General features: G+C 41.7%; 4 protein-coding genes and 1 pseudogene across 5 annotated transcripts in view; 3 read left to right on the top strand and 2 right to left on the bottom strand.

Moving 5' to 3' along the window:
- The first annotated feature begins 72,134 nt into the window (after positions 1 to 72,134).
- LOC147606776 (uncharacterized) lies at positions 72,135 to 73,369 on the top strand. Its single transcript, XM_086791130.1, has 2 exons — positions 72,135 to 72,568; positions 72,835 to 73,369. The coding sequence occupies exons 1-2, from the start codon at positions 72,135 to 72,137 to the stop codon at positions 73,367 to 73,369; spliced, it is 969 nt and encodes a 322-aa protein (XP_086647256.1).
- A 19,498-nt stretch (positions 73,370 to 92,867) lies between these two features.
- Positions 92,868 to 171,372, top strand: SKIP4 (SKP1 interacting partner 4). Its single transcript, XM_086790940.1, has 2 exons — positions 92,868 to 93,022; positions 169,594 to 171,372. The coding sequence occupies exon 2, from the start codon at positions 169,617 to 169,619 to the stop codon at positions 170,697 to 170,699; it is 1,083 nt and encodes a 360-aa protein (XP_086647066.1). The 5' UTR covers positions 92,868 to 93,022; positions 169,594 to 169,616; the 3' UTR covers positions 170,700 to 171,372.
- Positions 161,108 to 164,871, bottom strand: LOC147606778 (uncharacterized; annotated as a pseudogene).
- Positions 171,373 to 185,703: 14,331 nt separating the features above from the next.
- LOC147606779 (pentatricopeptide repeat-containing protein At2g33680-like) lies at positions 185,704 to 189,448 on the top strand. Of its 2 annotated transcripts, none has more exons than XM_086790942.1 (3): positions 185,704 to 185,722; positions 185,847 to 186,229; positions 186,344 to 189,448. In XM_086790942.1, exons 2-3 carry the CDS (start codon positions 185,995 to 185,997, stop codon positions 188,842 to 188,844), a joined length of 2,736 nt encoding a protein of 911 aa, XP_086647068.1. In that variant the 5' UTR covers positions 185,704 to 185,722; positions 185,847 to 185,994; the 3' UTR covers positions 188,845 to 189,448. The 2 variants fall into 2 exon arrangements, with proteins under 2 accessions (XP_086647068.1, XP_086647067.1); XM_086790941.1 differs by having other exon boundaries at positions 185,705 to 185,722; positions 186,338 to 189,448.
- Positions 189,449 to 287,121: 97,673 nt separating this feature from the next.
- LOC147606780 (GABA transporter 1-like) overlaps positions 287,122 to 288,358 on the bottom strand; it is a 4,106-nt gene continuing 2,869 nt past the window's right edge. Inside the window, exon 7 of the mRNA XM_086790957.1 lies at positions 287,122 to 287,546. Within this exon, the coding sequence (XP_086647083.1) occupies positions 287,166 to 287,546 (381 nt within the window). The 3' untranslated portion in view covers positions 287,122 to 287,165. The remainder of the gene's footprint in view (positions 287,547 to 288,358) is intronic.

Raw genomic sequence — 288,358 nt, forward strand, 5'->3', positions numbered from 1 at the left:
GCTGGTCAAGACCTCGGCCGACCTTGCTACGCGAGACGTCCTCCATTGACTCTCCGTCAACAGTTGCAACTTTATCAGTTAGGTCTCCTTGACCTTAATCCACAAGACGGTCAAAATGCTTCCCCAGCATTCTTGACATAAAACATTCGTATACAAACAGTTCACAAAATACAGTTTCTATAACGAACTCTCATCTTTCCACATTATCCACTCTCGGACCACATTACTTATTCCCTATTCCATTCAATGTGTACTCATTCTCATCCATTCACTCATATAGACTACACATTATTTCACATACACATTCACATTCATTATTCTACATACATATCCATGTTCGTACGTCCACATCATACATCCAATTTCACATTCATACATACGCATCTACATGCATACATCTATTTTCACATCCTCATTCATACATCCACATTCACATACATACATCTACATCCAAATCTACATCCATACATCCACATCCACATCTTCATTCACATTCACATCCATACATCCGCATCTACATACATACATCCATTTTCACATCCTCATTCATACATCCACATCCACATACATACATATATCCGTATCTACATCCATACATCCACATACAAACATACATCCATACTACACATCTACATCCATACATCCATACTACATCCATTCTCACCCTAACACATCCCATATACATCTTATCCCATCAGATACACTCTCTACCTCGTCCCATACACATCTTAACACATCCTAACTCATCTTAACACATTCTATCACATCTCATACACATCTTTTTACATCTCATACACCTCTTATCACATCCTATCACTTCCCATACGCATCTTATCACATCTTATCACATCTCATACACCTCTTCTCACATCCTATCACTTTCCATACGCATCTTATCACATCTTAACTCATCTTATCACATCATAACTCTTCTCATATACGTCTTATCACATCTCATACATCTCTTATCGCATCCTATCCCTTCCCATATCTATTTATAGAATATAAGGGAATTCTTATATTTGATATAAAATTTCTTTACGCATCTAATTATGCATAAATTCCATTTAAGGATACTAACACTTTCGAAATAAAAATCAATATTTTATGCATCTTCCTATGCATAAATTCATTTTAAATGAGAATGACACTTTGAATTAAAATTTAATCTTTTATGCATCTTCCTATGCATAAATTCATTTTAGATGAGAATGACACTTTTGAATTAAAATCAATCTTTTATGCATCTTCTTATGCATAAATTCAATTTAGATGAGAAAGACACTTTTGAATTAAAATCAATCTTTTATGCATCTTCTTATGCATAAATTCAATTTAGTAGGAATTACACTTTTAGAATAAAAGAATTTCTCTTATGCATCTAATTTATGCATAAAATCTATTTATGATGAAAATCACACTTTTAGTATAAAAATATCTTTTATGCATAACTCTATGCATGAAATCCAATTATGACAAAAGCAACATTTTTGCAATATAATAATCATCTTTTATGCATACCTCTATGCAAGAATTTCAAATGTGATAAAAGTAACACTTTTACTATAAAAAATATCTTTTATGCATACTTCTATGCATGAAAATTAAAAATGATAAAAGTAACACTTTTGATATAAAAAAATTATCCTTTATGCATACATACTTCTATGCATGAAAATTAAAAATGATAAAAGTAACACTTTTGATATAAAAAATTTATCCTTTATGCATACTTCTATGCATGAAAATTAAAAATGATAAAAGTAACACTTTTGATATAAAAAAATTATCCTTTATGCATACTTCTATGCATGAAAATTAAAAATGATAAAAGTAACACTTTTGATATAAAAAAATTATCTTTTATGCATACTTCTATGCATGAAAATTAAAAATGATAAAAGTAACACTTTTGATATAAAAAATTATCCTTTATGCATACTTCTATGCATGAAAATTAAAAATGATAAAAGTAACACTTTTAATATAAAAAAAATTATCCTTTATGCATACTTCTATACATGAAAATTAAAAATGATAAAAGTAACACTTTTGATATAAAAAAATTATCCTTTATGCATACTTCTATGCATGAAAATTAGAAATGATAAAAGTAACACTTTTGATTTAAAAAAATTTCCTTTATGCATACTTCTATGCATGAAAATTAAAAATGATAAAAGTAACACTTTTAATATAAAAAGAATTATCCTTTATACATACTTCTATGCATGAAAATCAATTATGCATAATATAAAAATCAATTTCTCTATGATTACAATGAATATCTTTCAATTAATCTAGGATGATAATTCCTAGAATATGGTAGGAAGTCCTCTTTTCATGCTTTGAATGAAATTATTTTATGCATAATTTTTATAAAAATTTTACCATAGCTCCGTTGCTATGACTGATAAATCTCAAATTTTCTAAGGGATAAAGCTTATCATTAAGGAAATAAATAGAATGAACTCTAATTGGATCGTTAATCCATAATGGATTGAATCATCAATATACATAAACTAAAAGCATAGAAAAAAGCCATTAATTTGGCCTCAAGCATAGATTAATCTTGGATTAAGGAAAAGCTTTATGAAAAGCTTCATTTGGATTGAGAATGGGTCATGAGTATGACCATTTCTTGAGTGAGAGAGAGAAATTACATAAAAACCATTTGAATTAAGCATAAATAGAAATTTATATAATTCTTAACTATCATTAATCAATTAACTTCAATAGTATTCATCAATTTTATGTAATTCCTAACTATCATTAATCAATTAACCTCAATAGCATTCAAAAACCATTTCAATTAAGCTTCTCAAGCTTGAGAGGGGTTGAGAAGAGAGAAACATTGAGAATTTATAGAAAAGAATCAAAATTCACCATTTACCTTACAATTTTCTTGATTCTTTGTTCACGGTAGTGGCCCCCAACCAATCAATTGGTTTAGTATGTTGATGGAGCCACCAATGGGGATTGAAGAAAGAGGGAAGTGCCAAAAACTAATGAATTATTAATGAATTCATAGTTCTTGGCTTAGGTGGAGTAGAGTAACGATGCATAAACACTATATATTTTTCAACAAGGGGTGGGCTTCTATTTATAGGAAAAATTGAGCTCCTAACCAAACAAACTGATTCTAGAATTTTCCAAATCAGTTTGGTCAATTTTTGACCATTTTTAGGTCAGTTAAGCTAACTTTTTGGAACTAGACTTGAATGAGGAGAGAGGAGAGATGAAATATCTCAATTTTTATGAGTTTAAAACTCATTCAAGCATGTGAAATATGCACCTCCTTTAAAGAACTCCCCTTCCTTACATATGTGTCAAAATAGAATCATTATACCCAAAATATCTCATATTTTTAATATTGCTCATAGTTTTTTACTAATAAACCTTGTACATTTTCAACTCTTCATCTTATGTGAAATATGCACCTCCTTTAAAGAACTCCCCTTCCTTACATAGTGTCAATATGAAATCATTATACCCAAAATATCTCATATTTTTAATTATTGCTCATAGTTTTTTACTAATAAACCTTGTACATTTTCAACTCTTCATCTTATGTGAGCATTTACTCATTTTTGGATACCCAAAATATCTCATATTTTTAATATTGCTCATAGTTTTTTACTAATAAACCTTGTACATTTTCAACTCTTCATCTTATGTGAGCATTTACTCATTTTTGGGTATCTTCTTTTACAAAATTGGATTTATCTCCTCCCTACACATGGATTGATGCTATTGACCCATAGGAACCTTAATTGGACCATAATCCAAAAATTTCTGAAAATCTAGACCCTTAGGCCAAGGTCCTTTATACCCATTTTCAATTAATTCCAATTGCACATTGGAAAGTTCTTTTTGAATTTCTGTTTCAGGGGAACTTATTTTAATAAGATGAGATAATTTTCTATCCAAAAATATTAAAAATTTGAATATTCTCTCTCTAGAATATTTTCTCTCTCTAGGTTAAAACAGTTAAAAACAAGTCTTTTATATTTCTGAAGAGGGATTGATTACAGGGGAAGATGCTGGACATTTTGAGAGGCTGGGGAGGAATCTTACAGTCTGCAACAATTCCTGAACCATTTGCAAACATCGCAGCACTCACTTCAGGCATGTTTACATTCAATGTAAACATTCTGCCCACTCTATTGCCTTTTGCAACAAACCTGCACTTGTCTTTAAATTCTTCAACATAACAACCATCAGGGTTAAACCGAACCTGCAAACCTTGCTTAATCATCTGGCCAACTGAAACCAGATTCTTTGTTATGTTCGGAACGTGAAGTACATCTGCAAGGTACTTCACTTTCCCAACCTGCATAGACAATGGCACATCTCCAACATGGGCAATTGGATGAGCAGTGTCATCCCCTGTTTCCACAAAACCTGGTCTTTCAAGGTTTTTCATCTCCTTAAACCTCCCCATGACTTGTCATGTGGTTCGAAGCACCTGAATCAACGTACCATACATCATCTTTATGTGCTGCTTTAACATTTTCAGACATGGCATTAACGACATGCTGCATAACAACCAACCTTTCATTATCCTCATTGTTTCTGCTCGAGGATGCATAGTTGTTTTGCTGCAATTTTCCATTTTGCATGTCAGCTTGCTTCTTATAACAATCTGCCTGTACATGTCCAGGCTTACCACAATAAAAGCATCCACGTGTATCATTATATTGCCTTTGCCAATTTCCATGACCTCTTTGACTCCCCTTGCCTCTGAATTAGCCTCTTCCACCTGTGTGTTGTTGTTGTTGTTCTGAATTCTAGGACTGTTGTTGTTGCTGCTCTACTAGCCATAATTTTCATTACCTATTCGGCCACCTCCTTGAACGTGTCCACCACGGCCTCCTCTACCTCGTCCTCTTCCTAAACTTGTGTAGAAGGCCTGTTGCTCTGAACTATTTTTGTTTTGTGAAGGCTGTTGGTCATCACCCAAGCTCTTCTCTTCTATAATCAACATAGACACCAAATCTGTAAAATTGGGAATGTTTTCCTGAGTCTGAATAGACGTCTTGAACACCTTGTATTGTGGCCCGAGACCACGTTGTGTGAAGATTTTTGAAAACCCCAAACTCAACTTGTACATGTGTACATGAGTGATGTTCCGTATTGTGGTAAAGTCATGGGGGCACTCATTGACTCAGTGTGGGCGTCATGGATGTGTGGTTATATGTGGCAATCAAGCTTTAGGCTTTGATGGAAGTGTATGTGCAAGGGAAATGATGAGCTCAAGGTGTGGGAGTACCAGGCTAATCCAGAGCATGGTATCCAGAGTATGACGGGGTTTTGTTGTGGGATGACATACACCTTTCATGGTTGTCCTCGAGTTCTTTCTGTATGAGGGCATGAGCATTTTTTTGTCATGGTTTTCTTGTAAATCCATTGTGTCAGGATGGTGTTCACCATATGTGGTAGTATGGGCAATATGGCACTAAATGCTGGTGGCATGCATTTGTGTGCACATAGTCAATGAATATGTGCTTAAGTGCCTTGGTGTATGAAATTGTGGGAATCCTTGGAGAGTGGTAAAAGGCAAAGGTGACGTGGCTAATTTTAAGAAAAGTATGCATGTGGCTATATAGAGAAAAAGGCAAGTCGACGAGCTGGATGGAAAGGGAGATGACAGCTTTCTTGCAGGAGGATTTGGGAAGGAGTTCGTGGACACATGGAGGATGATCACGTGAAGAAGGAGCTACTGAGTATTTGCTGAGGGGAAGATGGGCAATAGAGGGGGAGCAGAGGATCCCTCAGAGGAGCTTGGGGTAGAGTCGTCGTGGGTTGATGGTGGCGTCAACTGCAGAGGCCAGGAGGGAGAGAGGAGGTAGTATCCGACGGGCTAGCTAGGAGACTAAAGCCTTGGACGTAGGCTTCCTTTGCTGGCGCTTCTCTCTGGTGGACTGTTGCTTTGGAGAGCTCTCGGGTTCAGAGGTCGCTACTACAAGTCGGGAGATCTGTAGGAGGGGCGCCATCTGTGGGAGAGGGGAAGGACTGTCATGGGCTGTTGGTGGCTGACTGTCGATTGCATAGAGTGGCTAGGGAGAAGGCAGGCTGGGAATGGTCCTGGGAGGACTGTCATGGGCTAAATTGAGAAGGTGATGAAGGCAAGAGCGTGGAGCTAAAGCAGGTGCCTGTGTTTTTTTGAATTTGGGAAAACTGCGAAGCTGTGGAAGCAGAAGAAATCGATTGTGGGCTTGGGTTGCCCGGAGAGAAGATGGCGAGCGAAGGCATGCTGAATTTGCTGAGAGGAGGCTGGAGGGAGCAAAACCAGAGCTAGAGTAGCTTGCGGGTGAGCCAGATGTGCAGTTTTTGAGTCGGGAGAGCTGGACTAGCACCAGGTAGGCCGTAGACAGCAGGTAGAGCAAGTACTTGGCAGGTAGAGCAATTCCATCAAGGAAAGCTACTGTAATTTGCCGCCCTTGGGTGTCAGGAGAGGTGAGAAGTGAGATTCTACTGAAACAAAGCCAGGGAGAGCAAATCAGCAGGGCGACCAAAAAAGGGTCCCTGGTGAGTAGCAGGAGCAAGATGCTAGCCATGAGATCAGAGACTGTGGATTGTTAAGAGTGGGCTGATTATGAATAGGTGTTAGATGAAGATGGTTCTGAGGATGTAATGGATGTTCAACTCTATAAAGACGAAGACTTGTATTGAAATTAAGTTTTGTACATGCTCTTGGGTCTGGTGTTCTGGGTGTGTTTGTATCAGTGTGTGGAAGTGTGACACTCTATAAAGGCATATATAGCTATACCGCTTCCGTGTCATCACTTTTTGGTGCCTCCACAGAGGAAGAAATTTTCTTCGGTTTGTGAAAGAAGACAAGGGTTTGTGTGAAGAAAGATTGAAGAGATGGCTCAGGACTTTCCAGAATATTGGGGATTACCGCATGAAAGTGCGCTTAAATTTCTGGAAAAGATGGAATTTACAGCTTTGATGAAAGACAGGGCAACCCCGAAGATCCTCTCTCATATTTTGACTTATTGCTTACAGGGTGATGCAAAAGCATGGCTACAGATGTTTGTGACTACACACAGGAATGCTCATCAACAGGACCCTGAGTACCGTGTAGCTAGAGCTGCATTTTTGACACAGTTTGTCCATGTGAGGAGTCCGAATGATGTGTGGAAGGAGTTGTGTAAAATTTAGCAAAAGGATAGTCAGGATGTGGATCAGTATATCTAATAGAGTTTGGTAGACTATGGAGTATATGGTGTGAGGCTTTGATTCTTGAAGTACCCCCGCAGCAGATGATAAAGAGAGACCGATTTGTGGCTGGGCCTACCCTCTATCTGAAGGTGGAGCTGAAGGATCTAGATAGCTTTGAGGAGGCTGTCAGAGTTGCTTGTGAGAAGGAGTGGAAGGTGAAGCATCTGAGAGGCAGTTGGGAATACAGGAAAAACCGAAGAAGTATGTGTGTTCCAGAGATGGTGAATGTACATCCTGAGAAAGAAGCTATAGCAATTCCTAAACGGGAGGATTCATTGAAGAAAGATGTTCATGAAGCAGTGGAGCTCATGAAGTCTTTAAGCTTGAATTGGATAGAGTCAGCAGGAAGAGGAAGAGGCATAGGTGTTATGGAAAGGAAGACTGATGCATCATCTGGTTCTAAAGGAAATTAGGAAGAATAGTCATCCTCCATGGCTGATGATGACCTCACCTCCGATGATGATCCCAACCACCCCCGCACTCCCAATGACTCCACATCACTATCAGGCAATGATGGTGCTGAGAAAGATGAAGATATGGATGACTCTGATGATGATAATAGTGATTAGGATTCTGTAACTTCTTTTCTACCATGTTATCCAAGCAATACAAAGGGGCTTATGTTTCTAAATTTTTGAGTATTCTTACGTGATTTGGAAATAAGGTCATGTGTTCACATATTTGCAAATTTAGTTGTGTAAATATCTCTTCTAAGATTTGGAAATCTCAATTATCGTTATATATGGTTATTAATTTTCAAGGTTGAAAATAAGATCTTTTAGTTATGATTCCCAACAATTTGGACAAATTCTTGTGTGAATCGTGGTTATCATTTTGCATCTCCACTGAAAATCAAGAGTTGACTTATATTTTAAAGAGCCGACTTTATATTTTGTTTTTCCTATTTAGGAATTTTCCACGTATACTTTTTTACCTCCTCAATTTCTATATTAGGAGTATTGTCCTGGTTCCTTATTTTTGAACGCGACTTTTGCTTTTTAGAATGACCCCTACTGAATTAGGGATTCCTAAACATGAGCTTATCCATAAAGTCCCCCGTATAGCGAAGAACACCATATTAGTGAATTTGGGAATTTCCCAATTTCCATTTTTGAATACTTAAAAAAAGGGACATGGATAACATGTTTGTAAGTTTCTCAAAACCCTATCATATGACCTATCGTTGGAAAGCGCTTGAAAAATGAAATCTAAAGAGCTATAACGCGCTCATTTTGGATTAGTGGTGTTCAAGTTATGGTTAATCCAAACTTTTGACCACGTGTCCCAAACTTGTGGGAAATTATGGAAATCTTCACAGCTTCTTCTTCTTCTTCCCTCTTCTCTCACTCACTCTCACAACACAACTAATGAGCTCTAGGCTCTGATACCATGATAAAAGACAAAAGCAGGAGGGAGCACACACAAGAGAAGCAAACCCTTATCCATATCCATCAATCATAAAGAAGGAGAGAAGCCATAGTCATCATCTCTCTCACACACACAAAGGAGAACACAACATAGTGTTATGTCCACACTACAAAGTAAACCTAATGTAATGTCCACACCACACATGACCTGCTGGACGCGGTCATAAACACACCACCTGATATCTATCTACCATACTGTCACTCTGTCAGCACCCATGTGCTATTCTCCAGCTGTATACGAGCTTGACATTTCAACACGTGTGGGTATCGTCGGGCGACCGAGAGCCCGAGCACCGTATGGTCAGCACCCTCTAGGATCCTTCGCAGGTGACCTAGTGCTTCACTCATAGGCCGCTTCTTTGGTCCCTCATCCATCGTACCGGAAGCTCACCATTTTAATCGAACCGAGGGCTGGTCAAGACCTCGGCCAACCTTGCTACGGGAGACGTCCTCCAATGACTCTCCGTCAGCTGTTGCAACTTTATCAGATTAGGTCTCCCACGACCTCATTCACAAGACGGTCAAAATGCTTCTCCAGCATTCTTGACATAAAAAAGTCATTTAAAAACAGTTCAAAAAATCCAATTTCTATAACGAACTCTCGTCTTTCCACATTGCTCCACATCAAACCACATTAATTAATTCCACAACCATTTCATAAGTATTCCTATTCTCATCCAATCACATCATTTTCATCTCATCACATCTTTCCTCAATTTATCCTCATCAAATCTCATCCACTCGCATCTACCCATATCCACATCTCATCACATCACATTTATTAACATCTCATCCATTTAGACCACATCACATTCACTCACATCTCATCCATTCAGACCACTCACATTCACTCACATCACATCTCATTCATTCACATCTATCCCGATTCACATCCCATATCACATTCATTCTCATCACCATTATATCACATCACTTCTATCCACATCATGTCTCATTCATACACATCTCATATCATTCATCCACATCCATCCAATCATTCACATGTACGACTACTCACATCTATCCATACATTCATATCTATCTCACATCTCATATCATTCATTTACATTCTGATTCACATGACATCACATCTCATCCATTCATTCACATTTATTTGATTCACATCACATCTCATCACCTCCATTCACATCACATCCATCCATTCATTCACACATCTATTCACCTCACATCTCATCACCTCTATTCACATCACATCCATCCATTCATTCATTCCCATCTATCTGATTCACATCACATTTCATCACACCTATTCACCTCACATTCTCATCATCTCTATTCACATCACATCCATCCATTCATTCATTCCCATCTATCTGATTCACATCACATCTCACATCTATTCACCTCACATCTCATCACCTCTATTCACCTCACATCTCATCACCTCTATTCACATCACATCCATCCATCCATTCACATCTATCTAATTCACATCACATCTATTTACCTCTCATCTCATCACCTCTATTCACATCACACCCATCCATCCATTCATTCACATCTATCTAATTCACATCACATCACATCCATCCATCCAATCATCATCTATCTGATTCACATCTTATCTCATCACATCTATTCACCTCATATTCTCATCACCTCTATTCACACCACATCCATCCATTCTTCTCATCACATCTATTCACGTCTTATCTCATCACATTTATTCACCTCATATTCTCATCACCTCTATTCACACCACATCCATCCATCCATTCTTCTCATCTATCTAATTCCCATCACATCACATCACATCTATTCACCTCATATTGTCATCACTTCTATTCACATCACATCCATCCATCCATTCGCATCTATCTAATTCACATCACATCCACCCATCCAATCATCATCTATCTGATTCACATCTTATCTCATCACATCTATTCACCTCATATTCTCATCACTTCTATTCACATCACATCTATCCAATCACCTATCTGATTCACATCTTATCTCATCACATCTCATCACCTCTATTCACATCACACCCATCCATCCAATCATCTATCTGATTCACATCTTACCTCATCACATCTATTCGCCTCACATCTCATCAGCTCTATTCACATCACACGCATCCATCCAATCATCTATCTGATTCACATCTTATCCAGTCGCCTCATTCTGAATCCTTCCAAATAGATTGCATTTACATATTTCAAAATGGGAGAAGTTAAAAATGGAATAACTTGACGTAGACATCACATTTTCACATTTCTTTTTACCCACGCCTACCTCTATGCTCTAAGAGTGTGATTGTTAATTTTCATCATTTTTTATTAAGTATATAGGGGTTTATGAAATTTTTCTTCATTTAGGGACTTCTCTAGATTTTTTGGAATAAGAAAAGTAGGGTTTTCAGTTTAGGGCAATTTTAGTTTGCTTTGATGAGATATTGCTTTAAGTTTTTCACTTTCCCTCCTTTGTACAGAGAAAATTCAAATCTATGTTTGTTTTCTTTAGTAGCTATGCTCAAAAGCTTTCTTTCCCTCCTAAACCACATTAATGAGTTTAGATCTTCTCAATCATGGGGCTTCTTCTAACAGAGAAATTGAAGGGTATGTTTATTATTTAGTGCCATTTAGTTGGAACCACATATTCATCTTCCCCTTCAATTATCTTTTTGTTCATTAATATCTGCAAAAGAATCAAAGAGCACGAGAGCAATGGAGATATGTCCATCTTGTTATCTATTATGTTGTTTTGTTATGGTTTAATTTTGTTTGAGTTATTATGTTTTCTTTTCTATTTTGACCATCTTATTGTTCTGAATGTGATTTAGTCATGTGTGAAATAGAAGATAATAGTTGAGTTTAATGATGTTATTTCTGTGCTATTCGGATTGTTTCACTACTGATTTTTTGAGTGCAATATGTGTGTGAAATCTAATTGTTAATAGTATTGATTTAGTTTTGGAAACAAGAGAGTAAAAGAATCAAAGAACAAGAGAGCAATGGAGGTATGTCCATCTTGTTATCTATTATGTTGTTTTGTTATGGTTTAATATTTGTTGAGTTATTTTCTTTTCTTTTCTATTTTGACCATCTTATTGTTCTAAATATGATTTAGTCATGTGTAAAATAGAAGATAATAGTTGAGTTTAAGGTTGCTATTTCTATGTTATTTAGATTGTTTATTAGTGATTTTTTGAGTGAAACAAGTGTGTGAAATATAATTGTTGATCAATAGTTATGATTTAGTTTTAGGATATATTGAAGTCTATATGTTATGTTCAATAATGTTATTTCTCATTTATGATGTTATTTCTGTGTTATTTGGGTGAAAAAAGTGTGTTATTTTGATTACAAGTTATGATTTAGTTCTATATTATATTGAAGTTATATCTCGTTAAAGTTGTGTTCAATAATGTTATTTTTGGTTAAATTTTTGAGTTGTACAAATGTATAAAAGCTACTTTTTTGTTAATAGTTGTATTTTGTCCAGAGCTATTTTTGGTTAATACCTGTGTTTTGTCCAAATGCTAATTTTAGGATGTAGGCCAAAAATAAGAAGAGAGACATTCACTTCCAATTGGAGGCCGAGTATGCACCGCTAGACAAGAGAACAGCAACAAGTAAAAAGCAACTAGAGATAATGCAACAAGTAAAAAGCAACTAGAGATAATGCAACAAGACAGAAATGCAAGGAAAAACCATGTCGATCTTCGGGTTGAGGGGTGTATTTATCCACCCGATCCAATTACCCAAGACCTCCACAATTTAGTGGGCTTACATCTTTCATTAAGTATGTGTGTGAAGGTAATGCATGGTTATTGGGATACACTAGGAGGCTAGCAGTGCAAGCTCATAGTGTTTACACATCTGTTCTCAGCGCACCATGACGGGCATGGATGCAAGGATTAAGGAGCTCACAAAATCACTAAGTGAAAAGAAGAGAGAGTATTAGAGTCTGCAAGATGATGCAATGCATGATGTTATGGGAAATGCAGTGCATGTTGTGGAGTTAGACAATGCAGAACTACATTACAAAATGCAGGGTTTGGAGAAGGACAACAAAAAGATGGCAGCAATGCTTGCAAAGACTGTTGTTTGCTGGACCCTCATCAACGAAAACCAAACAAGCACGTGAGCGTGTGAGGTTGCTCAAACCACTTCATGAGTTGACTAGAGGGAGTGGGCAATATAATCGGCGGGTCTATGCACAATGTGCAAACATGAAGAATATGTTTTCCAACCCAAGTGAAGAGGTTGATGATGCAATTGCAAAGGTCTTAAGCAAAGGTATGGTGAAGTATGCATTGAAAAGCCCCAAATTCAAAACCATTGGTGATGATGTTGCAAGAGTATGCTTGAAGGAGGTAAGCAATACCTTCACAGCTACAGATGCTCAAGACATATGTGACAAGGTAGGGATTAGCTCCAAATCCTATGCTATCATTTTTAAGCAATTGGATGCAGGGTTTAAGGCTATTCTTAACAAGAGATGGGTTGTGCCCATCCCTAAACCATTCCATGTAAAGCAAGCATGAAACGATCTTAATGCAAAAGTCTTAGACACAATTGGTAAGCCAATGCATTGGAACATACACAGATGCTTAAGTCTAGATCAAAGAAAGTGCCCTTCAAATAGCATGTAGACAATAACTTTGTATTGAATGTATACAAGCTACAAGCAGTAATGGTAAAGTTCTACAACATGTCTGTCGAAGAGTACAAAGGTAAGCTTTGATTTGTTTTGAAGCTTGATGAGAGTGAAGTCGTTAAGGGCCAAAATCTTGAACGTGTTAGCTTCCCAGCATCAATTCAAAACATCCAAAATATTTCAGTGTGCAATCAGAGAATGAATATGGTGGCTTGTTGCATTTAAGGTACCAAAGGAGGACCATGAAGTACTTAAGTTTTTTTTAACTTAACAGAGATACCAGATATTGTACGGCGGCAAAACAATGTTGAAGTTTTGCATGTCGATGGATTTGGTGAATACAAGGTAGAATGGCATCTTGCTGGCAATTTGAAAACATTAAAATGTATGTTTGGTGTTTCAAATTTAGCATCAGCTGAGTTCCCTTGCTTATATTGCATGCAATCCAAAAAGAAAGGCAAGGATGGGAAGAAACAATGGATTGCAAGGACAAGACAACATGGTGCTCCAACACATGACCAGTGTTTAAAGGAATGGAATGTTGGTGCCATTAGATCCTAAGTGGGATCCTATTTTAGAAATACCCTTAATAAGGGTCCACTTTTGCACCTTACATTGCATAGTAAGTGTTGAAATGTAGAGAGAAAGAGACAAGACAAGAGACACATCATGTACGCTCCCAAAGACTGATTCATATTGAGGATAAGATACATATATATAGGTGAGACCAAGTTAGGTAGAGTGAGCCATATATAGAGCTCCAACACCCCCACTCAAACAAGGGTCTCTAGCTATGGATGAAAAAACCCTTGGGGAGTACAAGGGAAAAACCCAAGCCCCTATACAAATGTGAAAATATGAACCAGAAGTAATGATGTGAAAGTGCATTGTGCATCTATGTACAAATATACAAAAGGACCAAGAGGTCATAGTGTGCAATTGTGAAATGTGCAAAGTGCATGGTGTCTAGAAGATTACAACGATATATGTACAAAGCTACCATAAGAGTAAAGAGCCTAATCTAGAAAGAGTGAGCCCGAGACAACTCCAAGCTCTGAGCACAAGAGAATGAAGCGTGCCTCATTGAGACCTTTGGTAAGAATATCTGCAATATCTGGTCACTTGGACAATGTTCAATCATGATAGTGCCATTGCGTACTTCGTAATCGAACATAATGGTAATGCAATGGTAATGCACAGCAATATGTTTTGACTTGTTATGTTGGACATAGTCTTTTGCAAGACTAATAGCACTCTGATTATCACACCGCAAGGGTGCACTAGAAAGAGGAGAATGGCCAATATCTGTCAACACTTGTCGAAGCCAAATGAGTTCACGAGCTGCAAGTGATACCGCAACATATTCAGATTTGGTTGTAGAAACTGCAACACAACGTTGTTTCTTGCTAGTCCAAGAAATAAGACAACCATTAATGCAGAAACAATTGCCACTAGTAGATCGCATAGATAAATGTGAGCTGGCCCAATCTACATCTGTGTAACCCAAAAGAGAAAGAGATGGAATGGAGTCGGATGTGAATTGTCACGTTGATAAACCAAACCATAATCTGCAGTGCCTTTCAAGTATTTCAACACGCGCTTTGCTGAAGACCAATGCTTAAGAGAAGGACATGCAAGATGTTGCCCGAGATAGTTAGCAATAAACAAAATGTTAGGACGAGTGTTCAAACCAATAACTTGAAGACATCCAACCAAATTAGCATATGGTTGATTTGTAACAAGCTGGCCATCACCATCAGAAGTGTTTTTCATGGAACTCGCAAGATAAGGAGTAGTTGCTGAATGTGCAGATTCCAAACCAAACTTCTTAATAGTATCTTCAATAAACTTTGACTGTCGAAGTAATAAAATACCTTTGCTGCGATCCCTTTGAATCTGAATGCCAAGACACGAGCAAAGCTTGATGCTCCTGGGCTTAAAGTTATTTTTATTGGGTATTCTGACACTTCCAAAGGCTACAAATTCTATGACCCGTCCTCCAAGAAAGTGCTTGTGAATCGTGATGCTATTTTCAATGAACAGCTTATGGGCGGTACATGGTCCATGGATGATTTTGATGATACTAAATCTTTGCTTCAAGCTTTTCCATTCTTGTGTGATGATGAATCTTCTTCTATAGAGCTCTATAGAGCTCCAACAGTAAGGATAATAGAGAAGTTGGTGTTTGAGTACGCGTATTTTGCATACAAGATGCAGCCTGCTTCAGATGCTAATGCAACATGCAAGAAGGTAGAACAAGTCTTATTTGATGTTGGATTGCACTGGGCCAATTAGAAATAAAAAAGGACGAGAAAAAGTTAGGAAAGAGTGAAAATTTACCATGCAAACCATGTTTTGGGGGAGTGAAGGATAGGAAATTCTTATCTCCACCACGAGATAAAGATGGTAAGTTGCTTGTAAAACAACCAGAGAAGTACAAAGCATGGAAAAAACTACACATGGTTGTCCTTGATCGGGCAATGGGGGATGGACATAATCTCAAAAGATGGCATTTGTATGGATCCAACGAAAGTTGAAGCCATATTTAAATGGCCACATCCCACAACCTTAGAAGAATTACAAAATTTTCTTGGTTTATCTGGATTCTATAGAAAATATGTTCAAGATTATGCTAAGATATATGTTTCGATAATGGATCAGCTTAAAGGAAAGGGAAAGACCTTTATTTGGGGGGATTCCTAGCAAAGAAGTTTTGAAAAACTTAAAGTAGTATAGCTACAACTCCCATTCTCCAAGTTGTCGATCATCCGAATCACTCCTTTGTGGTAGAAACGGATGCTAGTAATGATGCAGTAGGCGCAGTTCTTTACAAGGGGGGAAACCTATTGCATTTGAAAGTAAAAAGTTAGACAGAGCTCAACAAAATTATTCAGCTTATGAAAGGGAGTTATATGCTATAACAAGTGAAGGCATTATTTATGTGGTGCCAGATTTGAGATAGTTGAGAGTATCAAATGGCTATCTAGTCAAAGAGAGTTGAAAGGACGTAAAGCTCTATGGGCAGAGTTACTCCAAGAGTTTGACTTTCAAGTAAGATATAAAAAAGGGCATTACAATGTGGTAGAGCTGATTAACTAAGTCGCATGCCCATGGTTAACGAGTTGAGTTTTACTCAAATTAAGAGTGATTTTTTGGAATCACCTAAGGGGAAGTGCGTTAATGATCCACATTATGCCCACGTGTGGAGTGTCATAGAGAAGAGGGATCCCTTGACTATAAATAAAGATAGCCCCATTACTGAGACAGACACTTCCACTACCGATAAGTCTCGAGAGATGTCTTCAGGAGACATGTGAGTTTACAAAGTGATGAAAGAAATCGGTGGAAGAATTTTTCCATCGATAATGGTTATCTACTTTACAAAGGTGGACTATGTACACCTTCGAACTCAGACATTAGGCGCCATATTTTATATGAATGTCATGATAGTCCAAGTGCTAGTCATCCTAGAATACGGAAGACATGCACTAGTTAAGAGATAATTTTATTGGTCTGGCTTAAGTAAGGACGTCTAGGACTATGTCTTAAAATGCCAAAAGTGCCAGGTCAATAAAGTAAAATGCCTAAAGGTAGGTGTTTTACTAAGTCCACTAGAGATCCCAAATGGCAAGTGGGAGAGTATCTCAATGGACTTTATAGTTGGATTACCAGAAGTCATCTCTAAGAAACAACATGGGTTTATTAAGGGCAGATCAATATATGATAATATTTTTGTAGCCATGTTAGGGAGAGATGTGGCCCTTATGTAGCTAATCCTAATAACCATGATGTTTTTACTCGCGTTGTTATCAATATTCAAGTTCACTCTCTCACATCATACATTGAAGGAACATGCTTTAGATGTTGTTTGTAATGAGTTGCTCAAAAGTAATGACATAGTAATGAAGGTGTGGATGAATTTTTCCAAATAAAATGTAGCTCACAAGGCTCACAAGTATCCACATCATCAATTAAAAGATCCTTAGTAGGAACGATTTTAGAAACGAATGGGACATCAAAATTGTTGACAGTGAACTTGGTTCAAATTGTATGTCAAGTTTTCGAGAAGTCTTGTCATATTCTCCTCTACAATGGTGTTGAGTTAAGCACTCAAATTATCATTGGGCTTACTCAAGCAGGAAAATAGTAGCTTGCATACTTTTCTTGTGATTGATCCACATGACGGTATCTTTACATATCCACAATAAATAGACACTCTAAAGTGTAAGAGATGCATGTGGGATGAACAAAAAGTGTCTTTGTGCTGAAAAGATTGCTTGTGCTGATTTCCCAAGCTTGATTGCACCACAAGTTGCTGCAAAATATATTGGCTTGGTTGGTGATACATTGCACTCATGTAAACAAATACAATATAAGATATACAATATGTGTAAATCTCTAAGAGACTCAGGCCATCGTCCATGCAAGACTTCCTCCCACAAAAAATACTTTGCATAAATAGCACACACTGAGCTTTGCATGCGAGTCATGCCATGTCTTGCTGTTTCAAAAGAAGTTGTCACCATTGAGACTTCTCTTGGTATCAACACCCTTTGTTCTTTGAAAAGGGTGCATGACAAACCTATTGATGCAAGCTCCATGCAAGTTGGAAGGTGTGCTATAGCTACAATGCTAGTACACTAGCCCTTTGTTGTGTGATAGGAAACATTACCTTTAATAACATAATTCCTATTGTTTCAAAGTTGAATGCAATTGAGGCATGCCTAGTATCCATGCACATTCCATTTGCACAGATCAGGGAGCTATTCTATGAGCGCCAATACGGCTAATGTGAGAGTGTAGTTATAATGTAATGATGGACCTTACTAAAATCCAAAGGTGCTTACCTCGATTTATAGACGAACAAGCATCGACCATAGTTCAGATCAAGCACAAAATGGAGAATAACCATGCATTCATTAGTGGTATGGTATGCCCAATGCTTGTGTTGCAAGCTCTCAATGAATTAACAAAAACACCCATGTATATAGAGAACGGTGTCTCAACCAATACATCATGGGAAAGCACTTTTAATGCTGCTCTAGACTACACGCTTGAGCATGAAAGCAATGAGGAGAACATCAATTCCATCAAGACAAACACTCTTTTGCATGGAATTTACTCTGCACAACAAGTTGTGGAGCATAATAACTCGATCACAAATGTTGCTCCATCCGAGGGTTTTAGCCCAATCAGCTTATTTGATGATGAATATTGTGAGGAGCCATCATTTCCCACTCTTTTTTCGGCTAGAAAAGAAAGCACCATGAATTGGCAAACCAAAACTACCAGAAAGTGGCAAAAAGTGGGAGCTAATAAACAAGGACAAGATTCTCCCATATCATTGGGGACCTCTTCTTCAAAACTATCAAGATTACAATCACTAAGGTGCTTGCTTCTATATGGGTTTGACTATGCAAGATAACAATCACTAAGGTGCTTGCTTCTATATGGGTTTGACTATGCAAGGCACATCTCCCATATCATTGGGGACCTCTTCTTCAAAACTATCAAGATAACAATCACTAAGGTGCTTACTTCTATATGGGTTTGACTATGCAAGATAACAATCACTAAGGTGCTTGCTTCTATATGGGTTTGACTATGCAAGGCACAACAAAAATTGCATGTAGGTACTTTGAGAGTTTGCACACTTTCTCTGACTACAAGGCAAAGCTTAAGCATAATGTCTTTGTTGTGATGGTAAGGCATTTAGGAAATCCTAACTTCTTTGTGACTTTTTCATGCACAAATATTAAATGGGTGATTTTGTAAGAATGCCTTGCTAAGCTCAATCCTCCACACATCATAAATAGTGAGCAAGTAAGCTCAAATTCCCACACGCGGCAGATCGTATGGGCTAATCCAATCACAACTGCAAGGTATTAGTGCATAAATTCAAGGCTCTAAAAAAGGAGCTCAAACACAATTGTTCCATTATCGGCAATGTAGTTGATTACTTCTTTGTCACAGAATTTCAGCATAGAGGAAGCCAACATGACCATGGATTGTTGTGGATTGGTGATGTCCCTTTACATGGACTTGTGCTCAATGTCGAGATAGTGCAATTTGTCGATGCACACATAACAACCAACAAAGATGAGCTGCAAGAAGACCTCCATAGCGTGCAAACTCACTCCCACAGGAAAACATGTAGGAGACATAAAAAAGCCTATCATTTTGGATTCCCTAGGCCACCCTTAAGCAAAATGACAACCCTATGCCCACTCAGCTCTTTCGATCCAGAGTAGAAGAAACTACTCACCGTAAATATGAAAACCATCAATGAGCAACTACTGCTACTGGGTAACCATCCAATTCTTTCATTTGAGGATTGGCTAGAAATCCTTGGTATGGAAGAGTGTGTCTACATGTAATCATTTCATGTTTCCATCACTGATCCAACCCTTTTGTTGTAGTGATCTCCAAAGGACTCATACACTAACAATTTCAACAAGAGCTTGTGCACCCTTTGGGATGCAAACATAGACATACAATTTCTCTTCAATGCACATGGAGCAGCCGGTGCTCATCATATATGACAAAGACTGATACTTCAACAAGCCGAGCAATGAAACAAATTCTGTAGCTATGCAAGGAAAGTGTAACAACAACCATAGAATAGCTAAAATAAATTGGCAACACATTGATCAATGCACAAGAGCTCACATCACAGTAGGTAACATACATCACAGTATCCTTATCATTGCATAGTTATTCAAGGGAATTTGTTTTTATCAACACAAATTTCCTAGAACTAAGAACCCTACTCTTAAAAAAAAAACAAACCTTGTAGAGGCTTAATGAGACGGACACAAATATATTCTTTGATGACATAGTCATGAAGTACACTAGACGCCCATCCTCATTGGGGCATCTGTGCCTCACTGAATATGCAAGCGCTTACAAAGCATTGAACCACCACTACAAGAAATACAAAAAACCTAGAGTAATCAGGTTTGCCAATTTTAGTGCATACAAAGACCTAAAAAAGCACTACCTTGAAATGTGTTTGTTGTACATTCCTTTTGTTTGTAGAGAAGACACATTGCTACTTGCTGCCACTGCCGTGACAGCTCTTGGAAGGACAAATAATTGTTAACTTGGACACGATCACATCCAATAAATCAAAGTTTTCAAAGACCAGCATTCTCATGGGGGGGGTCACTTATTAATATGTAAGCCTACCATGTGGGTTCAACAGAAGGGGTTTTTAAAATCCCCTTTTTTACACTTTTTTTTAACATACATAAGGGTACCATTTAAACGAGGTATTTACAGATCGAATAGGAAAAGTGTGTATTTTATTCATGAAAAATTTATAGATAAGGGGTTTTTTAATTAGGCCTTGAACGCACGTAATATAGAGGGTTTACATATAGTGCCCCCCCCCCCCCCCCCCCCCCCCGAGCCAGCATTGTGTTTGACAAAATTAGTGACTTCTCAATAATCAATTCTTCCAGCACAACAACAAATGAAGCCTATAACTACAATCTCCACTTGGACATCTTGAGCCCTAAGTTTCCATGTACCAACACTCATGTCCAACAAAAAAACATAACATTGCTGAATAAAGAATACCCACTCGTTAATATGAGCACTCAATCATGAACAAAGGCTACTACACGATGATATAATGTTGAGAAAGCGTCTTCACCCAAGAGAGACCCAAGCACAATGCTCCATCTTTTCCTCAAAGGTGGTGCAGGGACATGTAAGACATTTACACTTTGCATAATAGCGCAAGGCCTAATTCAATGCCCTACAACAAAACAATTAAAAGCCATGTTGATCTCCCCAGCATGCTACTCATGGCTTACATAGGCAAAGTAGCTTTTGACATTGGCGACACAAAAATCCATTCAGCATTGTGTATGCCTCTCATCTTGTAGGCAAGCTCAAGCCTTTAGTAGAGAAGCTAGCCGAGCTATCGCAAATAATACAAAAAATTAAAAGATAGTTGTCTTTGATGAAGCATCATTGATCGGCCATAGAATGTTAGCTAAGATTAATAAAGCATAATCACATAGAACCATTTGGTGATCTTAATGTTATCTTTTGTGTGGAGACCTCTTCCAAGCACACCCATTCTACGATAGTTGGATATTTAGCACATCCCAAGATATTGTTGGCTTCTTGACACTCTCTTATTGGCACACACACATATAATGCTACGAGCTACAGACAATAATGAGGTAAACTGATGACAAGTTCATTTCCATCCTTAATAGAATTAGGCTCGCTATCCACACAGATAATGGTTTGTAATACATCAATTCAACATTCCAAAACAAGCCCCCAAACATGTATACAATACCTCATCTCTTCTTCACGAATAATCTAAAAAACAATCATAACAGTCTTGTGTTCAACAATCTCAATGAAGCAGCACTTGTGCTTGTTGCGCAAGACAGAAAACACAAGACATGTTCAAAAAAGCTAGTCACCCCAAATGACCCGCAAGCCACGAGGACAGGTCTTGCCTCAACCATTGAGCTTAAGAAATGGATAATAGTTGAGCTATGTGTTGGTAACATCGACATTGATGATGGTGTAGTTAATGGAGCAGATGGAATATTCCAAGAAGCCGTCAAACAAAACACCAAAAATAGCTTGGATTGAGTTCTTTGATGCAATAATAGGAGAAAAGCAATGAGTGCAAAATTAGCACCTCTACACAAGGTATGTTGCCCGAAGTTGAACATTGGTATTTGAGATAAAAAAGGAATTCCAAGTTGGAAAGAACACGCTACACACAATTATAAGAACACAATTGCCAATCCAGCACAACAAAGGCGCACATAATACACACGTCACAACAAATGGCAGTGACGATTGCATTTGACCCATCCAAGATAAAATCCCATGGCCTTGTGTACATTACTCTTTTTTGAATAAAGGTCCCAAAGCACCTACACCTCTTGAGTCCCATAAATAATAGCCAGATTAGAGTTAAAAAAACAGTGCTTGTGAGACCAACATGCTTTCAACTAAGGCAAGATGGGAATGCATAAACAATTTGCTTTCAAATTACAAAACCAATCACTACATCATTCAATCTTTTAAACATATTCTTAATGCAAGCCCATGCCAATGACATAACCAATGAAAACAACCTAAAAGAGATGCAAGAAACTATCTTGGGCCACAGTTCAATCACTTATGGTGCCACAATGGTTATGGCTTGTCCATCTACCATATCAAGACATTACCATTAGTATCTTCCAAACAAGTGTTCAAACACAGGTATTGAAATCCTCCAAGCTTCCTTTTCAGACTCACCACAATACCCTTTATGCATCATTTCCATATACAAATTGCCTAAAGCAAGAGCACAAACACTCATTACACTCTTAGATGACATAACAGCCACAATAGATCCAAGCACCCACACTAGCATCCTCGGTGACTTCAACATACAACATCAATGGAAAAAATTCCTAATATATAAGCATGTAAAACATTCTTTAAAGCTAGGGCTACAAACACTTACTCAAATATCCCTGGATAGGACACTCATGCCTAACACAAGATTGCCCCTTGGACCTAAGACCTTATTGGCACCTCGCACACTATGAGCTATTTGAGATGGGGCACACTATGAGCTATTTGAGATGGGGCACAAACCCTTCAAAGAGCCAAACGTTCTTATCCTCCAAGGTCCAGGCCTTCTTCTCGCCAACTCTAGGTTTGAGACATTCTCTAGAGCAGAGAGTGGCTCTTCCCTAACTATGAAGATGCAATTTTATGGGGGCTACTTTATGAGGCTTATTGAGGATGGCTTCATTGAGACACCTAACTATCTTTATAAACACATATGAGACACATATCACATGCCAAGAGGATTGTGATCGGCTAGATCAATTTCTCATCACATTGCCTAAATAGACTGAGCAAGCAGAGGGCATTGCCAGAGAGAGCAAGATCTATCGATTCTATTCACTAGAGGTCAAGATGGAGGAGTAGCATCTTCAATGTACTATGATATATGAGAGAGGTTTCATTGCCTCTCTATGGAGATGCTTGGCCCACTATCTCAAGTCATTAATTTCATAGACCAGTGATGGAGCTACATTGCCACAAGGATTAGTTGTGCAAAGAGGCACATATGTAGACCTGATACCTCACAACCCACCATCACCATCACGAGTTTCTTTCAATCCAACCTAGGGTGGAATCCCTTGCCCCACTGATCACCACGAGATGGCCTTAACCTATATGCCCCTACTCGACAGACGAGATAGCACCGCACATTGATAGGGCATGTGCCACAAGTGCCACCTCCCTAGCCAGAGCAATACAAGTGTAATGAGCTAAACACATGAAACCGACCAGTCTAAGGAGATGCTCCACCAGTAGCTTTAGATCCAAGAGGTCCTCCTCTAGAGATAGAGGAATGTCCCTCCATTGATAGTGGATGTGGAGAGACTCAAGTCATAGCTTAGTCATAGATGTTAAGGACCCACTTTGATCCCTTGACATTACATCATTGTAGCATTGTTCCCTTGGCACTTATAGGGCTATTTTTTTCTTTCAACTCTAGGTGGATTTTTCATTATGCTTTTTCCGTGTGATGATGTCCCTTCATGGATACATTGTAACACTTTTAGTTTCATAGATCCTTTGGTCTTTTGTAGACGTTAATAGAACTCTCTCTCTCTCTCTCTCTCTCTCTCAGAGGACACTTTTGTGACTCAACTAGTTAAAACTATTTTCAAATTGGTTTTCATGATAAAAAAAAGGAGCTGATAGAAAGATAGGAGAGGGTAAAGATTTTGTCCAATCTATGAACATAAAACTGATTTTATTTCTAGAAATATTCCTCTTTTTGAGATTAAACATGGCAATTTTTGGGTGTGTTGGAAAAGCAAGCATGTTGTAATGGTGTACATCAAATTCACATTTATGAAATGGAACAAGCAAGGTAAAAATCTTCTCTTAGATAATAATATAAAAAATGTACACATAACACTACTTATATTATGATATGGAGCAAGCGATGTACAAAAGCTTCTCTCTCTTCAATAATAATAGTGAAGATGTACACTTAATACTACTTATATTATGAAGATGTACAAAAGCTTCTCTCTTCAATAATAATAGTGAAGATGTACACTTAATACTACTTATATTATGCTAGCCAAAAATAGATCAAATACAAGACAAAGAAAACAAAGAAAAGAGAAGTTTGATCAAGTTTTGGAAAAATAAAGGTAGAAGAAAAGACTGAAAAAGAATTGAAGGGAGATTTGTGAAGAAATGGAAAAAAAATGGGAAACAATCTTAGTCAAAAATTAAAGGGGAATGAAAGCCCAAGAAAGAAAATTTCAAGAAAGTTTAAAATTTCAAAACTAACTGAAAAAGAATTGAAGGGAGGTTTGTGAAGAAATGGAAAAAAATGGGAAACAATCTTAGTCAAAAATTAAAGGGGAATGAAAGCCCAAGAAAGAAAATTTCAAGAAAGTTTAAAATTTCAAAACTAACTAAAAGGTTAACAAATTCCACGTCCTTTGGCATGCATTACACCTCTTCCAATAATCAAACACATCCTTGTGAAGAGAGTCAATCACCAATATATTGCAAACAAGAAAGATTTTTCTATTAGATTCTTCTCTTGCAAAATGGCCACCACATGGCTCATCATGGTGGCGAGCCTTCAAGGTAACTAAAGTGTTGCCTTGGTCTACACATCTTCTGAGTACTCCATCTTTACCCTTCTTGTATAGAGCTCCTACAAATAGGGTATATGGGACCACTTCAAAGCAATAGCTTCTTCTTTTCTCTCTTTGAAAATCTTGGTGGGAACTGTTGGTTTTCTTAACAAAGTAGTGTGGTTTCCACCACTAAGAACAAGGCTACATCTAGGAAGTCAAGATTTACCATTTCTTCCTCTTTATCTTTGGGTATCATGGCTAGGACATGCACTTTCCCAGGCTTGGTCAGGATTTACCACTTCTTCCTCTTCATCTTGGGGTATCCTGGCTAGCACATGTACTTTCCTAGGCTTGGCACCACTTCAAAGTCAAATTCTTGGAAGATTAATATTCACCTCTCATGACCCGACCTTTAACATCTAGTTAGCTGAGAAGGAAGGTCCAAATAAAACTTAAAATGGATAGCTAGAAGGTAGTGGTGCAACTTCTCCAATGCAAATACCATATAGATTCTAGTTTTGTGAAATGTAATTCAGCTCCCTATTAAAAAGTCTTCACATTTGAATAATAAATGGGTTCATCCCTAGAGAGAGAGAGAGAGAGAGAGAGAGAGAGAGAGAGAGAGAGAGAGAGAGGGGAGGGGGAGGGAGCGAATCCACTTGTGCTCGTAATGCAATCATGACACAAAGGAATACATGAGAAGAGAATTATGATATACTTAAATGTGAGCTTGAATGAAGCTTTAGAGAAACAATCTTCTTTATAGGTTAACAACAAATGAATTCTCATTTCTCTTTCTCTCAAAAAGTCCAAAAGCCAAATTAATCACCAAGCATCCTAAAGACTGTCCAAAATAGACCAAGCAAATGGGAAGTACAATCTTCTTTCCAAGCAATTGAACTCCTAAAGAAGCCAGGGAAAAAAAAGAGTAACTAAGATGTGAAGTACTAACACAGAAGGCTCTCTATGTGTGGACAACAAATGTAAATACAATGGACATAAATATAATACGGACATAATGGATCATAGGAGGAAAAAAGGAGCCTGGTGCACTGTAACACATAAGGTATCAAATCTGCAAGGATAACATCCATACAAGTGAATTTTCTTTCCATACACAATGCTAAAAACGAGGATACGTCGAGGACATTATATACCTCTGTCGCATATGGACGTAGAAGGCGCTCATAGATTACTTCATCATTCTCTATCAAGATCACATGTTGATCCATGTATGTAGCAACTAGCCTTACTGTGCTGGTCTTAGCAAACATATCAATGATGGTCTCACCAGCATGGGTGAAGAGGGACACAATGTACTTGCAAAGCTTTTGACCTCTTTGACATCCCCCCTCCATGGATGAACTTTTTGTTTAAGCCAATCCCCAGATGATGGCACACTACACACAACCATCAACACACATGTTACTAGTGATGAAGGTTTAATGTTCATATTCTTTATGAGATTAACAATATACTCACGTGTCATAAATGAGATCAAGCTCAACGTCAAGCTCATCCCCAAGTTACATTTGTCTCACTTGATCAGAATGAAGCTCAAGGTCTCTCTTAGGAGCAAAAGAATGTACAAATGTAGTTGAGAAGAGACATGTCACATATATTAATTACCTTTGTTGCCATTTGTCCTTTCTTCCATCCAATGGCAGGTGCGCACTGGCCGATGGAAGAGCACGAATCCCTTCTATCCAGCACAAGACTCAACCTTATGTGCCTCTTTCATTGTGTATAAGCACACAAAGACTCCAGTATCAGACATGCAAAAGTTTGCTAAATTGAATGCTACTGCATGTAATTCCACATCAACCCAATTTGGGCACCTTTGTTTAAGAGCAACCCTCTACCATGGTATTTGAAGGAAAATCAGCAAAACACCATGTCCACACAGTAGTCTACCATCTTTCCCCTTACCTTCCCCCTGGTACAAATGATATTCAATCCTTCCAAAAAATTTGCCATCATCTCCGATGGCACCTCAAGGCTTTGTATGTCATGAGTGAGGTCAATAACATTCATACAGTATGCCAGCAGTGTGCTTGCACACAACAACATACAATCAACCAACGATGCAATCTATTTAGGAATCAAAGTTAATCAACCACCGATGCAGTCTTTAGGATCTTGCCACCATAAAGTCCTAGGTGAGTCTTGAGTGCTCTATCTACTCTGTCTTCACCACAACAAGTAGTGGAGCTGCTACTAACCCCCCTTTGTGTAGAATGGGCTTGCTTCACTGCCTCTAGTGCCTTTTGAATTATATCTCTACCTAGGCTCACAGGTGGTGTGACAAATGTACTACTTGAGTGGATGGTCTGCGCATGCATGGTGGAAGGCTGATTCTGTCAAAATAAATGCCACATCATTAAAAGTCTTGCCAACACCTTTAGAAACAAACACTTGTGTGATGGGTTCACAACATACCTCAGCAGTGGTCTCACGGTCTTGCCGAATCACCACTAAAGTCATATGTCTCCTGTACAAGTTAATTTCTTCCTAAGGTGCCTTATTATAGTCAAGGTCTAGCCACCATGGGTAATGTTCCCTCTCTATGGCAGACAGTGCCTGAAAGCATGACACTAATAATAAGCACACACACACACAAACACTTAAATGTCCCAACTTTAAACAAGAAATGTCAAAACTTACTTGGCCCAAGCGTAGATCTTTGTACATATAAGCTAGAGTATCAACAACTGATGTCTAAACTGCTTAGCAGGGGAGGCATTGACTCAAGACCACCAGAGACAAGCTGCTTTTGTAGCCATCAAGACACCACACGACGTGTAGCAGACTTCAAGGTAGGTTGCTCATCAATAGGCAGATTGTGGTGGAACCCTCCCTGGTTTGTCTTGAATGCCTTCTTGAAGAACTTTCTCCTACATGTCACTACATAATCCTTAAACTCCTTTTCAGAGGAGGCGGACCTGGTCATCCATTTTGATTTCAACAAGCAAAGCCTAACCAAATTCTATAATTTGTAGCCAAAAAACAAACACGTGGAGCCAATCTCTCATCTTCCTCTTGTTCATTTGTCAATTTGTAGCCAAAAAACAGACACATGGTGCGAACATTGGACTGCTCATTGTTTAGCATCCTAACCAAATATGATTTTGCAGTATTCTTCACACATGCCATGCTAATAAGGTATAGCTTCTCCTCTATGGCTATGTGCTTGGCTGGTTCATGCCATGGTAGGAAGAGCAAAGCTCACCAGTAAGCCTCTCCATTGTGTGGGTCACCCAGGCACATCATTTTGTGTGCCTTGTTTTGGTACAAAACCTCCACCTATTTTATAACCTTCCGACGACCGGCATCATCCATGTCCTTTGCTTTCTATTCAATGCATTGCTCCATCTCATCTCTGAAAACAAGCTTCGTCAAGATTTGAATTGGGATTTTGTACCACCCCTTTTTCCCATGCATATTGATGATCGAGTGAGTTCCTCCTCAATAAATGCACGGTCCTCGTCATTAACCTCCGCTCTAGCAAAGTGCTTAAGTCTTACTCACCAAGCTGCCTCAATTGAAACACCCTGTCTCCGAATGTGCTCGTACATAGCCAAACTCATTGACCCTAAATATTCATATGGAATAGTCATGTATAAAGCAATGAATCTTGAAAAAGAAATTACAAATATCATGGGCATACGTTCTTACTTGTTTAGTCTTGTCAAACAAAATAACAACTCCCCCCGACATCACCTTTGTTGAAACTAAGAAACTCACATTTCATAGAGCAATGCCAAGATATGTTTGTAGGATGATCTTCAACATGTACCAAAAGAGTGAAGACTGTTAATCCCATTCGGATTAACAACATGATACTCAATTGAGGACATTAATAAGTGTCATGCAAAGGCACTATAAAGGTTGTACATTATGAGATATTGGCCACCCAAGGCCTAGTTAGTAAGTTTTGGGTGCCCAAGTGTGAATAAGGGCCAATTGTATATAAGGCATTTTCTCATAATGAAAAGGACACAATCCCTTTTGTGCTATTGAGAGCTCTCCCCTTGTGACTTGAGAGAGAGTGAGGAGTGAGAGCATTCTAGCATTGTGCCTCTTTCATGCTTGTGTGTCTATGCTTGTATTGTGCCTCTTTCATGCTTGTGTGTCTATGCTTATATGAGAGAGTGTGATTAGTCTATGTGATGGTGTGAGCGACTCCACGGTGAGATAGTGTGGAGGTGGAGCTTGGAGTTTGGAGCTTGACAAGTGAGCTTGGAGGCCTCAAGGGACTCGAGATCAAAGCATTGGTAGTACCCCATGACGGTTGTGTTCTATTGCTCATCCACCATTAGGTGAATGTGTAGAGTACTCGCTTGGAGGTGTGAAAGTCCACAACATTTTTGGTGCCGTTGCAAGGGAAGCACCTTTGTTTCTTCCATACTCTTTGAGTTTCAGCTCCCAGTGCATAGAATTCATTATTTTCTTTGCATTCTGGTAGTGCATTGTATGGAAAATGAAGGGATAAGGTATGTGTGGTTGAGAAAAAAGTTATAGATTTGAAGTTGTGAATGTTGTGGAGAGTAGTTTAGGAAAAGATTCATTGGTTACTCTTGATAATTTTGAAATTAGCATCACAAAAAACTCCAACGTGAAGAAGCAGTTTGGGTATGTTTTCTTCTTTTTTTCAAAAAAATTCATAAAAATAAAAAACATAAGGGACCATTGATTGAGCCAGGAACTTGCATTTCATTCCTTAGCATTGGCACAATCTAATTTTCATCATTTGGATAAGTATTATGCATCCAAAACCACAAAGTGTCGATGCGAGAAATTCCACGTGAAAGTGCAGGAAAGTTGTTCATGGCGTGAACCATTTCCCTGCAGTTTCATGCCGCAAATCGCTCAACGAATTAGTGCCAAGATTTTCATCATCGAAAATCACGAGATTACATTCCAAAAATAGAAATCCTTATCCTGACACCTCTGACACGGTGCAAACCACCAAAATTTGGAGCACGTGAAATCGCAGTAAACCTTTCATGGCGTGAACCATTTTTGAAGCGGTTCACGGCGTGAAACACTTACTATTTCATGACATGAAAGAAATCCTATAGGTTCACGTGAAGGCCAAATTGACGGATTGACAATACTAAGGCTGTGAGGGTCGGCTAAGGAAATGGAATTTGACTGAAAGAAGGAATTGAACCCTAAGGAGGAAAATTGTTGAGCATGTGAAAGTGTAGGAAAACCATTCACGACGTGAACCATTTTCCTACAGTTTCACGACGTGAAACAAATCCTATTGTTTCATGACATGAAACATTCTCTACTAATTCATGCCTCCTGAACAGAGCGATAGAATCAGAAATTGAATCAATTTGGGTTTATTAATAGCTTATCAAATCATACATATATGCACTTAAGATCTGGAAAACTCATCTGAGACGATCTTACACCTGACGATAGTGCATCAAATCATCCAGGAACTTTCTACCAAGAAGTGTGGGATCAGGACATTCCACAAGCACACACTTGAGTGTTTTGAGAAACAGAAGCGCAACCGCAATCTGTGGGCATGGGTCCTTTTTCTAGTGTTGGACTCGGTCCAAGACAAGAAGTGCCATTCCAAGCGTCGAATTCTAGGCTGTCAAATACTGGCACAACGAGATGTGGGAAGTGTAGCTAGGACGGGTCAAATATTCTTTCCCACCACCGAGGAAGTGGAATGGGACCTCCAATGAAGTGAGGTAGAACGATAACTCCAAGAATTAAGCTTAAGGAAATAAGAGCTTGATACTCGTAGGGCAAGAGCTAAGAGAAAGGAGACGAGAAGTGTTAACCCACTCCAATCCACGAGGGAAAGAACCTGAAATTGCTACATGTAGAAGTGATGGAGAAATTCCGAACTTGGAACCCATCAATGAGGAATCCAGAATTGAGGAAGGGTTTACAACCAGAGAAGAAGAGGGTAACATAGCTAACTTGGCTGTAGAAGTAGAGGACCGACTCTACACCAAGAAGGATATTGAGCTAATGATCAATAACCCTACATTCTTACAAGACATGGAGCTCTTAATTGCACAAAGACGCAGAGAGGCGACTAATGGGGAATTCCACCAGGGTACCACAATTGGACCAGTCCATGAACCTGAGATACCTAGAAGAGCTAATATAGGTAGGGGACGAGGCCTAGGAAGGGGTGGATTCCCCAAAGACCTAGAAATGATCCAGCTATGGACCTTAATGTGGCTACAAGGATAGACTTGTTAAATATAGCAGCAGAGATGGGTAGGGGGATGGTCAGGGAACTAGGCTCTACTCTAGAACCTCAACCTTCCTAGATGAAACCCCATATCATTTCAAAACTTGTCCAAAAGTTCTCTGGGGATGGGGATCCTATCCAACATGTAGAGATTTTTGAATCTACATGCGAAACCTGCAGACCAGTCCAGTGATGTGACCATGATACACGCCTTCTCGACCTTAGAGGGAAAAGCTCACCAGTGGTTCCGAACCCTTAAGCCTGAGGACAAGGTTAACTTCACAAGGTTAAATAATGTTTTTGTGCCTAGTTTTTCCCACAGTGGTGACAAATGGAGCCCTATGGCACAACTACATAACATCAAACAAAAGGAAGATGAGTCAGTGGAGAGACTATGTCTCTCACCCTTGAAGCACTTAAATTCAAGATGCAAACTTCGGGAAAGGTTGACAGATGATCAATTGTTACCTTGTTTCAGGAGAGGGGTTAGGGACCATAAAATGCATGATTACCTAGTACTAGCCCAGCCAGCTACTCTTGATGCATGCTGCAAATTGGCAATCGAATATGAAGATAATATGTTAGAATTGCCACAACTTGAAGATGTTAAAACATCTGCAACAACCACGACTTTGCGTGTCTTGAGTCACTAAGAAATTGGAACTCGAAGTAAGTAAGTCAAACATATGATTGTGGATGAGCTCAGCAATGCCATCTTAGAAAAATTAAAGGTCAGGGAAGGAAGAGAGATGTCGGGGCATGGGCATAGTGACGTTTACCTTTGCAAGAGAATTGGTGTGGTACTCCATGTGCAGACTAAATCATACCAACCCCGAATGTCTAAATTTAAGGGCAAGACCATTACTTTATTGTGCACACTATGTAAAATTGGGAAATCATGACATGTCAATGTATAGATTTCCAAGGTTTCAAAATGTGGCACAACTACTAGCAAAATAGAGCCCCATTGGATTTGCTGACACCACCTATGCTGATCATTGCCACTGCTGGACAACCCATTGTTTCTGACACCACCTATGCTGATCATTGCCACTGTTGGACAACCCAACTCTTCCTACTTACCTAGGGGGATGTTCTCGATACAAGACGCCTCACCCTTTCCACCACTAGTTCTACTGCCACAACCAGCACAGGCTAAGATCAATCAAGTAGTGATTGAAGAGCCATCAGAAGATGTTGAACTGGTGTGGGAATTTTAACTTAGCCGAGAGTACTAAGAGGACATGGGTGAGGTTAGAATACTATGTCCTACAGAATAACACGCTAGTACCTATGTTTCAAACCACCATACAGTGGAAGGGCAAGGAAATAAACTCAAATATGAGAAGAGGACCTTTACAATGCTATGGCTGGCGATGGGCCACATCGAGTAGTCGAGTGCCCAAACAAGAATATGAATCATACACACGAACCACAACAACTGGTGACCACGGCCAATGACATGCCGGTGCTCACCTGCAATAAATGTGGAATTGATCATTTGATCAAAGATTGTCCCTACTGAACAAGTGGTTCTGCTTCTATTGCTAATCAGGCCACCATCCATACCATTAGTGTACAATCTGGGAAGATCACACCACTCAATGTCCTAACACGAGCTCAAGCTCAATTAGGAGATAAGGGAAGGAACCGGGCAGATGCGACTATTTTCAGATCTGGCTGCAAGAGAAGAGTGAAGAAATTAGGAAAGGTGGACACACGGGTTACAATCCAAGAAGGATCCGAAGAAGAAGATACAATTGATACCGGATCCACACAGTCAAAGGAAGAAGGGGGTCAAGGGATCAACCTTGGAGGATTAGACGAGGGAAAGCAAGGAGATCAACCAACAACTCCAAAGGGGGTTGGTGAATATCCCAATGTCAACAAAGAAATAAGGAAGCTAGAAGATGCCAAGGCCTTAGTTGAAGAGTACTAACTTCATGAAACTAAGCCAAGGGCTAGTCGAGTAAGGGATACCATCTATCCACAAGATGAACTACCCCGAAATAGGGTCTTGAACATTCCTACCCCTATGAAACAGAAGAGGACTCCCAAACAAATACAATGTCTAGAATGTTTGAGGAAAATGAGTTGGGGGGATCTATTCATTCCTTCCCCATGGAAGAATACGAGACACCCACATGGGAAGAACCCTCTATATCCAAGGAACCCAGGGATATAGGAAGCCTCATAGCTATACTATCCACACCTGTCTAGATGCCCTTGGGGCAACTGTTACGCAACTCACCCACCTTATGGACATATGTAAAAGAATGGGTCAAGGAAGGTGTAAGGCCAGCCAATAATATAGATGAGACTCTGCCACCCCTGTGTGGCAGAAAGAACCTTGAAGCATACAAAGGAAACTCGAGTCGTTAAGATACCAGTTAACCAACTGGGATGCTACTATGAAAGTGATGACACAAACACTACCATTCTGATTCATCATAATGGATACCAGGCATTGGTTATCTTGGATGGTGGGGCAGGGGTTAGCATCATTACCAAACGTTACTGGGAAAACTGGGGGAAACCTGATCTAAAAAAAGTAGATCTAATTGTCAAAATGGTTGATGGAACATCTTCGAGACCCATTTTATTTCATCATTTAGACACTGAAACAGTTGCCCGAATATGGTTCACAATCGTTTTTGGGCTATTTTGGATAATTTTTAGTGCCGTAAGGGCCATTTTTTACCTCAATTTCTTAGTCAAATTTTGAGGGCCATTTTTAACCTCGATTTCCTGGTCAAATTTTGAGTGCTATAAGGGCCATTTTTTTCTTGGTCAAATTTTGAGGCTATTGGTCGGAAGTCAAAATGATGAATTTTTCCCTCGAACACTCGGACCAATTTCGAAGAGCTCGATGCTGGCTTTTCGATGAGCACTAGAGTGCATTCTTCACGGTTTAGGAGATCTTGGAGAATGTTAAATTCAGATTTTTTACGTTTCGCTATTGTCATACATTTGTGGTCATGGACTTCCTATGCCAACCTGATACATTGAGGCAGTCCGGGGCAGGCAACAAGAAGAGCGGCCTCTAAGCACTCCTCAAGGCTCCCGTGTTGCTCAATGGGCTTGGGGCACAACGCAACACAAACATAAGAACCCCAAAACCACACACCCAACAAGAAAAGGGGCACCACCTAGTTATGTGTGTGAACTAGGATACCAAAGATCTTTCCTTGTAGCCAATCAATACAAGCTAACCATATACATCAATCAAAAGACACACACACTCTCAACAAACACTCATAACATATGGTATTATGTGTGGAGGAGACTAGCATAACACAAATAGATGCACACCAAACTTGGAGAAGAACTTAGAGAGACAATATAAGCTTGATTTTGTTGTCGCTATGCACTTGGTCTTAAGGTTACGGGAGCCCTCTCACCATACAACCCTCTTACCAGGCAACAAATCAAAAACAAGCCCTCAAGCCTCCAAGCATAAAATCACACCACAAAATACAAGGATCAAATTTACCTTAAATAAAAAATCGGACCGCTTCGCTAAATAAACTTTGGAGATGTACGAGTCCAAGATTTTGTACACAATTGCACCCAAACTACTAATCTTATTGATGCACAAAGGCAAGATACAATTATGATAGGGAGTATGGCATCACTCAAGCCCTCACAATGACATAACTAGCTTCAAGCTTCAAGCTTCACTATCTCCTTACACACTAGAGTTAGGAGTGGTGTACAATGTGTGTAATCTCCCTCTTTACAAGGAATGGAGGGGCTCTATTTATAGGTTTGAGAAGCCCCAATTAGGATTAAGCCTAATCAATCTTATTATGGGAAATCATAGATTATGGATTTTTTATTTTAAAATGAGAGTGGGCCTCTTCTTATCCCTTGAGTCACATGGATGTGGGCTCAAGGTGAGAGGATTATTGAAGATGAGAGGAGAGTGTGATGTAGAGGTTTGAGCAAATAACTTATAGTAATGCCTACTCCAAAAGTAGTAGAGTGGGTGCTTATTTACAAATGTTAGTGGTTAGTAGTTAGTAATCACTATAAAAGGTTAGTAATACAATGTACAAAATGGGTGAGAAGGGCTGAGAGGTTGAGTGAGAGGAGTAAAGATTTGGAAAGATCCTTTGTGTGGTTGAAAGCTCGAAGAAGCTTGGATTCTCCCATGTGTAGATCTTTAAGTTAACCTGCCGATCTCCTTCTTGCATTTGACGCCACAAAAGTTGATTGAGGTGAAGAACATGGGGGTTTTTGTAGATGGAAACCCCATATTTGGAGAGGTTAATATGATACATTCATACTGAATTTTTATGTATTTTTTGAGATTGGGAAAATAATTTAGTAATATGGGAGTAGTAGGGAGAGAAATGGAGATGAGGAGAGGGTGTAGAGTAGATATGAGAGCAAATGGAGATGGAAGGAGAGGGAAAAGGTGGAGAGGGTGAGAGAGGACATGAAGTTTGCAGGTTTGATGGAGTGAGAAAGGAATGAGTAAGTGTGTAGGTGATGAATGTGTAAGGGAGGTGAGAAGAGACTAGGTGTACCTTGCCAAAAAGTGGGCAGACTAGGGTCCAATAAAAAATTCATATCTCACCGCCATTAGCTCCAAAAATTCTCAAAAAAATTGAGCATATTTCTGCGCTTCCGAGCTAACTTTTGTCTTTTGATGATCAGTCCAAATTCAGACTGGAGATGGGCGCAAAAAATTCAGCAAAATCATATATTTTCTAAATTTTTAAAATCTTTGTGTGGGTCCCCATTGGTGGAATTTCTTGATAGCTCCAAGAGTGAGCCCCCCAATACATCATACCCTGACCTTAGAGACTCAAGTGTATGTGGACACTTGCATAGAGGAGATTTTTTTCATTTTATAAAGGATTTACATAATAAGAAAAAACAAGCTAGTATTTAACTAGTCAACATATCATGACAATATGGTTATTATGATAGGAAAATAAAATAAACAAAGAGATCTAATTGTGAATAAAATATACAAAAATAATTAATATATGAAAAATTATTTAATAAAAATATATAAAATATTTAATAGTAAAAAATATATACAAAAATACTAAACTATGGAAGTCAAAAGGGAGGGAGACCCTCATTATTTTAGGGTAGATGAGAGAATAAAAGATGAAATAGTCTAAGGGAAAAAGTGATTTGGGTAGTAGGCTTTCTACATGGTGTGGGTAGAAATGTGAGGGCATAGGATTTACTTATGCATGGTGAAGTTGAAGCATATGTACAATGATGGTCCAAAAGTATTATGAAGAAAAAATAAAAATAAAAATAATAAAATATACTTAGGTTTTGTAATACACACGCCTAATGAAGTATTTACATATTTGAGAAAATAGAGACCCCCATATTTAGGCCCTTATATAAAATGAAATATTTAGACAAAATGGGCCGTAATAATTTTATTTATTTTTGATGAGTAGCTAGCAAAATTTTTTTTTAAAATAATAAAAAAAATATATAGAAGATATGGGTAAAGTCCCTAGCGCACACACTCCTATTTACAGTGAAAAGGTATTTATGACAAAGAGTTTATGTGATTTTCCTTGGCCGAGGTAGCTCCTTGTGGTAATGTGGATAGCCGAAAAAATCATTTAGCCCTCCCCCTAGATGATGGTATATTCATGTACCATCATAATGTAGGCCTTCTAAAGCAAGTGGTGTAATGTGGTTCTCTTGTCCATCTTTCTTCTGCTCCTTGTGTTTTGCACCACATCCATCACTCAAACCACATAACTTACATGCCCTTTTATCTCCTTTTTGTGGTTGCTTCTGTAAGTCTGTCGGTAGAATGCGACTCAAGTATGGCTTGAGTCTGTAGCCATTAACCTTCTTAGAATGTTCTTTGCCATCCAAATCCATGGGTTGATAATAGCTAGAGTTGAAAACCTTCTTGACAATGTATGGTCCCTGCCATCTAGTTTCAAACTTGGCATCAAACCGATTATCAAGTCGATTGTCATACCTTAGCACAAGATCTCCTTCTTTGATGCCCTTTTCTTTCAAAGTTGCATTGAACTTCTCCGCTGCTTGCATGGCTTTTCTTCTATAACACTCGTATGCAGCTTCTCTTTTCCACTCTAGCTCAACTAAAGTGAGAAGTTGATCTACCCATGCATCTTGATCTCCTAGTCCACCTTTTCCATGTAGCCGCATTGTTGGAATGTTGAGCTCAATAGGCTGCAATGCTTCTTGACCATAAACCAAGTGAAAGGGCATAAACCCCGTTGCTTCTCGGTAGGTAGTCCGGTATGCCCATAGTGCTCCATCAAGGAACTCATCCCAAAGCTTCGTCTTGTTCTCCACCATCTTCCTTATGATTCCTGCAATGACACCATTAGCCTTCTCTACTAACCCATTTGATTGGGGATAGTAGGGTGTGCTATGATGATATGAAATATGAAGCTCTTCATCACAAACTTCGGTGAGCAAACCTTTTCTAAAACCTGGACCATTGTCATAAACAATCTCCAAGGGGGTGCCAAATCTGCAACATATATGAGTGTAAACAAATTTGCTTACAGTCTTTCCATTCACCCTTGCCACACTTTGAGCCTCCACCCACCTAGTCATGTAGTCTATGGCCACTAAGATGTACAATTTTCCATTTTTAGTTCTAGGTAGTGGACCCATAGCATCAATGCCCCATTTTTCAAATGGACCACTTGCAATGGGCGTGGACCATGTAGCAACCTCTTATTACCATTGACTTGGCAGTTATGACAGCTCCTACACCAATGTTGGACATCCACATGTAAGCTTGCCCAAACATACCCAACAAGCAAAATCTTTTTCACAGTTAGTTCTTGAGCAAAATGGCCACCACATGCTTCTTCATGCAAACCCTCTAAAATGGCTGGAATCTCCTTGGTTATTGGTACTCTTCTGCACACTTGATCTTTTCCTTTTTGGTAGAGGGCACCTTCTAAGAACAAGAAAGAACTTGCCCTCTTCATGAGCCTCCTTTTTTGTGCCTTTGTGAAGTCTTGTGGGAATTCACCTTCCAAGATGTAGCTCACTATGGGAGCCAGTGCCTCCATTCCTTGGTACCGTGGCTGCTTAATAGCCGCTGCAGCCAAGACTACTACTTGCATTTCCTTCTTAAAACACGCAACAGCTTGTTGTGCAAGTAGATCAACATCCTCATTTTGTTTCCTAGGAATATGATACAATTGCACCTCCTCAAATTGATTAAACAGCCTACGGATAGCATGAACCTTTTGTCTTAATCTTTCATTCTTGCATGCCCAAATGCCTAAAATTTGCCTTACAATAAGAAGTGCATCCCCTTTTACCAGGAGACGTTGTATCCCTTGATTGATGCACACCTTCAAACCATGAAGTAGTATGTCGTACTCTGCTTCATTGTTGCTAGTAGAACTTGGCAAGTTGACCTTCTCCTTCATAACCACCTCTCCATTTGGTTTGAGCAGCACCAGCCCTCCCCCTGCTTTACCTGTGGCTTTTCTAAAAGCTCCATCAAAGAACAAGGTGAATGCATTAGGTATAGTTTTGGGTGGTGGCAATGGTAGGGTCTTTACTTCAAGCACCTTAATCTCCTTTTCATGCACTCTATAAGTGAGAATCCCTGCCAATTGTGCACACACACTATCTTCTACCTTGAAAGAGTATTGGAATTCTTGCTATTCCATAACCCACTTTGTGATTCTAGCACTGATAGTCATTTGAGAAGACACCCAAGGAAACAAATTTTCTGTAGTGAGAATTACAAAAGGTTTTGGTAACAAGTAGGATCTAAATTTTCTCACCGCAAAGATGAGAGCAAGCATCATGAGTTCCGCTTCCGTGTAGCCTTTCTCCAAGACATTCATGACCCTACTAACAAAGTAGATGGGTTGCATCCTAGTACTGTGGGGATCTTTCTGTAACAAAACTGCACCCACTGTTTCCTTTCCAACACTAGAGCTAACAAAGAAAGTGTACTCCCAACAAGGAGGCATGAGTGTTGGTAGCTCTGACAAAATGACTTTAATGTTACAAAAGTACTCCTCAAGCTCATTAGACCATGCAAACTCTACTTGTTGAGTCAATTTTTGCAAGGGGTGAAGTAACTGTGAGGCTAAGTGAATGAAGCGTGACATGTACTTCAACTTTTGAATGAATGAGATGGCCTCCTTGAGACTCTTTGGAGATGGTAGGTCGATAAGAGCCTTTGCCTTTGTAGGATCCACCTCAATGCCTTTGGAAGAAACCTTATGACCAAGCAAGATTACTTCATTCTCACCAATATGACATTTGTCGGGATTGAGTTGGCCCCCCATGTCGTAGAGTTTCTTCAAGCCTTCTTCCACCCTCTGCACATGCAATGACTTAGAGCTATAGATGCAAAAATCATCTATGAACACTCTAATGGATTTCCCAAAGAATGCTTGAAACACCATGTTCATGAAACGTTGAAATGTCGCTGGAGCATTGGTTAAACCAAACGGCATGACTCTGAAAGCATAACAACCCCAAGGAGTGATGAAGGTTGTTTTCAATTGACCAATGCAATCCCAATTTGAAAGTAACTCGAGTAGCCATCACATATTGTATACTTCTCATGACCTGCTACCTCATTTAGGATCTCATCTTGAAATGGAAGAGGAAAGTGGTCCCTTTTTGTCGCCTCGTTGAGTGGACGATAGTCCACACACACCCTCCATTTGCTGTTCTTCTTGGGAGTGACCACGCGACGGGAGAGACCCACTCTGAATTTTCTACAGGATATATGAACCCCGCTGCTAGAAGCTTCCTCACCTCTTTGAGTAGTGCTTGCTCCTTGATGACTCCTAGTCTTCGTAGCTTTTGTGCCTTAGGTTTGGCTTCTGGCTTTAGCTCGATCTTGTGTTGAATGGCCTCTACGCCACGCACATCTGTGTAATCTTTAGCAAAAAACCTAGGAAATTTCCTTAGTACACATTTAAACTCTTCTCCTTCCTCCGATGTAAGCGTTTTTGAGAGCATAGCATCAAACATTTCTTCATCATGCACAATTTGGTCTTCTTGAGGGCCTACCTCCTCCAAACCTTGACAGGGTGTCTCTTTGTCTTTTGCTCTGAATCTTACCCCCATGACTTCAATGGAAGACTCCTCTTCCATAGTGCTACTGCTGCTTTCTTCCTCTGAGGTGTCATCGGTCCAATCCTCCTCTGTTTCACCTTGAGTAGATTCTTCATTTATCTCCTCTCGTCGTTGCTCCTTCATGTCAAAGATAATCTTCTTATGATTTTCATTCCTGCAAATTAACTTTCCATTTTCCCAATCCTGCAAAGCTCGCATTCTCATTAGCCATTGTCTACCTAGGATAAATGGATAACCACTTCCCTTGGTAGACATAACATAAAAATCAACAACCTTCTTAATGCCAAAAACTTCCACAGAAACATTCTTACAAATCCTAAGACACTTTGCTTTGCTATTGTTTGCCATTTTCACCTTAATTTCAGGTGTTTCATGAATATGCATGCCTAGTTTTTGCATAAGGTCCTCTGTCATGATGCAAATTTGTGCATCCCCATCTACTAGACCCTTCTTAACTAGCCTTTCCTTGATGTAGCAATCTAATATAGGTGTAATGTCCTCATCCATCTCGGCTTATGAAATTTTTACAACAGGCACATTCTCTTTTGTTTTTCTTCTAGTGCTCACGGCCTTTGTTAATTCCCTCCTAACTTGTGGACATAAGGCTAGAAATTGAGGCCACGAGATATCAGGACCCTTACCTCTCATGTCTTCCAAAAGGTTGTATGGAGCCATACCATGTCCAAGGGGGAAATCTTGGAGGTTTATACGACGTCGTCTCCTCTTGACTTCGTTGTTTTCCTTCACTTTCTTTCCTCGTCCATGGTCACTTTGTGATGCCACACCCTCCTTTTCCTTCTCTTTTCCACGCCCTCGTTTGACACCATTTGCTTCAATGTCTACCTCCTTGGCCTTTGTTACCTCTACCACGTACATTTGGGTCCGGCAAGGGTGGCATTCCTTCCGCTCCTCGTGGAGGTGGTCTTGTTGCATTGGGCCTTTGCAAAATCATCGGTTGTTGTTGACTAGTGCCTTCACCTGCATTCATCACTGGATAATTCATGTTAGGCTTCCCTGGCTCCCCACGAGGCCAAGGACAATTATACATCCCATGCCCTGACTCTCCGCAATTCCAACATTGCAAGAGTCGCCTAGGTCGTTGCTCTCGTTCTTCAACCCTTTAGCTTGGCCCTTCTGTTCCACAGCTTGTGCAAAGTGGATAGACAAGTTATTTAAAGACTCATTTAACTTTTCTATCACCTCAACTGTGACCTCAGGTAATTCTCTACGAGTGCAAGACTGTACCTCTTCCCTAGGCTTTGAGTCATCAAAGATAAAGCCCCCCCCAAGCATACACCTCATCTTTCGGAGTTTCTTGGTAGCCCTAGCCTCAGCAGCATCAAATGTTGTGGGCTCTCCGGACTCTACTTGCAATTTTAGTGATGGGTACATCCCTGCAATAAATCTCTCCTTCTTCAAGAATTCAGCACCATCTCTAGGGTTAGGAAGACTACGCAACCAAAGAGTCCAAAGACGTAAGAATTCTTGCTTATAACTCAAGTAGTCCTCTAGATCCTTTTGCTTATGAGCAACTATTTCTTGCCATAGCTTTTGTGTGTTCAAAGGAGTGAAGTAATTGTCTCTAAAAAGTTGCATGACCCCCTTGTAATCTACTCGTGCGGGTGCGGGTAGAGATTGAAACCAAGTGGAAGCATCTCTTCGTAGGACCAACTCAAACATGTCTAAGCATTCTTGGTCTCCTACCACTCTCTTTATGTGGAGTGCCATTCTAAAGTTTGATAAGAATAACTCGGCATCCTCACCGGGCTCTCCAAAGAATAAGGGATAGCCACTCATTTGCCTAGTGGTATCCATGCTTGAGAAGAAGGAAGCACAAATATGATTGCACAAAGGTCTTCCTTCACTCTCTTTCTCTCTCACTCCTTTTTTTTTCTTTTTTTCCTTTTTCAAAGTAGAATGAAAATGTAGACGTCAAAGCTTATGTCATAAAATGAATCAAAGGCAAAATAAATGGATTAACTGAGGCATTAATGGTTGCTACTTGCCTAGGTCCAAACATATGACGAATGACACGCTGAAATTGTAACTTACTACCAACAACTATGTGTATTTCTTACCTAGCATAGGAGATTGGCCTATGGTATAAGTCTTCTTGATTCATAAAACTAAGCTAAAACAAGATGAAAATATGCACATCAAAGGAAATGGTGTAATCTACAATGGGAAGTATGACAGGATTAGGTGATGCTAAAATCTCACTTAGTCTTTCTGGACCAAAAAGAAGAACCATGCGTTGTTGGTAGAAAAATTTTCTATCAATGCAAACATTCACTCTAATGGAGTGCACCCAATGAAACTAGTTGAATTGAATCCCAAGAGGATTAGGAGGAGGTGGATTGTTCATGAAAGATCACACAAAAGTACCACTTTCCTTATTAAAATATGATACCCAACAAGCAAACAAGGAAATTTATGTGTTAGAGAGATCGATGTACCTTAAATACCCATTCCAAAACTGCTCGATTCTCAGTGGGGACACTAAAATTGAGGCAGTCTGGGGCAGGCAACAAGAAGAGAGGCCTCTAAGCACTCCTCAAGGCTCCCGTGTTGCTCAATGGGCTTGGGGCACAATGCAACACAAATATAAGAACCCCAAAACCACACACCCAACAAGAAAAGGGGCACCACCTAGTTATGTGTGTGAACTAGGACACCAAAGATCTTTCCTTGTAGCCAATCAATACAAGCTAACCATATACATCAATCAAAGGACACACACACTCTCAACAAACACTCATAACATATGGTATTATGTGTGGAGGATACTAGCATAACACAAATAGATGCACACCAAACTTGGAGAAGAACTTAGAGAGACAATATAAGCTTGATTTTGTTGTCGCTATGCACTTGGTCTTAAGGTTATGGGAGCCCTCTCACCATACAACCCTTTTACCATGAATTGAAAGGCAACAAATCAAAAACAAGCCCTCAAGCCTCCAAGCATAAAATCACACCACAAAATACAAGGATCAAATTTACCTTAAATCAAAAATCGGACCGCTTCGCTAAATAAACTTTGGAGATATAGGAGTCCAAGATTTTGTACACACTTGCACCCAAACTACTAATCTTATTGATGCACAAAGGCAAGATAAAATCATGATAAGGAGTATGGCATCACTCAAGCCCTCACAATGACATAACTAGCTTCAAGCTTCAAGCTTCACTATCTCCTTACACACTAGAGTTAGGAGTGGTGTACAATGTGTGTAATCTCCCTCTTTACAAGGAATGGAGGGGCTCTATTTATAGGTTTGAGAAGCCCCAATCAGGATTAAGCCTAATCAATCTTATTATGGAAAATCATAGATTATGGATTTTTTATTTTAAAATGAGAGTGGGCCTCTTCTTATCCCTTGAGTCACATGGATGTGGGCTCAAGGTGAGAGAATTATTGAAGATGAGAGGAGAGTGTGATGTAGAGGTTTGCGCAAATAACTTGTAGTAATACCTACTCCAAAAGTAGTAGAGTGGGTGCTTATTTACAAATGTTAGTGGTTAGTAGTTAGTAATCACTATAAAAGGTTAGTAATACAATGTACAAAATGGGTGAGAAGGGCTGAGAGGTTGAGTGAGAGGAGTAAAGATTTGGAAAGATCCTTTGTGTGGTTGAAAGCTCGAAGAAGCTTGGATTCTCCCATGTGTAGATCTTTAAGTTAACCCGCCGATCTCCCTCTTGCATTTGACGCCACAAAAGTTGATTAAGGTGAAGAACATGGGGGTTTTTGTAGATGGAAACCCCATATTTGGATAGGTTAATATGATACATTCATACTGATTTTTTATGTATTTTTTGAGATTGGGAAAATAATTTAGTAATATGGGAGTAGTAGGGAGAGAAATGGAGATGAGGAGAGGGTGTAGAGTAGATATGAGAGCAAATGGAGATGGAAGGAGAGGAAAAAGGTGGAGAGGGTGAGAGAGGACATGAAGTTTGCAGGTTTGATGGAGTGAGAAAGGAATGAGTAAGTGTGTAGGTGATGAATGTGTAAGGGAGGTGAGAAGAGACTAGGTGTACCTTGCCAAAAAGTGGACAGGCTGGGGTCCAATAAAAAATTCATATCTCACCGCCATTAGCTCCAAAAATTTTCAAAAAAATTGAGTATATTTTCGAGTTTCCGAGCTAACGTTTGTCATTTGGTGACCAGTCCAAATTCGGAGTGGAGGCAAGCGCAAAAAATTCAGCAGAATCATGTATTTTTTGAATTTTTAAAATCTTTGTGTGGGTCCCCATTGGTGGAATTTCTTGATAGCTCCAAGAGTGAGCCCCCCAATACATCATACCCTGACCTTAGAGACTCAAGTGTATGTGGACACTTGCATGGAGGAGATTTTTTCCATTTTATAAAGGATTTACATAATAAGAAAAAACAAGCTAGTATTTAACTAGTCAACATATCATGACAATATGGTTATTATGATAGGAAAATAAAATAAACAAAGAGATCTAATTGTGAATAAAATATACAAAAATAATTGATATATGAAAAATTATTTAATGAAAATATATAAAATATTTAATAGTAAAAAAAAATACAAAAATACTAAACTATGGAAGTCAAAAGGGAGGGAGACCCTCATTATTTTAGGGTAGATGAGAGAATAAAAGATGAAATAGTCTAAGGAAAAAAGTGATTTGGGTAGTAGGCTTTCTACATGGTGTGGGTAGAAATGTGAGGGCTTAGGATTTACTTATGCATGGTGAAGTTGAAGCATATGTACAATGATGGTCCAAAAGTATTATGAAGAAATAATAATAATAATAATAATAAAATATACTTAGGTTTTGTAATACACACGCCTAATGAAGTATTTACATATTTGAGAAAATAGAGACTCCCATATTTAGGCCCTTATATAAAATGAAATATTTACACAAAATGGGCCGTAATAATTTTATTTATTTTTGATGAGTAGCTAGAAAAGACTTTTTTTTAAATAATAAAAAATATATATAGAAGATATGGGTAAAGTCCCTAACGCACACATGCCTATTTACAGTGAAAAGGTATTTATGACAAAGAGTTTATGTGATTTTCCTTGGCCGAGGTAGCTCCTTGTGGTAATGTGGATAGCCGAAAAAATGGCTATCAACATATGACATAATATTGGGATGACCTTTCATGAGAGAATCCAAATTGGTGCATGATTGGGCTTTGGATCATGTGTATGTACGTAGGGACTCACAAATCTTGAAGATTGATCTAAGAGCATGGAAAGCACACCCCATGGAAGGGCAATTGTTCGGTAATGACTCGGTCACAACAACGGAGCAAACCACATCCCTAAAGATATGCTAACCTACAGAGGGATAAACCAAGGATGAGGAGGAAACGAGAATGTATGTGTCACTACCTCCCCTGGATTTTAGTGAAAATTGGATGCATGTGTTGGCTATCATTGATGTAATGCAACCCTTGGGAACCCAATATTTGGAATTTGGAACTGTCTCCACCCATGACTTCTATTTGCATGGTTAATTGGCAAACCATGGATGAGGAATCAGGGGGGAAACATCAAGTATAGAAGGTACTGTGGCAGGAAGCCGCACGAGTGCTCAACGCCTTGGACAATGGCGGAGACAAAAATGGTACCTAACCTGACGAAACGCCCTGCTGTGAAGCAGACCTACGGATGCTAATGGTTGAGATACCTTGAGGCTACAAAGGTACATGATGAATTCTTAAAGGACTGGGGTGAGGAGTTGAGCAAAATATCATTAGAAGGGAGGCACCAAGAGAAAATCACCCTCCCAGAAATCGATACACCCAAGCTTACAAAAGCAGGATGCCAAAAATGCAACAAGGCCGTAGCAGAGGCAGAGCATGAGGCCAAGAAGATCATGGCAAAAGCCAAAAAGGACAATGAGGACAAACCAGACTTGCTTTCAGTACTACCCGACTATTTCAAGAACTATATGGTAGATGGTTGAAGAGTGGTCCGGCTGACAGCCTACTACAAGGGTAAAAGAGGAGGGGCTGTCAACATCATACAATGGCCCGACAGAAGTCAAGGAGGTTGATATTATGGGACTAGGGGAAGAAGCATGGCCCGTATACATTGCTAAAGATTTGACTTCTCCAGAGGAAGAAGAACTCATTGCTCTCCTCAAGGAATATAAGAATTGTTTCACCTGGAATTACAAGGAAATGAAAGGGGTACTACCGGAGGTTGTACAACATATGATTCCAATCATGGAAGGCTCGAGACGAGCCACGCAGAAACCATACCAGATGAATCCAAAGTATGTAGCAATTGTAAAGGAGGAAATTGATAATGTGAGACCCCCCTTCGGGGGTGCCGGCGGAAGCAATGTCGGCCTCCCGTGCGGGGCGAGGATCCACATTCGGGGCCTCACCCACCACGGATGTTCGGACGAGAGACTAGCCCGACGGTTCCTCCGAAACCGAGCCCGGAAAAACTCCCCTCGCTCGGAAGGCACGGGCGATTCTGCCATGGGAAAATCGTCTAACGGGGGAATTACTCTAACGAGTCAAAGTCTTAACTAGTTAAACTGATCTGACCGAACATAAAGTCACATGGTTAGATCAAGAAGAGACTTGCACTTGGTCCATGGAATCACTGCTTTTTTCCTCCTTTAACGAGGCACAACTGCTGATCCCCTCCCATAGAACAAGGTCTTCTCAGGACTTAATCTAACTAACGTAACTAATCGCATCTTAATTGTTTGGCAGGAATCCTTTGATCCAACCTATGGGTTAGCCAACCACCCGACCCATGGATTAGCCAACCACCCGACCACTGTATTGGTGGGATTCCTTTATAAAGATTTGGTTGTGTTTTTCCCGGGTATCGAGGAAAAGAGTTCCCAGGCCCCCTAGCCGGCGATTCATGCAAAAATTAAGGTAGGCATACCGCGTACACACCCAATATGAAATTACCATTTATAACAGATTCGGCTGGCTTGAAAACAATCCTTCAATAGAAATCATAATATTACTGATCATCATCCTCTTAAATTCTCAGTCCATTGTATTACAAAATGTGTCCTCTAGACTCTTCGTTGAAGACCAACTGCCCAACCAACAAGATCCAGTATAAAATTTGATTCACAAAAATCTTTCCTTTTAGTCCATCTAAATCTTCCTTGATGCACGCATGGGTGTCCTAGCAACCGCGAGCCCATGCATCACCTGGTCAGAACCCTCTAGGATCCTTCTTAGGTGTCCTAGCACTTCACTCAGGGACCACTTCGTCGGTCCTCACCCATCGTACCGAAAGCGAACCATTTTAACCGTACCGAGGCTGGTCAAGACCTTGGCAGGCTTTGCTGCCAAGTGACGTCCCTCGACACTCCCCACCAGCTGTTGCACAACGAACCTCCTCTTAGTAAAACACATGCCAAATGCTTCCTCTAGCATTCTAGCGTAAAACAATCCTTTAAATGAAAACAAAGGTTCTATGCAAGTAAAATTCCCAGTTTAAAATTGGTTCCACAAAAACCCCTTTTTCCTTAATTTTTCAGTTTCATAATGAGAATCCTTAATCTCTCATCAGGGTAATCTACCCATCATTTGATTGTTTCTCCAACGAGATTCTTGGTGATTTCGGTCAAAGGAAAACTAGTTTAATTATTCAACAGTGGTCTTTTCTTTGTATTTAGGAACTCGAATTGGTCACAAAAGTTTTGCTTGATTCAGGAGAGAGATGGACAAGTAGGTTTACTGTCCGTCCCTCTCATAGTCTAATCATTCGGTTTAGTTCTAACAAGGATTTTCTTCAGATAAACATCTACTTTTGGGTAAATACCAATTTAGTGATTTAGCCACATAAAATATCTAAAGATATTCTTTCTACCATTTAATTTCTCAACCTTAATTCCCTAAGTAGAATTATGGTAAAATTTCATCTTTTGAGACCAAAAATTAATTCAAATCTTTCTTTTCTTAAATATCATAAAAATTTTCTTTTAACTAAATACCAATATCTATGTTTTTGAATAAGCTTGAAATCCCTCTTTTTCTCATTTAATGAGTGTAATCCAATTGTCATGGGAATTCCTCTTTTATCGTAAATTAAATCTATCTAAAATTTCTCTTTAAATTAAATAAAAATATTTAATATTCCGAATATACCAAGAATTTCTCTTTTTCTATTTAAATGATTGAATTCCAAATGTGATGGGAATTCCTCTTTCATCATTTAAATTTATACATGCATAAAATAATTGTAACTAAATTTTTTCTTAAAAATTAAATAAAATACCCATTAATCCTAGTATGACAAGAATTTCACTTTTCCATTTAAATGATTGAATTCCACTTATGATGGGAATTCCTCTTTTATCATTTAAATTTTTCTTATGCATAAAAATAAATTTAACTAAAATTTCTCTTAAAATTGAATAAAAATGTCCATTAATCCAAATATGACAAGAATTCCACTTTTTCCATTTAAATAATTGAATTCCAATTATGATGGAAATTCCTCTTTTATCATTTAAATTTTTCATGCATAAAAATAATTTATCTAAAATTCTTCTTTAATTTTAAATAAAATATCCATTATTTTAGTATTCCAAATTTTCTCTTTCTCCATTGAAATACATGCATCTCCATTATCATGGGAATTTCTCTTTTATCATAAAAATGAAATTACTAAAAATTTCTCTTTTTCTCTAATTAACTATTTATGCATAAACATTAAAAATTAATTTTCCATGGATATAATGAGAATTATTCATTTATCATAGGATGACTAATCCTAGAATATGGTAGGAAGTCCTCTTTTCACATTATGCATAAAAATGATTTATGTGTTAATTTTCAAAAAATTTACCATATCTCTGCTATTACCGATAATTTTTAATATTTTCTAAACGAATAAGACTTAGTAATAGGATTATGATAGAGTACCTATCATTTGGACCAATATCCAGTTTATGAACTTAATTCCTAAGTTTACCATAATTTATGTAACATTAAAGCATAAAAAATCCATCTCTTTGGCTTCTAGCTTGACTAGCATAGAGTTTGATTTTAGAATTAGGAATTGCTCCATGAGAAGCATCATTTGAATTGAGAATTGGTCATAGGAATGACCATTCTTTGGGGGAGAGAGAGATATGCTTAAAAAATATTCTAATTAAGCATAAATATAAACTTTATGTGATTAATCATTAAAATTCATTAGAGAGCTTCATTTGCATTGAAAAACCATTCAATTGAATACTTCTCAAGCTTGGGAGGGGTTGAGAAGTGAAAAACATTTAGGAGATTAAGAAAAAACCATAAAGTCACACCTTACCTCTTGTTTTGCTTGATTCTCTATTCTTAGGAGAGGCCCCCAACCAATCAATTGGTTAGTATGTTGAGGAAAGCTCCAAGGAAGGTTGAAGAGATAGAGAAGCTCCAATCTCTCCAAATTATAGAGGATTTTTAGAGGATAATAGAAAATATGCTTATTCTAATGTAATATTAGCATGGTCTAGTTCACAGATGAGAATACAAAAGAATGAGGGTCTATTTATAGAGGTGAGGGAGGCCACTAACTGAGTCCAACTAAGTTCTACAATTTTCCAGCTTCAGTTTAGCTGAATTTGGACAAGATTTGGACCAGTTTGGCTCCCTTTTTTGATTTAGTTTGATCCACGAGAGAGGAGAGATAAAAATATCTTAATATTTTTAAGTTTAAAAATCATTCACATGTGTGAAATAGGTGCCTCCTTGAAGGCTCCCCCCTTCCTTACCAAGGTGTCAAAATTGTATGATTACTCCAAAATATCTCATTTTTTAGTAATATTTCATAATTTTTAACTAATAAATTTTATACTCAGTCAACTCTTCATCTTATGTGGGAATGTACTCATTTTTGGGTATTTTCTATTATTCATTGGATTTATCTCATCCCAACACTTGGATGAATCTTATTGGTCCATAGGAACCTTAATTGGAACCTTAATTGGACCATAATCCAAAAATTTTAAAAAATCTTGACCCTTAGGCTAAGGTCTTTTAAATCATTTTTAATTGATTTCTAATGCACCTTGGAAAATTTATTTTGATTTTCTATTTCAAGGAAACATATTTTTGATATTTGTAGAATTTATATATCCAAAAATATCTTAATATTGAATTACCACTCTCTAGAAATTTTTATCTCACTAGGCAAAAACAAGGAAAAATAATATTTTCTTGTATTCAAAAACAGGGAATGATTATAGGGGATTGAAGTAAAGCTTATTCATTATTCAGGCTAAGGAGGAATATTACATCCTCTCCCACACTTGAAAAATGCAAGATGTCCTTATCTCGCAAAGTGGGGGTAATCTTTCGCCAACTCTTCTTCTTTCTCCGAGGTGGCGTCTTCTAGAGGGAAGAACTTCCACGTGACTAAAAATTCTCTGAGGACTTTGCTCCTAAGAATCTTCTCCCGAACATCAAGGATTTCCTCAGGTTGGAGTACCATCTGGCCTTGAGTCGGAGAGATCAATTGTTCATCATCAAGCACGTGACTCGGGCTGGGTATATATTTCTTAAGCAAACTGACATGGAATACATTATGTACCTTGAGATGGGGAGGCAGAAGAAGTTTGTAGGCTAGATTGCCCACTTTCTTTATAACAGCATACGGCCCACAATATCTGGGAGAGAGCTTCTTGTACTTCCCTAAAGATAAGGAGCTTCTCTGTGGTCATACTCGAATAAAGACCATATCTGATTCTTCAAACTCTCTCTCTGACCTCTTTTTATCTGCATACTGCTTTTGCCTATCTTGGGCTGCCTTTATATCTTTATGGATTGATTGCATCTGTCCATGTCATCAAGCATTTTTTTGGACATTTCGACTCTGATCAATGGGTCAGACCAAGTCAACGGTGTAAGGCAATCTTGTCCATACAAAGCTTTGAAAGGACTCATCCCAATGCTTCGATGATAAGAAGCATTGTAAGCAAATTCAACCAGATGCAAATGGCTTAACCACTTCTTGGGTTCCCTGCCGCCACAGCATGACCAAAGGATATCTTCTATTACTTGGTTCACTCTCTCAGTCTGGCCATCTATTTTGGGGTGATAGGCTGTGCTGAGATCCAAGAAAGTTCCTACTGCTTTGAAGAATGCAGTCCAAAATTTCGATGTGAATTTGGGATCTCTGTCACTTACTATCTTCCTGGGTAAGCCATGTAATATGAAGATCTCTTTAAGAAAACTTTGGCAACATCCACTGTAGTGTATGTTTCTTTCATTGGAATCAGATGGGCAACTTTGGTTAGCCTGTCAACTACCACAAAAATGGAGTTGTAACCTGATTGCACTGAAGGTAATCCAGTGACAAAGTCCATATTGATACATTCCCACTTCATCTGTGGAATGTCTAGAGGCTGCAGTTTCCCTGGCATCTTGACTCTCTCTGCCTTGACTCTCTGACACATTAAGCATTTCTGCACATGATCAAGTACATCCTTTTTGAGTCCTGGCCGCCAGAAGAAGCTTTTCTTCATAGACATATAGGTTTTTATAAACCCTGGATGTCCAGCTATCAGGCTATCATGGGCTTCTCTTAGAATTCTTCCCTTTATTCCCTCATCATTGTGGGAATACATAGCCGATTATTATAATACATGCATCCTTTATCCAATTTGTACCCAAGAACTCGACTCATTTCATGAGGAGTCTTGCTTTCCTGCATCAGAAGGGTAGCGATAGGGGCAAAGAATTTGTCCTGTATGATTTTCTCCTTTGCTTCACTAGTTAATGGATTTGACACCACTCCAAGCAAGGAGGCTTTTTTGTTGAGCGCATCTGCCACCACATTTTCTTTCCCTAGTCGATACTTAATTTTAAAATCGAATTCCTGCAGGGTCTGCATCCCTCTCCTTTGCCGCATGTTGAGATCCCTTTGGGTGAAGTTCCACTTCAGACTTTGATGATCTGTCATCAAGGTGAACCTTTGTCCCAAAAGATAATGTCTCCACAACTTCAGAGCATACACTACTGAGAGTAACTCCAAGTCATGGACGGCATAATTTCTCTCATGTGTTCTGAGTTTTTTAGATTTATAAGCCACTGCATGACCTTCTTGCATAAGAGCACCACCTACGATAAACCCACTGGCATCAGTAAAACTACCTCAAAGGGTTTGGTAAAATCTGGAAGTTTAAGGACAGGGTTGGTTACTAAGGCTGTCTTCAGCTTGTCAAAGGCACTCTAACACATTGCAGTACACTGAAAAAGGGTACTCTTCTTGAGAAGGTTAGTTAAAGGGGATGCTATCTGAGCATACTTGGGTATAAAGATCCTATACCATTCAGTTAATCCTAAGAATCCTCTGACTTCTTTTATTGTCTTGGGTTCTAGCCATTCTATGACTGCTTGGATCTTTGCAGAGTCAGGAGAAATCCCATCTTTTGATACTATGAATCCCAAGTATTCCACCTAGTCAACAGAGAAAGAACACTTGCTCTTTTTTGCAAAGAGTTGGTGTTTCCTTAGGATTTCCAGGACCTTGTGCACATGATCTTCATGATCTACAGCATTCTTTGAGTATACCAAGATATCATCAAAGAAGATAAGAACAAAATCATCCAAGTATTCTTTGAGAATATCCTGCATAAGACGATTAAATGTCGCAAGGGCATTAGTCAATCCAAACGGCATGACTGTGAACTTATAATGCCCATAGCAAGTATTGAATGCTGTCTTCGGGATGTCTTGCTCCTTGATTATCTGGTAGTACCCTGATTTGAGATCTATCTTTGTGAACATTTGGGTCCCACTTAACCGATTCAAAAGTTCATCAATCCTAGGAATAGGATACTTATTCTTAATTGTTAATTGATTCAATCCTCTGTAGTCAATACAGAGTCTTAGCGTTCCATCTTTCTTCTTTTGAAAGAGAACGGGTGCACCCCAAGGTGAGATATTGGGTCTTACGAATCCCTGCTTTAACAGTTGTCTTAACTGCTCCTTAAGTTCTATGGCTTCAGGGACTGGCATTTTGTATGCACGCTGAGCTGGCTAAGCTGCGGGGGTTAACTCGATCTCATGATCTACTTCGCGAGACGGAGGCATCTCAGTCAGCTCTTCAGGAAACACATCTGCATACTCACTTAACCAATTTGGTTCTTTAGCCTTGCATTTTATGTCTACTGGATTCATCTTAACGACATAAACAACTTGCCTCTTTCTGAGCCCTTTTAATAATTTGGAAGCCTTGACTAATTGTAGCACTGGGGATCTGGAAATTCCAGTTCCTTGAACTTTATTCCCGTGAAGGTCAAGGAAAGAGATGGTTCCTTTGTGATAATGAATATCAGCTTGATTCTTATGGAGCCAATCCATTCCAAGGATTCCATCATAGACTCCCAAGGGTAGGACTCTGAACTGGCACTCTGTTATTACGTTTCCATCTAGTCTAAATTGAATAAGGTCTGTCTCAAGGTGTGTGAAAAGAATCTTTCCACTAGCCCCAATTCCACTTGCATAGGTTTCCCTGATTTTTGATTTAGGACTAATTTATGCAAACATCCTGGGGAAATAAAAGAACGAGTGCTGCCTGAATCAATCAAAATCTTGAATTGCTTACCTTGGTACTCTGCTAGAGTCTGGAGGACTGAAAATTGACGGTTATTCCCCTGATGCTCTATTGCTGGCATAGGCCTATCCTTTTTCTTCCTCCACTTCCTCAGCTATAGTGACTGCTCTAGCTATTGCAGTCTGAGGTGGAACTCTCTCTCTTTGGTTACTCATATTCTGGGAGGGATTTTGGAGACTGCTTTGCATGGAGGCTGTAGGCTGAGAAGGCACTCTTCTGTGGTTGCCCTGATTTTGGCACGGGGGACCCTGATTGGATTGATACGAAGGAGTCTGTCTCTGAACTCTAGGACCCTGGCTTCCTTGGCCCATAGAAGGAGATGGGCAATCCTTGAGCTAGTGCCCAAACCCCTGACATCCGAAGCACATGTTCTCACTTCTTCGAAGCTCTTCCCTTTGCATTCTTGAGAGAGCAGGAGTTCCTGAGAAAGTACTAGGGAAAGGTCTTCCTTCATTCCTAAAACTTCCCGTCTCCAGATTCTAGTTGGGACCTTGGTGTCTCTTTGGAGGAGGAAGGTTGGAAGAACTTCTCGGTGTCTGAAATCTTTTGAAGGATGAGGGAGCTGGCTTTGGCGGGACTTTCACGATGAAGGCTTTGGTGAAGTCAATTCCTAGTTTGAGATTGGTTCCACAAAAACCCCTTTTTCCTTAATTTCCCAATTTCATAATAATAATGAGAATCCTTGATCTCTCATCAGGGAAATCTACCCATTATTTGACTGATTGTCCAACTAGATTCTTGGTGATTTCGGTCAAAGAAAAACTAGTTTAATTCAATGGTGGTCTATTCTTTGTATTTAGGAACTGGAATTGGTCACGAAGTTTTTGCTTGATTCAGATCGAGAGATGGACAAGTAGGTTTACTGTCCGTCCCTCTCATAGTCTAATCATTTGGTTTAGTTCTAACAAGGATTTTCTTCAGATAAACATCTACTTTTGGGTAAATACCAATTTAGTGATTTAGCCACATAAAATATCTAAAGATATTCTTTCTACCATTTAATTTCTCAACCTTAATTCCTTAGGTAGAATTATGGTAAAATTTCATCTTTTGAGACCAAAAATTAATTCAAATCTTTTTTTTATTAAATATCATAAGAATTTTCTTTTCACTAAATACCAATATCTATTTTTTTGAATAAGCTTGAAATCCTTCTTTTTCTCATTTAATGAGTGCAATCCAATTGTTATGGAAATTCCTCTTTTATCATAAATTAAATATATCTAAAATTTCTCTTTCAATTGAAAAAAAATATTCAATATTCCAAACATACCAAGAATTCCTCTTTTTCTATTTAAATGATCGAATTCCAAATGTGATGGGAATTCCTCTTTCATCATTTAAATTTATACATGCATAAAATAATTGTAGCTAAAGTTTTTCTTAAAAATTAAATAAAAATACCCATTAATTCTAATATTACAAGAATTCCACTTTTTCCATTTAAATGATTGAATTCCAATTATGATGGGATTTTCTCTTTTATCATTTAAATTTTTCTTATGCATAAAAATAAATTTAACTAAAATTTCTCTTAAAATTGAATAAAAATATCCATTAATCCAAATATGACAAGAATTTCACTTTTTCCATTTAAATGATTGAATTCCGAATTTCTTTTATGCATCCATTTATGCATAAAAATCATTTATGATAAAAATCACACTTTTAATATAAAAATTATCTTTTATGTATATAAATCATTTATCATTCTTTTAATATAAAAGAATTTCTTTTATGCATCCATTTATGCATAAAAATCATTTATGATAAAAATTATCTTTTATGCATATGTTTAAGCATACAAATAATTTATGATGAAAATAACACTTTTATAATCAAAATAAAAATTTCAATATGCTTCCTTCTATGCATAGAATTTAATTCTAAAGAAAGTAACACTTTTTTAATAAAATATTTTTAGTATGCATTTTTCTATACCTAGGATGAAAAATAACACTTTAAGAATACATATATGATGGGAATTACTCTTTTTGAATAAAGAAGTAAAACTTATTTTACACAATTTTAGAAAATTTTGCCATAACCTCCTACATGGATGACCATTTTTTAATTTTTAACTCTCTAAAATTAATTAGAATTTCACCAAGAGTATTTAAATCATTCTAATGTAAACATTTTCTACTTATTTAAGAGAAACATTATGAAAAACTTGATTTTATCCATTAATCATTCATCTAGGATAAAGAATGGTTGGATTTACTAAAGAAGAGAGGGGAATGCCTTTTTTCAATGAGGCATAACATCATATTCATTTTAGAGAAGACAAAAATCATAAAAACCATAAAATGAAATAGAAAAGAGAAGAATCTCCAACTTACAAGGAGAATTTGAGAGCTTTCCTTTGGCTTGATGGTTTGAGGGATCTACTCTTGTTTGAAACAAGAGTGGCCACCAATCTTTAGAAGAGGGAAAGGTCAAAAACTAATGAATTATGAGTAAATTCACAGTTTTTGGCTCTTGGGAGAAGCAGGGTAATAGTGCAAAAAACACTATTAAGCTTCAACAAAGGGGGAGGCTTCTATTTATAGGAAAAAGTGAGCCTCTAACAAAGCAAACTGATTCTAGAATTTTCCAGATCAGTGTGGTCAAATTTTGACCATTTTTGTGTCAGTTTAGTCCACTTTTTGGATCTAGTTGAAACAGGAGAGAGGAGAGATAAAAATATCTCATTATTTGGGAGTTTAAAACTCTCTCACATGTGAAATAGGCACCTCCTTCATGAGGGAAATTCCCTCATACCGAGGTGTCAAAAATGCATCATTTCTTCTAAATATCTCTCTTTTTTAACTATTAACCTTGTCCTTAGTCAACTCTTCATCTTATGTGAGTATTTACTAATTTTTGGAGGATTTTCCTTTTATTCTTCCATTTATCTCCTCCCTACATTTGGATGAATCTTATTGGTCCATAGGAACCGTAATTTAAAATTTCAAAAAAATCTTGACCCCTAGGATAAGGCCTCTTGAACAGATTATACTTGATTTCTAATGCACCTTCTGAAAATCTTTTTGAACTTCTATTTCGGGGGAACTTATTTAAATACAAAGAGATATTTTTTCATCCAAAAATATCCAAAATCTGAATAACCTCTCTCTAGAATATTTTCTCTCTCTAGGCCAAAACAGGTAGAAACAAGATCTTTTATATTTTTGAAGAGGGATTTGACTACAGGGGAAGATACTGGACATCCTGAGAGGCTGGGGAGGAATCTTACAAGAAAGGCTTGATTCATGTCAACATGGCATCTGTAACCCTTGTGGGACGAAGGGAATCTAAACATTGAGCCAGCATGACTCAAGTTGGGACTCACAACAGCTAAGGGCGTTGCAACAAGTATTGCATTAATAGATATAGGGTCTTGCCACAACTTGATCTCATATGATACTTATGTAGCCTTAGAAAAACCACACCTTGAACCCACAGATGCGCAAATTCGTAGTGTGCACCTAACAACCACAAAGGCCGAGGGGTATTTAAATGTTAATATTTCCATTAGTTATAATTCCTTGGTCGGAAAGGTGTTTGTAATGCCTACAGGTACGATGGAAGAAGAGATGATCCTAGGATAATCCTGGATTTGTGCCAACAAGTGCAATATCCAATGGGAAGAAAGAACAACATCGCTGAGAAGGTCATGTCCATACCATTATGGAACTTGAAAAATCAAGGGAAACAAATCACTGCAAAGGCAATACCAGGGAAAACAGAATTCGCACCCATTGTGTTGAATTTGCCTACACGATACCCAACATACAAGGGCACACATAAATGGGTGCTTAAGAAACTCAAGGATCAACCAAAGAGGAAGGAGACAATGAGTAATGAACGTATTCAGGGACAAACACAATTCAAAAGTCAGCCATTGCCAGCACCTACTAAGTGGCAAAACTCCAAGCACTTGCAAAGGCCTCATGACTGTCCTTCAGCAATGGGTCTGAAAGGACCTACTGCGAGCACAAGGCTACTATCAAGGCAATACAACAATATGGGTACCCAAACCAAAGTCCATGGCCAAAACCACAACAGGTTCAAATCAATAAACAAAGAAATGTGAGAGCTTGTAGCATCAACTTCTCGATAGAGCTAACACCACACCTGCTCTTGTGTGGAGGATAAAGAAAATTCAGCCAATTGAGTTGAAAATGACCAAGGCAACAACCATACCCACCACTATGAATACAGAATGGAACAAGACAGGGTGAAGGTAGAGGCAAAGGTGTTCCAAATGGAAGCCATACATAACCAGACACATCAACAAAAATATTTAGTTGGGTGGAAGGAACAATAAGAAGCTCCCAAATAGAATTAAAAAGGCTACATCAGCAAATGCCCAAAAGTGCCAAGGTGAACCCTTGGTTTCCATGGTAAAATTAAAGGGACAAGGTAAGCAATGCATCATCATATGCATGTGTAAGTGTTTGAGCAGAAAAGATAAAAGTTCGATCTTATAAACTCCATGTGAAACTATAAAAAAATGGTTCATGCTGTGAACCACCTTACAGTCATTCACGTCGTGAACCATAGTTTGGTGTTTCATGCCGTGAAAGAGTGTGAAGAGTTTCACGTCGTGAAATGGTAAGAACTGTGCAACCAATTATAAAATGACACATGGCTCCTTCATTAATTGTAAAATGGCTCCTTCATTAATTGTAGCTGCCCTATCCAACAGCCATGCTATAAAAGCGAATTTTCATCTTCATTTCATTACTTTGCACCATGTGAATTCGTGTCTTCTGCATCTTCGATCGACTTTCGTGCATCACGTGCTTGCCTTCAACCTCCTTCAATCGCCAACCCAAGCCCGTCGAGGTGGGAGCTTAACCTTTTTGTTTTTTTTTCTTTTTCTTTGCTTTCCTTTTTTTCTATCTTTCATATATGATGATGTCAATTGATTGTGTAAAGTCTAAAATATTTATCTGCGTTAGAATCAATTGATTGAATGACTACCATTTTTGGGTTGCATATAAATCCATTGAATGCATTCAATACTTGACGTGTTTTAAATAAAATGAAAAACTCCATAACCCACAACTGCAGATTCACGTCCCTGTAGTCTCACGTCTGCACTTTCACGTCTTCATGTTTCACGTCTTGGACTTTCACGTCTTAGTCCTTCACGTCTTTATTTTCACGTCTTCATGTTTCACGTCTTGGACTTTCACGTCTTAGTCCTTCACGTCGACACTTTCACATCTTGGACTTTCACGTCATATGTTTCACATCTTGGACTTTCATGTCTTAGTCCTTCACATCAGCACTTTCACGTCTTCATCATTCATGTCATGACAATTCACATCTTGGACTTTCACGTCTTAGTCCTTCACGTCTGTACTTTCATGTCTTCATGTTTCACGTCTTGGACTTTCACGTCTTAGTCCTTCACGTCTGCACTTTCATGTCTTCATCATTCACATCATGACAATTCACATCATGGACTTTCACGTCTACACTTTCACGTCTTCATCATTCACATCATGATAATTCACGTCTGCACTTTCACATCTTGGACTTTCCCGTCATATGTTTCATGTCTTGGTGTCTAACATCTGCTCATTCACGTCATGATGGCTCACGTCCTGACCATTCACGTTTGCCCTTTCACGTCTTGTAAATTCACGTCATTGTCACGCTTGTAACTCATTACTAACATACTATACACTCACAGACTAACATACTAACACTAAATTACAAAAAAAAAGAAAAAGTAACTTCCCACCAGTCATTCGACTAATTGTATATGATGGTACAGATGTCGGTTTTAGAATCCAAAGCACGTGAGCAACCATGTGACAACACAAAGCAAGTAGTGCTACGGGGTCCCCAACTAGTCACCGACTACAAAGTGCAAGCAAATTAAAGACCAACTTCTTGGGCCCTTATGCCCAGTCATTCCAAGGAACCCTCATCAGAAAAAAAGTCACCACACACCATGGGAAGGTGACTCTACAATGCCACATCCCAGAGTGCCTCCATCTATTAGAGGATGCTGAAGTCAAGGCTAAACTCAACAAAGTCGGCCTTGGCAAAATGGCAGAGGTACTACCCTGCGTAGCTGACACCGACCTCTATGCCGAGAGCACCTAAAAACAAATGATAAGTAGACAAAGAGACGAAGGATTACAAAGGCGGATGGCACCATAGAAGAGCTACTCATCACAGAAGATTTAATCAGAGAATCTTTATAACTCCCAGCTGCAGTGAAAGCCCACAGGCACAACATTGATACAATGCCAATCAACAAAAGAGAAATTCTTTCAACTCAAATGGAGTAGAATACAAAAACATCAAAGATGAAGCCACCGAAAAAGAATGCAGAGCAATATCACTTATGATGCAAATAAAGCCGGTTGACAGGTACAACAGGGTGGGCTTGAATAGGATAGCTAAAGCTTATGAGGAGATTCAGGAGGAGGACTGGGCCTTTTATATGCATAAGGATATGGAGAATTACCTAAAAGCCCATTAATCAAAGATCAGCAATCCTTACCTCCTAACTTAGGTACTTAACCATGTGGCAAAGAAGCCTTTAAAAGAGCCTGAACTAGAGGAGAACATGCAGCTAGCTATCATCCTCGACCAATCTAAAGAAGCTACTGGAAGGATAGAAGAGGGGCATGCAGTGTTAATGGAAACACAAGAGATCATTACGACAATGAAAAAGGACCAACGAAAGAAGACATAGAAAAAGATGAGAGGGATACTTGTAGACGTCACAACAGAATCACGACAACTAGAAGAGGCAGTGGCAACTGAAATCTGAACATACCAAGAGGCCCTGCAGGAAAAGCTACTTAGCCCCACTTTGCTGGAACAACAACAATAGCTCACCCCTCGAGCAAGCCCCACACAAATAATCTTCAATGACCTCTCTCCTCTCAAGGATTACCGCCTAACAGATACACCAACAAAGGCAGCTAAGGAACAAGCACAGAAGGACCAAGCTGTGGAGGGACAAGTAGTCGAAGAAGTACCACTCGTAAACACAAGAAATGGAGGCTCCCCCAGAGTCTAGTAAGAGAGATAACGGTCGCTAGATCCTTCGAGTCCAAGCAAAAGGAGAAGGTTGGATGATACAGAGCAACTACCGCAGTTTGAATCCTTCAAAAACATGGATTCTCAACGCTTTATCCAAGAAACCATGGAAGGCCTAGAGGCACTCCTACATGATCCACTTACAGAAAAGGATGCTGAGACTAGTACACACTGGGAACAAGAGCAAAAGGTGTGGCATTGCCACCTATTAACAACGCACATGTTACATACAGGAACGCCAACCTCTGGAAGCAGCTGAAAGATCAATGCACGAGTATAAAGCGTAAAAACAACTCTTGCTTGTGGTAGCAGAGTCAACTCACATCATGAAGAGCTTAAAGGTTGCAGAACAACAGGAAAATGGATACAATGCCTTGGAAAGTAATAATCTCATTTTAAGTCAAACAATTGTACAGAACAATGAAAACACTTACTTCAACGCAAGGCTGGAGCAGGCAAAAGAGAAACTTCAAAAAGCGATAGCCCACACATAGAGCCTCACAACTATGCATGCAAGGCAAATAAAGGAGTGCCAAGACACTGTAAAGACTAATGAAGATATGCTTCAACAACAAATAGAGCTACTAAATAGCCCAACTCACAACAGAACAAGAAAGAGTGCAAGATATGCAACAAGAAAGAGAACATGCAAACAAAGCACATCATAAAAGATCAAGGACCTCAACGAAACCATCAGCACCAACCAAGCAGAGGTGCAAAGGAATCAAGAGACCATATAACAACTGACAGTACAATTACAAGACACACAAAAATTGGTAGCACAAAGGCTCAATCAGATTACTCAAGCACAACAAAGGGAAGCCACTGCTAGGAGAGCACAAGAAGATGCAACAAAAAGATTTGAGGAGATGGATGTTGAAAGAATGATCCGAGAAACAACCATCTCCACTCAACTTAGCAATGCAAACGCTCGCATGCAGGATCTGGCTCGCCACCTAGTGGCACAAGAAAGGAGTCTATGCCCGGGAACCGATAGATGATCTGCATATCCTCCTTGAGCGTGCCTCTCGGAGTTGGGACAGCTGTGCCAGTAACTCCTCGGGCCCCTCCTCATACTCTTACTTTGTTCTTATCTACACTAACACTCTCATTACTTCAGTATGATATTAACTTAGCTGAAGATATAGGCCTAGGTGAATTAACCCTAATTAAACAAAATACTGAAAGGGATGCTGACCCAACAATCATCATGGGCATTTTGCTCGCATTTTGAGGGGGGACCTTGTATTAACTAACCCTCAAGACATCTTCTTCTATCCCTTGCATCCTATAGCCTCCGTATAGTTGGTGCCCGCGTGCTCCAAAATTCCAACATCCTGGACAATAGTGTGTGTCGACAAACTCAATCTATTTGTTCTAGAAGGCATTTCAGAGACGCTAGCCAACTACGAGGTGGTTGCAAATACTTATCAATGGGTAATTAGTCAATGGGTAGCTAGAAGTATACAATACTCACCAACATTTGAATCTTTGTGAGTCCATTTTATATCACCCTGTCATAATCCTTAAACTCTATACTAGCATTTAGAGGCTATGCTCACCAATGTCAGATATAATTTTGATGCCACTCACATAAATTACCCGGATATTGATAATGAAGAAATTCATGAAATTCAGAACTATTTGAAAGCTCATAAGCCTAGCCTATTAGAATATAGGCATTGTAACCATTAGTCTTGGGCACAATATTGGATGGTTGAAATTAAGCTCCTGTGTAAAGGTCCTGTGTAAAGGCACCCCAAAGGGGTGGCCTCCTCCTATTTAAAGGATGGGAACTCTTCACAATTTGTGAAGAGTTCCCATCCTTTAAATAGGAGGAGGCCACCCCTTATTTGTGAAGAGTTCCCATCCTTTAAATAGGAGGAGGCCACCCCTTTGGGGTGCCTTTACACAGGACCTTAATTTCAACCATCCAATATTGTGCCCAAGACTAATGGTTACAATGCCTATTAGAATATAGGCATTGTAACCATTAGTCTTGGGCACAATATTGGATGGTTACAATGCCTATATTCTAATATAGCCACCCACCCCCTAGCACTCGTCTAGGTGAAGAAGAAGGTCCCTCTTCAGTTTCCAAACACTTACCCTGTCTATTCTAATATCGTGCTAGTAAGCTTCTCAATCCTTATCTTAGCACGCCACCTACTACATCTTCCCAAGCTGACTGTATCTACTCTTCCTTCTCTCCGCTAGAATTAGATTTTCCCACTAACACTCTCACCCCCGAGGAGGTATTGGCACCTAACCCATCTCCTCCACGACAACCTCAGGAGGTACGTGATTTGACTCCACATGATAATATTATGCCTTTCATTGAAAGAAATGTCTTGGATTCTTTGACAGCTGCAAAGTACGAGTTTATTCAAGCAAGCACTCCACTTTTAAATCCGAGGCTCATGTTCCAAGTCCTGATGCAAATTACTCCATTCGATCCTACCCAACAGATCATGCCAGAAGCATACTCTGCAATCACACCCACAAGGCAACATTATGTTCCATACCCTCTCTGGGCCCCAAGTCCCGACTTAGAGGAAGTACTCCATTTGGCAAGAGAAGAAACATTGTGGGCAAATGTTGCAAAACACACAAGGCTCGCCAACCCTCATTTAGCTGACTTGCTGGAAATTTGACTTGTCACGTTCATGATCAGCTACTGTTATAGAAGATGGAGGAAGCGACATCCTATGCACACAAGAGGTGGATACACCACCATCCACACAAATGAGGAAGAGCCACAACTAACAGATTTTGGAATCCAACCCACATGGAGGCAAGAGTTTCTAACAATTCCAGAATGCAACAGAGTATACATGAGCAGGCAGATCCATTGTACATGCCTATCAAGAGAAGGTGGATGTCGCTGGAATTCCAAGAGGCCAAAAACAGGGGCTCCCATGTTTGTTATAACTTTTCCATCTTCACACCAGCAACATTTGGCCATATTTAAGACCAAAGACAGTAACTACTGACCTGGATCAGAGCATGGTGCAGAATACCTGATCTTGCCATTGTGGCCAGTGTTAGGTTTATGAAATTATTGGTGATACTAATAGACCAACCTAAAGAAACCTATGATGGCTTTGAAGGATAGCACCTGCAATTCGACATGAACCAAGGGCCTTCAGACAGAGGAATGATGCTGTATTATCACCGCTTACGATGTCTTCCAGTATATATGCATCTTACATATGAAGACATGATAGACACTGGATTCTGGAAGTTACACTCAGCATTCTTCGGAAGCTCCAGTCCAGACACAACTTCTACCGACATGAGTTTGGTGTCCAGGTCTTCCGACCTCAGTAAACAGGTTCTAAGGACAGAACCTACATCAGGAAGGGGAGAATGTTAATCCCATTCCAATTAACAATATGATCCTCAATTGAGGACATTAATAAGTGTCATGCAAAGGCACTATAAAGGTTGTACATTATGGGATATTGGCCACCCAAGGCCTAGTTAGTAAGTTTTGGGTGCCCAAGTGTGAATAAGGGCCAATTGTATATATAAGGCATTTTCTCATAATGAAAAGGACACAATCCCCTTTCTGCTATTGAGAACTCTCCCCTTGTGACTTGAGAGAGAGTGAGGAGTGAGAGCATTCTAGCATTGTGCCTCTTTCATGCTTGTGTGAGAGTGTGATTAGTCTATGTGCTTGTGTGAGAGTGTGATTAGTCTATGTGATGATAGTGTGGAGGTGGAGCTTGGAGCTTGACAAGCGAGGTTGGAGGCCTCAAGGGACTTGAGATCGAAGAATTGGTAAGTACCCCACGACGGTTGTGTTCTATTGCTCATCCATTAGGTGAATGTGTAGAGTTCTCTCTTAGAGGTGTGGAAGTCCATAACAAAGACCAAGCATTGTTGCAAAAGAATTCCAAAACTTTGAAATTATAGCACTGAATAATACCTTGATTGATGTGAGACCCCTGCCCCCTCCGCGCACCAGAATCCGGGAAGCTAGCAGCGGAAGTAGCAACCTCACGCGCAGGGCAGGGTTTCCCACTCGGGGCCTCGTCCACGGTCCGGGACAAGAGACTAATCCCTCGGTTCTCCCAAAACCAAACCCGGAAAAAACTTCCCTCGCCCAGAAAGCATAGGCGATTCCTCTAGGAGAATTTTATTATAACGTGGTCAAGAGCCTTAATTTACCCTTTTTCATTTCGACCGAACCCGCAGGTCACATGGCCGGATCAAGGGAGGAACTTGCACTTGGATCATAGAGACCAACGCTTTTTTCCCCGTCAAGAGGCACAACCGTTGATTCTTTTCCATAGAACAAGGATTATTCGTGATTTACTTCAACTATCGTAACTTGAATAGAATAGAATTTTAATTATAGAGATCCATCAGTCCAGCCTAACCCCATCCAATCCCATGGGTTAGCCAACTGCCTAGCCAACCGCCCAACCACTGTATTGATAGGATCCATTTAGAAATTTGGTTATGTTTTGTCCCGGGTACTAGGGGAAAGAGTTCCCAAGCCCCCTAGCCGGCAGGTTCATGCAAAATACGTTTCAGACATACCACTTACACACCCAATATGAAATTGCCTTTCACAGATTCGGCTATCTTTAAAGCAAACTTTTAATGAAACCATAGTATCACTGATCATAATCCTCCAAAATATTTAGCTTGAAGTCCAATTTCCAATCATTTCTCATCGGTGTACCTATGGCATCATTGGTAACTAGAACGCTCACCACCTGCTCACTCAGGGGCCTTTTCAATAGTTCCTAGCTCATAGTACCCAAAAATATAATCACATAAAAAAATCCAGATGGACTCTCTGTTGAAGATCAACAAGATCAACCAACAAGATCCATGTAAAGAGCCATGGACTCTTCCACTGAAGACCAGTAAGGCCAATTAACCAGATCCATGCCCGTGTTCAAAAAACAGCTCCAATTCATTTTTTTACCCGACGCACGTGTGGGTATCTTCGAAGACCCAGAGCCCGAGCACCGTATGGTCAGCACCCTCTAGGTTCCTTAGTAGGTGACCTAGTGCTTCACTTATAGGCCGCTTCCTTGGTCCCTCATCCATAGTACCAGAAGCTCACCATTTTAATCGAACTGAGGCTGGTCAAGACCTTGGCCGACCTTGCCATGCGAGACGTCCTTTATTGACTCTTCGTCAAGTGTTGCAACTTTTTCACTTAGGTCCCCACCACGACCTCATTCACAAGATGGTCAAAATGCTTCCCCAGCATTCTTAACATAAAACAATCTTTAAAAAAATAGGTTTCCTCTACAAATACAGTTCCAAACAGAATTCCCATCTTTTCTCATCATCCACATCCTTTCACATTATTCCTCATCATCTCTTGTCATTCCACATCATTTCTCATCATCACATTCCACGTCATTTCTCATTATTCCACGTCATTTCTTATTATCCCACATTTTCTACATTAAGTCACACCCAATCACATCATTCCTATATCAAATCACATCCATTCACACCATTCCTACATCTAGTCACATCTAGTCACATCCATTCACATCATCCTACATCCATTCACTGTTGAAAATACAAGGGAATAGGGTGTGTGCGGGAACAAGCCCTTGGTTAGAGGCTGTAAAAGAGAATGAGTAAATGTGAAAGAACCTGTGAAAAGGTGAGAAGAATCTACTGGGAGAGAACAAAGGGTAGCATGAGAAGATTTAGGAAGTGTGGAGATATTCTGGGAAGTGTGGAGATATTTTGGGAGATATGCTGGGAAAAGTGAAGAGGTGGAGAGAATCAGGGAAAAGAGGTGGAGTGAATCATGGAGAAATCAGTGGGATTTGATGCTTGATGTAAACTCTATAAATTGAGGCATTGCCCTAATAAGAATTTGTTGGTTTTTGAGTATCCATGCCTACATTAATCTATTTGCTAATTACCTACTAATTACGTCTTAATTATTTGCTAATCACTTTGTTAATGATGTTGATTCTAGTGTTTGATCCACCATCGCTCATCACAATGCTCAAATTTCAACATGGTATCAGAGCCATGCCTAGAATCCATCAGGTTTATGAGCCTATTATTTAATTAATCAAGATTAGTAGATAATTAGGAAATAATCAAAATTTTAGTTATTTTTCACTTCACTTTTGTACCCCCAGCCAGTGGAGGATCTCATTCACCTTGCACACTCAAAATTAGCTTAAACCCTTCTAGCATATGGTAGCCAACCCACTTGCCTTCAAGCTCATCAAATCGGCGTAGCAAACTGCCGAAGCGTTTAGGAGAAATCATCATTTTTGCTGGCGTCAATTTTCTGAGGAGTTTCTACCATTGGTGCTTCATCAAATCAAATCTCTTCAATTCCTCTTAGCCCCGGGGGTTTTCAAGCATGCTCTATAGGCTGGTGAAGACAGAATTCAGTTTCATCAAGTCTACAGTGAGATCCAAGCTCTTCATCAAATCTGCAGGTGACTTTGGTAAAACAGAGATTAAGCTTTTAATATTTGGTCAAATCTTGTGTTTCTTGGCTTAATCCTCTACTAGAATCATTGCTATTAATGCCTTTGAAAGCATTTGAGCTCATTTGAAGTCTAAGGCACCAGATCTGGACTCCCCGTATACTCTGTTTTTTGCACACAAAACAGTAGATTAATTTGCTAATCAGTGATTAATCAGTACTAATCACTGTATTTTGATACAATTGAGGGTTCAAATTAACCATTAGGTATCTGATACAGATCCCTATAACTTTAGATTGCAATTCGGAGTTGGTTTGATACTCCAACCATTCCGTACAAATTGGTTACCCTTGATTTAATGTAATTTCTGGTAAAATTGTGCTGATAAAATTGTGATAATCATCATTTTGCATTTAACCCTTGGTTAATGCCTGTAAATCTCACTCAAATTCAAGATTATTCACAGCTAGAGTTGCATTTGGAATGTGCATAAGAATGAATGCTATACGCATTATGTATTAGGCACATTGCATCAGTGTAAAAATGGGATTAGACACTGCCCTTGTCCAGAATAAGGCAAGAGGTAAGACCTCCCGCATAAATTTGGGTTTGCATTGCATAATGACACAAGATGAACATCAAAAGCCCAAAGGAACTATCAGCAAAACATTGAAACATGTTGCTCACATGGAGCAAGAAGACTTGACGGACGAGCTCATGGCCCCATTCATGAAAGAAGAAGAATATCTCTTTCCAAGAAGAGGATCCACACCAAGAAGATCTGAAGGAAGACATGGACACGAGAAGAGAAGCTGCCACAAGAAGAGAAGCTGCCACGACAAGAAGACTGAAGACAAGAGAAGATATGAGGCTCCAAAGAGTGAGGAGCCATGTGAAAATCTCTGAGAGAGGGAGAGAGAGAGACCCCACAACCCAATGTAACCTGCCCCAACAAAGTAAAACCACCTCTGAGCCACCGATGATGTAGGCCACGTGGTAGAGAGATGTATGTGTGAGCACTTTAGTCAAGGTTGCGGGCAACTATAGTAAGCCTTGGACACATAGAGAGAGAGAGAGTGTCAAGGACTATGAGTTTAGGGACTCGAGGCACTGGTCGCAGGCTATCAAGTAAGAGAGAAACTTGATATAGGGTCCAGGTGTGTTAAGATAACTTGAGGGGAGGTGTAGGCACTAGTCGCGGACTATCAAGTAAGGGGAGGCAAACTTGGTATAGGGTCTAGGTGTACTAGGAGTATTCACTTGAGGGGAGGTGTTGAAAATACAAGTGAATAGGGTGTGTGCGGGAACAAGCCCTTGGTTAGAGGCTATAAAAGAGAATGAGTAAATGTGAAAGAACCTGTGAAAAGGTGAGAAGAATCTATTGGGAGAGAATAAAGGGTAGCATGAGAAGATTTAGGAAGTGTGGAGATATTCTGGGAAGTGTGGAGATATTCTGAGAGATATTCTGGGAAAAGTGAAGAGGTGGAGAGAATCAGGGAAAAGAGGTGGAGTGAATCATGGAGAAATCAGTGGGATTTGATGCTTGATGTAAACTCTATAAATTGAGGCATTGCCCTAATGAGAATTTGTTGGTTTTTGAGTATCCATGCCTACATTAATCTATTTGCTAATTATCCACTAATTACATCTTAATTATTTGCTAATCACTTTGTTAATGATGTTGATTCTAGTGTTTGATCCACCATAGCTCATCACAATGCTCAAATTTTAACATTCACATCATTCCTACATCCATTCACATCATTCCTATATCCATTCACATCCATTCACATCATCCTACATCCGTTCACATCCATTCACATCATTCCTATATCCATTTACATTCATTCACATCATTCTTATATCCATTCACATCCATTCACATCATCCATTCACATCCATTCCTACATCCATTCACATCATTCCTATATCTATTCACATCCATTCACATTATTCCTACATCCATTCACATCCATTCACATCATTCCTACATCCATTCACATCATTCCTACATCCATTCACATCCATTCACATCATTCCTATATCCATTCACATCCATTCACATCCATTCAATGATTCAATGATTCCATTCACATCCATTCACATCCATTCGCATCTATTCACATCATTCCTATATCCATTCGCATCCATTCAATGATTCTATAAAATTTGTGCATAACCTTCTTTATTTTTCTAACTGTTGAATAATGCTCAAAACTCCACTTTTAGCATAAAAATATCTATGCCTAGAATATGATAGGAGTTTCTCTTTTTGCATTATTTAAAATTATGCATAAAAATAAGATTTATCTCTTTTCTGGAAAATTTTGCTAGAGTTTCGTTGTAATTTCTGGAAATGTTCAATTTTCTAAATTGAATTGAAAACTTGTAATGAAAATATGATAGAAACTCCTCTTTTTAAACTAAAATTGAATTATGCATACATAGCATAATTATAACCATAATTATGATTAATTCTCTAGATTAAACTAAAATAACCATTCCTTCTTTCTAAAAAGGTTAGCATAACTCTTTTCCAATTTAGGATGAGTTAATATGATTTTTCCATATCATAAACAAGTTTAAAAGAACGAATCATCCTTTTTCCTAGAATAAAAATCATGAAAATAACTAATCTCTTTCTCTAGCTTGTCAAGCTTAGAGTTTCGCTTAAGATAAAGAGATTATGAATAAGAATCATCCTTCTACCAAGGATCTAGCCATAAGAATGGCTAATCTTTTCAAAAGAGAGATTTTCTTAAAGAAAACATTAAGATTAAGCATAAAAATTAACATTAATCTAAATAGACATTATGAATCTTTGGAAAGCTTTATTTGAAGAAAAAGCATTGCTTAGAAAGCTTCTCAAGCTTTAGAGGGGTTGAGAAGAAGAAAATCATTGAGAGAATTGAAAAAAAAACCATTAAAATAGGGTTTACCTTTGATTTGGGCTTGATTCTTTGGCTAGAAGTGAAGCCCCCAAGCAAGTTCTTGGCCACCAAGAGAGGGAGAGTAATCTCCAAGAGAGGATGGAGGAGAGAGAAGCTCCAAAGCTCTCAAGAAAAGAGGTAAATTAGAGGGATAATAGAAATATGCTAATTTAGAGATAATATTGGCATGGTATTGCTCCCATATGAAAATACAAAGGAATGAGGGTCTATTTATAGGTGAGGGAGGCTACTAACCAAGTCCAACTGGGTTCTAGAGCCTTCCAGCTTCAGTTTGACCCAATTCAGACAAGATTTGGATCAGTTTGGCTCCCTTTTTGATCTAGTTTGCACCAATAGAGAGGAGAGATGAAATATCTTGATTTTTTTGAATTAAAAAAGCCAAACAATGATGATGAAGAAGGCACCTAGTTCAAGTGGGCAACCGTGAAAAGAAAAATCCGGCCACGAAAGAAATTTCGGTGAAAAATTTCGACCATAAAAGAAATTCCGGTCGTGAAAGAAATTCTAGCGAAAAAATCCACCCGTGAAAGAAAAATTTCAGTCGTGAAAGAAATTCAGTTAAAAATTCCAGCCATGAAAGAAATTTCGCCAAAAATTTTCGACTATGAAAGAAATTTCGGTCGTGAAAAATCAGGCATTTAAAAAAAATTTCAAATTTCCCGTGAAGTTCGATTCATGGCGTGAATTTAAGTCACTGCGTGAAACTTTGGAGGCCCGTCGTATATCCGATGAAGGCGCTCTAGGGCTCATCGAAAAGCTGTCATCGAGCTCTTCGATTATGGACTTGGTTGTTCGAAGTCAAAATCGACCATTTTGGCCTCCGACCAGCACCCTCAAAATTCGACCCAGACATCGAGGGAAAAAACAGCCCAAAAACCACAAAAAATCGTAAAAATTTGGGTTAAAACGACGACGAGCCATATTCGGGCTACTTTTTGAGGGTCTAAACGACAAAATCACAGACGACTCAGGGAAATAAAGTTGTAGTACTTCAAAAATATTACAACTCCGTCACACAGAGTTTTTCAAATTTTCTTTTGGAACACCCTGAAAAACGTGCTGTGAAACAGGGAAAAAATTCTTGAATTTTTTTTCGTCTTGAGACAGTGATGGTTTTGAAAATAAATTCATTAGATTATCAACATTTTACTTTAAAAAACGTTTGATGTAAATATTGTTATTTTCAAAGGCTGTTTTAAGAAACATTATGGAACCTCTTTAATTAAAGAACCTATTTTTATATGTTTCACAGTGTGGTAGGATCTAATTAGATAACAAAAATGAGTGGGTGAGTGGGTGAAAAGTGGGTGGATAGATGCCCGACGGTGCCATCCTATGGATGATTGGACCCGATGAGTCGGGTAACTTTTCAATAAATTTATTTAATTACGATCCATAGTAAAAATAGGGTCCTGAACAAGTTTTATTTTAGAGGAACGAGCCAGCGGTCGTGCCTCTCGTAACGAAAAGAAGAAAAAGGCATTGGTTTCTATGAACCAAGTGCGGACTTGTTACATCCTCGATAACAGACATTGAGCGTTATTTGACTGGGGGAATGGATTCTTGTTAGAATGATTATGTTTCTTGTGGAAGATAGAGTTAGGTCCCTCTGTTTGCTCGTATCCTCGTATTTCCGAGAGATCGAGGTTTCGTCAATCGAAGACCAGGGGACTTGGCCGCCTATTGAAAGGGTCCCCTTGGCCAAGAAGCTAGGGGCGGGGACCTTACAATAACGAATGTGGTCTACAACCCAACTTAAACATAATTGCAAAAAACGTCCATATAGAGCCAAGAACATTTCTTATGCCTTTTTTTTGTGATCCACAATTATATTTATGTAAAAGTATTTCAATTATGGTATGTGCAGAGAATGTCCAATTCGTGCACCAGGTGGCCGCCATGCTACGGCAAACGGAACCGCCAAGTTAGCGTCCAGACATCTTGCGATGGATAGCCGTTTTTTGGGGCTCTCGTTGCGGCAGATTCTTCTCGGTGTCTGGCACTCTTGCAAGCGCAGCATGAGCAGGTTTATGGAGCTCGTCGAGAACGTAGGCCTTGCTCAGAACGTACTAGTGTGCTTCGTTTCGGGAGTAGTCGGTGGGATCATGTTCGGATTGCTGCATGTGAGCATGGAGTATGCGTGGTTCAAGCTGCTAGGTTATCTGGAGGCCAAGGGCCTCGTCAGGAGGCTGGCGCCGTCGATACCAGTCACTAGGCTCACAGTCTCCAAGGAGGACTTCATGTCGGTCTCGATCGCACCCATGCCGTTGGCTGCAATAATGTTTGCTGGGAGGTAAGCTAATTAGCTTGCAGGTTACTTGTTGCATGGCTACATGGTAATCACGCATGTCCGTTAATACATGATAACCTTATCAGATATCTCCGTCGAAGTTCTAGAACACCATTACCTCATGAAATAACCTGTGTCGTTGCATGTCCATGAAGAACTATATTGAGATGAGCATAGTTTACTACTACGAGATATCAATCCTTCCCTTTTTGAGATAATCTGCAGAAGTTTACCCTACGATGATGATGCGTTATCGTTCAATCTTGCAGGGATACCTACTTTCGCAATTGCCGTGCTTCTGTGGACATAACAGGAGGGCTTCTGTTCACATGGGTTTTGATGGTCCTGCATGACGCCTACTTTTGGGTCGTTCACTCGAATCTGCACCGCTTCAAAGGTGCGTACCGGCTAGTGCACCAGCTGCATCACACAACGGGCGGGGACATCACTGTGTTCAGCACGGCCTACGGTGAAATTCTGGACATTGCCGTCTCTTTCACGCCCTTCTACTCCATGGTTATGCTTTGGCTCTACTGCGCGGGAGATTGGAACCCTTTTCACATTGTGCTGGCCACATGGGCGGTCAACAACGTGGACATGATGGGCCACTGCGGCTACAGCCTGCCCGCATGGGTGTACGTGCCGGCGTCCCTCGGGCTCCTCCTCACGCCCCTCGCGCAAAGGCCCATCCACCACTACATCCACCACCTTGACCCTCGCTTCAACAGGTCCCTCTACTTCACCTGGTGCGACCGCCTCGGAGGCACTTACCGTGATAGCCACCCCAAAATACTACACGATTAATTGGTTAACATCTTCACTCTCCTTAGATCTAACAGCCACATGAGCTCCCTATTGTTTCTGCAGGCGGCCTTCGTGTTCTGTGTTACCCTATCAAATTGTTTAAACCGAGTATCAATGGACGCTTCTAATCTATACTATCGAATTCACCGTGTCGTTTCAATGTTAATGAAACCTTCGAGATGCTCTCTCTTTTAGCATGCTTGTATCAAGATGATAAGAATACATGTTTTCCTTTTAATACATCAAGGCTTTACAACAATTCCAAAATACCTTGAGCAGGCTAGGTAGGTGGGAGTGTGATGGGACTAAAGGATCAAGGTGGAGGTAGTGGCTCTAATACCATGTTGGAAAACATGGTGGCATGATCTCACAAGGGGTGAGAGTGGAAATGAAGATGAAACTCAAGCCATGGTAATGGTGACCACGGCTCTAGAGAGAGAGAGAGAGAGAGAGAGAGAGAGCGCTCAAGTGAGAGAGAGAGATCGCAAATGAACACAATGATTGTATTATGAATCATAAAACTCACACCATGTACATTGTATTTATAGGCACTAAGGTCTTATCTTCTGACCTACCCCTTAATAAGGAGCATTCACACCTAAGAGGGTGTTCAAACCAAAGCAACCTAGACACAACCTACACCACTCATGAAAGGCATAGCATTTCAATAGTATGAGAGGTGAAAAAATGTAAGACTAATTTTGGTAATTGGGGTGACTTGAAACAAGAGTTCTTAACACATTTTTGGAGCAAAGGATTTATGGATAGAATGAGAGATGAATTTATGAACCTGGTGTAGTTAGAAGGGGAAAGGATACAATCCTATGTTTCTCTAATCGACTCAATTCTAAAGAGATGAGGGAATCACAACTTAGATGATGGCATCTAGAAAGGAATATTCTTAAGATGGCTAGACCCAATGATAAGGAATTTTGTTGAACTAGAAAGGCATTGTACTTTTCAAGAGGCAGTAACAACCACCAAGTTATATGATGATGTTGACACTCTCACAAACTCCTGGCAGTCGATAGAGGAAGAGGAGTGTTGCTACTAATGCCAACCCGATAATGGTTTCAAGGTCTGAGCAAGCTCAAGTACAACTGCCCCATGCCTCCTGTAGTTGGAATCTAGCAACCCAGCCCCAACCACAAGTAGCATCCCCATAGTCACAATGAAACCAATCTCCTAGAATCAACAACAGGGTCCTACACCCTAGCAAAGTCAGATACCCATACTCACAACGTAGCATCCCCATAGTCACAATGAAACCAATCTTCCTGGAATCAACAATTGGGTCCTATACACTAGCAAAGTCAGATACTAAGGAACCCTCATTCTTCCCATCTAGTGTATGCAGTCAGTGTATGCAGTCACCACCATGGAGAATCCCTAGAGTCCTACCCCCTATGAGTGTATCACATCAAGGAACCCTCATTCTTCCCATCTAGTGTATGCAGTCACCACCATGGAGAATCCCTAGAGTCCTACCCCCTACGAGTGTATCACAAGAGAACATTAAAGACTACCTAGCCACCTCCTTGGCCAACATGAAGGAAGAGTTCATAAATGCAATGATGGAGCTAACGCAATTAGTAAGTGTTAACTTTTCCACTTCCTTGAACCCCTCAAGACTAGTTAGCAACAACTTCAAGGCTAACACATGGTGTTGGAAATGCCACTAGATAGGACACTTGCCACTAAATCCACCTGGAAGCTAATAATTCTAGGAGCTTTTTGCTCATATTGCCTTAGGAAAAACCATACTGAAGACATTTTTTCCCAAAAGAAAATGCATGAAATAAGAAAGGAGAGTAATATTCACATATAGTGGATTTATTTAACAAGAGCGATGATGAAGGTAACTGGATCCCTGATCAGTAAAGTAAGTTAAATTAGATTTTAATGCGACCAAGTACTTGTGGCAATTTCAAGGTCAAACTCAAAGATGTCACCTCGATGTCACAGACCCCAACAAGCAATGGAAAGGTAGAATCATAGAGTTCAGGAGACCCACAAATGGTATAAGTACAATAACAGAGGCTTTCATTCAACATGTTTTTATGCACAAAGAGATTCGAGTGCATCATGATAACTTCAGTGAAAGATATAAGCCTAACATTAAGTTTATATCTCTATGCTTTGTGTTCTTGTACTTTGAGTCCATGGTTATTAGATAGAGTTTTAATACAAGCATGTTTGTTGTTTGCAGCTTTATATCCATGCACTCTGCATGAATGGCAGAATGTAGAATGTTTTAGTAGAAAGCTAAATGTTTTACTTGCAGAGATAGGTGCCTTGATCTATGTGACAACAAGAGTGCAACCGAATTGGCATCTTAGAATGTTTACTTTTATGATTCAGTGTATGACGTGGAGAGACATAGTTTGGAGTATATTCCACTACCACCGTTGTCTAGCCACAGGAATGGTATAATCCTAGCTTAGACATGTCAGAAGCATGTAGGGTAAAGATAAAAACTGATGTTCATGCTTCCATGAAACCATCCACAGGCTCTAGAGATGTGCATCTAAGTTGGTTTGTACCATTTGGTTTGTTTGCACATTTGTTTAGATCCTGTGAAGTAGTTAAGAAAACTAAGATTACTTATCAATGCAAGTGCCCATCTGAGGATTGGATGACTCAATTACTGGGTGAGTCATGGCAGCACAAGAGAAATCACCACGATGATGTAAAATTACTGTGTCAGATGTTACCTTTAGGTAAGATTGCACTTCTATTGATTGTTGATGATTTTTTATTCATAAGTACTTCATTGCAAGACACTGATTATTGATTGTTGAATGTTGAATGTTGAATGTTGATTTTATGTTTTTATGTTCATTGTTGTTTGTTTTTTATGAGACAAGTACTTCATTGCAAGACAAACTTTGTGCATTCCCTTCTTTAAGTATAGGAGGTGGTGACTTCTATGAGGAGAGTGGCTCAGCTTAGACCAAGACATACGAGATGACATGCATTCAGCACTCATTGATGTGGTTATTCTTTGGGAGGGTTATAACCCTTTTAGAGTTAATGTAGAGAGTCATTGGCCCCTTAGTTTTCTGAGGCAGGAAATCCAACTTATGTTCAATAATCCCCCTTGTAATTTTTATTTTAAGTTGGATGGTAGGAAGGTTGGGAGTCGAAGTGAATATTGCAAAACATGCAAAAAGCAGTGTATTGCTCCACACATCCTTGAGATTGTGGCGTCAATGTAATTCTTATTCTTCCAAGTGAATATAAGAAGTTGTTTCTCTAAAAGTGTTGTAATTTTTTTTTTCATTTTCATAAAGTGTTGTGGTTTTTAAAGTCTACTGTGTTTCAAACCCTTTAATATGTAAGAAAATAATGATAAGTATAAGTAAGTACAAACATAAATATAAATATAAGTATATATCTAAGTATAAATAATAATATAATTAATTATGCTAGAAATATAAATATATTTTTATGATTTGTTATATTTTAATAAAGTGTCATTAATTTTTAAGTCTATAGATATGTTTAAAAATAAATATAACTTTAAGTATATATTTAAGTGTAAATAATAATATAAGTAACTATGTAAATAATATAATATAATATAATAATAATAATATAATGTAACGTGAAATAGAAGTATGATTTATTATTTATTATATTTTAATGAAGTGTCCTTTATTTACTAGAGTATACACGTAAGGTATAAAAATAAATATAAGTTTATAGATATTTGTAAGTAATATAATAAACACAAGTATAAATTTATTAAAAATATTATAAATTTAAGTGAGTATAAATATGAGTATAAGTTATAGATCAAACTCATTTATACCATCTATTCTCTAGCTCTTCCTTTGTGTGGTGCTAGCTCTCCCCCACTATTCATCATGGCCACCTCCCTTGCTTTTGCCGTGTGGATTAGCAGCACTCGCTAATCTCAACTTGGGGACCAAATCTACCCTAGGTTTTGCAAGAGTTTAGACCTCGAGGCTATCATCTCCACCTTAGACCCAAACTGTTGCATTTTGCGATGCAATTGATGACTTCACCTACTCTATCCCAAATTCCACCTTAAGTTGGATTCCTTTGGAGTTCCTCTTTAACACAAAGAGTGGATTCAACCACACAAGAAGGCGGTGAACAAAGCTCTAGCTCATGTCGGACAAGATTCTCACACTACCACTATCCTAATCTCCTATGAAGAGCACATCCCACTCAATCTCATTAGGCGGGATATTGCTTTTGCTATTTACATCTTGAACTCTGATGTTTAAGAGCCAGAGGATGATGACATCCAAGATCTCGCTCTAGTGGAATACATAGACACAGAGCCATAGGAGACCACTCTAGACCCTGTCGTTGAGGCCGCAGAGAGCTCATGCATGGCGCTTGCATCCATCCAACCTGATGAAACCCAAAGTCACGACCCACCATAGCTTCATTGAGTGCCATCACCATCAAAGGGGTGGAGTACCTCCTCATGCAAGATGTGTTGGAGCTCTTGGACTTGAGGGAGGAGAAACTATATAGTATACTTGTGCAAGATGCCAGTGATGATTTCTTGGACTTTGATTACCACAACAAGAAGCCCTACCACAGGTTGATGAGGTAGGGCGATATGATGAAAGTAGTGTAGATGATATCTCTGCTAACATTGCCGTCCAGAAGCAGATTGAGGATGCATCTCCTCATTATGAGATCTTAGATGAAGAGTTCGAGCACTTGCAGAAGAATGAACTCTTTGGACCTCAACCACAGCATGCGACACCTGTGCTCCAGCCAGACGATGGCAGACCTATTCCAGGAGCAAATCTAGAGGAGGCACCCTTTGTAGAAGGAGCTTGATGAAGCAGAAAAGGTATCTTCTTTTACTAGTTTCTTCCCAGATTTGATATTTAGGGCCTTTAGGGTATGTAGACCCCACATGTATGATCCTATGCATCTCCTCATTATGAGATCTTAGATGAAGAGTTCGAGCACTTGTAGAAGAATGAACTCTTTGGACCTCAACCACAGCATGCGACACCTGTGCTCCAGCCGGACGATGGCAGACCTATTCCAGGAGCAAATCTAGAGGAGGCACCCTTTGTAGAAGGAGCTTGATGAAGCAGAAAAGGTATCTTCTTTTACTAGTTTCTCCCCAGATTTGATATTTAGGGCCTTTAGGATATGTAGAGGCAGAAAAGGTATCTTCTTTTACTAGTTCTCCCCAGATTTGATATGTAGGGCCTTTAGGGTATGTAGACCCCATTAGAGCTTGGGAAGTGCACTGTTTGAAGGCTCGCATATGGGAAGCCCTGAATCTGCAAAAATCAAGGCTTCCCACCACGCGAGCCTTCGGACAGTTCACTTCCCAGCCTCTAATGGGCATGGGATCATATATGTGGGGTCTACATGCCCTAGAGGTCCTAAATATCAAAATTGGGGCCATTCTTTAAAAAAATCATCCTCTCCCATGCATTGCATGATCGATGCTGACATCGATTTTATTGGTTTATAGGAAATTGTGTATCTTGATGAATTTGCATCGAGGCAGAGTGGAAGATCTGGGGGCCAAGGAAGGGTTCAGGACTCTGCACTCCTGCACTCAAGGAGTACATTGGTAAACTTTCCAATGATGTGATAGTCTTCCACAAGACTTGCTCTCCAGGGTATGCGGAGAACTTTTTGAAGATTAAAACACTTACAAAGGGTGTTGCATTCAAACTTATTCCAACTAAATCAAGTTTGGAAAAAGTTGTTCTACTTCGACGCTCAAAGTTACTTTACTTAATCTCAACTCAAAGGTCAGGGCCTTTACATTCTGTGGTGGCCCATGGCATTATTTTGCGGGGGTACAAGATCCCACCGTCATCAGGGCAGAGCTTGAAGGGTTCCATGTTTTGATTCCAGCCATCAAGGCGGCTTCAGAGTCTAGAGAGCCTAGTAGTAAGAAGCCTAGGATATAGCTGTGATGATTATGTAACTTTGATGACTATGTAATTTTTAATGCTATGAATGGAAATTTGGGTTGTAGAGTTTTTTGTTGAACACGTGTCTTGTAATGTATTTTACTAGTTGACTCAAGCAAATAAATTCAAATTACACACGTAACTCAAATCAAAATTGTATCCATTTGAAGACGCATATAAATCAACAAATTATATAAACTCAAATTAAATGAGACTTATTTGCATTACAAGATAAGAATAGTGCCTCCAAAGCTTTGCCTATCCAGTGCGTAGGTAGTGGGTTAATGCTGCACGAACCCAGAACCTCCTATCATGACGGTCTTGCAGATCCTTCATTATCTCTCGTACCACACGTTGGAAGGAGAGCTTCGGTATGAGCAGGTTCACCATCTTTTGGTATTTCCTAATCTCATGGAGAGCCACAGTGCCAGGCCTCCACCTACACTTGTGATGTTGCTGCCGTGGTGGTTGGATGGGGGATACTCCACGTCGAGTCCACGTCCCACCTTGGGGGGCCAGACTCTCCTAGCAGTTTTCTTGGTGCAATCCATGCTCTTGGAGGTGAGAGAGAGAAATGAGGGTTACTTCCATGCTTATAGATGAAAATTTATATTTTTTCTAAATTAGCTCAATATACAAATTTGATACTTTTTAATTTTTAAAAATAGTTTTCCTTATCAGAATGATCTCTAATTTTATGTGTGCACATAAGTATCATGGAACACCTCCTAGATAAAATATCAACCCCATCCCTTGTCCAAAGTCTCGTGTGTATAGACTTGCTATTAAAAAAAGAAGGCCTGTACACGCGAGCCTTTAGACAAGGGCCCTACTACAGGCCTTTGATAGGGCCGATATTTTATCTAAGACATATAAACTATATGATCTATGCACATAATAAATTTCAACCCATTCTGATCACTGCACACCATGCATCATTTTTTTCTAAGGAAAAAAATATTATCATATAAAATAGCACTTGCACATGCACATGGACTTGCTTGCCTGGTCTCCATCTTCTCTTCTTATGCGTAGATGAATGAGCATTTCTAGCTGGAGCAGCGGGAACAGTGGGAGGAGCTTGACGTTCATCATTATCAGTGTCAGTATGTTTACTAGATCCGAATGAATGAATCGGTGTCTTGGAAGGCATCTTGTTTGCTCTTTTCTTAGTACGCGCCATACTCACAAGCTAGAAGGAATGGAGAGAAATGGAGGAATGGAAAGAAATGAAAGAAGTGCCTTTATTTATAAATGGAACTTACTATAAGTTATTGACACTTACTTTTAAAAAATATCAACACTATCAAAAAGTTATCCATGTTGACTTTAGTAAATACTTATTTTGAAAAGGTTATCCATGTTGACTTTAGCAAACACCTATTTCTTTAAAACATTGGATTGCTCCAATACTCTTATAAAGATAAAATGTTGTTTCATAATTACAATTCTATCAATATTTCCATTTGCTATCGACTCTCTCTTGGGTTATCAACCATTCTGCATGATGTTCTTTGGCCATGCTATTTTCATATTTTGCTTTCCTCACTACATATATTGCCCTGCGAGCAGCTTCTGTATCATTGGATTTGGAATTTATTAATTTGTCCTCATATCTTGTCTCTATTCTCCTATACCACCATTGGAGTAACTGCCTCATAGGACTGGAATCATTGATTCCACCTCCATGTGCCATTGCTTTTTGGAATCTACATTGAGCTTGCCAATGAGATCGCTCCATGCCTTGTGTGGACCATATCGCCAAACTTCCTTGTTTAGCAAAGTATGGACCATGAGCCTCAAGTATGTGCTGCATTCAAGAACACAAGATCCACAATTAAAATCAAAATATTACATTCACAATTTAATTGTAAAAATGAAATGGAGACCACTCTGACCATATAGTGTGTAATGCAATTTGAAGTCCATGCCTCTGTCATTGAGTTATGAAAGTTTACAACCGCCTCTTTAAATGCATTGGCATCATCAGAATTGAATGTCATCTTTTGTAAAAGTGGTGCCAATTTATAAAGTGCAATCCACACATTTGCCTTTGCTATCCGCGTCAAATATTAGATTTCTTTTACGAATAATTCACATTTACTCTCTTTGGCATAAAGTGAATGCTTCCTGGGTAACTCAAATACTTGCCGTAAGTTTTTGAGGTATTCTTTCTTAGTGCGACTATAAATCAGGATATTTTCTAGGAAAACCACGATAAATTTTCTTAAATAAGGTTTCAAGACACTATCCATGAGTGTCATATGGCTGGAACATTAGTCAAATTAAAGGGCATGACTGAAAACTCATAGTGACCAAACTTAGTTCGAAAAGCAGTCTTTTGGACATCCGCTTCCTGAATTCTCACTTGATGATATCCAGATCGTAAATCAATTTTTGTAAGGTACTTTTCTCCTTGGAGTTGAGCAAACAACTCATCTATTCGTGGCAAAGGGTACTTATTCTTAATTGTGATTGTGTTCAAACCACGGTAGTCTATGCATAACTGCATAGATCATCTTTTTCCCAAAGTGCTTAGTTGAATGAATCCACTTTTAAGATATTCTTTTAGCTATCATTCTACTTCTTGTGCTTCCTTAAAACTAAGCCAATAAGGAGGCTTACTTATTGGCTTTGAGCCAGGTATTACTTCGATTAGATGCTCAACATCGCAGATAGGAGGTAATCCTTCGGGTAATTCATTTGGAAACACATCTTTAAATTGTTGTTACAACTCATTTAAGGGTTCATTAATCTTTTTATTGTTAACATGCTTTGATTGAAACATTATGCTCACTCAAACCACTTATGGTTTCACTTGTGGAAAAGGAAATGACATCATCAAGCATCATGTAACACAAAAAGATGTTTTCTACTTCATTAGCTTGTACAAGGTGATTGAGTTCCATAGAGCATATAAGAGGTGAGGAGGGTATATCATATTCACCTTGCAAACGCACTTTCTTACCATCTACTTCAAACTCAAAAGAATTATGCAAATAACTTCTAGACAAAGATGGACCAATGTTATATAACCACTCACGACCTAGAATAACATCCGCTCGAGTGATATGCATAACTTGAAATTCCAAATACATCTCATGACCTTGAATGACTAATGGGACATCACGAGATACCGTGTCCCAGACATCTTTATCATAACTGAAACCACGTACTTATGGTCACTTGAACTTTCCGACAACTTTAATTTCTTGACTAAAGTATAGTTCAGGAAATTGTGCGTCGCACTATCATCAATCATAACTCATACCTTATGACCCTTAACGTGACCATACATTCAAACCAACTCATGTAGTCCAAATGTTGGCACCCACATCGATGACGTGACACAACACGCATGAGTAGAATCAGCATGATAAACTTGAACCTCTTTAAACTTATGAGAAGTCTCTACAGGGAGAACTTGAATAGTATGCACTTGCTTTTCTTTACTTTGATCACCCTTATTCTTCTCATTTTCTTTAAGTTTAGGACACTGTAGTTTACTATGACCCTTTTCCATGCAATGAAAACATAAATTTGAATAGTGTGCACTTGCTTTTCTTTACTTTGATCACCATGATTCTTCTCATTTTCTTTAAGTTTAGGACACTATAGTTTACTATTGTTGGAATTAGGGTTGCAGAAAAGCACACAAAGCTTGGAGAAGAAGAAGCAAGAATGCACACAACACACAGTGTGTATTAGATTGTGCTAATGTACAAAGATAAGTTAGCCCTAGAATAATGGGCATATATACAAGCCGGGGGAAAAAATCTCCTAAAGAGAGAAAAAGTGCCCTGACGGTCCTAAGTGTGTTCACACACATCACTGCCTATATATATGGCAACAAATCTCCCCTGGGAGTGATGGTGTGAACGAGAACTGGCACTCATGTATAGGGAAGTTCCATGCCCGAAGTAGATCAGTCCACAAAGGGGAGCAAGCCCAAAGCTTTGCGGAAAGCTTCAAACTTCTCACGAGGAAGCGCCTTTGTGAAAAGATCGGCGAGGTTGTCCTGTGTTGGCACATATGCCAAGCTGATCTCTCCTGCTGAGAGTCTCTCCCTGACATAGTGATAATGCACCTCAATGTGCTTTGTGCGAGCATGAGAAACTGGGTTTCTCGCAACTGCCAATGCACTCTGACTGTCAGTGTAGATAGAGGTGGCAGACTCCCGTCCAACACCCAAGTCAGCCATAAGCCCTCTTAGCCACACACACTCAACCGTAGATGTGAAAGCTGCCCTGTACTCAGCTTCACAACTAGAAGTGGCCACAGTAGGTTGCTTCTTGCTCAACCAAGATATGCATGAGCTACCAAGCATGAAACAAAAACCACTTGTGGACACTCTTGTGTCATAGCAACCAGTCCAATCTGAGTCCGAAAAAGCATGTAAATCTAGTGGCAATGATCCCCCCTTGGGATAAAACAGCCCAAGATGTATGGTGCCACTCAAGTAGTGAAAGATGCATTTAACTGCCTTCCAATGCTGAGACCCTGGGCTATGCATAAACCTGCTCACCTGTGAGACTGCAAACTGAATGTCCGGCCTCGTAATGCATACATAAATGAGGCAACCAATAGCTGTCTGATAGAGTGTGACATCAAAGTGATCTCACTCAACTTCAAACTTGTCTCCATTGGAGTAGCAATAGGCTTGCAGTCTTCAAGGCCAAATCTCCGCAACAATGTCTCAATATACTTTGTCTGACACAAAGCAATACCTCCATCACACTACTTAAATTGTATCCCCAAATAATGATGCAAATGTCCCAAATCTGATATCTCAAAAGAGGCATTCAAACAAGCCTTAAAATCAACAATATGACTCTCATTTGGTCCTGTGAGCAGCATGTCATCGACATAGAGAGCAATGATTAGATGTACATCATCCACACGTTTAATATACAAAGTGCTTTCTATTGGACTATTCTGAAAACCATGTACAGTCAAATATGCATGTATCTTTTCATATGAAGCTCGTGGAGCTTGCTTTATACCATATAAAGCCTTATTCAACCTGCACACTTTGTTTTCCTACCCTCTTTGAACAAAACCACGAGGCTGCGATACATACACCTCCTCATGCAAATCTCCATTCAAGAACGCAATCTTTATGTCCAACTAATGTACATTCCAACCATTATGAACTGCCAATGCATAAATGCTACGAATGGTAGTCATACGACAAGTGGGAGCAAAGGTCTCATCAAAATCAATGTCCTTTTCTTGAGCATGACCCTTTGCAACAAGTCTAGCCTTATAGCGATCAACACTGCCATCTGGCTTTCGTTTCAACTTAAAAACCCACTTACATCCAATGACCTTTTACCAATAGGCAAATCACGCAAAGACCATGTACCATTCTTCATTATAGCATCAAATTCACTTTGCATTGCAGCCAACCAATTTTCTGATTTTTGTGCCTCATCAAATGAAAGAGGTTCTTCCTCTTCACACATACTAGACACAGCCAAAGCATAACAATTTTATGCATAAGAGGAATGCTGAAAACCTGAACGAGTATGACTAGACATAGGTGCATCAATTTTACTATCACGCAAGGTTTGCACCAGCCATTTAGGCATACCTCTAGCCTGGTCATTTTCAGCCCTATCCTCATAAATTACATCCTGTAAATCTGCATCAGAAGTAGGCTGATCTATGATGTCGTTTGCATAGGCTGAATATTTACCTCATTAGGACTTACATTTGAATTCCCACCTATAAACAGAGGCAACAATGTATCAAATACATCCCATGAGCTCACACCTGTCTCTTTAGTACATGATAACAAAGGCTGCACATCATCTGCCAACAAAAACAACATCTCGACTAATCAAGATATGCTTTGATTGTGGATGATACAATATGTAACCCTTGCTCTCAGCACTGTAACCAACAAAAATGCATTTGACAGCCTTATCATCCAATTTTCTACATTGTTGCACAGGCACTAAAGCATAGGCCAAGCAACCAAAGACATGCAAGTGACCAATAGAAGGCTTCCTGCCATGCCAAGTTTCGTATGGAGTAACAGACTGCAAGGCCTTAGTGGGACACCTATTGAGTACATATGCAGCACACATGACAGCCTCAAGCCAAAACGCATGTGGCAAAGCTTGGCTCTTGACCATACATCGTGCCATCTCCATAAGTGACATGTTTTTCCTCTCAGCAATACCATTTTGCTGAGGGGTATACGGCACTGTACATTGGTGTTTTATCCCACGACTAGCTAGAAATGCATCAAACTCTTTAGACATGTACTCCCCCCCTCGATCAGAACGGAGGGTGCCCACAGTACAATTGGATACATTTTCAACCATAGCCAAAAATTGTTTGAAGCACAAACACTTCGGACTTTGCCTTCAGTGGATATACCCATGCATGCCTTGAGAAATCATCAATGAAAGTCGCGAAGTACAAGTGCTTACCAAATGACGGAGTTTGCATAGGCCCACATACATCACTATAAAGTTGCAATTTCGAGTGGCCCGCACAGAACCATCCTTTGGAAACACAGAACGGTTGCATTTTGCCCAAAATACAGCCTTCACAAACATGTTTCAATTATGCCTCAAGAGGGGGAAATGAAGCAACCATATCAAATTTCTGCAAACGCAGCAAACTAGCAAAGTTCAGATGACCAAAACGAGCATGCCATAGTTTTGCATCTGAAACTGCCTTTTCATCAGAAACTGCATTTGCTGAATCTTCCACACACTTGTCATAAGAATTGAGCCTATATAGCCCATGAAACAAGGTGCCAGATGCAATAATCATATCACCAGAAGTCAAATCATGAACATTACATCTGTCATGCACAAATTTGACTACAAGTCCAAGTCTAGCAAGCGCAGAGACAGATAATAGATTCTTCTTTATCCCTGGCACATACAAAGCATCTGAAAGTGTGAAAGCGCTGCCATTTGTAGCAATAAGCATACTTTTACCAACGCCCTTCACTGGATAAGAAGCATTATTGGCATATGTGACAGTATTCCCATTAGAGACAGCCTCAAGACAAGTGAACATATCACGATGCGAGGTAATGTGCTTTGTAGCACCACTGTCAAAATACCATACATCAGAGTCAACAGAAACTGCCAAACATGCATCATGTACAGATGGGTCATACTGGCAATACACGCTAAACGCCCATTCTGTATCCTACATAACATTTTGCAGAATCTGTATTTGTAGAAGCATCCGCTATTGTGGCTGCATTTGACTCTTTCTTCTTTGCCTCTTTAGCCTTTAGCTTAGGGCGATTCTTAATGAAATGATCAGTTGCCTTACAATAGTTGCACCTGATCTTTTTCTTGCCTTTATATCAAGAGCCTTCTCAGACCTATTCTTGCTACCTGTGGAAGGAGAAGAAGTTGCAGACCTACTAATAGGAGAAGAAACAGTGGAAGGGGCTGCCTTACCACTTCTTCTCTACTGGGCAGCAGCAACAAATGCCTGATCAACTGCACGCTGCCTAGCCCTATTTTGCCTTGACTGCGCTTCTTGCAAGAGCTTATTGACTAAAGTATCATACTTGACAACATTAAGTCTGTCCTCAGTAACAAGTCTCCACGTGGAAGCGAAAGTCTGATATGACTCAGGTTAAGCATCAAGAACAGTCTGCACAAGAGAATGATCAGGAATAATCTCACCTGCAGAAATTACTCCCATTTGGGGTTGATGTTACAAACAAACAGCTGATGAAGTGCACAGACCACGGAGTGCAGAGCTTCAATGGATGTAGCAATGTAGGTAGAGAGAGAGAGACAGAGACACAGTATGTGGGTACAATGATGTACCTCTAAGGTTTTTCAAATAGGTATATGAATAATGGTACAACCCCGAAGGGTGCCCAGACACTAGGCGGGCACGGTGGCCCTTTATTCCCAACAACCTCCTAAAGGAAACGTGCCTAAAGAAAGAGGGAAAGAATCAGCTAAGTCTAAGTATGTACAGAGCTGAAAAATCTATACCTATCCAACTCCCATCATCTGCCGAGCAATGGGCAAACCACTCTGCTGACAAAAAAATTTCCACAATTTTCACAAGAGGTTCTAGAAAAGAAGCAAAAAGATAATATTTATATGAGAAAAAAGTTTACATTGATGGTCCAAAACATTACAAGGGGATCATCTAGGCAAGTAGTAAAGGTAGTCCTAGAAGCCACATACTAAAACTCATGTTTATATTCATAAATATGGCCTTGGTTGTCTATTGTGAAAACACTGACTTTCTTTACATCCATGAGAATACATTTGAGGTTGTTTAAATTGGAGGCATACAAATCCAAAAATGGGCGTGGAAGGCTCAAGACCTTGTCCACCATTGCACCATGCAAAAACACATTCATAATGGAACCATCATGTAGTGTAATCTTAGCTTGGAGACTAGGAGCCCGAACAATTTCGGAGATTTTGTCGCATGAGAAGCAATAAGGATTTGAAGATTGTCGACTAACCCTTGATCCTTTACATCTAGCACAAACAAACTCCATGGAAATCTATTAATGTTTGTAATCCCTAATGTACAACACCTACAAGTTAAGATAAACAACATAGTAAGCAATTATGCTTCTATTTTGACAAATGAAAATGGCAAATGATTTCTTTCGGAGCCACCTTTTTGCTAAACCTAGAAATGATAGTGCATCTTTTAGCACACTTCTAAATCTTTCTAGAATTGCAGAGAGAATTGTACTGTCAACAATTGACAGTGTGTTGGAATGACTCTTGAAGATGCCTATATTGCATGCAACACATGCAAAAAAACCCTTTGATTGAACCTCATCCACAATCCTATAATATTTTGCTTTGCGAGTTGGTATAAAAGATAGCTACAAATAGAAACAGTGTCTAAGCACATGCCAAACTCAAGCACAAATTAATAGAATGCCACTACCACAACCAACATAACTCACATTTGCTCTATCCACACAGAGGGAGGCCCATTTACAATAGTTAACTGAGCCACAATACCACCATCACTCTTGGTTACATTATTGATGTTTACAACAGTAAACACAATACTTACACAATCAACTAGATTTCTTGTTTGGTTTGAGAATAAATTTTTGATTTTATGTTCAAGAAAGAACATAAAGTTGCATGAAAATTTGTTGTTGTGTCTATATGCAATGCAAAGGGAGATGTTCCACCATCATTTCTCACTTTCTTTTTGATACTTACACCCTCTATGTGCAAGAAATCAGAGACATCAAAAGCCTCTACAAATTGATGAATAAAAGATTTAGTGACAACAAGGGTAATAATATGCTTAGCTTTAGGTCAACTAAATCAGCTTTCAAAAAGCGAGCATATGAAGTATCCCTACTGTGATATGTACCATATTTGCATAAGACTTTTCCTTCAAACACAAATCTAAAGGTGATAATGTCCGATAGCTCAAAAATAAGCAAAGAAGGAAGGTTTGGTGATGTCAAGGCTAATTGAGAAGAGAAAGAATCTGAGAGAGGTTCTTGCTTGCTACAAGCTAATGCATTTAAGCTTTCGAAAGGCAAAGGAATTTTGCTTGTGAATGATGATAAAGCAGTGGCTCCAAGCACATTAACTTGAGGTGTGTTGTCACCATGCTTCTCACCACTAGTGGCTTGCCCTACAAATCAAACGACGACAATTTTGATAAATATTCACTTCTCTATTCTCGTAAAAGAAACCAATCTAGCACTATTTTACACTTACCATGACCAGAGCAAACATATTTTACACTTACCATGACCAGAGCAAACATATTTTACCACTCTTTGAATTGGAATTCTCTTAGAAGGACTCTTTTTCAATATAGAAGCTCTTGGAGTCAATCTTTTATTTTTAGGAGGGGCCACAAAGGCACAATCTTTAGTGTCTACAAACAAAAATATTTGCAAGAGTCAAGAAGTAAGAATGAAAAGATATATTCAAGCTTTGAAAATCGAGATTTAACTAACCATGCTCAAGGTCCATATCCATGTTCAAATAGCAGACATCACTTTCTTAAGAGTAAAAGGAATATTTTTATCACTAAAGTCTTAATGGCATGATATGAGCAAGAAAGATTTTCAAACAGTCCAACAAGAGAAAAAACTAAGCTTTAGACTTTCCACTACAAGCAAAGTGTAAAGCAAAACAAAATTTTGCTTCAGAAACAAAGCTCACACCCTACACCACTAAAAGATATGCAAAAGGATATAGCACAACATAGCAAAGATGTTACCCCCATAGCCATTGAATGTCCTCCCCCCCCCTTACTTTGCAGTGAGCACTCATCACAGCCGGCACGGAATGCTAGCACGACGAAGCTGCTATGCTAGTCACGAGCTGCACAACGAGCACCCAAAAGCAGAAGCACTGGGAGCACGAGAAGCTACCCTATTTACCATAGGAGGGTAGCACGACGAGCACTCGAAAAGAGAAGCACTAGGAGCGGGGGAGCTGTCCCGTTACCACATGAGGGTAACATGGCAAGCACTCGGAAGAAGAAGCATTGGGAGAGCAGGGTCATCTGGCCCGTTACCACCACAGGAGGGTAACACGGCGAGCACTCGAAAGGAGAAGCACCAAGAGCGTGGGGAACTACCCCATTACCACATGAGGGTAGCATGGCGAGCACTCGAAAAGGAGAAGCATCGGGAGCAGGGGGGGGCTCCAAGAAAAGAAGAAGATCATAACCCAAGAGGGGGGGGCTGGGCTCTCATAACCCTAAGGGGGCCCCTCTCATAACCCTAAGTGGCCGCCACCCAATCACCCTAATCCATCCTTTAAAAAGGAATCCAAAGCCAATTATATAAAATAACCTTGGCCAACCCCAAAAATATAAACCAATAAATATTTATATCACCCCCTCCCCAATTTTAGCTGGGGAAAATATACATATATAATATCACATGCAATAAACATACATCACACATGCACTATATAAAAGGGTTGCCCAATCACACAAAAATGAAAGAAAAAATAGAAAAATAATAAAAACCAAAACAAAAAATAAAATAAATTATATATATACATCACACACATGCAAAATATTACACACACACACACATAACGCACATGCAATACATACATACATACATACATACATATATATATATATATATATATATATATATATATGTATGTATGCACACACACACGCACACACACACATATATATATATCTCTGTGTGTGTGTGTGTGTGTGTGTGTATGTATGTCTGTATATATATATATATATATATATATATATGTATATATATGTTATGTACATATATATATATATATATATATATATATATATATATATATACATACATACATACATACATGTATGTATGTATGTATGTACATAACACACACACACACACACACACACACACACACACACACATATATATATATATATATATATATATGTACATATATATATATATATGTACATATATATATATATATGTACATATATACATATATATATGTGTATATATATATATATGTACATAACATATATATACATACATACATACATACATATGTATGTATGTATGTATGTATATATATGTTATGTACATATATATATATACATACATACATATATATATATATATGTATGTATGTATATATATGTTATGTACATATATATATATATATACATACATATATATACATATATATATATATATATATATATATATATATATATATATATATGTACATATATATATGTTATGTACATATATATATATGTACATATATATATATGTATATATATATATATATATATATATGTACATATATATATGTTATGTACATATATATATATGTACATATGTACATATATATATATATATATATGTACATATGTATATATGTACATATATGTACATATGTACATATATGTACATATGTACATATATGTACATATGTACATATATGTACATATGTACATATGTACATATATGTACATATGTACATATATGTACATATATATATATGTACATATATATATATATATATATACATATATGTACATATGTACATATATATATATATATATATATATATATATATATGTACATATATATATATGTACATATATATATATGTACATATATATATATATACATATATGTACATATGTACATATGTACATATATATATATATATGTACATATATATATATGTACATATATATATATGTACATATATGTACATATGTACATATATATATATATATATATATGTATGTATGTATGTATGTATGTATGTATATAACATACATAAAAATATAAATAAATAAATATATAATACACATGAAAAAATAGAAAAATAATAAAAATCAAAACCAAAAATGGAATAAATTATATATATACATCACACACATGCAAAAATATTATATGTGTATATGTATATGTGTGTGTGTGTGTGTGTATATATATATATATATATATACCTCGTTGTGTATATAAACGCAAACATGAATATACCACATGTAATATTCATACATCACACACCCCTGTCACACCCTGATTATCCAAATATTATACAAAAAGCTTGAAAAAGATAATTAAAAAATATAAAACTGAAATATGAAATTAAAATAAATATATGTACATAACACACATGCAATAATATATATGCACATAATGCACATGCAATATATAAATACACGTAAGAAACATGTAATATATCAATATATATAAATATATATATATTAACACACTTGCAATATATATATTAACACACTTGCAATATATATATTTATAAACACATAACACACATGTAACGTATATATTTATACACATATAAATATACACATGACACTCAAGCAGTGTATATATATACACACGCACGCATGCACGCACGCACGCACGCACACACACACATAATTATCACATGCAATTTCCACACATCACACATGGTAGAATTGTCACACTCAACGATTTGAAGAAGAGCAAAAAAAAAGGCTTGAAAAGAAAAAAATCACACTATATGCAAACAATTACTTACAAGTCTTTCTTGCACTTTTTCTAATTATCATCTTTGTAAATAACCAAACGAAAACGATGAAACTTCCCATGCTCAGAGTGACCATCATTGCATGGTAAAGAGGATGTAGGCTTTCACGGGAAGGGCTAGCAAAGATGTTACCTGCCCCCCTCCCCACCCCAGCCATTGAATATCCCCCTCCCCACTACTTTGCTGTGACAAAGAATCGATTCATAGTTAATCAACAGCCGGCAAGGAATGCCAACATGGAGAAGCTGCTATACTAGTCATGTGAGCACTTGAAAGGAGAAGCACCGAGAGTGAGGGGCCTCGGAGGGTAACGCGACGAGCACCCGAAAGGAGATGCACCGGGTGCAGAGGACGGCAAGCATCAGAAAGAAGAAGCACCGAGAGTGGGGGGGAGCCCCAAGAAAAGAAAGAGTAGCCTCTCATCACCTTAAGTGGCCGCCTCCACTCATCACCCTAACCCATCCTTTAAGAAGGAATCCAAAGCCAATTATATAAAATAACCTTAGCCAAGAAAAAAAAACCAATAAAAATTTATATTCCTCCCTCCCAAAAAGTGCAAAATGGGCGGAGCCGGTTTGGCGGAGGTTTCTGGGTAGAATGTGATTCTCAATTTGTCATCGCAGGTACGCGCTTGGAGGAGGCGGCGGCGGCATCATCATCATTATTCATCAGAAGCATGCCGACACCTTCGGCTCGGAGGCTGCGTAGCTTGGAAGGTGTGCTTCTAAGGTTCGCTTATAATAATTGTAGATTCTAGGATGTTTTGAACAGTAACGTGCAAAGGGATCGAAATAGCTTTGAGATTGAGAATGTCATCAGTTTGGAGTGCTGTATTATGTTGAAACTGGCCAGTATGTCATATCTCTCTCTGGACAAAACAAGGGTAAAATGCCTTTATCCATCAGTATCCTCCGCCACAAACCTTAACAGCAAAGGCAAAGCTTTTTTTTTTCATGAGTAGATCCGTCTGTAGTCGCAATTTTGGTGCCTGCTTGGAGGCGACGTCGTCACAAAGCGGCCTCAATACCTACGAGGCCAGCGGGAATTGACCTCCCTTCCCTCTAAGTATGTGCCCATCGGCAACCAAGGCAAAGATGCTACATGAGAAGGATGAGATGGAAGTGTGTGCATTTTGCAAATATCACATTACAGGGAAGGTAGCAAGCAGCTTTTGCAAAGGGAAGTTTGCAGATCTGTCAGTTGAGACTCGATCTTGAACCCGAACTGGTATCGATGATCTCAAAGAGCATGGATTAACATCATATTTTGCAACCTCTCAACCTTGGCCCATTCTTTTCTATGATGATCAGGCAGGCTGCATGAGAAAGGTGGGTCTGGCATGCTTAAGCTCCCTTGCATGAAGAGGGCTCGTGAAGATCGACTCGATAAAGTTTACTTTTTTTTTTCCCTGCGGGAAAGAGATCCTTCTATTAGTTACCAAAAAGAACAGCCATGCAAGCTAAGTACAAACTTAGCTTCTTAGAGAGAGTGATAATCAAAATGACAAAAGGCCGGGGGGTGGGCGAGGGTGGGGGGGTGCTCTCCTCCCCAAGCTGGCCGCTCTAGGGGGAGGAGGCTACCTCATACAATTGGGGAGGGGGAAACAACCGTACTGTGCTCTATAATGCTAGGTGGGCTCACCATCACTGTCAGAGATAAACGGGTCGTGATGCCAAGTTTGCTTGCGGCACTTCTACATGCGATTAGAGCTACCTTGAAGCTTCACCCGCGGAGGGTGTGAATGATATCGAGCCCTATGCTCAAGATGGACTCCACTGGTGTGCCTTTGATGGCCTCGCTACAAAATGAACTTGCCAAATATGCCATGCAACAATACTGTTGCAAATCTCCCATCTTTGACAGGAGCTTGGAGTTCAGTGAACTATAGAGGGAATCGAAATTGGAGCTGTCGAGATTCAATGATGAGAAACTTGTAGTGCCGGTCCCCTGCCATCCTCTCTCATATGCCATGGCCGCCTCAACCTCAGTGGCCCAAGCAACTTTGCCCCAAGTAATTGTGTGGGGGGGCCTGGTCCATAGTGAAGATACAAAGAATCTTATGTCAAACCTGCTGAGCCTTTGGGAAATCCCAAAGGCAATGATATTGGTGTTGGAGAATGCACATGCGGAAGCATAAACAAGACAAGTGAGAGCTTGTGGACAAGATCACCTTTTATATTAGCTTGAAGCTTTACAATGGCAATTGGCTAGCAAGAGAATGTTGAACTTGTGCAAGGGATTGGATGAATAAAGTGAGAAGTGGGGTGCAATTGCTCATCACTGGAGACCAACCACAATCGGAAAACAAATGCACAAACTTAGATCACTTAACCTTGAAATAATGAACAACATAAGCATCCACAAATCTGAAAATGACAATGCACAACTTGACACCACCACTGGGGCCGGGGCTTGAAAAGGCCGATCCCCCCCTCAATACAATATTGTCAAATCCCCACGGATCTCCTCGTGATCATTCTTGGTTCGAGACTCGAAACCTGCAAACAAACGAACAAACAAACAACAAGGGGGTGCAAGCCTGACTCACCTCCCAACCATGACAGCCGTGGGCAAGCCCACAGTCTTGGCTGTCCCCACCGAGCCACGAGCTGAGCTAACTAGGATGACGTACCGACCAATCTTCTCCTCGCGACGTCCCATACCGCCACAAAGCTGCCCTCGTGGGCCTCGAGATTACTGCCGGCCTCGGTTGCATAAAGCAGGTGCACGTTTGCACTAGATCCAGGCTCCAAGACCATAGAGCTCTCACAAACTCGCGAGACTCTCTATAATACAATAACTAACCTTGGCCACCTTTTTATAGGCTCTTGGCCGGTCATCGGGCGTCCACACTTGGGCGCCCGTCCGTCCATACTTGGGTGCCCGCCCGTTAGTCTTTCCCTAACTTAGCTCGTCAATTAGCCTGCCTAGTTCCAAGCTTCCCCAAGCCTCGAAACTAGTCTTGCATGCGTGTAGCACACGATAGATTGCACATGACATACTCCCCTTCCTCTAAGAGCTCACTCTTGAGCTCACTAAAAAGCCAGGGTAATCTCTCTGAAGAGTAGTCAATGTCTCCCATGTAGCGTCCTCCTCAACACGATCCTACCACTTGATCTTGTATTCCGTTGATAAGCGTATTACGCAATCTTCTTTCACGAAATCCAAGAATCTTTTCAGGTTCGTGCAGAACAAATGTCATGTCCTCGACATCTATAATTTCTTGAGGAGTAACTAACTGATCTGTTCCACCCAATAATTCCTTAAGTCTACTGACATGAAATACAGGATGAACTTTCACATGAGAAGGCAAATCCAATTCATATGCAAGTGAAGCAATCCGTCGTGTAACACGAAATGGTCCACAGTATCTAGGAGATAATTTCGGAGATCGACCTGTCCGTAAAATCTCGGAATCTTTCGGAACTCGCAAATACACCATCGTTCCTTCAGAGAACTCTCTGGGTGAACGATGTCTATTAGAATAAAACCTGTCTTGGTCTTGAGCACTTCTAATAGATTCCTTCGTAACTTGTAACATTTCCTGCATATCTTGCAAAAAATTACGTGCTGCATCATGCTGAAGTCCTGAGAATCCTACTGTAACAGGTGATCTAGGTTGAAAACCATACATAAGCATGAAAGGACTAAAACCTGTACTCGTATGCTTAGTACTGTTATATGCAAATTCTAACATAGGAAGATAATCCTCCCATGAACTCTGTCTTTTGGATACATATGCTCGAAGCATATCCTCCAAAATCTGATTCACTCTTTCAGTCTGGCCATCAGATTGAGGATGATCTGAGGAACTCAAATTCAAATTTGTGTGAATAAATGAGATGCTTTGACCAATTCTGGATGGGCTATTTATACCCCTAAATCTGCTGGTCGGCTTGCTCTTACAGGATTCGGCCAGTTTCTGAAACCCCATGACTAGGTCCCTACGCATTTAATGCCTTTTAATCCATCGTTTTACACTGTGACTGGCTGGCCGCCTTGCATTGTTTGTCCAGGCTGCGCCTCGCTGCTGCTGGGCAACACCTAGACCCTGACCGACTAGCTTCTGGGCAGCCAACAAGGCCTGGCTGGGCTAGCCTCTAGGGCTTGTCGGTTCCTTGGCCAAGCCCCTTGGGCTGGCCGATAGCCTCTATGGACTGGTGGGCAAAGCCTAGGGCCTCCATAAGCCCCTTGGGGTGGCACAAGACCTACCCCTTGCCCAATCAAGGGATGCAACATTCCCCTTTCTGGGGTAGCGCTAAGGGCTGGCCCTGTCCTACATGCAAAACTACATACTTCCTACAGATGCCTAGTGTTTGGTTGCAAACCCAACACTAAGAACATTTGACATAATTCCAGAGGAAGACTCACAACACGGACTGGCACTGTTTTATGTGCAAGACAATGCACACCTAACCTTGGATGCAACCCTGGCTGACTCGTCCCGGACTGGGCTCACATGGGACCAGTTTCCACTCCAGGTCTTGCATCTTCTGTTCAGATATGTCCACGTGGCATCCAAGTGCGGGATGCACATGACATCCCCTTCCGCTTAACTTGACGGAAGCTGCATAGCCTCGAGATAGTCCGTCAATAAAGCTGGATAGTCTTTGTCAAGCCAAACAGCTTCGTGAGTCCCTCGGTCTTGAAACTTCGTGAGAAACTGTCTTTTTCTTCAGCTTGAGCCATACTTGAAGGAATGAAGAAGGATCTGTTCTGGAAACATCACTTCAGCTTCATCAACTATGTCTGGTTCTGCTTCCTAGTTAACTTCTGAAGGGATTGGACCTGCATATGGTTTTAGCCAATTGACATGGAACACATCATGCATAGTCGAGCTTGGATGTAGCTTCAACTTCATTGACACCTCGTTGATTTTTCTGTGGATAGGAAAAGGACCAAAGCTCCTGAACGATAACTTTGGGCATTGTTTGCCCACTTGTTTCAATCTTTGCTTCATAATCTGAAGATAAACCCAATCTCCTTTTGAGAACTTCACATCCCTTCAGTCTATACTAGCCTGTCAAGTGTAGGCCTCTTGCGCTTTAACTGATTCCAAAATCTCCTTGTAAGACTCCGTCATTCTATTGGTTTCAAGTAGTGAAGATGAGGTTCTGGTCAATAGCGACTGGAATGGTCTTTCAAACGCTGCTTCATAAGGAGTCCTGCCAGTAGCTGAAGAAAATGAATCATTCAAAACTGCTTGAACTAAAGGCAAATATGATTCCCACTTACGTTGTTGATTATGGACATAACACTTCAGCACATCAAAGGCCAATTAGTTGTAGATTTTTGTCTGGCCATCAGTTTGTGGGTGAAACGCACTGGAAAAGTTGAGTTTAGTACCAAAATTATCAAACAATGTCCTCTAGAAATGATTGGTAAACTTTGCATCTCAGTCTGACACCATGGTCGTAGGAATCCGCCAATCGAGTACCAATGCTGAATGAGCGAATGGGCAACATCTTCGGCGGTCACATTAGCCCTGCATGGAATACACATAATAAATTTGCTAAATCTATCAACAATAGTTAAGCACGGAGTATTACACTTAATCGGATTGGAGGCAAATTTGTGACAGAATCCATCTATATATCTTGGAAAGCTCCTTCGGGAATGGGTAAAGGTTGTAGCAACCCTATCTTCTTTCCATGAGGAGCTTTCACTTCCTGACAAACGTCACAGTGTTGTACATGAGTGAACATATCTCGCCTCATTCTTGGCCAATAATATTACCTTTCTAGCTTCTCCAGAGTCGAATTCATGTCCCGGCATCCACCACTGATGGCGTTATGGGCGCATGGAGAAGAGCTGTCCTGAACAACTTCATGACACAAAGTCAGCCTTTGTAGAAAAGCCAACCATCACATATCAAAAAGTGGCATGGTCCTATGGCATCGAATGTGTGTTCCCATTGTGTACCAAATTCCTCGGAATCCGTGTTCGTTCGTGTGCTTCATGTCATCTAATCTCGCGTCAACAAGGTGGAGTCTAGTGTTCTGAATCAAGGTCACTGCTCCCTTCCTACTCAAAGCATTGGCCAGTGGGTTGGCGTTTCCTGGAAGGTACTTGATCATACCACCAAATTGCTAGAAGATTTGGCTCCAATGGTGCTGACAGTCAGTCCACTGTGCACTTGGCATTGTCTGAATCCAGCGCAATGCCTGATGGTCAGTGTGAACCTCAAATTCCCGACCATAAAGGAAGTGCTTCCAATGTTTTGGGGCCTGAATTACTACTAGGAGTTCTCGATCGTAGATCAAGTAATTCGTTTTCGCGGGCAGTAACTTACAACACATTTAAGCAGTAACTTACAACACATTTAAGCTACTGGATGGCCATTCTGCTGTAACACAGCTCCAATCGCGATGTTACTCGTCGGTGATTATTTGGAACGGCTCGTCCCACGAGGCAAGTGCTAGACAAGGAGCTTCTGACAAAGTCACCTTGAGATTCTTGAATGCCACCAACGCTCGTGGAGTCAGTTCGATCCGCTGCCTTTTTTTTTTTTTTTTCAATTAGTTAAATTAGTTAAAGAGAAAACAGCTACAAAGGGCTAAGTACAACCATGAAGGGCTAAATACAAACTCACCTCATATAAGGGCGGGAAACAAGTGATCATAAGGGGGAGAGATGCTTCTCCTCCAGCTAGCCGCTCTATGAGGAGAAGGCTATCTCATACAAGGGGAGGGGGGGAAACAACCACACAGGTGGTCTGTAGTGCCAAATGGGTCTATCTGTGAGGAAAGGGCCAGGCCTCCAAAGTCTCAAGAAGGCTTCTTGCTGCTTCTGCATGCGGTCAGAACTTGCCTGCAGCTGCCCCCACTGACCGCGGAGGGTTTGAATGATGTCGAGTCATATGCTCCTAATGGTCTCAGCCGGCGGAGTGTGGGTACCCTCGATGGCCTCGCTACATCTAGCACACCAGATGTGCCAAGTTGCTATGCTACTGCAAATCTCCCAGCGCTGGCATGAACCTGGATGCCAAACACCTGTAGGTGGGGTTGTGATTGGTACTACTGCAATACGATGGTGGGAGACCTGAAGGGCATGGCCTCCCCCATCCTTCTCGTAAGTCCTGACCACTCTAGCCTTGGTGGCCCAAGTGATAGTACCCCAAGTGATCATCCGGGTTGATGCCTTGTCCATAGCAAAGATGCGGAGAATCCGCTGCCAAATTTGCTGAGCCTTTGGGCAATCCCAAAGGCAATGTCACTGAGACTCCTGGGGGTGGTCGCACCTCAGGCAAGCTGCTGACCGCCCTCCGATTGCTAGCCAAGTACCCATTGCCAGACTCCTATGTGCCGTCAACCAGAGGAAGAGAGTGATCTTCCTAGGCCGAAAGCTGCCTCAAAGCCTTCCAGAAATCTGAAAGGAAGCACTGTGTAGGCCTTGAGACTGCCAGGTGTGTGCTGTTGTTGCCGGTGTGCCATCTATCTTCGACATCTGGATCCTGCGGCCGAGCCTCGCTGTATATGCAAAGAAAGGGGCATCCAGAGTCTCCACCCGATCTGTGGGATCATGCCACGTCCACTCTCTAGGGTCCCACTGCAACCCCGTGAGAGGTCGGTATTTCGAAATCCATAATCGCCAAAATCTCTCCCTGGTCACCTTGGCCGGTGTTGGATCTATGTGCCATGCACGTGCCTGAAAACCAATCACCCTCACTCTCTGCAAGGTGCAGCCTCTGAAATCCTCCAAGGGGTGCTCTGATCTCTCTAATATTTTTTTTCCGAGAAAAGATCCTTTCATTAGTTATATAAAAACGCCCGTAGGGCTACAAAAGATCTCTCCTGCTCATAAGAGAAAAAGAGCAGTGAATCCTTTCATTAGTTATATAAAAACGCCCGTAGGGCTACAAAAGATCTCTCCTGCTCATAAGAGAAAAAGAGCAGTGAATCCAGCAAGGCAGCCCGGGAGACTCTCCCTAGGTGCTGCAAAATACAAGCATCAGTACTAAGGACTGAAGGGTGATCTCTCTAATCTTCCATGTAATCCAATAGAAAAAGTGAGCAGACAACTATTCTCATTTGCACCATAGACCGCCACGAGAATATCGTGTCTGGTGAACACACCTAGCCACATCGGGGAGGGGGGGGGGGAGTCTGGAATAGGAGTTAGCCACTCCGGAGGAATAACTGAGTCAATGTCGATGCTGAGCCTGTCTCTACCCCGGATCCCTGTTAGGCCTTTCTCTTGCTCCTCTTGAGGTAACTACCTGTGTGCGACCCAATCTCCAAGAGATGTGGGTGGTCCCATGCTCAAGGCGCCCCAGGATATGTCCTGAGACTCCGCGAATCCACTCCATGGGGAATCCCATCTGGCTCATAGTGCCCTCTAGAAATTTCCAATCCACCCTATCATAAGCTTTCTCAAAGTCAAGGAGTAGCACAATGAGGTCCTGTTGTCGCATCCTGGCCGAAGCCGTTGCTGCCTTCTAGTCTTAACACACCTTGAAGCAGATCTGTGAGATCCGTCGAGAGTTCAGAGAATCTATCTTTGTGGGTGGAATATGCTTGGCATATGCCCACAAAGCATGTGATATCGTATGTGGTTTGTGGTATCTCCCAATTGACAATCTCGGCCACCTTGGCCGGATCAAGTCGGATGCCCTCAGCACTGATTATGTATCCAAGGTAGTGAATCTTGAACAAATAAAATTCCGACTTCTTCTCATTGACATAGAGCTCGTTGCTTTCTAGCAACTTCAAGACTTTTTCCACATCAATGTCATGCTGCTCAACCGAAGTTGAAAAATCTAGTATGTCGCCCAAAAATATGAACACACACTTTACAATTAAGTCGATGAATATCCGCATCATCATGTGGTTGAATGTGGTTGGGGCGTTCGTCAAGCCAAAAGGCATGACCACAAATTCATAGTGAGTCTGTTCCGTACGGAAGGCTGTCTTGGGGATGTCCCCCTCAACAATCCTAACCTGGTGGTACCCACTCTTCAAATCCAGTTTCGAGAACACCTTGGTCCGTATGAAGCCTGATTGTGATCGTTCTTGGAGTTGGCAGTCCAACTCCAATTCCATTTCCTTGGATACGTGGTGTGGAAACTTGCTCGGGGGATCTAAGCCCGGGAGTAGTTCTATCTGTCACAATATGTAGCGGAGATGAAGACAAAATCTGAGAACACAAGAGCAAGTGCAGAAAAAATACAGCAATGGAGAGAGAGAGAGAGAGAGAGAGAGAGAGAGAGAGAGGCGTATAACTCTACTCTATATACACAAGGAAAATCCCAAATACAATGATACAATGGAATGGGGGCCATGGGGCCATTTTATATGGCCCCAAATACCGAGTCGGCCAGTGCTAAAGGCAGCCGACTGCCTCACGACTGGTGTTATCCAGTCGGCCATTGTCAGAGAGGTCCACGACCTGTACAATCCAGTCGGCCTGCTCCAGAAGGTGAACACGTGCACACTAGTGCAGTCGGCCAGCCACTGGGTCATCTTGCCATCATAGGGCAGCCACCCAAACCATGAAAAATAGGGAAAAATGGGGAAAAAATATGGAGAGTGGGGAAAAATGAGAAAACACCTAATAAGGGCGGGCACACCCACAACAGAGGCCCTGGTGTATATGTATAGACAGGAGATGACTTCTAACACCCCCTCTTAGCTCCTGGTTGTGGAACCATCCCCTGGGAGTTGGAGTGCCGCCGAAGCAACGCTTGAGATAGCAACTTCGTGAAGAGGTCCACCGCACTGTCCTCCGTCGAACAGAACTCTAGCAAGATGTCATCAGCAACGATCTTTTCACGAACAAAGTGCCTCTGGATGACTGTGGGTTCCACCAATGGAAACCCAATCCTGCCAAGTAACCTCTGCAACTTCACCACCTCGCAAGCAGCACCACAAGTAGCTCGGTACTCTGCCTCTATCGACAAGGCAAGAGATCGCTGTCTCTTACTGCTCCATAAAACTGCTCTTGGGCCGAGGGTAAAACTGTCACCTGAAGTAGATCTCCTCGTGTCTGGATCTCCTCCCCAATCTGAGGCACTCCAACCCTGGAGTCGGACTCCATCCATCAATCCCTCTCCTGTGTAAAAGAGTCCAAGATCCTTCGCATGCTGTAGAAACCACAAGATACGCAATCCTGCCTCCCAAAGAGTCCTTTGCAAATATGAGCTCAACAACCTCAGCAGGAAGCTCCCGTCCAATGTGGTATACATCCACCAAATCAATGAACCATTCTGCTTCTGAGTCAGAGAGGCACCATACTGCTCACAAGGATCAACAACTGTTACGGTGGGATGCCAAGTCCTGGAAACCTGCTGAACACCACTCAAGGCCTTCGCAAACCTGTAACCAACCCCCTCTGAATCCGGAACCACAGCCTGGATAATGTGCAACATCCACCTCCTTCTGCAAGTAATCAACTGTCACCTGCCTGGCTTTCGAAGTGGTCCCTGTGGAAAGAACTTCCTCATCTACAGGAGTGTATTTGTCCCGAATACTACGAGACATCAGAGCATAAGTTACCTGTAAAGTTTCCTCTGATTGACGAACACAAGAACTACCAACATCTGTACTGGAAAGTTCTTGCCAACTGTTGCCATCAACTCGCAAGCTATCCTCCATTTGGTCCCGGAAAGCCTGCACATGCAGCGTATCCACACTTAAGTGGCCATTACCAGACTGCCACTCATCACAAAACTGAGGACCTGGGAGAGAGAGTGCTGAAAGTTTGTAAACTCCATTCTCGACTCCGCCTTCCCAAACTACCACGTCTGTGTCCTTGTCCCGGAGAGCAACAAAATGCTCATCAAACTCCACCCGTACGCCAGTCTTGCAAACCTGATGCACTGACAACAGATGAAAACCAAGTGATGGAACATACAACACCTGGGAGAAATGCTTCCCCAATCTGCCATCAAGAACTATCTCCAACCTGCCCTCATTGTGAACTGGGATAGTGGATGTATCCCCAGTAAGAATGTGACCAGAATACCTGCAGAGATCTTGTAAATCTGAACGGGAATGAGTCATGTGCCTGGAAGCACCACTGTCTCGAATCCACTCCCGAGTATCCGTAGCAGCGAGTCCTCCAACCTCCTCCCTGCCTGAAGAAAATGAAACATCGGTGTCCATCACCTCTAGGTGCACAAATGCTGGAGTCTTCACGATTGCTTCTGAGGATTCTTCACCCTTCTCGGTGTTCCGCTTGGGACACTGCCTCTGATAGTGGCCTTTCTCGCCACAATCATTACAGGTCCTCTTTGCCTTCAGTTTCTCGCGGTCTGAGTTGGACTTCTTCTCAAAATACTTCTCTGATGAAGCCTTTCCTTTGCCCTTGTTGTTACGGCCTTTCGATTGTTGGCCAGTTAAGGCCTCCGAACCTCCACCCTGTGGAGGGTTCGAGAATCTTTCCTCCTGGTCCAAGACCATGGACACAAGCTCCTCCCACGTGATGGTATTGAGTCTGCTACTCGTAATCAAAGACGAGTAGAATGTTGAGTACTGAGAGGGCAAATGTGATAGCAACGTTATGGCCATGTCCTCTGATGATATCTCCTTCCCAGCTTGAAGAACATCCTGCTGAAGAGCTTGCAGCTTGTTAATGTGCTCCCGCATCGTCGATGACTTTGCAGGGTTCATAACCCACATCTGTACTTCCAAGGAAATCCTCTTCATGGGTGATACCCTGTTATAAAGAGAAGCCAAATGCTGCCATATACCTCTGGCAAGCGTCATATGCTTTATATGATTGATTACCTGCGGTGCGCAGTCGAGGAAGATGAATGAACGGACCCTGGCATTGACACGATCCCACAACTGTGCCCGTGCCTCCCGGTCCTTACGAATCGATAGTAACTCCCCTTCCTCTACCTCCAGTCGTGGAACCCCAACAACGATGAAATCAGCAAGGTCGTAAGACTCTAGAACAGATTCCATCATTATCTTCCATATGTCGTAGTTATTCCTGTCCAACTGACGGTCCAGTAGGAACGTGGGGAGTGTCGGGATCTTCACATGTCTCTCAGCCATCTCAAGCAGATCTGCCATTGCGGGGATGTAACTGAAAAGGGTGGGTGGCTGGGAACAAAGAAGAACTTAACCTACAAGTGGCTGTCTAGCAAATCAGCCCACCTTCCTCTTGCTTCTCCTCTTCCCGAACAGTCCAAAACAGTCCACCAATCAACAATGAACAGTCCCCTCATGCTCAAAAAATTCCCAAGAACTATGAAGAGCCTAGGGCTCTGATACCATGTCAGAATATGCAGCGGAGATGAAGACAAAATGTGAGAACACAAGAGCAAGTGCAGAAAAAATACAGCAATGGAGAGAGAGAGAGAGAGGCGTGTAACTCTACTCTATATACACAAGGAAAATCCCGAATACAATGATACAATGGAATGGGGGCCATGGGGCTATTTTATATGGCCCCAAATACCTAGTCGACCAGTGCTAAAGGCAGCCGACTACCTCACGATTGGTGTTATCCAGTCGGCCATCATTACAGAGGTCCACGACCTGTACAATCCAGTCGGCCTGCTCCAGAAGGTGAACACGTGCACACTAGTGCAGTCGGCCAGCCATTGGGTCATCCTGCCATCATAGGGCAGGCACCCAAACCATGAAAAATAAGGAAAAATGGGAAAAAAATATGGAGAGTGGGGAAAAATGAGAAAACACCTAATAAGGGCGAGCACACCCGCAACAGAGGCCCTCTGTTGCGGGCATACCCACAACAGAGGCCCTGGTGTATATGTATAGACAGGAGATGACTTCTAACACTATTGTGTGGTCCTCCGGTCTAGACGGGGAGAGCTAGGGAGGGAGATTGTCCTGAAGAAAAATCTTCTAGAACTTGTCATGGAGAGCCCGATACTTCTCGGAAGCATGGGCCACCGTCTGGGTAGTTTGGATATAAATCATCGCACATTGTGCGCCTTTCATGATTTCTCGTTTAGCTTGCAAGTGGCTTATGAGAGAAAAGTTTAGGATTCTTGGCTCACACTTGATGGTCATTGGGGCTTTCGACACATTCTGGATAATCCAAAAAGTGTGCCGGTCCCAATCAATGTCTGGCTGGAACTTGTGAAACCATTGAATTCCTCGAATTATGTCTGCTCCTTCTAGAGGGGCAACCATAAAGTCTCGCACAAACTCTATGCCTTGAATCACTAGCTTGGCACCTTGAGCTTCAAACTTGATGCTCGTCTCATCATACCTATGCTAAAACCCTCAACTTTCTTATCTATCGAAGTCAGCAAGAACCGGGTGCGCCGAGTAGTCTATGTTGTGACCACATCCTCCGTGCTACGGTTGTCAAACAAGACAACGACTATGTGGCCATCTATGTAGCCAAAGATCTTGAGCAATTCGTTGTACTCATACTACTAGTCTTGAATGTTCTTTTGCTTATCTTCGAGCTCCCGGTTAGCGATTGCATCAACCGAAGAATTGGGATCCAAAGAACTAGGGACGGCCGTTGGAGTTTGTGTGGGAGTTGGGCTCACCACCACGGAAGCCGTGGAGGCTGGGTGGGTTGTCTGCAGAGTGGTAGTCTTCTTTGGACGATCCTTAGAGGTTTGTCCTTTTGTGTGGCAAAAGAAACACCTACCCTCCTCCTTGTACTGAGCTCTCTCTTCTACACTTAGTTTCCCACCGATTTGGCATGCTTGAGCTTTTTGGATTGGAGTAAGCTTGGGTGCATTGGTCGAGTTCTTGGAGCCAGAGACTTACATGCTCTATCCTGGGGAAGACCCTATTTGGTTCTGGCCTTTTTCTTCCAAGGCGGGTTTGCTGAATTTTAGTCATTGGGAGTGTGACAGTGTATAGCACCTGGAAACACTCTTGGAAGCTTGGAAAACACCCCCTAGCAATCTTGGATATGGAGTTGGGAAGGAGAAAGTGCAGAAAATATAGCCAAAGAGGCCTCATGAAGGAGGTGCCTACTTCTAGAGAGAGAGGGAAGAGTGAGATGGTGAGTTGTCCAGTCTAGGTGTCAGGTACGGAGACATGACTGGTTGCTCCCTTTGTACAAAGGGGATAAGGTCTGGGTGGTGGGCATTGGGTTTTGTCCACCTCGGGACATCAATGTGTGTGAACACAAGGTTGGTCATAATTTATAAGTGAGTTTTGGTCGCCCAAAACTTAATGATGTGCGTACCATGGCTGGTTGCTCCCTTTGTACAAAGGGGATAAGGTCTGGGCGATGGGCATTGGGTTTTGTTCACCTTGGGACATCAGCGTGCGTGAACACAAGGCTGGTCATAATTTATAAGCGAGTTTTGGTCGCCCAAAACTTAATGATGTGTATACGCACTCGCTTATAAATTAGTGCTAATTTCTAAGGTGAGGTTTATGACCAATACTTACCACTTGTCACATGCCACATAACCATGTCAGCAAATAGTTTCACACGCACGGTTCACGGGCGGGCGTCCCCTTACCCAAAACTACATATTGGTCAAGCAAGCATGAAAACAACATGCAATTTTAGTTGCAAGCAAGCAAGCAATTTTAGTTGCAAGCAAGCACATAAAGATGCTATGCAATGCAACATTAGTATGGACAATCCCCATTCATGAGACTATACCAAAACAGATGTGCTCCAGGCAAGTACACGAGGTACCAGACCCAATGGAAGACCAGGGCATGTACACAGAGGCACAAGTCCCAACGGAAAGCCAATTTTACAGTATCACATGAGTGGCATCAATTCCCGGCATATACAACTGCTATAGATGCCAATCCAATGTACATACATGATGAGAAAGCACGAGTGGATGGCCAAATGGTGACAACAACATCCCGTACTGCTGCACAAAAAGACTCCAGGCAACGTGTGGAGCACAAAAGATTTCTTGCGGCTTTAGATGCAAGAGTGACACCAGCGGCTTCCTCGAGTCATTCTCCCGATAGGATGAACTTTAGGAAGTATAATGGTAAACTCAACCCCATAACCCTTTAGTCCTAGTTGCATCAATTTGAAGCTTATTTTGCTGCAATTAGAAAGAATGATACTAATAGAGTGCTCTTGGCTAGTTGGTATTTGGAAGGTGAGGCCATTCCATGGTGGACCTAGTGCCCACAACAGATTAGGTATGGCAGTTTATGTCTAGGACGAGTTTGTCCACGATCTTAAGCGGCGGTTTCTAACCCCCCCCCCCCCCCCATTACCTTGAGTGACTCGAAGACGAGTTAGGGGGGGGGGAGGGGAGCGTCAAAATGTGCAACCAGTCCTGCAGGTGGCCAATAAGATTTCGAATTTATGTTTGCAATTGGGTATATTTGACAAAGACAAGAAAGGGCAGTTCCTTTATAGCCTTGACACGCAAATCCAATGGGAAGTGTGTATGTTTAGGCCAGCCACATTCAAGGATGCACCCTCGCTTGCGCAGAGTGCTGAAATGAAGTACAATGGTAGAAAGCCCAAGACTTCCCAGCCTTCCACTCCCTTTTTGTTGTAATTTCTGGTCTTTTTGTTGAAAACCCTAATTTCAGCCTTTGTTTCTCAAGTTGAACCATAGGGAAAGCTTTCCCACGGTTCCCTTCATTCTCTTGAAGACTTTTGTCACGAATGATTGCGACAACTCGAAGATTTCAATAGTCCAAGCACTTCCATCGCTCGCGAAGACTTCTGCTGACATCGACTCTACTTGCAATTGGTAAGCTTTTATGCTTAAATATGGAAGCAAGTAGTAGGAGGGAAGAACCGGACTCCAAGATCACATTCCCTATGTAGTGTTCTCTTGTCCTATGTGCTCTCTTGTAGATTGTTGCTGCCATGTGTCGGTGGAACAATAGAGAGCAGATGGAAGGGAACATGGGCACTTGAGAGGGTAGTGTGAGTTGCAAGTCTACCCCAACAACCACACTGTTTGCAATACTGTATTCATATGCATTGGTATGGAAATCTGGTTAGAAATGCCCATGACACTATGTACTTAATTCTCCCAAGATCAATATACTTTATTTGAGGGAGGGGCCGGCCGTTCCGGCTCATTGTATGTCTCTTGTCAGTTCAGAAAACTACTTCTTGTATTGAGCATGTGGTCCATTAAATCTTGGTGTATTTAAGTGTATTGATTAGCATTGTGTTCAACCAAGTTACATTGGTATCAGAGCATACGGTTCTCTTTCACTTCTATCGTGAAAGACGATCACCGTGAACACTAGCTATCTCTACACTTAGAACACTATGGACAGTCATACAGTGAATGTTGGAGATGCTAACACAAGAGGCGAGGACAATGAAATGCATGCCTCCAATGTTTTACAGGATGAGCAAACTCATGTGGTGCACACAAGGGAACATGAATATGTGGGACAGCCATCCTGTGGCAAAGAGAAAATGCAAGAAGAAGCGTCCATAATCTTCAGGGCTGAACCTACTTGTATGCAAGCTCTTCTCCATGTACAACAAGAAGAATTGAAGCTCTACCACCACGAGGATCCATTGGTACATGACCGTTTGAAAGCCAAGAAAGCTAAATCTTATATGGATCATGTAATGGCAATGATTGCTCAAGAATTGCACATGCAACTGAGGGATACAACACGTGCATACTTGGCTCGTACACCGAGGATGCCTATGCAAAAATGGCAACCATCCCACATGTCTTGGAATCCCTACAGGTGCACGAACAAGAACTTATGTGTAAGAGGATGAATCTCCATGCTATGGGAGAGGAACCATTGGCGACTTCACGCCATGTAGGAGTATCTTATGTAGCCTGTGAAGGATGTAATGTTTATGGCAGTGGTCAAAATGTCTGTCAAATGCCATTGCCGGTTGAAAATGTGCATGCACCACACATGTAACATGGGCTACAGTTTTCTATTGCTGCATGTATTCCGCGTATCTCTCTTGCCACTCACATGCCTTCGAGTGTGCTCATGAGGGAGAAGCTATGGGTGAAAATGCACCAATGCATGGAAAGTGCTTTTGGAGGTGTCTCCATTTATGCATGTCACCGAGGTGGAAAGGAAGAGAAGGTTTCAATCGAGATTGCAACCCGTGTATAAAGCGGGACTACAAATGTATCCTGGTCACACCTTACACCAATTAATCGTAGCCGCCATTGCCACCGAGCAATTGGAACTCAAATTGAGTTGATCCAATAAGGCTAAACCCTCATTTCAAGGCAAAGAGATGGCTGTCCAAAACCTACAAAATAATGGACAGCCACCTAAAAGGGACCAAAACCAAGATAAAAATGATTCAAAGGCTGAAAATAACTCTACCAAGAAGCGTCCCTTGAAAGTTAGAGACTATGGTCTCACTCTGGAGTAGAAAAAGCAATATATGAGTGAGGGAAAATGCTTTACTTGTGGTAGCACTGAGCATATTGCAAATGCATGCCCAAACAAGAAGAAGCGTGATAATGCGAATGCATCTAAGCCCAATGTGCATATGGTTCCAAATGTGCAGAGCAACACTTCACATGATAGCAAAGACAGGGTTCTATGTAAAGCTTGGGGACAGCTTAAGGATCAGCCTGCTTTGTTCATGTTTGATGATTGTGCAACTGAGAACTTCATATCCACACAAATGGCAGCTGCTTTGGGTATTGAAGTGAAGGACATTGGTCCTCAAATTGAAGCAGGGGCTGCCTTTGTTGGTAGAGAACTGTAGGTTATGTCTATTATTGACAAGTTGCGCATACACATTCAAGGCTATGTGGATCATGAGGATTTTCTTGTAGCGCCTTTGAATGGTTGTGATGCATTGCATGGAAAGATGTCATGTGCATGAAAGATGCCATGGACATTCTCAGATGCTGGTCCAGAAGAGGCAGCTAGAAAAAGAGTATAAGAACCAGATAGAGCTAGGAATTGGAGCACAAGGTGTAGTGTTGGACTGGAGAATGGACTTGGATCCCTGTTGTTTGTACCAGAAACAGAATAGGAGCTGTCGGCTAAGACCAGAAGGGCTGTCGGCCGAATCAGAAACCAAGCGGCTACAGGCGCATCATGTTGATGATTTTATGTCCAATCAGCTGGCTGACTGCTGGTCGGCCAGCACTCCATGAATATCCAAAAGCCTATAAAAGGCGTAGATGCTCATCATTATTATTCATTCAACTCACTTAGGAGTTGGGTCCTTAGGGTCCCAGATAGGGATAGATTTTGGTGATGTTCACCTTTTCCAAGGAGGCAGCCTAGGGCTGTAGAAGAGTACCTTTTTGTACTATATTAATATACTGAATTTCCAGCATCTCTCTCTCTCTCTCTCTCTACTCTCTCTTCATGTCTGTGTTTTGCATCAGATTGTTTCCAGGAGTGTTTAGGGCTGAAAGAAGACTCCCAGAGCTTCTGCGTGTTACATTGGTATCAGAGCATCAGGCTCAGCAAGGCTTTTATGCATGGAATTGGAAACCGATTCTTGATGGTGAGCTCTATAATCCACACACATACCAGAGGATCCATCCTTCTTTTGAACCAAGAGAACGAAAGAACAATATGGGAAAGAACTTGGTTGAACCAAACCCTTCTCAAGAAGCTCATTTACCTGCTTTATGATCTCCTCTTTTTGGGATGCACTCACACGATAGGCAGGTCTATTGGGTGGAGAGGTACCCGTCACAAGATCAATGCGATGATCTTCCGGTCATACCGATGGCAACTCATTTGGTAGCTCATCAGCAAAACAATCATTGTACTCTTGCAAGAATTTCAGCCTATCATTACTAAGAGTGTTTACATGCACATTATTTTTTTCAACATGATTCCGTATAAAAATCAAGTACGCAAGAACACTCTTTTTCATTAATTTGTACATGAGATACAAGGAGAATGGTATCACCCTCTTCACCAGCATCAATCTTTTCACTAACATCAATCACATGCTCTCGGTCTTTAATGCACGGATCAATGCGTATATGCCAAGACTTTTGTAACATGCGGAAGCTCTGGGGATCTTCTTTCAGCCCTAAACACTCCTAGAAACAATCTGATGCAAAACTCAGACATGAAGAGAGTGTAGAGAGAGAGAGAGATGCTAGAAATTTAGTATATTAATATAGTACAAAAAGGTACTCTTCTACAACCCTACGCTGCCTCCTTGGAAAAGGTGAACATCACCAAAATCTATCCCTATCTGGGACCCTAAGGACCTAACTCGTAAGTGAGTTGAATGAATAATAATGATGAGCATCTACGCCTTTTATAGGCTTTTGGATATTCATGGAGTGCTGGCCGACCAACAGTCGGCCAGCTGACTGGACATAAAATTATCAACATGATGCGCCTGTAGCTGCCTGGTTTCTGATTCAATCGATAGCCCTTCTGGTCTTAGCCGACAGCTCCTATTTTGTTTCTGGTACAGCCGACAGGGATCCAAGTCCATTCTCTAGTCCAACACTGTACCTTGTGCTCCAAGTCCTAGCTCTATCTGGTTCTTATACTCTTTTTCTGGCTGCCTCTGCTAAACTTGATGACGGGATTCCAACCTGTTTTTGGATAACTGTCATCATCCCAATCTTTTCCTAAAGTCCCTCTGTCATCCTTCCATCCCTGGCAAACCCTTTTCTCTGAAAGCCCGGCCCAGTCTCCAAAACCACTCTGTCTCAGAATAAGATCTATGCATGTGTTCCATCTAGTCCACAATGCATTCCTGCCCTGACTCTGAACACTGTCTTGGTCTTCATTCCAGAGAAATGAGTCTGGCACTCTCACATCACCCCTTGGAGGATAATCCTCCCTTGGGACCGGAACACCACCAACAAATCTCCTGGGAGCTCTTCCCGATCTTGTGTTCCTTGCCTTGGGCTTCGTATCCGTGTACTTTCCTGTACCTTGGACCTGTACACCATCATATGGGATTGAAACAGCAGACGACATCCTTTTTGTCAAGTTGGATGGATTGGCATGCTTTAGCCGAATTGATCTCAAGAGTGGGTATCGTCAAGTGCATGTAGTGCCCGAGGATGTACATAAAACTGCTTTCAAGACAGTATTTGGGCTTTATGAGTATCTTGTTATGCCTTTTGGTCTTACAAATGCTCCGGCTACATTCAATAGAATGATAGATTGCATATTCCGTGGATATAAGAAATCTACAGGTGTCTTCTTTGATGACATCCTAGTCTTCTCGAAGACCGAAGAAGAGCATAGAGCTCATTTGCCTATTGTTTTTGAAGAACTCCGTAATCATAAACTCTTCATGAATGCAAAGAAGAGCGAGTTCTTCTTGTCAAAGATACATTATCTTGGGCATATTGTGTCCAAAGATGGAGTGGAGATGGATCTTGCAAAGATTGATGCAATTCGGAATTGGCTCGAATTGAGTTCGATGCATGAGATCTGTAGTTTTCTTGGATTATGCTCTTATTACCGCAGGTTCATTTGGCACTTTGCATGGATTGCTTCTCCTTTGCATGCTTTGACAAAGAAGAAGGCTACATTAAAATGGACTAATGTAGAGATGGATGCATTCCTCAAATTCAAAGATGCAACTACTCGTGGTCCAATGCTGATCATTCCGGATTTGCAAAAGTCTTTTAGGGTGGAATGTGATGCATCTGGAAATTGCATAGGAGCTGTCCTAAATCAAGAGGGACATGCCGTGACTTATGAGAATCGTAGATTGCATGATGCAAAGCTCTCACTTGGCATTTATGAGAAAGAGCTTCTAGCTATAATTCATGCACTTACTATATGGAAACATTACCTTCTTGGGACTGATTTCACTGTGAAAAGAGATCATCAGAGTTTGAGGTATTTTCTTACCTAAACTAAATTGTCAGAAAAGCATATGAGGATGGCCAATTTCCTCTCTATGTTTCATTTTTAAATCTTGTACTCCCCAGGAAAGAACAATGTAGTGGCAGATGCATTATCACGAAAGCTGAGCTATCTTGGTTGCCTCTCATGGGGACTTGTCTGCCATGCGTGATTTTTATCATACGGATGCTAATTTTGCCACTATTTGGGCTGATTTGATGGCTGGTCATGCACATGCCTCTTATATGATCAAAGAGAATTATCTCATGAAAGATAATTGCCTATGTGTAGTGTTTGACATGAGGCAAAAGGTTTTAGATGAGTGCCATGCTCCTCCATATGCTGGGCATAGAGGCATAATGCCTACTACGCACATGATTGAGCGGTTTTTCTTTTGGCCAGGTATGCGGAAGGACAGAGAGGTACATGTACGTGCATGTATTACCTGTCAAAAGATAAAATTTGATAGGCAAAAGGTACCAGGTTTGCTTCAGCCATTGCTTATTCCCATGCAGCCATGGGAAAGTATTACAAAGGATTTCATTATGGACTTTCCACGGACCCAACAGGGTAACGATGCTATTTGGACAATTGTGGACACGTTTAGCAAGCAAGCTCACTTCTTGCCGGTCAAAAAGACCATCAAAGCTGAGCATATATGGTTAAAATATATCTTGCACCAGTGTTCAAGCATCATGGAATGCCGAAGTCCATTGTGGGGGATAGAGATCCTAGGACTACAAGTCTTTTTTGACAGCCTTATGTGATAACATGGGCACCAAATTAAACTTCTCATCAGCTTATCACCCTCAAACGAAAGGCAAAGTGAGGCTGCAAATTCAGCCGTGTTGGATCTCTTGAAATGTTATGTGGTGGATCAGAAGGCTCTGATACCAATGTAACATGCGGAAGCTCGGTGGAAAGAATCGGTAACTTCAATGTTCATTAATCAGCAATCGTTCACGATGACGATAACGGACAACGTAGAGAGAGATGTGCAGAGAGAGAAAGAAAGCTGTATTAACGTCTACTAGAGGCCGAACTCGACCTATGAGACAAATCAATGTACAACTGTCAATGTGTTCTGGATGTCCAAAAAAAAAGGGACAAAATGAACATGAAATAAACTATGAAAGTACTGAGCTAGTGGGGGGGTGTGATGGATGGCGCACTACTGCTAGAGGCTCAGTATGCAACCTATATGCGTAGGGTATACAAGAATGCAATGCAGATCTGTCTAGCTCCAACCAGTACCATAATGGGGGTGTAATATGTGATACATAGGCGATGGTGAGGCAAAAATACCTCGGAGCATGATCTCCGGGTGTGAGTGTAAGTGAGCTAGCCGCTCCTGGATATGGTGTTGATGTCGAGCTTGTATCTCTGTGATCTCCCTTTGTAGTCTGGGAGCCTGGTAGCCTGGTGCTCTCGGTCTCCGTCTGGCTCGGAGGTCCGCAGCGCGTTGAAGTGTAACCCCCTCCTGTGTCAGGGTAGGCACTGGGATAGATCTCTGGAAGAAATCAGTGAGTTGGAGTTGTCGCCCACCTCTCCTTGTGGTATGAGAGAGAGAGAGAAAGAAAGAAAGAAAGAAAGATATATTAACGTCTACGAGAGGCCAAAGTCGGCCTATGAGACAAAAAATAATACAACTGTGTTCTTCTGGTCATCGGAAGAAAAGAAAGAAAAGAAAAAGTGTGCATGTGTTTGGATACAACTGTGAATCATCGTGGATCGGTGGAGCCCATATACAAACAATATAAGGGGGGATGGGGATGTGGATGGAGTGCTAAGGCAAGATGCATCTCTATATGCTGAAGGGGTAGTACAAGCATGCTATGCAGATCTATGTCTAACTCCATCCAATGCCATAAGAGGGATATAAGATATCATACATCGCCGATGCTGAGGCTGTGAATGGCGTGAACATGTACCCTGAGTCTGAATGAAAGCGAGCTACCCTCTCCTGTGGCTCCATTTGGTGTCTCATTCGGATAGCTGCTATCTCTCAGTGACGGAGTCGGGGTGCTCTATGTCCTGTCTGTCTAGGTCTCCTCCTGGCTTTCAATTCCTCTGCTCTCTGTGCGGTCAACCCACGTGGTACATCAGCTGGCACTGGCATAGCTCTCTGGAAGAAATCTGTGAGCTGGGACTGTCTCCCACCCCTAGTGGGAGCGGGTGTCTGGAGGAGTCTCTCTCGAGAACTATGAAGCTCTAGTAGTAGTAGTCTGCCAAGCTGTCGTCGCTGGTCCGAGGCCTCCATCAACTGATGTAGTGAAGAGTGCTCCTCAAACAATCCTGCATATCTATCTCTGACCCCTTGGTGGGCTCTACATCTACATACAAAGTGATCCTCAGTCTCCACCTCCTCGCAGCACAATCTGCATATCCGCTCAGCTCTGGGAACCCGTGCCGCTCTCCCAGCCTCTATCTCTAGCTGATGTGATGAGACTCGTAGCTGTCCAATAGCAACACGAGAGCTGTGGGGCATGTATACATCCATGTACCGCGGTCGATGTATAAACCCATCCCCTGAGATGCTCATAAAGTGGTCTCTGTAATACAGCATCTTCGGTGGTAGTGGGCTCTCTGGTGCTGTCCATGTCTCCTGTATGTAGTGCTGCCATATGTCCTGTCTCATCACTCTGTTCCTCTCATTGAGAGAGAGGTAACCCCGTGGAGCAGAGTCACAGACTGATCATACTGAAAAGGTGGCAACCGCTCAATGTCTATCCCATGATGTGAGAACCACTGTAGCATCTGTGCATACCAAGATCCAGTGTGTCCAGCCTCGGCCAGCTGTCTGGATGCCTCAAAAGCTCGGCGGGATAATCTCTCCCTGGGCATCTCTCTCATCCTGTATATAAAGGAGATCGTTTGGAACAATGCCTCCACTGCCATAGGTGGTGCAGCAAACTCAGCTCGAACAATGTCGTGCGGGACGGATGGTTTGCTGCGTATCATCCTCGAGAGCATCAAGATCTGTGGTCTCTCCAGCTGTACCCATGTGGAGGCTGCAAGCCCTGGTGCCCAAACCGCTGCTGCATACATCAAGGCTGGTGTCACTAATGTATCAAAGAGCCACCCCTTCGTGCGGGGTTCCTGAAAATGTGCTTGATGACACTGACGCTCAAGGCCAGCAAGAGCTGCATACCCCCGGGTCACTTTGTCTTGGACTGCCTGAGCCATGGAGAAGCGTCCAGCTGAGCTAGTGAATGTGATGCCAAGGTAAACATAAGAGCTCACCACCTCGACCCGCCCACCTGCTAATGTGAGAGTAGTGTGGCTCCTGACTGCGGGTGAGGTGTGGAAGATCATAACCTTGGTTTTCCCAAGGTTCACTGTGAGACCCTGCTGTGCGCAGAAGTCATCAAGAGCCACAAGGTGTCTTTGAAGCCCGGCCTGCGTGTCGGATACCAAGACTATGTCATCAGCATAAAGCATAACATGGACAGTAATACCTGATAGCTCAACCCCAGAGCCTCCTCCCTGTGTGATGTAATCGACCACCTCATCAATATAGAGCCTAAAGAGCGTGGGGGAGAGTGGGCACCCCTGCTTCACACCAATGGTGCTAGCAACTGTGTCGGACAAGCCTCCTGGGCATCGGACTCTCCCAAAGACATGCTCATATAGCCTGTATATGCCCCACATCATGTCTGAAGGTATGCCTAGTGTCTGTAGTCGCCGAAAGAGGCGCTCTCTGGGCACAGTATCAAATGCCTTGCGGAAATCCACAAAGCAACAATAGAGCCGTTCCCTCCGTGCCTTGGCTTGATCAATCAGGCACCTCAATGTAAAAATGTGGTCAATGGTCGAGAAGGCTCGACGGAAGCCTGCCTGGCCTGCTGCTCTCAATCCCCCAACCTCTGCATGAGTGCTCAGCTCTGCCTCCAAAACTGCCCCGTATAGTTTGGCCAATATATGGCCAATCATGATGGTCCTGTAGTTCCCGGGGTCTAGTACATCTCCCGCTTTATGGATCGGCACAATAGTGTGCATCGTCCACTCAGTCGGAAACCCCTCTGACAGAGCTCTGTTGAAGAGATGAGCAAGAAATGGTGCCAATGTATCAATAGCATAGATGAGATGCTCTCCCTGTAATCCTGTATGATCTGTCGCCCGTCCATGTTGGAGTGGGCATATGGCCCTGCTAACCATAGGTGGGGTGAAGAAGGTGGAGATTGTGGAGCATGGCTCTGTGGGCTGTGGTACAGGGGGCTGTGCAGGCACATCATAAAGTCTCTCTGCATATGTCTGCCAGGGCTGAGGATCGGTAATAGGTGTGAGAGGACGGGGCTCTCTGAGTCTCCTCCAAGCAGCAGCAGCATCTCTGCTCATGAGCATGTGATGTGTGTCCCAGTACTGAGCCTCCTCATAAGCTCGCCGCTTACGGCGGGTGAGAGTATGCATCCTCCTGCCTGCCTGCCGCCGGGTGATCTCCCCGCGAGCCCTCTGCACTCGGAGACTGCGGTAAAGGTTTCTGCACTCATCATCATACCATCGGTTCTGGGGCATGCTCCCAGATGTAGGTGGCTGTCCTGTCTGTATGTGGTATGGGAAACTCCCGAGTGCAGTACATGTGAGATCTGGGAGGTGAGCATAGCCATGGGTGCCGATGGATCTAAGGCAAATAGCTGATTATGAACATGATAGTCGTACACATCGGCTAGGTCCTGAGTGAAGTGGAAAATAGTGCGTGGTGGCTGTATGATGGGTGGGTGGGTCTCCAGTAAGCTCCTGAAAGTGAGGGATAGGTATGTATGATCCGCCCCAATGGGGCATGGTGGTACGGTGAAGTGAGACACCATATCTTAGTGGCCTATGAGACCAAAATTGAGAGTACATCTGAAGTTGGTGTCTCATCAAAGAGAACAACTAAATGAGACTAGAAAGTACAATAAACTGATTGTCCTACAGTTATAAGAACAGAACTGTAAGACTCCGAGATGATACTGAGTAGAAAATATTGGAAAATACTAAAAAATGTATATCAGGTAGATCCATGTATGCTGATCAGTTGAAGTGTTGCCCTCTCCTTAGATCAAGTATCTCCGCCATGGGGCTGTCTAGAATGGAGAGGTCGTAGAAGCGAGGTAGACGCCTCCGATGCCGAGCAATAATGGCTCTGATCTGGTGATGGTGAGGATGCAGTGGTCAGGATAATGGTGGGCGTGGCCGACGAGCACGACATAAGATAACTGCTCTATCAGTGGTGACTCCTTGGGAGCGTGGTCGGTGCCTTGATGGCCCAATGGAGGAGGTATCAGGAGGTGTGTGGGCTGGGTTGCTGGTGCCGGTGCCGAAGAAATCTGTCAGGGTCCTCTGTCTAGGTACATCATAGCTCGGCCTCCTGTCTGCCAAGAGAGTCTCTCTGCGTCTCCTGAGCTCAAGTAGAAACAATCCCAGGCATCCCTGATCCTCAAACTCCATGACCCTGCGTAACGGCCCAAAACCCTCTCGGAAGAGGCAGTGATATCTCCCTCGGATCTCATAATAGACTGTACATCGGCAAATGTAGTGTTCCTCTGTCTCTACCTCCTGGTAGCATAGCTGACAAATGCGGTCATCCAAGATCTGATGCACATATCGCCCTGTCTCAATCCGCAGCTGGTGTGATGAGGTCCGGATCTGTCCAATGGCACAATGTATCCCATGTGATAGGTGTACATCCATGTACGCCGGGCGGGTGATAAAATCATCCGGTGAGAGGTGTAGAAAATGGCTCTTGTAATGAGCCATTTTCATGCCCAAGGGCTCAAGGGGGCTAGTCCATGTCCTCGTTGTGTCCACTCTGATGATATCCATCCTGATCACACGGTTTTGCTCTGAGCGGGTGAGATCCAAAAATGGACAATCCAGACTGTACTGAAAGGGTGGTAGTGCCTCTATCCGCAAACCATGATCTCATCTGAGCATACCAACAATGAGTATCTCCATCCTCTGCCAACTGTATGGATGAGGTCAATGCCAACCGGGATTACCTCTGTTGAGGGAGCTCCCATAGCCGCTGTAAAAAGGTAACTGCGTGGAATAGGGCCTCGGTTACTACTGGTGGGGCACCCAGCTCAGCCTGAACAATCTCATGTGGTACTGATGATTTGCTCCGAATCATGCGGGCAATCATCATCATCAGTGGTCTCTCCATTTGCCTCCATCCCTCATCTGTCCCTCTCTGAGATCTGTGATTTGTATACTGGGTCCCCAAATAGCTACTCGGGAGCCGTGTGGTAAAAAGCCCTCCATGTATCTAGGCCTCTCTATAAATCCATCATCAGTGATACTCATGAAGTGATCTCTGTAGTATAGCATCTTCGGTGGAAGAGGTTGTGTAGGCGATATCCACGTCTCTCGTGTATAGAGCTGCCATAGGTCCTGTCTCAATACTCTGCTCCTCTCACTATGAGAGAGATGGATATGTGGTGCATCCCTGTCATTCTGGAATGGTGGTAGATGATCCATGTCTAGGCCATGCTGTGAGAACCAATGTGTGACCTGTGCATACCATGATCCTCTGTCTCCTGCCTCAGCCAAGCTCTGTATGACAATCTGTCCTGTGGCATCTTTCTGAATTTGTCTAGCAAGCATATAGTCTCGAATATGGCCTCTACCATCATAGGAGGCGCAGCAAACTCTGCTCGGATAATGTCATGAGGTACTGACGGTTTGCTGCTGCGTATCATGCGTGAAAATAGGAGCTCCCTCTAAGCCTCGTAGTATGACCCTCTTCCTCATGAAGGTGACCCTCTCCGTCTCTCCTGTAAACTGTAGGATGAGGGCTCGCTTGCATGTTGAGTCTTTCCCAACTCTCCATGCTTTGGTGAAGGGGAGAGGGTCCTCTTCCCTGTAGCCTATCTTCATGCATAGAAGCTGTCCATCTTTCTGGGGAGGAGTGGAGTTGGGTGTCTCGGCTATACCTGTGACTCGAATGTTGAGGCAGCCGGCATGCCTCATCTTCTCCTCCTCAATGGTGGTGTGAATGATTTGATGTTCTTCCCTTTGAGTCTCCTCCCTCACTTCTTTACGGATGTTCTTCTTCACCACCTCAACCCATCCTGACTGCTTGGCTTCGAGTTTTCCCTCCATGTCCGTTGTGATCTCCTTGGAGATCTCTTCTTTGATGGCCGTGAGAGTGTTGTCATTGATCTCCCCTTCTTCCTTCTCGGCGTTCTTGACGGCTACCAGTTCCACTATCAATGCACTCACCTCCTCTTTGAGTGCTGTGTTCTCTTGTTCAAGGTCCGTGACCCGTGCTTTGAGGGCCATGATGTGCCGGTGTAGTTTGTTCTCCACCTCATTGAGGTTGGAATCGGATGTCTTCTTGTTTTCCTTGATTAGTGCCTTCATTGCCATCTCGAGGGCCTCGAGTTTCTCTTGGAGACTCGGGGCCATTCCTCGAGATTACTCTGCAGCCCTTCCCACAGGCAGGGAGGAGAGAGAGAGAGAAAGAAAGAAAGAAAGATATATTAACGTCTACGAGAGGCCAAAGTCCGCCTATGAGACAAAAAATAATACAACTGTGTTCTTCCGGTCGTCGGAAGAAAAGAAACAAAAGAAAAAGTGTGCATGTGTCTGGATACAACTGTGAATCATCATGGATCGGTGGAGCCCATATACAAACAATATAAGGGGGGTGGGGATGTGGATGGAGTGCTAAGGTAAGATGCATCTCTATATGCTGAAGGGGTAGTACAAGCATGCTATGTAGATCCATGTCTAACTCCATCCAGTGCCATAAGAGGGATATAAGATATCATACATCGCCGATGCTGAGGCTGTGAATGGCATGAACATGTACCCTGAGTCTGAATGAAAGCGAGCTAGCCTCTCCCCTGTGTCTCCATCTGGTGTCTCATTCGGATAGCTGCTATCTCTCGGTGACGGAGTCGGGGTGTTCTATGTCCAGTCTGTCTAGGTCTCCTCCTGGCTCTCAATTCCTCTGCTCTCTGTGCGGTCACCCCACGTGGTACATCAGCTGGCACTGGCATAGCTCTCTGGAAGAAATCTGTGAGCTGGGATTGTCTCCCACCCCTAGTGGGAGCGGGTGTCTGGAGGAGTCTCTCTCGACAACTATGAAGCTCTAGTAGTAGTCTGCCAAGCTGTCGCTGGTCCGAGGCCTCCATCAACTGATGTAGTGAAGAGTGCTCCTCAAACAATCCTGCATATCTATCTCTGACCCCTCGTGGGCTCTACATCTACATACAAAGTGATCCTCAGTCTCCACCTCCTCGCGGCACAATCTGCATATCCGCTCAGCTCTAGGAACCCGTGCCGCTCTCCCAGCCTCTATCTCTAGCTGATGTGATGAGACTCGTAGCTGTCCAATAGCAACGCGAGAGCTGTGTGGCATGTATACATCCATGTACCGCGGTCGATGTATAAACCCATCCCCTGAGATGCTCATAAAGTGGTCTCTGTAATACAGCATCTTCGGTGGTAGTGGGCTCTCTGGTGCTGTCCATGTCTCTTGTATGTAGTGTCCTGTCTCATCACTCTGTTCCTCTCATTGAGAGAGAGGTAACCCCATGGAGCAGACTGAACATACTGAAAAGGTGGCAACCGCTCAATGTCTATACCATGATGTGAGAACCACTGTAGCATCTGTGCATACCAAGGTCCAGTATGTCCAGCCTCGGCCAGCTGTCTGGATGCCTCAAAAGCTCGGCGGGATAATCTCTCCCTGGGCATCTCTCTCATCCTGTATATAAAGGAGATCGTCTGGAACAATGCCTCCACTGCCATAGGTGGTGCAGCAAACTCAGCTCGAACAATGTCGTGCGGGACGGATGGTTTGCTGCGTATCATCCTCGAGAGCATCAAGATCTGTGGTCTCTCCAGCTGTACCCATGTGGAGGCTGCAAGCCCTGGTGCCCAAACCGCTGCTGCATACATCAAGGCTGGTGTCACTAATGTATCAAAGAGCCACCCTTTCGTGCGGGGTTCCTGGAAATGTGCCTGATGACACTGACGCTCAAGGCCAGCAAGAGCTGCATACTGCCGGGTCACTCTGTCTCGGACTGCCTGAGCCATGGAGAAGCGTCGAGCTGAGCTAGTGAATGTGATGCCAAGGTAAACATAAGAGCTCACCACCTCGACCCGCCCTCCTGCTAATGTGAGAGTAGTGTGGCTCCTGACTGCGGGTGAAGTGTGGAAGATCATAACCTTGGTTTTTCCAAGGTTCACTGTGAGCCCCTGCTGTGCGCAGAAGTCATCAAGAGCCACAAGGTGTCTTTGAAGCCCAACCTGCGTGTCGGATACCAAGACGATGTCATCAGCATAAAGCATAACATGGACAGTAATACGTGATAGCTTAACCTTAGAGCCTCCTCCCTGTGTGATGTAATCGACCACCTCATCAATATAGAGCCCAAAGAGCTTGGAGGAGAGCGGGCACCCCTGCTTCACACCAATGGTGCTAGCAACTGTGTCGGACAAGCCTCCTGGGCATCGGACTCTCCCAAAGACATGCTCATATAGCCTGTATATGCCCCACATCATGTCTGAAGGTATGCCTAGTGTCTGTAGTCGCCGAAAGAGGCGCTCTCTGGGCACAGTATCAAATGCCTTGCGGAAATCCACAAAGCAACAATAGAGCTGTTGCCTCCGTGCCTTGGCCTGATCAATCAGGCACCTCAATGTAAAAATGTGGTCGATGGTCGAGAAGGCTCGACGGAAGCCTGCCTGGCCTGCTGCTCTCAATCCCCCAACCTCTGCATGAGTGCTCAGCTCGGCCTCCAAAACTGCCCCGTATAGTTTGGCCAATATATGGCCAATCATGATGGTCCTGTAGTTCCCGGGGTCTAGTACATCTCCCGCTTTATGGATCGGCACAATAGTGTGCATCGTCCACTTAGCCGGAAACCCCTGTGACAGAGCTCTGTTGAAGAGATGAGCAAGAAATGGTGCCAATGTATCAATAGCATAGATGAGATGCTCTCCCTGTAATCTTGTATGATCTGTCGCCCGTCCATGTTGGAGTCGGCATATGGCCCTCCTAACCATAGGTGGGGTGAAGAAGGTGGAGACTGTGGAGCATGGCTCTGTGGGCTGTGGTATAGAGGGTTGTGCAGGCACATCATAAAGTCTCTCTGCATATGTCTGCCAGGTCTGAGGATTGGCAATAGGTGTGGGAGGACGGGGCTCTCTGAGTCTCCTCCAAGCAGCAGCAGCATCTCTGCTCATGAGCATGTGATGTGTGTCCCAGTACTGAGCCTCCTCATAAGCTCGCCGCTTACGGCGGGTGAGAGTATGCATCCTCCTGCCTGCCTGCCTCCGGGTGATCTCCTCGCGAGCCCTCTGCACTCGGAGACTGCGGTAAAGGTTTCTGCACTCATCATCATACCATCGGTTCTGGGGCATGCTCCCAGATGTAGGTGGCCGTCTTGTCTGTATGTGGTATGGGAAACTCCTCGCGGCTGTGGAGTGCAGTACATGTGAGAGCTGGGAGGTGAGCATAGCCATGGGTGCCGATGGATCTAAGGCAAATAGCTGATCATGAACATGATAGTCGTACACCTTGGCTAGGTCCTGAGTGAAGTGAAAAATAGTGTATGGTGGTTGTATGATGGGTGGGTGGGTCTCCAATAAGCTCCTGAAAGTGAGGGATAGGTATGTATGATCCGCCCCAATGGGGCATGGTGGTACGGTGAAGTCAGACACCATATCTGCTGCCTCTCGGGATCCCAGCACATAATCCACTGTACTACTGCCGCCTCCCACTGGAAAGCAAGTCGACCCACCTGAATCTGGCCACTGAGTCATCCTGTTATAAATAACGAGATGGTGTCGGGCCCCAAGCTCCAGCAAATGTTGCCCATATCCAGTGCTGTCAGCTCCTCCATCAGCGGAGATCCGAGTGGTCCCTGTCTCCTCTGTAGCTAGCGGCTCTAGTCTTAGGGGATCCTCAAAGTCATAGATCTCGCACTGTCTGCTCTGAGTCCGTGCATTGAAGTCCCCCATCAAGAAGACTTCTCCCAGTGTCGAATAGTGTAAGATCTCCTCAGATAAGACAGAGTATGGAGACTCACTAGCCTCTCCTCCACCTGGCTCCTCGGTGGTGGCAAACCGCGACCCCTTCGGAGGAAAGTAGCAAAGGGCGATATAAATCCATCTGGTCTCCGAGAGGCGTAAGCTAATCCACATGTATCTCGCCTCTGAGTCTCGTGCGACGACTCGAACATGCTCATGTAACCCATGCCTGAAAAGCACTGCATTACCTCCTGAACCTCGGGAGGTGGCCTGTCTCATCCCCGGTCGGTGAGCTGACTCCCACTGATAACCCTCAACCCGTGGTAAGCCCCTCTCCGGGCTCTCATGTGTCTCTGTCATCAAGATGATATCCCGGCCCTCCATCACCTCCTCAAGTCTCCCTGGATGTGTCCATAGGACTCCATTACAGTTCCAGATTGCTATGTGTATCTCTTTGTCTTCATGTTGTTTTCTCCGTGTCTCATAGGCCAGATGGCGCTATTCGACCCTCTTCCCATCAATGTAGATGTGACCATCCCTATAATGTGCCTTCTTCCCTTCTTTGCGTGCCACCTTGATCTTCGGCATGCATAATCTTCTGAGCTCCAGTTGCATCCATGTGAGGTCATCATCGAAGTAGATCGAGAGAGAGAAAGAGTTATGTTGCTGCCTTGGGGGCCTGAGCAAGGGTGGATGGAAAAGGAGGGTGAGCGAGGTTGAAGGGCTAGTGGGCGGCAGTAGCGAACAGAGAGACGGAGGAGAAAGAGAGAGAAATGATGAAATGATGAAATGATATATTAACGTCTTCAGAAGGCCAAAATGACCTATGTGAGAGAGAGAGAGAGAGAGAGAGAGAGAGAGAGAGAGAGAGAGAGAGAGAGAGAGAGATGAGAGATGAGAGATGAGGGATGAGATTAGATGTTATGTTATGTTATATTAACGTCTTCAAAAGGCCATAATGACCTATGAGACCAAAAAGTTACATCATGGTGGATCTGATACAATGTCTGTATGAGAGAGAGAGAGAGAGAGAGAGAGAGAGAGAGAGAGAGGTGGGGGGGGAGCAGGGGCGAAGGCAGCGGCTACGCACAGAGGCGTGAAGCGAACAGGGAACAGTGAAGCGGGCGGCGAACACTGAAGTGAACAGCGAAGTGAAGCGAGCGGCGAGCAGGGGCGAAGGTAGCGGCTACGCACACAGGCGCGAAGCGAAGAGGAGAGAGAGAGAGAGAGAGAGAGAGAGAGAGAGAGAGAGAGAGAGAGAGAGAGAATTCTGCATCAAGATCTCTTTTTGCCAGAGGTTCTTACTATGATGGTTGATCAGCAACATGTTTTGTCGGATCATTGGCCGCTTGTTTTTGAAATGGTCTATCATCCTGTGGATGCAAATAAAGGCTTGTTGGGACGCTTGCCTTTGCGCTTAAATCACACTTTTTTGGAGCATGAAGTTTTTGATGTTTATATGCGTTAGTTGATATGACATTTCTCCACAAGAGTGTCCATGGTTGATTATCATGCTTGGCCAGTGTTCCTTACCAACACTCGGAAATTGGCGCGGCATTATGGTCTTGCTAATGCCTCTATACAAAAACAGCATGTGGCTCTTCTCGAGTCGCTTTTAAAGGGCTTGCAGGCGTTCATGTTTACTGACTCTATGGATGCTGAAGTTGTGGATGCCATAGAATGGCTGAAAAAGGAGCTATCTAGGGTGCAGGAAGCACAATATGTTTGCTTTAAACTACTTGCACGTCTTGATGCTTTGCGGGATGCTAACTGTCAATCTCATCGCTTCTATGATAAGTTGCATCAAAAACATATGCGTAAGAATATTGTTAGGCTGATGGATGCCCAAGGCAACCTTGTTACTCAACCTTCTGAGGTTATTCAGCATTGCATCAGGTTTTATGAAGATTTGCTTGCCCCTCGAGAGGATGTCTCGCCGGCTGTCCTGGCTGCAAGGGAGTCATTGTTTGCTGAAGTACGATATCAAGTTCACCCTGGTGTGGCGGTTCAGCTTGATGCTCCTGTTACTCAAGGCGAAGGGGAAGCTGTTCTCTCCAAACTTCCCATGGGAAAGAGCCCTGGTTGGGATGGTTTGACAAATGAGTTTTTTCGAAAATATGCTGATTAGCTTGCAGAGCCTTTGACACTTATTTGTCAAAGGGTTTGGGATGAGGGATATATGCCTGCCGATTGGAAGTTGGGCATACTTCGTTTGTTGCCCAAAGTCCCTTCGCCTACTTCTTTGGCTCAATGGGGCCTAATCTCACTTATGGGTATTATGTATAAAATCTTTACAAAGATTTTTGCCAATCGCTTGCAGAAGGTGCTTCCTACTCTTATTCATCCATATCAATATGGATTTGTGCATGGCAGGAATATTTTGCATAATATTCTTAATGTTCAAATTGGAGTGGATTATGCCAAGGCAAAGAAGCAAGAGATTGCGATGGTGTAGTTGGATCTTGAAAAAGCTTTTGATCATGTCAGCTGGTCTTTCCTTTCTCAGTTAATGATAGCCATGGGCTTTGGTCCCAAAATGGCTAATTTGGTGCATTTACTTGGCTCTGGCTCTATCACGCGGATTATGCTCAATGGAGGACTTTCGGATGGTATTTCTCTCACCCGTTCTCTCCGGCAGGGCTGTCCTCTTAGCCCTCTTTTCTTTGCCATTGCTACTCATCCTATGTTATCTCGCCTAGATGCTATGGCATCGCATGGTGAAGTGGTTGGTTTGCATCTCCCGCATGGCAAGCAATTGGTTGCTCAAGCCCTTGCGGATGACACTTTTATGTTTGTCAGGGCCGAAAAAAGCAATATAGATTGAGCAATGGAAGCTTGGAATAATTTTGCATTGGCTTCTGGGCTGAAAATAAATTCAACAAAATCAGCCCTCATCGTATGCACGGAATTTGATCTTGAGGCATTAGGGTGGCAAGGCCGTGTGGTGCATACAGGAGACATTGTTCGTCATCTTGGGTATCTGGTGGGTGTGGATGTGGACCCCCAAGCGCTTCTTGCTTGGATTTCTGCTCGGATCTCGGATAAATTTGTGTATTGGAAAGCTCAAGGGTGGGCTATGCACGTGAGGGTTAAGGTAGCTCAGGTTATTTTGCTTAGCATGATTTCCTATTTTTTGCCTTTGCTACCTTGGACGCACAAATCTCTTCTCCGTTTGGTTGCTCCCATTCGGTTTATGCTGTGGAAGAGGCAAGGAAATATTATGGATCAAACATGGATAGCTTGGAATCACATTACGACGCCCAAAAGAATGGGTGGGGCTGCTTTACTGGATGTCCGCTTGCATATGGTGGCGCGTAGGTGGGCGCTTTTTCAGGATATGTGTTTGCAGGAGCAGCCTTGGGTATTCATGGCTCGTGACTTGATTGAGTTGGAGGGATTGTCACATGGACGGACACGTGTGCAGGCTTCATGGTGGGACATTGTGAATGCGGCTCATCCTGTCCGTATTCGCTCATCTCACATTTTATCGCATATGCTCCTTTCTTGGCATGAAGTTCTACTATTGGCTCGGTGGGATCCTGGTCATGAAAGACTACGTTTGAACTCTTTGCAGTTCGAAACATTTGTGGAGTCGCGTGTCATTGTTTGGCCAGACAGAGATGCTTCACGCGTACGACTCAACCGCATGGTCAGGTTAGGCTTGGTTAGAATCCGAGATGCTGTGATACCTGGTCGTGAGACAGGCCATATTCGTTTCGTCGTATTCGGCAGCACTTTGGGGTTCCTCGGACATTTCAACCACTATGGATTGACATCATGCATGCAGTTGAGCCTTTTACTCCATTGCCTCGGCCATCTGCAGATCAGCCTTGGCTTGATTGGGCACTATGTAAATCTGGTGACTTGATATCACTTTCAGCTAACCAGGTCTATCATAAGCTCTTATCACAGAAAGATTGGGTTTCAGCCAAGGCCAATAAGGTGTGGGGATTACACAAGTCTAAATCATGGTGGCAGAAAACTCTTATGCGTGGTTGGCAGTCTAAACTCCCTTACCAAGGTAAGGTTTTCATTTGGAGGATGTTGGTGGGAGGGTTACCTACACGGGATCAGCTCAGCCGTCGTAAAATTACATTGGCCTCTTGCTTCTTCTGCACGACATGCACTGAAACAGTTATGCATCTGTTCATGAGTTGTCCAGTGGCCCGTCAGATTTGGTCTTTTGTCTCTCGCGTTTGGGAGGCAGTAGAGAGGTCTACTGTTTCGGCTCATCAGTGGATATTTGGGATTTGGCCTCAAGTCATTACTTCGGACAGTCACCTTCTGATATTCCATTTCCTTAGATGGACAGGACTTTGGCATATTTGGACTACACGGAATGGGTTCATCTTTGATTCCTTGTCTGGAATACATGGGCACATTCTACGTATCCGCGGTTTGCTGCTTTGGCAGTTTTCTTCACTTCTCTCAGCTCGGCTACTGGATGCAGATGCTATTTCGTTATGGTCTACGGTGGTTCGGCAGGCTCATCTTTGATGCTTTATCTGGGATGCTTATTTGGCTGGGAGGCTTTCTTATTAGCGTACAGGTTTGCATGGTCATAATCCTTTAGAGGATCTTTTGTGGGGGGTTTTTTTTGGGGCCATAGGTTCTGTGTGAGCCATGTGGCTGATGTACATTTTCTACATATGATATAAAACACCATTTCACGAAGAGAGAGAGAGAGAGAGAGAGAGAGAGAGAGATGATGAAATGAAATGAAATGTTATATTAACGTCTTCGAAAGGCCATAATGACCTATGAGACCAAAAAGTTACATCATGGTGGATCTGATACAATGTCTGGATAAAAAACCAGAAAATGAAAAATAAAGATGATACTACTGGCACCTAGAAAATGAAACTGGAACTGGAAGGTAAACAGAAACCCTTATAGGTTGTGAATATAGTGAGGGGGGGGGGGTACGCTATGGAGGTGCGTGGAGTACAGTGAGGGGATACAATATCATGTGGGACGGGGGTACACTATGGAGGTGGCTCCATCTCATAATATGTGCCGCATCGGACGCTGGCGGATCTCCTCAATATCCTCTGTGGTCAGCACCCTGACTGGGTGTCCCGCATGTCTCGCAAGAATAATCCGAATCCGTCGCTGCAACCTCCGTCTATGCTGGGATGCCCTCCTCCGTAGTCGTGGGCGTCTGGACCACCCAAGCTCAATCGCACGATCAATCAGTGTACCGCTGGTGTGGGCGGTATCCATGTCCTGCTGCTGCTGTGGTCCATCTGGCGCAATGATGACTGGACTAAAGAAGTCTGTAATGTGCCTCTGAGTCTGGCTCTCTGTGCGCCTAAGCAGGCTATCTCTATATCTCCGCAGCTCAAGCAAGAACAATCCCAAACACCTTTGGTCTTGGTACCCCATGACTCTGGAAAGTGGTCCAAAACCCTCTCTGAATAAACAGTGGAAACGACCACGTATCTCATAGTATGCAGTACAATGGCATATATAATGCAGCTCTGTCTCTGGCTCCCCATGGCATACTCGGCATATCTTGGCCTCAGCTGGTATACCTCTATATCGGCCAATCTCAATCTCAAGCTGGTGTGAGGATGTGCGAATCTGACCAATAGCACATCGTACTACATGAGACAAGTGTACATCCATGTAACTGGGTCTGATCACAAAACCATCTGCTGTGAGCTGAAGAAAATGCTCTCTGTAGAAAGCCATCTTCGTGCCTAGCTCCTCAGTCGGCTGTATCCATGTCCTCCTAATGTCCAGCTGAACTAAATCCTGACGGATGAGTCTGGTAATCTCTGTCCGTGTGAGAGTGAGAGAGGGTGCCTCCAGAATATACTGGAAGGGAGGCAATCTGTCCATGCTAAAACCATGTGCCTGGAACCAAGATGTCATCTGTCCATACCAACAAGCCGTGTCTCCCTGTAAAGCTAACTGTCGGGAGGACTCAAGGGCGAGGCGTGCATATCTGTCTCGGGGGAGATCCCACAAGCCATGTATGCAGGAGACTGATCTCGTAAGAGCCTCAATCACCAGAGGGGCAGCCGCCAGCTCTGCTCGAATAATCTCATGAGGTACCACGGCCTTGGCTCTAATAATCCTAGCAATCATAGATACCAAAGGCCTCTCCATACCTCTCCACCCGTCTGCGCTGTGATGGCCCACTGAAGGGCCCCATATCTGCACCCCATAAAGCATAGCTGATGTCACTAGAGTGTCAAAAAGCCAAAGTTTCGTTCGAGGTTCCTGAAACTGAACCTGCAAACACATCCTCTCCAAACCACCCAGGGCTGCATGTGCTCTAGTCAATCTTGTCTCTGCTGCTCTCCTCATCGAAAACACTGGCCCACTGAATACTGCCCCAAGATATGTATATGCATCTGTATACTCCACAATCTCCTGCCCATATGTAAATGTGGGAGCTGATCGCCTAACCCACTGTGGCATGGTGTTAAACACCATAACCTTGGTTTTGCCAAGGTTGACAGACAATCCACTATCATGTGCAAACTCATGTAAAGCATCCAGATGACGTTGCATACCCTCAGGGGAGTCAGAGATCAACACAATATCATCAGCATATAACAATAGTGGGATCCATGTACCTGCTAGCTGGGCTCCTCTGTCCCCCAATCTCTCAATGTAGTCAGAAGCCTCATCCACATACATACCAAACAATGAAGGAGATAACGGGCAACCTTGCTTCACTCCGATAGTGGAGTGAACCAAAGTAGAGACCCCCTTTGGGGTGCGTACCTGTCCTGCAACTGATCTATATAAAGCCATAATCCCCCATATGAGCTTTGTGGGTACCCCCATCTCCTGTAATCGCCTCATCAATCTGGCTCTGGGCATTGTATCTAGTGCTTTGTGGAAGTCCACAAAGCTACAATAAATCCGTCGCCCATGCGACCTGCCCTCCTCAATAATGGCCCGCAGAGTCGAGATGTGGTCAAGAGTAGAGAAACCTCTCCTGAACCCTGCCTGTCCCTCTGCTCGAATGCCCTCTCTCTTTGCCCATCTACTCAACTGCTGCTCAAGAATGGATGCATACAATCGTGCTAGTGTGTGACCAATCATAATAGTGCGATAATTCCCTGGCTCCATAGGGTCCCCTAACTTGAAGATAGACACGATGGTGGACATACTCCAAGTCTCGGGTAATCCTTCACACATAGCACGATTGAACATCACTGCTAGAAGCTCTGCCAGCATGTCTCTCGCATGAATAAAGTGCTCAGCGACCAATCCATCATGATCATATGCTCTCCCAGTCTTCATCCTATCAAATGGCCTTCCTTACCATCTCTGCGGTAAAGAAAGTACATGTATGTGGGCATGGTGCTGGCGGGTCAGGAAAAGGTGTCTGTCCAGGAACTGTATATAGAGATGCTGCATAACTACCCAGACCTCTGTAGAAGTGATGGCCAAAGCAGGGGAGGACTCATGAAACAAACGCCAAGCCTCCCTCGAATCCTGGCTCAAGAACAGCTGGTATAATTCCTCTCTCAAGAGAGAGAGAGAGAGAGAGAGAGAGAGAGAGAGGGATAGAGATTAACGTCTGCAAAAGGCCAAAATTGGCCTATGAGACAAACAAGTAGTACAATGATGTTCCTCCAGTCATCAAGAGGAAAATGTGGAGTGAGAATAAAATGTACAAGTATGACAACACAACCATAGGGGACTCAATGGTAGTGTACAAACGAGAGGGTGTGGATGGAGTACTAGGGCTACTAATGCATCTCTATATGCTGAAGGGGTAATACAAGTATGATATGTTATCTACTCCTAACTCCATCCAGTTCCATAGTCTGGGTACAATATGTCATACATCCGATTTGAGGATGCCGTAAATGTCTGGAACATGCGTCCTGGATCAAAGCGAAAATGTGCCAGCTGCTCCTCGACCTCCTGCTAGTGTCGAGACCGGATGGCCGTGATCTCTCTGTGGTGTAGCCGTGGTGTCTGGTAGCCAGCTAGTCTGGGTCGTCGCCTAGCTCGAATCTCCTTCGCTCGCTGAGATGTCACTCCCAATGTATGCGGCTGGGCTACTGGTGCCAATCTTTGGAAGAAGTCGGTCAACTGGGACTATCTTCCTCCGCTATGATGTGCGGGTGTCTGAAGTAAGATCTCCCTGTGTCTCTGTAGTGCTAGTAGTAGTCTGCCTAGCTGTCTCTGGTCCGATCTCTCCCAGATCTGTCTAAGTGATGTGGTATCATCACAAAGGATTGATATTGACAGATTACCACCCTTACAGTATGACCTAGCTGCTCACACAGACGCCTCTCTTAGACAGAGAGGAACAGAGTCATGAGACATGACATTTGGCAGGGCCACATACAGGAGACTTGGCTATCTCCCAGTCAGCCACTCCCGACGAAGATGCTCTACTACAGAGACCACTTCTTGAGCACCTCCACAGACGGCTTCATCCAGCGACCACGATACTTGGAGGTCCACATATCACATGGAGCCAGAGTAGTCATTGGGCGACTAAGGGTCTCATCACACCAACTAGAGATCGAGACTGGGAGAGCAGCACGCATCCCTCGAGCAGAGCACATTTGCAGATTATGCCAGACGGGGGTAGAGACAGAGGAGCATTTTGTTTGCCAGTGTGGTGCTTTGCAGGAGATCAGGGCATGCTATCCTGAGGTTTTTAGAACTGTACCACCTGGGAGTACCATGACCAGGTATGTCCCTCCTCAGCAAGCTGTTTGGATGCCTCAAAAGCAGCCCGAGATACCCGATTTAGTGGGAGCTCCTGCATCCTGTGTATAAAAGATATAGTTTTGAACATGGCCTCTACTAACATAGGTGGTACAAACTCCGCTTGAAGGATATCATGTGGTACTAAAGGTTTGCTGCGGATCATCCGTGAGAGCATCAAAATCTGAGGGCGCTCTATCTGTGTCCATGAGGATGTAGCCAAACCTGGTGCCCATACTGTTGCTGCATACATCAATGCTGGAGTAACTAGTGTATCAAATAGCCACCCCTTAGTACGGGGCTCCTGGAAGTGTGCTTGGTGACACTAGCGTTCCAAAATTGCTAGTGCTGCGTACCCTCGTGTCACTCTGTCTCTGGCTGCCTGTGCCATAGAGAATCTCCCTGATGAGCTGGTAAATGTGACCCCAAGGTATACATATGAGCCCACCACCTCTACCTGTCCTCGGGCTAGTGTAAGGATAGTCTGGCATCTGACTGCTGCTGATGTATGAAAGACCATAACCTTGGTTTTCCCAAGGTTCACTGTGAGTCCTCGCTCCGCACAGAAAGTATCCAGAGCCTGTAGATGCCTTTGTAGCCCTGTCCGAGTATCCGACACAAGAATGATATCATCAGCATATAATAGAATGTGTACAGTCGTACCTGAGATGTCAATCCCAGAGCCTCCTCTGTGTATGATGTAGTCTGCTACCTCGTCGATGTATAAGCCAAAGAGTGTCGGGGAGAGAGGGCAGCCCTGCTTCACACCAATGGTGCTGGCAATCATATCCGATAGTCCCCATGGGCATCTAACTCGTCCAAACACTTGCTCATATAATCTGTAAATCCCCCACATCATGTCGGGGGGTACGCCCAGTGTCTGTAAGCGGTGGAAGAGGCGCTCTCTCGGGACTGTGTCGAAGGCTTTGCGGAAGTCCACAAAACAGCAATAGAGTCTCTGTCTTCGTGCTCGAGTTTGGTCAATCAGGCATCTCAAGGTGAAAATGTGATCAATAGTAGGGAAGGCTCGCCGAAAACCTGCCTGACCAGGGGCACGAAGCCCCTCCCTCTCAGCGTGTGTGCTCAATTTTGCCTCCAGGATAGCCCCATAGAGTTTGGCCAAGGTATGACCAATCATGATAGTCCTGTAATTACCGGGGTCCAACATGTCCCCAGCTTTGTGGATCGGTACAATAGTGTGCATCGTCCACTCAGCTGGGAAACCTTCTACCAGAGCCCTGTTAAAGAGGTAAGTAATAAAAGGAGAGAGTGTGTCAGTTGCATAAATGAAATGCTCACCCTGTAAGCCGGTGTGATCCTCAGCTCTCCCATGTTGGAATCTATGTATAGCTCGAGATACCATATCGGTAGTAAAGAAAACCGATGAGGTCGGTGGAGTCTCGGTGGGGCGAGGGATGAGTGGCTGGTGCGGAACATCATAAAGCCCTTCTGCATAACTCTGCCAGCGTTGAGGATCAGTAATCGGGGTGGGGGGGCGTGGCTCTCTGAGTCGTCGCCAAGCAGTGGCTGCATCTTTGCTCATGAGCATGTGGTAGATGTCCCAGTATTGAGCCTCCTCATATGTGCGTCGCTTACGGCGTGTAAGACCGCATCTGTCTACTGGCCTGCTGCTGTGTTATTTCCCCTTTCGCTATCTAGGCTCGGAGATGTCGATGAAGCTCTCTGCACTCATTATCATACCATCTATTCTGGGGCATGTCCCCGAATCTAGGTGGCTTCCCTGTCTGGAGATGGTGTGGAAAGCTGTGGCTAGCTGCTGTGTGTAGTATGTGTGAAAGCTGGGCCGTCAGTAGATCGATGGGTGCTGGAGGGTCCATACCAAAGAGGCCATCATGTACTTTTGAATCATAAACGTATGCAAGCTCCCGGGTAAAGTGGAAGATGGTACGAGATGCCTGAGTGGTCGGGGGTGGCAGATCAAGAGAGCTCCTAAGAGAAAAAGCCAAATAAGTATGGTCCGCACCAATGGGGCATGTAGGGATAGTGAAAGAGTCTATCAGGTCTGTGCTCTCCCGCGAGCCCAATATGTAGTCCACAGTGTTGCTGCCTCGTGATGATGGGAAACATGTGAGTCTTCCCGATTCTGGCCATTGTGACATCCTGTTATATATAACGAGATGGTGTCTAGCTCCCAGGTCCAGAAGGTGTGAGAGAGAGAGAGAGAGAGAGAGAGAGAGAGAGAGAGAGAGATGAGATGATATATTAACGTCTTCAGAAGGCCAAAATGACCTATGAGACCAAAAAGGTTACAACAATTGGTGGATCTGATACTATGTCTGTGTAAGAAAAGCTAAAAACAACTAAACAACTAACTAAAACTGAAACAACTATGAGGGAAAGTAGGTACTAGGAGCTCCTAATGGATAACATATGGGAGGAAAACTCCATCAACAAAAGTAAGCATCATATACATCACTATCCAAAGATGTCTCTCATCGGTCGATGGCGGATATCCTCAATGTCCTCCATGGTGAGTACTCTGACTGGACGTCTCCCATGCCGTGCTAGTATGGTCCAGAGAGAGAGAGAGAGAGAGAGAGAGAGAGAGAGAGAGAGAGATTAACGTCTACGAGAGGCCAAAGTCGGCCTATGAGACAAAAAATAATACAACTGTGTTCTTCCGGTCATCGGAAGAAAAGAAACAAAAGAAAAAGTGTGCATGTGTCTGGATACAACTGTGAATCATCATGGATTGGTGGAGCCCATATACAAACAATATAAGGGGGGGGTGGGGATGTGGATGGAGTGCTAAGGCAAGATGCATCTCTATATGCTGAAGGGGTAGTACAAGCATGCTATGCAGATCTATGTCTAACTCCATCCAGTGCCATAAGAGGGATATAAGATATCATACATCGCCGATGCTGAGGCTGTGAATGGCATGAACATGTACCCTGAGTCTGAATGAAAGCGAGCTAGCCTCTCCTGTGTCTCCATCTGGTGTCTCATTCGGATAGCTGCTCTCTCTCGGTGACGGGGTCGGGGTGCTCTATGTCCGGTCTGTCTAGGTCTCCTCCTGGCTCTCAATTCCTCTGCTCTCTGTGCGGTCACCCCACGTGGTACATCAGCTGGCACTGGCATAGCTCTCTGGAAGAAATCTGTGAGCTGGGACTGTCTCCCACCCCTAGTGGGAGCGGGTGTCTGGAGGAGTCTCTCTCGAGAACTATGAAGCTCTAGTAGTAGTCTGCCAAGCTGTCGCTGGTCCGAGGCCTCCATCAACTGATGTAGTGAAGAGTGCTCCTCAAACAATCCTGCATATCTATCTCTGACCCCCTCGTGGGCTCTACATCTACATACAAAGTGATCCTCAGTCTCCACCTCCTCGCGGCACAATCTGCATATCCGCTCAGCTCTAGGAACCCGTGCCGCTCTCCCAGCCTCTATCTCTAGCTGATGTGATGAGACTCGTAGCTGTCCAATAGCAACGCGAGAGTTGTGTGGCATGTATACATCCATGTACTGCGGTCGATGTATAAACCCATCCCCTGAGATGCTCATAAAGTGGTCTCTGTAATACAGCATCTTCGGTGGTAGTGGGCTCTCTGGTGCTGTCCATGTCTCCTGTATGTAGTGCTGCCATATGTCCTGTCTCATCACTCTGTTCCTCTCATTGAGAGAGAGGTAACCCCGTGGAGCAGACTGATCATACTGAAAAGGTGGCAACCGCTCAATGTCTATACCATGATGTGAGAACCACTGTAGCATCTGTGCATACCAAGGTCCAGTATGTCCAGCCTCGGCCAGCTGTCTGGATGCCTCAAAAGCTCGGCGGGATAATCTCTCCATGGGCATCTCCCTCATCTTGTATATAAAGGAGATCGTCTGGAACAATGCCTCCATTGCCATAGGTGGTGTAGCAAACTCAGCTCGAACAATGTCGTGCGGGACGGATGGTTTGCTGCGTATCATCCTCGAGAGCATCAAGATTTGTGGTCTCTCGAGCTGTACCCATGTGGAGGCTGCAAGCCCTGGTGCCCAAACCGCTGCTGCATACATTAAGGCTGGTGTCACTAATGTATCAAAGAGCCACCCCTTCGTGCGGGGTTCCTGAAAATGTGCTTGATGACACTGACGCTCAAGGCCAGCAAGAGCTGCATACCCCCGGGTCACTCTGTCTCGGACTGCCTGAGCCATGGAGAAGCGTCGAGCTGAGCTAGTAAATGTGATGCCAAGGTAAACAAAAGAGCTCACCACCTCGACCCGCCCTCCTGCTAATGTGAGAGTAGTGTGGCTCCTGACTGCGGGTGAAGTGTGGAAGATCATAACCTTGGTTTTCCCAAGGTTCACTGTGAGGCCTTGCTGTGCGCAGAAGTCATCAAGAGCCACAAGGTGTCTTTGAAGCCCAACCTGCGTGTCGGATACCAAGACGATGTCATCAGCATAAAGCATAACATGGACAGTAATACCTGATAGCTCAACCCCAGAGCCTCCTCCCTGTGTGATGTAATCGACCACCTCATCAATATAGAGCCCAAAGAGCGTGGGGGAGAGCGGGCACCCCTGCTTCACACCAATGGTGCTAGCAACTGTGTCGGACAAGCCTCCTGGGCATCGGACTCTCCCAAAGACCTGCTCATATAGCCTGTATATACCCCACATCATGTCTGAAGGTATGCCTAGTGTCTGTAGTCGCCGAAAGAGGCGCTCTCTGGGCACAGTATCAAATGCCTTGCGGAAATCCACAAAGCAACAATAGAGCCGTTGTCTCCGTGCCTTGGCTTGATCAATCAGGCACCTCAATGTAAAAATGTGGTCGATGGTCGAGAAGGTTCGACGGAAGCCTGCCTGGCCTGCTGCTCTCAATCCCCCAACCTCTGCATGAGTGCTCAGCTCTGCCTCCAAAACTGCCCCATATAGTTTGGCCAATATATGGCCAATCATGATGGTCCTGTAGTTCCCGGGGTCTAGTACATCTCCCGCTTTATGGATCGGCACAATAGTGTGCATCGTCCACTCAGTCGGAAACCCCTCTGACAGAGCTCTGTTGAAGAGATGAGCAAGAAATGGTGCCAATGTATCAATAGCATAGATGAGATGCTCTCCCTGTAATCTTGTATGATCTGTCGCCCGTCCATGTTGGAGTCGGCATATGGCCCTCCTAACCATAGGTGGGGTGAAGAAGGTGGAGACTGTGGAGCATGGCTCTGTGGGCTGTGGTATAGGGGGCTGTGCAAGCACATCATAAAGTCTCTCTGCATATGTCTGCCAGGTCTGAGGATCGGCAATAGGTGTGGGAGGACGAGGCTCTCTGAGTCTCCTCCAAGCAGCAGCAGCATCTCTGCTCATGAGCATGTGATATGTGTCCCAATACTGAGTCTCGTCATAAGCTCGCCGCTTACGGCGGGTGAGAGTATGCATCCTGCCTGCCTGCCTGCCTCCGGGTGATCTCCCCGCGAGCCCTCTGCACTCGGAGACTGCGGTAAAGGTTTCTGCACTCATCATCATACCATCGGTTCTGGGGCATGCTCCCAGATGTAGGTGGCCGTCTTGTCTGTATGTGGTATGGGAAACTACTCGCGGCTGCGGAATGCAGTACATGTGAGAGCTGGGAGGTGAGCATGGCCATGGGTGCCGATGGATCTAAGGCAAATAGCTAATCATGAACATGATAGTCGTACACCTCGGCTAGGTCCCGAGTGAAGTGAAAAATAGTGCGTGGTGGCTGTATGATGGGTGGGTGGGTCTCCAATAAGCTCCTGAAAGTGAGGGATAGGTATGTATGAACAGCCCCAATGGGGCATGGTGGTACGGTGAAGTGAGACACCATATCTGCTGCCTCCCGGGATCCCATCACATAATCCACTGTGCTACTGCCGCCTCCCACTGGAAAGCAAGTCAACCCACCTGAATCTGGCCATTGAGTCATCCCGTTAAATAACGAGATGGTGTCGGGCCCCAAGCTCTAGCAAATGTTGCCCATATCCAGTGCTGTCAGCTCCTCCATCAGCGGAGATCCGAGTGGTCCCTGTATCCTTTGTAGCTAGCGGCTCTAGGCTCAAGGGATCCTCAAAGTCATAGATCTCGCACTGTCTGCTCTGAGTCCGTGCATTGAAGTCCCCCATCAAGAAGACTTCTCCCAGTGTCGAATAGTGTAAGATCTCCTCAGATAAGACAGAGTATGGAGACTCACTAGCCTCTCCTCCACCTGGCTCCTCGGTGGTGGCAAACCGCGACCCTTTCGGAGGAAAGTAGCAAAGGGCGATATAAATCCATCTGGTCTCCGAGAGGCGTAAGCTAATCCACATGTATCTCGCCTCCGAGTCTTGTGCTACGACTCGAACATGCTCATGTAACCCATGCCTGAAAAGCACTGCAATACCTCCTGAACCTCGGGAGGTGGCCTGTCTCATCCCCGGTCGGTGAGCTGACTCCCACTGATAACCCTCAACCCGTGGTAAGCCCCTCTCCGGGCTCTCATGTGTCTCTGTCATCAAGATGATATCCCGGCCCTCCATCACCTCCTCAAGTCTCCCTAGATGTGTCCATAGGACTCCATTACAGTTCCAGATTGCTATGTGTATGTCTTTGTCTTCATGTTGTTTCCTCCGTGTCTCATAGGCCAGATGGTGCTATTCGACCCTCTTCCCATCAATGTAGATGTGACCATCCCTATAATGCACAGAGAGAGAGAGAGAGAGAGAGAGAGAGAGAGAGAGAGAGAGAGAGAGAGAGAGAGAGAGAGAGAGAGAGACTCGGACGGGCTCTTTGTGGATGTTCAGAATGAGGTTGAGCCACCATGGGTGGAAGTACGTGGTAAAAAGACACGATTTGTTGCCCCGCGGGGGGATTTCTCAGATGCTTTTTGGCGGGGGCCTTTGCGTACTCATCACGGGCCCTTACATACATATGCTCGTCGCCCTTTGGGTTCAGGTGCCCAGCAACAGACCAGGATTGAGAGGCCGAGAGGCCAACTTTCTCAGGGTACAGGGGCTCTTGGGGTGGATAGAGTAGAACGCTATCCTATTAGAAGTCGCCTAATAAAAGAAGCACAACAACAGTTGCCTCTTATGTTTGGTTCGAAGGGTGAGGTCATCTCGCCATGGGATGGTCATTACCCTTTGGCACGTGCTCGGGAACTCCAAGGGCAGTCTGAGATCACAAATACCATGTCTAAAAATGCAATGCTTCAAAAGGTTCGTGATTTGGCAGATTGTCCTGGGCCTAGTACACGGCCTTGTTGACTCCTTTTCTGGGAAGGCTTATGAAAATTGTACAATGGAATGTAAAGGGTATTTCTTCGCGCCAAAAGCAGTTCAGGCTTTTGCGTACAACTTTTTATCATGGTTGGGATGTTTTGTGTGCAGTTGAACATAAGCAGCATAAGTCGGTTGGCAAAGCCTATGTATATAAGGGGTTTCATGTTTTCTATAGCGGACATCCTGCTTCGCACTGCTTCGCAGTCAGGTGTTATGTTTGCTGTTCGTTCGCAGTTTCAGCCTTCTCTTGTGATTCAAGATGTTCATGGAAGATTTCTAGTGATACAGATTGTTTGGGATGATACGCCTTTATGGTTGTTAGGGGTGTATGCTCCAAATAATGCTCGTGCACGCCGTTTGCTGTGGAATGACTTGTGTGCTCTTTCAATCTCTCATCCTGGCTTTGTGATGGGAGACTTTAATATGTGTGTCTCCGGGGAGCAAGCCACGTCGCCTCATTCTGTAATGGATGGCCCGGAGAGTGTGGCGTGGGAAGCTTTTGCAGCAAGGTCGCTAAAACAAGACATGTGGTCTTGGTTGCATCCAGACGAAAGGGGTTACACTTATGCCTCACAACAATTTCGGGGCACTTATGCTAGATTGGATAGGATGTATATTTTACATCAAGATCTCTTTTTGCCAGAGGTTCTTACTATGATGGTTGATCAGCAACAGGTTTTGTCGGATCATTGGCCGCTTGTGTTTGAAATGGTCTATCATCCTGTGGATGCATGTAAAGGCTTGTTGGGACGCTTGCCTTTGCGCTTAAATCACACTTTTTTGGAGCATGAAGTTTTTGATGTGTATATGCGTCAGTTGATACGACATTTCTCCACAAGAGTGTCCATGGCTGATTATCATGCTTGGCCAGTGTTCTTACCAACACTCGGAAATTGGCGCGGCATTATGGTCTTGCTAATGCCTCTATACAAAAACAGCATGTGGCTCTTCTTGAGTCGCTTTTAAAGGGCTTGCAGGCGTTCATGTTTACTGACTCTATGGATGCTGAAGTTGTGGATGCCATAGAATGGCTGAAAAAGGAGCTATCTAGGGTGCACGAAGCACAATATGTTCGCTTTAAACTACTTGCACGTCTTGATGCTTTGCGGGATGCTAACTGTCAATCTCATCGCTTCTATGATAAGTTGCATCAAAAACATATGCGTGAGAATATTGTTAGGCTGATGGATGCCCAAGGCAACCTGGTTACTCAACCTTCTGAGGTTATTCAGCATTGCATCAGGTTTTATGAAGATTTGCTTGCCCCTCGAGAGGATATCTCGCTGTGTCCTGGCTGCAAGGGAGTCATTGTTTGCTGAAGTACGATATCAAGTTGACCCTAATGTGGCGGTTCAGCTTGATGCTCCTGTTACTCAAGGGGAAGCGGAAGCTGTTCTCTCCAAACTTCCCATGGGAAAGAGCCCTGGTTGGGATGGTTTGACAAATGAGTTCTTCCGAAAATATGTTGATCAGCTTGGAGAGCCTTTGACGCTTATTTGTCAAAGGGTTTGGGATGAGGGATATATGCCTGCCGATTGGAAGTTGGGCATACTTCGTTTGTTGCCCAAAGTCCCTTCGCCTACTTCTTTGGCTCAATGGCGCCCAATCTCACTTATGGGTATTATGTATAAAATCTTTACAAAGATTTTTGCCAATCGCTTGCAGAAGGTGCTTCCTACTCTTATTCATCCATATCAATATGGATTTGTGCATGGCAGGAATATATTGCATAATATTCTTAATGTTCAAATTGGAGTGGATTATGCCAAGGCAAAGAAGCAAGAGATTGTGATGGTGCACGTCGATCTTGAAAAAGCTTTTGATCATGTCAGCTGGTCTTTCCTTTCTCAGTTAATGACAGCCATGGGCTTTGGTCCCAAAATGGCTAATTTGGTGCATTTACTTGGCTCTGGCTCTATCACGCGGATTATGCTCAATGGAGGACTTTCGGATGGTATTTCTCTCACCCGTTCTCTTCGGCAGGGCTGTCCTCTTAGCCCTCTTTTCTTTGCCATTGCCACTCATCCTATGTTATCTCGCCTAGATGCTATGGCATCGCATGGTGAAGTGGTTGGTTTGCATCTCCCTCATGGCAAGCAATTGGTTGCTCAAGCCCCTGCGGATGACACTTTTATGTTTCTCAGGGCCGAAAAAGCCAATATAGATCGAGCAATGGAAGCTTGGAATAATTTTGCATTGGCTTCTGGGCTGAAAATAAATTCAACAAAATCAGCCCTCATCGTATGCACGGAATTTGATCTTGAGGCATTAGGGTGGCAAGGCCGTGTGGTGCATACAGGAGACATTGTTCGTCATCTTGGGTATCCGGTGGGTGTGGATGTGGACCCCCAAGCGCTTCTTGCTTGGATTTCTGCTCGGATCTCGGATAAATTTGTGTATTGGAAAGCTCAAGGGTGGCCTATGCACGTGAGGGTTAAGGTAGCTCAGGTTATTATGCTTAGCATGATTTCCTATTTTTTGCCTTTGCTACCTTGGACGCACAAATCTCTTCTCCGTTTGGTTGCTCCCATTCGGTTTATGTTGTGGAAGAGGCAAGGAAATATTATGGGTCAAACATGGATAGCATGGAATCACATTACGACGCCCAAGAGAATGGGTGGGGCTGCTTTACTGGATGTCCGCTGGCATATGGTGGCGCGTAGGTGGGCGCTTTTTCAGGATATGTGTTTGCAGGAGCAGCCTTGGGTATTCATGGCTCGTGACTTGATTGAGTTGGAGGGATTATCACATGGACGGACACGTGTGCAGGCTTCATGGTGGGACATTGTGAATGCGGCTCATCCTGTCCGTATTCGCTCATCTCACATTTTATCGCATATTCTTCTTTCTTGGCATGAAGTTCTACTATTGGCTCGGTGGGATCCTGGTCATGAAAGACTACTTTTGAACTCTTTGCAGTTCGAAACATTTGTGGAGTCGCGTGTCATTGTTTGGCCAGACAGAGATGCTTCACGCATAGGACTCAACCGCATGGTCAGGTTAGGCGTGGTTAGAATCCGAGATGCTGTGATACCTGGTCGTGACAGGCCATATTCGTTTCGTCGTATTCGGCAGCACTTTGGGGTTCCTCGGACATTTCAACCACTATGGATTGACATCATGCATGCAGTTGAGCCTTTTACTCCATTGCCTCGGCCATCTGCAGATCAGCCTTGGCTTGATTGGGCACTATGTAAATCTGATGACTTGATATCACTTTCAGCTAACCAGGTCTATCATAAGCTCGTATTAGAGAAAGATTGGGTTTCAGCCAAGGCCAATAAGGTGTGGGGATTACACAAGTCTAAATCATGGTGGCAGAAAACTCTTATGCGTGGTTGGTAGTCTAAACTCCCTTACCAAGGTAAGGTTTTCATTTGGAGGATGTTGGTGGGAGGGTTACCTACACGGGATCATCTCAGCCGTCGTAAAATTACATTGGCCTCTTGCTTCTTCTGCACGACATGCATGTTGGGTTTTATGCTGTGTATGCACCCAGAGGAGTGCTAGTGATCATCAGTAGATTACTGGGGCACTTTTTACTTCAGTTAGTGGAGGTTTTTTCCCCCAGTTTAGGTTAGTTTCACTTATATGCAGTTTATAAGTGTTTTGGTCCACCCGGCACATTTATGGCCGGACATGTGAACACTTATCTTTTAGGGTCACTATCATGTGGCTATTGTACTTGATTTTTCATTGAAGCATATTGGAAGTCGTGTTCACTCCTCCCTCTTGGTTTCCACGCCTGATTGCCTTCTGTAAACCCTAAGCCTAATCCTTGAGCACCTTCAATTGGTATCAGAGCATTGAAGCTCTGTATTGCTTATGCCCGTACAACAGTACCTGCCCGTACACAGCCTGCGCCACCTTCAGCAGAGCATTGAAGCTCTGTATTGCTGCTGCCCGTACAAGAGTACCTGCCCGTACACAGCCTGCGCCGCCTTCAGCAGGTACACTGCAGGTTTCGTACCAGTTCGCCGACTGCGCCATCAGTACTGTACTGCACTTGTCAGCACCTGTACCAACTGTGCCTGGTCGCCTTCAGTCTGCCTTCAGCCCGTACATCAGTGCGCCGCCTGTATTGCCTTCAGTGACTGTACCTGACCGTACAGTCAAGCGCAGCCATCCTGACGTGTACCTGCTCACACCTTCTGTATCAGGCGACAGTACACACTTGGCGACTGTACCTTCTGTGCGCATTCTGTACCTGCTGTGTACCTGTTCGCACTGCTCCGTACAGTGCTCCGTACAGTACCAGCTGAGTACATCCGCCGTACAGTCATCTTTACCTGCACAGTACAACAGTCTACGTATCTGCACACTACAGTCAACTTATACCTGTTGAAATCTCAGCTGGTAAGCATTACAAGTTTTGATTTTTGGGCATTTTTATTTTCTCTGTGAAAATATACAGGCACAACAGGCAGATTTTCTAGCAAGAAAATATACAGGTTTTTTTGCACAGTTTGGGTGCAGCAAATTTGGGCATTTTTGGGGCATTTTGGATTGTGTACGCCATTTGTTGCTCTACTCAGTCATTGGTGCATTGAGCTGCACATTCAGAGGATTGAGAGTGCAGGCAGATTTGGGTGAACTGTATTCAGTGGAGTACAGTTGTTATCAGGGTTTTTGCTATTGGGTTTTTTGGTAAACAGGTACAACATTGTGCGTAAAGCATAATGGCAAATCAACAGCAAAGTGATGTATTCACATATTTGTCTAAGGAAGACAAATTGGATGGCACGAACTACTCCTTGTGGAGTTTTATGCTGAAAAATGTGCTTGTGGCAAAAGGTCTTTGGGATTTTGTTAGTGGTGATGAACCACGTCCAGGTCCATTGGCTCCAGAGACTCCTCCCCAAGGGGGTGCTCGTGGACGAGGACAACAGGTACAGGCTCCAGGACAGCCATTGCCTGTTCAGAGAACAAATGCTCAAAAGACATGGGATGCCAGGGATGCACAAGCTTTGTCACTCATTGCATTGTCAGTACAGAGGTCCATTATACCTCATATTCGTTCAGCTGGCTCTTCACAGAATGCATGGGTGACTTTGGAGCAGATGTATGCTGCTCGTAATGAGGCTAGGATCTCATTTTTGAAAAGAGAGCTTGAAAATCAGAAAATGAATGAAGGAGATGATATGTCCAGCCACTTAAACAAGCTGCAGGATTTGAGAGAGCAACTCATCAATGTGGATGAGATTATTCCTGAGACACAGCTTGTGTCCACCATCTTGCACTCTTTGCCAAGATCTTACTTGGCTTTTCATACCTCTTTGAACCTCAGCATGAGGAATGCTGTTGAACCCCTCAAGTATCAGGAACTTGTTGCTCTCTTACTACAAGAGGAGCAAATGAGGAAGAATATGAATATGAACACAAATGCTGAACAAGCATTTACTACAGGTCAAAAGGGGAAAGGAAAAACTCAGCCAAAGAGTGCAAATCAAAACTCAGGTGATGGTGGTTCTTCACAGGATACCAAGAAAAGTGATGGACAGCCCAAGAAGAAGGGCAAATGTCATTACTGTAAGAAGCCAGGTCACTACATCACGGAATGTAGGAAGAGGATTGCCAACGAGAAGGCAAAGGAAGCTGGGATGTCAGTTAATGATACTTCTAAAGCTTCTCCAGAGACTGCTTCTTTTGTTGAGGACAGGGATTACTGTTTTTATACATGCAGCTATGATGCCTCTTGGTCTTCACAGGCACTTAGTTTGACAGAGCATGCATGTACTTGGTATTTTGATAGTGGTGCCTCAAAACATATCACATCTCGCAGGGATTTGTTTAGTCATGTTGGCCCTGCCCCTGTTGGCAAAACTATTCAGTGTGCCAACAATGCTTCATATCCAGTTTGTGGCATTGGGGAGATTCAGCTTACAGCCATTGATGGCTCCATTCTCCGCCTTACAGATGCCTTATATGTACCAGGGATAAAGAAGAATTTGTTGTCCATTTCTTCTTTAGCACATTGTGGAATGCAGGTCTACTTTGATGATGATAAATGCATGGTCAGAGACAAAGCAAATGCCTTGACCTTGATGCTTACTGGTACATTATGTCATGGACTTTATGAGTTGGATGCATTTCAGCCAGTGGATCAGTCTGCTTATCATGCATTCACTCTTACTCCAGCTATGGTTGATGCGGAGTTATGGCATGCTCGCATGGGGCATGTAAATTTTGGTAGTCTTATGCTTATGCAGCGACATAATATGTTTACAGATCTACCTCTCATGGAGAAGCCTCCAGATCACATTTGTGAAGGATGTATTTTGGGAAAAATGCACAGGTTTTCCTTCCCACGTGATCAGGCTCTAAGAGCAACTGCAAAGTTGCAACTTATACACAGTGATCTTTGTGGTCCCATGCAGACGAAGTCATTAGGTGGTTGCTTTTATTTTGCAACATTTATTGATGACTTCTCTCGTATATGCTGGGTCTATCCTTTGACACAGAAATCACAGGTATATGATGCATTTTTGGCCTTTGTAGCACTTGCTGAGACAGAGTCAGGATGCAAGGTGAAGACTCTCCGTTCTGACCGAGGGGGGGAATATATGTCACATGTGCTGAATTCCTTTCTTGGGAGTAGAGGTATAAAACATCAGTATACTACTCCTTACACTCCACAGCAGAATGGGGTTGCAGAAAGGAAAAATCGGTCACTCATGGAGATGGCCAGATGTATGCTAAAGGCAAAAAGACTACCACATATCTTTTGGGTGGAAGCAATAATGTGTGCTTGTCATATTTTGAATCGATGTCCCACAAAGGCATTGGTTTCTATTACTCCTTTTGAGGCTTGGCATGGCCGCAAGCCTTCTGTATCGCATTTTCGTATCTTTGGGTGTCTTGCATATGCACACATACCCAAAGAGTTGAGGAGGAAGCTTGATGATAAAGCCACAAAATGCATTTTTGTTGGGTATAGCCGTGAGAGCAAGGGCTACAGGTTATATGACCCACTATCCAGGAAGATATTCATCAGTCGGGATGTGATTTTTGATGAAAAATCAGAATTATCCATGGCTGGTTATGAGGCAAATCAGGCTGAAAATGATGTGTTTGAAGGTCTACTACCCATGGAGTTTCATTCCACAGTTGGTGATCCAACTCATGAGGGTACTGGACAGCCAGCAAATGATGTAGGTGGTGCAGAAATTCAGCAGCCAAATGAGCCAGAAGCTGAACCAAATATGGGACAGCAGGCACCACAGGTCAGACATATACCTAAATGGTATTTGAGGACATTACAGGACAGCCATTTAGAGGGTCCTCTTGCTGGTCGTACTCGTAGGGAGACAAGGACCAATGAGCATGCACACATCATGGATTTGAATCTGGTTATGGCAGCCAGTTTACAGGATGATGATGAGCCTGATTCATTTGTGGATGCACGAGATAATGTGCATTGGAACAAAGCCATGCAGGATGAGATTGATTCTATTAAAAAGAATCAAACATGGGATTTGGTTGATCTGCCCAAAGGCAAGAAAGCAATTGGTACTAAATGGGTCTATAAGTTGAAAAGACATGCAGATGGATCCATTGACAGGTACAAAGCCCGTCTAGTTGCAAAGGGCTGTGCACAGAAAAAGGGCATTGATTATGAGGAGACATTTGCTCCTACATCCCGTATGTCGACACTTAGGTGTGTCATTGCATTGGCTGCACATCGTGGTTGGGTTGTTCACCAGTTGGACATAAAGACTGCATTCCTACATGGGGACCTCGAGGAGGAAGTTTATGTATTTCAGCCCATGGGATTTGCAGAACATGGTCATGAGGGGAAAGTTTGCAGGCTGAAAAAGGCCTTGTATGGTTTGAAACAAGCTCCACGAGCTTGGTATGCAAAAATAGATGCTTTTCTACTCACTCAGGGATTTGTGAACAGTCCATCAGAGGCCACTCTGTATGTAAAGAAAGAAGAGACAGATTTGCTGGTCATGAGTCTTTATGTGGATGATCTCTTACTCATGGGATCAAATGATGACAAAATTGCAGCTTTTAAGGAGATACTGCAACAGACATTTGACATGTCTGACTTGGGCCTTGTACATTACTATTTGGGCATACAGTTTGTGTAGGATAACAGAGGCATTGGGTTGTTGCAATCACGTTATGTTGCTAAACTTCTGGAGAAGTTTAAATTTCAGGATTGCAAGCCTATTAGTACTCCTATGGAGCCTGGGATGAAACTGTCACTACAAGATGACAGTGTTTCCTTTGATGCCACTACATATGCTCATGCTGTTGGGTGCCTCATTTACTTGTGTAATACAAGGCCAGATATTCAGTATGCAGTCTCTCAGTTGAGCAAATTCATGCACAGCCCACGGTTGTCACATTGGCAAGCTGTGAAGCGTGTATTCCGTTATTTGCAGGGTACCTTGTCTCTTGGGTTGCTTTATCCTGAGGGGGGTGACATGCAGTTACATGCTTACAGTGATTCAGATTGGGCTGGTGACTTTGATACCAGACATTCCACTAGTGGAAATTGTTTCTTCCTTGGCGCTTCATGCATTTCTTGGCTAAGCAAGAAACAGACCACAGTGGCCACTTCGTCTTGTGAGGCAGAGTACAGAGCAGCCTACACTACTACTGTTGAGTGTGTTTGGCTGCGTCGTCTTATGACTGATATAGATATTTCAGTGGAGGAGCCTACAACTATCTATACTGATAGTCAGAGTGCCATTGCTGTGGCCAGGAATCCTGTGTTTCATGCTCGCACGAAACACATTGAGATTCACTATCATTTTGTTCGGGAGAGACTCCAGGCAGGAGATATCAGTCTGATCTACTGTCCTACAGATCAGAATGTGGCAGACATCTTCACCAAGGCATTACCACGTCCGAAATTTGAAGCATTCCGCAATGCTTTGAATTTGTTTCCTTTTGGTGGATGATGTACAGTGATCACATATCACTCCAGGGGGGTTTGTTGGGTTTTATGCTGTGTATGCACCCAGAGGAGTGCTAGTGATCATCAGTAGATTACTGGGGCACTTTTTACTTCAGTTAGTGGAGGTTTTTTCCCCCAGTTTAGGTTAGTTTCACTTATATGCAGTTTATAAGTGTTTTGGTCCACCCGGCACATTTATGGCCGGACATGTGAACACTTATCTTTTAGGGTCACTATCATGTGGCTATTGTACTTGATTTTTCATTGAAGCATATTGGAAGTCGTGTTCACTCCTCCCTCTTGGTTTCCACGCCTGATTGCCTTCTGTAAACCCTAACCCTAATCCTTGAGCACCTTCAATGCACTGAAACAGTTATGCATCTGTTCATGAGTTGTCCAGTGGCCCGTCAGATTTGGTCTTTTGTCTCTCGCGTCTGGGAGGCAGTAGAGAGGTCTACTGTTTCGGCTCATCAGTGGATATTTGGGATTTGTCCTCAAGTCATTACTTCGGACAGTCACCTTGTGATATTCCATTTTCTTAGATGGACAGGACTTTGGCATATTTGGACTACACGGAATGGGTTCATCTTTGATTCCTTGTCTGGAATACATGGGCACATTCTACGTATCCGCGGTTTGCTGCTTTGGCAGTTTTCTTCTCCTCTCTCAGCTCAGCTTTTGGATGCAGATGTTATTTCGTTATGGTCTATAGCGGCTCGGCTGGCTCATGTTTGATGCTTTTATCTGGGATGCTTATTTGGCTAGGAGGCTTTCTTATTAGTGTACAGGTTTGCATGGTCATGATCCTTTAGAGGATCTTTTGTGGGGGTTTTTTTGGGGCCATAGGTTCTGTGTGAGCCATGTGGCTGATGTACATTTTTACATATAATATAAAACACCATTTCACGAAAAGAGAGAGAGAGAGAGAGAGAGAGAGAGAGAGAGAGAGAGAGAGATTCTGGCTACGCAAGCAGAGCGCGAGCACAGCAGCGCAGTACAGCAGGGGTGCGCAGGGGTGCGGAGTGTAAGCAGGGCAGCTCGAGCGGGGTGGGTACGAAGGGCAGCGCCAGGCGCAGCACAGCAAGGGCGCGCAGACCACCAGCGCGTAACGTGAGACCACCAGTGTGAGCAGCAAGAGGGTGTTGAGGCCACCAGCGTGCAGCGCGAGTGCAAAGACGTCACGCCATGGACAACGTGAGCGGCTAGAGGGTGACCACCAGCGCGCAGCGCGAACAGCAAGAGAGCGAGAGCAAGAGCAGCGAGCGAGAGAGACCACCAGCGCACAGCGCGAGCAGCGAAAGAGCAAAGGCGTCACGCCATGGACAGCGCGAGTAGCTAGAGGGGACCACCAGCGCGAACAGAGAGAGAGGGAGGGAGGGAGGGAGGGAGGGAGGGAGGGAGGGGGGGGGGGAGGGGGGGAGGGAGGGAGGGAGGGAGGGAGGGGGGGGGGGAGAGGGAGGGAGGGAGGGAGGGAGGGAGGGAGGGGGGGGGGAGAGAGGGAGAGAGAGAGAGAGAGAGAGAGAGAGAGAGAGAGAGAGAGAGAGGGAGGGAGGGAGGGAGGGAGGGAGAGGGGGGGAGGGAGGGGGGGGGAGGGAGGGGGAGGGGGAGGGGGAGGGGGAGAGGGAGGGAGGGAGGGAGGGGGGAGGGAGGAGGGAGGGGGGGGAGGGAGGGAGGGAGGGAGGGAGGGGGAGGGGGAGGGGGAGAAGGAGGGAGGGAGGGAGGGAGGGAGGGGGAGGGGGGGGGGGAGGGAGGGAATGATATATTAACGTCTTCAGAAGGCCAAAATGACCTATGAGACCAAAAAGGTTACAACAATTGGTGGATCTGATACAATGTCTGTGTAAGAAAAGCTAAAAACAACTAAACAAGTAACTGAAACTCAAACAACTATGAGGAAAAGTAAGGTACTAGGAGCTCCTAATGGATAACATCTAGGAGGAAAACTCCAGCAACAAAGGTAAGCATCATACACATCACTATCCAAAGATGTCTCTCATCGGTCGATGGCAGATATCCTCAATGTCCTCCATGGTGAGTACTCTGACTGGACGTCTCCCATGCCGTGCTAGTATGGTCGTGATCCTCTGTTGTAGTCTCCGCCGGTGTCGAGATGGGCCTCTCATCTTGGGGCGCCTGGACCGCCCCAGCTCTATAGCACGATCAATCAGTGTACCTCTGGTGCGGCTATACTATGGGGCTAGCTGCAATGCGTGATGGCCTGACTGCTCAATCTCTGGTCGAAAGAAGCCTGTAGGTGTCTCTCACTCTCTGATCCCCTCCCTCTCAAGAGACCCTCTCTATGTCTACGCAGCTCCAGCAAGTATAATCCGAGTCATCTCTGATCCTGGTATCTCATGACTCTAGAAAGTGGTCCGAAACCCTCTCTAAACAGGCAGTGAAAACGGCCTTGTATCTCATAATATACTGGACAGTGACATATGTAATGTAACTCTGTCTCTGGCTCCATCTGGCACAGCTGACAAATCCTGGCCTCAGCTGGTACTCCTCTGAATCTGCCAGTCTCAATCTCTAGCTGGTGTGAGGATGTGCGCATCTGACCAATAACACACCGTACCCCATGAGAAAGATGAGTATCCATGTAGCTGGGTCTAATCACAAACCCATCCTCCGTGAGCTGGAGAAGATGATCTCTATAGAAAGCCATCTTCGTACCAAGCTCGTGTGTCGGCTGTATCCATGTCCTCGTAGTGTCTAGCTGAGTCAAGTCCTGCGTAATAAGTCTGGTAATCTCTGCCTGTGTGAGAGAGAGGGAGGGTGCATCCAGGGAGTACTGAAATGGAAGTAGCCTGTCCATACTAAAGCCATGCAGTTGGAACCAAGCTGTCATCTGTGCATACCAACATGATCCGTCTCCTTGTGATGCCAACTGTCGTGAAGATTCCAGGGCTAAGCGAGCATATCTGTCTCTAGGGAGAGCCCAAGTGCTATGTGTAAAGGAGACTGATCAAGTGAGTGCCTCTACTACCAATGGTGGGGCAGCCATCTCTGCACGGATAATATCATGTGGTACGGAGGCCTTGGCCCTAATCATCCGGGAAATCATAGAAACCAAGGGCCTCTCCATACGTCTCCATCCATCAGTGCTACCAGCTCGGCTGTGGTGATCCACTGAGGGTCCCCATATCTCATCTCCATACAGCATGGCTGAAGTGACCAAAGGGCCTCTCCATACGTCTCCATCCATCAGTGCTACCAGCTCGGCTGTGGTGATCCACTGAGGGTCCCCATATCTCATCTCCATATAGCATGGCTGAAGTGACCAAAGTGTCAAAGAGCCAGAGTTTTGTTCGAGGTTCCTGAAACTGAACCTGTGAACACATCCTCTCTAGTCTCCCCAATGCTGCATAAGCTCTGGTCAATCTGGTCTCCGATGCTCTCCTCAAGGAAAATAGTGGGCCACTAAAAACCACACCAAGGTAAGTATATGCATCTGTATACTCCACTGTCTCCTGACCATATGTAAAGGTGGGTACTGACCTCCTAATCCACTGTGCTGTGGTGTTAAACACCATCACGTTGGTTTTACCAAGGTTAACAGACAATCCACTGTCATGTGCAAACGTGTGCAATGCATCCAAATGACGCTGCATCCCCTCTGGAGAATCAGAGATCAACACAATATCATCAGCATACAATAACAGCGGAATCCATGTCCCTGCTAGCTATGCTCCTCTGTCACCCTCCCGCTCTACATAGTCTGAAACCTCATCCACATACATCCCAAATAAGGTGGGAGAAAGGGGGCAGCCCTGTTTCACCCCAATAGTGGAGTGAACCATCTCAGATATACCCTGAGTAGTACGTACCTACCCCACAACTGTCCTGTATAAAGCCATGATTCCCCAAATCAGCTCTGTGGGCACTCCCATCTCTTGTAGTCTGCGCATCAGTCTGGCTCTCGGTACTGTGTCAAAAGCTTTGCGGAAATCCACAAAGCAACAATAAATCCTCCTGCCATATAATCTGCCCTCCTCAATAATAGCTCTGAGTGTCAAGATATGGTTGAGAGAGAAAGAAAAGAAAGAAAGAAAGATTTTATTAACGTCTTCCAAAAGACCGAACTCGGCCTATGAGACAAATCGGAGTAGATAATGAAAACCCGCACACTTATCCACAAATAATGCAAAAAAGAAGATCCCTCTTTCACAAATCAGCTGGCTCCACTCGGCTTCCTTCACTCCCTTCGGCCATGGCTCTCCTTTTACAGCACCTTCACAATCCAAAGCTTCTAAAAAGAAAAACTTTCAAACTCTCCACTTCGCTGCCAGCTTGCTGTCCTGTATGTTCAGCAGCCCTCGCCTCTGCTCTCCTTGCTTCCCAACTCGAGGCTCTCTCTCTCTTTCTTTCTTCACCTTTGCTCTGCTCAACGACCCAAGAGACCTTTCTCTCTGTTCACAAGGCAGCTATATCCCTTCACCTTGCTGCTGTACTCCAGCCAGCCTGTTTTTTTTTTCCACAAGGCGGCTCCACGCTACGCTCCTCAGAGCCCTTGATGGCCACCGTTACTGACGACTAGCCCTTGTACCCAAATGGCTATTTGCACTGTGCTCCCTTCACACCAGGCGGCTGCTTTCTCTGTCGCTGACCACACCGGCGCACCCAGCAGCTACCACACCAACCGACACTTCACACTCGTCCCCTTGGCGACCACCACGCCTTCTCGCCAGCTCTGCAGAGTCACCTTTGAGCACCAGGCGGCTCCTATCCTTCTTTACGCTGTCTGCTGTGCAGCGCCTTTTCAAGGCCGACTCCCTTCTGGACGGCGACCAGTCCACTCTTCACGCCCGTCAGAGTCACCCTCTGCACTTGTGAGCAGCACCACCCGACTATCTCCACAAGGCTCTCCTCTGTCCCTTTTGCGCCTGCAAGGCCATTCCTACCTTCTACTCGGCGACCCGGGCTCTGGCGACCAACTTCTCCACGCTGCGCTGGCTGCAGAATTCCCCCCGATGCTTCACACACACAAGGCGGCTAACTCCTCTTTCCCACCTGCTGCAGCTCTGCAGAACCTCCCAGATCGCCTGCACACTTAGCGCGCTCTCTCTCTCCCGAATCACTCCAGAGCCTTCTTTCAACGAGGCGGCTGCCTTCCCTTTGGCGCCTGCTACAAACCAGCTCGTCGCTTTCTCCTCAGGCTCCTCCTCCCTTCACGTCCCCAAGCGGCCACCTTTGATGTCTTCGCGTCTTTGCCGGCCTTCGAGAGGGTGGCACGCTGGCAGCAAGGTAAGGCTTCCATGTGGCTATTCTTTTTATTGGCCACGTTTGATCATTATTTTTTATTTTTTCTAAAACCTCAATTATGGTCACAATCAATTCAGCATATCCCTTCCATCAAAAATTCTAGTGCCATCTCCTCCGCTGTCGTGCACACGTAGCCATCTCAGCCTTCCATTTTACACCATAAAGATCTAACTCATGCGCTTATTAAATTGGCATCCCAACCATTAATTGCCCAACTACTTTCACACCTCTTTAAACACAGCTGGCAAGTGCCCAGTTATTTGGGACGCGTACACAAACCAAGCGGCCGAACAGCTGATATCATCTCAGTAACCCACATTAGACCACCCTCCGAACAAGCCTGCACAAGCCCAAGACAAACCGTCCACCCTGTACATCTGCCAAGGCGTTCTCGAGCAAAACTCTCACACATGCCATGCATCCTGTATGTACACAAGCCCAAAATGCCTTTCAGGAAAACGCCTGACATACTTTGCCAACCCCCCAGCCTGCTAGAGCATTTATGCTCAGCAGCAAAAAGATAAATTCCAATAGCTATCCACCGGGATTAAAAGGAAATCTTGGTTCTTCTACCTTCCAATCCTTGAAGCATTTTCCTCTGTCAAATAACCATTGATATATCCTGTTATGGTCTTCCACTTTCAGCAACCCCCTGGGCTCTTCATATATGGCTTCATCAATATATACTGCATTTCCTTCTCCATACCAGCTCACATGGTCTTGTGATGGAAACAACCATTCTTCACCTCTACTCCCTTCTGACACATTTGATTCCCACTCATAATCATATACTGATTTAACAAACACTTGATCTTCAACTCCCACCTCATGATCATTCAATTTGCAATCTGCATCATTGGCTTCCGACTCTCCCTCTGGACAAACTGCCAAACCAAGACTACAAACCAATCATCCATATGCTGAGCATCAACATGTGGTGTGTCCACCATAAACGCATTTTCCTTCAGCCCATCAACATCAAACACAACAACTTCATGCACTGTAGAGTCATCATTGTCACTTCCCTGTAGTTTCTCCAGCTTCAAGACCATTGGTGATCCTTCAAGATTCTCCACATCTTGCACAGGCATCCCTACCAAGTCTAAGCTCCCCAAACTGCCAGGCAAAGCATCTTGGTCCGCTCGACCAACAACAATAGCCTCACATGCATTCTCACTACTGACAACCGACTCATTCTCTTGGGTATGACAAGGAACACACACCTTATGATCAGCAACCGCACCTGCGAAATCTATCACGTCATCATCCAAAGTAGCATCCAACTCATCATCAGTCACACCATCACTCCCTTCCTGCACAACTGGTATGCAAGTAATCTTCTCCAAGGAAGCCAACTCCAACAGATCATCCAATGCATTATCAAGAATACAGTCCAGCTCATCATCCAAAGAGCATTCCAAATCACTTTCCACAACAGCATCGACATACGATTGCAAGGACATCTCTTCCTCTACACGAATTGGCACCTCCATCTCTTCATTCGGCATAATAACATCTTCAACAACCCCGCTTTCCAAGAACAATGGCTTCTCTTCAAGACCTGTCCAGTACTCCTTTTGCTTTGGCTTTTTAACCTGTATGGAGTCCTCATTCGAACACCCTTTCAACCACGAAAAGAACCCTGACGGCTTATCAAGCATACATTTATTCACCTGCTTTGACCTTGAAGGCATTCCTTCCAGCAAAAAAGATTTGGCATCCTTCCCAGCATTAAAGAGATCCATATGCACACCCTCTGAATGCATACCGAGCTCTGCCATCTTCTTCATCTTCCACTCCTTGTCCCTTGCAATCTGCATAGCATCCTCAAATGTTTTGGGTTTCTTCCCTTCGACCTTGAGCTTCAAGGCAGGAAGCAAACCACTTACAAACAATCCTTTCTTCACAAACATCGGGGGAGCCTCACTCCGCAAAGAAAAGCACCATCGATCCCACAAGCCTGTAAACACATGCAAAAATTCATCCATGTTTTGTCCTTGTCCCTGTCGCAAATCACTGAGTTCCTGCCATAGCACACTTGAGTCTTCAACTCGCTGGAACTGCTCCAAAAGAGCCTCTGTCAACCTGTCTAATGTCAAAACACTAGGTGGTACAGCCTTAGCTTCCTTTGCTTCAAAACCTTTGAGCCAATCTCTAGCATCACTCTTCAAAAAGATCCTCAAAAGTTTCAACACTTGCTCTTCATTATCAACATGGTTGCTAATGCACGCAACCTCGAACCTCTCAAGAAAATCTGCCACATCTTCATTAGGCCCACCAAAAAACTCTGGATACGACATCATTTTTATCCCCAAACTTCTCCTCAAATCCCAAGAAAAACTGGAAACACCTTCCTTCAATCTCCTACTGTGGGGCATACACCCTCGTAAGAGAAATACCTGAGCTCTCCTCAGTGGGGGCACCAGAAGAACTGTCGGGAGGCTGGGAAAAGAAGAAATTCCTCTATAGCTACCTACCCAGCAGCCTTGGAAGACACAACAAACACCAGGGGCACCACCAGCACGATGCTGGAAACAGAAATCTCTCAAAACACCACACAGAGATACCTCAAAAACCCTGTATTCCACAAGATAATGAAAACCCGCACACTTATCCACAAATAATGCAAAAAAGAAGATCCCTCTTTCACAAATCAGCTGGCTCCACTCGGCTTCCTTTACTCCCTTCGGCCATGGCTCTCCTTTTACAGCACCTTCACAATCGAAAGCTTCTAAAAAGAAAAACTTTCAAACTCTCCACTTCGCTGCCAGCTTGCTGTCCTGTATGTTCAGCAGCCCTCGCCTCTGCTCTCCTTGCTTCCCAACTCGAGGCTCTCTCTCTCTTTCTTTCTTCACCTTTGCTCTGCTCAACGACCCAAGAGACCTTTCTCTCTGTTCACAAGGCAGCTATATCCCTTCACCTTGCTGCTGTACTCCAGCCAGGCTGTTTTTTTTTTCCACAAGGCGGCTCCACGCTACGCTCCTCAGAGCCCTTGATGGCCACCGTTACTGACGACTAGCCCTTGTACCCAAATGGCTATTTGCACTGTGCTCCCTTCACACCAGGCGGCTGCTTTCTCTGTCGCTGACCACACCGGCGCACCCAGCAGCTACCACACCAACCGACACTTCACACTCGTCCCCTTGGCGACCACCACGCCTTCTCGCCAGCTCTGCAGAGTCACCTTTGAGCACCAGGCGGCTCCTATCCTTCTTTACGCTGTCTGCTGTGCAGCGCCTTTTCAAGGCCGACTCCCTTCTGGACGGCGACCAGTCCACTCTTCACGCCCGTCAGAGTCACCCTCTGCACTTGTGAGCAGCACCACCCGACTATCTCCACAAGGCTCTCCTCTGTCCCTTTTGCGCCTGCAAGGCCATTCCTACCTTCTACTCGGCGACCCGGGCTCTGGCGACCAACTTCTCCACGCTGCGCTGGCTGCAGAATTCCCCCCGATGCTTCACACACACAAGGCGGCTAACTCCTCTTTCCCACCTGCTGCAGCTCTGCAGAACCTCCCAGATCGCCTGCACACTTAGCGCGCTCTCTCTCTCCCGAATCACTCCAGAGCCTTCTTTCAACGAGGCGGCTGCCTTCCCTTTGGCGCCTGCTACAAACCAGCTCGTCGCTTTCTCCTCAGGCTCCTCCTCCCTTCACGTCCCCAAGCGGCCACCTTTGATGTCTTCGCGTCTTTGCCGGCCTTCGAGAGGGTGGCACGCTGGCAGCAAGGTAAGGCTTCCATGTGGCTATTCTTTTTATTGGCCACGTTTGATCATTATTTTTTATTTTTTCTAAAACCTCAATTATGGTCACAATCAATTCAGCATATCCCTTCCATCAAAAATTCTAGTGCCATCTCCTCCGCTGCCGTGCACACGTAGCCATCTCAGCCTTCCATTTTACACCATAAAGATCTAACTCATGCACTTATTAAATTGGCATCCCAACCATTAATTGCCCAACTACTTTCACACCTCTTTAAACACAGCTTGCAAGTGCCCAGTTATTTGGGACGCGTACACAAACCAAGCGGCCGAACAACTGATATCATCTCAGTAACCCACATTAGACCACCCTCCGAACAAGCCTGCACAAGCCCAAGACAAACCGTCCACCCTGTACATCTGCCGAGCGTTCTCGAGCAAAACTCTCACACATGCCATGCATCCTGTATGTACACAAGCCCAAAATGCCTTTCAGGAAAACGCCTGACAACGGATAGTGACGAGTGCTGCTTGAGCCTTGGAGACAGATAATGGCAAGTTCTGAAGCTATCAAGAACCGTCTGGTGATGTGCAGTTGGGGTGTGACACTGTGATGAGAATCGAGATATGCCTCATAGTACACTGCCTGCGATGAGACTCTCAGCACTGTGCACTGTGCAGTAGCGAGCAATCAGCAAGAAGCTGGTAAACACAATCATAGTCGGCAGGTTGCAGGTTCCATGTGGCAGGCAGCGTTGACGGCAGGGCCCAAGTTGGCAGGTACAGTAGGGCCCAACAAGTGTGATGACGGGTCACGACAGGGCAGTCAGCAGGTGTGATGTTGGGTCACGGCAGGGCCCAGGCTGCAGGTGCTATAGCCAGGAGCCTATGGTATGATGACGCAGAAGGTGCTATGGCTGGCTGCGCAGGTACCTGGTATACGGATGACAGGCTACAACAGCAGACGACGGGCGGACGACGTTGAAGGCAACAACGAAAGTGGGTGGTCGACGGTCGTCACAAACTTCATGAATATTCGTGATTGGCCTATTTTTTTTCTTTTCAACCATCCAACCAGAACAGCCTGTAAGTGGGTAAGGGAACGTTTTGGAATGTTCCACGTGGCTGTTCCATCTTACAGAACGTTCGAGGATGTTCCGTGGCGTTTTGTAGATTTCACACGCAGCGAATGCCGTTCCCACGTTCTAGGTGGGCGGAACGGCGTTCTGTGGTAACCTTGCTTGTCGGCTGCGTGGCCAAGCCGACAGCCTGCCCAACCCTTCTATGGGCTATGGGCTGGTGGGCAAAGCCTAGGGCCTCCATAGGTCCCTTGGGGTGGCCCAAGACATACCCCTTGCCCAATCAAGGGATGCAACACTCCTCTTCTTGGGGTAGCCCTAAGGGCTGGCCGTGTTCTACATGCAAAACTACATGCTTTCTATAGATGCTTGGTGTTCGGTTGCAAACCCAACATTCAAAACATCTGACATCATTCCAGAGGGAGACTCACAGTACAGACTGGCAATGCCTCGTGTGCAGGACAATGCACACCTGACCTTGCACGCTTAGAGTGGAACCCTGACTGACTTGTCTCGAACTGGGCTCACATGGAACCAGTTTCCACTCCAAGTCTTGCACCTTCTGTTCAAATATGTCCTCGTGGCATCCAAGTGCAGGATGCACGTGACAGTATAAAAGAAATGTAGAGTAAAGTGAGTAGAAATTTTACTCATAAGATGTAGAGATCGATGTTGCTGAAGTGTAGCTCATAGACTTGATCCAGTGTGGTGAGTGTTTGATGGTGCTTTCTCGTGTATCTGCACACCCGTCTGTAGTAGATTTGACAATACTACTCTAGAATTTGACGAAGAACAATGCAAATTTGGTCCCCAAAGATGTTTGTAGAAAATTGAAAACCACGCGAACGGCTCCTAGGATGCGCTCGGAATGAAAATCTGACCGCAAAACTTCAGCACACTTTACGATCCTCTTTCTTCTCATAGAAGGGCTTCAAGATCCGACTCAAGAAGACAGACGATTTAGGGTGAAGGGTAGGCAATACGGGTAAGGAGCGTATACTCTGATACCACATGTTGGAAAGAGGGTTGTAGGAATGCACACACATATACACACAGTGGAGAAGCTCAAGGGAGCTCACAATGAGATGATAGATAGATAATGAATGTTTGTTGGACAAAGATGATAAGTATACCCCAAGATAGGTGCATACTAGCACGGGGGAAAAAACCTCTTAAAGAGGAAAAAAGTAACCCGGTTGGTCCTAGAGTGTTTACACACATCACTACCAAATATGGCTACATGCTTGCTGTTGTGTGTATTGTGGAATACTTGTCCCTGGTGTATATCAAAAGAGACATCTCTCGTTTGCCATAATAACTGTGATCGTTAGGCTACTTGCTGCTCATGGTGTGCTTGTAATAAACCCAACTCAAGATCGACACCAAATGTTTGACATGGTTTGACCGCTTCTTGTATGAGCGAATCTTGAGGTTCTTGGTCCTTCTCCCACTCCTTCATTGGAGCTACGTCCAAAAATAGAGCGGTTGAACGCCTTCTTCATAAAATTTAAGGCACTGTTTACAGAGCTTGTTGGTGAATCTAAAGTTTGGAGGATTGTGGTGGCTCCTCTTTCCAAGTGTTCCACTGTTTCTCCACTCATGTTTGTGTTTTATTGGCTCATTTCTTTTGAAAGCTCATCGCTTGAGGAGAATTCGAAGGAGTCTAGCTTTCATAACTGGGAAGCACTCTGTTGAGTGTTGGTCGTTTGCTAGGATTGAAGGCTTGGTGGATTTGAGAAGGTCTAGTTTGATGCGTTGCAATTGACTGTATTGTGGTTTCCAACAATTAGTACAAATTGGGTTTACATCAAAGGTCCCTGGTGCTTTTGGTTCAGGTTTGAGAATTATTTCAGACAAGTGTTTTTTTTTCCCCCCCACGGCTCTCGGCAAGCCCACGTGTGCAGGTCATAGTTATGGGAAATGGGAAAACGGAAACGGAAACGGAAACGGCAATTTTGAGGATGGGGAAACGGAAACACCACGTTATCCCAGGTTATCCCAGGTTATCCTAAGAGGGGGGTATGGGGAAAGTCTATAGTGTACATACCACACTGTACATTTATGAATCATTATTTGAAACTTTAAAGTTGCATGAGAAATCAAAGGATTTAGAAGTTAGAACTTGGCATAATCACAAAATAAGCTAAATCCATCACTCAATCAAGAGTAAGACCAAGTCCTTAGTGACTAGCCATTACAAAAAAGAGTAAAATCAAATGTCAAAGGAAGCTACTCTCTAGAGTCTAGACTCTAGATTCTAGAGTCCTGAGTCTTGACTCCTCAAGACTCTTCTATGCTATAGAAATAGCCTCATTCTTTTGAGGCTCATCCTCATGCTCCTCCTCTGGTGGAGCTTCTTCCATGCCATCTTCATGTGTTTGACCCTCGCCCTCTGCCTCCTCAACTACATCACCAATGATGGAGCTCGTGTCTATCTCTGATTTATGAAAGCCAATGTATTTATCATGCGTGTACTTATGCTTCATCTTTGTTAGCAAACGCAAGTTTGCATTAACAAAGACGAGCTTATCTGCTTTCTTGCTCCCAAGGCGATTCCTCTTCTTTGAGTGTATGTGACGAAAGGTACTCCATAAACGCTCCAAAGCTGATGAAGAGCACACCTGCCTCAAAATACGAATGGCCAGGTGTTGAAGTTCCACCATAGTCTTCCCACCAAGTGACAGCACCAACATGAAACCTACAACATGACAATTTGAAAAACCACAATTACACTTCAAACATGAAATAAAGATTCATATGACAGAGATTTAAATAAAGGTTTAAAATTCAGCTTTCAACCCGTTATGTTGTGCGTCACTCCATCCAAACATTCCCTCTTTGTTGCGGTAGTTTGCAAGCTGATCCTTCACCTTGCGTCTTTTCTCTGGAGTACCAACCAACCTTTGCAAAGTGGCATTCCAACCAGAGTCACATGGGGACGGGGACGGGGACGGGGATGGGGAAGTGCCGTCCCGGGGACGGGGTCGGGAACGGCAAAAAAAAACCTCTTTTTTAAAAGCAATTTAGGAGTTGTATGCATGACATACATATAGAGACACACTTTGAACAAAATTTTACACCGAATAGACAAAAAAACAAGAGTCATTTTGAGCAAAATGCGCTAATAAAACATCGATGGCACACTGATTATGTGATTGATAGTCTGATAGATACAAAGAGATAAGTACATGCCTCATGGGCAGTGAGGGTTACAAAAAAGAGTGGGTACAAAATAGGGATACTAGATAGATCACAATAGATCATGGCCATTGGCAGTGGGCACAAAAAAGGTGAGATGGCTCAAGGCTCAAGAGTCAAGCCTCAAGCTCCTGAAGTGCTAGCTTGACGGGAGGCTTGGAAGTCGAAGTCGTCGATGCCATTTGACGCCTCCTCCTCCCCCTCAGGCTGTGGCTCCTCCTCTACCTCCTCAAGATGCTCCTGAGCTGCAGGATCCTGCTGTGCCATCTTCCATTCGGTGAAGGGATCCGCCTTCCCTGTTGCTGTCGCACATAGCATGCGCAAGTTAGCGCTCACAAAAACCAAATCACTTGCCCTTTGCACTTCAAGGCGGTTCCTCTTCTTAGAGGCAATGTGACTGTAAACGCTCCAAAGTTGCTCCAAGCAACTAGAGCTCACAGCCTGGCTAAGGATGCGAATAGCCAAGCGCTGCAACTCCGGCCCATCTGATCCGCAATCCTCCCACCAAAGAGGAGACCCAATCTTGAGGCGGTCAAGCTGTGCATCTAAACATCCAAAAGATCCCTGCCGCGTCCTGTACTGAGATAGCTGGTCTCTGATCTTCCGCCTGATGGTAGGGTCGGGCTCTAAGCGCTCCAAAATGATCCGCCATCCCCTGCTTACTTCCTTGTCGGCCTCTTGCTTTCTGCCCTGGAACTCTGGATCAACCACAAAGGCAGTCGCATGAAGAGGGGAGTAGTAGGAGTTCCACCTGGACTCACATAATGAGTGGATCTCCTCAAACTCGGCCCTGTCTGGCACAAGCTGCTGGAGTGACTCGATCATGCGATCCATGGCCTCATAGACCTTGCCGATACATGGTTCACGGCCGTCAATGACTCGTAGAAGGTGAACAATAGGCTTGACCAAGGCATCAAGTGTCTTCACCTTCTCCCACCAAGCGGCATCATCGGCGCGATCTCGGCATGTTCTCCCTGTTGCCGATTTTGACTACGGCATGGCTGAAAATTCATCACTAAGGAAAAGCCCTCTTAGGGCTCCGCCACATGTAGACAAGCGGCCTAGCATGAGGAAGTTGTATGCAAACCTTGTCTCAGAATACTTGAGGAGGGAAAGAGTGCTCCTTTTAGAGAACTCATGTCGCAGCCTTTGGTGGTTGAGGACAAAGGATACAAGCTGGTTAGCCTCCTCAATGGTGGGTGCAATCCATGGCAAGGCACCTATGTCTTTGAGGAGGTTGTTGAGACAATGGGCCATGCAAAAAGAAACTGTGATGGATGGATACATTGACTCAATAATGCTCCCGGCTGCCCTATTTGACGCCTCTCCATCCGCCACCATGCCGACCACAAGCTCCAGCCCAATGACCTCGATCGTGGACGCCCATTCCGCGGCAAGCACATCCACGGCCTTCCCAGTGCCACTCGCATCATGTGACTCGATGAAGTACACTTTGCCCCTTGAGTAGGCCACCACTCCATGGATGGAGCGCTTGCGCGTGTCACTCCATCCATCTACAATGAGAGAGACTCCGTTAGTCTCCCATGTTGCCTTTGTATCCGCCGCCGCCTGCTCAACGGCCAACTTCTCCCTATCAAGCAAAGTGGTGCGAATCTTTTCCGATGAAGGTGGCACATAAGAGGGGCCATATTCCCCGATCTTTGTGGCCATCTCACGGAAGTAAGGAGACCTATTTCAAGTAAGGAAAACCATGTAGCATGTTAGCTTTTTTTGGCAATATGACAAATGCTTTGAAGCATGAGACATTAAAAAAAAAAGAGTGAAGAGAATTGAGTCTCGACTCTCACCGTGCCGCTTGAAACGCAATGTGGTCGTGGTAGAAGAACCTAGCCACCGACCTATCCACCTCATCCTTCAATTTTGGGTTCCAATTCTCGTTAAGAGTGGATTGACGGCGGATGGGAATGGAGGCACCCGATGTGGATGGAGTGGACTTGAATGGTTGAGAGCTTGAAGCAAGATTTGGGTTCCTCTCCACCTCCATTCGCGTCGGTTGCTCTCGTGCTCTCACCACATCATGAGGATCAACGGCAACATGTCGCCCTCTCTTTGCCGCCTCGGCCACCTCATAAACCTTGAGCTTCTCAAGAAGCTCCGCTCGCTTCTCAGGAGTAACACGTGCGCAAAATTGCACTTGATGACCGGCCTCGTGCAAAAAGTGAGCTCGCACTTTGTTGGCGCCGCCACTTCTCTTGTAGGAACAAAGCTTGCAATTCCATGCCCTTGAACCACCGCCCACTCCACGACTAGCGTAGTGGACCTCATCCCACCATGACCATGTGTGCACCGCCGGCCTCCTTCGTGAAGAGCCCGCAACGGAAGATGTGGCGGCGGCGCCTTCACCTTGAGATGCCATGAATGATGAATAGTGTGAGAGAGAGGGAAGAAGGGTGCAAGAGAGAGAGAGAGAGAGAGAGAGAGAGAAAGATGGCTTGGAAGTTGGAGAGAGAGAGAGATGGCTTGGAGAGAGAGAGAGAGAGAGAGAGAGAGAGAGATGGCTTGGAAGTTGGAACTTGGCACAACTTGGCACAACTTGGAGAGAGATGGATTTGGAAGCTTGAGCAATGAGGCTTGAGAAACGAGTGTGGGTGCAATAGAGACTGTGCCTTTTTTTATAGCTGGAATTCCGCCCGTTTCCGCCTGTTTCTGCCCGTTTCTGGCCGTTTTCTGCCCGTTGGAGACGTCCCCTCACCACGTCCCCTGCCCGTCCCGCGTTTCGGGAACGCGTCCCCGGGACGCCTGCAGGCGTCCCCGTGTTGCACGGCGTCCCCCGCACGTCCCACGCGTCCCCGGCCGTCCCCGTCTCCGCGTCCCCGCGTCCCGCGTCCCTACGGCCCGTCCCCACGTCCCCGTGTGACTCTGATTCCAACCACGTACCACCTCACCGTCTGCTTGTTGCTATCTCCCCTTGTGTTGAAACTCTGGATCAAGCACATAGGCAGCTGTATGTAGTGGAGAATCATATTGGTTCCATCTACTCACTGCAAGATCCTCCAACTTGTGTCTTCTATCTGCATCGGTCTCTATCAAATGGATGTTCTCAACCATCCAATCCATGGCCTCATAAATCTTCCCAATGTAAGGCACATCTCCATCCACATGCTTCAAAACCTTAACAATCGGCCAACATAACTTGAGAAGATACTCTACAGAAGGCCAAAACTCATCTTGTGTAATAGTAGCATAGCAAAGCTGCCCAAGTGCTTGCCTATAGGCTATGAGTAGGCCACGACTCCCAATCAAGGCATTCCATCATCTGCTTTAGGGCTGGTCTCACATGAAAGAGACGACAAAGCATCATGAAACTGTATGCAAAGCGGGTGTTGGAGTACTTCAATAACTCTTTCTTTGCAAACCTGTGATATAATGTAAGAGAGTAATGGTGGCGGGTTATGAAAGAAACAACCTCTTTGCCTGTGTTAATGGTGGCCTTTACCCAATGCAACTTTTCAATGTCTTTAAGCAAGTTATTGAGACAATGTGCCATGCGTGGACTCCATGTAATGTGTGGGTACGTTTGCTCCAATAAGGCCCCTGCTGCCTTGTTGGTACTCTCACCATCTGAAACAAATTGAACCACATTTTGTGGACCCACATACTCAACAACCTCACTCCATAACTCACATAGCACAAGAGCAGTTTTTTGTCTCACCCCATCTTCTGTAGACTTTATGTAGAGTGGATTCCCTCCATGCTGCACGAATGCCTTCTAATGAATGGCTGCGTATATCACTCCACCCATCAGCCATTAAAGAGACCCCATACGTGCTCCATTTCTCCTTTACAGGTGCAATGGCTTCATTGATGGATGTTATCTCATTCTCAAGCAATCTCTCCCTCAAGGCATCATAAGAGGGTGGAGTGTATGCACCACCAAATGTTGCAATTTCAGCCCCCATCTCTTTGAAGAATGGTGAGTGGGCAACATTAAAAGAGATCCCACAAGAGTAGAAAAAACGTGCTACAGCACCATCAACCTATGCCTTTCTTTGTGGATGCCATGCTGTGTGAAGAGTGGACTGCCTAGCCTTTCCTTTGGGACGAGCATGTGATGGCATATCAAATGAGTTTCCACCACTCCCAAGAGACGATGCAATATGCAAAGAAGTGGGTGGATGGCCAGATGTAGCACTTACAGGAGTTCCATGAGAAGCTGAATGCTGAGTTGGAGCACTTATTGTATGCTCGTTGCGTCGAGTATTTGGTGGAGGGGGAAGAAGTGAAGCTACGCGTTCCATTCGTTGTGCATCTGCTAGAGCAATCTTCTCGCATTTACCTATGCCAAACCTTGGCAAGGCAAGCAAATGGGCTTCAACCCGCTTTGGACAGCCACCACTTTCCAGACCACAATATCGGCAACGAAATCTTCTTGCCGCCCCACCTCTCTCGGAGTCATATTTATTAACAATGTCCACCTGTTGCCACCAATAGTCACTCTGGGTGAATTCCTTCTCATTCTCTCTCTCAAGATGTGGCTACCTAGATGTCATGAATGATGAGAGTGACAAAGAAATGCCTACAAGAATGGGGATGGAAAAGAAAAGGGCAAACACAAGAATGGGAACAATGTGCAGCGTGCAACAAATTGCAAGAAAGGAAGAGGGAAAGCAACTTGTGCCTTTCTCTGCAGAGGGAATGGAAGAAAGAAAGGAAAGAAATGGATTGCTAGTAGCTACAAAAACTTCAAAGTTCAAAGAGAGAATCAACAAGCTATGCATTGCTATGCGCAACCAGGTGGAAAAATGAGGATTTCTTTTTGCTATTTTTTATCTCCACACGTGAGTGCCAGGTTCGATAACGATTTGGGGCTTTTTTTTAAAATCATTCGAAGACTGAAGTGCTCACTGTTCGAAGGGCGTTTTTTTAATCATTCGAAGGGCTTTTTTTAATCCACCCCTGGTGCCGCCCTCGATAACGATTTAGGGCTTTTTTTAATTTTTCGACCTGCCCGCCTGGTCCTTCTTTGCTGATTTTCGTTGGGCGTCGGGGATCGCATCATCCAAGTGCTGTTTTTTTTTGGCTTGCCTGCCATGTGGCTTGAGACCCACAAAACGACTCATTAATGGCCTAGGAAATGTTTCTCTCTAGCCAAAAACGCCGGAAACTTGCCGTTTTCGGTGGATGGAAACGTTTCTGCAAGTGAAATGTGTTTCAGTCCCAGCATTGCACGAAACAGCGTTTCTTCTCTCCAAAATGGGCGTTTCCAGCGTTTCCCGTAACTATGGTGCAGGTTCACGGCTCACATGTCACGGCTCTCGGCTCACGGCTCACATATGCGCGTTCACATCTGTAAGCTCATGCCTTTTTTTTGTATGAACTTGGCTCTCACGTCCTACCTCGGTGTGAAATAGGCCTATCTAGGGTATGGGAATCTAAGAAGAGGACCTATGATAGGGCTGGTGTGCACTTATTGGATAATAAGTATATTTAATTCTTTAATAATTACGAAGGACAAGAAATTTCCTTGGAAATTGTAGTTAATACAGATTGTATGACAAGAATATCGTCCAAGGATATGGGTAGGTGTGTCCGTATGGGTTTTTATGGATGTAATAATTAGTCCGTACTATATTAGGTTTACTTACCTCCACGCTCATGGCTCACATGTCCAGAATCATGTCTTTTTGCGTGGGACTATGGGCTTATGTTCTCTATCCGCCAAGAGCTGGTTTGGTTTTTAGTGGTTTTTGTGGGACTACGGGCTTATGTTCTCTATCCGCCAAGAGTTTTGATTGGTTTTTAGTGGTTTTTGTGACGTTTTGGACTTAATGGGGTGTGTTCACTGTTTGAGTGATGCAACTAATTAAGTGTTTTTTGATTGTTTTTAGGTGATTTAGCATATGCTTCCACCGTACCAATTCCACAATGCATGAATAATTTATGAAAGATATAAACTAAAATTGATAACTTCACTCTAATTCAACCTAATGGAGTTCAATGCTCATGTTTTGGCAGTGGATTCTAAATCACAATTGCTAACTAATTCTTGGATCAAAGCGATGAAATTTAAGCCTCTTACTATAAAACCAAGGTTTTATCTTACCAATAGATAAAATAGAATGCCTTCATGTAAAATAAACTTCAAATGGAAATCAAAAGTAACAAACAAACACATCCAAGGCTCCAAAACCGTTTGTTTTTTAGAGCATGACCTCAACACCAGGCAATATTGAATGATTCCAATAGCTTGGAATGGATGGAAAAACGGCTGAGCCATAGGCTAGTCTTCTGCAGCCGTGCCAAATATATTCAAGTCAAGCGCTTACCTTAGCCTTGCTGAAGCATGTGCCGTGGGGTCTTGTGCCGCAAATGTAACTTTCCATGTGGGTGCACTAGCTCGTCCGTCGTGTCCTCACTCTGTTGTCACACAAGAATGCTCCTTGCCAAAGGGGTGAAGGGAGAGCTCTCAATTCCTAGATGGAGGCAAGAAGAGGTCGTCCTTCGTGATGGTTCTCTCTCACAAAAGACGGGAAAAGAAGCTAATGCAAGAGGGAAACCTACAATCACACCTATCCAAACAAACATCCATCAAGCAAGCAAGCAAGCAAGTAGGAAGAGGGAAGAAAGAGAGCTCACAAGAAAACTATTCCAAGGAAATGATTATGTATCACTTATTGTAAAAAATGACTTATATACAAGTGACTGGTTTTCACACTAGGCCTGCCAAACTTAAAAATGGTCCGGCATACCAGTCTTAAGCAACTATGTACACTAAGTCCATAGACTTTTCCCTGTTTGACACGAAGCGCGTAGTAAGGCCGCTTTATACGTTCCAACGCCGTCTTACAATAGTTAAGTGTCCGTTCTCGTGCGGGTAAGACGGCAAAGCGCCTTATAGACTACAATAGGTTGGGTAGTGGAGTGGTTAATAATGTACAATGATTGTAAGGCCAATGAATCTAGTGGGGCTCATCATGGATCATCCTTCTCTGTGAGAGCATACAAGAAGGCATTGCCTATTGTTTGGGACGATTATGCTATATGGCATTGGAGTATGTCGTGGATTTGGAGCTGGCCAGAGGATGGTCCGGATCTAGAGGAGCAGGGACGTATGGCTCTTTGAGGGGACTGTGCGCAATCCTAGATAACTCCACATGTACAAGAGAAGAAAAAATAATTTGCATTGACGTTTTAAGGTAATACATAACAGGAAAGAAAGAAAGAAAGATTTTATTAATATCTACGAATGACCCAAAGAGTGTGTGAGACCAAACAGTAGAACAAGTGTTCCATGAATAGACTGAAAGTCAGAACAAGGAAAGATCAAAACATCCGGAGTAAAAGGCCCTCCCTACTACAAGTACAAATGGCTGTATTGTTTAGAGAGAGAGAGAGAGAGAGAGAGAGAGAGAGAGGTATTAACGTCGGTAGAATGCAACACGAGGGCATCTACGACCAACGGTGGGACTTGAACTCGGGTGGATCATGGCCTTTAAGGGCCCTTGCACCAGCCAATCTGCCCCACTTGTGGGTGGCAGAGAGAGAGAGAGAGAGAGAGAGAGAGAGAGAGAGAGAGAGAGATTGATTGATTGATTTATGTTCTTGCTGCTTGTTGCAGGCTCAGGCAGTAACTGTTTATGAATGGCGTTGTTGAGAGAGGAGATGAGTAGCCAGAGCTCTTGTGATGAGAATTTTGAGACTGTTCTAATTCCTGGTTTGCCTGATGATCTTGCCATGCTATGTCTTGTGAGGCTTGCTCGAAAGTATCATTACATTCTTCGAGGAGTTTGTAGGAAGTGGAGATCATTTCTTACCAGCCGTCTCTTTGTTGCTCTCCGTGAAAAGCTTGGGCTTTCAGAGGGGTGGGTCTATGTCTTAAGCAGAGATAGTTCAGAATATCTTCACTGGCATGTGATGGATCCTTCTCAACGTAGGTGGATGGCACTTCCGGGTATGCCGGCTGCATGCTCAAGGAGGTTTGGAATGGCTTGTGAAGTGCTGGATAAACAGCTCTATCTCATTGGTGGATGTGGAAAATTTGAGGACCCAACAAATGAAGTACATGTGTTTGATGCACTTCTACATAGATGGAAGGAGGTAGCACATATGGACTTGGCACGATGCTATCTAGTAAGTGGTGCCCTTGATGGAAAAGTTTATGCCATTGGAGGAACTGGGACAACTTCTGGTGCCCTCACATCTTGGGAGATGTATGATCCTCACATAAATCAATGGTTATCCTGTGATAACCCTAGTATTGTTCAAGATCTTGGAGAGTCTTTAGTGATGGATGGGAAGATTTATGTGAGGCATATTAGCCCCACAGATGGCCTCTCTTTCTATGCAGCAACTTATGATCCCGTCAACAACACATGGACACTGCTAGATGATGAAATGACAAGGAGGTGGTATGGACCGGCCTTAGTGGTAGGGGAACATACCTACATGCTGGACCAGACTTTTGGTGTCAAGCTGCTGGCATTGGACAAAGCTAAGAAATGTTGGGATCCTGTTGGGAGGATTTCTCCTCGGTCGATTAGAACACCTTGCAGAATGGCCGTAGTGGGCTCTACCTTATTTATTGTAGGAAGGGGCTTAAAGGCGTTGGTTCTGGATTTGGAAAAGGCTTGGAAGTCCACAGGGTTACTGGTGACTTCATCAGTCATGGGTTTACAGTCTTCAGCAGACAACGTGGTGCTGGGTTGTAAAACCATATACATCTGACTGCATTGTGGGGCGGGAGATGGTTATGCTAGAAAGGAAAGAAAGTGGAGACACTTGTAAATAAAAAGTCCGATCTGGATGCTTTCCTGGCACAATGGGTCATGACTCACGTTTGTATCTGCATGTACAAATCACTCTTCAATATGATATATGAATTTATTGGCTTCTGACTAGCATTGATGTAAAACCACACACAGCATGCTTTGTAGGAAGGAGTTCTCTTGAGGAGAAACCAAAGCCAACTCAAAAGCTCTGAAGAAACCGTTGCTCCTTGTTCAGTAAGTTTGTATAGTGATCTTGGAGAAACTTTGGGGACAAATGAAGCCTTTGTTTGAGCGGCTTTGGTTTACAGATGAAGCAAATAACTGATTCAAGACATTAAAAAACGGTGTTAATTTGCATGGAAAAGTTATGTTCAATGACTCGGTCCCTTTCACCAACCAGCTCTGGAAGGAGAAAATATGCTTGAAGGCCACCCAAAAGATGGGCTTTTCAGTACTAAAGCTGGTGAGTAAAGGTTTTCAATTCTGTTACTATTGCCACCTCAAAAAGCACCTAAGCAATGATACTTGATGCTACTCGGGGTTGAATTTCATGCTTTTCTTTAAGAAACTCAAAGCTCAACTCTAGACTTTGTGTGCTTCATTTCTTCTTTAAGTAGTCGTGTTCATAATTTGCCATTGGTTTTTTTGCTTGCTTCTGGTGAAGGAAATTGGAGTTATAAACATGGGTAGTGATAAATGTATTAATATTAAGTTGTTAGGTGGTTAGAAATAAGTGCTAGGGACACATTTATTGTTAGTATTTCTATATGGTGTGGTGACCTTAGGAGTAAGTGTGACACATGGCACCATGAGGTTGGACCTCATTACGAAAGGTGTGTACTTGCTTGCTTATCATCTAATGCAACTCATGGAAGTTTGTGTGCTTCATGTGGTGGCCTTAGGAGAAAGCGTGACACATGGCGTCCAAGGTTGGACCTCTCATTATCTTTGTATAAAAAGCTATGTACTTGCTTTCTTATCAACTAATGCAACTCGTTGGGAGTTTGTGTCCTTCACCCTCTTTGCACTTGAGCAACTTGATTGTGCTTTTTATATGCTTCATTGCTTGCCCTAAGTTGAACCCTAAATCTAGCAAGGTTACATAGGAGCATTCACTATGATGGTAGAGCGCATATGGTTGAGGAGATCGAAGGCATCTAGATATATGCGTGAGTCAACACATGGGAATTACATATTCTCACTGACAATTAGAGTTCTATGGATGTGGTACGAAACCCAGTATTCCATGCTAGAACTAAGTATATTGAGCTTCACTATCACTATGTTAGAGGTTACATGCAAGGGAGATAAGCTTTATCTAATGTTCTACACATGACAACATTGTAAATCGCTACATTGAGAAAACTTTGAAGCTTATCCTAAAGCTTTGGGCTTATTTCCATTTGGAGAGTGATCTGTTACTTTGTACATGATCACATTATCACTACACGGGGGGATTTGTAGGAGTTATGCACATGGGTTGGGATAAATGTATCAATACGTTGTTAGGGGGTTAGAAATAAGTGCTAGGGGTACATTTAGTGTTAGTATTTTTCACATCGTGTGGTGACCTTAGGAGTAATTATGACATATGGCACTATGAGGTTGGATCCCTCATTATCTTTGTACTAAAGGTGTGTACTTACTTCCTTATCAACTAATCCCTCTTTGTACTTGAGCAACTTGATTGTGCTTTCTATGCTTCATTGCTTGCCCTAAATTTAATTCTAAATCTAGTAGTAATGACATGTGTCCATGTGGTTTTTTATGCTTGAAATCGGTTGTAGAGGTTAGGATGTTTCTCAACAAACTCCTTTAGTAATTTTGTGTTGTTCACTACACTTTAAATGAAAGAGGATGCTGAAAATAATAAAATTGCAACAAATAATATAACACTTTATGACAATGTGACCTTTTGTTTGAAACATATGCATCCTCTAAAGCATATTGCTCTTTGATTTGCAGTCTCACACACAAACTTTTCTTGCAGAAAGGGGTTCTAGGGTGCTCCACTATTTTGACAAAGCCCGTGCTATAATGCCATGTGACTAGGCTCTCATCATCAATTGGGTTGCATGAGATTGAGCAACTTACTTTTTTGGAGTTATTGGCTTTTGCTACCGATTGCAATCACATCCTTCAAGAATATGCTGCGTTCAAACAATGAGATGTTGAAGTACTCATTGGACCAAACAGGCGTGCAAGCGAGTGTTGGAGTAGAAGGTGCAGAAACCGCGCGCACACACAGAGTTGGTCACAATCATGAAAGTACAACAAGAGACACACAACTCAATGTAATAGATAATGTGCAAAGTATACATAAAATGTGAACCCTATAAGTGAAATAAGGGTTGGTTCACATGCATAAGTGCTCGGGGAAAAAAACCCTCTTATAGAGGGCAAAAAGTGGGGGGTATTTCGGAGTTAGGAGTCTGGTCAAGTATCCTTAGTAGTGTAAACACACTAGGTGTGCGAATACCCTCTTACTAAGGGTCAAAAGATAAGGCCTTGTTGCCTATAAAAGCATCTATTTGGATGGATTCATTATAACAATGAGTATCATTTGACTTGAACACACTAGGTGCAAACAGCCTCTTATTAAGGGTCAGTCTTGGTGCCTATAAAAGCATGTATTTGGGTGGATTCATTATAACATGAGTATCATTTGAGTTGTGAAAACTTGCTCTCTTCTCTCCCTCCCTCTTACCTTCTCTCTATTGGCATGGCTTAAACCATCTCCTCTCTCCTTGCTTCATCTCTTTTCTACACACTTCACCATGATGATGATATTTCACCCTCCATAGCTCCTTCTAGGATACCCTGATTCCAACAAAAAGTGCCCGGCATGTCCTACAGTGCTCACACACCACTGCCCATGACATACAAGTATACAAACCGCCCTAGATTGGTAATGTGAACATGCACATGGATGGCTAATCAATCCCCAAAAGGCAACAATGCTTCAAACTTTTCACGAGGAAGTGCCTTCGTGAATAGATTTTCAAAGTTATCACGTGTAGGCACATAGACCAAGTTGATCTCTCCTACAGAGAGTCTTTCCCTGACATAATGATCATGCACCTGAGTGTACTTAGTGCGAGCATGAAACCCTGGGTTCTAATAATGTGCGTGAAAATGGTAGTAAATGACAACTGTCCTTAGGAGTGTGGTCAAGTGTCCTTAGTGGTGTGAATACACTAGGTATGAACACCCTCTCATTAAGGGTCAAAAGATAAGGCCTTGGTGCCTATAAAAGCATGTATTTGGGTGGATTCATTATAACAATGAGTATCATTTGAGTTGTGAAAACTTGCTCTCTCTTCTCTCTCTCCCTCTTATTGCCATGGCTAAACCTTCTCCTCTCTCCTTGCTTCATCTCTCTTCTACACACTCCACCATGATGATATTGATATTTCACCCTTCCTCTAGGATACTCTAATTCTAACAAAAAGTACCTCGAAAAATCCTGACACACCACTACCCATAACACACATCTTACAAACGCCCCTCGAGTGATGATGCCAACATGTACAAGGATGGTTAATCAATCCCCGAAAGGCAACAAGCCCAAAGATTTGCGGAAAGCTTTGAACTTTTCATCATGAGGAAGTGTCTTCGTGAACAAATCTTCCAAGTTGTCATGTGTAGGCACAAAGACCAAGTTGATCTCTCCTACAGAGAGTCTTTCTCGGATATAATTATCATGCACCTCAATGTGCTTCATGGAAGCATGAAACATTGGGTTCCTTGTAACTATTAATAATATATGCTCTGACTATCAGTGAAAATGGTAGTGAATGACGGTCTTGGTTAGGAGTCTGGTTGAGTGTCCTTAGTGGTGTGAACACCCTCTTATTAAGGGTCAAAAGATAAGGCCTTGGTGCCTATAAAAGCATGTATTTAGGTGGATTCATTATAACAATGAATATCATTTGAGTTATGCAAACTTGCTCTTTCTTCTCTCTCTCCCTCTCTCTTACTTTCTCTCTATCTCTTCATCTCGTACAACCATTGCCATGGCTTAAACCTTCTCCTCTCTCCTTGCTTCATCTCTCTTCTACACACTCCACCATGATGATGATATTCACCCTCCATAGCTCCTTTTGGGATACCCTGATTCCAACAAAAAGTGCCTTGGTAATTCCTACAGTGTTCATACACCATTGCCAATGACATACATGTCTACTTGTCTTAACTTGTGTAAACACAAGCTTACAATTCTCAAGACTAAACTTTTGAAGCAACCTCTGAATATTCTTTGACTACATGAGGACAATCCCATCATATTACGTTGTATGAAATCAATGTCCAAATAGAAATGTAGCTAGCTTAAATATCACATATCAAATGATGAATGTAATCTGTCCTCATCAAGGCCTGTGAGAAGCATGCCATCAACATACTTTAAAAGTTGAAATCTGATCCTCATCAAGGCCTGTGAGAAGCATGTCATCAACATACTTTAAAAGTTGAAATCTAATACTACTCAAGGTCTGTGTGAGTAACATGTCATCAATGTACAAGATGATGACCAAGAAAAAATCAGAAGTGCTCTTTATATAGAGGGCACTCTTAGTGGGACTATTGCAGAAACCATTTGCAACCAAGTATGTATGAATCTTTCTATACCACACCCTAAGAGCCTGCTTCAAGCCATATAAGGCTTTCTTCAGCCTTCATACTTTGATTTCCTGCCCCTTTTGTACAAAACCACAAAATTGAGGTACATATACCTCCTTGTGCAGGTCACCATTCAAGAAGGCAGTATTGATGTCCAACTGAAATGTACGTGCCATCCATGATGTGCTGCTAATGCAATGATAGACTGAATGCAATGCAACTGAAATGTACATGCCATCCATGATGTGTGCTGCCAATGCAATGGTCATACGAGACGTGGATGCAAAGGTCTCATCATAATCAATTCCCTTATGTTGGGCATAACCTTTGGCAACAAGCCTTGCCTTGTAGTAGTCTCAACGCTACGATCTGCCTTTCTTTTGAGCATCTACACCCACTTTGTACCAATGGCCTTTTTGCCATGAGGCAAATCTGCCAAATACGATGTATCATTCTTGAGTATGGATTCATACTCATCCTACAGAGCATGCATCCAATGATAATCTTCTTGTGCTTTCTAAAAAAAACAAGCTTCTTTTCATCGTGCAAGGTGCTCATGAGAGCATGATCATCAAAGTTCCCAGATGCATGGTGAGAACTAGCATGCAGTCTCCCTTTTGCAAAGGAGCCTCTTCATTGCACAAGGTGCTCATGAGAGAATGATCATCAAAGTTCCCAAATGCATGGTGAGAACTAGCTCGCGCAAAGGAGCCTCAACATGGCTGTCCTATAAGGTTTGCAACAACCAACATGTACTGCTTTAGCTTCATACATGGTTGTCCTTCCTCTACGACACCCACTACATCATCAACATCTACCTGACCAATGGGCTCATCATCAGGAATTTCTAATGATTTTCAGCTGTTATGGGCTGAATTTTTTGACCGCCCTGCTGGGAAAAAGATCCTTCAATTAGTTACCAAGTAAAACAGCCTCAAAGGCTAAGTGCAACTTTGACTCCATATATGGAGAAAGAATATGGGGGGAAGGATGCACTTCTCCTCATATTGGCCACTCTATGAGGAGAAGACTATCTCATTCAATGGGGGAGGGAGAAATAACCATAGCTATAGCGCCAAGCGGGCTCACCACCACTGTCAGTCCAGAAAGGGACTGGGCCACCAGATCCCAAGGAAGGCTTCTCGATGCTTATGCATGCATTCTGAACCACCCTAAAACTTCCCCCACTGGTCATAGATGGTTTGAATGATACCAAGCCTTATACTCTTGATGGACTCCGCTGGAGGAGTGAGGGTGCCTTCCATGGCTTCAGTGCATCGAGCTCTCTAGATGGGCCATGTGGCAATACTGCTGCAGTTCTCCCACCTCTAGCAAGAACCTGGAGTGTAGTGACCAAAAGATGGGGCTAGGACTGGCACTTCAGAAATATAAAGTGAGGGTGCCTTAATGGACTCTATTGGTAGAGTGAGGGTGCCTTTGATGGCTTCACCCTCACTTTGCTGGCAGAGTGAGGGTGCCTTCAATGGCTTCATTACATTAAGCTCTCTAGATGTGCCATGCAACAATACTGCTATAGATCTCCCATCTCTAGCAAGAACATGAAGTGAGAGACTTGAAGGGCTAGTCCCCCACCCTCCTTCTCATATGCCACGACGGCCTCAGTCTTAATGGCCCAAGCAAGAGTGCTTCACATAACAGTGCTGGAAGGGGCCCTGTCTATAGTAAAGATGCGGAGGATCTGCTACCGAACCTGCTAAGCCTTTAGATAATCCCAAAGATAATGACACTGGGACTCTTGAGGATGGCCACACCTTGGACATAATGCTAGCCTACCTCCAATGGCCAACCACCAAACTCCTATGAGAGTGATCTTCCACAGCCTCTTCCAGAAATCTAACAGAAAGTGTGGCAAGAGGCCCTGAACTGTAAACAACCTCCTACTTTGTTCTTCAATTTGATCATTGTATTGCTCAAAACGGTTCTATATGTGAGTGGGTAGTTACCAGATAGCTCATGGAGCATGAATTATGATTTGTATATCGTTTGATTAACTAATTAAGCTAGAATGCTCATTTCTATTTATGGGTGGCCATTGGCCAGAACGCCCAAAGTTTTTTATTGGGTGCTCATGACTAGATGCCCAGATGACTAGATTTAGTACTCGGGCGGTCAAATTGACTGGAACGCCTAGAAGAATCACCTCTTAAATTAAAACATATGACATCTAGAATAAGACATAGTGTCCCTACACTTGTCATATACACTTGTCATTTATCTTACACTTGGTGATTTAGCTAACACTTGTCAATTAAAGTAGCCACTTATCATTTGGAGCTCACTCTTTCTATTCTAGAGCATTGAAGCCTCAAACCTATAAATTGAAGCACTCCCTCTTCATTTGGTGAAGGCACTTCTCATCTATTGTTGTAAAGGTTAAGGCACTTTGTGCCTATGGTTTGGATTCAATAAATTCCTACAAAGGGGGAGGGACATGTTCCCCTCATTGAGGTCTTATTCTCTTTTCTCTAAATCGTACTTTCTTTCATTATTTGTGATTGTTAATTAAGTGGGTTTGTTTGTTACAAGTAGTTCGTCAATTTTGTCACTTTCACGCATCCTTGCATTACATGGTATCAAAGCCAAGTCTTCTCTTGTGAGAAATTTTCTGGGGTGATAGAATTTTTGGCTAGCCATTAGATTATGAAAAGATGCAGAGGGGAAGAGAGTTTGAGCTCTTGCAAGCACACACACACACACTCACACAAACCCTAAAAGAGAACACATAAGATGAGAGGCTAAAAATTTATTGTTCTTCTTTCTCAACAAAAGAGGTCTATGAAAAAAAGATAAGGAAAATACAACATAAGTACTAAAGTACTATGTACATGCATCCATAAGGAAAATACAACATAGTACTAAATTACTATGTACATGGGGTCCATAATGTGAACACACTAAGTGAGCTGGCATAATAAGTATACCATAACTCAGGTGGACTAGTAGATGGTATAGTCCAACTGTAGAATCATTGGCGAAGATCCATCATGTCAGCAACCTACCAAACACGCCAATGATGTTCATAAGTGTCAGCTTGTGTTGATCTTGACATCTCAACACTCCCCCTCAAGCTCGACTCCATCTCTAGGACTTCAAGTATATTGCAAAATTTGCATAGCTTCTCTGCTCCCAGAGCTTTCATGAAAATGTCAGCTACTTGCTCCTTTGTGCTAACATACATGAGATCAATGTCTCCTGCTACTAAGACCCTTTCTAATGAAGTGATAGTGGACCTCTATGTGTTTAGTCTGCACATGTGAAATTGGGTTCCTCGCCAACTGTATACTGCTAAGGTTGTCACAATAGATCACAACTTGCCTTTCAATCTACAGGCCCAAATCACTAAGTAGCTTGTGCAACCAAGCTACCTCACATGCTGGCATTGCAGCACCCCTATACTCTGTCTCTGTACTCAACAAGGAAACTATTGGCTGCTTCTTGCTACTCCATGTCACAGTACCACTCCCAAAGGAGAACATAAATCTGTTGGTAGATCTCCTATCTGTGATACTGCTAGCCCAATCTACGTTGGTGTATCCAAACACTTGCAACTTTGTACCAGCCTCATAAAAGAGACCATATTCTAATGTGGATTTCACATGGCACAATGTGAGCCTCACACCATCCAAATGTGGCTTCCAAGGAACTTGCATAAACTAACTCTCCAATCCAACTAGCATAGGGATCATCATGTAGATTAAGCTACCCACACTATCTTCCTGTACATAGTGGGGTTCTCCAAGATCTCACCTGCAACAACTGCACTCAACTTACCATTTGGATCTAATGGCATGAAAATTGTCTTACAACCACCCATACCATATTTGGACAGCATGTCCAATGCATAGTTCCTCTATCCTAATAACCTCAATGCCAAGAAAGTATCTCAGCTCACCCAAACCCTTCATGTAAATTTTTGCTTGAGGAGACATTTCACACTCTCAACTTCCTCTCCACTGTCACTTCCAACAAGCAAGTCATCCACATAGATTGTGATGACCACCACAAGGTCCTTATCACTCTTCTGCACATAGAGTGAATGATCAACATCCGTCACATGAAAGTTAATGGTGATAAGCTATTGTGCTATCTTATCATGCCATGCTCTCGGTGCCTGTTTCAAGCCATATAAGGTTTTATGCAACTTGCGTACAAAATCAAGGTAACCCACAATTCATAACCTGGTGGTTAATCCATATACAGTTCTTCTTACAAATCACCATGCAAGAACACATTCTTAACATTGATGTAAAACCCATCCTTTTGATGCGGCCACCGCAATAACAGCTCTCACGGTTGCCATCTTGGCAAAATGGGGTTGAACGTCTTCTCATAATCAATGCCATAAGTTTAAGCAAAATCTTTAGCAACACCAATCTTGCTTTATACATGCTAATACTTCCATCTTTATTTTGTATACCCACTTGCATTCAATAGCCTTCTTGTGCTTAGGCAATGGCATCAAGTTCTAAGTCTCATTTTCATCCAATGTAGCCATTTTTTTCATCCATGGCTTTCTCCCAATAGCTTCTTCAAGACGTGGGTTCAACATCTTGCATAGCTTTAGCCATATATGCATAATGATGAGCCACATAACCATCATAAGTCAACATGTCAACATGTTTTCTAAATCTCCTTGACCTGCATTGTCCATGATCACTACCTAGCGTTTGTGTGGCTTCTTTTGCCTTCCTTGCACTAGGGGTTCTAATAGTTGGAATCCCAAGCTCATCGTCAAGATGCTACTCTGAGGCACTAGACTCTCCATCAACAAAAGAATTCCCTACAAAAATGTCAGGCTTACCTAGAGGCTTACCAACCTTCTCTTTGCCTTTATGTGATGTACTAACTACATTTTTAGGACCAATGTTTTGACATAGCCTGCCACTCCATGGTCTATCAACAAACCTAGCACAAGAGGACTCTCCAGGTCCACTCAATGGCTGTGGTTGCTGACTTGCATTTTATGCAATCGTATTTCCAATTACATCAACCCCAACAACATCTTTTTCAGTAGCATACCAGCTATTGATTTCATCATACACAACATCTCTGATTACCGTCAACTCATGTGTAGTAGGCTTATAGCATCTATATTCCTTTTGCTCAAGGGAATATCCAATAAACACACATTTTTCTACTTTTGGATCTAGCTTCGTACGCAACTCATCTGGCACATGCACATAGGCAATGTATCCAAAAACTTTCAAGTAAGACAAATCAGGTTTCTTGCCATTGAATTTCTCCTCTGGTGTTACATCATGTATGGCTGCAGTAGGAGTCTTGTTCATGATATAAACTGCTAAAGAAATAGCTTTAGCCCAATAGCTATGTGGCATATTCTTCTCTGTCAATGGTGACGCTATCTACAATGTGCTTGTTTTTTCGCTCAGCAATCTCATTTTGCTGTAGAGCGTATCTACATGTAAACTGTCTCTGAATGCCATTATTTTACAAAAAATTAGAGAACTCATTGGAGAAGTAATATCCCCCTTCATCTGACCTTAGGCATTTCACATGCTTTCATGTTTACTTTTTAGTCCATCACTCTAAAATTCTGAAAATGAGTGAAAACTTCACTCTTCTCCCTCATGAAATACATTCACATTTTTCTCATGTGGTCATCAATGAATGTTACATATAATACTTACATAGCCACCCATAGACAAAGTTTTTCCATGACCCCATACATCTAAATGCACATCTAGTACATTCTTGGTCACATTTCTATCATGTGAAAATACATAATTTATCTGCTTTCCAAATTGACACGATTCACATACTTTCTACATACCATCAACCTTAAACTTAGGCAGCCCTATCATAATGTATTTAGTTTGCATAGACGTTGTTCTTTTGCACATTTACATGCCCAATTCTCTTATGCCAAATGTTTGTATCTGCAACAACTCTTGATCCCTGTGCAGCTTTCACTTTAAGCATATTTACATCCAGTGTAAACATTATGCCCACTCTATTACCTTTTGCAACCAACCTGCACTTATTTTTTAAAGTCTTCGACATAACAACCATCAGGATTAAAACATACCTATAAACCCTGCTCAATCATTTGGCTAACAGAAACCAGATTCTTTGTAATATTTGGAACGTGAAGTATATCTACTAGGTACTTCACCTTACCATCCTACATAGACATTGACACATTTCCAACATAGGCAATTGGATGAGTAGTATCATCCCTTGTTTCAACAAAACCTAGATTTTCATGATTTTTTATATCCTTGAACCTCTCACCATGCGACTGGTCTCATGGTGGTTGTTGGAAGCACCTGAATCCACATATCATACATCATTAATACACGAAGATATATCATTTCCTCGCACATTATTAAGCACATGTTGCATAACAAACAACCTTTGAATGTCCTCATTCTTTTACTAGAGGATGCATAGTTATTTTGCTGCACTTTTCCATTTCTCATGTCATTTTGCTTCTTATTAAAATCTCAAATAACAATCTGTCTACAAATGCCCAGCTTTGCCACAATAAAAATAGCCTCGTGTATCATTTTGCTGCCTTTGCCAATTTCCTTGACCTCTTTGACTTCCCCTGCCTTTGAACTAGCCTCTTTCACCTGTGTGTTGTTGTTGTGATTCATGGGATTATTGTTGCTGTGATTCATGGGATTATTGTTGCTCACCATAATTTTGATTACCTATTTGGCCACGGCCTTGTCTTCTACCTGCACTTGTGTAGAAGGCATGTTGCTTTGAACTACCTTTGTTTTGTGAAGACTGGTCTTTACCCAAACTCTTTTCTTCAATGGTCAGCATTGACACCAAATCTGTAAAGTTGGGAATGTTCTTCGGAGTCTAAATAGACATCTTTAATGCCTTGTATTGTGGCCTGAGACCACATAGACCAACTTCCATCTTATCATCATCATCAACAAAAACACCAATAGATGCAAGGGATTCCACAATTAGGGGCTACCTCTATTTTGTCACATTAATTGATGATTATTCCAGACATACTTGGGTATATCCATTGAAACAGAAATCAGAGGTTTTTATGTGCTTTAAGAACTTTGTTGCTATGGTTGAAAATGTTTTATGTAAGATTGGTACCCTGTGTACTAATCGAGGGGGGGGAGTATATGGAGTTTCATGCACACGTGAATCCATCCTCACCTATGATGTAGATGTAGGCTCTATCCCTGTCACTCACAGTCTTGTTTGACTATAGAAGTATCAAGAACATTATTTCTAATTGGCTTCCTTGCCAAGCAAAGTTGTTGATAAACTTGTCAACAACTTGCATTGGATTTAGGATGAAAATGAACCTTTCAACAGGCGTTCGCATGCACTACAAGTAAATTTCGATATTCTGTAGAACTTTATTTTTAAAATTACGAGAGGGGAATTTGGTTGTGCAGACATTGTGTATACTACAAAGAGGTCTTACAGGTGTTATTGGGTGTATGTACACACCTTGAGGTCACTGGTTGAGATAGTTTGGGTGCAATATAGTATCGCTGTAGAGAATACAACAGTTTGTGCACGTCAAACAAGAGTGCTGTTTTGGTGAATTTGTGTTGTAGAAAAGATGTCAAATGATGGAATTAACCAAATTGTTGTAGAGAAGTCTGACAAGAATAACTTCCATGCATGGATGTTTAGATTAACAAATTTTTTGATGGGAAAAGGCTAATGGGACTACATTGAAGGTGAACAGGAGGAGGCACCATAGATACCTGAGATTAATCCAACTACTACTACAGATGTAAAAGAATACAAGGATTGAAATCAAGAAGCGAGGAAAGTCATCTATTGGCTTTCTATTCGTATATAGGACACCATGATTGGACATATACAAGATGCCAAGTCACCCAAGGAGGCATGAGACACCTTGGTGAAGTTGTATGAAACTAACACCAAGGCACAAAAGATTCAGTTGAAGAATGAGATTCATACTATGGAGAAGAGAAACATGTCTTTGAATGATTATGCCTTGAAGATAATACACGTACATCATGTATGTGTGTGTATATTTATATTTATAAATACATGTATATATGTTGTGTGTGTGTGTAATATATCTATATATACTATCTATTATGTGTGCGTAAGTTTTTGGGAGGGGAGGGGACATGTGGTGGTTAGAAGAGGGCCAAGTGTTGGGGTAGGGGAAAGAGAGAAGGGGGTGTGATGGAGGAGGGGAGGACCCACGTGTTGGGGCGTGGGGGGGGGGAGAGAGAGAGAGGGTGTAGAGGGGCCACATATTGGGGGGGAGAGAGAGAGAGAAGTGTAGGGATGTATTGAGAGAAGATAATTTGAATAAATAATATAATACAAAATTATAAAGATATATAATAAATAAGTATAAAATATATATAGAATATGAATATATAAAATAATAATCTGTAAACATATAATAGTTAAGGATATTAAATTAATATATATTAAATCTATACTAATATATTATAATATAATGCTTTATATATGTGTGTGTGCGCGCATGTGTACATGTGTGTGTGTGTGTGTGTGTGTGTGTGTGTGTATATATATATACATTATTACAAATAAGAAAAGTAAAGATATATAGTAAATATATAATAAATATATAAAAATATATAAATAAGAAAATAAAATATATAGAGTAAGCATATAATAATAATATATAAATTAGTATATGTATAGTAAATATATAATAATATTCAATTAATAGTATTATATATAAATAGATTCACACATACGTACGTGTACACACAGTCACACATGTGCATGTGGAGGATGGGTGTGTGTGTGTGTGTGTGTGCGTGTGCATGCACATGCACGTGTGTGTGGAGGGTGTTGTGTGCATACACATGCACATGTGTGCATGTGTACGTGCGCATGCACGCGTGTGTGAGATAGATAGATAGATAGATAGAGAGAGATAGAGAGAGAGAGAGAGAGAGAGTATGCAAGATGCGTATGAGAAGAGATAGTGCATGTACAAGTGTATGTGTGTGAGAGAGGGTTATGTCTATGCACATGATAGACATAGAGAGGGTTATGTCTATGCACATGATAGACATAGAGAGAATGCAGTGAGAGAGAGACACACATATATATGTGTCTATGTGAGAGAGTCACACATGCATACATGCACACATACATACACACATATACACACGTGCATACAAATACACACACGATGCAGATATGCATACATGCATACACATAGCACACATACACACATGCATACATGCACACACACACATGCACATGCATACACACACGTGTACACAAATACTCACACGCGTATAGTAAACACACACACAAACACACACATACTCGCACACACACTCACACACGCTTGCACACACAGACATGTATAGATGCATACACACATGCAAAGAATCACATATTGGCATGCACATATGCATACAAGTAATTTTCATGCCACAATAATGCACGGGTCACCTACTTGTTACTTTAATACACCACACATTACAAGAGATTTAGTAAAAAGCTCAATGATATTTCATTAGATAGGGGGCTTTATGTAGGCTTGAGTATATCTCCATTAGCCACCACTAACTATGACTCATAAATTTGGTTAAGTCATTCCCTAATCTTGACTACACTTGAGGGCCACCTCCTTTGAAGTAAGCACCAGTTGGGCCTTTTCTCACCTTCTTCTAGGTTCCTTCTTTTGGCACCTTCACATTTGGGCTTTCATTGAGCCTTTGAATCTTAGTTTTATGACTAGTATAATTCTTACGTTATTTGAGGGTCACATAGCACTCTCCCTTGCTCCTCCCAACATCCACACTTGCTATTTTCAATGCTTCCCCTTAAGTGAAGAACTACTATCTACTAGAGTGGTCTGCCTCATAGGCTACAATGTTGGCTTAGTGGTTAAAGTTTTACAAAAGAGTAGGAATATAATGAGTGGGTTTAAACACAAGGCAGGAGAGGTGTTCTCTTCCATTAGAAGAGATGTTACGATGATTGGCCTCCTTGGGAAGCCCCTTCATTTGGTTCTTCTTTGATCATTATGTTTGCTTGAGTCTTCCATTTGTTTCAACAATCTTTCTCTATGTGGCCTAGTTTGCCACAAAAGTTGCACTTTACTCTGGCTCTTGGTCCTATGCTTTCTCTTAATAATGTGACAAAGGTCCACCCACTTTGAGTCTTTTCTCCACTTCAATTAAGATTGCTTCAATGCTAGTGAAGGTCGAGTCAGGTAGATTTTTCAAGGTAGCCGCGAATGGGCTTCCAAGGTCATGCTCTTAAGAAGGATTGCTATGGCATCCTCCTCATCGAGCACTCGAGCTCCAACACATACAAGTTGTTGCATGACATTAGGTGGGAGAAGCTAGATTTTTCAAGGTAGCCACCAATGGGCTTCCCTTGGTAAAATAAAATTTGAACATTGGAGAATTTTTAAAAGGTTTTCGAAAAATCTACAAGTTAATTAGTTAATTAACTCAAAAAAAAAAAAACCCCGATGCAGAAGACGTCTAGAGATGACGGTGCTGCACAGCTGGGTAGGAAAGGCCGGGCAAATGAGAAGGGGCCGCAGAAGACCTTCGGGGGACATACGTTTTGGAAGGTGGGTGGCGGCCTAGGGTACAAGAAATGTGGTCCGTGTGGGTTGCAGCATGCACACCATGACATGCACCTCCGCAGCAACAGCATTGGTATCAGAGGGCAACAACATCTCTTGCTGGAGCCATGGACAAGAAACCCCATCCTTCTGCTGCAACTGGATGGCCAATTCCCTTTTTGCAATCCACACCATCTCCAGAGCAGATTCAAAGAGCTCTTTTGCTGCAGTTCATGCTTCCATCAATCCCACTACAGTTTCAGAGAACCTGGAAGCAAAACCAGAAGCAGGTAAGCTGCATCTTACTGTTATAAACTTGAAACGAGGGTTTTGAGCGCTCCCTGAGCTTTCACCACTAACCACTGATGCTTAATCAACTTGACTTGTTTGGATTTAAGGTGCAGTTCTATGTTCCCATGGAGAAACCCGTACGCAATTTGTGCAGAGATGCATAAACACCACTAATTTGCTTGAAGCAAAGTACATCCATAAGCATCTTGTCAAAACTGAGCTCGTGCCAGATATTTTCTTTGAGAACACTCTGATCAACATGTATGTGAGGTGTGGGAGCATAGCTGATGCCCGTCAGGTCTTTGAAAACATGCCTGAACGAAACGTGTTCTCATGGACATTGATATTAGCAGGATATGAAAAGCATGGCCGACCTGAGGAATCTGTTAAACTCTTTTGGCAAATGGTACAGCAAAGGGTAATTGCAGACAATGTCACATTTGTAAGCGTTCTCAAGGCATGCACAAGAGTCACTAGTCTCGAACAAGGTAAGCAAATTCATGACCACATAATCAAATGTGGGATCAAGCCCAATGCATTTGTGTTTAATGCATTGGTTGACATGTATGCCAAATGTGGGAGCATGGTGGATGCAGTGCACGTGTTTGATCAGATGGATGAAAGAGGCGTGGTCTCATGGAATTCAATTATCTCAGGGTGTGTTCAATTGGGACATCATACAATAGCGTTCAACTTCTTCCAACAAATGAAAAAGCAAGGTTTCCAGCCTGATGAGGTAACACTTGTTTGCATCCTCAAATCCTGTTGCAGCCTGATGGGTGTGAAAGAGGGCGGACAGATACACGTTCATATTCTCGAGTCAGGGTTCGAGTCAAATCCCTACATAGGGAGTACGCTTGTGGACTTCTATGCTAAAAGTGGGCATATGGACATTGCATGCCAAGTTTTCAATAGAATGCTCAAACGAGATGTGGTATCATGGAATGCGATGATTTCAGGGTATGGCAATCATGGCCATGGAGACAATGCTTTCAGGGCCTATAGAGGATTGCAACAGGAAGGTGTGACGCCAGATGAGGTTACCTTTATGAACATTCTAAACGTGTGTGTTGGACCTGGGTTCCTTGAACAGGGCAGGCATGTTCATGCCGATGCAATCGAATTTGGAAAAGAGTCTGATGTTTTAGTTGGGAATTCTCTTATTGACATGTACGGAAAATGTCAGAGCCTAGAGGATGCAGTTCTGATGTTTGGAAAATTACCAGATCGAAATACAGTTTCATGGAATACAATGTTAACAGCCTATAGTCAAGCGGGGTGTAACGAGGAGGCTGTCAAGCTATTTGACAGAATGCAGAAAGAACATGTGAAGCCGAATGAGGTCACTTTTGTTAGTGGAGTTCATGCATGCTCCCTCTTAGCAGCTTTAGAGGAAGGTCGAAACATTCATGCCCAAGCAATATATGCCGGGCATGAGTCAAGCATGCGGGTTGGGAACACCCTCATTGATATGTACAGTAGATGTGGACATTTGGAAGATGCCCTTCAGGTGTTTGACACTCTACCAAATCGGGATGTTGTCTCATGGAATGCGATGATTACAGGCTATGTTCAGCAGGGACACAGCCTGACTGCTATAGAAATGCTGCAAGGTATGCAGCAGGATGGGCTGAAGCCAAATGAGGTCTCTTTTATCAATGGTATAAGTGCTTGTGCTAGCATGGCATCTTTGGAACATGGTTTGGTGATTCATGCTGATGCTGTCAAAGCTGGATATGAGGCAGATATGTTTGTTGGAAGCACCATCGTTGACATGTATGTGAAGTGTGAGAGCATGTGTGATGCACGGGATGTATTTGACAAAATGCCACAGAAAGTCAGTGCGGCTTGGAACACTATCATTGCAGGATATGGGGATAATGGGGGTGAAGAGGAAGCCTTAAGGCTCTTCTATAATATGCAAATGGAAGAAGTGATGCTGGACGAATTCACCTTTGTCAGCATCTTAAATGCTTGTGCTAGCATCTGTGCTATGGAAGAAGGTAAGTGCATATATTGTCAGTACGTCAAGGCTGGATACAGTGTAAATATCTTTGTTGGCAGTGCTCTCGTTGATATGTATGCCAAATGTGGCCATGTAGAAGATGCACGCCATGTGTTTGATGAAATGCCCGACCAAGACTTGTTCTTATGGACAGTGATGATTGCAGGGTATGCTCAGCATGGGCACCATCAAGAGGTTTTTGAGCTTTGGGAGAAGATGCAGAAGGAAGGAGTAAAGCCAGATGGTACCATCTATGTATGTGTTCTCTCAGCATGTAGCCATGTAGGGCTGGTGGATAAAGGTCTTCAATTGTTCAACTCAATGACTCAAGACCATGGCGTTAGTCCTACAATTGACCATTTCGCATGCTTTGTTGACCTTTTAGGGCGAGCAGGATGCCTCAATGAAGCAGAACATTTTATCAAGAAACTACCAGTCCAGCCTGACGCTGCAGTGTGGAGAACTCTGCTCGGTGCTTGCAGGAACCATGGCAATCTGGAGCTAGCAGAGCTTGCCTCCAACTGTCTTCTCAAGCTGGAACCGAATGATTCGGCAGCATATGTGTTTTTGTCAAATACGTATGCTGCAGCTGGCAGCTTGAGTGCATGAGGCTTTTGGACAAGGCGTATTCCCTTGCAAAGGCAGCCAAAGCCTCCTGTAACTGATGCTCCACTGGAAGTTCTCAAAGAAGTCATACTACAATTGATAGGTCCACAAAAGGTTGGTAGCCTGTTATTCTAGACCCTAGCTAAAGTTGCTTTAATGAGCTATACCTTTGTCATGTGCAAGACATGCACTGGCTGAGCCCAGATATAATCCTGAGGAGATGCAACAAGATAAAGACTGTCTAGAACCAGAGATTAGGAGGAGGTGTTGCTGATTTGTCAGGGGATTGACTAATTGTGGATATGGAGGGGCTGTCGGCCAGTATCTACAGGTGGACGTCCAGTTGGCTGCAGCAAGAAAGAGATATTTGTCCAGATTGCTGGCCGATCAGCAGTCGGCCAGTTGATTGTGTCATATCCAGCCTATAAAAGGCATACATGCTCATTGTTTTGACCATTCAGCCCTTTGCTTGGCTGGGTTATAGAACTAGGCTTAGAGCTAAGGTTTCTACCTTTTCCAGAAGGCAGCCTATGGCTGCAAGGACACTTGTACCTTTTTGTACTATACGATATACTGAATACTCAGCTATCTCTCTCTCTTCTCTCTCTTCTCCTTGTGTTTAGCATCAGCATGTTCCTAGATGGTGTTTAGGACTGAATGAAGACTCCTAGAGCTTTCGCATGCAACATTGGTATCAGAGCATTAGGCTCAGCAAGGCTAAACGCTGATTCAGTCCCAAATGAAGGTGCATAGGTCCAAGGCACAGGAAAGTGCACAGGTATGAGGCTCAAGGCAACAAACGCAAGTCATGGAAGAATTCCTAGGAGGTTGGTTGGTGGTGTTTCACAAAACCCAAGGGGTGGGCAGTCCTGTGAGTCGGGTGCCACTTGGGACACACCAGGAAAGGCTTTTAGGCAATGGTTCCAGGGAAGGTTGATCCTCCAAGGAGTGAAGTGAGAGTGCGAGACTCATTTCTGAGGAAAGAACACCAGAGACAGTGTTTAAGGATAGGGCATGAACTGAATGGGGACTGGATGGAACAGATGCATAGATCTTCATCAAAGTTAGAGTGGATTTGGAGACCGGTCTGGGTGTTCAGTGAAAAGGTTGCCAAAGTAGGAAGGATAGAATGGGATGATGACAGTCATCCAAGAAGGAGATTGGAATCCCGTCATCAAGTTTAGCAGAGGGGGATGTCATGTGCAAGACATGCACTGGCGGAGCCTAGATCTAATCCTGAGGAGATGCAACCAGATAAAGACTGATTAGAACCAGAGATTAGGAGCAGGTGTCGCTGATTTGGCAGGGGATTGACTAATTGTGGACATGAAGGGGCTGTCAGCCAGTACCTACAGGTGGATGTCTAGTCGGCTGCAGCAAGAAAGAGATATTTGTCCAGATTGCTGCCGACCAGCAGTCGGCCAGTTGATTATCCAGTCTATAAAAGGCATACATGCTCAATGTTTTGACAATTCAGCCCTTTGCTTAGCTGGGTCATAGAAGTAGGCTTAGAGTTAGGGTTTCTACCTTTTCCAACTTGTACCTTTTTGTACTGAATGATATATTGAATACTCAGCTCTCTCTCTCTCTCTCTTCTCTCTTTTGCTTGCGTTTTGCATCAGCATGTTCCGAGATGGTGTTTAGGGCTGAAAGAAGACTCCCAGAGCTTTTGCATGTAACATTGGTATCAGAGCATCAGGCTCAGCAAGGCTAACACTAATTCAGTCCCAAATGAAGGTGCATAGGTCCAAGGCACAAGAAAGTGCACAGGTACGAGGCCCAAGGCAACAAAAGCAAGACATGAAAGAATTCCCACGAGGTTGGTTGGTGGTGTTCCACAAAACCCAAGGGGATGGCAGTCCTGTGAGTCGGTGCCACTTGGGGCACACCCTGAAAGAGGCTTCAGGCAACGGTTCCAAGGGAGGTTGATCCTCCAAGGGGTGCAGTGAGAGTGCGAGACTCATTTCAGACCAGAGACAGTGTTCAGGGACAGGGCAGGAACTGAATGGGGATTGGATGGAACAGATGGATAGATCGTCATCAGAGTTAGAGTGGATTTGGAGACTGGGCCGGGTGTTTAGTGAAAAGGTTGCCACAATAGGAAGGATTACGGACGGGACTCTAGGAGTAGAATGGGATGATGACAGTCATCCAAGCAGCATATTGGAATCCCGTCATCAAGTTTAATAGAGGGGGATGTCATGTGCAAGACATGCACTGGTTGAGCCCAGATCTAATCCTGAAGAGATGCAACCAGATAAAGACTGATTAGAACCAGAGATTAGGAGCAGGTGTTGCTGAGTTGGCAGGGGATTGACTAATTGTTGACATGGAGGGACTGTCGGCTAGTATCTACAGGTGGATGTCCAGTCGGCTACAACAAGAAAGAGATATGTATCCAGATTGCTGCCGACTAGCAGTCGGCCAGTTGATTGTGTCATATCCAGCCTATAAGAGGCATGCTCATTGTTTTGACCATTCAGCCCTTTGCTTTGCTGGGTCATAGAAGTATGCTTAGAGTTAGGGTTTCTACCTTTTCCAGAAGGCAGCCTTTGGCTGGGAGGACACTTATACCTTTTTGTACTATATGATATACTGAATACTCAACTATCTCTCTCTCTCTCTCTCTCTCTCTTTGCTCTATCTTCTGCTTGTGTTTTGCATCAGCATGTTCCCAGATGGGTTTTAGGGCTGAAAGAAGACTCCAAGAGCTTCTGCATGCAACATTATCACAGCATCAGGCACAGCAAGGCTAAACACTGATTTAGTCCCAAATGAAGGTGCACTGGTCCAAGGCATAGGAAAGTGCACAGGTATGAGGCCCAAGGCAAGGAACACAAGACATGGAAGAATTCTGAGGAGGTTGGTTGGTGGTGTTCCACAAAAACCAAGGGGATGGCAGTCAAATGGTCACTTGGGGCACACTTGCAAAGAGGCTTTCTGGCAACGAATCCAGGGGAGGTTAATCCTCCAAGTGGTGGAGTGAGAGTGCCAGACTCATTTCTCAGGAAAGAAGACCAGAGAGTGTTTAGGGACAGGGCAAGAACTGAATGGGGACTGGATGGAACAAATGCATAGATCTTCATTAGAGTTAGAGTGGATTTGGAGACCGTGCCAGGTGTTCAGTGAAAAGGTTGCCACAGTAGGAAGGATGACGGAGGGGACTCCGGGAGTAGAATGGGATGATGACAGTCATCCAAGAAGCAGATTGGAATCCCCTCATCAAGTTATTAGAGGGAGATGTCATGTGCAAGACATGCACTGGCTGAGCCCAGATCTAATCCTGAGGAGATGCAACCAGATAAAGACTGATTAGATCTAGAGATTAGGAGCAGGTGTTGCTGATTTGGCAAGGGATTGACTAATGTGGACTGTCGGCCAGTATTTATAGGTGGATGTCCAGTCGGTTGCAGCAAGAAAGAGATATTTGTCAAGATTGCTGGCCGACCAGCAGGCCAGTTGATTGTGTCATATCCAGCCTATAAAATGCATACATGCTCATTGTTTTGACCATTCAGCCCTTTGCTTGGCTGGGTCATAGAAGTAGGCTTAGAGTTAGGGTTTCTACCTTTTCCAGAAGGCAGCCTATGGCTGTAAGGACACTTGTACCTTTTTTTAGTATATGATATACTGAATACTCAGCTATCTCTCTCTCTCTCTTCTCTCTCTTCTGCTTGCATTTTGCATCAGCATGTTTCCAGATGGGGTTTAGGGTTGAAAGAAGTATCCTAGAGCTTCCACATGTAACATTGGTATCAGAGCATCAGGCTCAGCAAGGCTAAACATTGATTTAGTCCCAAATGAAGGTGGACAGGTCCAAGGCACAGGAAAATGCACAAGTACGAGGCCCAAGGCAAGGAACGCAAGACACGAAAGATTTCCTAGGAGGTTGGTTGGTGGTGGTCCACAAAACCCAAGGGGATGGTAGTCCTATGAGTTGGGTGCCACTTGGGGCACACTAGGAAAGAGGCTTTCAGGCAACGGTTCCGAGGGGAGGTTGATCCTCCAAGGGGTGGAGTGAGAGTTCCAAACTCATTTATGAGAAAAGAAGACCAGAGACAGTGTTCAGGGACAGGGCAAGAACTGAATGGGGACTGGATGGAACAGATACATAGGTCTTCATTAGAGTTGGAGTGGATTTGGAGACCGGGCCGGTTGTTTAGTGAAAAGATTGCCTGAGTAGGAAGGATTTACGGTTGAGCAGCATGACATTGATGTGGAGAAAGTCCTTAAGTTGCTGGAAAACAACGAGCTCTACGTCAATGAAAAGAAGTCAGAATTTTATCTGTTCTAGGTGCATACTTGGGATACATAATTAGTGCCGAAGGCATTCGACTTGATCCGGCTAAAGTGGCCGAGATTGTCAATTGGGAAATACCTTAGACAGCCTATGACATCAGATCCTTTGTGGGTATATGCTAGGCCTACTCCACCCACATAGACAAGTTTTGTGACCTCTCGGCGGATCTCACCGATCTGCTAAAGGGTGTGAAGACAAGAAGGCAACGGATTCGAATGACTCCACGAGCGTTGGAGGCATTCAAGAACCTCAAGGTCGCTTTATCAGAAGCGCCTTGTTTAGCACTTGCCTCGTGGGACGACCATTTCAGGTGATCACCGATGCGAGTAACATCGCAATTGGAGGTGTGTTACAACAAAATGGTCATCCAGTGGCTTACATGTCTCGTAAGTTATTGCCCGCAGAGAAAAATTACTCAGTCTACGATCGTGAACTCCTAGCAGTTATACAGGCCTTGAAACATTGGAAACATTTTCTTTATGGCCGTGACTTTGAGGTTCGCACTGACCATCAGGCATTACGCTGGATTCAGACAATGCCAAGTGCACAGTGGAGTGATCGACAACACCGCTGGAGCCAGATATTCCAATAATTCGGTGGTATGATTGAGTACCTTCCAGGCAAGGCGAATCCAGTGGCCGATGCTTTGAGCAGGAAGGGACAAGTGACTTCGATTCATACCACTAGACTCGATCTTGTTGGTACAGGACTAGATGACATGAAGCACATGTACGCGGATTCCGAGGAATTCGGTACACAGTGGGAACATGCATTGGATGCCACAGGACCATGCCACTTTTCTACAAAGGCCGACTATGTGTCATGAAGTCGTTCAGGGCAGCTCTTCTCCATGATGCTCTCATGACTCTATTACTGGTGGTCATAGGGGCATGAATTCGACTCTGGAGAAATTGGAACGACAATATTATTGGCCAAAGATGAGGCGAGATGTATTTACATATGTATAACGCTGTGATATTTGTCAAAAGGTGAAAGCTCCTCGTGGAAAGAAGATAGAATTGTTATAGCCCTTGCCAATTCCTGAGGGTCCTTTCCAATATATTTCAGTGGACTTTGTCACAAATCTGCCTCCCAGTCCGAGTAAGCGTAATACGCAGTGCTTAACTATTGTTGATAGATTTAGCAAATTTGTTATGCTTATTGCTTGTAGGGCCAATGTGACCGCCGAGGATGTTGCCCAGTTGTTCATTCGGCATTGGTACCCGATTGGCGGGATTCCTAGGACCATAGTGTCAGACCGAGATGCCAAGTTTACCAGTCATTTTTGGAGGGCATTATTTGATAACTTTGATACTAAATTGAATTTTTCCAGTGCATTCCACCCAGAGATGGACGGCCAGATAGAGATATAGAACCAGTTGGCCTTTGATGTGCTGAAGTGTTATGTCCATGATCAGCAAGGTAAGTGGGAATCTTATTTGCCTTTAGTTTAAGTTGTTTTGAATAATCCTTTATTTTAGCTATTGGGGCAGGACTCCATATGAGGGCAGTGTTTGGAAGACCTTTCCAGTCGTTTTTGACCAGGATCTTGTCTTCAGTATACCTGAAGCGAACAGAGTGATGGAGTCTTACCAGGAGATTTTAGAGTCAGTAAAAGATAGATTGGCTAAAGCGTAAGAGGCCTACACTCGAGAGGCCAATAAAGACAGAAGGGATATGAAGTCTTCGGAAGGGGATTGGGTTTATCTTCGGATTATGAAGCAAAGGTTGAAGCAGGTGGGCAAGTGATGCCCAAAGTTGTCTTTCAGGAGCTTCGGACCTTTTCCCATCCAGAAGAAGATTAATGAGGTGTCTATGCAGTTAAAGCTACCTCCGAGTTGGACTATGCACGATGTGTTTCACGACGTCAGTTGGTTGAAGCCATATGTACGTCTGATCCCTTCAGAAGTTAAAGACGAGGCGGAACCAGATATTGTTGAATGAAGCAGAAGTTATGGTTCCAGAACAAATCCTTCTGCACCGTTTCAATCATGGCTCAGGCCGAAGACAAAGACAGTTCCTCACGAAGTTTCAGGACCGAGGGACCCTCAAAAGAGTATGGCTTGACAAATAGTTTTTCGAAGACTATCCGGCGTTATTGACAGATTATTTGGAGAGGCTATGGAGCTTCCATCAAGTTAAGTAGAAGGGGATGTAACGTGCATCCCGCGCTTGGATGCCACGTAGACATATCTGTACAGAAGGTGCAGGACCTGGGATGTTAAATTGGACCCATGTGAGCCCAGTCCGGGACGAGTCAGCCAAGGATCCATTCCAGTTGTCCGAGGTCAGGTGTGCATTGTCCTGCACATGAGTCCAAGGTCAGGTGTGCACTGTCCTGCACATGAAATAGTGCTAGTCCACGCTGTGAGTCTACGTCTGGAATGATGTCAGTGATTCTGTGTATCTGATATGGTACTGGATGCCAGATCATTGTGTAGGTAGTTAGTGTAGGTAGTTAGGGTTTGCTTTTAGGAAAAGGGGCCAGCCCATAGGGCTACCCCAAGTCTTTGTGTGGGCATGGGGATACTGTGAAACCACCCCCATGAGGGCCATGAAGGCCCTGGCTGAACCCACCAGCCATGGAGGGGCTGTAGGACAGCCCTAAGGGCAGGCTAGGGGAAGCCTATAGGCTGTACATTCTAATTATGGCTGTAAGGGGGGCAAGTATGGGGCAGCCCATATAGGTTGCCCAGTCCCCAAACAGCCTAAAGATAGTGCCCAGTCCCTTTTGGGATCATGCGCGTGATGCCCAACCAGCGAGGAAGATGCGCAACATTTCTTTTACTTTATTCAGCATTTAATGCTAATATCCAGTCATGGGCAGAATTCAGAACTGGCCACCTGTTTAATATTGGCTGACTGCTGTTTATGGAGTAGTATAAATAGTGAGCCCACAATCCCTTTGAGTTATCTCATAATTCACCAAGTGCTCAAGCAACCAAAGGGCCAGGACAGCCAAGGGCTTGCTAACGCAAAGGGGTGAAGGACTGTAGGTCAAGGGCAGAGATTTCTCAGCCAAGAAAGGTCAAGATTTCTGTATTTTCTTTTCAGATTTACATCATTCTATAAAGCAAATACACCATTCATGGTGGGGGCCCTACAAAGGGTATTCGTGACCCAAACTGTGTCCTCTCTTTTCCCCCCCTCTCTCTCTATTTTCTGCACATCTTCATTCAGTTTTGTGCCTTAATTCCGTCGCGAAAAGTGTGCTGATTTCTGAGCATTGAAGTTATCGATCTCCCCCGAAGCTTCCGCATGTTACACGACTGTCGGCCATTATCTAAAGGTGGATGTCCAGTCGGCTGCAACAAGAAAGAGATATTTGTCTAGATTGCTGGCCAACCAGTTGATTGTGTAATATCCAGCCTATAAAAAGCATGCATTCTCATTGTTTTGACCATTCAACCCTTTGCTTAGCTGGGTCATAGAACTAGGCTTAGAGTTAGGGTTTCTATCTTTTCCAGAAGGCAGCAAGTACACGTGTACCTTTTTGTTCTATATGGTAAACTAAATGCTCAGTTATCTCTCTCATTTTGCATCAGCATGGTCCGAGATGGTCTTTAAGGCTGAAAGAATACTCCCAGAGCTTCCGCATGTAACATTGGTATTATTAGAGCATCAGGCTCAGCAAGGCTAAACACTGATTCAGTCCCAAATGAAGGTGCATAGGTCCAAGGCACACTAAACTGCACAGGTACAAGGCCCAAGGCAAGGAACACAAGACATGGAAGAATTTCCAAGAGGTTGATTTGTGGTGTTCCACAAAACCGAAGGGGATGGCAGTCTTGTGAGTCGGGTGCCACTTAGGGCACATCTGGAAAGAGGCTTTCAGGCAATGCTTCCAGGGGAGGTTGGTCCTCCAAGGGGTGGAGTGAGAGTGCCAGATTCATTTCTGGGGAAAGAAAACCAGAGACAATGTTCAGGGACAGCGCAAGAACTGAATGGGGAGTCGATGGAACAGATGCCAAGATCTTCATTAGAGTCAGAGTGGATTTGGAGACCGGGCCAGGTGTTCAGTGAAAAGGTTGCCAGAGTAGGAAGGATTATGGAGGGGACTCTAGGAACTGGTTGGAATCCTGTCATCAAGTTTAGCATAGGGGGATGTCATGTGCAAGACATGCACTGGCTGAGCCCATATCTAATCCTGAGGATATGCAACGAGATAAAGACTGACTAGAACTAGAGATTAGGAGCAGGTGTTGCTGATTTGGCAGGGGATTGACTAATTGTGGACATGGAGGGGCTGTTGGCCAGTATCTACATGTGGATGTCCAGTCGGTTGCAGTAAGAAAGAGAGATTTGTCCAGATTGCTGGCCGACCAATAGTCGGCCAATTGATTGTGTCATATCCAGCCTATAAAAGGCATATATGCTCATTGTTTTGACCATTCAGCCCTTTGCTTGGCTAGGAAAGAGGCTTTCAGGCAACGGTTCCAAGGGAGGTTGATCCTCCAAGGGGTGGAGTGAGAGTGCCAGACTCATTTCTCAGGAAAGAAGACCAAAGACAATGTTTAGGGACAGGGCAAGAACTAAATGGGGTCTGGATGGAACAGATGGATAGATCTTCACCAGAGTTAGATTGGATTTGAAGACCGGACCAGGTGTTTAGTGAAAAAGTTGCCAGAGTAGGAAGGATTACGGAGGGGACTCCGGGAATAGAATGGGATGATGACAGTCATCCAAGAAACGGATTGGAATCCCGTCATCAAGTTTAGCAGAGGGGGATGTAATGTGCAAGACATGCATTGGCTGAGCCTAGATTTAATCCTAAGGAGATGCAACGACATAAAGACTGATTAGAGCTAGAGATTAGTAGCAGGTGTTGCTGATTTGGCATAGGATTGACTAATTGTGGCCATGGAGGGGCTGTGAGTCAGTATCTACAAGTGGATGTCCAGTCGGTTTGCAGCAAGAAGAAGGAAAGAGATATTTGTGCAGATTGCTGGACGACCAGCAGTCGGCCAGTTGATTGTGTCATATCCAGCCTATATAAGAGGCCTACATGCTCATTGTTTTGACCATTCAGCCCTTTGCTTGGCTGGGTCATAGTAGGGTTTCTACCTTTTCCAGAAGGGCTAGAAGGACACTTGTACCTTTTTGTACTATATGATATACTGAATACTCTTTTCTCTCTCTCTCTCTTCTCTATCTTCTCCTTGTGTTTTGCATCAACATGTTCCCATATGGTGTTTAGGGTTGAAAGAAGACTCGTAGAGCTTTCGCATGTAACATTGGTATCAGAGCATCAGGCTCAACAAGGCTAAACATTGATTCAGTCCCAAATGAAGGTGCACATGTCCAAGGCACAGGAAAGTGGATAGGTACGAGGCCCAAGGCAAGGAACACAAGACATGGAAGAATTGCCAGGAGGTTGGTTTTGTGGTGCTCCACAAAACCCAAGGGGATGGCAGTTCTGTGAGTCGGGTGCCACTTGGGGCACACTAGGAGAGGCTTTCAGGCAACGGTTTCAGCGGAGGTTGATCCTCCAAGGGGTGGAGTGAGAGTGCCAGACTCATTTCTTAGGAAAGAAGACCAGAGACAGTGTTCAGGGACAGGGAAGGAACTGAATGGGGACTGGATGGAACAAATGCATAGATCTTCATCAGAGTTAGAGTGGATTTGGAGATCGGGCCGGGTGTTCAGTGAAAAGGTTGCCGGAGTAGGAAGGATGACGGAGGGGACTCTGGGAATAGAATGGGATGATGAGAATCATGTAAGAAGCAGATTGGAATCCCGTCATCAAGTTTTGTAGCAGAGGGGGATGTCATGTGCAAGACATGCACTAGCAGAGCCCATATCTAATCTTGAGGAGATGCAACAAGATAAAGACTGATTAGAACTAGAGATTAGGAGTAGGTGTTGCTGATTTGGCAGGGGATTGACTAATTGTGGACATGGAGGGGCTGCCGGTCAATATCTACAAGTGGACGTCCAGTTGGTCAAGAAAGAGAGGTTTGTCCAAATTGCTGTCCGACCAGCAATAATCGGCCAGTTGACTGTGTCATATCCAGCCTATAAAAGGCATACATGCTCATTGTTTTGACCATTTAGCCCTTTGCTTGGCTGGGTCATAGAAGTAGGCTTAGAGTTAGGGTTTCTACCTTTTCCAGAAGGCAGCCTATCGCTGCAAGGACACTTGTACCTTTTTGTACTATATGATATATTGAATACTCAGCTATCTCTCTCTGTTCTCTCTTCTGCTTGTGTTTTACATCAGCATATTCCTAGATGGTGTTTAGGGCTGAAAGGAGACTCCTAGAGCTTCCACATGTAAGAGCATCAGGCTTAGCAGGGCTAAACACTGATTCAGTCCCAAATGAAGGTGCACAGGTCCAAGGCATAGGAAAGTGCACAGGTACGAGGCCCAAGGCAAGGAATGCAAGACATGGAAGAATTCCTAGGAGGTTGGTTGGTGGTGGTCCACAAAACCCAAGGGGATGGCAGTCTTGTGAGTCGGGAGCTACTTGGGCACACCAGGAAAGGCTTTCTGGCAAACGGTTCCAGGGGAGGTTGATCCTCCAAGGGGTGGAGTGAGAGTGCCAGACTCATTTCTCAGGAAAGAAGACCAGAGACAGTGTTCAGGGATAGGCAGGTATTGAATGGGGACTGGATGGAACAGATGCATAGATCTTCATCAGAGTTTCGCCAACCAACTATAGCCAATGAAAAAATGAATCAATGAAACCACACACGTTTTTGTAGTTTATGCAAACTCACTTCTAATAGACTGTTAAAAAAAATAGAAAATAACTCACACACACATTTTTGTAGTTAGTTTAATTACCAGAAAAAAGTATTGGAGCACTCAGTCACTCCTCTGACTAGTGCCCCATTCACTTGGGTGAAATCCTGGGTGTTCAGTGGAAAGTTTGCTAGAGTAGGAAGGATGACGGAGGGGACTCCAGTAATAGAATGGGATGATGACAGTCATCCAAGAAGCAGATTGGAATCCCGTCATTGAAGGAGATAGCACAGGTGGAAGCATAAAGAGTAAACATATGAGAGGGTGCAAAGGAGAATGAGAGAGTTGGACAAGATCACCTTTTATAACAGTAGTAAAGCTTTACAATGGCAATGGCCAGCAAACTGGATGTTGTTGAACTATGTGCAAGGGAAAATGGATGATGGAGTGAATAATGGGGAACTCCTTATAAAGTGCATGAGTGAGTTGGCCGACTGCTCACAAGACAGTGAATAATGGGGAACTCCTTATAAAGTGCATGAGTGAGTTGGCCGACTGCTCACAAGACAAATAAATAGGAGAAATACAATAAAATACCAGAGATAAATGGTAAAGTCCCACAACACTGATATGCACAATTCTAACACCTCCTTTGTAGCTCATAGTGTGCAAGAGTCAGAAGAAGATAAGTTGATGAAGATGCAACCATGGACCCTCTAGCATCGCGAATATTGGAATCACCTCGGAGAGAGCACCCCACCAACTTGTTTCCTCGAAACAAGATGCCACCACGAACAGCAAGGAACTTTGCTTGGCCACGAATTTCTACACTAGTCTGCAATGAACTCAAAAATAGATGATGAGCTGCTGGACACACCGCACCCATAATCCCCAACAGTGGACAGAACACATCACATCCCAAAAGCCTCGAACAATGAGCTTGGAACAGACCTAGTTCATAATCTCTACTGTACCAAAGATAACCATGTCCTACTAGATGTCTAATGCTTGGAACTCCAAATCATGGTCTCCATGCACTAGTAGGTGGAGCTGTAATTAGCCCCCTCTCCTGCCCACAAGCCTCTTCTAGCTGGAAGCACATGGGGGGAAACTGCATGTGTACTAGAGAAGCACACCATCTGGGGTCTCCTGAGCCAGAAGCGCCCTGGGAGCCCTAGAAGTGGTACTAGAATCTGTATCACTATCCTATGTCGTCCTTACCTTTTCTCTGAGATGAAGCCTTGCCCTTGGTATTGTCCTTCTTCTTGGACAAACAATCCTTAGACAAATGTCCTCTTTTCCCGCAAGAGAAACAACGACTCCAACCTTTCTTCTGAACTGAGGAAAGTGCCTGGTCAGAATGTTGACTGACACCTTCAACTTACCCTGTGAGATGAGAACGGACGACTCCTCCAAAAAAGTAGGGAGCTAAGATCATCAAAATCCAACTGAGTGGATGTGACTTGGCACCGCAAAGATCGAGAAATAACGTCATAGTCCGAAGGAAGCTTGGTTAGCTGAGAAGAGGACAAAGTAGCACCCATAGCTAGTGACTGGTCATGGATAACCTTGGTCTCCATGAGAAAAGAGTGCATGGAATTGCCTTCAGCAAATAACAAGCTGTAGAGTTGCCCTTGCAAGAAGGTACCTGCCCTCATCGATGAATCTCGTGCAAAGAGATCCTCCAATTTTTACCATACCTGATGAGCATTGGTGAGGGTTTGCATTGCCGGTGAGACCTTCTCGGTGATTGTCTGCATAAGCATAGAATGCGCCTTCAAGTACCGATTCTCCCAGTCTTGTAATTCCACAGCAAATTCATCCATCTGATCTTGAGTCCACCTCCTAGAGTTTTGAGGACGCTCGGGCTTCCTTTCAGTGCCCTGAACAATGTCCCACAAACCCTTGTGGATGAACCAGACCCACATCTGAAGCTTCCAATGAGCGTAGTTGGGTCCTTTCAACTTGTCATCTTTGTTCGTAGTACAGGGGGGAGGCCATATCCACAACTGCAAAGAAAAAATCTCAGCTCTCAAACACTTCTCTCAAGTGCTTACCAATGAAGCGAGGCACCAGGAACAATCAACCCCCTCTCAAACCATAGAGAGAAAGAGGCGGGACAGTAGCAAAACAGTCCAAGATCCACTGGGAACCACCTACCGGAAGGGCAGGGACTCGTGGAGGAAGAAGACAATATAGGGCCACTTGTCTGGCAACACAACTCACCAAAAATAGATGCCGGTGCAGAAAACATAGCCACAACTCCACCTTTTACCTCTGTAGAAGAAAACACAGCCAAGTGAATTGGCCAGATTGCCTCTGTATAGAAGAAAACGCAGTCACCAAAACTGGCCGGTAGAGCAAACAGTCGGTTGGTTGGACCTGAAAACGCAGCACTGTTGGGAAACGCAGCAACTTGTTGTCACAGAATTGCAGCTGGGAGAGATGTGGAGAAAAATAAAGGAGGGAAAGGTGGGCAGATTTGCAGAGTTTGGAGCAGGCTGGGGACCTTAGCGTATGATACCATGACAAAGTCACGCAACAGTAGCACCCACACCACCCTAGGGCACTGAGCAATGTCGGTGGCTAGGCTCCCATCTCCTAGCCATTGCTCCCCCCCAAAAACCTGGCCGGAGGAGATATCTATGACAAGGTGCCACCTGAAACCGATCCCATCAAGTGGGAGTAGACTCCGTTGGACACCCACACGCGTAATAGCACAACTTAAATATCACAATATGAATGGACAACTCAATAACAACTAAAAAAACTGAAATGAAATAAAGATCAATGGACACCAGCACTGGGGCCAGAACGGGCCGACCCCCCCCTCAATATATATAATATATTATTGGGAGTATTTAAGGGGTACAATGTTCCATGGGTTCAATGTGAACCGTATAGCTGGCCGACCCACCCTTTGCATGGGGGCGGCCAGTTCGAAGGCTCCCAAGGGGGGGTGGGTAGGTGGTCATGCACCCACCCCCGCACACACGATTAAGGGAGGGCTTCTCTCCCCACCATAGCCCATGTGTGGGTGCCCACCCTACAAAAGGGCACCATAAAATATTGAGGAGGCCGGCCACTCATTAATGAGTGTGAACCTGCAACCTTATAAAAAAAACAAAGGTTAGAAATAATGCTATAAAGTAAACAAATGAAATACACTTACCACTTGTTCACACGCAACAAAACTCATCAGAAGATTGAGGAAACTTCACGACTCACTGGCAAGCGTCCCCGCTCAGTAAGTGTGGCACGTCAGGCAGGCAAACACAAGAATACAAGTCACGCGAAAACAGTTCAAGACATGCAAACATGAATGCATGTGCAAACAGTGTCATGGACATATCTCCCGTTCATGGAACAAGTACTAGACATTCCTGTCGGGCACAGTGTTGGCGCGACAGAAAGTATAAATCCCGGTCTTCCTATGGAGTGACAGTCCCTTAGGTAAGACAAATCCAGGCACAAGCCTCCCTATGGAGTGATAGTCCCATAGGCAAGACATGGCACAATGCATCTGGACAATGCATCTGCTACCAAATTCTTATTTCCAAGCTTATGTCAATACATCCACATTCACATCATTATGTTCTATCTTTTCACGAACAAAAAAACCAAGTACGCAGAAAGACTCTTCTTTATTGCTTTATTAATATGGATGTGTGATACAATAGGGATGGAATCTCCCTCTTTGCGAGCATGATCAACACTACCCTGCATATCGGGAACTGCATGCACATTAGGTCTAGACTGCTTGTCCTCTTGCATCTTGCTTACGTTTGGGGCATTGTCGAAACATATGCTCTTTGCTTCCACATGCAAAACATTTCCCCTCTTTTGCATATTGCTCCCTTTGCTCAGGAGTCAAGCCATACCTGTTCTTCTTGAGCACACTATCCATGGATGAGGTATTTTCAGCTTTACCTCCCTTCTGGACCTCCCGGAAGCTTTTTTTAGGTGGTTGTTCACCTTTTTGCAGGTTTGGGACAGCCTTATCTGGGCCCTTAGAACCCCCTTGATCTTGCTTAATTTTGCGCACCTCCGTAGCAAGAGCAGAGGCTATAAGCTGTTCCAAAGTGTGTTTCGGGTGCAATTCAATGCCTGAACGATAAGCTGGTTGCAATCCGGAGCGAAACTTCCTCTTTCTTTCATCCTCAGTGATTTGCATAAAGGGAGTTACCTCAAGCAACACTTTCCAAAACTTATTGACATACTGCTGCACACTTTTATTATCTTTTTGCTCAAGTCTATCCCACTTTTGGGTGAGAGTTTGCTCCGCATTAGGTGGCAAGAATTGGGCATAAAATCTGTCCTTAAACTCTTTCCAAGTGCAAATGGGGTCTTTGGTGGTCTTTTCAATGATCCACCAAAATGAGCGGCTGTCCCCTTCAAGAACATGCTTACAAGAACATGCTTGCATGACAAATTTTGGACTTCTGAGTGAAGTCCTCATCACTAAAAGCAATATCAAACTGTGCCACAAATGCTAACACCTTGGAAGCAAAGAATCAAGCTTAACGGACTTGTCACCTTCTTTGAATTCCTTGAGCTTTCTAGCATGAGGCTCATGGTCTTCTGTTTTTCTTTTCCCCTTATCCAACGGGGCAGCCCTATCTGCATGGGCTCCATGGGCCATCATGGAGGTTTCATGAAGCACGGTGGCATGTGCTCCACAAACCTGAAAATCAGATGCATGTGACCTTCCTGCATAAGGCAATGTCGCTCCATGAGACAACTCAGTAGGCAAAGCTCTTCTATTTGTTGCAGACCTGTCACCCCCTCCATGGGATACATGTCTTGAATACATGTGACCATCATGCCCTCCACGAGCACTAGCATACATATACCTGTCACCCTTTGTGCCTTGTGGAGAAGATGCATGACGAGAGGTGGCTGTCACCTCTTCCCTTTGCATAAATGACCTCAACCTTTGAGATGTGGGATCTCCATGCTTCAAACGAGGTGGATTTCTGAATTTTAGCTCTCCATCTTCCCCCTTTTTTGATATCACCTTTGCGGAGGAGGTAGGAAAGTGCCAACTCCCTTGGCTTCTTGCCCACTTCTCGTGCCATAGACTCAAAAGTCATATCCACCATTGCATCGGCTTTCCTTGCTTCAATGGCACTTTGTACATGGTGATCTTCATGCAAGAATTTCAGCTCTTGCTCTTGTGCCTGCAAAAGCTTTCTCATATGCTCCAATTCAGCCCTCAATGCATTAGGCTCCTCTTCTTGCATAACTGTCTTTCCACGAGACGGTTGTTCCCTCAAATCACTATCATTTACCCTCTCAAGGGGCTTGTGCCTTCCATGCAAAGCATCAAAACCACGCGAGGCACTTGATGGGCCCCTCGAATTAGGCACTTCCAAAGGGTTGCCTTGGTTGTCCATTGTGTTAAGTGTGCTAGAAGCGGGGTGTCCAAAACATAGGTTCATTTTCCCCACTAAGAAGAGGGAAATAACCATGCTCTGATATTAATGAAACCGATCCCGTCAAGTGGGGTTGGACACCCACACGCGTAATAGCACAACTTAAATATCACAATATGAATGGACAACTCAATAACAACTGAAAAAACTGAAATGAAATAAAGATCAATGCACACTAGCACTGGGGCCGGAACGGGGTATTTAAGGGGTACAATGTTCCATGGGTTCAATGAACCAGACGATTTCCATGTACAACTGAAATGAATACAGTTACCAAACAATAGTCTTGAAGTAGACGTTCGAAGTAGAGCAAACCACTTGAAGAAGTCTAGTCTCTACGGTCCCGTGCCTTCACTGTTGGAATCCGCAGAGAGCGCCCCACTGGTGTTCCAGGACCATGCACAAACAGGCACTCCCGTACTAATGCATGGCTCTCCCGATCTCGGCACCCCCACGGACCGTGGTTCTCCAAAAGCTTGGATGACCCGGGCACCGAACGGGTGTTAGCAGCAGTGAATATCCCTCGAAAAATTTACATCAAGGACCTTTGCTTGAATCCCTTTCAATAAGCTTTGCAAAAACCTTTGGTATCAACAGAGTATAAGCTGGCCAATATGTGTGAGTTCGTGGTACTATTCCCGGGCTGCAGCATCAAGTATTGAGAGACCTGACTATGGGACTGTTTTGGGTCTAAATCGGGCTGCTACACACACCCGCCGACTGGAGCTCACACTTGATGGAGAGATGGGCTGATGCGCAGACTGCTGTGTCGACCGGCTGTGCATGCACGGGAGAAAGCCGTGAACTGGCTGTTGTTGCTGCCCAATAGCTAACAAGAGAGAGAACCACCTGGTTGCTACCCGCCAGCCAGCAAGAGAGGGAGTTGCCTGCCTGCTGCCCACCTAGTCGCCAAGCGATGGAAAGGGGGAGAGTGTCACCTGTTGCAGCCAGCTTGTGGGGTAGAGAGCAAGAGTGAGAGAGGTGCCAAGTGATGGTGGGGGCCCCTCGTACTTCTTCAAATCCTGGTGCTTCAATTGGAGCAATTATTAGCCGCGGGAGCACGAAGATAAGCAGAAGGGCGCCCATGACCACGAGTATGAGCGCAATGAATTGCTCAAGTCCTTTGGCTACATAGGTGGCTAGAGAGTCGTTGTCTTGTTTGATAGCGGTAGCACGGAGGATGTAGTCACGGAACAGGCCGCTAGGCGTGCCCGTTTCGTCCTAACTTCGGTGGACAAACAGGTTGAGGGTTTTAGCACATGCATGACAAAGAGCGTCAAGTATCAAGCTCTAGGTGCTAAATTAGTTATTTAGGACATAGAATTTGTGCGTGATTTTATGGTTGCCCCTCTTGTAGGAGCAGACATAACTTTGGGCATTCAAAGGTTTCACAAGTTCCTTCCTGATGTCAAGTGGGACAAGCACACGTTCTAGATCAATCTGAATGTGTCAAACGCCCCATGACCATTAAGTGTGAGCTAGGAATTCCAAACTTTCCGCTCATAAGCCACTTGCAGGCTAAGCGAGTAGTCAAGAAAGGTGCACATTGTGGGATGATATACATCCAGACAGCCCAGACGGTGGCCAGTGCTTTCAAGAAGTACTCAGCTCTCCATGAAAAGTTTCAGAAGATTTTTCTTCGGGATAGTCTCCCTCCCTAGCTCCCCTCGTCCAGACCGGAGGACCACAAGATTGATGCCTCCCAGGCTCGGAACCCCCGAGCAAGTTTCCGTATCGCCTTTCCAAGGCTATGGAATCAGAGTTGGTGGACCGCCAACTCCAAGAGTTGTTGCAATCTGGCTTCATCTGCCCCAGCGTGTCGCCATTTGCAGCCCCGATCTTATTTGTCAAGAAGAAAGGTGGGTCTTCCCGTTTGTGTGTCGATTATTGTGCACTCAATAAGCTGACTTTCAAGAGTAGATTCTTGATGCCTCGAATAGATTATATTCTCTCGACAGGCTGAATGGAGCAAAGGTGTTCTCGAAACTTGATTTAAAGAGTGGGTACCACCGGGTGAGGATTGTGGTGGGTAACATCCTCAAGACAGCCTTTCGTATAGAACGGGTCCACTATGAATTTGTGGTCATGCCATTTGGCTTGACGAACGCCCCAGCTACATTTAATCACATGATGATGCGTGTTTTTTGAGATTTGATTGGAAAGTGTGTTCATATTTCTGGACGACATACTAGTATTCTTAGCTATGGTTGAGCAGCATGACATTGATGTGGAGAAAGTCCTTAAGTTGCTGGAAAGCAATGAGCTCTACGTCAATGAAAAGAAGTCAAAATTTTATCTGTTCCAGGTGCATTACTTGGGATGCATAATTAGTGCTAAAGGCATTCGACTTTATCCGGCTAAAGTGGCTGAGATTGTCAATTGGGAAATACCTTAGAACAGCCAATGACATCAGATCCTTTGTGGATATATGCCAGGTATACTCCACCCACAAAGACAAGTTTTCTGACCTCTCAACATATCTCACCGATTTGCTAAAGGGAGTGAACACAAGAAGGCAACAGATTCGAATGACTCCATGAGCATTGGAGGCATTCAAGGACCTCAAGGTGGCTTTATGAGAAGCGCCTTGTTTAGCACTTGCCTCGTGGGACGAGCCATTTCAGGTGATCATCGATGTGAGTAACATCACAATTGGAGGTGTGGTACAATAGAATGGTCATCCAGTAGCTTACATGTCTCGTAAGTTACTGCCCGCAGAGAAAAATTACTCAGTCTATGATCGTGAACTCCTCGCAGTTATACAGGCCTTGAAAAATTGGAAACATTTTTTGTATGGCCGTGACTTTGAGGTTTGCACTGACCATCAGGCATTACGTTGGATTCAGCAATGCCAAGTGCACACTGGAGTGACTGACACCGCTGGAGCCACATATTTCAATAATTCAGTGGTATGATTAACTACCTTCCAGGAAAGGCCAATCCAGCGGGGCCGATGCTTTGAGCAGGAAGGACAAGTGACTTCGATTCAGACCACTAGACACGGATTCCAAGGAATTCGGTACATAGTGCGAACAAGCACTGGATGCCACAAGACCATGCCACTTTCTGATACACGATGGTTGGCTTTTCTAGGCCGACTGTGTGTCATGAAGTCGTTCAGGAGGGCAGCTCTTCTCCATGATGCCATTACTGGTGGTCATAGGGGCATGAATTCAACTCTGTAGAAATTCAACTCTGTAGTAATGGCATCATGATGCCCATGATGCCATTACTGGTGGTCATAGGGGCATGAATTCAACTCTGTAGAAATTGGAATCGCAATATTATTGGGCCAAAGATGAGGCGAGATGTGTTTACATATGTACAACGCTGTGATATTTGTCAAAAGGTGAAAGCTCCTCGTGGAAAGAAGATAGGGTTGTTACAGCCCTTGCCAATTCATGAGGGTCCTTTCTAAGATATTTGAATGGACTTTGTCATGAATCTGCCTCCCGGTTTGAGTAAGCGTAATACGCAATGCTTAACTATTGTTGATAGATTTAGCAAATTTGTTATGCTTATTCCTTGCAGGGCCAATGTGACCGCCGAGAGGATGTTGCCCAGTTGTTCATTCGGCATTGGTACCCGATTGGCAAGATTCCTAGGACCATAGTGTTAGACCGAGATGCCAAGTTTACCAGTCATTTTTGAAGGGCATTGTTTGATAACTTTGGTACTAAATTGAATTTTTCCAGTGCATTCCACCCACAGACGGACAGCCAGACAAAGATATGCAACCAGTTGGCCTTTGATGTGCTGAAGTGTTATGTCCACGATCACCAAGGTAAGTGGGAATCTTATTTGCCTTTAGTTCAAGCTGTTTGGAATGATTCTTTTTCTTCAGCTATTGGCAAGAGTCCATATGAGAGCGTTTGGAAGACCTTTCCAGTCGTTTTTGACTAGGACCTCGTCTTCAGTACTTGAAGCGAACAAAGTGACAGAGTCTTACCAAGAGATTTAGAGTCCGTAAAAGACAGGTTGGCTAAAGCACAAGAGGCCTACAGTCGACAGGCCAATAAAGACCAAAGGGATATGAAGTCTTTCAGAAGGGGATTGGGTTTATCTTTGGATTATGAAGTAAAGGTTGAAACAGGTGGGCAAGTGATGCCCAAAGTTGTGTGTGTTATCTCATCATTCACCAAGAGCTAAGGCAAACAAGGGCTAGGACAGCCAAGAAGTTGCTATAACACAAAGGCGTGAAGGACTGTAGGTCAAGGATAGAGTTATCTCAGCCAAGAAAGGTCAAGTTTTTTGTATTTTCTTTTCAGATTTGCATCATTCTAATAAAGCAAATACACCAGTTGTGGTGGGGGCCCTATAGAGGGTATTCAGGACCCAATAATGTGTCCTCTCCTCTCTTGCTCTCTCTCTCTCTCTTTTTTCTGCACATCTTCATTCAGTTTTGTGTGCGGTAAATCCGTCGTGAAAAGTGTGCTGATTTCTGAGCATTGAAGTTACCGATCTCCCCTGAAGCTTCGGCATGTTACATCTACTTCCCATGCTCTTGCATATGGGATAATCCACCACAACTTCTAGTCATGTGATAACCCGAGAGTAGCTACAAGAATTGCCACCTCCAACACCCTCCTTCAATTCAAGCACCTAAATCAAATGGAGGTTAGATGTCACATGCACTTTGCACTGTAGTGCATGGTGATAAGATGGCTCATCATCATCAGTGCAACATTGTACATTATTAGTACCCTTTAGGATGATAATTGTCATACGCCGTGACCCCATTGTAATCCTCAGGATAAGTCAGGCCGCACGAGCTATGTAGGTCATTCCTCAACCTTAGACACAGTCAGTCAGTCAGTCCAAGTCCCTTAACCCACTTGAAGAGATGCATTCATGCATGTAGAGTCAGTAGAAGCCTTAGAGTTTGCATTAGGACATGTGTGCATTTATGCATAGCCATCTAAACCATTGTAGAAGCCTTTATATAACATCTAGCATTTATTAGAATTTATCCAGTATTTTTTTCATAATTTATAGCATTTAATTGCCATTTTTACATTATTTATCCATTTATCCAAGACAAGATGTAGTCGGCCAACCAACCAGCATCTAGAGATCATATAAATAGTTGAGCTTTGCATCATTCCATCATTCATATCATATTCAGCCAAGAAGACCTCAACGCTTGGAGCCTTTAGCCGCCCAAGAAGCATAAGCGATTGGAGAATTCAGCACATCAGCCCATCAGCATTTTCATCCATCAGCATACAGGAGCATTAATGTTTGAGCAATGGTTTAGATGGCCTACATGCATATGGGATGAATGCTATGCATAAATGCACACATGTTTTGATGCAAACTCTAATGCTTCTACTGATTCTACATGCATGAATGCATCTCTTCAAGTGGGTTAAGGGACTTGGACTGACTGACTGAATGCATCTCTTCAAGTGGGTTAAGGGACTTGGACTGACTGACTGATTGTCTAAGGTTGAGGAATGACCTACGTAGCTCGTGCCTAGCTTATCCTGGATTGAGGATTACAATGGGGTCACGGTGTATGATAATTATCATCCTAAAGGGTACTAATAATGTACAATGTTGCACTAGTGATGATGACCATCTTGTAACCATTCACTATAGTACAGAGTGCATGTGACATTCCCTCTGTCCATGGCTTCCAAGTAGTCTGCCAACAACTGGGGGTACTCTTGAAAGAACTCCTCGTCTAGCCAAACGGCTTTGTGGTGGGTACCTTGATCTTGGAACTTCATATAGAAATGACGTATCCATCGACCGAAACCATGCTTCCAACGATGAAGAAGGATCTTCTCAGGCTGGATGACTTGTGCTTCGTCTACCACGTTTGGCTATTGTTCATCTGAATTATCAAACACTTATGGTCCAACATATGGTTTTAGCCAAGAACCATGGAAAACATCATGCATTGTCAGACTGTTAGGCAACTTCAACTTCAGGGAGACATCTCTTATCTTTTTAACTATTGGAAAAGGTCCAAAACTACGGAAAGAAAGCTTGGGAAAACGTTTGCCCACTTGTTTCAATCTTTGTTTCATGATGAGCAGATAGACCCAATCCCCTTCCTTGAAGTGGACATCTCGTCTAGACTTATGTGCCTATCTATGAAGTGAATAATGGCCAAGCTCAGAATTGAGGGCCAAACTGGGTTGAGTACCAAACTCTACGGAATTGACATACTGATCTTCTATGCTATTCAAGTATTTTCCAGAGATGTTGAGAATGGTAGAGTCGTGAATGGTTTGGATGTTGGTATTTCTACTAATAACATCTACTACTGAGTTATGCTGACTAGAGATGTACTTGATGATTCCTCCAAATTGGTGGAAGAGCTGACCCTGTCTAATGTGTTCATCACTCCATTGGACACTTGGCGTCGTCGGGAGCCACTTAAGTGCTTGGTGGTCTGTGGTGACTGTGAAAATCCCTCCATAAGGAACATGTTTCAAATGTTTGAGTACAGACTGCTGTTCTAGCTTGCCCTTGAAAGTCTTGGAAAGATGATAGGGAAACTTGCTAGGAGATTCTATGCCCTAGGGACCAAATCGATATGATGATCCACAGGACAAGAGGGTGGGATACTGGTTGGGAGATCATCCTTAAGAAAAATGTACGAATGAGAAAGGAGATCTGCCAACTAAGGGACTGAAGAAGAAGATAAGACAGTGGTTATCAATGAGATAGAAGCTGTCTGAGCATAAATCAATGCTCCTTCCGCTCCCTCTTACGGCGGATAGATCATCAGGCCTGGAGATGAGATATCATAGGAATGCGAAGAATGCTCCTATCCCCTCAAATCATGACAGGCTCATGAAAACCTTTAGGGATAATAAAGGTGTCCTGTCCCCCAATTGGGAATAGGTTCATACTGACGAAACCACTGGATTCCTAAGATCATGTCACATCAAAAAAGTGGAGAGATAATGAAATCTCGCTGGAATGAGGCCCTTTGAACCTGAAAATAAAACTGTTGTGCCTTTTGAGATACGTGGGTGCGGAGACCAGGTGTAAACCCATCTACCTCCAAATGATAGGGCACTAAGGTACAACTCATGTTGGTAGTCAACTGGGGAGAGATGGCATCCTCAGAACTACCCATGTCAAAAAGGATTATGAACTGGCAGCGCTTAGCAGAGCCATAAGCTCGAATCAGGCTTTTCTATGTGGTTGTAGCCTCACCCTCCTGCTTAGCATCAAGCACCACGGATGGCATGGGATGCATAGAAGGTAAGATCTGAACCACATTGGTGGTAGCAGGTAGGTCTGGAGGATCGGGGGATACTGCGGCTATTGTGGCAAAAGGCTCTTTGGAGGCTTGCTCCGCTTGCGTTTTTGTGGACAATCCTTCTTACCATGCTCGATGGTATGACAAAAAAAGCATATGTTTTCTCATTAGTATTTCCTTTGCTCCTTTGGAGGAAGATAGCCTCCAGTGATGCCTACTTTAGCCTTTTCCTCAGGGATTTTCTTAGGCTTGGATTCCTTAGCTTTCTTACCCCCTAAACTAGAGCTATTACTGCCATCCTTCTTAGTGTCTTTAGAAGATGCATTACCTTTCCCTGGCTGCGCAGATTGCTACTACTAGGGTTTGGGACTATGACGACTGCTTGGGCTTGCCTCTATTCATCTTCATTTCTTCATTTTGAGCAAGAGTCAATCCCAGTCATATGTACTGGGTTCAAAGTTGCGAACTGTGAACCGGATGTTGGGATCTAATCCACAAATGAATTGATCCATCTTGGCCTACTCAGATAACCCTAACTATTGTGCTAAAACTATAACCTTTCCAGAAAACTGAAGCACTGGTAACCCGTTCTGTTTGAGTCCATAAAACTCATCTGTCAGGCCAGTCATATATTGGGGTAGGAGAAATCTGGTCTTTAGGTCATGAACAAATGTATCCTAGCTAAAAGCTGTGGTACCTGTGGTCTAGTATGTATGAAGACTATACCAATGCTGCCACCAAGTGACTACCTCACCCGTAAGGTGGGGAGCCGCTACGTGGACTCTGTCCTGAGGATCTTTAATCCTAGCTAATGGAAAATGAGCAGTAAATTGATGAATGAACTAATTAACTGCTAAATGATCACACTTACCATCATACTTACTAAAATTCCATTGACTTCGAATGACGGTAGTCGATGTCACGGGCTGCTGGTGGTTGGTGGCACTTGAGGCTAGGGAAATTGAAGAGAGCATGGCCTCCTTTTCCCTTTGGTACTTGAGTAACATACGTTCTTGATCGAGCTTCGTTGGTGCTCTCGAGTGGTGAGTTCAGCCTGACACAGATCTTCTTCGATCCTACCTTGGGCTTCCTTAGAGTCCCATCTATCTGCTTTTTCTTGTTGCTTTCTTGCTTCACCTTCTGCTTTTTCTTCTCTCCGTCGAGCCTTATCTTCTCTTCTTTGTTGTTCCATCCGAAAGAAGAGGGAGATGTAGTCCGGGGTTGCTAGAGGTGGAGGAGGATGTGCAACTATTGCCTCCAAGAGTTGGAGACGCTCCATGAGAAGCTAGTTTTGAGCTCTGAGTAGAGCTATGGTGTCTCCGGTGGTCGGAAGAGCAAGGTCTCCTTTGGGGGAGACGTATTCCAGCAGTAGCTGATGGGTACTCTCCTCTATAGACATGAAGCTGAAGTCGATGGTCATGCCGGAACGCAATCTAACCATCCAAGGATGCCCTCACGCTAGGATACGGTGTGTGTGGACAAATTGAATCTGATACCAATGTAACATGCAGCGGAAGTATTCATAATTGAGGATCCTGTCACACGAATACTCACACTGTCTCACCAGCCTGGACATTTCCCAGTATAAAAGGGATCTAGTGGACTCTAGGATCTCTAAATATTTGAAAATTACAAGCTTTGGGAATGGGGGATTATCCTAGAATACAAAGGACCACACTCCTAAAATTTAGGAGAGTTGCTATCTTTGGCCCAACTCCGATGGAAATTCTATTCGCGTCATTATATCTGGAATTGAGTGGATACCAAGAGTTGGCAAAGTGCCTATGACAGAATGTCTACTAGTTGGGATATTTTTAGAGGCAAGGTTTATGGAAAGACCCATCTCTTAGATTGTTACATGTGGCAAGAAAGTGGACCAAAGTGAGACAAGTGGCCTCACATTTGTCACTTCAGCTTTTGTGGGGCTCTCCACTTGTCATCTTAGCCTTCTCTTTCCATTTTCACTTATGGGAGCCCCAAATCTATAAATTGGAGCCCTCTCTCTTTATTAATGGAGGCTCTCTTGCTACACACTAGCCTCTACCACCGTTACAGGCTGCCCTAATGATGGCTACTCTCTTTCTCTCTCCTCTCTCTTAAAGGCTACCCATGAAGAATACCGGCTGTTGGGGACTGTTTTGGAGGCTTCCATCGCAAAGAAATACTAAAGGCAAGGGTATTTAATCATTTATTATGATTTCTAGCCATTATACTTGTTGTACCAGCCCTTGTACCTGCTGTACCAACCACTATATTGGCTGTACCAATCCTTATACTTGTTGTACCTATTATACCAACCATTATACCAACTGTACTAACCATTGTACTAGCTATACCAGCCATTGTACCTATTGTACCAACCATTGTACTTATTGTACTGACTAAATGGAGAGTTGGTACTTGTTGTACCAACCACTATACAGACTGTACCAACCACTGTACTTGTACCGATTGAATGGAGAGTTATACTTGCTGTACTAGCTCTATTGCATGAAGACTGTGGTTTTTTCGAAAGAATCAGTACCCATACAAAGGTATATGGATTATATTATTGGCTCAGCATTTCTACAACCTGTGTTTTGGCTTGGTAGCCTCGTATTGGGCTGTGTTATGGCATTTGTATATGGATAATCCGGCATCTCCCGTGGGGAGAGTAAGGCCCGCAAAGCTTGTACATGATAATATTCTCCTTGGGCCCATTCCGGCCTCTATGTGGTATCGCATGTGGTATCGCATGTGCAAGCTCCATTTTCAGCATTTGTGGAAGTTTTGTACAGTTTTTATGTTTTATGCAAAATGACAATGGATGTGTTAAGGCTGTGGCTATGTTTAAATGTTTTAATATGCATTGATGGTATCAGCAAGTGTGTCAAAGGCCCTAGTCCCTCGGGCACCACGAGTTTCACACACCGTATCTGTATCTTGAGTTTTGTGAATTTAGCAATCCACTTTATGACTTCAAACTTTAAGGGATTTGAGAGAGAGAGAGAGAGAGAGAGAGAGAGAGAGAGAGAGAGAGAGAGAGAGAGAAATGAAATGATACATTAACGTCTTCAAAAGGCCAAAATGACCTATGAGACCAAAAAGGTTACAACAATTGGTGGATCTGATACAATGTCTGTGTAAGAAAAGCTAAAAACAACTAAACAACTAACTAAAACTGAAACAACTATGAGGAAAAGTAAGGTACTAGGAGCTCCTAATGGATAACATCTGGGAGGAAAACTCAAGCAACAAAGGTAAGCATCATATGAGAAACTATACATCGTATGGGGTCCTGAATTACCCACTGAAGGTCCCCATCCCATTATCGGAATAGTATTTCCTTTATTTCCTTAAAGAGACTGGTTTTGGACTGACCATAAGCCAAACGCAAGATCTCAGAGGACCAAGAGTAAGGCTGATCTCTGTACATGGCTGTAGAAGCACCAATAATGTCCAATCTCGAGCATATTCACTCTTCCCAATGGATGTAGGCATCTAGAATTTATTTGAATTTATCCAATATTTTTTCATAATTTATAGCATTTAATTGGCATTTTTACATTATTTATTCATTTATCTAGGACAAGATGCAGTCGGCCAGCCCTTCAGCCAACCAACCAGAATCTAGAGATCATATAAATAGTTGAGCTTTGCATCATTCCATCGTTCATATCATATTCAGCCAAGAAGACCTCAAACGCTTGGAACCTTCAGCCCAAGAAGCATAAGTGATTGGAGAATTTATCACATCAGCCATCAGCATATAGGAGCATCAACGCTTGAGCATTCAGCCAACATTCAGCAAAATGCAACATCTACAACATTCAGCCCTACAGAGCACCTTGCATTTTCAGCATTCGTACAGTTTTTAGCATCCTTGTTTGCATCATTTTGCCACAGCCACTTGGTGAAGGTAAAACTCAGCATTCATACTCATTTTTAGCATTCATACATAGCCTAGAATAGTCACAATGAGTCCCTTCTTTGAGCCTCAGATTTGCAGCCTTGTTTGCATCATTTTGCCACAGCCACTTGGTGAAGGTAAAACTCAGCATTCATACATAGCTTAGAACAGTCCCAATGAGTCCCTTCTTTGAGCCTCAGATTTGCAGCCTTCCTACATCCTTTGGGAAGAGTGCATAGGCTGGAGATTGGACATCATTGTTTGGTGCTTCTATAGTCGTGTATAGTTTAGCCCGACTCTTGGTCCTTGGAGATCTTGCATTTGGCTTATGGTCAGTCCATAGTCAATATCTTCAAGGAAATGAAGCAAATACTATTCTGGTAAATGGGATAGGGGACCCTTCAGTGGGTAATTCGAGACTCCATACGGTGTACAATTTCTCTCTCTCTCTCTCTCTCTCTCTCTCTCTCTCTCTCTCTCAAATCCCTTAAAGTTTGAAGTCATAAAGTGGATTACTCACGAAAATCAAGATACAAAAGACGGTGTGAGAATTTGTGTGACATGATCCTCAATTACGAATACTTCCACTACTGCATGTTACATTGGTATCAGATTCAGCTTGTCCACACACACCGTATCCTAGCATGAGGGCATCCTTGGATGGTCGGATTGCATTCTGGCATGACCATCGACTACAGCATCATGTCTACAGAGAGGAGAGTACCCCCATCAGTTGGAAGACGTCTCCCCCAAAGGAGAGCTTGCTCTTCCGACTACTGTAGGCACCATAGCTCTACTGAGAGCTCAAAAGCAACTTCTCATGGAGCATCTCCAACCCTTGGAGGCAACAACAGCATGTCCTCCTTCGTCTCTAACAATCCCCGACTACATCTCCCTCTTCTTTGAGATGGAATAACAAAGAAGAGAAGACGAGGCTCGACCGAGAGAAGAAAAAGTAGAAGGTGAAGCAAGAAAGCAACAAGAAAAAGCAAATAGACGAGACTATGAGGAAGCCCAACACAGGATTGAAGAAGATCAGTGTCAGGCTAAACTCACCGATTGGGAGCACCAACGAGAGCTCGATTGAGAACATATGTTACTCGAGCACCAAAGGGAAAAGGAGACCATGCATCTCAGATACTAGCACCTCTCTTCAGTTTCCAGAGCCTCAGGTGCCACTAGCCAACAACAGCCTGCAACATTGACTACTACCATCATTCAAAGTCAAACAAATTTTAGTAAGTATGATGGTAAGTGTGATCATTTAGTAATTAATCAGTCCATTCATCAATTTATTGCTCCTTTTCAATTAGCTAGGATTACAGATTCCCAGGACAGATTCCATGTAGCGGCTCCCCATCTTACGGGTGAGGAGGTAGTCACTTGGTGTGGCAGCATTGGTCTAGTCTTCATAATACATACCAGACCACAGGTGTCACAACTTTTAGCTAGGATACATTTGTTCATGATCTAAAGAGGCCAGATTTCTCTCGCCCCAGTATATGACTGGCCTGACAGATGAGTTTTATGGACTCAAACAGAACGGGTCACCAGTGCTTCAGTTTTTCGGAAAGGTTATAACTTTAGCACAACAGTTAGGGTTATCTGAGCAGGCCAACATGGATCAATTCATTTGTGGATTAAATCCCAACATCCGGTTCACAGTTCGCAACTTTGAACCCAGTACATATGGCCGGGCTTTGGCTCTTGCTCAAAATGAAGAAATGAAGATGAACCGAGGCAGGCCCAAGCGATCGTCATAGTCCAATGTACCAAACCCCAGCAGGCAATCTGCTACGCAGCCAGGGAAAGGTAATGCATCTTCTAAAGATGCTAAGAAGGACAACAGTAATAGCTCTAGTTTAGGAGGTAAGAAGGATAAGGAATCCAAGCCTAAGAAAACCTCTGAGAGGAAAAGACTAAAGCAGGCATCACTTGAGGCTATCTTCCTCTAGAGGAGCAAAGGAAATACCAATGAGAAAACGGATGCTTTTTTTGTCATACCATCGGGCATGGTAAGAAGGATTGTCCAAAAAGGCAAGCGGAGCAAGTCTCCAAAGAGCCTTCTACCGCAATAGCCGCAGTATCCCCCGTTCCTCTAGACCTATCTGCTACCACCACTGTGATATAGATCCTACCTTCTATACATCCCATGCCATCAGCGGTGCTTGATGCTAAGCAGAAGAGTCAGGCTACAACCACACAAAAAAGTCTAATCCAAGCTTATGGCTCTGCCAAGGGCTGCTAGTTCATAATCCTTTTTGACATGGATAGTCCTGAGGATCTCTTCCCAGTTGGCTACCAACATGAGCTGTACCTTAGTGCCCTATCATTTGGAGGTAGACGGGTTTTACACCTAGTCTCCACACCCACATATCTCAAAAGGCACAACAGTTTTCTTTTTAGGTTCAAAGGGCCTCATTCCAGTGAGATTTCATTGTCTCTCCTCTCTCGGGATGTGACATGATCTTAGGAATCCAGTGGTTTTGTCAGTATGAACCTATTCCCAATTGGGGGATAAGACACCTTTATTATCTCTAAAGGTTTTTCCGAGCTTGTTGTCGTGATTCGGGGGGATAGGAGCATTCTTGGCATTCCTATGATTTCTCATCTCCAAGCCCAACGAGCTATTCGCAAGGGAGCGGAAGGAGCATTGATTTATGCTCAGACAGCTTCTACTCATCGATAACCGCCATCTTATCTTCTTCTTTAATCCCTTAGTTGGCAGATCTCCTTTCTCATTCAGACATTTTTCTTAAGGATGATCTCCCACCCAGTATCCCACTCTCTGGTCCTGTGATGAGACTCCATAAAAGATTGATTTTTATTTCGAAAGTGTTATTCTCCTTAAAATGAAATTTATGCATAAATAGATGCGTAAGAAAATCTTATATCAAAAATAAGAATTCTCTTGCATTCTATAAATAGATATGAGGATGTGAAACGAATCAGATAGATGAAAATGAACGAGGAATGGATGTAGATGTATATATGTGAAGGGTGTATGTGAAAGGAAAGATGTATGTGGAAATGGATGTATGAATGTGGAATGTGGATAAGGATATGGATGTGGACATGGATGTAAGAATGTATATGTATGTGAATGTGAATGTGGATATGATTATGAATGTGGATGTATGAATGTAGATGTGGATGTGGACGTATGAATGTGGATGTGAAAATGGACGTATGGATGTGGATATGGATGTGTATGTATGAATGTAGATGTGGATATGGATGTATGAATGTGGATGTGGAAATGAATGTATGGATGTGGATGTAGATGTGGATGTATGGATGTGGATGTGAAAATGGATGTATGGATGTGGGTGTGAAAATGGATGTATGGATGTGGATGTAGATGTATAAATGCGAATGGGGATGTGAATGTATGAATGTGGATGTGAAAATGGATGTATGGATGTGGATGTAGATGTATGAATGTGAATGGGGATGTGAATGTATGAATGTGGATGTGGAAATGGATGTATGGATGTGGATGTGGAACCCATAATCAGTTAGATCTTAAGAAAAAGAATTCTCCTGAGAACATCTCGCATTTTTTAAGTGGGATAGAATGTAAGATTTCTCCCCAGTCTCTCAAGATGTCTAGTATCTTCCCCTGTAACCAATCCCCTCTTCAGAAATATAAAAGATCTTATTTCTACCTGTTTTGGCCTAGAGAGAGAAAATATTCTAGAGAGAGGTTATTCAGATTTTGAATATTTTTGGATAGAAAAATTTCTCATCTTATTAATATAAGTTCCCCTGAAACAGAAGTCAAAAAGATTTCCAGAAGGTGCATTAGAAATCAAGTATAATCTCTTCAAGAAGCATTATCCTGAGGGTCAAGATTTTTTTGAAATTTTAAATTAAGGTTCCTATGGGCCAATAAGATTAATCCACGTGTGGGGAGGAGATAAATCCAATTTGTAAAAGAAAATACCCAAAAATGAGTAAATGCTCACTAAGATGAAGAGTTGACTATGTACAAGGTTTATTAGTAAAAAACTATGAGTAATATTAAAAAAATGAGATATTTTGGGTATAATGATTCCATTTTGACACATATGTAAGGAAGGGGAGTCCCTTCAAGGAGGTACCTACTTCACATGCTTGAATGAGTTTTAAACTAAAAAATAATGTGATATTTTTATCTCTCCTCTCTCTTGGATCAAACCGAATAAAAAAGGAACCAAACTAGGTCCAAATTCAACCAAACTGAATTTGGAAATTTCTAGAAATTAGTTGGTCTTGGTTAGAGCCTCCCTCTCCTATAAATAGAACCTGAGTCCTTTGTAGAAAAATTTGTAGAAAAATAGGAGAATTATACTATGCCAGAATTATGCTGAAATAATGATAATTTTTACTATTCTCTAAAATTCTCTCCAAATTGAAGAAATTGGAGCTTCCCTCCTTCTTCAATCTCCATTGGTGGCTCCATATCAATACACCAAACCAATTGATTGGTTGGGGGCCTCTACCGTGATCAAAGAATCAAGCAATTTGTAAGGTAAAGTGTGAATTTTGATCTTTTTCCATAAGTTCTCAATGTTTCTCTCTTCTCAACCCCTCTCAAGCTTGAGAAGCCTAATTGGAATGGCTTTTTAATGGTATTGAAGTTAACTTATCAAAAGGAAGTAAGAAAATACATACATTTCCATGTATGCTTAATTTTTATGGTTTTTATGATTTTTGTCTTCTCTAAAATGATTATAATGCTATGCCTCATTGAAAAAAGGCATTCCCCTCTCTTCTTTAGTAAATCCAACCATTCTTTATCCTAGATGAATGATTAATGGATAAAATCAAGTTTTTTATAATGTTTCTCTTGAATAAGTAGAAATTGCTTACATTAGAATGAATTAAATACTCTTGGTGAAATTCTAGTTGATTTTAGAAAGTTAAAAATTGAAAAATGGTCAGCCATACAAAGGAGGTTATGGCAAAATTTTCTAAAATTATGTAAAAATAAGTTTTACTTTTTTATTCTAAAAGTGTAATTCCTACTAAATTGGATTTATGCATGGATAGATGCATAAAGAATTTAAATTAATCCAAAAAGTGTTATTTTCATCAATTTTTATTTTATGCATAGAAAGATGCATAAAGAATTTTATTTTTTTAATTCAAAAGAGTGATTTTCATCATAAATGATTTTATGCATAAATTAGATGCATAAAAGAAATTCTTTTATATCAAAGGAGTGATTTTCATCATAAATGATTTGTATGCATAAAAGATATTTTTTATATTAAAAGTGTTATTTTCATCATAAATGATTTTATGCATAAATTAGATGCATAAAAGAAATTCTTTTATATTAAAAGAGTGATTTTTATCATAGATGATTTGTATGCATAAAACATATGCATAAAAGATATTTTTTAATATTAAAAGTGTTATTTTTATCATAAATGATTTTATGCATAAAAGAAATTCTTTTATATCAAAAGAGAGATTTTCATTATAAATGATTTGTATGCATAAACATATGCATAAAAGATATTTTTTAATATATTAAAAGTGTTATTTTCATCATAAATGATTTTATGCATAAATTAGATGCATAAAAGAAATTCTTTTATATTAAAAGAGTGATTTTCATCATAAATGATTTGTATGCATAAACATATGCATAAAAGATATTTTTTAATATTAAAAGTATTATTTTCATCATAAATGATTTTATGCACAAATAAGATGCATAAGAGAAATTCTTTTATTCTAAAAGTGTAATTCCTACTAAATTGGATTTATGCATGGAAAGATGCATAAAGAATTTATTTTAACCCAAAAGTGTTATTCTCATCAATTTTGATTTTATGCATAGAAAGAGTTCTTTTTTTAGTTCAAAAGAGTTATTTTCATCAATTTTGATTTTATGCATGAGAAGATACATAAAAGATTGAATTTTAATTCAAAAGTGTCATTCTCATTTAAAATGAATTTATGCATAGGAAGATGCATAAAAGATTGATTTTTATTTCGAAAGTGTTATTCTCCTTAAAATGAAATTTATGCATAAATAGATGCGTAAGGAAATCTTATATAAAAAATAAGAAGTCTCTTGCATTCTATAAATAGATATGAGGATGTGAAACGAATCAGATAGATGAAAATGAACGAGGAATGGATGTAGATGTATATATGTGAAGGATGTATGTGAAAGGAAAGATGTATGTGGAAATGGATGTATGAATGTGGAATGTGGATAAGGATATGGATGTGGACATGGAAGTAAGAATGTATATGTATGTGAATGTGAATGTGGATATGATTATGAATGTGGATGTATGAATGTAGATGTGGATGTGGATGTATGAATGTGGATGTGAAAATGGATGTATGGATGTGGAAATGGATGTATGGATGTGGAAATGAATGTAGATGTGGATGTATGGATGTGGATGTGGATATGGATATATGGATGTGGATGTGAAAATGGATGTATGGATGTGGGTGTGAAAATGGATGTATGGATGTGGATATGGATGTATGGATGTGGATGTAGATGTATGAATGTGAATGTATGAATGTGGATGTGGAAATGGATGTATGGATGTGGATGTGAAAATGGATGTATGGATGTGGATGTGAAAATGGATGTGGATGTGGATGTAGATGTATGAATGTGAATGGGGATGTGAATGTATGAATGTGGATGTGGAAATGGATGTATGGATGTGGATGTGGATGTGGATGTGAAAATGGATGTATGGATGTGGATGTAGATGTATGAATGTGAATGGGGATGTGAATGTATGAATGTGGATGTGGAAATGGATGTATGGATGTGGATGTAGAAATGGATGTATGGATGTGGATGTAGATGTATGAATGTGAATGGGGATGTGAATGTATGAATGTGGATGTGGAAATGGATGTATGGATGTGAATGCGAAAATGGATGTATGGATGTGGATGTAGATGTATGAATATGAATGGGGATGTGAATGTATGAATGTGGATGTGGAAATGGATGTATGGATGTGGATGTAAAAATGGATGTATGGATGTGGATGTGGATGTATGAATGTGGATGTGGATGTGGATGTATGGATATACGGATGTGGATGTGGATGTGAAAATGGAAGTATGGATGTAGATATGGATGTGGATGTGGATGTGGATGTATGAATGTGGATGTGGATCTGGATGTATAAATGTAGATGTGAAAATGGATGTATGGATGTAGATGTGAATGTGGATGTACGAATGTGGAATAATGAATGCGAATATGTATGTGAATGGATATGAAGTCGATATGAACGAATGGATGAGATGAGATGATGTCATGTGAATCAGAATGTGAAATGAATGATATAATATGTGAACGAATGAGATGTAATGAGAAATGGATGTGATGAGATGTAATGTAAATTAAGAAAGATAGGAATCCATGGATGTTATGTGAAGTGAATGAATCTGATGAGATGGGATGGAAAATGATGTATCTAGTCAAGAATGGATACACTTATGATTTGGATTTGGGTTAAGTAATATGGATTGATGTGGAACAATCTGGAAAGATGTGAATTCATTATAGAAACTGTATTTGTGAACTGTTTGTAAATGACTGTTTTATGTCAAGAATGCTGGGGAAGCATTTTGACTGTCTTGAGAATGTGGTCGTGGTGGAGACCTACCTGATAAAGTGGTCGTGGAGACCTACCTGATAAAGTAGCAACAGCTGACGGAGAGTCAACGGAGGACGTCTCACGTAGCAAGGTCGACTGAGGTCTTGACCAGCCTCGGTTCGATTTAAATGGTGAGCTTCCGGTACGGTGGATGAGGGACCAAGGAAGAGGCCTATGAGTGAAGTGCTAGGTGACCTGCAAAGGATCCTAGAGGGTGCTGACCATACCGTGCTCGGGCTCTGGATCGCCGAAGATACCCACACGTGTGTCGTGGAAGATATTGAATCAAGGAGTAAGAGTTGTTTTCTGAAACCGGGCATGGATTTGGTTGATTGACCTTGCTGGTCCTCAACGGATGAGTCCATGGCTCTTTTATATGGATATGTTGGTTGATCTTGCTGATCTTCAACGGAGATTACATTTTGATTTTTATAAGTGATTATATTGCCAGGTACTATGAGCTAGGAACTATTGAAAAGGCCCCTGAGTGGACAGGTGGTGAGCGTTCTGGTTGCCAATGATGCCATAGATACTCCGATGAAGGAATGATTGGAAATAAGGATTCAACTAGAGATTTTGAGGATTGTGATCAGTGATACAATGGTTTCATCAAAGGATTGTTTTAAAGATAGCTGATGCTTAGAAAAAGGCAATTTCATATTGGGTGTGTAAGTGGTGTGACTAGTTTTATGTTTGCATGAGCATCCGGCTAGGGGGCCTGGGAACTCTTTTCCCTGGTACCCGGGACAAAACCTAACCTAATTCCTGATTGGATCCCATCACTAGAGTGGTTGGGCAGTTTGCTAACCCATGGGACTGGATGGGGTTAGGCTGGATTGATGGATCCGTAAATCGAGACTCAATTTTTGTTCAGTTCGATAGATAAAGTAGATCCCGGACAAAGATTGTTCTATGGAAAAAGAATCAACGGCTGTGCCTCTCAATGAGGAAAAAAGCGTTGCTTTCTATGATCCAACTGCAATTTGTCCCTTGATCTAACTATGGAACTTACGAGTTTGGACAGATCAGTTCAGTTAGTTAAGGCTTTTGACTATGTTAGGGAAACGTTATCCTGGTGGAATCGCCTCAGATTTTGAATATTTTTGGATAGCAAAATTTCTCATCTTATTAATATAAGTTCCCCTGAAATGGAAGTTCAAAAAGATTTCCAGAAGGTGCATTAGAAATCAAGTATAATCTGTTCAAGAGGCATTATCCTGAGGGTCAAGATTTTTTTTAAAAATGAGATATTTTGGGTATAATGATTCCATTTTGACACATATGTAAGGAAGGGGAGTCCCTTCAGGGAGGCGCCTACTTCACATGCTTGAATGAGTTGTAAACTAAAAAATAATGTGATATTTTTATCTCTCCTCTCTCTTGGATCAAACCGAATAAAAAAGGAACCCAACTAGGTCCAAATTCAACCAAACTGAATTTAGAAAATTCTAGAAGTCAGTTGGTCTTGGTTAGAGCCTCCCTCTCCTATAAATAGAACCTAAGCCCTTTGTAGAAAAATAGGAGAATTATACTATGCCAGAATTATGCTGAAATAATGATAATTTTTACTATTCTCTAAAATTCTCTCCAATTGAAGGAATTGGAGCTTCCCTCCTTCTTCAATCTCCACTGGTGGCTCCATCAACACACTAAACCAATTGATTGGTTGGGAGCCTCTACCGTGATCAAAGAATCAAGCAATTTGTGAGGTAAAGTGTGAATCTTGATCTTTTTCCATAAATTCTCAATGTTTCTCTCTTCTCAACCCCTCTCAAGCTTGAGAAGCTTAATTGGAATGGCTTTTTAATGGTATTGAAGTTAATTGATAAATGGAAGTAAAGAAATACATAAATTCCCATGTATGCTTAATTTTTATGATTTTTGTCTTCTCTAAAATGATTATAATGCTATGCCTCATTGAAAAAAGGCATTCCCCTCTCTTATTTAGTAAATCGAACCATTCTTTATCCTAGATGAATGATTAATGGATAAAATCAAGTTTTTCATAATGTTTCTCTTGAATAAGTAGAGATTGCTTACATTAGAATGAATTAAATACTCTTGGTGAAATTCTAGTTGATTTTCGAAAGTTAAAAATTGAAAAATGGTCAGCCATACAAAGGAGATTATGGTGAAATTTTCTAAAATTGTGTAAAAATAAGTTTTACTTTTTTATTCTAAAAGTGTAATTCCTACTGAATTGGATTTATGCATGGATAGATGCATAAAGAATTTAAATTAATCCAAAAAGTGTTATTTTTATCAATTTTTATTTTATGCATAGAAAGATGCATAAAGAATTTTATTTTTTTAATTCAAAAGAGTGATTTTCATCATAAATGATTTTATGCATAAATTATATGCATAAAAGAAATTCTTTTATATCAAAGGAGTGATTTTCATCATAAATGATTTGTATGCATAAAAGATATTTTTTATATTAAAAGTGTTATTTTCATCATAAATGGTTTTATGCATAAAGACCAAATTGAGCGTCCTCTATCAGCATAGAACCATGCCCTATCTTGAGCACTCCTGATAGAATCCCGAGCTTCGGTCAACATTTCATGCATATCATGCAAGAAATCCCTCGATGCATCAAGCTCGATGTCCTTAAGACCGACATCAATAGGTGCCCTAGGTTGATACCCATACATAAGCATGAACGGACTAAAACCAATAGCCGTATGTTTAAAACTGCTATAGGCAAATTCCATTATTGGAAGATATTTTTCCCAATTTGATGCTTTTCCAGAGACATATGCACGAAGCATATCCTCTACAATGTGATTCATACGCTCTGTTTGCCCATCAGACTACGGATGATCAGAGGAATTCATACTCAAAGTAATTTCCTCGTTGTAAACCATTCAGAAATAAAGTAGGAAAACATGGCATTATAACAGCAAAAATCAGGGATTCATCGGCGCCCAGACGTACCCACGTCTACACATGGAATAATCGACGTCTCAAGTTACCCATATCAACATAGAGAGTCATCAGCGTCTCGCCGAGTCACATATGTCCATCCGCAAACCATCAAGTTGACTGTATAAATCACCTAAAGTACAAAACTAGAGAAAGAAATGCCAACAAAGGAAAAATCCAAATTTCCTTAATCCGAACACAACAAGATAAACTCGCTGAACTCTAAAGAAAGAGATTTCAACAAGTAAAAATGCCGACAAGATTACACTCATCAATACATGTAGGCTATAGATAAAAGAAGTTTATCTAGAGAATGGCCACACTAGAACTTCTAGTGAATTTAGAAAATGAGATTGTCTTTGAATGTTGAGGACACATGCTAAGTGATGTAAGCAAAGCAACAATCTTGAGCCCAAATTATCCCATAAGATAATATATGTGAGGGATCACTAGCATCCCATACCACCATGATACCACCCATATATACCTTAACAATTTGAATCTCCCTAGTATGCCATCTAGGAAAATATGAATAAAATCCTCTATAAAAGCAATAAGATGGCCTTATCCCAGACTTTCACATACTAAAACTTGTCTCTATATACCAGAGACCACATCAAGGAATAACTCTTTGCAAGTACATCATTAGAAAAGAATTTTGAATTATTGGTGCCTTTCTAATGATAACTATCCAATAAACACAATAAAGCTGGGACAGAAAAATAATTCACCTAGATACATAAGCAACTAGGTATCCAAGTTGGAATATGTACAAGAGTATAAGCAATATACTCCAAAATTAAGTGTAAAAAACGAAGGCAAATGCTACCTTCAAAGCACATGATATTATCCAAAAGATCAAAAGATCCTAATAAAACCATGGATAAAAGCATAGAAGCTTCTCGAATCCATGAAAACCATAGTTGATCATAAAAATCAATGCATACCATCTAATGGAGATTAATCATACCAAAAGAAGCATTAAAATTGGTGGCCAACTCATCAATCCGGAGTATATGAACGTGGTGTCGTTCAAACAAAACTCCAAAGTAAGCAAGTGAAACACATGTGTGTAGCACTCATTAAAAAACCCCTAGACACAAGTGATCTAGGTAGAACCTCATGAGTCCAATAAAACTTGGAAAACATCCAATTAAATCCACCAAGACAAACAGAGCAACTAACTCCCATGATAGAATTTGTCTTAGGCTTAAGAAATTAAGCATAGACCACACTTAAACAAGTGCAAAATAAATTATCATGTAAAAGTGTCAAAGATGAAACACACTTTGAATGTAGATTATAGCCATCAAAAGAAATTAAGGAACATGTCCAAAAAGAATGGCTAAACAATGGTAAAAAAATCATGAAAAAATCGTTTAAAATTAATCCAAATAGAAATAATAATACGAGGTATAATTTAATTAATAATATGCAAATAACCCGCATCAATCTAATGTCAGCCTGAGAAAACCTACTTAAACATTAAATAACCCTCGAAAATAATAAATTCTTGAGAAAAATAATTATCATGATTTTTTTCTAATTTTTCCTAATTTAATAGGGCCTCGATAATTTTGAATTCCACCAAACCTATCTTATGGCATTCCAAACCTATATTTTTCCAAAAAAATTTAACAAATAGATTTGCTAAAATACCATTGATATTTTAAAAAATACCATTTTTTAGGATTTGTAAAAATTATTTCTAGAATATTCCTAATTTTTCATGAGAATCCCATCGTTCACGAAATTTCCAATTCTGCCTGTGACAATTCTCAAATCTAATGAAAATTTATAATTTAAATGGATTTTTAAAATTTTTGGGTCAAAAAATATATATTTTAAAGAAATTTGAATGGTCACGGGTGCCCGAATGGACACACCACATGCCAAACACTAACCCCACATTTTTCAGAAATTTAAAATAACCTTTGTCTAATTTTTCACTAATTTTTAGGATTTTGAAAAAAAAATTAATTCACCCCGAAAGCATTTAGAATACGAACGGTTAGAAAATTTCAGAATCCCAATGGTTTTTCCAAAATACAGAAAGCCAATAGTTTCGGGAAAATGAAAAGACAAAAAAAATCGGAATGTGAAAGGTCAAAAGTTTCCGAAATCTGAAAGGTCAAAAGATTTTCCGGAATTCAAAAAGCCAAAAGGTTTCGGGAAAGTGGAAAGCCAAAAGGTTTCCCGGAAGACGAAAAGCCAAAAGTTTTTAAGAGAAAAAAATTCTAGAAACTTGCAGAGATTGTTTTTTTTCTCAAATGTCAAATCTCCTCTATTTTTAAGGCTTTTTTCCAAGTTTTTTTTGGAAAAATTTCAAAAGTTTTTTTTAAAAAAATTAAAAAAACTCATTTTGTTAAAAAAATAGAAAAAACAAAGCTTCTTGAGATCCCTCTGAGTGAGGCGCCCCCAATAGGGGTGTTGTTCCACCTACCCAAGAAATAACACCCATGCTCAAAGGTAAGCTTATGAAAATTTTTTAAAGGGGGGAACGTTTTTCCGCCAGCCCCCCCCTCCCGCCTGCGCGGAGAAAAATGAGAGAGAGTCACACCCATCTCTCCTCTCCATCTTCTCCACTCAATTCACTCTTCAGCCCCTCCTTCTCTCTATGTTAACAGAGAGGTTAACATTTGATTAACTTTTAATTAACCTTTTTAATCATAATTATGATTAATATTAATAAAAAATATGCTTTTTTAAAAATAGAAGGAAAATTTGAAATTGAGAGACGAAGAGGATCTCATGCACACGGGAGATCATTCCATGCATCAACATTCTGCCCCGTACTAAATTTCAGCAGAAAATTGGCAGAAATTTGATTGCATATCCGCGGAAAAACCTGCAAAAATGTATAAAGAATACATTTTTAACCATAAAAATGCTCAAAATATTTCTAAAAAATTAGGAAAAAATTCCTAAAAATTCTAAAAATTTAGGAAATCCATTCTACCAAAAATATCTACAATAAAATATGTGGTGTTTTCATAAAATTTCCATTAATGCTTATTTTAAACCACAAAAAATAGAGAAAAATAGCATTAAACTCACGGAATTCCCCCGCAACATTGATTTGTCATTGAATAGTAGTAACACGCGTTCCAATTGACATATTGACGATCCATGTGTAAATCATCAACACAAATCAACAAAATAATATTTTTATTAGTAAATATTAAAATTTACTTTAAAAAAAGCCAAAAATTATAATAAAAAAGAGAAATTAACAACAATCAACTAGAGATTGCTCTGATACCACTGTTAAAATCCTAAGATCTCTCTAGATAATTGTTATGCATAAACATGCATAAATCAAGCATAAATCAGGCATAAACATGCATAAATCAGGCATAAACTCATCCACCCACCCCCGAGCCCAAGGGATGCACACATGAAATACATCATACCTTTACCTTGATGTCCCATACCATCAAGAGGTATAACTCCAATCCAATAGCATGTAGCAATAGTGTGAAATGGTAGGTGAGTAGATATGATCCTCTACACAAGAGACCATAGCCTAAGCCTCCAAGCCTGCAAGTCTCCAAGCCTCCCTTGAGTGTGCCCCATGCCCCTATTATATAGGAGGGCCCTCAAGTGACTCTTGACTCTCCATTTCCCATGTGTGACCCTTGGATGCCTGACCCTAACCTTAACCCTTAAGGTTAGTCCTAACCCATGCTCCACTAGAGCTTGTTCCCATGCTCCCATGCTCACAAGCCTAATGTGGCTTAGCCTCCTAGTATATGAACACATAATGTGCATATAACACTTCGGAAGACAAACTTGTGAAGATTACTGCTGCTCTTCTGGTGGAGTTTCGGGAAGATCTGATTAACTTATGCGAGAATTCAAGGATGTGTTTTCATGGGAATACTTTGATTTGAAGGGTTTGGACCCAAAGTTTTATCAGCATAAGATCAATTTGAAGCCTAATGCAGTACCTAGGCAGAAGAGATATAGAATGAATCCGCATGTGGCTAAATAGGTTAAGGAAGAATTAAATAGATTACTACAAGTGGGATTTATTGCTCCGATGGATAAAGCAAAATGGATATCCCCAATTCTTATAGTACCCAAGAAGAACAAGAAATTACGGATTTGCGTGGATTATGGCAAGCTGAATGCGGCCACTAATTTGGATCCTTTTCCCTTGCCATACATCGATAGTATCTTGGATGATGTAGCAAGCCACGACATTTACTCTTTCCTGGATGGGTTCAGTGGGTATAACCAAGTGCGGATGGCACCAAAGGATCAGACTAAAACCGCATTTGGGGAGTGTTCATTTATACCGTCATGTGGTTTGGACTCTGGAATGCGTCATCTACCTTTCAGTAGGACGTGCATGAAATTTTTGGAGATTACTTGTTGGAAATTATGCGGTTATTCTTGGATGATTTCGGTGTTTTCAGTGAATTCTGTAAGCATTTGATGCATTTGCGGTTATGTTTTGCTGAAATGCCGGGAGGCTAGGTTGAGCCTCAATCCACTAAAGAGTGTGTTTGCGGTAAAGAGTGGCATGTTACTGGGCCATATCATCTCTAGGGATGGCATTGCGGTGGATCCAAGTAAGGTGGCAGCTATTATGCAGGCTCGTGCACCATGCAACCCAGTGGAAGTGAGCTGATTTTTGGGGCAGATTAGGTGGCATGGAAGACATCTCTGATTGTTGGCCCATATTGCGGTACCGTTAAATCTGGTGACACATATTTAGATGTTTCAGTTCCAATGGACTCCCGACTGCGATGTAGCATATCGAAGGCTGCAATTATTACTGTCAAAGGCTCCGGTGTGCTGATGCCCCCGAATTGGGAGAAGGAGTTTCATATTTTTGTGGATGCCTCGGATACCGCAAATAGGCAACGTTTTGATGCAAAAGAATGTGGATGGGTGGTTCTGACCTGTGTTCTATGCCAGTCACTGGCTATCCAATGCTATAAAGAATTATTCAGTAAGACAGAACGGGAGTGTCTTGGGATGATTTATTTTGTGAAGAAATTTAGGCATTATTTGCTAGGACATTCATTCTTCATTCATTTTTCATGTGGATCATTCTGCATTGCTGTACCTGGTGAAGCAACAGAATTTGAATTCCCTAATGCATACTTGTTTGTAGTCTAGTCAGAGGCGGAAGATATAGGTGTGCAGATTCCCTGGACATGGTATGATGAGATGCTGCATTTTTTGGTTTCTCGGGAGATGCCAGCTCATCTATCAGTAGATCAATGGAAAAGATTAGCACTTCGGAGCCAGAATTTTGAAGTAGTATTGGGAAAATTATACCACATGAATCTGATTGGTGTCTTGCAGCGGTGTGTATTGCCAATGGAGCAGGAAGCAGTGCTGGTTGAAGCCCCTGGCTGAAGCCCATGCGGGGGTAGCTGGTGGATACTTTGCGTGCCCAATTATTGCTAAGAAAGTATTACAAGCCGGAATGTGGTGGCCGTTTGTACATGCGGATGCACAGAAGTTTGTCAGGGATTGTGCTGCATGTCAAAGGCTAGGGAAGCCAATAGCTAAGGACATGATGCTGCTACAACCGGTATTACCATTGGAGCCTTTTCAAAAGCGGGGATTGGATTTTGTTGGGCCAATTAAGCTAGTATCACAAAGAACTGGGAACGGGTATATTTTGACAGCCATGGATTGTTGCACCAAATGGGTTGAAGCAGCATCCGTAGCCAAGTGTTTGTATAAGGATGTGATGATGCGGTACGATTGTCTAGTTGAGCTCGTCAGTGAAGGGACACACATTTTGTCAATAAGGTGGTACGAAGGATGATGGCATTTTTTATGGTAATTCACAAGAAATCTTCTCCATATCACCCACAGGGCAAATGGGCTAGCCGAATCTACTAATAAGACATTGGGGAAAATGTTGACCAACTACGCATAGAAAGGATTGGGGCAGTAAGCTGTTGGCTACATTATGGGCATATCTGTAAGATTCCTCCCTCCAGCTTTTGAGGTGTACAGGTGTAAGAACCTCCCTTTCTGATCTTATAATTATTCCCCTCTTAAATAAAAGAAAGATCCTACTTTACCCTGTTTTGGCCTTGAGAGAGAAAATTTTCTAGAGGGAGGTAATTCAAAATTGAGATATTTTCTGATATAAAAATCCTCCTAGTATCTAAAATGGTTTCCCTTGAAACAAAAATTCAAAAAGAACTTTCCAATATGCAATTGGAATTAATTGAAAATAGGTATAAAGGATCTTAGCCTAAGGATCCTGATTTTCAGAAATTTTTAGATTATGGTCCAATTATTGGTTCCTATGGACCAATAAGATTAATCCAAATGTAGGGAGGAGATAAATTGAAGAATAAAAGAAAAACCCCCGAAAAATGAGTAAATGCTCACATAAGATGAAGAGTGGACTAAGGACCAAAGAAAACAATTAAAAAACTAAATTTTGACACCTCAGAGTGGGGATCTCCCCTCAGGAGGTGCCTTTTTTCTCATCATTATCCCCAATTTTTAATCAATAAAATGAGATATTTTATCTCTCCTCTCTCCTATTTCAGAACTAGATCTAAAAAGTAAGTTGAACTGACCCAAAAATGGTCAAAAATTGACCAAACTGATCTGGAAAGTTCTAGAATCAGTTTGCTTGGTTAGAGGCTCACTTTTTCCTATAAATAGAAGCCTCCCCCTTTGTAAAAGCTTAATGGTGTTTATGCACTGTTACTCTCCTCCTGTCGTGAGCCATTTACATTGAATTTTTTTAATAATTCAATTGTTTTTGGCCTAATCCTCTCCAAAGTGAATTGGTGGCCACTCTTGCTTCAAACAAGAGTAGAACCCTCAATCCCTCAAGCCAAAGGAGAGCTTACAAGCTCTATGTAAGTTAATTTTCTTACTTGTTTAATTTTACTTCTATGGTTTTCTTGATTTTCATGTTTTACAGTTGATTGAATTAAATTCAAATGCTATGCCTTTGAGGAAAAGGCCACCCCCTTCTCTTCTTTACATTCTTGTCTTTCTTAATCCTAAAAAGATTAACTAAGAGATTAATTAAACTCTTCTTATTGTTTACTCTCTTAAATTTAGAAAATTATGTAGACTAGAGTTCTATGAATCTAATTTGGGTTAATTTAAGTTAAAAATAGGATGATAAAAATGAGAAATGGTCAGCCATACAAAGGAGGTTATTTGGTAAAATTTTCCAGAATTTTGTGAAAAAGAAAGTTTATTTTTATGTTATTCCAAAAGAGTAATTCCCATCATTTTTACATCTAAAAGAAATATTCTAATTACTCCATGTACATATTCACCTATGAATATGCATGGATATCACTGATATTAATTATTAAACTTGATTTTTATGCATAAAAAAATGCATAAAGAAATTATTTTATTTCAAAAGTGTTATTCTCATTAAAATTAATTTTTATGCATAGAAAGATGCATAAAGAAATTATTTTTATTTTAAAAATATTATTCTCATTAAATTTAATTTCTATGCATAGAAAGATGCATAAAGGATTTATTTTATTTCAAAAGTGTTATTCTCATTAAATTTGATTTTTATGCATAGAAAGATGCATAAAGAATTTATTTTTATTTCAAAAGTGTTATTCTCATTAAATTTGATTTTTATGCATAGAAATACGCATAAAGGACTTATTTTTATTTCAAAAGTGTTATTCTCATTAAATTTGATTTTTATGCATAGAAAGATGCATAAAGGATTTATTTTATTTCAAAAGTGTTATTCTCATAAAATTTTTTTTTAATGCATAGAAAGATGCATAAAAGATTTATTTTTATTTCAAAAGTGTTATTCTCATTAAATTTGATTTTTATGCATAAAAAGATGCATAAAGGAATTATTTTTATTTCAAAAGTGTTATTCTCATTAAATTTGCTTTTTATCCATGGAAAGATGCATAAAGGAAATTTATTTTATTCATATAAAAATTAATTTTTATGCATAAATAGATGCATAAAGAAATTATTTTTATTTTAAAAGTGTTATTCCTATTAAATTTGATTTTATGCATAAAAGGATTTTTTATAAAAGTTTTATTTCCACTGAAGTTAATTTTTATGCATAAATAGATGCATAAAGAATTTTTATATCAAAATTAGAATTCTCTTAAATTCTATGTTTAAATTCTATGAGTATTTGATAAATGAATAATTAAATACTCTAAGAGAGAAATTTCTATCATTTTATATTCACACGGATTGTAAAAAGAGAATTCAAGAAATCTATCGAGATCGAAATATTCAGATAAATGATTAATCTATTCCTCATTGGAATTCGTAACTAATTTAAAAATCAGTAAGTGAATATTCAAAGAAAGAAATTCAATAAAATAGTAACTAAATTATCAAACCTTTTCGAGAAAGATAGTTTAGGAAAAATCTTATCTGACTTGAACCTTGAATCAGACTATGACCAAGACCAAACTCTTTCGTCAGTTTCGAGGAAAGAAGAAGTGACCAGTTTAGAAAAATACACTCAAAACTCCCGCTAAATCTGAAACTAAGTTTGAGACCCTTCGAATTGATCTTGGATCAAGGTTATAGAATTCGAAGAATTCTGGTATGAAATTCAGAATTCCGATCAAGAAGTTTTGGGGATACTAATTCAAGAAATACTCCTTATATTCAAAAGAAAATCAAACTAAAAACTTGCATTGAAATGAGATGTGATGTGAATAGATGTGATGAGATGCGATGTGAATCAGATAGATGTGAATGAATGGATGGATGTAATGTGATGTGAATCAGATAGATGTGAATGAATGGATGGATGTAATGTGATGTGAATAGATGTGATGAGATGTGTTGTGAATCAGATAGATGTGAATGAATGGATAGATGTGAATGTGTATGTGAATGGATGGATGTGAATGTGTATGTGAAGAATGGATGTGAATGTGTATGAGAAGAATGGATGTGGATGTATGTGAAAGAATGGATGTGGATGTGTATGTGAAAGAATGTGATGTGACATGAATATATGTGGATGTGAAGTGATAAATATGAATGTATGGATAGAGGTGAGTAGTCGTACATGTGAACGATTGGATGTATGTGGATGAATGAGATGAGTTGTGTATGAATGAGATATGATGTAGATAGAAGTGATGATATAATGTGGATATTATGTATGTGATGGGATGGTGATGAGAATGAATGTGATGGATATGAATGAATGAGATGTGATGTCATGTGAATCGGGATGTGAGTAAATGAGATGTGATGTAAATTGAGATAGATGTGAATGGATGATATGTGATGTGAATGAATATGATGTGATGAGATGTGGATATGAGTAGATGCGAGTGGATGAGATCTGATGTAGATAAATGAGGAAAGATGTGATGAGATGGAAAATGATGTGATGAGAACAGGAATACATATGAAATAAATGAGGATTGATGTATAACAATGTGGAAAGACGAGAGTTGTTATAGAAACTGTATTTATGACTGTTTTATGTCAAAAATGCTGGGGAAGCATTTTGACCGTCTTGTGAATGAGGTCATGGAAACCTATCTGATAAATTTGTAACAGTTGACGGAGAGTCAACGGAGGAAGTCTCGCATAGCAAGGTCGGTCTTGACCACCCTCGGTTCGATTTAAATGGTGAGCTTCCGGTATGGTAGATGAGGGACTAAGGAAGCGGCTTATGAGTGAAGCGCTAGGTGACCTGCGAAGGATCCTAGAGGGTGCTGACCATACGGTGCTTGGGCTTTGGGTCGTCGAAGATACCCACACATACGTCGTGGAAGATATTGGAACAAGGAGTAAGAGTTGTTTTCTGAATTCGGGCATGGATCTGGTTGATTGACCTTGCTCGTCCTCAATGAATGAGTTCATGGCTCTTTTATATGGATCTGTTGGTTGATCTTGTTGATCTTCATTGGAGATTCTATTTTGATTTTTATAAGTGAATATATTGCTAGGTACTATGAGCTAGGAACTATCGAAAAGGCCCCTGGTGGATAGGTGGTGAGCGTTCTGGTTGCCAATGATGCCATAGATACACCAATGAAGAAAAAATTAGAAATTAGGATTCAACCGGATAATTTAGGAGGATTATGATCAATGATACTATAGTTTCATTAAAAGATTGTTTTAAAGAGAGCTGAATCTGTGAAAAAGGTAATTTCATATTGGGTGTATAAGTGGTGTGACTAGTTTTAAGTTTGCATGAATATCCCGCTAGGGGGCCTTGGAACTCTTTTCCCTGGTACCCGGGATAAAACCTAACCAAATTCTTAAATGGATCCCATCACTACGTTGGTTGGCTAACCCACGGGACTGGATGGGGTTAGGCTAGACTGATGGATCCCTAAAATGAGACTCAATTCTGTTATAGTACGATAGATGAAGTAAATCCCGGATAAAAATTGTTCTATGGAAAAGAATCAACGATTGTGCCTTTCAATGAGGAAAAAAGCATTGGTCTCTATGATCCAAGTGCAAGTCTTTTCCTTGATCTGACTATGATACTTACGAGTTCAGTCAGATCAGTTCAGTTAGTTAAGGCTCTTGACTACGTTATAGTAAAAATATCATGGAAAAATCGCCCGTGCTTTCCGAGGGAGGGAAGTTTTTCTAGGCTTGGTTTTGGAAGAACCGAGGGATTAGTCTCTTGTCCGCATATTCGTGGGCGAGGGCCCCGAGTGAAGGACCCTGCCCCGCATAAGAAGTGCTACTTCCGTTGTTAGCACCCTAGGATTCATTGCGCGGTGGGGAGAGGGATCTTTCAATATCGGACCGCATTCAAGGTAGCCACAGGATTGACACCATTTAAGTTGGCATTTGGAATGGAAACAGTCACACCTTTAGAGTATGTGGTTCTGAGTCTTCGGATTGCGGTCGAAGATCACTTACTTCTAGAAGAATCTTTGCAATTTTGATTGGCAAATTTGGAAAATTTGGAAGAAGATTGGTTGCAGATTTTTTATTTGTTGACATAATTACAGAACCACAAGAAAGCTTAGGTGGACCGGTTGTCGAAGAAAGGTATTTTCGAGAGAGGGTACAAGTAGTATTGGTAATTTCACATAGGCTCATAGCAAATATGTATGTTTTTCTTTAAATTGTTTCCTATATTTGTGTGCCTAAGATCAATGTTTTTGATATGCTTTTGGCTGATTTATGCCTTTCGTAATCTAACTTTTAGTACATGGTTCGTTGGAATGCAATTATTCTTTTCATTTAGGAGAAACACAAGCAAAAACTTAATAAAAAGAGTGACTGAAGAGGCGATAGGGTTCGATTTTCCATTGCAAGCAGAGACCATTAAGAAGGCCAGAAAAGTAGGCTCTGAACTAATAGGAAATATTACTTTTGCCTCAACCTTACCAAAGAACAGTGTTTTCTTCATCAACAAAAACATCTCTACTTTGGGATAATAAAGACTCAAGTGTTCGATATTCTCAAGATCCACATAAGGCTCTAGGTTCCATTGCTACCTTTGAAACTATATACAACTTTCCAAAGGGTTCTTCCCACCATGACAAGGCAGTGATTGTTGCTAAGATAGATCCAAGACCATCCCAAAGGAATAATATCAAATCAACAAGCTACTATGTGGCTTCCTCACAGGGCTACCAGGGTTTTATTAATGCTCCACCTCAAATACCCTCCCTTGCTATTGGCTTTGATGTGTGAAGGCATTCATATCAAAATCATGAGTGGTCTCTTGCTTTTCAAGATAACTCATTGTTTTTTTTAATTGTGCAAAACTTAGTGGTGCAGAGAAACTTAAAGAAGGTCAAAGGAAAGGTCTTGAATGGTGACTATATAGGAGAAGATGAAGGAGAACAGGTTATTCTTGCAGTTGCTACAAAGGATCATGTAATTGATTTTCTTACTCAGCAAGGAAACCTTTAGATCAGTCAATGTGGGCCTTCAACTCTCTTTACTACTTTGTGGAACTCAGGCAATCTACTTGTTACTTTGGCACCTTTTAGATACAAGAACAACCAACACAAGTTCTAGGGGAAAGCTCAAGCTTTCACCCCTAAACAAATGAGTGATTGTTGCCACACCAACTTATCAAAGTAAGCAGGATATTGGAACTTTATCTAGGGGTAGAAATCATTCTAAAAAAGATTTCAAAGCTCGATCACCAACTCCAGAATCTTCGAGCTCAGAGAGGATGAAGATGAAGCCAATGTTCCTATCACATCTGGAGCAGAGTTAAGCTTGGGTATTATAGCATCACAACAAAATGCTATCATTAGGAAAAATTCAGGCTCCAAATGAGCCCTTTAAGGGCTTTCTCTCTCCTCCTGGAATCCCAAAAAAGTGTAAAAATAATATTATTATATTGGGTTTCTCTCTTCTTTTAGAATTTAAATTCACCTTTTTTCATATTTTCTAAAGAGATTCAATGCTTATTTTATTCCAATATTCTTGAATTCTACGTAACTTCAACCACCACTATGGGTGAAAATTCATAAATGTGAAAAGCTAGTACTCAAAAACAAGTACGAGGATATTTCTGTTATATGTAACTATGCAACTATATTTCTAACATAAGTACAACATGGAATTAGAAGATGTTGATTTTGAAAATAGGAGCATTTTTTAAAAGAACTCAAATATATCTTTGAAAGAAAACTTAGTATTATGCAAAGTTCTTTTTTTCAACACAATCAAACATGCTTAAGTTCTATTCTAGTGCATTTTCATGAAGTTATGATGGTTTGCATTGGGTGAGTTTTTCTAATTCAATAGCCAGTCTTCTCCATTTGAATTTGTCAACGGCAAAGGCACACTATTGCATCCTTCGGTGCTCTGGAGTTGGGGTCTTCATCCTCTCTTGAAGATTCTATAGCTGGATTACACCCGGACTCGAGCATATGTCATAGCGCTCTCTTCCAGCCACTATATCTCCACCCTCAAAACATCTTGCCAGGTATTGGGCATAGTGGCGGGCTATCTCCATTTCAAACTTCTCCGGCAACAGGGAGGAGTCTATATTGAGCAGCATCGGTCCTGTGAAGGGTTTAATTGGCAGAGCCGAGGGAATCTTCTCCAGAATCGTTCGCCGACAGGGGCTTACTCCTCTTTTTTGGAACCTTTGGCTTTTTCTCCAAAACTGTCGACAGCATGCTGAGTTTCCTCTTCAGTGTAGACATCCTTGAACCCTCATTGGTCTCTCCGGATTGTGCCTTCTGTACAGTCTGCTTAATTGTGATGTCAGCCAAGATGATTGCGGCCTCTCAGACTGTTCTTTTTGCTCAGTAGAAACCGGATCCTTTAGGTGCCATCTCTCTGGTTTCCTCCCCTTCTGCTTGGGTGCAAGCTTGGCTCGAAGCTCCGACTGCTTGATCTATGGAAACCATCTGATGCTAGCTCCCTTATGAATAAAACTATAAACAATTGGCCGAGGCAAGTGTGCGTGTTTGCCTTGGTGAGCTGGACCACCTTCTTCTTGAATATGATCAGAAATACTTTGGCCCAAGCGACTGACCGGTCCTGTTCTGCTTTCAGTAACCAAGACATCGCCTGTGTAGAAATATTGATCGTTTTGTTCTGCAACCATAGCATCTCGAGAAAAAATTTATAATAGGTGATCTTTACTACTTCTGGTGGTTTTCTAGCCTGTATTCTCTTGAGATTCTGTCTCCAAATAACCCATTCAGTGTTGATGCGTCAACCATTGACACGTCATGCCTTCCTTGTAAGGGAAAATGCACTCGCTGGTTCACCAACTCAACGTTCAGCTCATAACTTCTTCCTGCATACTGCACCATGTCGCCGTTCTGCAATTGAGCCAGAATCTCCAAAGCTACCAGGTGAACATGGGTGACCTGCCAAGGTATATTGGCAAATGTTGTCAACCGTACTGTCTCCAGCCAGTGAGCAACTATAGCATATGTGGTCGCACAAAGGGCAAGAAAAGCTCCAAATGCACCATGGCTGTTTGTGAGTGAGCGAGCTTAGCAAATACAATGGGAGAGAAGAAATAAAAGATGAACTTCACAAAATGGCATGCGAAGTTAATTTGGGCAAACAAATTCCCCACCGCCTTACATGCAACCCTAAAAATGCGTCCTTGATCCCCATAATTAGAATAGTGAGCTTGTAGCCGCTATAAACCGCCCTTTCATAATATTCTTCTAAAAATCCTGGGAAATTAATTACCTCCCGCCCATGGTACGGACAAAGTAAGTACCCGGTTAACGAGATTTCTCCCCCTCCAAAGCACCCAATAAAAAGCTACCATCATAGTATTTCTCCACAATCCAGTATGGTCCCGCCCAGCGGAGCTACAGCTTTCCAGGGTGATGACCAAGATGGGAATTGAATAGCAAAACTAGATCCTTTTTCTAGAATATCGAGAACTTAGAGTTACAATCCACCCACTTCTTTCACACCGGACACATAGGAACTCACAAACCGCTCTTCCCCCAACCACACCAGCTTCTCCATTCGATGAGCCAAAGACTTCTCCAGTCCCAACTTCTCCGACTGCAATTTTGAGACTCGGAACCAGAAACTCCATCGGAACAACGGCTTCCACCCCATACACCAGTTTGAACGGGGTCAATCCAGTTGCCACCTTTCTTGTAAGCCATCTTGAAAGCCTATAGTGCCGAATAGAGCTTCTCATCCCAGTTAATCTCGTTCTCATTGACCAGCTTCTTTTATTACTAGACTTCGCTTGACCATTGGATTGCGGATAATAAACATTAGATTTCTTGTGGATGATCAGATTATGCCAAGTCACCAGCTCCTTAATTACTGCATTCAGGAAATGTCCGCCTTGGTCATTGATGAGTTCCACCGAATAGCCAAAATGGGTCATGATCATCTCATACAGAAATTTTGCCATCGACTGAGTGGAATTATCCTTCAATGCCAGAGCCTCCACCCACTTTGTGCGGTAATCTGTTGCCACCAAAATGTATTGATTCCCTGTCCATCAATGCCGGTGGCTTAAACGGTCCCATAAAATCCAATCCCCACTTCATGAAGGGCTCGAGAGGTAGCACTGGGTTATGCAGCATTTGATCCCTGTCAGTCGGTTGCCCCAACCTTTTGGCAAATATCACACAGTGCTTTGCAATTTTGTAGGCGTCTCCGACCAACGTCGACCACCAGAATCCAACTTGGAGGATCTTTCATCCAGTGACATCTCCAGCAAAGTGACTACCTTTGATACCTTGATGTGCTTCCTGGCAGCACCATTTCTTGTTCATGCGACGGCACACACCACCACAAATGGTGCTTCCTGGCAGCACCATTTCTTGTTCATACGACGGCACACACCACCAGAGTAGCTGGTCCAACCCATGATGGTACAGTTGTCCTACTATAATCTGGAAACTCCGACTGCAAAGTGCCAATCACTTCCGCTGATCCCGGGTCAAATTGTTCCCTAGCAAGCTTGTCTGGACAAACTATAGCATCTCATCATACCAAGTCTTTGGCAGATTCGAAACGACAACCTCTAGTTCGAACAGATCTGCATCCAGGAAATCATCTGGAACACCGTCCGGAGGTTCCTCACTTTTGAGCCGGGACACATAATCTGCCACACTGCATGATCCTGGCGTGTGGACTACTATAAACTTAAATTCTTGAAAAATAGCATCCATCTGGCCAGCTTTCCCATCAAATTAGGTTTGTTAACTAAGTATAGCAGGGCGAAGTGATCCACATGGAAGGTAAACCAGTTGCAGCTTCTCGCTCGATAGTGGAGAAATTCGATTCTACCTTGGATAATCTTCGACTAGCATAATACACTGGTCGAAACCACCTCAACTCCGCTTGCAACAACATCAGCACACTCCCGATGGCCACATCCAAGGCATCGACGAACGCATGAAAAGAGAGATCCCAGTTAGGCGGTTGGACCACTGGAGCTGTGTTGCTAACATCAACTTCAATCATCGGCGGAAAGCCAGGTCACATTGTTCTAGCCATATCATTGGTACCCTGTTAATCTGCTCATTGAGCGGCGTAGCCACATCTCCTAGATAATGGAGCATCCGACTATGCCACCAGACCTACCCCAGAAATCGGCTTAACTGCTTGCTGTTAATCGGAACACCCGCCTTCCGAATAATTCCCACTTTAGCTGGATCCAATGCAATGCCTTCTTTTGACACAATGTGCCTAACCAGCATCCTGCTTTCCCACTGTGTATGCACATTTAGTTGGATTCTGGTGTGCAATCGAGCTTCCCAGCACATTGTTAGACACAGCAGTAAATGGTGCAGATTCAAACACTTCTGTCCAAATACACTGAAATCATCAAAAAAGGCCCTCATGAATGAAGTCAGGTACTCTTCAAAAATCTCCTATACCATCCTCTCAAAAGTGACCGGGGCATTCTTCAGACTCATTACATTAGAAGTAAAAGCCCCCACTCAGTGATAAAAGCCATCTTTTCCTGAGCTGGTTATATCCACTGAATCCATCTACGAAGGAATACATCTCATGTCCTGCCACCGCATCCAATACTGCATTCGTAAAGGGAAAGGGAAACGGATTGGTGAGATTGTTGCCGCATTCATAAAGGGAAAGGGAAAGGGAAATGGATTGGTGAGACGGTTGCCGCATTCAGCTTACGATAATCCACACACACCCGTAGCTTCTGATTCTTCTTTGGAACAATTACTATGGGTGACAACCAAGTTTCTCGATCAAGTGGATAAATAAATCTGACCTGAAGCAGCTTGTTTAAGGATGACCTAGCATGAATAAAGTAATCTATCTATTCTGCGCATTGTTGTCTCAGTAATATGAAGTTCTGTTTCTGTCTTTTAATTTTAAGTCGAAGAGCACAATGTTTTCTGTTGACGGCCTTTGTTGTTAACAGAATTTCCCTCCATTCAAATCTTCAATCTCTCAAGGAAGCCTCTAAGCTTTCACTTGAATCTCCTCTTTCCTCACATACTATTTATGATGGACAACAATGAAGAGAGATTTGGCTTTCTGGTGCCTTCAAGTGGAACCAAAAAGTCATATTTGCCTTCATTGATTTTCTATACTTGATTATTTTTCTACCAAGAAGTGTTATTGCATCAAAGAAGGGCATCAAGAAGTGTTGCTATACAATGCTCAATGGAGGTATGGCATTAATTTTTATGTTATTTGAAACACAATAATGTTTTACTGCACTGTATATTTTTGCAAAGAAAGGAGTTAGTTGCAATTTCAGTATTGTTTTCATTAGGGAAAAAGGGAGCTCATTTTGGGGCCTTGTAAGAAATTCACTATTTTTCGATTTATTTCTCTCCTAAAAGACCTCAAAAATAATAAAATATGGAAACGTGGCTCAGAACTGTCAGTAAGAACTACCGAACTGTCAGTTCAGAAAGGAATAAGATAATAACTAACACGATTTTGCATTAAATATCTCCTTAGTTTTTTTTTTGTTTCCCGAAGATTCCGCATCTCTTTTGACGACGTGTGCAAGCCTCTCATAAAGAATCCATCACTGAACTTAATGATTGTATGGATACCGCCACACTTCCACGATTCATGTTACAAAAAGACTATGAGATTGACAAGCAAACTTTGCAACCTCAGAAGCACAAAAAATGGCCGATACTAGTGCTCGTCATCACAATCTCAGAAGAAGCGATTACACCATCTTCACATCGACTTAGAAGAACAATATGCTCCAGCACAAAAAAGACGAAAGGATACGGTGCTGAATGCTCAACAACGGGAAAATATGAGAAGAGAAGGGTTCCAACATATTGACTTATGGTGCGATGGAAGCATATATCCAAAATGTCTAGTAAAAAACTCTACACCTCCATTTGTCAATCCAACCACACTACTGAGGTTTGCGAGCGATGGACAAAATGGACTTCTTGGTTATATTTCAGCACAGTCTGCATTTGCAGAAACATATAAAACGATGTACCTACAAGAAAAGGGGGCCAGGATTCAAGAGATAGCCATTCGTGCAAAATTGGAGCAGCAGTTGCAGAATGAAATTGAGGAGCATTCAAAGAGTAAAAAAGAGTTGACAAGAGCAAGAAGGAAGAGAACCGTGCTTGGAGACAGACAACGAAGCAGGAAGATTAAAAACATTGCAAATTTGAAGGCTGGGACTGGTGGATGATGCAAGCGAAGAATTCAGAAAGCAAGGCTAGTTTGTAATTTTTTATTTTTTATACTAAAAAATGCTCTCAAATGACTATATCTATTTTGTCCATTAACGCAAAACAAGATTGGAAGTGTTGAATAATATAGGCATATTGTGTTGTTACTATAGGAAACTATTGGAGCCTGCAAAAGAAAATATGGATCCCAACCTTCTTCCAGTTAAACAAATGAAAGGATTGCTTTCTTGTTGTGTAGCAAAAGGTTTGATTCAAAGAAAAAAATACAAAACAATCAAACGCAATGTTGTAGAGGACTTTATATCCAATAATCAAGTTGATGGTACTACAATCCAAGAGGCTCTTGATGTTAGTGGAGTTAGCAGGAAGGGATATAGTTCGATTTTCCATGCGATATCCTCAACTTTGAGAGATCAAAGGATTAAACGAGTTTTACTACCAAATCCAGCAACCGTGTGGAGGATAAGAGGTCATTTGAATGAAAGTATAGATGAGTTTATTGGACAATATATCCATATTGAAGAAATATTTCATGGTGGTAAAGGAACCACTGTGTAGTATGACCCTTGGAACAATATAGTTATAGATCTACAACAACTTCAAAGAAGAATGGTCGAGTTTTATGGAATAACATTTGAAGAGTGCAAAGGCATTTTGAAATTTGTTATCAAACTGGATGAGTGTGAGGTTGTAAAGGAAAAGAAAATGGAAAGGATTACTATTACATTGATGAATGGAGCACTTGATACATCATTGACTGAAGCGAGTTCGAAGTATTTTAGTGTGCAGTCGGAGAAACACATATGGTGGTTAGGCTCGTTCCAGGTATGATCATTTTTTGTTTCGTACTTGATTTTAGTCAATGTTTTCAAATCTTTTATAGTAAGACTTTTGTTTTCTATAATCACAGGTGAAGACAGAAGACCATGAGACACTAGATTGGGTGTTTCACCACACGGAAATACCAAGAATAATTAAAAGACAAGTGGAAGGAGAGAATCTCCATGTTGCAGGAAAAGGTGATTTTCAAGTAGAGTGGCACATGGCGGGGGATCTTAAAACACTTAAGTGCATGTATAACGTTAGTAAAGGAGGTAACTCAAAGTCTCCTTGTCTTTACTGCAAAGAATCAGCTCAAGTAATGGATCCAAATGGTGGAAGAGAGCACCTAATAGAGATAAAGTTGACCCTGACTTCAAGGCCATTCTTGACATTCGACTATGTAATGTTCACATATGCACATTGCATGCTCTATGTCGAATTATTGAGAAATTGGTATTTTTGTATATTGGATTTGCTTGGAAACTGCGTCCCGAAAGAAATAGAAAGGATGCTCTTCATGCATTGGAAAAAGTGTTATCCGATATAGGTCTGCATGGAGGTGATGTTCATATCACAAAGGATTTTAAAAAGTCTACCAATGGCAAGGAGGTACCAATCAAGCCCTCTATTGGTGGTGTTAAGGCAAGAAGATTCTTGTCTCGACCCAAACACAGTAGTAAGCAAGTAAGGCAAGGTAGAACAGTTTCAAGGATTAATTATGGATTGTGGAAGCAAGTCCATAATGCCGTGAAAGATCATGAGGCAGATGGGGAAGCACGAAATGTGAAGGCAGAGGTGTGGAGGTCTCTTGATCAACTCTTCATGTTCTGTGACAATGTAACATGGACAAAGAGTGATTACAAGAACTTTGAAGAGGCAATTAAACATTTTGGGAAGTCAATGAAAGACGCGTGGACAGCCTGCAATATAACTCACTACATGGTAAAGTGATTTCTTCTTTTACTTAAGTGTGATCCTCTTTTTTTTTATAACTTACTATGCATTCTTATGTCTCTGTGAAAACAGCATATCATCTACAACCACCTTCCCTATTTTGTCAAAAAGTATGGATGCCCAGCAATTTGGTCTACCAAAGGCATGGAGAAGTTTCTCTACATGGCACGTAATGCATTTTTCAGACACACACAACACTATGGAGGGAGTCAAAAGGCAAATAGTCTGAAGGAAGTCTTCCAATGGTTTTACCGAGGCATTCTACAGAGGCTGCATGCTAAAAGAAAAGTTGCTAGTTCCAAAGTCAAGCTTGCTTTTATTCTAGTCCAAAAGCAAAGACGAAGACAAACTTTGGACAATTCAATGGCAGCAGAGAGACATAGACAATGGAGGGATTCGAAGATATTTAGAAACCATAAATGGACAAGTAAACATGAATAGCAGTTTGTAACTTATTGGTGTTATGTCCACATGTTTTCAAACTCAATCAATAGATTTTTATTCTGTGGAACAAGTGACTCTTGGTGTTATGCCTATATGTTTTGAGACTCCATCAAAAGTATTTCTTTTGTGAAACATGTGATCTATATTAACAAGCATCAATACATCCATGAGCTACACACAAAAAATTCAATCAATACTACTTAATTATGCTAGACACAGTATTGATCCTTACCAAATAAGGTACTGAGTGTCAAACTCTTTTAGAAGCTACTGAGTGTGGGAAGAGTACTGAAGTGTCGTACGGTGATGGGACAAATGCAAAAGGGTACTGATCGTCTGTACGGACAAGGATCAAAGACTTTATACAAATCAGTTCAACTTCAACATAATGTTTGTGCTATATTTGATGACTAAATCCTATTACTCCCAGGGCCTGCCAGTCGGAACTCTCTTTTTGAACTTGATTGGACTCTTTTTCTTCCTTGTTGGCTTGATGTCGACTGTCTGTTTATCAATGCTTGCCTCTGTTGCTTGTCTGGGAGGGGTATCCTTGTCTTCAGCTATCTCCACGTGTTCTTCTTCTTGGATTGTGTGGCCTGATGCAATCATGGGTGGCTCTCGAAACCTTATGAGCTTGTGTTTTCCATAGCCCTCCAGACATTTGAGCTCCTTAACACCACATGCTAATGCATAAGAAGTGTAAGACAAAAAGTAAGAGGCCCTAGAGGCCTGCTTATTCACATAATCCCCAAATATATCTATGGCAGACAACCTCTCTATTAAAATGATCTTTTCCTTTTGCCATGGAAGATCATGTCCACCTAAAACCCTAGACAAACATTTAAAGAAGTAAACAATGGCTTCTCCATTGTTGCTCAACTGCCTATGGTAAATCAAGATCTTAGTACTGCCTAGATCATGAATATAATGAGCTAGGCTTGACATTTTGCCAAACCCAGCCTGCCTGCTTCCACTTGTTCTCTGGAGGAATGTGTCATCCTCAATTTGTAGCTGCCACATACACAACTACAAAACATTTAAACACAAGATAAAGTATTTGATTTGAAGTAACAAGATCATACCTTCTCATTTTCATCAGCAACAAGAAGTTCATCTTTCCAAAGATTTATTCCTCTCCCCTCCAGTCCAGCCTCTTCTTAAGCTTTCCCTTGTGAAGTGCTGAGAGATTCATAGCTTCCTGTGTGAGCTGGAAGGCAGCTTCATCTGGCTCTTGGAAATTTTCAGCCTCTTTGAAACAAATAGTAAGGGCCTCTGCAGGATCAAAAGTTGTTTCCAAAGCCAGTAGTGAATGGTCATCCTCTGTGCCAACCTCCTTGTCAAGCCTTGAAGCCTGGGCAATAAGGGAAATGGCATAGTCCTCCCTCAAATTGAACATACACTCTATATCATGGAGGAAAACATAATCTTTACCACCAATCAAGACATCTGGAAGCATGGGCACTGCATAGTTGCTGCTCTGAACATCAAAATCTTCAACTGGCTGTGCTGCCCTAAGAGTTTTAGTTCTCAGTTGAACAAGGTCAAGAGCAGCCACTTGCAGCCCCTCATCCTCGAGGTTGATATCTTCTTCCTGCTCTGCCATATCTGTTGCCACAGGAATATCCTCTTTTTCCTCTGCTACAGATGTATCTTCTTCTTCAGCCTCCTGCCCTTGCTCTTCTAGAGATTGCTGATGGAAGACAATGTACATAAGGAATGCCATGGTTTCCTCAAGCACTCTACACTTTTTGGTATGCAAGTTACAGCTGAATTTATATTCCTCAGGCAGGCTGTCAAATCTTCTATTCACATGGTACCTCAGCCTGTCAATGGAGACAATATGATTTATATGCACAAAAACCTTTTCACCTTCCACAATTCTTCCTGTCTCTGTCAGTTGTTTGAAGGTATCCCAATGGTCTGAAAGAAAATCTCTGTGATGCTCCAGCACAGAGCTCATAGTGAACTCCCTGTTGAAAATACTTTTCTCATCATCAAGGAAGAAATCCCCAGGGCCATAGAAAGCAAAACAATGAGGAAGAAGTGAAAACCAAAAGGGACACAGGAATTTGCAAGAAAATGCGATGCAGGGCCATTTGGAAAATGTCAAGTACTCTCCTCGCATTTTGTTGCAAATTCTCCATTTCTATTGACATCCATCTCCAATCAAATGCTAGGAACATCTTACAGTGTTCTGGACAGTAAATGATACTAGGAGGAATTCCCCAGGGGGGCCAAAGAGAGCAAAACAAAGAGGAAGAAATGAAAACTAAAACTAATATAAGAATTTGTAGGAAAACGCGATTTAGGCCATTTGGAAAATGTAAAGCACTCTCCTCGCATTTTGTTGCAAACTTCTAGGTCCTATTCATATCCATCTCCAATCAAATCCTAGGGTGATGTACCAGATTCCTGGGCAGTAAGATTCAAGAATTCTATAGATGGAAGAAATATATATCAAAAAACATTGAAAAGAATATAGATCTCTGACCTTTATTTTCCTCTTCCATACTGTTGGAGTTGCCCTAGTGATTCTCCTGCTCTCTTCCAAACTTGAGCTGCAGCCTAGGAAACCTGGAGATCTGGCAGTGGTAGTAGTCTTCAGGCAGGTTGCAGAGTGGATGGAGTGTGTTGGGTAGGAAGTGATCAGAGGGGGAAGGAAAAGGATGATGGGAGGGTGCTGGCAGGGATGGAAGACGGGGAGGGAAGAGTGTTAATGGATCTGATTATGAAATCATGATTGGCACAATTTCCAAGGCAAAAGTGCCATTCACACGTGTCAAATTTCAAATTCCAAAAGATCTGGGTCCCATCCACACGTGTGAAAAAACGACTACATTCCACACGTGTGGTATTTATTAGCTACTTTATTTGTATTTTACACTAATCTATTCACTCCTGTTTAATCTCTCCTAACTTAGCTCTCTTGCCTCTCTACCTCCCTACTCTACACCATCAGCATCCTGACCAGCAGCACAGGTTCATCCCCAGCACAGGGTACTCATCACTAGCACATCACACCTACAGATAGCTTCCAGGTTAGTAAGACACTCTATATCCTTTTCTTCTTGTTTAATAGTATATTAGGATAAGGTACTGAGTGATGTGTTGTAGCTTATATATTATGATAAATATTATATGCATTCCTTAGCTTTTTCCACTGCAAAAACAAGCAGGAAGGCTTTTGAATTGGGCTTGTTGAGTGAGAGCTTGATCACTTCTTGCCTTCTATAGACTCAATCCATCCTGCACCAAGTTGGAAACACACTGAAATGACTGAAGGCATGCTCCAGTATGCTGCCTCAAGAATTTGCAATAAAATGCGAGGAGGAGGCTTTAGGAATCTCAAACATCCCAAATCGCATTTTGTTGCAAATTTAAAACTGTTGCTTCATCCACCCCTATCATTGTGATTTTGTGTCTTTCTAGGCTATTCAAGGCTGTATACTCCTTGCATAAACTCAATCCATATTGTTTGTAGTTGTAAAGACAGAGAATTCACTGTAGGAATGTAATAGCATGTTGTTTCAAGTATTTGCAGGAAAACGCGAGGCTGAGCTGTTAGGAATTTCAAATTATCAAAATCGCGTTTTGTTACAAATTTATAAATGTTGCTTTATCCACCTTGTCATTGCCTTCTTGTATCATTCCATGTTCTCCATGGCTGTAATCTTTTTCCATTGCTTTGTATGCAGCTTTTCAGAGTGATGGCAAGAACCAAGTCAACTGCAAGGAGGGCTGGCAAGGGGCCAGGGCTTGCAGCAGCAGTAGCAGCTGGGGCAGGTATCAAGGAATCTAGTGTGCCTCCCAAAGGGAAGAGTTGCACATGGCAGGAAGGGGAAGCCAATGAGCCTGCTCCAGCAAAAGTCCAAGAGATTAAAACATTCTGCAGGTGTGCTAAAGGAGATCAGGAAGCAACAGAAAGCTATAGGCTTTGCAATCCCCAAGGCACCTTTTCAGAGACTAGTGAGAGAAATATGTGATAGTTGGCACCTTGGTTTCAGGTGGAACAGGACTGCCATTCTTTCCTTACAGGAAATGGCAGAGGATTACTTGGAGAAATACTTTGAAGATGCAATGCTGGTAGCAGCCCATGCTCACAGGGTAACTCTGATGGCCAGACTTCAACACTTTGTCCAGAGTGAGATGGAGGTATGACAAGCTGGTCCATCCTGTGGAATGGCAGGACATAAAAATGAGAGACATATTATTAATTCCACCTACAAGAAAATTGAAGGTAGATAAGGTGAAGGTTGTTGAAGTAACCCACTCAAAGAGCACTCAGAGGGAAAGCTGCTTATGAGGAGTCACTGAAGCAACAAATAAAAGAATCCAAATCTGCTATAGATGTGGAGACTGTACAGAGATGAAACTTCAGAGAATAATTTTGACTTGACAAAACCATGCTTGGCAGCATTGGCTCATAAGAATGAGTATTGCTTAGATACTATCATTCTTGCAATGCTCTAGTAAGTGTCTTTTATTTTACATTTGTTTGCAAAACAATTCTTATTGTACCTCCTCCTTTACACCCTACCCTAATTATTGTTTGGTCCAATGTAGCATGATAAGAAGCTGGCTGAACCATGCTGTACAGCATACAGTTCATATTATTGATCCTGCCATTTCCTTCAAGTTAAGAGATCCAAAGGAAACTCCCATGGATATTTCCAATTGGTTCAGACACTGTGATTTTGATGTTGTCGATATTTTGCTACTTCCATACCATAACAAGTATGTGGGTGACTACTTCTTTTGGGATTTTTCTTCAAGATTGAGAACTCTTGTAGCCTTTGATTTCTTAATGCTTTTTTCCTTATGCAGTGACCACTGGAGCTTTGCTTCTATTGACATCTAGCAGAAGCAATGCTTTTTATTCAACTCTCTTAGAAACACACACAGAGAGCTGAAATTGTAAGTGGTCTGTGTGCTATTTTTAACTTTAAACTTCATTATTTTGATTTAATGCACACTAAGTGAATTATATGTATTGCAGTTGTATTAGAAGGCTTCTAGATGCATTGGATCACTGTCCTCCTAATGTCAATCTTTTGGATTCAATAGAGCCAATAGATTTAGAGGTAGAAAGTCGTTCCCTCTATTGATGTCTATTTCATGCTATGCCTTTGAACTTATTGAATAATTTTGTTTTGTTCAGAGATTAACAGTTTCTAACATATCTTTCCAACTATCCAGACACCACAACAAGATGATTCAAGTAGCGGCGGTTGGAGAGTGCTAATTAGTGCCAAATATATACTTTCAAGCTATTTTGAGATAGGATAGCCAGAGCTTGTAAGAAAAAATAATGTTCATTTAGCTTCAAAAAATTTGATATTGGTACAAAGTGTTCTAAATCATCATATCTCATTGCAGATGAGAGAAGATAGCTTCAGCTCGAACTATGTATATAGTTTCAGAGCTGATACAATTTGAAAGTTTTTGAAGTATGCCTCCCCCAAACCTATTGTACCAGCTACTGTCGAGTTGGGTGAGAGCTCTAAAGTCTGAGAAGGTGTCATACACCTTGATGACACAGATGATGCTGATGTGGTGCCACAGGAACAAGGACCTAGTGCTGATGAGGAGAAGCCACAAGAACAAGGACCTGCTGCTGATGTTATTGAGGAGATGATGGAGCAGCAGCAAACAGATGCTCCAGGGGCAGTAGAGGAGACAATGGAGCAGCACCAAGAGACTGTACACGACAGGATGGAGCAGCAAAAAATAGATTCTCCAAATAAAGATGATACGGTGAGCTTGGACCATGTAGAGCAGCCTCTAGATCAGCTTGTAGATAAATAGAAAATTGTTGTCAAGAATATGTTCTACATATATAATTAAACACTTCTGTACAGAATTTTACTTTATTGAATATAATACCTTTGTTTATGGAGTCTGTGTTATCTCAATTTTCAAATTTTCAATGTCTTTGCATTTTATTGAACTCTCTCTTCTTTTGAGAACTTGCAAAAAAGCAATATGAAACAATAGGGTAAAGTAAACTAATAGCAGTGCTTAATGAGACTAGGATAAGTCAGATGGTATACCTTCTTATTGTTGTAGATAAATAAAAAGTCCTTTGAAATAGAACCTTCTGTCTCAAACAGAATGTCATTGCGCAATTGAGCTAGGGAGCAACATTGTCTTAATGAGATATTGACTAGCACATCACCATTCTCAACAACATCAGTATCAAGAAGTTTATTTTCTACACCAAAAGAATCTTCATCTTGATCCATTGGGACTAGTTTTGTACCTAGCATTCGACTGTGCTTATAATAAAAAGAAAAAATAAAATTTTGTGATGCAACCATGTACTTCAGTTGCATAGAAGGTTGGACAACCTCACAAAACACTGAACTACATGTCTTCTTATCCCAACCTTTATCCAAAAATTGTGGCATGCATGCCAGACTTATTGCTTTAACTGTGAACATTGTTTTTGAAACCTTCACTGGAAAGGTATTAAACAAGTCTACAAAAACTGTGAGAGGCATGCATAAAGAAATTTTTATTATCCTTGTGGCAATATTGGGCCTCAGAGCTTTCTGTACTTCTTTGAAAAGCTTGGCCCTATATGCCTCTGTAACACTAAAATGTGGGAGAGGCCAATCCACTGAATTCCATGCTGGAACACATCATGTGTGTCTGCATTGTCCAGCAAACTGATAAAAATGATCAGTAAAAAATATACCGGATTGACCTAGCTCTGTTGCACATCGACCTTGGTATTGTTGTTCTCCTATCGATCCATGCAAAACATCTATAAATCCCAGAATACAATCGATGTTTTGCCATGTCTCATACGATGAAGGGTATAAATCTGAAATAAAATAACACAAGAATGTCAATAAGCAAAGAAAGAAAGCTTTATCTTAAAAATCCATACACCTCATAAAGAACAAAACCACAATAGAAAAATATACAATTAGGCCTGTGTTGCGGAAGATCATTTGGATAGTCTCGTAAGACAAGTTCTTTATGCATGTACACATGCTGAATCAAAACTTCTTTCACCGATATCTTCCCTCTGGTGATTTTAAAATCTCGTACTCTTCCCTTCCATGATGCCAAGAAAATGTTTTTTGTCTGGGGTCTCTTTCTTTTTCTAGGTTGCATGAGTACCCATGCTCCTTTCGAAACACTAAACCTTTCCCAAGTTCCTTCCGTTTTGACTGTACTTGAATTCTCTACCGAAGAAATAGAAGAAGCAGGTCGATGGGGTAAGGATGTATGGTATAATTTTGCCTTCATAGCATTATCATCCACAGAGCGTCTTCCACAAGAACGGCCATAGTTTTTATTCACCATGGAGACCTTGTGAATCTGTAACCACAGCAAAGTAATGTAAACAAGATAACAAAGTGAAGTTTCAAGAAAGAGAAAGTGGGCAGACAGACAGTTGATAAGAAACATCTTACTCTAAGCTAAACAGGATCAAGGGAGCAGTTTTGGAAAAGAAGAGGCTGCTGCACAATGAGGCAGTGGTGTAGAATGGTAGACCTTTCGAAGGAAAGGTAGCACAACATTTCAAAGTTCAAAGGAAGGTGGAAGTGGGAAGGCCCTTGTCAGAGAAAATGTCAGACTAGATTCTATCTTCATGTCCAAAGATCTTGTGAGAATAAAAAACCAATCTCCACATTAATGTAGCACGCTTGTACCTACATAAAATATTGTTTCTTTTATCTATTTTCTCTTATTTTTGTGAATTTCCAACGTTACGTTGGCCCTCTGTTGATTGGTTGAGAGCTTATTTTTTCAAACCGTAAAAGGTCCCAAAATGTGCTCCCTTTTTTCCTAATGGTGCTCTGTAGAACATCATAGATAATTCTAAGAAAGCGATGCATACATGTGGACCTCGACGATGAGTATGCTCCTCTCTATAAGATAATAGAGGATTCTAAGGTCAACCCTTACGTAATGCAACAAGCCAGGGAATTAGGGAGAAAGCATGTTGATATATCGGTGGAAGGATCAATTTACCCACTTGATCCCTTGACCCAATAACCACCTAAATTTTCAGGTCTAACTTCTTTGATTTTATTTAAGTTATTATTTTTCTATTTGTTGAATAGGTGGATAGTGTCAAAGGAGATTCATCAAGGTTCTATTGAAGGCTTGAGTAGAGTCAATTAAGGTAGTATGTATGATTGAAGAAAACTTTCCAAGAAGCATACTTACAACTCAATTGCACCTTCTAGTACATTTGGTAGATGAGGTGTTCTTGAATGCTTCATGAGAACTTTTAAGGGATTTGTGAGGCAAAGGACAAGGCCAGAAGGAAGCATGGCAGAGCATTGGTTGGTGCAAGAGTCCCTCGTATACATCTCAGAATATTTGAAAAACAAATAGATCCATCTATGCCAACATTCATGCATAACGATGAGAATGAAAGAATGTGCTACATGGAAAATTAGAAAGATGAATGAGTCCATAAGCAAAAAGTTCATATTTTTTCTTCTTAACACTTTTGTGATGGAAAAGTGTATTGAGAAATATGAAGATGCAAGAAAGAGAAGGATAGAGGAGAGAATATCATTTAAGAGATCAACACAAAGGTACATTGCATACCCACCCAACCTAAAGGCTCTTCCAAAATATTGCAATATTGAATGGCTTAGAGATTCCCTAAAGCAAGGCAAATTGATGGGAGAGGAGATTACAAGAGAAGAATGGGAGTGTGCAAGGGGATGCGACCACCATGTAAGTAAAGACGTTTTAATATTTAGCTAACATAAATTGTATTTTGCTAAGATATATAATGTTGAATACTAAATTACCTACATATAAGATATATGTACGATTTTCAATTGAATACTCTTTATTTTTTGGGCGTTTTTTCTATTTTTTGGTTTTTTTTTGTGCCTTGGTAGCTGGATATCCTCATTAGAGGAGCCAGAGTATTGGAATAAGTAGACTAGCACGGAATACTTAAGGACCAATATACAAGGTCTTTCTAGCTCAAATATGGAACCCTTTTCCATATCTCTATCTCACAGTGGTGTTTTGCTAATATTTTAGCAATGTAGACTTAGTATAGCTTGAATTCGGAACCCCCATAATTTGTGTTGCAATGTAAAGTGGTAGTATCACCAGCATTTGATGCATATATGTGCAACGTAGATCGTGTATATTTCGGTTCAGCACAATGCGATATCATGCTTCACTCACTAACATCCACCGTGAATCGCACTATAATGATGTTTGTTACATATTAGTGTTATATATAGAACTTGTATAGTGCAAGTCAGTACAACACGATATAAGGCCTCCCCTCATCAACGTCCAATGTTAATCACGTTGTAGTGACTTGCAATATAAAAGGTCTTTTTAGCTCGAATATGGAATCCTTTTCCATATCTCTATCTCATAGGGGTGTTTACTAAAATTTTAACAATGTAGAGACTTGGTATAGCTTAAATTCGGAAACCCCATAGTTTGTGTTGTAATGAAAAGTTGTAGTATCACTAGCTTCTCAAGCATATATGTGCAACATAGACCGTGTGTATTTTGGTTTAGCGCAGCGCAATATCAAGCTTCACTTGCCAACATCCATCGTGAATCACGTTATAATGACGTTTGCACTGTAACTGCAGATCTCCATTATTGTCTCATTGGCTATGTAGTTAATAACCATTTTGCCAACCTTTTTCTGCTTGTAGATACATCCTTTTGAGATCGAGGTCAAACTTGATACTTGGTTTGAAGAAACCCATAATGAGAAATTGTTCGATTTCCTTCACAAAGTCGGCCAACACCATCTCCAACCTCAGATTCACGTATGTTTTCTTACAACATCTCCATCGAGAGTATGATCTTGTCTAGATGTACATATCTCCAAGAGAAAGAGCAACAATACCAGGGGGGACAACTTCAAATGATGTAGTCATCCTAGACAATATTCAGTATGTGCATGTGGAGGATCTTATTTCTACCACATCTTCAAGAGATAAGGTGAACATGGATATTTCAAAGGTGACGGCGGACACATAACCATCCACATGTAGAATTTGACGTGCTTTTTGATGTTGAACCACAATAGGAATCTCTGTTAGATTGAAAAACATCTTTAGGATCTCATGGTCCTCTTTTGGAACCTCAAATGCTACAAGCCACCAGATTTTGTTTTCAGATTGAACATTGAAGTACTGAGGACAACCTAGCTTTATGGAAGGATCCAATGCCCTGTTTATCAATGTAAAACTTACTCTTACTATCTTTTGATTCTTTGCAATTTCACTGAAGGATGGTGAACTGACTTGTGATTCAGTGTGCCACTCTCATGAAATTTTAGTACAAATTTCAGTGTGCCACCACATTCTTGAACAGACATATCATAGAACTAGCTTGCAATTTGAACACATCCAAGACAAAATTGTTGTTCGGATTCAGATCAAAGGTCACTTCTTTAACATAATGCTTGAATACATGTGAGTGAACTATGTGTTTTGGCTCACTAATGAGTTCAAGGACATTGTTATTCAATTGTTGCCTTACTTTTCTAGCACTATAAGGGCATGGCAGTGGAGTTACCCTTTTGTTTTGCAGCACCACGGACTTAAAACCTACATCCATTTGTCTGTAGATTATTGCATAGGATTCTCTACTTAAACCAATTTTGTCACAAATACCTTGAGCTTCAGTTGAAGTAAATGCATTCTTCACATCTTGCAATCGTGCATGCATGATATCATCACTAATTGTTCTGAACTTTGAATGAGAAAGTGTAGAGTTCACCATGTGTCTTGAGAAGACTTTTGAGAGTGCTCCATTGTCTTGTTTAAGGTTCTTTAGCTTATTAGTCTTGGCATGTATACGGCGTTTATAGTTTCTACTATTTTTTGACAATGCAGTAAGTGGTCTTTGTTCTCTTGCTCGTTCACATACATCTAAATTAGAGGTGGTCTTTGTTCTCTTGCTCGTTCACATACCCACGTTTGACTGTCTTCTCTAACACCCCTTCTAATTTATTATTCTTGGCCTCTAGATCCTTTGCTTTTTAAGCCAATTCCATGGTTCTACAAATGCTGAGCGCATGAACAACTTCTACCAACTCATTGTATTCTCCTTGTTGATAGTTGAGCATTTCACTGCTTAATCTTAGCTTCCTTCATCATTAGCATCCTTTGTGATGATGATATTCAAATGCTTTCCACTTGACCTAGCAAGCCTTGTTGTGTAACCAAGCAAGCCACCATTTTGGTCCACCTAATTTATAGATGGCATTCCGAGCTTTCTCTTTTGCACACCCACCAATTAATATTGGAAGTATGAACTAGTCTAATAAATTTTTGAAAACAATAAAAGATCAATATAGATTCCACAAAACATAAACATGTAATAACCCAAAAAGTTATATACATACTTGCATCATCTTGTGCCAATCATGTGATTTGAGACCATACAATTGATGCTCACCCTTCTTCTTTGTTATTGTAAATTGACCCTTTAATGAGTGCATTACACTAGTTGGTGTGCAAAAAGATGAAATTTGATTCTTGACATTCCTTTCCTCTTGCCTTGTCAACCTCTATATGGCAGTTTTAATGGTAAAACCACCTTGTCATTGACTACCCTTGGCCATGGCCTTTCCATGCATTTGATATCCTTTAGATCATCCCTTATTGCCTTGTTGTCTTTTTTTACCAATTAGATGGTCCTAAATCATTGGTGCCACATTCTTAAAAATGTGTATTGGATCCAAAAGTTAATTTATTCTCAACTCTATCCAATATGGTAGATGATAGAAGCTTGAGTACCATTTCATGCCCACGCAGTGGGTACTATAATGGGAGTCACCCTCCATCTCTCGTCCCACTCTCCATCTTCCCTCCAATGGCAGTGCAAGAGAAAAATGCCACATGGCTTCCCAATTTGTAACTCTCATCATCACAATCAGATAAACCTCTAATGGAGCATAATTAGTATGGTTTAGAGGAAGAAATCTATGATGTTCAACATACACTGCTTTCTTTAGGGTATGTGCTTGTTTAGATACAAGTGATGGTCCACAAATTGGACATGCATTAGTTACATCATGCAGTTGTGAGACCTACCAAAATGGCATGTAAGAATTGAAAGTCAATAGACATTACAATACATTAGAGTTATAAATGGAAGTTATGCATGCATAGATAATAATAAATTTCTTTAGTGACGTACCTGAGCACTCTATATATAGACTAGAAAATCATGCATAGTCCACATCAAAATAACCTTGACCATCATACTCCGATGAAATTGGATGAGAAAAATCATGCACACTATCCAAACTAGTAGAAGACATTTGTATAGGAAAAGAAAGTGTGAAAATTTAAAAGTGAATATGAATACATGCACTAAAGTTAGTGATGTCAATGGTATATGGAATGTTTTTCTCTCTGGAATTTTCCCAGTGTCACTACTATAAGCACCGATAGAGGCATCTCTATAGGCATTGCAAAAAGCAACACTAAAGCATCATTGGGTGTTGTTTATAGCGGCGCTGGGAAAATAACTTTTCAAACTTGCAGTGTTGCCGATGCAGTTATTTTCTCCCCCAAAATATTCCCTCCACTCCTTTCTTTGAAGGACTGCTTTGGCTCCATCTACTCCATCAATCTACCTCTCTATCCCATGCATTTGTACTTCCTTCCTCCTCCTCTTCCTCTTTGTCCTTACACTACAAGGGATGATGGTTTACTGGCACTTATACCGATGCTTGAAGAAGGCATGGTAAATGGCAAGAATGGCGGTATGCACACCGGTATACCCCATGTACATCAGCACAATGGTACTGGCGGGCGTTGATATATATATCAATAAAAGTATAATTTTGCTGATATCGATGCTCATACCATCACATATACCGGCGTCCTCTACAGGAATTGTTTTTGGGTAAAATGGTGCAGCCAACTGAGCTGCTGGTTAATTACAGCTAGCTATACCATTCTGCTTGTTGGCAAGAGTAATTGTTCAATTGTACTATTGAGAGAAAACTTGCATTTTCTATTAATTCAAAAAGATGATTACATTATTCATAATTACATGCGGGTGTTGATCCAAGGCATGGATAACAACACTTTGTATGTGCTAGACCATTATATGTACATGTTAAAATAGCAACCTAAAATACATGTAACAAAGTAATATCATTTACATGAAAGTGTTGATCCAAATCATGGATAGCAACACCCCCAAAAAATCATGTGTACAAGCCTTATGTAGACCTAGCTACTAGCACCGCACTACTCGTCTTGCCAGGTGAGAGTTGAGGCATATCCTATATCAATGCATGAACAAGAAAAAATTAGTATTGAATATGCAAACATGCCAATACAAATGAGTAGATGCATGCAAGTAGTAGTAGGATGCTTACCATATTTGCTATCACTTCCCAATTGATCAGTGTACCCTCAGACTCCAATTGCTCAAGTAATGCTTGTGTGCCAAACTTGTAGTCTCTAAGGTTCCTCCCCTTCCAAAAATAGGGGAAACACTTAAGATAGTCTACAACACCATATTAGTGAATTTGGGAATTTCCCCTTCCAAAATAGGGGAAACACTTAAGATAGTCTAGTACTAAGTCTTAACTTGGAGAAAATTTCCTACTCGTCGACACCTTGACCATGCAGAGATTTAAGGATACGATTTGTAGGTAAGACCTAGTCCTATCCCGCAGGGGGGAGCGTGGTCTTCTAAAAATCAAATCACCCATAGGGTAATTGATCATAATTTGGGAAACTACTAATCTTGATTTCCTAGAGACAATGCTTTTTTCCTCATCCATGTAATTCACAGCCGCTGGCCTGTGACGAGAATATGAGGTGAATAGATGTGATGAGATGTAATGCGAATAGATGTGATGAGATGTAATGCGAATCAGAAAGATGGGAATGAATGGATGGATGGATGTGATGAGAATAGATGTGATGAGAATGAGAGGTAAATAGATGTGATGAGATGTGATGTGAATCACATAAATGTGAATGAATAGATGAGATGTGATGTCATGTGAATCGGGATGTGAATGAATGATATAGTATGTGAATGAATGTGTTAGCATGTGAATCAGGATGTGAATGAATGATATAGGATGTGAATGAATGTGTTAGCATGTGAATCGGGATGTGAATGAATGATATAAGATGTAAATGAATGTGATAGCATGTGAATCGAGATGTGAATGAATGATAAGGGATGTGAATGGATGTGATGTGATGTGAATCGGGATGTGAATGAATGATAAGGGACGTGAATGAATGTGTTAGCACGTGAATCGGGATGTGAATGAATGAGATGTGATGTGAAATGGATGTGATAAGATGCAATGTAAAATTGGATAGATGTTAATGTATGTGAAGTGATGAGATGTATGGGTAGATGCAAGTGGATGAGATCTGATGAGGGATAAATGAGGAAATAAGTGATGAGATAGAAAAAGATGTGGGAATACTTATGAAATGAATGTGGATTGATGTGTGGGTAATGTTGGATTGACGTGAATGGATGTATGGATGATGTGGGTTGATATGTGGATAATGTGGATTGACGTGAATGGATGTATGGATGATGTGGGTTGATGTGTGGATAATGTGGATTGACGTGAATTAATGAAAGTAACTCTTTTGAAATAAAAATAAATTTCTTTATGCATCTTTCTATGCATAAAATCAAAATTAATGAGAATAACTGTTTTGAAATAAAAATAAATTTCTTTATGCATCTTTCTATGCATAAAATCAAAATTGATGAGAATAACACTTTTGAAATAAAAATAAATTTCTTTATGCATCTTTCTATGCATAAAATCAAAATTGACGAGAATAACACTTTTGAAATAAAAAAAATTTCTTTATGCATCTTTTTATGCATAAAATCAAAATTGAAGAGAATAACGCTTTTATAATAAAAAAATTCTTTTATGCATCTATTTATGCATAAATTCAATTTTAATGAAAGTAACACTTTTATAATAAAAAAATCTTTAATGCATAAAATTAATTTTGATGAAAGTAACACTTTTATAATCAAAATATTCCTAATATGCATCTTTCTATGCATAGAAATTTATTCTAATGAAAATAACACTTTTATACTAAAAATATTTCTAATATGCATTTTTATATGCATAGAATAAAAATAACACTTTTAGAATACACAAGTGGTGGGGATTACTCTTTTTGAATAATAAAAAGACAAAACTTATTTCACCAAATTTAAGAAAATTTTGCCATAATCTCCTTTGTATGGCTGACCATTTCTCAAATTTTTTCCTTCTAAAATTTACTAGAAATTATCCAAGATGATTTAAATCATCCTAATCTAATCAATTTCCACTTTATTAAGAGAACAATATGAAAAGTTTAATTCCATCAATTTGATTACACATCTAGGATAAAGAAAGGCTGAATTCAATAATAAAGAGAAGGGGGAAAGCCTTTCCAGCAAGGCATAACATCCATTTTCATTTTAAAGAAAGCAAAAATCAGAAAACCATAAAATAGAATAAGAAAAAGTAGAATTTCTAATATACTAGGAGTTTTGTGAGCTTTCCTTTGGCTTGATGGTTTGAGGGATCTACTCTTGTTTGCAACAAGAGTGGCCATCAATTCTTTTGAAGAGGAAATGGTCAAAAACAAATGAATTATCAATGAATTCATTGTTTTTGGCTCTGGGGAGGAGTAGAGTAACAAAGCATAAAACACTATTAAGCTTTTACAAAGGAGGAGGCTTCTATTTATAGGAAAAAGTGAGCCTCTAACCAAGCAAACTAATTCTAGAATTTTCCAGATCAATTTGGTCACTTTTTGACCATTTTTAGGTCAGTTTAGCTTACTTTTTGTGGTTCTAGTTGAAACAGGAGAGAGGAGAGATGAAATATCTCATTATTTGAGAGTTTAAAACTCCACCACACATGTGAAATAGGTGCCTCCTTCATGAGGGGAATTCCCCCATATTGAGGTGTCAAAAATGTATCATTTCCTCTAAATATCTCTTCTTTTTTAACTAATAACCTTGTCCTAAGTCAACTCTTCATCTTTATGTGAGTATTTAGTCATTTTTTATTTCCATCTAGCCTAACGAAACCTTTTTTTTGGGGGGATTTTCTTTATTTCTTCAATTTATCTCCTCCCTAAATTTGGATTAATATAATTGGCCTCTCAGAACTTTAATCTAAAATTTTCAGAACTTCTCTTTCGGGGGAATTTATTTTAATAAGAAGAGATATTTTTCCATCTAAAAATATCTAAAAATTGAATAACCTCTCTCTAGAATATTTTCTCTCTCTAAGCCAAAATAGGTAGAAACAAGATTTGTTAATATTCTGACAAGGGGAATGATTAAAGGGGGAGAGATTGGACATCTTGAGGGGCTGGGGGAGAAATCTTACATCCTACCCCACTTGAAAAAACGCGAGATGTCCTCATCTTGCAGGTGGAGTATGATCTCTTTCATCTTCTTCTTCTTCTTCAATCACTTCCAGCATTACTACCTTGGAAGTGGGCGGCCGATTTGGGAACAACTCTCTTTGACTTTCCCTATTTTGAGGCAGAGGTCTTGCATTACTTTGGATTGAAATTGCAGGTTGGTTAGAGGGTCTACCTCTTGGATTTCCTTGAATTTGGCGGATAGAAACCTCATTACTCTGGAAGGAAGGAGCTAGAGTCTCGAATCTTGATCCCTGATTTCCCTGCCCCGAAAACCTTGATCCAAAAGGAGTTAGGCAATCCATACTATGATGTCCAAATCCTTGATAGTTATAGCATTTTACTCCCTTGTTTAAAGGTGGAACTTCTGAAGTTAAATTCTAGGGGATTGAGTTTCGGGAAAAGGACATTTCTTCCATTCTAGAACTTCCCCTATCCTGGGATTGACCCTGATATCTCTTAGGTGGTGGAAGGTTGGAATCACCTTCTAGAACTAATAATATTTTGAAAGGTGATGGTGCTGGCTTTGGTGGGACCTTGACATCAAAGGCCTTGGAGAAATCCTTTGCCATCCGCACTGCTTCGGCCATGGAAACAGGCTTGGCGTTCTTCACCAAAATATTCAAAGGTTCGTTCAGTCCTCGAATGAACCTGGTCGCATCAGCTGTTCTTCATTCAATGGTGGCAAGTGTTTGAGAAGAAGAGCGAACACCTAGTGATATACTTCAATAGTTCTGCTTCCTTGGGTTAGCTCTAAGAATTCATTCATCTTTGTTTCCAAAATGCCTTAAGGATAGAACCTCATCCTTAGGTAAATTTTGAGATCATTCCATGTCTGGGTATTCCGATCCAGATGGTTTGTCTTGCAGTGGTTTCTCCATGCCACTCTAGTTGTTTCTACAATCTTCAGCCTTGCAAGAGCCATTTTGCTCTTCTCATTGTACCCGGTGACATCGAAGTATTCTTCCATTGCTTCGATCCACTTCTCCACGGCCTCTCCCAAGTTTTTCCCTTCACCCTTGAAAGGTCCATGCTGCGAGCTATCAAGAGTTTTACGAACATCTAGGTCGAGCTCTTCCTCATCGAGTTGGGGGTTATCATTTCTACCATGACGACCTCGATCCATGTTCCTATCAATACAAAAAATCTTGTTAAGTTCCCTTTATTTATGATTCAAATCCGATTTTGATTCATCTGATTCTCGGGTTCTTTAGATAGGTCAGCTCCCCACAGAATCATGGGATAAAGATACTCGCATTATCAGATAATAATTCTTTCAGAACATATCATTTATATCTTTAACATAATAATGGTCTATCAGACCAAAATTACCATCTAAACAGTCCTCCATGGGGGATTTCAATTTATAGATTTTTAATTTGTCATCCCTTAACTTGATCCACTGGGTGAAGAGTTAACAGTAGCAATCTGTCAGCACAATCCACTAATCTCATAGTGATTTGCTGAAGTCATTAACGTCATTCTAGTTACAAACATCAATACAGGGACTCGTCCCATTCACCCTTATTGTGGTTTTGCTCAGTTTATCTCTTTTCAACCAAAAATTCAAGAATCATCATTTTTTAATCAGAATCCAATTCAACTCATCAGTTCTCAACCAGAATTTTAAAATCATATCAACCACATTCAATCCATGATCTGGATAGCATTTTAGCTTATAATTTCAAGATCTTATATTTACTCGTATATACTGCCTAGTAAAGAGTTGCAGTTATATCCTCGGTATATACGGGTAGTCACACGGTCCTTGGAATTATAAGGTAAATACCATCATGTCTAGGCCTCAAGCAAGTCAGGGATTCCATACAATTGTAGTACTTCCAATAGAAGACCCAATTATCAAATTAGGAATTTCATTCTGAATATCAATTTGTATGAGTTTCATCACATAATTCCAACCTTTTACTGCTACTTTATAAATTTATGACATTCTTGGCTTCACGGTTGATCCACTTTAGCCAAATTGCTCTGATACCAGCTGTAAGATCCCTGACCCCATTGCGCAACGAATTTTGGGGTGCTAGCAGCGGAAGTAGCACTTCTTGCACGGGGCAGTGTCTAACACTCGGGGCCTCGCCCAAGAATATCCAGACAAGAGACTAATCCATTGGTTCTTCCAAAATGGAACCCGGAAAAACTTCCCTTGCCCGGAAAGCACGGGCGATTCCTCTAGGATAACTTTTCTCTAACGTAGTCAAAAGCCTTAACTAGCTGAACTGATCTGACCAAACCCATAAGTCCCATAGTGAGATACAAGGAAAGATTGCAGTTGGATCATAGAGACCAATGCTTTTTTCCTCATTGAGAGGCACAGCCGTTGATTCTTTTCCATAGAATAATTTTTATCTGGGATTTACTTCATCTATCGTACCAACAGAAATTTAGTCTCATTTTAGGGATCCATCAGTCCAGCCCAGTCCCATGCGTTAGCCAACCGCCCAACCACTGTAGTGATGGGATCCAATCAGGAATTTGGTAAGGTTTTTTCTCGGGTACCAAGGAAAAGAGTTCCAAGGCCCTGCAAACTTAAAACTAGTCACACCACTTACACACCCAATATGAAATTGCCTTTTTCATAGAATCAGCATCTTCTAAAAACAATCTTTTAATGAAACCATTGTCACTGATCATAATCGTCAAAATCTCTGGTTGAATCCTTATTTCCAATCATTCCTTCATCGGTGTACCTATGGCATCATTGGCAACCAGAACGCTCACCACCTGTCCACTCAGGGGCCTTTTTGATAATTCCTAGCTCATAGTAACCAACAATATATTCACATATCAAAATGGAATCTTCGTTGAAGATCAGCAAGATTAACCAACGGTTCCATATAAAAGAGCCATGGACTCATCCGTTGAGGACCAGCAAGGTCAATCAACCAGATCCATGCTCGAATTCAGAAAACAACTCTTACTCCTTGTTCCAATATCTTCCCCGACGTACGTGTGGGTATCTTCGGTGACCCAGAGCCCGAGCACCATATGGTTAGCACCCTCGAGGATCCTTCGCAAGTCACCTAGCGCTTCACTCACAGGCCGCTTCCTTGGCCCCTCATCCACTGTACCGGAAGCTCACCATTTAAATCAAACCGAGGCTGGAAGCTCACCATTTAAATCAAACCGAGGCCGACCTTGTTATGCGAGACGTCCTCCGTTGACTCTTCATCATTAGCAGTTGCAACTTTAACAGATAGGTCTCCACGACCTCATTCACAAGTATTAAGAGACTAAGGTTATGTAAAAGGGGAATAGAAGGGTGTGTGTGTGAAGGGACTTAAGGTCCACGAGCTCATCTATTTAAAGGTGGAGCTAGAAGGCATTTTTGTATGGAGCAAGAAGCCTAGTTGTATTTGAGAAACTTAATAAGCAAGATATTTTCTTGTATTTTGTGTCTCTTTCCTCCACATAGTTGATCGAGCATGAGCACCACGAATTCTAACATGGTATCTAGAGCTTGGCAAGATTAGGTCACTTTTGTGGTGTAGAATAGGTCAATTTTCTTATCTTTTCTCTTGTGGAGCTAAACCTCCTCGCAGTGGAGGCCCTCCAGCAACTTGTGGAGGCAAGAACTCGTGGAATGTTCAACTAAGAACTTGTAGAGGAGGCCCGGGCGCACACATTCGTACAGCCAATCAGCCGAATCATCTCCTCTCTGTCGTGGCATTCCGACTAGTTCAACTCGGCACTGTTTCTGCTACGCAACTGATGCCGTACAACAATACGCCGTGTATAGGCGGTTGTAGGCTGCATTGGCTTAGGGCTTTTGAAGCCCATAGCCTTAGGAGTCTACAAGTCGAATTTAAGCCCTACGTGGTTGCTATAGGAGAAAAATCAGGGCTGCCCTCTTGAAATCCATTGAAGCTCACCATTAAAGCTTCAAAATCAAGTTTTTTCTTGCTCTAATCCCCTCTTCTTTGCTCTAATCACCTAAGTGCTCTTGTGAGGGCTTGTTGCTGATCCAATTTTTGATTTTGAAGCGGTGGCCATACACCATGAGGTATTCATGAGCCTCATTCTCATCAAGCTCCATCATCAACATCATCTTCAAGTGCACAAAGCTTTTCAAAGTGTGCTTATGAGCACTAATAGTGTTGATTAACACTAACGAGGCTTCTAATCCAGCAAAGGGGAGTTATTTCAAAGTGTTTTAAAAAACTAAGAGTATTCTTAAGCTAATCACCAATGCAAGTGTCATTAGATACTAGAAATGTGCTCTTAAGCACTAATCGTGTTTTTAAACACTAATGGTGATCTTAATCACCAAACAAAGTGTTGCTTAACACTAATGTGGTCTTAACCATCAAAGGAGGAGGTCTTTAACACTAAGGAGGCTCTTCTTCATCAACATTGGAGGCCAGGCACACACCATAAGTGCCACATTATAAGCCTTCATCGTCAACCCGCTTCTATGCTTACCTTGGCAAGCTTCCAAGGAGAAATGGTGCAACCATAAGCCGTTGTCTTCATCCCATAAGCCAAAGAGGTTAAAGTTTTTTGGTTTTTCATCAGCCAACTCAATTTTTTAAGTAGTTTAAAGTTGTGGGCACATGTACACTAAGTGCTCATCTTTAATGTTTTTGTGTATCACCCTTGAGGCTATTGTTTGTAAGAGGCATAGGCATGTCATAAGCCATATGCTCTCATTGTTAAGATTCTAGAAATGGGATTGGTCATGGTGAAGGACATAGATTAAGCATAAGATTAAGGTGGATTAAACCACACTAAAAACTCCATGAGAGAGAGAGGGAGATTGCACACTCAACACTATTCCCTTGTATTGCATATCACAATGAACCATACAATGATATAGGCTCTCAAGCCTTATCCCACTTTACACATCATCATCCATGTGGCAACTCCTTTTCCACTTCTTTTGGTCAACACTCACACACCATACAATATTACATGTGGCATTCCATCTCACCACAATATCTTGCACTTCTAGAGTGCTTTCCCACATATACACATACACACAATATCTTGCACCTCTAGGGTGCTTTCCCACATACACACAACACCACAATTACATCTCTCAACACCCCCTCTTAATCGAGGTGTTCCACAACTCACCCATCATCCATCACCCATATCAATGTAGCATTGCATAACCGCAATCGCTATCTCTCAACACTCCCCCTCAATGATACATTGGAGTGTCCATCATCCAAACATGTGTGCACGTGTCTACCATCTTAGACACCTAGTCCATTTTGAGCCGACTCATCGCTCACAGCGGAACCACTGAGTCCGATTTGAACATGGAAGTTCGGGTGGGATCTAACCCATGCGCATGCACCTCACACGTGCATCGCTCATGCACATATCACGCAACAACCATTTTGAGCTTCTCGGTGAGCTCGGGCATGGTTACCCTCATACCATGGATGATTACAAAATTTTTGTTTTGAGCACGCATGCTCGTGGACGTTTGTCCATCATCATTTTTGGGTGAAACAAATTACAAAGCCTTTTTGGCCAAAGCCGGGCAGCGGACCCAATGTGTGAACAAGAACCACATACCACATTCTTTTATACATGTGAACAAGGCATATTTCTTGGTGGTGTGAATGTACCCTTTGAGATTTTGGAAAGGTTGTGGACCTTAATAAAATATGAATGTTCATATTTGAGAAGGGTTGCTATGTGTGGGATTTGTGGATCCTATGGTTCTTTGCATTTGGGCAAAGAGTGTAAGAGGTGCAATGCTTGTCTAAGAAGGGACAAGCGGTTATGGGCTTAGAAGAAGTCCATGGTTGAGCACATTGGAAAGAGTGATGCTCATGGTTTTGCTCATAGAAGATGGGCAATGTTTGGTGGAAGCTTTTGGAGTTTTCACATTGGTTTGCACCTTGGTTTCTTGAGAGAAACCAAAATGGAGAAGCACCCTTGAATGGATGCATGCATTGAAGGAAAAGCATGCTGATTTGGAGGCCATGAAGGCCATGTCAATGGTCATGGAAGACCTCAACTTGGAGGTCTTGGAGAGGCAACGTAGCAATGGGAGAGCATGCAAGGTTATGGAGTTCATTTGGGAGCTCACAATGGTCATAGCAATGGCTGTTGGAACCTTGGAAAGAAGAGCTTGAAAGAGATTCAAGCAAGACATATGAGACAAATTGGAATGAGCCTATGCAGGTAGCAAAATAGAAGGCAAAGAAAGGCTTGTGGCCAAAATTATTTGGCGTCTGAGAAAAGCAGCAAAGCTATTAAGAGCCTTGAAAATGGCATAGAAAGGAGTAGGAAACGAGAGGGCAGCGACAGTAAACAAGGATGCAGTAGCAGCATTGGCCACAAGGAGTAGGAGACGAGAGTGGTTCGTGTGTCTAGCAATGCAATATTGAATGAAGAGCACGTAAGAGAAGATCGCATACAACTGATGGTGATTGTCGCCTACTATAAAAGACAGAGAAGAAAGTATGGCCAAGCATGGAAGCTATGGCGATAGTCGTGGAAGAGCCATGAAGCAGCCCCCAAAGAGGCTGCACGGTTGGAGATGCAGTTGAAGCTTGGAGCAGTAGGACGGAGACGAAGACCACGTGCTCTGACAGTGGGCAGCCGTTGCATAAAGGCTGGGAGAGGCAGGTCCAGTCGGTGTAGTAGCAGAGATTCGCCAGCGAGTCGAGAGGAAGGAGGTGTCAGCGTTCAACGAGGCGCATTTAACGTGCTGCAGAGAATTAAAATTTTAGTGATTTTTTTATTTAAAAATGCTCAAATACAAAACTTTGAGGCAAAACTTCACAAAACCAACCTTCTTGAGGCATAATCAGCAGCATATCTTCTCTTGGCAGCTTCTCCTTGACGATGATGAAGACTCCATAGCCTTCATAATGTTGAAATCTCCATTTTCAGCTTCCTTGATGATGAGCAAGCTCTCCATGTTGCAAAACTCCATTTGCAACTCTCTTGGGCAGCTTCTATGCAACTTCCTTGTTGCAAATCTCCTCTCTAACTTGAGAATGGTAGCTCCAAATCTCTCTCAAATGCAAATCTCCTCTCAAATTCTCATCACAAATGCAAATCCAAATGATAATATGAGTGTGCATAATTTTTTTTCTCATAATAACTGAAAATAATGCTTAATCAAACAAACACACAAACCAAGCTAATATACATAATAAACACCCATGACCAAGAGCCCATTTGGCTCTGATACCATGTTAAGATTCTAGAAATGGGATTGGTCATGGTGAAGGACATAGATTAAGCATAAGATTAAGGTGGATTAAACCACACTAAAAACTCCATGAGAGAGAGAGGGAGATTGCACACTCAACACTATTCCCTTGTATTGCATATCACAATGAACCATACAATGATATAGGCTCTCAAGCCTTATCCCACTTTACACATCATCATCCATGTGGCAACTCCTTTTCCACTTCTTTTGGTCAACACTCACACACCATACAATATTACATGTGGCATTCCATCTCACCACAATATCTTGCACTTCTAGAGTGCTTTCCCACATATACACATACACACAATATCTTGCACCTCTAGGGTGCTTTCCCACATACACACAACACCACGATTACATCTCTCAACACTCATTTCCCAAGCCCTAAAGGCATGTTATTCTGCTGCATATTCAACATTTTCATCTTCTAAGATGAGTTGTAAGGTTGAGCATAGCATCACTAAGTGCTCTACCTTGTTGTTTGTCATGTTTTTAAGCATCTCTTGGCATTGTCTTTGTAAGAGGCATAGGCAACATTATGATCCATGCCCTCACCTTCTTGAGCCAAGAATGATGTACCTTATTGGTTTGAGCATTTACCTCAACCACTTACTCACTTTCATTAAGCTTGTACCTTCAAACCCTAATGGGTATCATGTAACCAACATGCAAAAAAGCTTTTGTTGTAATCAAGGAGGAGTAGACACTGCCCTTGACCAATCTATAAGGCAAGTGGTAAGAGCCTCCCTTTCCCTTTCCCATATAAAGCTACCTCATAACCATTACTCTAAGGAATTCTCTCATTGCCCATGGAGGAGGTATGGTATGCAGAAAAGCATCAAGCATGTTGAAGGAACATCTATGTGCAAACCACGTAAGCAAGGGTGGCAGCCTTGTTTTGATCATTGTGTTAGAATGGTCAAGGTGGAAAGCATGTGGAAGCAACGGCATGTATGTCTAAAGCATGTTAACTACAAGAGGTCAAGCAAGCACAAAGAGTGGGGTGCACCATCATTAAGGTGTACATCTTCATTGTTGACATCAACTAAAAACTTAGATGGGATCATTGTAAACATAGTTGTAAGTCCTAGATAACCACACCACCATTCTTGTAAGCCTAATGTTATAAAGGCAATCTTTTTCATATGTCCAATACCACCTATTCCAAACACTTTCATAGTTGGTATTGAGGGGGGGTATTAAGAGACTAAGGTTATGTAAAAGGGGAAGATAAGGCTGTGTGTGTGAAGTCCACTAGCTCATCTATTTAAAGGTGGAGCTAGAAGGCATTTTTGTATGGAGCAAGAAGCCTAGTTGTATTTGAGCAACTTAATAAGCAAGATATTTTCTTGTATTTTGTGAGTCTCTCTCATTCACATAGTTGATCTAGCATGAGCACCACGAATTCTAACAACAAGACGGTCAAAATGCTTCCCCAGCATTCTTGACATAAAATAGTCATTTAAAAACATTTTTCACATATAAATATAGTTCCAACAATATTTCTATCTTTTCTCATCACTCCACATCCTTTCACATTAGTCCCCATCTTTTCTCATCTTTCCATATATTTTTTTTTCATCGATCCCTATCACATCACATCATTCCCACATCAAATCACACCATCCACACATCAATCCACATCATCCATACATCCATCCACATCATCCACATCAATCCACATCATCCATACATCCATCCACATTATCCACACATCCATCCACATCTTCCATACATCTATCCGCAGCAATCCACACGTCAATCCACATCATCCATACATCCATCCACATCAATCCACATTATCCACACATCAATCCACATCATCCATATCATAAATACATCCATTCACGTCAATCCACATTATCCACATATCAACCCACATCATCCATACATCCATTCACATCAATCCACATTATCCACACATTAACCCACATCATCCATACATCCATTCACGTCAATCCACATTATCCACACATCAATCCACATCATCCATACATCCATTCACGTCAATCCACATTATCCACACATCAATCCACATTCATTTTGTAAGTATTCCCATTCTCACCTAATCACATCTTTTTCTATCTCATCACTTATTTCCTCATTTATTCTCATCAGATCGAATCCACTTGCATCTACCCATACATCTCATCACTTCACATCATCACTTCACATACATTAACATCTATCTAGTTTACATCGCATCTTATCACATCCATTTCACATCACATCTCATTCATTCACATCTCGATTCACATGCTAACACATTCATTCACATCCCTTATCGTTCATTCACATCCCGATTCACATCACATCACATCCATTCACATCCCTTATCATTCATTCACATCCCCATTCACATGCTATCACATTCATTCACATCCTATATCATTCATTCACATCCCGATTCACATGCTAACACATTCACTCACATCCTATATCATTCATTTACATCCTGATTCACATGCTAACACATTCATTCACATCCTATATCATTCATTCACATCCCGATTCATATCACATCTTATCATATCTATTTATAGAATGTAAGAGAATTCTTATTTTTGATATAAAGATTCTTTACGCATCTATTTATGCATAAGAAACAACTTTAGTGGGAAATAACACTTTTATAAAAATCCGTTTATGTATCTATTTATGCATAAATTCAATTTTAAGGAGAATAACACCTTCGAAATAAAAATAAATCTTTTATGCATCTTTCTATGCATAAATTCAATTTTAATGAGAGTAACTCTTTTGAAATAAAAATAAATTTCTTTATGCATCTTTCTATGCATAAAAATCAAAATTAATGAGAGTAACTCTTTCTAAATAAAAATAAATTTCTTTATGCATCTTTCTATGCATAAAATCAAAATTGATGAGAGTAACTCTTTTGAAATAAAAATAAATTTCTTTATGCATCTTTCTATGCATAAAATCAAAATTGATGAGAGTTACTCTTTTGAAATAAAAATAAATTTCTTTATGCATCTTTCTATGCATAAAATCAAAATTGATGAGAGTAAAACTTTTGAAATAAAAATAAATTTCTTTATGCATCTTTCTATGCTTAAAATCAAAATTGATGAGAATAATGCTTTTATAATTAAAAAAATTCTTTTATGCATCTATTTATGCATAAATTCAATTTTAATGAAAGTAACACTTTTATAATAAAAAAATCTTTTATGCATAAAATCAATTTTGATGAAAGTAATACTTTTATAATCAAAATTTTCCCATTATGCATCTTTCTATGCATAGAAATTAATTCTAATAAAAATAACACTTTTATAATAAAAATATTTCTAATATGCACTTTTCTATGCATAGAATAAAAATAACACTTTTAGAATACACAAGCGGTGGGGATTACTCTTTTTGAATAATAAAAAGATAGAACTTACTTCACCAAATTTAAGAAAATTTTGCCATAACCTCCTTTGTATGGCTGACCATTTTTCAAATTTTTTCCTTCTAAAATTTACTAGAAATTATCCAAGATGATTTAAATCATTCTAATCTAATCAATTTTCACTTTATTAAGAGTAAACAATGTGAAAAGTTTAATTCCATCAATTTGATTACACATCTAGGATAAAGAAAGGCTGAATTCAATAATGAAGAGAAGGGGGAAAGCCTTTCCAGCAAGGCATAACATCCATTTTCATTTTAAAGAAAGTAAAAATTAGAAAACCATAAAATAGAATAAGAAAAAGTAGAATTTCTAACTTACTAGGAGTTTTATGATCTTTCCTTTGGCTTGATGGTTTGAGGGATCTACTCTTGTTTGTAACAAGAGTGGCCACCAATTCTTTTGAAGAGAAAATGGTAAAAAACAAATGAATTATCAATGAATTCACTGTTTTTGGCTCTGGGAAGGAGTAGAGTAACAGTGCATAAAACACTATTAAGATGGCTTCTATTTATAGGAAAAAGTGAGACTCTAACCAAGCAAACTGATTCTAGAATTTTCCAGATCAGTTTGGTCACTTTTTGACCATTTAAGGTCACTTTTTTGACCATTTTTAGGTCAGTTTAGCTTACTTTGGTTCTAGTTGAAATAGGAGAGAGGAGAGATAAAATATCTCATTATTTGAGATTTTAAAACTCCACCACACATGTGAAATAGGTGCCTCCTTCATGAGGGGAATTCCCCCATATTGAGGTGTCAAAAATGCATCATTTCCTCTAAATATCTCTTCTTTTTTAACTAATAACCTTGTCCTTAGTCAATTCTTCATCTTATGTGAGTATTTACTCATTTTTGGGGGGATTTTCTTTATTTCTTCAATTTATCTCCTCCCTACATTTGGATTAATCTAATAACAGGTAGTCAAACAAAAAGCATTGCATATTGATTGATACAGGATCAAGTCATAACTTGATTTCCTATGAAACTTGGATAGCATTGGTCAAACCACACGTAGAGGCAACTAATGCCTAGGTTCGTAGTGTGCATTTTTCTCTTATGCAAACCATGGGGTTTTTAAATGTTAACATTTCCATTAGAAATAATCCCTTGGTTGTGAAGGTGTTTGTTATGCCTATAGGTACAATGAAAGAAGAGATGATACTAGGAAGGTCTTGGATTTGTGCAACCAATTGTACCATCCAATGGGAGGAAAGGAAAGTGCAACTCAACCAAGGCAATGACCCCCTTACCATTCCATTATGGAGTCCCTTGAATAAAGAAAAGCAATAAATTGAATGGAACATGGAGATGCTAGTAAGCAAATCAAGAGAATCCTAGGTAGTAAAGGCATGGACCTCTAACAAACCTCACCACTTTATGAGGACTGCCACAAGGGCACTATATGTCTCCAACAAGGAAATAGTGGATTCCAAAGTCCTAGCTCAAGGCCCAAGGTTATTATGATAATGTCAACACCTCATGGGTGTCAAAGTAGCACAACAGGGATATAAGCAAGGGCCAAGGAAACAATCCCACACTGAGAGGAAGCAGCAGCACCGTCAAGCATTTAAAAGAGGTGGGTGAGAAAAGACATACTAGTTGCCCATGGATACTATCAAGGAGCCTCACAAGTATGGTTACCAAAGGAAAAAAAAGAATCAAGTGCAGGGTTTACCTCAAAAAAAAAAGAAGAGAGACAAGGGCACAAGCAGAATCGGGACCTAGCTACATCATGTGTCAAGGCAACACCGAGATTAGTCTGAAGGAAGAAAATAATTAACCCAAATAGACAAGAGAGTGCAACACCTATAGTACTGACATCCCCCACTAGGGAGCCCAAGTGAGGCCAAGTTCTAGACAAAGGTAAAACAAAAGTGAACCCACATGCACAAGAAGAACAATAGGTTCATGAAGGTTCCGTAGATGTTCTCCTCCATTGGATGGAGGGGATTGGATGGAGGGGAAACTAATAAGGGGTTCTCATTCCAAACTAAGGCATCTACAACAACAAATACCAACAAGCTCCAAGGTTCCAACTTGGCTCCCCTGGAAAAAATAAGGCAAGGGGAAGGTGACAAAGGACGATTACCTAGATATCGAGGAAACCACTTCAATTTTCAATGGGTAAAAGGTATAGGGTTAAACATTTCATGTCGTGAAATGTCTAAACCATTTCATGTCGTGAAACAGGTTCATAATTTTCATGAGCTCAATATCCATTCCTTTGCATGCATATTTTTTGGATTTCGATTGAATGAGCATATAGGACCATCTAGGGTATCACCAATTGCATGAATAATGGAAAGTGCTTCAACTATAAAAACCTCAGCTTAGCAACATTTCACGCCATCATGAAATGCTGCAAACCATTTCACATTGTGAAGAGCAAAGGTTTTTCATGTCGTGAAACGACCAGCAAGGTCCAACAAATCAAATTTTTCCATGTGGCATCCCCCAATGAAGATAGCCGCCATGCCGACGAGACTGGGCCATAAAAGAAAATATCTTTCCCTTATCTTGCACTTTGCTCCTATTGACCTTTGAATTTTGTATCTAGGATCGTGTTCATCGCGTGCGCATTATCAGCCCCCCAACACTTTGCCATGTCCATTCCTTAGGTAGGGGCTCATATGCTCTACACGTTAATGATTCATCGATTCTCATCATGATTACAACCATGCTTTATGATTCATCGATTCCCCTCATGCTTGCAATGACATCCACTTCTGCATTATTGATTGTACTTATCTTTTGCATCTTAGAATCAAAATCATCCACACTCAATTTCTTGATTGACAATTGAGATCTCAAATCATGAGAAAGAACTATTTGTGATTGCTTGAGATCACAATCATAAATGTGGAAGAGATCTCAAGTTGTGAAATCGTAGTCTGCTATTTCACAGCATGAGATCCATACTCTGCTATTTCATGATCTAGTACCTTTTCAAGCCATGAAATGGGTTACCCCTTTCACATCGTGAAATACACACATCTCATGTCTAAGAAAGGACTCTATTGTTAGCCCTTGCTCTTGTTCATCGCGTCATCTTCAGACATCTATGGCAACACAAGTCACCATTGGACCCCCTCACCATTTCATGACGTGAAATGCTAACTCTGATATTTCACATCCACACTGTACTTCTATTTTTTCTCACCATACTAACCATCTTTCCATCATGCATACACACCTTAGAGGATTATTGGCATAATCTTCCATTCAAATTTCACATCTTCAAACAAACTTGCCATTTCACACCATGAACCAGGTTGCATTTCATGTTGTGAAATGCATTGACAAGGTCACGAAATACCTAGAAGAACGTGAAATTCTCAATTTTTGGATGCTAGTTTCAAGTTTTTAACCTCCCCATGGCATAGCTAACTACCACACACATGTACCGAGCAAACTTGAACTTCTACCAGAGCCGACAAAGGTTGACTCTCTCATGATTTTGTTTCAGATGGCTTCCAAATCCACCAAAGGAGAATCCGACCCACCCTGATTATGAAGAGATCCCTCCTGTCACTTAAGCAAGCATCACCGGATCTCTACGGCAAAGAAGAAGAAGAAGACAAAGCCGAATTCTTCTCTCAAGTCACTGGAAGGCAAGAAGAGGGGCATCCTGAAATCAAACTGACTTATCTTGGCCCCTAGCCAAAGACCTGGATTGGACACTGATCTAGCATGACATCCAGAGATAGAGAAAGGAAACCTCCTCTTCTAATATCACAGCGTAGAATGCCGTAAGATTTTGGAGGATATAGATGTGCAGTACAAGCTAGAGAAAATGGGGTTGGGAAGGATGGTAGAGGTACTCCTCGAACCTTCAACTAGGCCTTATGTGTAGAATATCTCAATACATACAATAAGTACACAAAGAGAGGAACCATCACAAGGCTCGATGGATCCAAGGAGAAAATCTATATCATGGAAGACATGATCAGAGAAGCCCTCCACTTTCCACCTCTAGTGCTCGCAACACATCTCCACCACATTGAGATGCTTGTAGAAGATATGCTGAAGAAAATCTCCTAATGGGGCAAAATATGACAACATAAAGGAAGAAGTGGATGAGATAGCTTGTCATGCAATGTCAATGAATATGCAAATCAAGTCAGTGGACAGTACAACCGAATTCCCCTTCACAAGATAGCCCATGTGTATGAGGAGAAAGAAGATGATTGGGCTTGGTGCCTACACACAAAGAGGTTGAGAAGTACCTCAGATCCCACAAATCCAAGGTCTGCAATCCCTATCTCCTCATCAAAATTCTAATCCATGATGCTGGGAATATTTTGATACCAAAAGTGCCTCAAGAATAAGATGTCCCACAAGCCTGACAAGAAATAATAGAATCTATACTCCAAACCCCCCCTTCCAGCTCGGCGGCCTTAGTAATCAAGAACCTCTTGCCTCTGTAGGATACGATGCTCCCAGGTCTCCCCCCATCAGTGAAAAGGGAGAGAAAATAGAAAAGGAGGAGTAGCCACCAACAAACACAGGGAGATGTCATTAAGGAAATTAAAGAAGTCACCTTAGCACCTCAAGAGTTTGCTTTGGAGGAAAAAGTGAAGGAAGAAGAAAAGAGAAAAAGGCAAGAAGAGAGTCCTATCCCCAACAAAAGAAGGTGTCTTGAGTTCGAAAACCTCCAGGAGAAAGATCATTCTTAGAGCAGCTAGACATGCCAAAAGATGTAGATACATTCCTAGAAGAAAGCTTGGAAGGGATGGACGAGCTGCTCTAGCTCTAGCTTCAGGAAATGGAAGGCTCTGCCTCTACCAGCACACATATATGGTCACAAGAACAGCGAGTGTGGTGATGCCACCTAATGACCACGTATCTACTACACAACAGACATGTAGAGCTATGGAAGCAAATCAGAGCCACCACTAGCCAAGTGCAAGCCCTGAAAGATTAGCTTATGTAAGGTCCCTCCCAAGCCATTTATATGTCTCTTTTAATATAGATTTCAATAAGGAAAGAGAGTGTACGTAGAGAAGAGTGAGACAATAAGGTTAGAAACATTAGGAAAGTGTTAGAATAAAAATATTAGCTCCAAAAATCCTAAAAGAAATAAGAAGACAAGAATAGTTCTACTAAGAGATAAGTATCTCCAAAAATAAAAATTTAAATTAAGGTGATAAGAGGTCATATTTAGAGTACTTTTACATATTTAGAGTCCATGCATACTAAAAATGTGGAAAAGCAACACGTTTCTAAAGATGGCGCGTTTGTAGCTATATATAGATATTTTTACCTATTCTACCCATGCAAGCTTGTAGACTAGATGCCTTCCGGTTCTTTTGACTGGTTATACAACTATATTCTGAGTTTTTATCAGAGAGTTATAGTTGAAACAATTTGCTGATTCTGTCAGGGTCTCTACACAGGAAAAACTGTAAGAAGGCAGCAAGTAGCCTTAAGGTAATCCTAGAGCTTGAGATGTATATATCCCTTTATTCTTATCTAATATCTTAGAAGAGAAGGTTAGATTGCTATGGTCTTTTGAGAAGGAAGAGACCGAAACTCCATAGCTTTTCTTTTAAAGAAACAATAGTATGTCGTAGCCCTGCAAGAGAAGGGTATTTTGCCATAGACCTTCGAAAGAGAGAAAAGTCAGAGTACAAGTAAGAGGAGATAAATCTTGGGGATGATCGGATGATTCAATCGTAAGAGAAGGTATTAGAAGACTCTTTATTCTCATATATTAAGTTCTGAAACTCTTATTAACGATAAACGATAAATTTCTATAAGGTATATATATATATTATTTTTTAATTATATATCATTCTTAGGGGTTGAGGTATGGCCTCGGCTTCTCTATTAATTATTAATAGTGATCTATTTGATTGATTTACTAGTTAAAGTTTGTATTCTTTTAAACAATAGCATATGCCTTAATAAAGAATGTCTTACCACAATCTCAAGTTGAAATGCTAAAATCTTTGTGAAAAGGATTATTTTCTTAAGAAGGTAACATGGATTCTAATCATATGGTTTAGTTGAGTAAATGGATTGTTATCTTGGTTAAATTAAGGTATAGGTACAACTCTCCCTGCCTTGACACTGCCCCTTTCTTGTGCTTGTGTAGCCGGATGGCGGAGACGTTAGTAAGGCCCGGAGTTGGCCCGTGGTATCCCTCATACCATTGGGAGAATGAGGTTTGTCGATTGAGGCGAGTGATTGTGATGCTGCCTAGTTTTGAGGGCCCAGGCTAGTGCAGTGAATTAGCCCAACCCTAGTGCATAGACAACCCTCTGAGGGCAAGAGGATCGAGCGGGATCGAGCAATGGAGCCTGAGAGGGCAACAAGTCGTCGGCTTGAGTACGGTCCCATAGGGTTTTGCCCAGCATGTAGAGGTTGGAAGGCCGTATTCTCGATCATCCGCAGTATAAAGGAAAAGAATAAGAGAGCCGGTTTGGCTTGTATGGAATTGATTCATGTATAAACTTTTTTTATAAATCTTGTATTTGGCATTATTGTACTGTGGAAAAAGGCTATTTTAATGAACCTTGTGAAAAGGGCCTTAATTAAGGAACATGTTTATTTATGTCAAACAGTGTGGTAGGATTAATTATAAAACAAATTGACACGTGAGTAGGGTGGAAAGTGGGAGGATGGAATGCCCCAATGGCACCATCTTACGAACGGGTGGACCTGATTAGTCGGGTAGCTTTCCAATAGATTAAGTGAAAGCCCTATGCTAGATAAATAGGTTCTCGAGCAATTCTATTCTAGAAGACTAGGCCAGCGGTTGTGACTTGCATGGATGAGGAAAAAAGCATTGTCTCTAGGAACCAAGACTAGTAGTTCCCCAAATTATGATCAATTACCCTATGGGTGATTTGATTTTTAGAAGATCACGCTCCCCCTACGGGACTAGGTCTTACCTATGAATCGTATTCTTGAATCTCTGCATGGTCAAGGTGTCGATGAATAGTGGATTATCTTAAGTGTTTCCCCTATTTTGGAAGGGGGGAACCTTACAGCTTACTACACAGGAGAAGCCACACACAACATGGAAGCAGTTGTTAGAAGTTTAAAGATTGCAGAGGATCAAGAAACAAACCTGACAGCATTTGAAGAGCATAATAAGCTGCTTAGCAAGATAATTGTCAGAAGGCATGTCAAGGATAATGTAACACTCAGCACTCACGTTCGAACAGGTTAAAACAATAGCTCTAGAAGGAAGTGGAATACAATAAAGAGAGAAAAGATCATGTGCAACCCAAAAAAAAATTGAAGGAAGCACATGCCACCTTCAAAACTAAAGAAGTGGGGTATACCAAGATGATAAGCGAGCTCAAAGAAGAGAAGGCTACCTCTCAATAGAAGGTGACTAGCTTGCAATTTGAACTTGAACTGCTACACACAGAAAAGATAAGGGAGCTCAATGAGGCTATTAGTGCAAAGACCAAGGAGATAGAGAAGATGATGGAGAGTCACAAGAAAGTTCTAGAACATGTCAACCAGCAGCAATCATTGGCGCATGATCACCTCACGCAACTAGAGAAGGCTCAAGCCCAAGCTACCACCCATAGAGCTGCCAAAGAAGAAACAAATAAAAGATACACAGAGCTCACAACTGCTTGGGAGATGCAAGAGAGGCAGTGATTTCCATGTTCCTCAATGCTAAACATAGAAGGATCCAAGAATTGGAGCAGCAGCTAGCCCTCAAAGAAATCCCTCAAATAAGTGAGTAAACTGATGATTTACAACAACTTATCGAGTGTGCCTTAGAGATAGGCTCATTTGGCGATGACTCCTTGGGCCCCTCCTCAAACCCTTATCTTGTTTTTGTGTACACTCACACTCTCTTTTCTTCAATATGAAATTAACCTGACAGAAGACCTTAGTTTAGGAGAGTTAACAATAATACATCAAAACACGGAGAGGGATTGCTGACCCTACCTTAGTAATGGGCATACTTAGAGGTGATGTGATGCTTGCTGACCTCGTTGACCTTTTTTTTTTCCAAAAACATCCCATAGTGCTCAATCTTTGGAGTTGGTGTCGGGTGTTGCAACAATCTGCCATCCTAGATGACAATGTCGATGATGACAAACTCAACTTGTTCATGCTAGATGACATGCCATCCACACCAGCCAACTATGAGGTTGTCGTTCGAAGCTAATGGGTGATTGGCCATGGGTGGGTTGAGGTCTATGATACTTATCAATACCTAAGCCTTTAGGAGTCTACTTTATATTACCCCTTGGGTATCATAAAGCTATACAAAAAAATACATAAACATCTTGAGGCTATGTTAAACTAATGTACTTTATGATTTTGATCGTGCCCATATAGAATATCCAAATGTAGCCCCAGAAGACATCACAGAACTCAAAGAGTTTATGAAAACTGTTAAACTTCCCCAACCTCCGCCCAGTTTAGGGGAAGGGCAAGAAGAAACCCAGTCCTCCACCTCTACAACATATCTCGTGTTTACTTCCCTCTCTAGTAAGCTTCTAAATCCTTATCCTAGTGTATCTCCTATTAACAAAACCGAGGCAGAGTGTATATTTTTGCATTGCTCTTTACCACCTGTTGAATTTCACACCACTAACACTCTTGCAAGGAGTTGCTAAACGAATGTGTCTCCACACAGGCAGCTCAATGAGGTCTTTATTGTACACCCTTGGGATGACATAACACCTTTTACTAATGAAAATGTATTGGAATCTTTGTCAACTTTGCAGAGTACAAGGCCTAATCCAAGCAAGGAACCTTTATATTAAAGCAAAAATTGATGTTCAAAGTACTCATGTAGATAACACCTTTTGCGCCCACATGTAGGATCTTGTTGCTGAAAACCTACTCTACAATAGGGTCAAAGTGACAGCTATATGTTCTGTACCTTTTTTGAGCCTAGATTCTAGACATGGAGGAATTGATGATGATGGGAAAAGAAGGAACTTTGTGGGAGAATGTGGTGTGGCACACCAAGCTAGCGAATCCACACCTAGTAGATCTGCTAGAAATTAGAATTGTTACATTTATGATAAGTTATTGTTTTCGTAGGTGGCAAAAGAAAAATCCAGTGCATATAAGGGATCGGTATTATGCAATAGAAATAGATGGTCACAACTCTCGCTTGGAAGATTTTGGCATACAATCTAATGGGCAAAAGAAGTACCTCACCTTACTACTAGAATACAGTTGGAGTACCAAAGCTTTGCACCAAACCAAAGAGTCAACCCACTGTACATGACAATCAAGCAAAGACTCACGCTATACCAATTCAACAAAGTAAAATAGAGGGACTCACATGTGTGCTACAAGTTTCCATAGTTCTCGCCCTTAGTGTTTCCGAATATATTTAGTCAAAAGAATCAGATAAAAACATGGATTCAAGCATGGCGAAGAATCCCAGATCCGGACATAGTGGTTGCAGTTCGATTTCTAAAGTTGATCATGGTTCTAGTCAATGGATATGGCATGTGTCAAGGGCTTGTAGATACCCTTGCTTCTATTGGATCACCACTAGATAATCCTAATATATTGTTTGTGACCTTGAATGGTCTTAGAATACAACTTTTTTCAAACCTTCAGTGGAGTTTGAGAGAACTTTCGTGATTTTCAGGAAAATCAAATTCTCTACTCATCCATGAAGAGATGAATACTAGGGTAGGCCCGTTGGAAATATAAGTGAATAGGCCTTCTACATAGATACAGGCTCGAGGGTTCACCTAAAATATGTAAGTATACCATGTGAGTTTAAATAAAGCAGTTTTGTAATTTAAAATTTTAAGATAATTTTATAGAAATGCATTTATAGAAGGGGTTTTTTAAATTGATTTTGAAAAAACCCATAAGTCCATAAAGAAAAAGGAGTCATTTTATTTATGAAAAATTCATAGGTAAGAGGGTTTTTAAATACCCCTAGAACTCACGTGGTGGTACATAGGGTTTCTTAGTAATGTACCCCCCAAGGATACATGAAGAGGTAGAGGCAGATCATCATATAGAGGCTGAGGTGGTGGTTAATTTGGAAATCAAAACCGGTAGTAACACAACAACATCAAGAAAATTAATCTCATATACAAGTGGAAGAGGCCACTCTAGAGGTGGGCGCAACCAAAGAGTCTGAGGTGGTTGGCAAAGAAATCGGAGTACAAATAAAATAGAGTGCTATTACTATGGCAAACCAGGGCAAACAAAATGATGTCAAAAGTGAAAATTTACAGTAAGGTAATTATGCATCATCAAGTAAATGGGGTGGTGATGCCAGAAGTGTTTGTGACCCAACACATACTCAGTTCCATGACAAAAGATGTGTCAAGATCTAGAGATGTTTCGTATGTGGATTCTAGCACCTTTAACCATACTCAGTTCCATGACAAAAGATGTGTCAAGATCTAGAGATGTTTGGTATGTGGATTCTAGCACCTTTAACCATATGACCAGCCATGGGTGATGCCTTAGAGGGAGACATGTAGAAAATAAAAAACCAAGTTATGTGTAGAAATATGTGATGATATTGCACGCCCCATAATGCATGTTAGTGTCATTGTGTATACAAGATGGAAAAATGAAGTACTTAGAAGATGTACTTCATGTTCCAAATAATTCTCAAAGATGTTTTGTGGAAGACTTAAAAAATTAGTGTTGCTTAGTTGCAACAAAGGGTAACATAAATGGCAAGATGCTTTCTTTGGATATGAATATGCATGAAGTGAAGGCAACCATGTTTACACATGGGACATGTGTCATTGTAGATATTAACATATGGCACAAGCACATTGGTCATGTGAATATATTACAGGCCCAAAATATTAATTTTAGCTTGCTAAAGTTTAAAGTTGATAGTATACACAAATTATATGAAACATACCAACTTGGTAAGCAATCTAAACATGCTTTCCTTCATAAAAATCACATTAGTGCAAGGCCATTGGACATGATACATCTGGATGTATGGGGAGGATTGTCCAAGACTGTAAAACAATTTAATCTAGAGAGATAATTAGAGAGAGAGATAGAGAGTTAAAGATAGAGAGAGTTAGAGAGATTTACAAAGAGAGAGAGAGAGAGAGAGAGAGAGAGAGAGAGAGAGAGAGAGTAGGTGAGAGTTGGGAAATAGAGAGAGAGAGAGATAAAAAAAGAGATAATTAGAGAGAGAGAGAGGAATAGAGTTACAGAGAGAAAATTAGAGAGATTAGGAGAGGGAGAGATAGTTAATGAGAGTTAGAGAGAGAGAGAGAGTTATATTTATTGGTAGAGAGAGTTATATTTATTGGTAGAGAGTTAGAGAGAGAGGGAGAGAGAGAATGAGAGGGAGAGAGCGTTAGAGTAAGAGAGGGAGTTCAAGAGTGTGTGAGTGAGAGACAGAGACAGAGGGTTAGAGTAAGAGAGGGAGTTCAAGAGTGTGTGAGTGAGAGACAAAAATAGAGAAACAGAGAGTTAGAGAGAGATATAGAGATATAAAGTTAGAGAGAGAGAGAGAGAGAGAGAGAGAGAGAGAGAGAGAGAGAGAGAGTTAGATTTAGAAAACATAGAGTTTTAGAGATTTAAAGTTAAATAGTTTTAAAGTTAGAGAGAAAGAGAAAGAGTGAGAGATTTAGAGAGAGAGTTAGAGTTAGAGAGAGAGTTTTAGAGGTAGTTAGAGGGATTTAGGGAGATATTTAGAGGGTGAGAGGTAGAGAAAGAGGTTGAGTTAGAGAGAGTTAAAGAGGTAGTTAGAGGGATTTAGGGAGAGAGAGTTTTAGAGGTAGTTAGAGGGATTTAGGGAGATATTTAGAGAGTGAGAGGTAGAGAAAGAGTTTGAGTTAGACAGAGTTAAAGAGAGAGAATTAGATAGAAAGAGTGAGAGAGTTAGAGAGAGAGATAGAAAGAGTGAGAGAGTTAGAGAGAGAGAGAGGTATAGATAGATAGATAGATAGAGAGAGAGAGAGAGAGAGTTTAAAGAGAGTTATATATATATATATATATATATATATATATATATATATATATATATATATATAGAGAGAGAGAGAGAGAGAGAGAGAGAGAGAGAGAGAGAGAGAGAGAGAGAGAGTCAGAGCTAAAGAGAGAGAGAGAGAGAGAGAGAGAGAGAGAGAGAGAGAGAGAGTCAGAGCTAAAGACAGAGTTAGGGAGCTAGAGAGAGTTGGAGGGAGAGACAATTAGAGCTAGAGAGATTTGGAGATGGAGAGAGAGAATGAGAGAGAGTAAGAGAAACTTAGAGAGAATTAGAGTTAGAGAGAGTTAGATTCTTCTTCTTCTTCTCTTCTTCAAGATGTGGTTAAAATAACAATGAGATCTTATAATATAATTACTAGTAATGTGGAGCTAAAAAGTATTTAACTAGGTTTTGAACTTCACCTACTAAAGGAGAGCTAATGCCTACTATTATCCACCCTATTCTGTAAGGAACTGCCATCATGTGGCCAAGCGCTCGCTCCTCCTACTCCTCAGCTGAAGCATGAGAGGCAGAGTAGCAATGCACGAGTCACTGACTAGTATATATTGAAAGTGGAAATTTATGACATAAACTCGATGTAGTCCATTTATTGAACTCGGTTAAGTTAATGGGTATGATTCAAAGGAGATTTTTTTTTTCACTTCTTATTTTTCGATCTTCACAAAAGAGAGCAAGATTGTGACCACAAAGTACACTTTTGATAAATTGAAGTGATTAATTGGTTAGCTTTTTATTCTTTAACTTCTTGGCTTCAATCTGCATTCTTATTTTCTTACTCTAATCGAGTATCTTCTCATAAAAAGATTCATGTGTTGATCTTGGTCATTGGCACATGCTCCCACACACTGGTGCATATAATTGAAATGTGATTGTGAGCATGGGTTAGATCTTGTGAGAGGCATAAAAACTTTCAAAATTGTTTGCTTTTGTTTTTTTTGTTTTAAAAGGTGTCTCAATTATGCTAAACTCTACAAGTTTGCAAAGAGATGATACATTTTAGCATCCAACACTAGTTGTTGAAATGATGCCAAACAACCTAAGATTGATATGATAGAAAATATAGCCACCATGATGTAGTTAATCCATAGAGTGATATTGTGAGACATGGGCCTAAACATACAAATATGTAAGATCATTGGAACCACGAAAACCAAAGGTGTGTAACCAAGCGCTCCAATCAAGGCATTGATGCTTCCAAAGTATGGTAGCATGGCAGCAAGGAGAGTTGCAAAGACTGTGAAAATACACCGTGATAGGAGCCTTGATGCAATGTTTCGCGAAGCACACACGGTTTTGTTCGTATCCATCATTGGCTCCTCGAGAACAGCAAAGGTAGGTTGAGAATACATCTACACATGCAAGTGGAAAGGAATTAATTATAACAAAGTGTAGTTTACATATACACCCTTTGAAGATAAAGCCATAGATTTCTTTGATGAGGGTCCGAGCTCGATGCCCGTGAGCTACATGGTAGGGGCACCTTGTGTGAGCCGATGGATTATTCCACCTTCCCAACACAAGATAAAGCCACAGACTTCTTCATGATTAAGTAATTAACCATCTTTATGTTACATATAAACATAGATTTCTTGTAAAAGGAAATTGGCTTGAAGTTTAAATTATGCATAACATAAGTAATTACTTTTGAAAAACTTACAAAGAGAAATAAATTCACTTCTTTGTGATTTGATTTCAAAAATTAGGTTATATTATTGACAAGACTCGCAAAAATTAAAGTTTAAATTAGCATAACATAAGTAATTAATTTTGAAAAGCTTACCAAAGAGAAAGAAATTCACTTCTTTGTTATTTGATTTCAGAAATTACCTTATATTATTGACAAGACTCCCATGGCATGGCTAAAAGAAATGCATGTCCTTGTTGTCCAAGGAACTTTGGCCTAAAGTCTAGACTAGGCATATTATTTGTAATGTTTCGAGAAGCTTACCAAAGTGCTCACAACAAGCTATATTATAGTATTGCCAAGGTGACCAGGCCATATGCATGCACTTGTTTTTTAAACCTTTAAAATTTTAAACCAGGCATAATATAAGTAATGTTTTGACAAGCTTACCAAAGAGTTCACGAGGAGCTTTATTGTTGACAAGGTAACCAAGCACTTGTTAAAAAAATAAATTAAAAAATTGGCCTAAAGTAGGAA

This window comes from Cibotium barometz, chromosome 56 (assembly GCF_041138505.1).
Source record: "Cibotium barometz isolate CiBa-2024 chromosome 56, ASM4113850v1, whole genome shotgun sequence".
NCBI classification, from domain to species: Eukaryota; Viridiplantae; Streptophyta; class Polypodiopsida; order Cyatheales; family Cibotiaceae; genus Cibotium; species Cibotium barometz.

Bases quoted from the DNA above. Each gene is read 5' to 3' on its own strand.
- LOC147606779 (XM_086790941.1), top strand. From the start codon at position 185,995: ATGCACACCATGACATGCACCTCCGCAGCAACAGCATTGGTATCAGAG. The intron at 186,230-186,337 runs GTAAGCTGCATC...TTTGGATTTAAG, and splicing joins GGAAGCAAAACCAGAAGCAG to GTGCAGTTCTATGTTCCCAT.
- LOC147606776 (XM_086791130.1), top strand. From the start codon at position 72,135: ATGTGCAGAGAATGTCCAATTCGTGCACCAGGTGGCCGCCATGCTACG. The intron at 72,569-72,834 runs GTAAGCTAATTA...TCAATCTTGCAG, and splicing joins GCAATAATGTTTGCTGGGAG to GGATACCTACTTTCGCAATT.
- SKIP4 (XM_086790940.1), top strand. From the start codon at position 169,617: ATGGCGTTGTTGAGAGAGGAGATGAGTAGCCAGAGCTCTTGTGATGAG.